Source organism: Pseudophryne corroboree, chromosome 11 (genome assembly GCF_028390025.1).
Source record: "Pseudophryne corroboree isolate aPseCor3 chromosome 11, aPseCor3.hap2, whole genome shotgun sequence".
Taxonomy (NCBI): Eukaryota; Metazoa; Chordata; class Amphibia; order Anura; family Myobatrachidae; genus Pseudophryne; species Pseudophryne corroboree.
This window is the reverse complement of record NC_086454.1, coordinates 334742307-335030664: the sequence shown is the minus strand read 5'-3', so window position 1 is coordinate 335030664 and position 288358 is coordinate 334742307. Positions and strand designations below refer to the sequence as shown.

Sequence of the window (288358 nt, the reverse complement as noted above, 5' to 3'; positions counted from 1 at the left end):
ACAGAATATTTCTGCTTCAACTGAAATAAATACCTCCTATAATACAAATACATCCCATCAACTCATGCCTGAAAGACTAATACATCCCGTCATCTCATGCCTGAAAAACTAATACATCCCATCATCTCATGCCTGAAAGACTAATACATCCCATCATCTCATGCCTGATAGACTAATACATCCCATAATCTCATGCCTGAAAAACTAATACATCCCATCATCTCATGCCTGGATGACAAATACATCCCATCATCTCATTCGTGAAAGACTAATACATTCCATCATCTAATTCGTCAAAGACTAATACATCCCATCATCTCATGCCTGAAAGACTAATACATCCCATCATCTCATGCCTGAAAGACTAATACATCCCGTCATCTCATGCCTGAAAGACTAATACATCCCATCATCTCATGCCTGAAAGACTAATACATCCCATCATCTCATGCCTGAAAGACTAATACATCCCGTCATCTCATGCCTGAAAGACTAATACATCCCGTCATCTCATGCCTGAAAGACTAATACATCCCATCATCTCATGCCTGAAAGACTAATACATCCCATCATCTCATGCCTGAAAGACTAATACATCCCATCAACTCATGCCTGAAAGACTAATACATCCCATCATCTCATGCCTGAAAGACTAATACATCCCGTCATCTCATGCCTGAAAGACTAATACATCCCGTCATCTCATGCCTGAAAGACTAATACATCCCGTCATCTCATGCCTGAAAGACTAATACATCCCGTCATCTCATGCCTGAGAGACTAATACATTCCATCATCTCATTCGTGAAAGACTAATACATCCCATCATCTCATTCGTGAAAGACTAATACATCCCATCATCTCATGCCTGAAAGACTAATACATCCCATCATCTCATGCCTGAAAGACTAATGCATTCCATCATCTCATGCCTCAAAGACTAATACATCCTATCATCTCCTGCCTGAGAGACTAATACATCCCATCATCTCCTGCCTGAGAGACTAATACATCCCATCATCTTCTGCCTGAGAGACTAATACATCCCATCATCTCCTGCCTGAGAGACTAATACATCCCATCATCTCATGCCTGAGAGACTAATACATCCCATCATCTCATGCCTGAACATCAGAGGGGGGTCGCTTCTGCCAATCATCTATCATTTACATGAGCCTCCAGCTCGGATTGGCGATGGTGTCTGATTTAAGGCGAGCCACATATTACATTACTGGACCACGGAGCCCAAACAGCCTCTAAGTGGCACCAAAAATGAAAGAACTGTTTCCAAAAACATATGTAATGTAGGATGAGGCCTGTGTAGTTCCAAGGTCCAATAGATAATCCCTTAGGCACGGTCTGGGAGGCATTTTATGGGAACTAACTGACCCCTCAATTATAAGCAAGCGAGGTCAGACCGTACCATGGGTAAATTGGAGGCCCTTATTACCTGCTGTAGGGTCCACTTACCAGAGACAGCTACATCCAGAATCAGGACTTATAGACATGGGAATAAAATGTAAAATCAATGGAATCTCAGCTCCTCATACATCTAATAGATCATATTCTATCAAAACCCCGTGGTCAGGATCCGTCACATGATCAGATCCCAGAATACGGTATTCTTCATATTGCATGTGGGATCAGTGTGCTGTCTGTGTGGTGAATGTAATTTCCTGCACTGCATGTCATGTAGCGAGTCTCCTCTGCTAGGGTGTACATGGACTGTTTACTACAACTCCAGGGGGGCTAAGAGGTCATCAAGGAAGGCACCAGGGCCAGATCGCGTATCTCCTTTCGCCCTGAAAACGTGCCGAACAGTTGGCACCAGTCTTCACGGCCACCTTCAACAAGTCGCTCGGAACTGGTGTGGTCCCAGCTTGCCTCAAGCGCTCGCTCATTATTCCAGTGACGAAGAAACCTTCCTCTTCCGGAGACCTGAACAACAGCAACAGGCCAGTAGCACTAACATCGGTAGTGATGAAGACGATGGAGCATCTAGTTCTGACTCATTTAAAGTCCACGGTAGGTTCCCTCCTAGACCCTCTGCAGTTTGCCTACAGGGCTAATAGATTGGTGGAGGACGCAGTGAATCTGGGTCTGCACTTAGGGGGTGATTCCGAGTTGTTCGCTCGTTGCCGATTTTCGCTATACTGCGATTATCCGCTAACTGCGCATGCGCAATGTTCGCAGAGCGCATGCGCTTAGTTATTTTACACAAAAGTTAGGTATTTTACTCACGGCATAAGGAAGCTTTTTCATCGCTGTGGTGATCGTAGTGTGATTGACAGGAAGTGGGTGTTTCTGGGCGGAAACTGGACGTTTTATGGGAGTGTGCGGAAAAACGCAGGCGTTCGAGTTCCAAAACGCGGGAGTGGCTGGGTGAACGCTGGGTGTGTTTGTGACGTCAAACCAGGAACGAAAAGGACTGAGCTGGTCGCAATGGCTGAGTAAGTCTGGAGCTACTCAGGAACTGCGGGGTAATCGTTACGAGAAAATTAGTGAAGCTTTCGTTCGAAATTCTGCTATGCTAAGATACACTCCCAGTAGGCGGCGGCTTAGCGTGTGCAATGCTGCTAAAAGCAGCTAGCGAGCGAACAACTCAGAATCACCCCCTTAATCCTGCAGCACCTGGATTCGCCAGAAGGCTATGCGAGGGTCCTGTTCATGGACTTCAGCTCTGCATTCAACACTATTATTCCTGGTCTGCTGAAATCAAAGATGCACTGCTTAGGTGTCCCTGAAATGCTCCTGGGTGGTGAACTTCTTAACAGATAGGGAGCAGTGAGTCAGGATGGGGAAATTCATCTCTGGGGTTAGGACAGCTAGTACGGGTGCTCCCCATGGGTGTGTTCTCTCTCTCTTCCTCTTCTCTCTCTACACCAACGACTGCTCTTCTGAAGACACATCCGTGAAACTCCTTAAATTTGCGGACGACACTGCACTAATTGGTCTCATTATGGATGGGGGAGGAGCCTACGTACAGGAAGGAGGTTAAGAGGCTTGTCACCTGGTGCGGCACAACAATCTACAGCTAAATTCATCAAAAACGGTTGAGATGATTGTTTACTTCAGGAAGCACCCCCCTACACTCTCCCCACTGACAATTGCGGACAATACGGTAACGATGGTGGAATCCTTCAGATTTCTAGGCTCCACAACAGCCAAGGATCTGAGGTGGAAGTCTAACATTGATGGCATTGTACTTTTTACGCCAACTTAGGAAGTTCAAACTGCCGCAGGAACTTCTGATCCTCTTTTACTCGGCAATTATTCAATCTGTTCTCTGCACCTCGATAATAAAGTGGTTTGGCTCGGCCTTAACCCATGACTGGAACAGACTACAGCGAATCGTAAGGGTAGCAGAAAAATCATAGGGACAAATCTCCCGGCAATTGAGGATATCTATCGGGCAAGGGTCACGAAGCGGGTGGGAAGGAACATCGATGACCGCTCCCACCCCGCTCACATCCTGTTCTGACGGCTGCCGTCTGGCAGACGGTACAGCTTGCGGCTGGCGAGAACTGCTAGACACAGGAACAGTTTCTTCCCCCAAGCAACTATCTTGGTTAATTCGACAATCACCCCTAGTCCATTTCATGTCATACACGTAACATGTACTCATGTATCCGTCATGCTTCTCTTCCCTATGTTATGTCATGTGTTGTATCTTGTCTGCGAGCTGTGGTCATCGGAAATTAATTCCTCGTGTCTTATGTACAGATATACTTGGCAATAAACTGATTCTGATTCTCTGTGTAGGGGCACATGCAGGATTTCTAGAGGGGGGTTTCCAAATGCAAACAATCTCCTGCCCTGCGGAACACTGGAGTAAGTGCAGGAGTCGGGGGGAGCGGTAGAAGAACCCAGTACTGGCCCTGGACATATATATAGACACTGGTTAGTGTATGGAATAATAACCCTACAGCTGATGTACATTGTATAGGCCAGTGTTTCCCAACCTCGCTCCTCAAGGCACACGAAGGAACAGATTTACTAAAGCTTCTAAATGTGCAAAGCAGTGGTATTGCCTATAGCAACCAATAATATTCTAGCTATCATTTCTCTATAGCTTTCTAGAAAATTATAGACTCAGAATCAGGCCGTTATTCTCAGAAGCTTACAGGCCAGGTTTCCTGGATCTCTCTCATTGAACGCATTGTCAACATCAGTATAAGTGAGTTAGAGGATCCCACCTGCATGACCATCTGCTGCAGACTGGACATATAACACCCATCCTGGTCTGTGTCCGGCTCCTGATCCCTCAGCCAGTCCGAATATTCCACTTCCAGCGCTTTGTGTATCCACTGACTCAGACAAGCCTAGAAGACAAGACGTCGCCCAGGTGAGTGTAATGTGTGATCACTTCTGCGCCCCTCTGCTATGCAGGCCATGGGAAAGCCCCTCTGCTATGCAGGCCCTGGGAAAGCCCCTCTGCTATGCAGGCCCTGGGAAAGCCCCTCTGCTATGCAGGCCCTGGGAAAGCACATCTGCTGTGCAATCCCTGGGAAAGCCCCTCTGCTGTGCAATCCCTGGGAAAGCCCCTCTGCTGTGCAGGCCCTGGAAAAGCCCCTCTGCTGTGCAATCCCTGGGAAAGCCCCTCTGCTGTGCAGGCCCTGGGAAAGCCCCTCTGCTGTGCAGGCCCTGGGAAAGCCCCTCTGCTGTGCAGGCCCTGGGAAAGCCCCTCTGCTGTGCAGGCCCTGGAAAAGCCCCTCTGCTGTGCAGGCCCTCGCAAAGTCTCTCTGCTGTGCAATCCCTGGGAAAGCCCCTCTGCTGTGCAATCCCTGGGAAAGCCCCTCTGCTGTGCAGGCCCTGGGAAAGCCCCTCTGCTGTGCAGGCCCTGGGAAAGCCCCTCTGCTGTGCAGGCCCTGGGAAAGCCCATCTGCTGTGCAGGCCCTGGGAAAGCCCATTTGCTGTGCAGGCCCTCGGAAAGCCTCTCTGCTGTGCAATCCCTGGGAAAGCCCCTCTGCTGTGCAGGCCCTGGAAAAGCCCCTCTGCTGTGCAATCCCTGGGAAAGCCCCTCTGCTGTGCAGGCCCTGGGAAAGCCCCTCTGCTGTGCAGGCCCTGGGAAAGCCCCTCTGCTGTGCAGGCCCTGGGAAAGCCCATCTGCTGTGCAGGCCCTGGGAAAGCCCATCTGCTGTGCAGGCCCTCGGAAAGCCTCTCTGCTGTGCAATCCCTGGGAAAGCCCCTCTGCTGTGCAGGCCCTGGAAAAGCCCCTCTGCTGTGCAATCCCTGGGAAAGCCCCTCTGCTGTGCAGGCCCTGGGAAAGCCCCTCTGCTGTGCAGGCCCTGGGAAAGCCCCTCTGCTGTGCAGGCCCTGGGAAAGCCCATCTGCTGTGCAGGCCCTCGGAAAGCCTCTCTGCTGTGCAATCCCTGGGAAAGCCCCTCTGCTGTGCAATCCCTGGGAAAGCCCCTCTGCTGTGCAGGCCCTGGGAAAGCCCCTCTGCTGTGCAGGCCCTGGGAAAGCCCATCTGCTGTGCAGGCCCTCGGAAAGCCTCTCTGCTGTGCAATCCCTGGGAAAGCCCCTCTGCTGTGCAATCCCTGGGAAAGCCCCTCTGCTGTGCAATCCCTGGGAAAGCCCCTCTGCTGTGCAATCCCTGGGAAAGCCCCTCTGCTGTGCAGGCCCTGGAAAAGCCCCTCTGCTGTGCAGGCCCTCGCAAAGTCTCTCTGCTGTGCAATCCCTGGGAAAGACCCTCTGCTGTGCCGGCCCTAGCAAAGACCCTCTGCTGTGCCGGCCCTAGCAAAGACCCTCTGCTGTGCCGGCCCTAGCAAAGACCCTCTGCTGTGCCGGCCCTAGCAAAGACCCTCTGCTGTGCCGGCCCTAGCAAAGACCCTCTGCTGTGCCGGCCCTAGCAAAGAGCCTCTGCTGTGCCGGCCCTCGCAAAGAGCCTCTGGTGTGCCGGCCCTCGCAAAGAGCCCCTGCTGTGCCGGCCCTCGCAAAGACCCTCTGCTGTGCCGGCACCGGGAAAGACCCTCTGCTGTGCCGGCCCTAGGAAAGACCCTCTGCTGTGCCGGCACCGGGAACGACCCTCTGCTGTGCCGGCAACGGGAACGACCCTCTGCTGTGCCGGCACTGGGAAAGACCCTCTGCTGTTCGGCACTGGGAAAGACCCTCTGCTGTGCCGGCACTGGGATAGACCCTCTGCTGTGCCAGCACTGGGAAAGCCATATTTCCCAAGGGTGAGATCACCATTAAGCCCCTTTCTGTCATCATTGGGGAATGGCAGGACTGGATTGGTCATCTAAGCTGGTAGCTGGGTTTAACCCCACAGAACATTACACATGAGTTAGCTTATGTACAGATCTCACCCGCACACTGCGCGTGTAACGATTTAGCTGCTCCTCCATCATTTCAGGGGGCATGAGGGGTCCCAGCCCAGGAATGTCAATCTCCGATGACAGGTCAGGATGTCCCATCATGTCCTCACTGGAAAATATGCAATAGATCAGCTACCTCAATCCATTATTCCACCATTATCTCTTCCACTCCCTTCCCACCCATCTCAATGTCCTTTCCTCCATCCCCCTAATGCCTTCCTCCCTCTACATGCAGCGGAGACACTCTGTTCCCTGTAACTACTACCTGGATAACAGTCCCTGGATTTCCACCATCTGCCCTTCCTCTTGTAGAGATTAAACTCAGAAACACTTACCAGAACTATCTTATGTAAATTGTATTTATAAAGCAGTTGTATTCTACTTACCTGGTTTTGTACATTAAAATAGCTTCTATACCAGGCCTGGCCAACCTGTAGCTCTCCAGCTGTTGTGAAACTACAAGTCCCAGCATGCCGTGCCACAGTTTTGCTATTATGGAATGCTAAAACTGTGGCAAGGCATGCTGGGATGTGTAGTTTCACAACAGCTGGAGAGCCACAGGTTTGCCAGGCCTGTTCTATGCTGTCTCCTGAATGTGACCTGGTGGGGAGATAGTTTATGTTCTTCTATGGAGCCAGAAAATGAAAATGAGGTGAAAACAGCACAAAGTGTTTACTACCTGGAGGGAAGTCAAATGTGAGTGAGGTGTGCACTTGTATGTTCTGTGTCCTGTCACAGGTCTCTTTACATAAGCAGCCTTGAGTCTTGTCTCCTTGTGTTCTCCCTTTTATTTCCGAAGCCAATGCATTATAATCTGTTGTCCATATTTGTAATAATCTTCTGTACTCAAACCTTGGAAATATTTTTCGGATTAAAATACTCTTTAACCTAGTGTATACTCAGTGTCTCTTGTCGAACTCACGAGCCTGTGAGAGTCAAAAGCTACATACCTATAAGTGAGTGTGAAATGTTAATATTTGTGTGGAGAACCAAAAGACTTGGTGGTTGCAGAGGTATCTCCAGTCCCTTCCCACATTGTACCGCTAGCCCCTCTCTTACTGCCCCTACCTTCGATTACCTGGATCTTCCTCATCTGCACTCCCATTATTCTCACCTTCCTCCCTGTGACTGCTGAGAACATCTCTCCCCAACGCCGGCCTATCTCCAGCCCCCCCACCACCACTTTGCATCTTGTGTCCCTCTCTTATTGCCCATCTCTATATGACACACACAAACGGCACAACCAGCATCCGGTAATATACTGCTACACTACACAGAGCCTGTAAGGAATGTCATGTACTATACAAAGTAACACAGAGGAATATTCCATCTATATATGACACCTGTGGCCGGAGGGGTGGTCTTCAGTATGCCGGCGGTCGGGCTCCCGGTGACCAGCATACCGGCGCCGGGAGCCCGACAGCCGGCATACCGACACTTATTCTCCCTCGTGGGGGTCCACGACCCCCCTGGAGGGAGAATAAAACAGTGTGGCGCATGTAGCGTGGCGAGCGCAGCGAGCCCGCAAGGGGCTCATTTGCGCTCGCCACACTGTCGGTAAGCCGGCGGTCGGGCTCCCGGCGCCGGTATGCTGGTCGCCGGGAGCCCGACCGCCGGCATATCGTAGTAAACCCGGCCGGAGACCCCATCGGCCACATGGTTAATGGCGGCACTTAAGGGCTTAGCCCTCCCTGCCGGTGCCATTTTACAGAGACAATGGGTGCTTGGTGCCAATTTTTAAATGATGTGTTTTAACATGTCATATGTAGTGCTCTGTGCACAGCTGTAGGATTGCATGTTTACATGTATTTATATTTAAGATGTGCTCACATGTATTTTAAAAGGAAAACAATGCACTAACTATATATAACTGAAAAAGGATCCCCTATCTTCTGTGACCAGGAAATGGGATGCTAATTGCCCTCTCCTAGCAGATCTGGTGAATGACAAAACCTTTTGATGTTGGACAGAGCACAGCAGGTAATGGCTGGGAGTGTAAGTTCCATAGACTAAGGCGTTAATCACAGGGGAATTTCATTATTCCATATATAAAGTGTCATATTGGGTTTGGAACCTGTATTTATGTAGCTGGTTTGATTGATATACGAATTGGTATGGTATATGCAGGAAAGGGATGAGGTACATTTGTTTGAGAAATCAGATACAAACCATATTTTGAAGCTATGTGATAAATGTATCAAAGGCGAAGTGTAAACTGCTAGGTGGTAAAGGATGGAGTTTATCCACTTGCCTGGCATGGTCGCATCAGATGCGACCATGCCTGCAAGTGCTCTATCTGACCTGGTCGCACAGGATGCGACCAGTCAGATAGAGAGTGTTAGCAGCGGCAGGGAAGCGAAACTTCCCTCCGTTGCTGTGTCTGCCGTGCTGCTGATCGGTCAGACAATGGCAGCCGCTGGGGAGTGTAAATGAACCCTCCCAAGCCACCCCCAGACCCCCCCTGTATACCTTTAGGCTGTCCCAGCTTTCATAATGAAAGCCGCGATGTTCCGATGGTCACGATGTTCCAGATCGATGTTTCGATGTTTGGGGGTATTTAAAAATAATAATATTTTTTTTCCCTAAATAAATCATCAGTTAAGTGGTTAAAGGACACCAAACTTTGTGTATGACAAGAAGGAGGAAATTGCTTTATGCACTTATATCCTTTTAAAATGTAATTTATTTATTTATATTTTGTAAGATATCCTGATTGGCTGGAAAAGACTCAGGGTGGGCTTACCCCCTGTGGTATGTGGATTGGAGTAAGATAAAAGGGGTCACAACAAACAGCAGACAGAGAGAGGGGGTGCTTCGTCCCCTCCCCCCACCCCTCCCCCTTGGTATCCCCCCAGCGCACCGACTATTACCTGTAACAATACTTTAACCTTTCTGGTAATAGAATTTCAGAGATATTGGTTACATGCGTTTGCAAAAATTGCTGAGCCGCATCAAAGCTTCTCCGATATCAGCAGTCCTAACACTACATAATGGCAGTGCCAACATAGGGCCATGTGATTTGTCTACAGTAAGGCCTCATGATAAAGGCTCATACAGAACTGCATCCAGACTGAGGGCTAGCTTACCTGAGAGCCACCCTAAAATCTCTAATTGGCACTACAAGGACCAGTATGCCTTCCAAATGCTGCTCCCATTCAATGCCTTCTCACACATGCAGACAAACAGTGGTAGCTGATCAATCATTCTTGGAGATAATTATATCAGGTGCTATAAAGGGGGAGGGGTCACAACAAACAGCAGACAAAGAGGGGGCTGCCCCCCCCCCCCTTTGGTATCACCCCAGCACACCGACTACAACAGTACCTGGGATAGATTATCATTATCCAGTGGAGGACACAGTACATGGTGCTATGAGGAAGGTCCTGGCTTAGGATATCATGAAGGTGATGAGAGGTAGCATGGTGGCACATTAAGGCTACGGCCCGACAGAGGTCATAGTGTGGAGGGACACAGGGTGCCAGAACAGAGAACACAGACTGAAGCTCTGCCACTACTCTGTCCTGAAGTTCCTTCAAATGTATTGCCAGATCTTTTGCATTTAAATTGTCGCACATTAGTTCAGAGCCCATCAGTCTCTCACAGACCCCCTTCTCCAAGGCTTGGAAGAACTGCTCTCTCCAGCGTTTGGGGCGACCCATTGGCTTCCACAGCTGTTGTGGTGGACCTCTGGTCTCTTCTGCATCCAGAAACTCTTCTCGCTCAATGATACGGATGGCGGAGACCAAGACAGCAGGGTCAGAGCTTGCCACACTCAGTGCTGAACTTGCCAGTGAAAACAGAGTGCGACCCAACTCCTCACTCAGATCCTGAACCCCAGCAAAAAACTGTTGCACTAAATCTGCTGCTTCTGCGCTATGTTGTACACAGTGACTAGAATCTACAAATGGGCTGACCCTTTGTAATCTGTACAGTACATCATCTCTAAGGTTTTCAAGATCCCTTAGGTTGACATGAGCCTTCAGAAGATGATGGTGATCAATAAGATCTCGAGTTTGATCAATCAGCGTAGGCACTGTGAGCAGAGAAAGAGAAGAACAACAAACAACAGGGTTTAGTAATATCAGAGTGGTCCTGTTGCACACCCTCAGGGTGGTCCCGTGTTGCACACCCTCAGGGTGGCCCCGTGAGGCACACCCTCAGGGTGGCCCCATAACGCATACCACCTATAACATCCAGTGATTTTGAATGCATGATTGCTGGAAAATCACTGCGACCTGTTGCGACTCTATTACATCGCCTTTATGTGTTTATTAAATGCCAAGTTAGTCGGGTACTAACGCAGGGAGTAATTACTAATTGTACCCCTTTTTACGTATTATATATTGGAATATTGATGATACATTTACTGCCACCATTCCATGTGGAGAACATCATGGACTGTGGTTTCTACTTTCTACGCTACTATACTATGAAGAGCTTTTCCTCTTTCACCCTAATCCAAGTTAATCAGGTGCCCAATTCTAGTAACAGAGTCTACAGAGTTGGACATTTGTAAGGAAATCTGTGACCCTTCTACTGTCTGTATCCCGTCTCTCACCTGTATAAATATATGGGAGACTCTGTATAACCACGGAAAGCTGGACATGCTCCATCACTAGCTGGTGAATGGGCTGTAAGCGGCTGCGTGGGCCTTCACCTGTCCTCCAGATGTCTTGTGCTTTGCTGAGAGCCTGCTGTACATGACGGACCTCCGTGTACGCCATTCGCAGCTGCGATAAGCCATGTTCCACCCCTTCAAGATACGACTGCAGTACAGACTAAAATCACAGAACAAATGATACAAACGTGTTACAATACTAAAAGTAAACTAAAGTAATGATAACCCATCATCCGAATGCCCCCCCCATAATCATTCCCTGCAACACTTCTCATGTGCCGCTTACTACTGCTGACCACTGTGCAGCAGCACATCATGCCAAGGAGAGAGGAGATCACTACCCCTCCTCCCCGTAACACTTCTCACCTGCCCACTGTACAGCAGCACATCATGCCGGGGAGAGAGGATATCACTGCCCATCCCCCCTCCCCATAACACTTCTCGCCTGCCCACTACTGCTGGTCACTGTACAGCAGCACATCATGCCGAGGGAGAGAGGAGATCGCTGCCCAGCCCCCTTCCCATAACACTTCTCACCTGCCCACTACCACTGGTCACTGTACAGCAGCACATCATGCCGGGGAGAGAGGATATCACTGCCCATCGCCCCTCCCCATAACACTTCTCGCCTGCCCACTACTGCTGGTCACTGTACAGCAGCACATCATACCGAGGGAGAGAGGAGATCGCTGCCCAGCCCCCTTCCCATAACACTTCTCACCTGCCCACTACCACTGGTCACTGTACAGCAGCACATCATGCCGGGGAGAGAGGAGATCGCTGCACCCCTCCTGTAACACTTCTAACCTGCCCACTACCACTGGTCACTGTACAGCAGCACATCATGCCGGGGAGAGAGGAGATCGCTGCACCCCTCCTGTAACACTTCTCACCTGCCCACTACCGCTGGTCACTGTATAGCAGCACATCATGCCGGGGGACAGAGGAGATTGTTACCTAGCATTGAACAGGGGGACACATTTCATCATTAGGCCCCACGGCAAAATGCCATGATTCGTGGGTTGGTGGAGCCAATATGACATGATGTTATATTAGCTCTGGCCCATCATCACCGTCCTGTGTATCATTACATACAGTCATGAGGAGGCAGGGCTCCGATTGTGGCCATGGGTACATGACAATTAAAAATAAAATTGGTATGTTACAATGGGTTTCTGGGTACTTATAAACCCCCCCATCATGCGCTAGTGAGTAAGGGAGGGATCGAAGTGTCCCCTAGATGAAGTCAAAGATAGAGATATAACTAGTAAGTTCCAAAAAAATCCTGTTTTCTCTTTTCTTCCTTGGGGATACCTCTTTCCATAGGGATGTAGAAAAGCTGCTCCTGGGGGTCCTATCTGAACACTATGGGGGTCATTCCGACTCGTTCGTATGCAGTAGTTTGTCGCTGCGGTACGAACGGGTCCGGAATGCGCATGCGCGGCGGATGCACTGCGCACACGTGTCATTGCCCGGCGTCAGGGGTCGCCGGGTTACATCGTGGAGAACGAAGAAAGCGGTCGCAGAGATGACCGCAAAAAGATTGACAGAAAGAAGGAGTTCCTGGGCGTCACCGGACCGTTGTCTGCTGTTTTCGGGGAGTGGTGAAGAAAACGCAGGCGTGTCCAGGAGAACGGAGGGCGGATGTCTGACGTCAAACCCGGCCCCAGCATCGCTGAGATCGTCGCACAGGGTACGTATGTCCAGGGCTAGTCATGTTCTGCTTGAAATTTGTTAAGCTTAGCAGGGCTACGCAAGCGATCGCAGCCTTAAGCTAAAATACACTCCCCCATAGGCGTGTATTAGTTGATCGCAGCAAAAAGTTGCTGGCTGCGATCAACTCGGAATGACTATGTCCAAAGTCAGATTCACTGGACGCAAAGTTCTGAAAACTATAGAATCTGGTGAATGACTGGAGGACCATGTAGCTACTTTACATATCTGCCCAGCGGATGCCCCATGCCATGCTTCCCATGAAGTACCTGCTGAGGGAGAGGAATGAGCTGAAATCTTACCTATCAGCCCCGGTATCTGCCTGCTTAATCCTAGCCATAATCCATATGGTCATCACCTGCTTATATGGCGGCACACCTTTTCTTAGTAGCGTCACACAGAATTAATAAACTTGCTCATACTTGCAGTCCTGTCCAAGGAAATCCCCAACACTAACCACATCCAGCCAGGAGAATATTTCCTCTCCAATTGCCTCGTCTGCTTAAGGAAAGGAGGAAATAACTATTTCCTGATTTACATGAAAATCTGACACCACTTTAGGCTGACAAGAAGGACGTGCAGAAAACACTGGGGCGGATGTATCATCAGTTGCTTAAAGTTGCTGCTTTGGCACTTCACCGGTTTTTCGCGGTAGAGTACCTCCACACATCACCGGTACGTATGTATGATCCCTGGGCCTGGCGTCATAGTGATGCGCTATGTCTGCCCTCCGGTGTTGTGCAGTCCTGCTTCCTAGTGCCGTTCGTTCAGGCCCTGTGCACGCGCAATAATAACTATGCCAACTATAGGGGTCATTCCGACCCGTTGGCACGCAGCGGTTTATCGCTGCAGTGCAAACGGGTGCGGAATGCGCATGCGCTGCGGCCGCAGTGCGCGTGTGCGATGCTGCCCGGTGACAGGGGTCACCGGGTTACGTCGCGGCTAAAGAAGAAAGCGGTCGCAGGATGGACCGCAAAGAAGAGTGACAGGAAGAGGGCGGTGTAGGGCGGATCTGGACCGTTTGGAGCCGTTTTCGGGGAGTGGTGAGTAAAACGCAGGTGTGCCCAGGTGAACGGAGGGTGGAGGAGTGACGTCAAAGCCGAGCCCATCATCGCTGGATCCATCGCGCAGGGTAAGTAGGTATAGGCCTAGTCTTGTTTTGAGTGAATTTTTTTTTAGCTTAGCAGGGCTGCACAAGTGATCGCAGCCCTGCTAAGCTAAAATACACTGCCCCATAGGCGTGGACTATTGATTGCAGCAGCAGCAAAAAGTTGCTGGCTGCGATCAATTCGGAATGACCACCGATATTGTGTATTGTGTGTAGAATTTTGAGGGAAAAAATTTAATTTTTTCCATTTTGGAATAAGGCTGTAACATAAGAAAATGTGGAAAAAGTGAAGCGCTGTGAATACTTTCCGGATGCATTGTGGGCACCCTTGATATCTGTACAGGCCAACACCGTGTTTGTCTCACTTCCGTTTATAACTGACCTTATAGAATTCATTCTGAATTGGTCTTTTCTTAGTTTTGCATTTAATTCCTTTAGATTTAATATGGGTCTGTGACTCACGTCTGGTTTTTGGACCATATATAGATTGTAATAAAACCTGATCTTTCTTTGGCAGTTGAGAATGGATATGGTTACACCTGAATGCTGAAGGCCAGCGTATGGCCTGACATAATGCTATACGTTTCCGTTTCTCATTCTGACATTTTTTTTGCAAAAAATCTTCTTGGCGTTATCCCTGAGATGCCGATAACAACCTCATTCTGTTCTGTCTGTTACCCACACATCTGTGGAAGGTATCCCCCTCTGGTAACAGTAAACGAGCACCTACCTGAGAAATCTCTGGGTGTATGAACACCCGTCATACAGATTTATCCTGGACCTAAGAAGTCTGCTCCCTGGAGCCTTTTTAACCATCCTGGGCTGTTTACCTCTATAACCAAAACCTCTGCCCATAGAAAACTGCCCCCTGCCTTGAAAGGACTGGGTTGATGTTTAAAGGATGGATGAAAAGTCCTGTTTCTGGTCTTAAATGACCCCACCTGTGGCCACATAACTCCGTTTCTCTAATTCAGGACTAAATAAACATTTACCCTCAACTAGTAAATTCTCCAAAAATTTCTGTATCCGCCTTCCACGATTTCATCCACATTACTCGTGTAGCGGACACTGCATCACAGATGTGTCTAAGGCAGCCTCACCCCAGTACTGTGCTCCTATTCTGAGATGTTCTGTTATAGACAACAACTGAGACCTTTGGCTACGCTTAGACCTAGTATGGCCTCAGTGTGGATAGCAAAAGCTCTGGAGAAATGGACTGACGTGTTAGTAGAAGGGATTCAGACGTTTGTCTGAATCCCTTCTACTAACACATCAGTCCATTTCTCCAGAGCTTTTGAATCCCTTCTACTAACTTCTGAATCCCTTCTACTAACACGTCAGTCCATTTCTCCAGAGCTTTTGCTATCCACACTGAGGCCATACTAGGTCTAAGCGTAGCCCCTGCAGCCATATAAATGGATTTAAGAGTACTTTCACATTTACGGTTTTAGTGGTCTTTAAGGGGGCACCATCGGAATAGGGAGGGCTGTAGACTTAGACAATCTTGCAATAAGAACATCTACCCTTGGTGACTGTTCTCTGTGCACAATATCGCACTCAGGGATATGATACATGGATGGAAACCTATGTGGTACCTGGGATTTCTTCTCCGGATTCTGCCACGGATCTGCAATTAAGTCACACAACTGCACCGAGGAAGGAAAACCCAGATCCTTTCAACTTCTTAGTCCTAAATAAACAACTAGATACATTTTCTTGACTGACATTATCACCTAAATCAAGGACCTGACCAACAGCTTTGACCAAACCATCTACACCCTGTACACCAATACTATCTTCAGTGAATAAGACTGACTCTTCCAAATCAGAATCCCGCCAAACAACCCTCCTCTTCAGAGGGAACCTCAGATTCACACAAACCAGATGCTCTCTCAGCAAAATCTCTCCTGCGTGACTTAGGCCCTGATGTAGCCAATCATTTCTCAAGTGAAAAGGACGTTCTCTCTAAACCTAAAGCCATCCATAGACCTGGCTCATGATGGAACCTCCCCAGATTCCATGGCCCCAGACCCTTCTGGAGACTGTCTAACAGTACAGTATCATGTTCTGTCTTGGATACACCCTGCTGTGAACCAGATATATTCTGAGTGGGCACAAAATTAGACAATTCTTCCCTCAGGGCTATTTCACACGCATCGGTTTTGACCGGACGGCAAGAAGCCGTCCGTTTTTTTCCCGTGCATGTTTTTTATTGAGTATTGCTGCATATGGGGGCTCTCACACAGCATGGCCCCGGCCAGGCTGGCGGGTTGCAGCCAGAAATGTCCACTGAAAGGTCCGGCTGCCGGGCTGGGGCCGTGTCGTCTTTGTAGGCAGAGAACCGTGTGTGTGAATGGGAGCTTTCACACACACTGTTTTTTTAGCCGCCACCGCTGCGCATGAGCACAGCATTACACATGGCTCAAAGCCGTTGTGTGTGAAAGACCCTGCCGGATGGCAAAAATCTGGACAAAGTTTGTCCGGCTTTTTGCCATGCGGTGAAAACCGGGTAGTATGAAACAGCCCTTACGCTGTTTAATTCCATCAAATGGGCTAAAATCTAAAGTGGAGCCTTGGACAGGTACCATCTCCCCTTCTCTCACCACCTCCCCTGCCCTCACCGCCTACCCTGCTCTCACCGCCTCCCCTGCCCTCACCGCCTCTGTCTCCCCTGCCCTCACTGTCTCCTCTGCCCTCACCATCTCCGTCTCCCCTGCTCTCATCGTCTCCCCTGCCCTCACCGCCTCCCCTGCCCTCACCGATTCCCCTGCCCTCACCGATTCCCCTGCCCTCACCGATTCCCCTGCCCTCACCATCTCCGCCTCCCCTGCTCTCACCATCTCCCCTGCCCTCACCGCCTCCCAGTGGTGCATGAAGAAATATTTTCTTATGGGTACTGAGTGATGAAAAATGGGCGTGTCCACATGCTGCTAGTGGGAGTGGCTACATGACACTAGCGGTGTGGCCACTTGACACAGCCCCTTTTTTGGGGGATTCTGGAGGCAAGGCTAAAAATATGTAGTGATACCCCCAGTATAATAGAAATATATAGTAATGCCCCCAATTTAATAACAATATATAGTAATGCCACCATTATAACAAGAAAATACAGCCACTGTCGCATTCCCAGTAACCCTGACAAAGTGGGAGGGGCCTTCATGCTGCCAAGCACCATGGTCTTGTTGCTTTGTGGCACATTATAATTGTGGCAATGGCAAAGTGTGTGGCAGGTGGTACTGCGTACCCGCTGCCAAATTATTAAGGGTACTCCGTATCCGAGCATACCCGCATACTTGCAACACTGCCGCCTCCCCTGCCCTCACCGCCTCCCCTGCTCTCACCTTCTCAGTCTCTCCTGCCCTCACAGTCTCCCCTGCCCCCCACCGCCTCCCCTGCTCTTACTGGAACAGCATCGTCTCCCCAAGCACATAAAGGGGAGATTGGGCATGAGGCTTCAGCCAGGGAACCCCAGTACCATCGTCTATGCAGCTGGAGCCTGCTCAGGTCTAGGATATATACACTGAGATGACTATGTCCACATTAATGCTCGTTAGTGGCTGTGGTGCTGTTTGTAATCATTGTAGGATATATGCATGTACTGAAGTTCAGGTTTTATTTACTGATATTTGGTATTACATTGTTACAGTAACTTGTGTTACTACCGGCGCAGGCATGTCCATGTGCTAACAACATCACTGCGCATACCCCGCCGCGTACCTTTAGCCGAGACTGTATGGAGTTATTGCGCTGTGTCTCCCGTCTCCGGTAATGGCCAAGGTGTGCCAGCTGGTCAGGACGACAGAATATACCAGAAGCCCATTTCAGGGCTGCCCCTCTTGCCAGGCTCTCAGCCTTCTCCAGTGCCAGCACCCCGCCGTCTGTAACATACAGGAAACAATGATCAGGAAATTCTCCAGCACCTTGCCTTTCACACATGATACAATGATCAGGAAACACTCCAGCACCTCGCCGCCTGTCACACACATGATACAATGATCCATGTACAAGCCTCCTGCAGAACATTTCACCCAAATGACTGCTTGTGAATATATACTTGCCTAGGTATACTGAAAATGAGAGCTGCAGATTATCACTACTGATTTCACTGAAATACTAGTTAGCAAATTGGGTGATAACAATTATAGCACTGCTATATCCATAAGGCATCTGTTTTTGTATTAGATTGCTTATGCACATGATGGGTTGCTATTGATAAATTGGGATGTTATCTCCTGAGTATAGGCATGAGGACATGACTGTGATAAATCTCAGTTGGTTGGTATGTTAGCTTGTTTTCTTTAAGCTGTTTTATTACTAGCCACTGCTGGGGGAGGGATCATTGGAGTTTGGGTGTAATCAGTCTTTACACATGCTTGGCCCATTACTTAAAGAGCATTTAGAAGGCTTGTGGCCCTTAATTCAAAGGACATAATTCAAAGATAACTACAATTTTAAACATAATTTTGACGTTACACCGACGTTAAATCGAAGGAAAACAGAAGGACAACAATCAACCCATTCTGGACCACTGAAGGAGAGCTTTCAAACAAATGTGAGTCCAATTCCTCTACACATCAAACTACTCCAGTCTGAGTAACCCAGACACTTATAACTTAAATCTGTGTTTGGAACGCTGCAAGACCTTTCCACTTCATCCGCAACTACTCAAATTTATGTCTATAGCTTACAAAAAACGTCAAAATTCTCACCTGTACCAATGTTATCTGTCTTTTTAAACTATGAAAAGACATCCCCAATCTGCTCACTACAGTTCTCTCTTATGCAAACTTATGTATGTTTTTTGATGTAATGATTTGCTTGTAATTGGCATTGCATGTGTGGGGAAGTTGCTCAGTGAAACATAGTTTATTATTGCATGCTGTCTGGTGTTTACCTCCTTTTGATCATTTGGCCATTGTGGTCAGGTGTACTATATCTTTACATTTAGTGAGGTGTAGTCGTGGTGTAAAGGACAGAGTGTGATTCCTGATTAGTAAAAAAAACAAATACCAAACACTGAGCAACATCACCAAACAGGTAATTTCAACTTTCAACTTGTCATTTATTTTGTACTGTCTGGACATGGCTACTAGTAACAGATGCACAGACAAAATTCTTATAGCTATGTGTGCAAATGCTAGGAGCTTAGGAGACCAAATTCCAGAGCTAATTGCGATAATGACAAGGGATAACCTGGACATTGTGGCAATTACAGAGTCATGGTGCAATGAGAATCATAACTGGGACATAGCTATACCAGGATACAATTTATTTAGGAAGGATAAAATTGGAAGAATAGGAGGAGGGGTAGCAATGTATGTGAAAAAAAGCATAAATGCTACTTTAATACAAAATATTGAAGATAAAACTGAGGCCCTTTGGGTCACCATAGAAACCGGGGAGAAGGACATTATTCACATTGGGGTGATCTATAGACCACCAGGCCAGAGCCAGGATTTGGACAGGAGCCTATTGTTGGACATCACTAAAATGGCTTTAAAGGGAGAAGTCAATCATGGGAGACTTTAATTTGCCTGATGTAAAATTTTGCAAGTTCATCTACAAGTGGCAAATCTCTAAATTCCTTACAAGGAGCATCTCTCAAAGAATTGGTGAGAGAGCCCACTCACAAAGACTCAATATTAGATTTAATTCTTACAAATGGTGACAGGATATATGGTGTCAGGAATCGGCGCTCAGCTGCGTCTCACTTACCAGCGCGCTTGTGTGCAGGCCTCCGGAGGTCATGGCCCCAGTTGCGGCTGCATGGGTGCAATGACCACGAGCGTCATCTTCCGCATTGCTGAGTACCCCTGAGTCTGGTCCTGTGTGGGTTTTGCTGCGTGCCGGTGTCCGGCCTGTGTGGACGTTGCCATGACACCTGCACTCAGCTGATCCTGGTGTTCAATCCAGCGCTGTATCTCCGCCTGCAGCTTTGTGTCCAATCACTGCTGAGCAAGGGGTTTAACTTCCAGTCCGTGGCTCTCTCACATTGCCTCGGACAACGAGTCACATACCGTGTGCCTAAGTTCTCCCGGTTCCTGTGTTCCTGTTTCCAGCGTTCCCCGTGGTTATTTCCATTGTTCCAGTTTTCACCTTCACAGCTCTCCTGTTACTCCGGACTTCAATTACATCCAGCCACAATCCACCAGCAGCAGAGACTCTCCTCAGGTGTTCGTATTACCATCTTACCTGTGCACTTGCTATCAGTATTCCATCTGTGCATTCCAGCACTATAACAACTAGTTGCTTAGAGACTGTCTCCTGCTTGAGCCTAGTAAGGCTACCTGGACTTGTGCTTTATAGAGACTGTGTGTTTCTTATGCATATCGGAGTTCTGCTTTTCAAGTTACTTTATCTTATGTTATACCGAGACTGTGTGCTATCAAGTACTACTGGACTTTAGTTTATATCATCTGCCTTCAGTATTTGTTGTTTTATATTTCCTTTGCAAGAGACCTCAGTTATTCAAATTCCGTTATCAATCATTGTCATTCCATTACCGGTTTTCTGTTCACTCTGTGTTATCCCATCTGCCCAGTTATAATAAAACATCAGCGCCTATGCGCAGGACTTTTCTATTGCCTCCACGTTTTATCCATCATACCAACACTGACCCACTAGCGCACCCGCCGGGGACAGACAATCCTAGAGACCTGACATATGGGATCCAGTGATCATCAAGCAGTATGGTTTAGTATAAAGACAGGATCCAACTCCTGTCACACAAAAACAAAGGTGTTGGATTTTAGAAATGCTGACTTTTCAAAAATGGGGAGATGTTTAAGTGAGTCATTGGCAGACTGGAGGAACTTGGAAGGACTGCAGGAGAGGTGGGAAAAACTGAAAAGTGCAATACTAAGGGAAACAGACCTTTGTATCAAAAGGGTTAGGAAAAGCACCAGGAAAAGGTAGCCAACGTGGTTCACAAAAGAAGTATCAACTAGTGTGAAAGCAAAAAAGATGGCTTTTAGGAAATACAAACAGACTCAAAATAATAACGACAAAGAGGTGTATCTTGACAGATGGAAGGATGCTAAGAAAGTGATCAGACGTGCAAAGGCAGAAGCTGAGGAGAAAATGGCCCAGTCAGTAGATAAAGGGGGCAAAACTTTTTTTAAGTATATAAGTGAAAGGAGAAAATCAAATGGAGGAATAATAAGACTTAAAACAAAGAGTGAGAATTTGGTGGAGGGAGACATGGCAATAGCAGATTACCTAAATAATTATTTTTGCTCAGTATTTACTACAGAAGGAGAAGGGAAGGGGCCACAGTTAAGTTACAAGGACATTCATAAAAATAAGGTAGATGAAAGTACATTTACAGAGGAGAAGGTCCTAACAGAACTTTCAAAACTAAAAGTGGATAAATCAATGGGGCCAGATGGGATATACTCAAGGATCCTAAAAGAGCTAAAAGATGTGCTGGTGACACCTTTAACAGAATTATTTAACCAGTCACTAAATACAGGTGCCATTCCAGAGGACTGGAAAAGAGCTAATGTAGTTCCACTGCACAAAAGTGGAAGCAAGGAAGAAACAAGTAAGTACAGACCAGTAAGCCTTACATCAGTAGTAGGGAAAGTAATGGAAAAACTATTAAAAGAAAGAGTTGTGGAATATCTTAAATCAAAGAACTTACAGGATCCAAAATAGCATGGATTTACTGGTGGGAGATCATGCCAAACAAATCTTATTGACTTTTTTGACTCTGTGACGAAAATAATACAGTAGATCAAGGGGGAGCTGTAGATGTAGCATATCTAGATTTTAGTAAGGCATTTGACACTGTCCCACATCGCAGACTACTAAATAAACTTGAAAGCCTGGGGGTGGATTATAAATCAGTTAAATGGATAAGAACCTGGTTGCAGGATAGGAAACAGACAGTTGTAGTTAATGGAGTGCAATCTATGGAGGGAAATGTTACCAGTGGAGTACCCCAGGGATCTGTACTTGGACCAGTTCTCTTTAATATCTTTGTTGGTGACATTGCAAATGGTATTGAAGGGAAAGTGTGCCTTTTTGCAGACGATACAAAGATATGCAACAGGGTAGACACACCGGGAGGGGTAAAACAAATGATTGATGACCTAGGTAGGCTTGAGAAATGGTCAACAACTTGGCAACTACAGTTTAATGCTAAAAAATGCAAAATCATGCACTTGGAACTCAAAAACACAAAACTAAATATAGTATCAATGGTACTATAATGGAAACTACTGAGGAGGAAAGGGATATAGGAATCACTATTTCCGGTGACTTAAAGGCAGGAAAGCAATGTAACAAAGCAATGAGGAAGGCTAGTCAGATGCTTGGTTGCATAGGGAGAGGAATCAGTAGCAGGAAAAAAGAAGTGATAATGCCACTGTATAGGTCATTGGTACGGCCCCATCTGGAATACTGTGTCCAGTTCTGGAGACCATGGGCCTAATTCAGATCTATTCGCTCGCTAGCGTTTTTCACTGTGCAGCGATCAGGTAACTACTGCGCATGCGTATGCACCGCAATGCGCAGGCGCGCCGTACGGTTACAAAGCGGATCGTTGTTTTGCAGTGGTTCTAGCGAAGAAACCATTTGCACAGCCGTTCGCAAAGCGATTGACAGGAAGAGGACGTTTGTGGGTGGCAACCGACCATTTTCTGGGAGTGGTTGGAAAAACGCAGGCGTGTCTGCCGTCAATTCCGGGCTCGAATAGGCTGAAGTGATCGCAGCGGCTGAGTAAGGTCAGAGCTACTCAGAAACTGCGCAAGCTGTTTTTGTACAAGGCGGTTGCACACGCGTTCGCACACTTGCAAAGCTAAAATACACTCCCCTATAGACGGCGTCTATTCTGTTTGCAGCGCTGCAAAAAATAGCTAGCGAGCGAACAGATCTGAATTAGGCCCCATACCTCCAGAAGGATATAAATACATTAGAGAGTGTACAAATTAGGGTAACTAAAATGGTGCATGGTCTACATCACAAAACTTACCCGGAAACGCTAAAAGATCTTAACATGTATAGTTTGGAGGAGAGAAGGGAAAGGGGGGACATGATAGAAACTTTCAAATATATCAAGGGTCTTAAAGTTCAGGAGGGAAACATTCTTCAAAGGAAGAGAAGTATTAGAACTCGAGGACATACACTGAGACTGGCGGGGGGGAGGTTCAGGGGAAATTTAAGGAAAAATTACTTCACAGAAAGGGTAGTGGATAAGTGGAATAGTCTCCCATCAGAGGTGGTAGAGGCTAATACCCCTTTTCCACTAGCTCAAAAAACACGGGTAAATGCACGGGGGCGCGCATTTACCCGTGTTTTTTGCAAGTGGAAAAGGGTAAACCCGGATCAAGTGATCCGGGAATCCTACCCTGGTAGCTAGCCGGGTTGAACACGTGTTCAACCCGGCTAGCTGTCTAGTGTGAACGGGAGCCGTGTCGAGGTGACACGGCTCCCGTTCACAGTGCATAGGGAAGGCGGCGCTGGGAGATCATGTGATCTCCCTGCGCCGCCCCTGCCGTGTCACTAGAAGCGTCACCAACCCGGCATTTGCCGGGTTGTGACTGCTAATGGGAAAGGGACCGAGCACGGGTCGCAGCAGGGGGCAGCTCCCGTGTCAGGCTCCCGGCTGCGACCCGTGCTCGTTAGTGGAAAAGGGGTATAAGACTGTAGAGCAATTTAAACATGCTTGGGACAGGCATATGAATATCCTTACACAGAATTAAGGTTCAAAAAGGGTTGAGATTACCTAAAGGATAAAATAAGGGGCAGACTAGATGGGCCAAGTGGTTCTTATCTGAGGTCACATTCTATGTTTCTATGATCAGGAAACGCTCCAGCACCTCGCCTGTCACACACACATTACAATTATCAGGAAAAGCTCCAGCATCTCGCCTGTCACACACATGATACAATGATGAGGAAACGCTCCAGCACCTCGCCTGTCACACACATGATACAACGATGAGGAAACGCTCCAGCACCTCGCCTGTCACACACATGATACAATTATCAGGAAAAGCTCCAGCACCTCGCCTGTCACACACATGATACAATGATCAGGAAATGCTTCAGCACCTCGCCTGTCACACACATGATACAATGATCAGGAAACGCTCCAGCGCCTCGCCTGTCACACACACATGATACAATGATCAGGAAACGCTCCAGCACCTCGCCTGTCACACACATGATACAATGATCTGGAAACGCTCCAGCACCTCGCCTGTCACACACGATACAATGATCAGGAAACGCTCCAGCACCTCGCCTGTCACACACATGATACAATGATCAGGAAACGCTCCAGCACCTCGCCTGTCACACACATGATACAATGATCAGGACATGCTCCAGCACCTCGCCTGTCACACACGATACAATGATCAGGAAATGCTCCAGCACCTCGCCTGTCACACACATGATACAATGATCAGGAAACACTCCAGCACCTCGCCTGTCACACACATGATACAATGATCAGGAAACGCTTCAGCACCTCGCCTGTCACACACATGATACAATGATCTGGAAACGCTCCAGCACCTCGCCTGTCACACACATGATACAATGATCAGGAAACGCTCCAGCACCTCGCCTGTCACACACATGATACAATGATCAGGAAACGCTCCAGCACCTTGCCTGTCACACACACGATACAATTATCAGGAAAAGCTCCAGCACCTCGCCTGTCACACACATGATACAATGATCAGGAAACGCTCCAGCACCTCGCCTGTCACACACATGATACAATGATCAGGAAACGCTCCAGCACCTCGCCTGTCACATACATGATACAATGATCAGGAAACGCTCCAGCACCTCGCCTTCTGTCACACACATGATACAATGATCAGGAAATGCTCCAGCACCTTACCTGTCACACACATGATACAATGATCAGGAAACGCTCCAGCACCTCGCCTGTCACACACATGATACAATGCTCAGGAAACTCTCCAGCACCTCGCCTGTCACATACATGATACAATGATCAGGAACTTGTTGTGATCGGTTGCTATGGGCAATCAATACCCCTTAGTGACCCCATAGAGTGTAAGATATACTTTGTCTGATATGGAAATCCCAGTGTGCCTCATACACAGCAGCATGACATGTCCGCGTCTAACGCACTCCATGCAGTAACATATAACATGTCTGTATATAACACATATAACATGTCTGTGTCTAACACCCTCCGTGCAGTAACATATAACATGTCTGTATATAACACATATAACATGTCTGTGTCTAACACCCTCCGTGCAGTAACATATAACATGTCTGTATATAACACATATAACATGTCTGTGTCTAACACCCTCCGTGCAGTAACATATAACATGTCTGTATATAACCCGTATGACAAGTCTGTTTATAACACCCTCCGTGCAGTAACATATAACATGTCTGTATATAAAACATATGACAAGTCTGTGTATAACACCCTTCGTGCAGTAACATATAACACGTCTGTGTATAACACATAAGACACGGCTGTGTATAACACATAAGACACGGCTGTGTATAACACATAAGACACGGCTGTGTATAACACATAAGACATGGCTGTGTAAAACACACATGACAAGGCTGTGTAATATGACAAGGCTGTGTATAACACATATGACAAGGCTGTGTATAACACATATGACACGGCTCTGTATAACACCCTCCGTGCAGTAACATATAACTTTTCTGCATATAACACACGACACATCTGTGTATAACACCCTCTGTGCAGTAACTTAAGACACGTCTGTGTATAACACGTATGACATGTCTGTGTATAACACCCTCCGTGCAGTAACATATGACACATCTGTATATATCACGTATGACAAGTCTGTGTATAACACCCTCCGTGCAGTAACATACTGTATAACACATTTGTGTATAACACGAATGAAACGTCAGTGTATAATACCCTCCATGTAGTAACATATGACACGTCTGTGAGTAACACAAATTGACACGCCTGTGTATAACACAAATGACACGCCTGTGTATAACACAAATGACACGCCTGTGCATAACACATATGACACGTCTGTGCATAACACATATGACACGTCTGTGCATAACACATATGACACGTCTGTGCATAACACATATGACACGTCTGTGCATAACACATATGACACGTCTGTGCATAACACATATGACACGTCTGTGCATAACACATATGACACGTCTGTGCATAACACATATGACACGTCTGTGCATAACACATATGACACGTCTGTGCATAACACGACACATAAGTGTATCACGGATGATACGTCTGTGTATAACACGTATGATATGTAAAATAACATGACACGTCTGTATATAACACATATGACGACACTGTGTATAACACCCTCTGTCCAGTAACATATAACACGTCTTTGTATAACACGTATGACACGTCTGTGTATAACACCCTCCATGCAGTAACATTTAACACATATGTGTATAGCACGTATGCCACGTCTGTGTATAGCACATATGCCACGTCTGTGTATAGCACATATGCCACATCTGTGTATAGCACATATGCCACATCTGTGTATAGCACATATGCCACATCTGTGTATAGCACATATGCCACATCTGTGTATAGCACATATGACACATCTGTGTATAGCACATGACACATCTGTGTATGACATGTCTGTATATAACACGTATGACACGTCTGTGTACATCACCCCCCGGTGCCATAACATATAACACTTCTGTGTATAACACCTCCCGTGCAGTAACATATAACACATCTGTGTATAACATGTATGACACGTTGGTGTAAAACACCCCACATACATTAACATATAACACGTCTGTGTATAACACCCGCTGTGTAGTAACATATAACACATGTGTATAACACCTCCCATGCAGTAACATGTAACACATCTGTGTATAACATGTATGACACGTCTGTGTATAACATGTATGACAAGTCTGTGTATGACACATCTGTGTATAACACGTATGACACGTCTGTGTATAACACCCCTGTGCAGTAACATATAACACATCTGTGTATAACATGTATGACACGTCTGTGTATAGCACATATGACACGTCTGTGTATAGCACATATGACACGTCTGTGTATAACATCCCCATGCAGTAACATATAATACTTCTGTGTATAACATGTATGACACGTCTGTGTATGACACATCTGTGTATAACACGTATGACACGTCTGTGTATAACACCCCTGTGCAGTAACATATAACACATCTGTGTATAACATGTATGACACGTCTGTGTATAGCACATATGACACGTCTGTGTATAGCACATATGACACGTCTGTGTATAACATCCCCGTGCAGTAACATATAATACTTCTGTGTATAACATGTATGACACGTCTGTGTATAGCACATATGACACGTCTGTGTATAACATCCCCGTGCAGTAACATATAATACTTCTGTGTATAACATGTATGACACGTCTGTGTATAACACGTAAGACAAGTCTGTGAACAACACCCCCATGCAGTAACATAACACATCTGTACATATGACATGTCTGTATGTAACCCATTTGACATGGCTGTGTATAATACCCTCCGTGCAGTAACTTATGACACGTCTGTGTATAACACATCATGATGTTTCAGGTATTGGGAAAGAATACCTTCTTCATTCCTCAGTGTCAATATTATAAATATATAGCTATTTCTTATGTTGATTTAGCTATACCAGATGCTAATATCCCACTTGGGGAGAGCACCTTATTATAACAATGAATTTAATATATCTCAATTTAAGAGAAAATAGCTATATCCCCTTTTATTTATAAAAACCAATGAATGAAGAAGGTATTCTTTCCCAATACCTGAAACATCATGATCTTTGTTACAGTCGCTTCATGCGATCACAGAGATTCTCATTAAAGTTACAAGTATATTTAATATAACTTATGAGACACAATATTACACTGCATCTCACTAGCACTATTTACAACCATAATCAGCACATAAGCACCAATTGGTGTAGTTTATGTGCCAATTCTCAGGCAGAATAATTGAATTTGCCCTTTTTCATGAACGTCCTTTGGAAGGTTTAAGAAGGATGTATCAAAATACTGAACTATTGACAGATATATAGTAAATCGTACTTTTTTCTAATAAGGCTCTTCTGCGTACAGAATAATAAACAGACAACTTTGATATCTATACAATATATTATACTTGCTGTCTGAAGGATACTGTCAGCTGTCAACATAATAAATACGAGTGAAGCAGTTCTGATATGATATATTTATATCAATAAATGGTCATGTAAAGACATAGTGACCAACTGCTGACAACGATTATCAGGCTGGTGTAAGATTAAGAGCAATATCATATAATAGGACATAAGAATCAATACGCGGACACATTTTTTAATCTTTAATCACATTTATTATTCCATTTGCACTTGTGGTATATGTTGTATGTGTCTTGATTTTAACCTCTATGTTTCGTCTATACTCGTAGTTTGTGTCTTTGTTATTGTCACACCATTTTAATTTGACGACAATAAAAGTTAAATTTTATGAATTCTTGAGAATGTGGTGATAATTAGATCACCCTTATTCCTGTGCATCAACAATACAGCCTTTTCTTTCTTTTTTCCTTGTCTCTTTTTAAATCATAATGACAACAGAAACTACCCAAATGACCCTGATCAAAAGTTTACATACCCTGGAGATTTTGGCCTGATAACATGCACACAAGTTGACACAAACGGGTTTGAATGGCTACTAAAGGTAACCATCCTCACCTGTGATCTGTTTGCTTGTAATCAGTGTGTGTGTATAAAAGGTCAGTGAGTTTCTGGACTCCTGAAAGACTCTTGCATCTTTCATCCAGTGCTGCACTGACGTGTCTGGATTCTGAGTCATGGGGAAAGCAAAATAATTTTCAAAGGATCTGCGGTAAAAAGGTAATTGAACTGTATAAAACAGGAAAGGGATATAAAAAGATATCCAAGCAATTGAGAATGCCAATCAGCAGTGTTCAAACTCTAATTAAGAAGTGGAAAATGAGGGATTCTGTGGAAACCAAATCACGGTCAGGTAGACCAACAAAAATTTCAACCAGAACTGCCAGGAAAATTGTTCGGGATGCAAAGAAAAATCCACAAATAACTTCAGCTGAAATACAGGACTCTCTGAAAAAAAGTGGTGTGGTTGTTTCAAGATGCACAGTAAGGAGGCATTTGAAGAAAAATGGGCTGCATGGTCGAGTCGCCAGAAGAAAGCCATTACTACGCAAATGCCACAAAGTATCCCACTCACAATACTCCAAACAGCACAGGCACAAGCCTCAAAACTTCTGGAACAAAGTCATTTTGAGTGATGAGACCAAAATTGAACTTTTTGGCCACAACCATAAATGTTACATTTGGAGAGGAGTCAACAAGGCCTATGATGAAAGGTACACCATTCCCACTGTGAAACACGGAGGTAGATCGTTGAGGTTTTGGGGATGTGTGAGCTACAAAGGCACTGGAAACTTGGTCCAAATTGATGGCAAGATGAATGCAGCATGTTATCAGAAAATACTGGAAGAAAATTTGCACTCATCAGCCCGGAAGCTGCGCATGGGACGTACTTGGACGTTCCAACATGACAATGATCCAAAACACAAGGCCAAGTCGACCTGTCATTGGCTACAGCAGAATAAAGTAGAGATGAGCGGGTTCGGTTCCTCGGAATCCGAACCTGCCCGAACTTCAGTTTTTTTTACACGGGTCCGAGCGACTCGGATCTTCCCGCCTTGCTCGGTTAACCCGAGCGCGCCCGAACATCATCATCACGCTGTCGGATTCTCGCGAGGCTCGGATTCTATCGCGAGACTCGGATTCTATATAAGGAGCCGCGCGTCGCCGCCATTTTTCACACGTGCATTGAGATTCATAGGGAGAGGACGTGGCTGGCGTCCTCTCCGTTTATAGAGATTCGAGAAGAGAGTGAGACAGAGAGAGACACAGTAGTAATTTGGGGAGCATTAGGAGGAGTACTACTACTACTAGTACTTGCTGAAGTGATAGAGAGAGATAGTGTGACTGTATTATCTGACTTGTGGGGGAGACACTGACAGTGGGGAGCAGTTAGAGTCTGAGAGCAGGACTCAGGAGTACATATAACGTACAGTGCACACTTTTGCTGCCAGAGTGCCAGCCACACTGCCATTGTTTGTGACCACACTGACCACCAGTATAATATATATTGTGATTGTCTGCTTAGGACTCAGGAGTACTACTTGCAAGTTGCTGATAGTGTGACCAGTGACCTGACCACCAGTTTAATAATCACCACCAGTTTATGAGTTTAATATATATTATATATATATATATATATATATAATTGTATATAATATATATATAATATTGTATACCACCTAGCACCTACCCGTGTTTTTTTTTTTTTCTTTCTTCTTTATACATACTACTATAGTAGCTTACTGTAGCAGTCTGCGGTGCTGCTGAGCTGACAGTGTCCAGCAGGTCCGTCATCAGTCATTACATAATAAATATATAATATATATACCTGTCCGGCTGCAGTACTAGTGATATTATATATACATATATATTGATTTCATCTCATTATCATCCAGTCTATATTATCAGCAGACACAGTACGTTAGTCCACGGCTGTAGCTACCTCTGTGTCGGCACTCCATCCATAATTGTATACCACCTACCCGTGGTTGTTTTTTTTTTCTTTCTTCTTTATACATACTACTATAGTAGCTTACTGTAGCAGTCTGCGGTGCTGCTGAGCTGACAGTGTCCAGCAGGTCCGTCATCAGTCATTACATAATAAATATATATACCTGTCCGGCTGCAGTACTAGTGATATTATATATACATATATATTGATTTCATCTCATTATCATCCAGTCTATATTATCAGCAGACACAGTACGTTAGTCCACGGCTGTAGCTACCTCTGTGTCGGCACTCGGCAGTCCATCCATAATTGTATACCACCTACCCGTGGTTGTTTTTTTTTTCTTTCTTCTTTATACATACTACTATAGTAGCTTACTGTAGCAGTCTGCGGTGCTGCTGAGCTGACAGTGTCCAGCAGGTCCGTCATCAGTCATTACATAATAAATATATAATATATACCTGTCCGGCTGCAGTACTAGTGATATTATATATACATATATATTGATTTCATCTCATTATCATCCAGTCTATATTAGCAGCAGACACAGTACGGTAGTCCACGGCTGTAGCTACCTCTGTGTCGGCACTCGGCAGTCCATCCATAAGTATACTAGTATCCATCCATCTCCATTGTTTACCTGAGGTGCCTTTTAGTTGTGCCTATTAAAATATGGAGAACAAAAATGTTGAGGTTCCAAAATTAGGGAAAGATCAAGATCCACTTCCACCTCGTGCTGAAGCTGCTGCCACTAGTCATGGCCGAGACGATGAAATGCCAGCAACGTCGTCTGCCAAGGCCGATGCCCAATGTCATAGTACAGAGCATGTAAAATCCAAAACACCAAATATCAGTAAAAAAAGGACTCCAAAACCTAAAATAAAATTGTCAGAGGAGAAGCGTAAACTTGCCAATATGCCATTTACCACACGGAGTGGCAAGGAACGGCTGAGGCCCTGGCCTATGTTCATGGCTAGTGGTTCAGCTTCACATGAGGATGGAAGCACTCAGCCTCTCGCTAGAAAACTGAAAAGACTCAAGCTGGCAAAAGCACCGCAAAGAACTGTGCGTTCTTCGAAATCCCAAATCCACAAGGGGAGTCCAATTGTGTCGGTTGCGATGCCTGACCTTCCCAACACTGGACGTGAAGAGCATGCGCCTTCCACCATTTGCACGCCCCCTGCAAGTGCTGGAAGGAGCACCCGCAGTCCAGTTCCTGATAGTCAGATTGAAGATGTCAGTGTTGAAGTACACCAGGATGAGGAGGATATGGGTGTTGCTGGCGCTGGGGAGGAAATTGACCAGGAGGATTCTGATGGTGAGGTGGTTTGTTTAAGTCAGGCACCCGGGGAGACACCTGTTGTCCGTGGGAGGAATATGGCCATTGACATGCCTGGTGAAAATACCAAAAAAATCAGCTCTTCGGTGTGGAAGTATTTCAACAGAAATGCGGACAACAGGTGTCAAGCCGTGTGTTGCCTTTGTCAAGCTGTAATAAGTAGGGGTAAGGACGTTAACCACCTCGGAACATCCTCCCTTATACGTCACCTGCAGCGCATTCATAATAAGTCAGTGACAAGTTCAAAAACTTTGGGTGACAGCGGAAGCAGTCCACTGACCAGTAAATCCCTTCCTCTTGTAACCAAGCTCACGCAAACCACCCCACCAACTACCTCAGTGTCAATTTCCTCCTTACCCAGGAATGCCAATAGTCCTGCAGGCCATGTCACTGGCAATTCTGACGAGTCCTCTCCTGCCTGGGATTCCTCCGATGCATCCTTGAGTGTAATGCCTACTGCTGCTGGCGCTGCTGTTGTTGCTGCTGGGAGTCGATCGTCATCCCAGAGGGGAAGTCGTAAGCCCACTTGTACTACTTCCAGTAAGCAATTGACTGTCCAACAGTCCTTTGCGAGGAAGATGAAATATCACAGCAGTCATCCTGCTGCAAAGCGGATAACTGAGGCCTTGACAACTATGTTGGTGTTAGACGTGCGTCCGGTATCCGCCGTTAGTTCACAGGGAACTAGACAATTTATTGAGGCAGTGTGCCCCCGTCACCAAATACCATCTAGGTTCCACTTCTTTAGGCAGGCGATACCGAGAATGTACACGGACGTCAGAAAAAGACTCACCAGTGTCCTAAAAAATGCAGTTGTACCCAATGTCCACTTAACCACGGACATGTGGACAAGTGGAGCAGGGCAGGGTCAGGACTATATGACTGTGACAGCCCACTGGGTAGATGTATGGACTCCCGCCGCAAGAACAGCAGCGGCGGCACCAGTAGCAGCATCTCGCAAACGCCAACTCTTTCCTAGCCAGGCTACGCTTTGTATCACCGCTTTCCAGAATACGCACACAGCTGAAAACCTCTTACGGCAACTGAGGAAGATCATCGCGGAATGGCTTACCCCAATTGGACTCTCCTGTGGATTTGTGGCATCGGACAACGCCAGCAATATTGTGTGTGCATTAAATATGGGCAAATTCCAGCACGTCCCATGTTTTGCACATACCTTGAATTTGGTGGTGCAGAATTTTTTAAAAAACGACAGGGGTGTGCAAGAGATGCTGTCGGTGGCCAGAAGAATTGCGGGACACTTTCGGCGTACAGGCACCACGTACAGAAGACTGGAGCACCACCAAAAACAACTGAACCTGCCCTGCCATCATCTGAAGCAAGAAGTGGTAACGAGGTGGAATTCAACCCTCTATATTCTTCAGAGGTTGGAGGAGCAGCAAAAGGCCATTCAAGCCTATACAATTCAGCACGATATAGGAGGTGGAATGCACCTGTCTCAAGCGCAGTGGAGAATGATTTCAACATTGTGCAAGGTTCTGATGCCCTTTGAACTTGCCACACGTGAAGTCAGTTCAGACACTGCCAGCCTGAGTCAGGTCATTCCCCTCATCAGGCTTTTGCAGAAGAAGCTGGAGACATTGAAGGAGGAGCTAACACAGAGCGATTCCGCTAGGCATGTGGGACTTGTGGATGGAGCCCTTAATTCGCTTAACAAGGATTCACGGGTGGTCAATCTGTTGAAATCAGAGCACTACATTTTGGCCACCATGCTCGATCCTAGATTTAAAGCCTACCTTGGATCTCTCTTTCCGGCAGACACAAGTCTGCTGGGGTTCAAAGACCTGCTGGTGAGAAAATTGTCAAGTCAAGCGGAACGCGACCTGTCAACATCTCCTCCTTCACATTCTCCCGCAACTGGGGGTGCGAGGAAAAGGCTCAGAATTCCGAGCCCACCCGCTGGCGGTGATGCAGGGCAGTCTGGAGTGACTGCTGATGCTGACATCTGGTCCGGACTGAAGGACCTGACAACGATTACGGACATGTCGTCTACTGTCACTGCATATGATTCTCTCACCATTGAAAGAATGGTGGAGGATTATATGAGTGACCGCATCCAAGTAGGCACGTCACACAGTCCGTACTTATACTGGCAGGAAAAAGAGGCAATTTGGAGGCCCTTGCACAAACTGGCTTTATTCTACCTAAGTTGCCCTCCCACAAGTGTGTACTCCGAAAGAGTGTTTAGTGCCGCCGCTCACCTTGTCAGCAATCGGCGTACGAGGTTACATCCAGAAAATGTGGAGAAGATGATGTTCATTAAAATGAATTATAATCAATTCCTCCGTGGAGACATTGACCAGCAGCAATTGCCTCCACAAAGTACACAGGGAGCTGAGATGGTGGATTCCAGTGGGGACGAATTGATAATCTGTGAGGAGGGGGATGTACACGGTGATATATCGGAGGATGATGATGAGGTGGACATCTTGCCTCTGTAGAGCCAGTTTGTGCAAGGAGAGATTAATTGCTTCTTTTTAGGTGGGGGTCCAAACCAACCCGTCATTTCAGTCACAGTCGTGTGGCAGACCCTGTCACTGAAATGATGGGTTGGTTAAAGTGTGCATGTCCTGTTTATACAACATAAGGGTGGGTGGGAGGGCCCAAGGACAATTCCATCTTGCACCTCTTTTTTCTTTCATTTTTATTTGCGTCATGTGCTGTTTGGGGAGTGTTTTTTGGAAGGGCCATCCTGCGTGACACTGCAGTGCCACTCCTAGATGGGCCCGGTGTTTGTGTCGGCCACTAGGGTCGCTTATCTTACTCACACAGCTACCTCATTGTGCCTCTTTTTTTCTTTGCGTCATGTGCTGTTTGGGGAGGGTTTTTTGGAAGGGCCATCCTGCGTGACACTGCAGTGCCACTCCTAGATGGGCCCGGTGTTTGTGTCGGCCACTAGGGTCGCTTATCTTACTCACACAGCTACCTCATTGCGCCTCTTTTTTTCTTTGCGTCATGTGCTGTTTGGGGAGGGTTTTTTGGAAGGGACATCCTGCGTGACACTGCAGTGCCACTCCTAGATGGGCCCGGTGTTTGTGTCGGCCACTAGGGTCGCTTATCTTACTCACACAGCTACCTCATTGCGCCTCTTTTTTTCTTTGCGTCATGTGCTGTTTGGGGAGGGTTTTTTGGAAGGGACATCCTGCGTGACACTGCAGTGCCACTCCTAGATGGGCCCGGTGTTTGTGTCGGCCACTAGGGTCGCTTATCTTACTCACACAGCTACCTCATTGCGCCTCTTTTTTTTCTTTGCGTCATGTGCTGTTTGGGGAGGGTTTTTTGGAAGGGCCATCCTGCGTGACACTGCAGTGCCACTCCTAGATGGGCCCGGTGTTTGTGTCGGCCACTAGGGTCGCTTATCTTACTCACACAGCTACCTCATTGCGCCTCTTTTTTTCTTTGCGTCATGTGCTGTTTGGGGAGGGTTTTTTGGAAGGGACATCCTGCGTGACACTGCAGTGCCACTCCTAGATGGGCCCGGTGTTTGTGTCGGCCACTAGGGTCGCTTATCTTACTCACACAGCTACCTCATTGCGCCTCTTTTTTTCTTTGCGTCATGTGCTGTTTGGGGAGGGTTTTTTGGAAGGGCCATCCTGCGTGACACTGCAGTGCCACTCCTAGATGGGCCCGGTGTTTGTGTCGGCCACTAGGGTCGCTTATCTTACTCACACAGCTACCTCATTGCGCCTCTTTTTTTCTTTGCGTCATGTGCTGTTTGGGGAGGGTTTTTTGGAAGGGCCATCCTGCGTGACACTGCAGTGCCACTCCTAGATGGGCCAGGTGTTTGTGTCGGCCACTAGGGTCGCTTAGCTTAGTCATCCAGCGACCTCGGTGCAAATTTTAGGACTAAAAATAATATTGTGAGGTGTGAGGTATTCAGAATAGACTGAAAATGAGTGGAAATTATGGTTTTTGAGGTTAATAATACTTTGGGATCAAAATGACCCCCAAATTCTATGATTTAAGCTGTTTTTTAGTGTTTTTTGAAAAAAACACCCGAATCCAAAACACACCCGAATCCGACAAAAAAAATTCGGTGAGGTTTTGCCAAAACGCGGTCGAACCCAAAACACGGCCGCGGAACCGAACCCAAAACCAAAACACAAAACCCGAAAAATTTCAAGTGCACATCTCTAGAATAAAGTGAAGGTTCTGGAGTGGCCATCTCAGTTTCCTGACCTCAATATCATTGAGCCACTCTGGGGAGATCTCAAATGTGCAGTTCATGCAAGACAGCCCAAGAAGTTAAAGGAACTGGAGGCTTTTTGCCAAGAAGAATGGGCAGCTTTACCATCTGAGAAAATAAAGAGCCTCATCCACAACTACCACAAAAGACTTCAAGCGGTCATTGATGTTAAAGGGGGCAATACACGGTATTAAGAACTGGGGTATGTAAACTTTTGATCAGGGTCATTTGGGTAGTCTCTGTTGTCATTATGATTTAAAAAGAGTAAACACAGTTGTTTGACAATAAATGGCTTCACCCAACCACTAACCATGAGTGAAAGAAAAGTTTGTGAGTTATCATTCATATTCTCTGACAAATGGCCAGAAAATCACAAATTCTGCTAGGGTATGTAAACTTATGAGCACAACTGTATAACACATATGACATGTCTGTGTCTATCACCCTCCGTGCAGTAACATGTGACACGTCTGTGTATAACACCCACCGTGCAGTAACATATGACACGTCTGTATATAACACGTATGACAAGTCTGTGTTTAACACCCTCCGTGCAGTAACATATAACACATCTGCGTATAACACATGACACATCTGTGTATAACACCCTCCATGCAGTAACATATAACACGTTTGTATATAACACGAATGACACATCTGTGTATAACACCCTCCGTGCAGTAACATGTGACACATCTGTATATAATACATATGACACGTCTGTATATACCACATATGACATGTCTGTGTATAACACCCTCCATGCAGTAACATGTGACACGTCTGTGTATAACACATATGACACGTCTGTGTATAACACGACACGTCTGTGTATAACACGTATGATACGTAAAAGTAAGATAACACATCTGTATATACACGTATGACAAGTCTGTGTATAACACCCTCCATGCAGAAACATTTAACACATCCGTGTATAGCACATATGACACGTCTGTGTACAGCACATATGACACGTCTGTGTATAGCACATATGACACGTCTGTGTATAGCACATATGACACGTCTGTGTATAGCAAATGACACGTCTGTGTATGACACGTCTGCGTATAACACATGACACATCTGTGTATAACACCCTCCATGCAGTAACATATAACATGTTTGTATATAACACATCTGTGTATAACACCCTCTGTGCAGTAACATGTGACACATCTGTATATACACGTATGACAAGTCTGTGTATAACACCCTCCGTCCAGTAACATGTAACACGTCTGTGTATAACACGTATGACAAGTGTTTATAACTCCCTCTGTGCAGTAACATATGACACGTCTGTGTATAACACCCTCCATGCAGTAACATTTAACACGTCCGTGTATAGCACATATGACACGTCTGTGTATAACACGTATGGCAAGGCTGTGTATAACACCCCCCGTGCAGTAACATTAAACACTTGTGGGTATAACACACGACACGTCTGTGTATAACACCCCTCGTACAGTAACATATACCACATCTGTGTATAACATGTATGACATGTCTGTGTATAACACCCCTGTGCAGTAACATATAACACATCTGTGTATAACATGTATGACACGTCTGTATATAACACCCCCTGTGCAGTAACATATAACACATCTGTGCATAACATGTATGACACGTCTGTGTATAACACCCCCTGTGCAGTAACATATGAAGACGAGCCACACGTAGGGACGAGGAGACGCACTTACCTTCGGCAGACATACTCAGCCACTAAGGAAAGGGAGGGGGTCCGGCTGCTTCTAGCACAAACATCCTCTGTAGAGCGTCAGCCCCTCACATAGGCAGGATGTAAGGGGGGGGGGGGGAACGACACAGGATGGAGGTATCAGGACTCAGTGCCCTATAAGACAATGGGGGAGAGGTACCAAACATTGGAGAGAGATATAGTACCTTCATGCTTACCTCACATTACTGTAGACTATGAGGTCTATCCATTAAGCAGTGATAAGAGTGGAGAAGTTGCCCTTAGCAACCAATCAACATTGAAGTAACATTTATAATTTGTACACTATAAAAAAATAATTAAGATTTTACTCACCGGTAAATCTATTTCTCGTAGTCCGTAGTGGATGCTGGGGACTCCGTAAGGACCATGGGGAATAGACGGGCTCCGCAGGAGACTGGGCACTCTAAGAAAGATTTAGTACTACTGGTGTGCACTGGCTCCTCCCTCTATGCCCCTCCTCCAGACCTCAGTTAAGGAAACTGTGCCTGGAAGAGCTGACATTACAAGGAAAGGATTTTGGAATCCAGGGTAAGACTCATACCAGCCACACCAATCACACCGTATAACTTGTGATAACATACCCAGTCAACAGTATGAACAACAACAGAGCATCAGACAAACCTGATGCAACCATAACATAACCCTTATTTAAGCAATAACTATATACAAGTATTGCAGAAGAAGTCCGCACTTGGGACGGGCGCCCAGCATCCACTACGGACTACGAGAAATAGATTTACCGGTGAGTAAAATCTTATTTTCTCTAACGTCCTAGTGGATGCTGGGGACTCCGTAAGGACCATGGGGATTATACCAAAGCTCCCAAACGGGCGGGAGAGTGCGGATGACTCTGCAGCACCGAATGAGCAAACACAAGGTCCTCCTCAGCCAGGGTATCAAACTTGTAGAATTTTGCAAAAGTGTTTGAACCCGACCAAGTAGCTGCTCGGCAAAGCTGTAATGCCGAGACCCCTCGGGCAGCCGCCCAAGAAGAGCCCACCTTCCTTGTGGAATGGGCTTTTACTGATTTTGGAGGCGGCAAGCCAGCCGCAGAATGAGCCTGCTGAATCGTGTTACAGATCCAGCAAGCAATAGTCTGCTTTGAAGCAGGAGCACCAAGCTTGTTGGATGCATATCTTCAAAGCCCCGACTACATCTAGTAACTTGGAATCCTCCAAGTCACGAGTAGCCGCAGGCACCACAATAGGTTGGTTCAAATGAAAAGATGACACCACCTTTGGCAGAAATTGCGGAACGAGTCCGTAATTCTGCCCTGTCCATATGGAAAACCAGATAGGGGCTTTTACATGACAAAGCCGCCAATTCTGACACACGCCTAGCCGAAGCTAAGGCCAATAGCATGACCACTTTCCACGTGAGATATTTTAACTCCACGGTCTTAAGTGGCTCAAACCAGTGAGATTTCAGGAAACTCAACACCACGTTAAGATCCCAAGGTGCCACTGGTGGCACAAAAGGGGGCTGAATATGCAACACTCCCTTTACAAACGTCTGAACTTCAGGTAGAGAAGCTAGTTTTTTATGAAAGAAAATGGATATGGCCGAAATCTGGACCTTAATGGACCCCAATTTTAGGCCCAAAGTCACTCCCGACTGTAGGAAGTGAAGGAAACGGCCCAGCTGGAATTCCTCTGTAGAGGCATTCCTGGCCTCACACCAAGCAACATATTTTCGCCGTATACGGTGATAATGTTTAGCCGTCACGTCCTTCCTAGCCTTTATCAGCGTAGGAATAACCTCATCCGGAATCCCTTTTTTTTTTTTTTTTACTAGGATACGGCGTTCAACCGCCATGCCGTCAAACACAGCTGCGTTAAGTCTTGGAACAGACAAGGTCCCTGCTGCAACAGATCCTGCCCTAGAGGCAGAGGCCATGGGTCCTCTGTGAGCATTTCTTGCAGCTCTGGATACCAAGTCCTTCTTGGCCAATCCGGAACAATGAGTATTGTTCTCACTCCTCTTTTCCTTATGATTCTCAGCACCTTGGGTAAGAGAGGAAGAGGAGGAAACACATAAACCGACTGGAACATCCACGGTGTCACCAGTGCGTCTACAGCTATCGCCTGAGAGTCTCTTGACCTGGCGCAATACCTCTGTAGCTTTTTGTTGAGGCGGGATGCCATCATGTCCACCTGTGGCAGTTCCCACCGACCTACAATCTGCGCGAAGACTTCTTGATGAAGTCCCCCCTCTCGCGGGTGGAGGTCGTGCCTGCTGAGGAAGTCTGCTTCCCAGTTGTCCACTCCCGAAATTAACACTGCTGACAGTGCTCGTACGTGATTCTCCGCCCATCGAAGAATTCTGGTGGCTTCCACCATCGCCACCCTGCTCCTTGTGCCGCCTTGGCGGTTTACATGAGCCACTGCGGTGATGATGTCTGATTGAATCAGCACCGATTGGTTGCAAAGCAGGGTCTCCGCTTGACTTAGGGCGTTGTATATGGCCCTTAGTTCCAGGATATTGATGTGAAGGCAAGTCTCCTGACTTGACCACAGCCCTTGGAAACTTTTTCCCTAAGTGACTGCCCCCCACCCTCGGAGGCTTGCATCCGTGGTCACCAGGACCCAGTCCTGAATGCCGAACCTGCGGGCCTCGAGAAGGTGAGTACTCTGCAGCCACCACAGGAGAGACACCCTGGCCCCGGGGGATAGGGTGATTAACCGATGCATCGAAAGATGTGATCCGGACCACTTTGTCCAGTAAGTCCCATTAGAAGGTCCTCTCATGGAACCTGCCGAAAGGAATGGCCTCGTATGATGCCACCATCCTTCCCAGGACTCGAGTGCAGTGATGCACTGACACCTGTTTTGGTTTTAATAGATTCCTGACCAGTGTCATGAGCTCCTGAGCTCTCTCTATCGGGAGATAAACCCTTTTCTGGTCTGTGTCTAGGATCATGCCTAGGAGAGGCAGATGAGCTGTAGGAATATATAGAATCCAGCCGTGTTGCCATTACACTTCCAGAGAAAGTGATACGCTGTTCAGCCACTGCTCTCTTGATCTCGCTTTTATGAGGAGATCGTCCAAGTAAGTGATAATAGTGACACCTTGCTTCCGCAGGAGCACCAACATTTCCTCTGAAATTGGTAATGACAATCCCGTACCGCAATTCTGAGGTACGCCTGATGAGGTGGATAAATGGGGACATGAAGGTATGCCTCCTTTATGTCCCGAGTCACTATAAAATCTCCCCCTTTCAGGTTTGTAACGACCGCTCTTAGTGATTCCATCTTGAACTTGAACCTTTTCAGGTATATGTTCAGGGATTTTAAATTCAATATGGGTCTGACCGAACCGTCTGGTTTCGGGACTACCACATGGTCGAATAATAACCCCCTCCTTGTCGAAGGAGGGGAACCTTGACCACCACCTGTTGAAGATACAGTTTGTGAAATGCAGTTAACCCTGTTTCCCTCTCGTGGGGGGAAGCCGTCAGTGCCGTCAGTGAGGAGGCCTCTTCTCAAAGTCCAGCTTGTATCCCTGAGACACAATATCTATTGCCCAGGGATCTAACAGGGAGTGAACCCACTTGTTGCAGAACTTACGAAAGCGTGCCCCCACCGGGCCTAGCTCCGTCTGTGGAGCCCCAGCGACATGCGGTGGATTTTCATAGAGGCCGGGGAGGACTTCTGTTCCTGGGAACTAGCTGTGTTGTGCAGCTTCTTTCCTCTGGCCCCGCCTCTGGCAAGAAAGGACGCACCTCGGACTTTCTTGTTTCTTTGTTCGAAAAGCTGCATTTGATAATGACGTGCTTTCCTAGGCTGTGCAGGAATATAAGGCAAAATATCAGAATTACCAGCTATAGCCGTGGAGACCAGGTCCGAGAACCCTTCTCCACACAATCCTCAGCCTTCCATATACCACTTAAGTTGGCATCATCTGTCCATTGCATATTCTACAGGACACGTCAAGCAGAAATCGACATAGCTTTGACTCTAGGACCCAGTATACTCATGTCTCTTTGGGCATGTTTGATTATATATATCTCTTTAGACAGCATCTTTATTATATATACATATCTCTCTATATACATACATATATATATATATATATATATATATATATATACATACTAGGGTCTCAATTTCTGCTGATAAGGTACCTGTCCACGCCGCCCCAGCGCTATAAACCCATGCCGACACAATCGCCGGTCTGAGTAGTGTACCAGAATGTGCACGCTATCTGCAGGATCCCTGAGAATAGCTAGGGCTACCTTCTGGGAAAACGTGACACCTTAGGGGAAGATTCCCATCACATTCTGGCCCTAGTGGGGAAAGGATACTGCCTGAGAATTCTTTGTGGGAAGCTGCAGTCTCTTGTCTGGAGATTCCCGCTCTTTTTCCTCATGAGAGGAGGGAAATTTACCTCAGCTTTCTTCCCCTTAAACATGTGTACCCTTGTGTCAGGGACAAATGAGTCATCAGTGATATGCAAATCATCTTTTATTACAATAATCATATATTGAATACTTTTCTGCCATTTTGGCTGTAACTTTGCATTATCTTAGTCGACACTGGAGTCAAACTCTGTGTCGATATCAGTGTTTATTATCTTGGATAGTGAGCATTGTGAGACTCTGAAGGTCTCTGCGACATAGGGACAGACATGGGTAGATTTCCTGTCTGTTCTCTAATCTTTTGTGCAATAAATTCACCTTAGCACTTACACATATCAAAACAGGTGTCGGCGTTGTCGACGGAGACACCCTCTCACACACATATTAGCTCCAGCTCCTCCTTAGGGGAGCCTTTTCTCAGACATGTCGACACACACGTACCGACACACCACACACACAGGGGATGCTCTATTTGAAGACAGTTCCCCCACAAGACCCTTTGGAGAGACAGAGAGAGAGTATGCCAGCACACACCCCAGCGCTATATGACCCAGGAATCACACAGTAACTTAGTGTTAACCCAGTAGCTGCTGTATATATTGTTTTTACGCCAAATTTATGTGCCCCCCCTCTCTTTTTCACCCTCTCTATCGTGCTTCTGCAGGGGAGAGCCTGGGTAGCTTCCTCTCAGCGGAGCTGTGGAGAGAAAATGGCGCTGGTGAGTGCTGAGGAAGAAGGCCCCGCCCCCTCAGCGGCGGGCTTCTGTCCCGCGATTTTGTGTAAAATTAATGGCGGTGGCTCATGCATATATACAGTGCCCAGCTGTATATATGCTGCTTTTTGCCAGGAGGTAATCAATTGCTGCCCAGGGCGCCCCCCCCTGTGCCCTGCACCCTACAGTGACCGGAGTGTGTGGGTTAGTGTGGGCGCAATGGCGCACAGCTGCAGTGCTGTGCGCTACCTCATATGAAGACAGGAGTATTCTGCCGCCGATTTTGACGTCTTCTTGCTTCAACCCACCGGCTTCTGTCTTCTGGCTCTGCGAGGGGGACGGCGGCGCAGCCCTGGGAATGGACGACCAAGGTTAGGTTCCTGTGTTCGATCCCTCTGGAGCTAATGGTGTCCAGTAGCCTAAGAAGCGCAACCTAGCCGCAGTTAGTAGGTTTGCTTCTCTCCCCTCAGTCCCACGTAGCAGAGAGTCTGTTGCCAGCAGAAGCTCTCTGAAAATAAAAAACCTGACAAAATACTTTCTTATTAGCAAGCTCAGGAGAGCTCACTAAAATGCACCCAGCTCTGTCCGGGCACAGATTCTAACTGAGGTCTGGAGGAGGGGCATAGAGGGAGGAGCCAGTGCACACCAGTAGTACTAAATCTTTCTTAGAGTGCCCAGTCTCCTGCGGAGCCCGTCTATTCCCCATGGTCCTTACGGAGTCCCCAGCATCCACTAGGACGTTAGAGAAAAATACAGAGCCGCTGATTGGATGCCATGGGCAACTTCTCCACTGGCTCACATCTCCACACTTTTCACTGCTTCATGAATATCCCCACCCCCCCAATTGCGTGGCCAGAGGTGGATTTCCCACTAGACATGTGTGGCGCATGCCCAGGGGTGACACTTCCTGGGGGGCGGTGCAGCGTGATCACTGGCAGGAGAGCCCTGCTAGGCCGACGGCCTGGTGATTCTTCTCTCTGCTTCTCCTCAGGGTCCATGGTCTCCTCAGAGTTTACCTTGGGGGTCAGTAAATTGTGGTGGTGGAGGAAGGGTAGGGCCAATGTTGCTTTGGCGTAAAGGGGGCAGTGACATGACAGGGGGCGATCGGTAATGAGCGCAGGCGTATGGCCAGTGTCTGGCCTGTATTACACGCTGGTAATCCTAGCACAACCGCAATTACTACTACATGCATCCTTGCCTGTCTTCCCAGATGCTGCGGGAGACTCCGGATTTCTCGGTTAGTCCCCCACACCCCTAGGAGAGCAGGTGGATCTCCCACATCCTGCACGCTTCCTAGTGAAGATGCCGATATAATAAAAGGATTTGCGGCTCCGTGTAGTGCTTGTCCCTGGGATAAATGAGTAGTAACTGGAGCTATGCCAGGACATGGCATCCAACAAGCAGTCCCTATGTTCCTGAGTTCAGTCCTGGCTGAAACACTGCACAGGCATACCGGACGGAGGGGGAGGGGAGGGGGGGCATGCCCAGCCTATCGGGAAGAACCAGGACACAGATCAGATTCAAGAACTGTAGGAATAAAATGTAAGAAGAAAACAAAGGAGGTCACAGCTCAAGCAGAGCATTCCCAACGTGAGGACCCCCGTCACTAATCCTCACTTCTATCACACGCTCAGTATTCACTTTACACTATTCACAGCATAGAATCCCAACGTGAGGACCCCCGTCACTAATCCTCACTTCTATCACACGCTCAGTATTCACTTTACACTATTCACAGCATAGAATCCCAACGTGAGGACCCCGTCACTAATCCTCACTTCTATCACACGCTCAGTATTCACTTTACACTATTCACAGCATAGAATCCCAACATGAGGACCCCACCACTAATCCTTACTTCTATCACACGCTCAGTATTCACTTTACACTATCTATTCGCAGCATAGAATCCCAACATGAGATCCCCGTCACTAATCCTCACTTCTATCACACGCTCAGTATTCACTTTACACTATTCACAACATAGAATCCCAACATGAGGACCCCGTCACTAATCCTCACTTCTATCACACGCTCAGTATTCACTTTACACTATATATTCACAGCATAGAATCCCAACATGAGATCCCCGTCACTAATCCTCACTTATATCACACGCTCAGTATTCACTTTACACTAAATATTTACAGCATAGAATCCCAACATGAGGACCCCGTCACTAATCCTCACTTCTATCACACGCTCAGTATTCACTTTACACTATTCACAGCATAGAATCCCAACGTGAGGACCCCGTCACTAATCCTCACTTATATCACACACTCAGTATTCACTTTACACTATTCACAGCATAGAATCCCAACATGAGGACCCCGTCACTAATCCTCACTTATATCACACACTCAGTATTCACTTTACACTATTCACAGCATAGAATCCCAACATGAGATCCCCGTCACTAATCCTCACTTCTATCACACGCTCAGTATTCACTTTACACTATTCACAACATAGAATCCCAACATGAGGACCCCGTCACTAATCCTCACTTATATCACACGCTCAGTATTCACTTTACACCATCTATTCACAGCATAGAATCCCAACATGAGATCCCCGTCACTAATCCTCACTTATATCACACGCTCAGTATTCACTTTACACCATTCACAACATGAGATCCCAGTCACTAATCCTCACTTCTATCACACGCTCAGTATTCACTTTACACTATTCACAGCATAGAATCCCAACATGAGGACACCGTCACTAATCCTCACTTCTATCACACGCTCAGTATTCACTTTACACTATCTATTCGCAGCATAGAATCCCAACATGAGATCCCCGTCACTAATCCTCACTTCTATCACACGCTCAGTATTCACTTTACACTATTCACAACATAGAATCCCAACGTGAGGATCCCCGTCACTAATCCTCACTTCTATCACACGCTCAGTATTCACTTTACACTATTCACAACATAGAATCCCAACATGAGGACCCCGTCACTAATCCTCACTTCTATCACACGCTCAGTATTCACTTTACACTATATATTCACAGCATAGAATCCCAACATGAGATCCCCGTCACTAATCCTCACTTATATCACACGCTCAGTATTCACTTTACACTAAATATTTACAGCATAGAATCCCAACATGAGGACCCCGTCACTAATCCTCACTTCTATCACACGCTCAGTATTCACTTTACACTATTCACAGCATAGAATCCCAACGTGAGGACCCCGTCACTAATCCTCACTTATATCACACACTCAGTATTCACTTTACACTATTCACAGCATAGAATCCCAACATGAGGACCCCGTCACTAATCCTCACTTATATCACACACTCAGTATTCACTTTACACTATTCACAGCATAGAATCCCAACATGAGATCCCCGTCACTAATCCTCACTTCTATCACACGCTCAGTATTCACTTTACACTATTCACAACATAGAATCCCAACATGAGGACACCGTCACTAATCCTCACTTCTATCACACGCTCAGTATTCACTTTACACTATCTATTCGCAGCATAGAATCCCAACATGAGATCCCCGTCACTAATCCTCACTTCTATCACACGCTCAGTATTCACTTTACACTATTCACAACATAGAATCCCAACATGAGGACCCCGTCACTAATCCTCACTTCTATCACACGCTCAGTATTCACTTTACACTATATATTCACAGCATAGAATCCCAACATGAGATCCCCGTCACTAATCCTCACTTATATCACACGCTCAGTATTCACTTTACACTAAATATTTACAGCATAGAATCCCAACATGAGGACCCCGTCACTAATCCTCACTTCTATCACACGCTCAGTATTCACTTTACACTATTCACAGCATAGAATCCCAACGTGAGGACCCCGTCACTAATCCTCACTTATATCACACACTCAGTATTCACTTTACACTATTCACAGCATAGAATCCCAACATGAGGACCCCGTCACTAATCCTCACTTATATCACACACTCAGTATTCACTTTACACTATTCACAGCATAGAATCCCAACATGAGATCCCCGTCACTAATCCTCACTTATATCACACGCTCAGTATTCACTTTACACTATATATTCACAGCATAGAATCCCAACATGAGGACCCCGTCACTAATCCTCACTTCTATCACACGCTCAGTATTCACTTTACACTATATATTCACAGCATAGAATCCCAACATGAGATCCCCGTCACTAATCCTCACTTATATCACACGCTCAGTATTCACTTTACACTATTCACAGCATAGAATCCCAACATGAGGACCCCGTCACTAATCCTCACTTATATCACACGCTCAGTATTCACTTTACACCATCTATTCACAGCATAGAATCCCAACATGAGATCCCCGTCACTAATCCTCACTTATATCACACGCTCAGTATTCACTTTACACCATTCACAACATAGAATCCCAACATGAGATCCCAGTCACTAATCCTCACTTCTATCACACGCTCAGTATTCACTTTACACTATTCACAACATAGAATCCCAACATGAGATCCCAGTCACTAATCCTCACTTCTATCACACGCTCAGTATTCACTTTACACTATTCACAGCATAGAATCCCAACATGAGGACCCCGTCACTAATCCTCACTTCTATCACACGCTCAGTATTCACTTTACACTATCTATTCGCAGCATAGAATCCCAACATGAGATCCCCGTCACTAATCCTCACTTCTATCACACGCTCAGTATTCACTTTACACTATTCACAACATAGAATCCCAACATGAGGACCCCGTCACTAATCCTCACTTCTATCACACGCTCAGTATTCACTTTACACTATATATTCACAGCATAGAATCCCAACATGAGATCCCCGTCACTAATCCTCACTTATATCACACGCTCAGTATTCACTTTACACTAAATATTTACAGCATAGAATCCCAACATGAGGACCCCGTCACTAATCCTCACTTCTATCACACGCTCAGTATTCACTTTACACTATTCACAGCATAGAATCCCAACGTGAGGACCCCGTCACTAATCCTCACTTATATCACACACTCAGTATTCACTTTACACTATTCACAGCATAGAATCCCAACATGAGGACCCCGTCACTAATCCTCACTACTATCACACGCTCAGTATTCACTTTACACCATTCACAGCATAGAATCCCAACATGAGATCCCAGTCACTAATCCTCACTTCTATCACACGCTCAGTATTCACTTTACACTATTCACAGCATAGAATCCCAACATGAGGACCCCGTCACTAATCCTCACTTCTATCACACGCTCAGTATTCACTTTACACTATCTATTCGCAGCATAGAATCCCAACATGAGATCCCCGTCACTAATCCTCACTTCTATCACACGCTCAGTATTCACTTTACACTATTCACAACATAGAATCCCAACATGAGATCCCAGTCACTAATCCTCACTTCTATCACACGCTCAGTATTCACTTTACACCATTCACAACATAGAATCCCAACATGAGATCCCAGTCACTAATCCTCACTTCTATCACACGCTCAGTATTCACTTTACACTATTCACAACATAGAATCCCAACATGAGATCCCAGTCACTAATCCTCACTTCTATCACACGCTCAGTATTCACTTTACACCATTCACAACATAGAATCCCAACATGAGATCCCAGTCACTAATCCTCACTTCTATCACACGCTCAGTATTCACTTTACACTATTCACAACATAGAATCCCAACATGAGATCCCAGTCACTAATCCTCACTTCTATCACACGCTCAGTATTCACTTTACACTATTCACAGCATAGAATCCCAACATGAGGACCCCGTCACTAATCCTCACTTCTATCACACGCACAGTATTCACTTTACACTATCTATTCGCAGCATAGAATCCCAACATGAGATCCCCGTCACTAATCCTCACTTCTATCACACGCTCAGTATTCACTTTACACTATTCACAACATAGAATCCCAACATGAGGACCCCGTCACTAATCCTCACTTCTATCACACGCTCAGTATTCACTTTACACTATATATTCACAGCATAGAATCCCAACATGAGATCCCCGTCACTAATCCTCACTTATATCACACGCTCAGTATTCACTTTACACTAAATATTTACAGCATAGAATCCCAACATGAGGACCCCGTCACTAATCCTCACTTCTATCACACGCTCAGTATTCACTTTACACTATTCACAGCATAGAATCCCAACATGAGGACCCCGTCACTAATCCTCACTACTATCACACGCTCAGTATTCACTTTACACCATTCACAGCATAGAATCCCAACATGAGGACCCCGTCACTAATCCTCACTACTATCACACGCTCAGTATTCACTTTACACCATTCACAACATAGAATCCCAACATGAGATCCCAGTCACTAATCCTCACTTCTATCACACGCTCAGTATTCACTTTACACTATTCACAGCATAGAATCCCAACATGAGGACCCCGTCACTAATCCTCACTTATATCACACGCTCAGTATTCACTCTACACTAAATATTTACAGCATAGAATCCCAACATGAGGACCCCGTCACTAATCCGCACTTCTATCACACGCTCAGTATTCACTTTACACTATTCACAGCATAGAATCCCAACGTGAGGACCCCGTCACTAATCCTCACTTATATCACACACTCAGATTCACTTTACACTATTCACAGCATAGAATCCCAACATGAGATCCCCGTCACTAATCCTCACTTATATCACACGCTCAGTATTCACTTTACACTATATATTCACAACATAGAATCCCAACATGAGGACCCCGTCACTAATCCTCACTTATATCACACGCTCAGTATTCACTTTACACTATATATTCACAGTATAGAATCCCAACATGAGGACCCAGTCACTAATCATCACTTCTATCACACGCTCAGTATTCACTTTACACTATATATTCACAGCATAGAATCCCAACATGAGATCCCCGTCACTAATCCTCACTTCTATCACACGCTCAGTATTCACTTTACACTAAATATTCACAGCATAGAATCCCAACATGAGGACCCCGTCACTAATCCTCACTTATTTCACACGCTCAGTATTCACTTTACACTATCTATTCACAGCATAGAATCCCAACATGAGATCCCCGTCACTAATCCTCACTTCTATCACACGCTCAGTATTCACTTTACACTATCTATTCACAGCATAGAATCCCAACATGAGATCCCCGTCACTAATCCTCACTTATATCACACGCTCAGTATTCACTTTACACTATTCACAGCATAGAATCCCAACATGAGATCCCCGTCACTAATCCTCACTTCTATCACACGCTCAGTATTCACTTTACACTATTCACAGCATAGAATCCCAACATGAGATCCCCGTCACTAATCCTCACTTCTATCACACGCTCAGTATTCACTTTACACTATTCACAGCATAGAATCCCAACATGAGATCCCCGTCACTAATCCTCACTTCTATCACAAGCTCAGTATTCACTTTACACTAAATATTCACAGCATAGAATCCCAACATGAGGACCCCGTCACTAATCCTCACTTCTATCACACGCTCAGTATTCACTTTACACTATTCACAGCATAGAATCCCAACATGAGGACCCCGTCACTAATCCTCACTTCTATCACATGCTCAGTATTCACTTTACACCATTCACAACATAGAATCCCAACATGAGATCCCAGTCACTAATCCTCACTTATATCACAAGCTCTTTATTCACTTTACACCATCTATTCACAGAATAGAATCCCAACATGAGGACCCCGTCACTAATCCTCACTTATATCACACGCTCAGTATTCACTTTACACTATCTATTCACAGCATAGAATCCCAACATGAGGACCCCGTCACTAATCCTCACTACTATCACACGCTCAGTATTCACTTTACACCATTCACAGCATAGAATCCCAACATGAGGACCCCGTCACTAATCCTCACTACTATCACACGCTCAGTATTCACTTTACACCATTCACAACATAGAATCCCAACATGAGATCCCAGTCACTAATCCTCACTTCTATCACACGCTCTTTATTCACTTTACACCATTCACAACATAGAATCCCAACATGAGATCCCCGTCACTAATCCTCACTACTATCACACGCTCTTTATTCACTTTACACCATCTATTCACAGCATAGAATCCCAACGTGAGGACCCCCGTCACTAATCCTCACTTCTATCACACGCTCAGTATTCACTTTACACTATTCACAGCAGAGAATCCCAACATGAGGACCCCATCACTAATCCTCACTTATATCACACGCTCTTTATTCACTTTACACCATCTATTCTCAGCATAGAATCCCAACATGAGGACCCCGTCACTAATCCTCACTTATATCACACGCTCTTTATTCACTTTACACTATCTATTCACAGCATAGAATCCCAACAGTTCTAGTCTCTCGACGCCCAGCCGCCGTTACTCTGCTGTATAAGTGCAGTTCTTGTCTCTGGCCGCCATGCCACCGTGACTCTGCCGTGTAAGCGCAGCTCTTGTCTCTGGCTGCCCCGCCGCCGTTACTCTGCCGTATAAGTGCAGTTCTAGTCTCTGGCCACCCTGTCGCTGTGACTCTGCTTTATAAGCGCAGTTCTAGTCTCTGGCCGCTATGCCACCGTGACTCTGCTGTATAAGCGCAGTTCTAGTCTCTCAGTGCATACCCCTATATATCTCTGCTATCCATACTATACCCCTATATATATATATATATATATCTCTGATATCCATACTATACCCCTATATATCTCCATACTATACCCCTATATATCTCTACTATCCATATTCCCTACATCAGGGGTTCTCAAACTCGGCCCTCAGGACCCCACACAGTGCATGTTTTGCAGGTAACACAGCAAGTGCACAGGTGTATTAATTACTCACTGACACATTTTAAAAGGTCCGCAGGTGGAGCTAATTATTTCACTTGTGATTCTGTGAGGAGACCTGCAAAACATGCACTGTGTGGGGTCCTGAGGACCGAGTTTGAGAACCTGTGCCCTACATAATCCAAGGATTTGCTAATTTAACATCAATGTACACTATGGCCTTCATTCCGAGTTGATCGCTCGCAAGGCGAATTTAGCAGAGTTGCTCACGCTAAGCCTACGCCTACTGGGAGTGTCTTAGCTTCTTAAAATTGCGACCGATGTATTCGCAATATTGCGATTACAAACTACTTAGCAGTTTCAGAGTAGCTTCAGACTTACTCGGCATCTGCGTTCAGTTCAGTGCTTGTCGTTCCTGGTTTGACGTCATAAACACACCCAGCGTTCGCCCAGACACTCCCCCGTTTCTCCGGCCACTCCTGCGTTTTTTCCGGAAAACGGTAGCGTTTTTATCCACACGCCCCGAAAACGCCGTGTTTCCGCCCAGTAACACCCATTTCCTGTCAATCACACTACGTTCGCCAGAGCGAAGAAAAAGCCGTGAGTAAAAATACTATCTTCATTGTAAAATTACTTGGCGCAGTCGCAGTGCGAATATTGCGCATGCGTACTAAGCAAAATTTCACTGCGATGCGAAGAAAATTACAGAGCGAACGACTCGGAATGAGGGCCTATGTGACCACAGGAATGCAAACAAAGCAGAACTACACCGACAGCAGGGACAGCGTTTATTGTAACTTGAAAAAGCAACAGAAGTTACAATAACACAAGGATACAATTTAATGTATCAGAAGAAAATACTGACTCTCTGATATGTGATTAGGTTTATTATAACCAATAAGGTTTAACATTTGTATCAGTATTGAATATTTGAATAAAACTTAAATAATAATAGGACTATGCAAAATAAGATTTTACTTACCGATAAATCTATTTCTCGGAGTCCGTAGTGGATGCTGGGGTTCCTGAAAGGACCATGGGGAATAGCGGCTCCGCAGGAGACAGGGCACAAAAAGTAAAGCTTTTTCCGATCAGGTGGTGTGCACTGGCTCCTCCCCCTATGACCCTCCTCCAGACTCCAGTTAGGTACTGTGCCCGGACGAGCGTACACAATAAGGGAGGATTTTGAATCCCGGGTAAGACTCATACGAGCCACACCAATCACACCGTACAACTTGTGATCTAAACCCAGTTAACAGTATGATAACAGCGGAGCCTCTGAAAGATGGCTTCCTTCAACAATAACCCGAATTAGTTAACAATAACTATGTACAATTTATGCAGATAATCCGCACTTGGGATGGGCGCCCAGCATCCACTACGGACTCCGAGAAATAGATTTATCGGTAAGTAAAATCTTATTTTCTCTATCGTCCTAGTGGATGCTGGGGTTCCTGAAAGGACCATGGGGATTATACCAAAGCTCCCAAACGGGCGGGAGAGTGCGGATGACTCTGCAGCACCGAATGAGAGAACTCCAGGTCCTCCTTAGCCAGAGTATCAAATTTGTAAAATTTTACAAACGTGTTCTCCCCTGACCACGTAGCTGCTCGGCAAAGTTGTAATGCCGAGACCCCTCGGGCAGCCGCCCAAGATGAGCCCACCTTCCTTGTGGAGTGGGCCATTACAGATTTAGGCTGTGGCAGGCCTGCCACAGAATGTGCAAGTTGGATTGTGCTACAGATCCAACGAGCAATCGTCTGCTTAGACGCAGGAGCACCCATCTTGTTGGGTGCATACAATATAAACAACGAGTCAGATTTTCTGACTCCAGCTGTCCTTGCAATATATATTTTTAATGCTCTGACAACGTCCAGTAACTTGGAGTCCTCCAAGTCACTTGTAGCCGCAGGCACTACAATAGGCTGGTTCAGATGAAATGCTGACACCACCTTAGGGAGAAAATGCGGACGAGTCCGCAGTTCTGCCCTGTCCGAATGGAAAATCAGATATGGGCTTTTGTAAGATAAAGCTGCCAATTCTGACACTCTCCTGGCAGAAGCCAGGGCTAGAAGCATGGTCACTTTCCATGTGAGATATTTCAAATCCACCTTTTTTAGTGGTTCAAACCAATGAGATTTTAGGAAGTCCAAAACCACATTGAGATCCCACGGTGCCACTGGAGGCACCACAGGAGGCTGTATATGCAGCACTCCCTTAACAAAGGTCTGGACTTCAGGGACTGAAGCCAATTCTTTTTGAAAGAAAATCGACAGGGCCGAAATTTGAACCTTAATAGATCCCAATTTGAGACCCATTGACAATCCTGATTGCAGGAAATGTAGGAATCGACCCAGTTGAAATTCCTCCGTCGGAGCACTCCGATCTTCGCACCACGCAACATATTTTCGCCAAATTCGGTGATAATGTTGCACGGTTACTTCCTTCCTTGCTTTAATCAAAGTAGGAATGACTTCTTCCGGCATGCCTTTTTCCTTTAGGATCCGGCGTTCAACCGCCATGCCGTCAAACGCAGCCGCGGTAAGTCTTGAAACAGACAGGGACCCTGCTGAAGCAAGTCCCTCCTTAGAGGTAGAGGCCACGGATCTTCCGTGATCATCTCTTGAAGTTCCGGGTACCAAGTCCTTCTTGGCCAATCCGGAACCACTAGTATCGTTCTTACGCCTCTTTGCCGTATAATTCTCAATACTTTTGGTATGAGAGGCAGAGGAGGAAACACATACACCGACTGGTACACCCAAGGCGTTACCAGCGCGTCCACAGCTATTGCCTGCGGATCTCTTGACCTGGCGCAATACCTGTCCAGTTTTTTGTTGAGGCGAGACGCCATCATGTCCACCATTGGTCTTTCCCAACGGGTTACCAGCATGTGGAAGACTTCTGGATGAAGTCCCCACTCTCCCGGGTGAAGATCGTGTCTGCTGAGGAAGTCTGCTTCCCAGTTGTCCACTCCCGGGATGAACACTGCTGACAGTGCTATCACATGATTCTCTGCCCAGCGAAGAATCCTTGCAGCTTCTGCCATTGCACTCCTGCTTCTTGTGCCGCCCTGTCTGTTCACATGGGCGACTGCCGTGATGTTGTCCGACTGGATCAACACCGGTTTTCCCTGAAGCAGAGGTTCTGCCTGGCTTAGAGCATTGTATATTGCTCTTAGTTCCAGAATGTTTATGTGAAGAGACGTTTCCAGGCTCGTCCATACTCCCTGGAAGTTTCTTCCTTGTGTGACTGCTCCCCAGCCTCTCAGGCTGGCGTCCGTGGTCACCAGGATCCAATCCTGTATGCCGAATCTGCGGCCCTCCAATAGATGAGCACTCTGCAACCACCACAGAAGAGACACCCTTGTCCTTGGAGACAGGGTTATCCGCAGGTGCATCTGAAGATGCGACCCTGACCATTTGTTCAACAGATCCCTTTGGAAAATTCTTGCGTGGAATCTGCCGAATGGAATTGCTTCGTAAGAAGCCACCATTTTTCCCAGGACTCTTGTGCATTGATGTACAGACACCTTTCCTGGTTTTAGGAGGTTCCTGACAAGCTCGGATAACTCCTTGGCTTTTTCCTACGGGAGAAAAACCTTTTTCTGAACCGTGTCCAGAATCATCCCTAGGAACAGCAGATGAGTTGTCGGCATTAACTGGGATTTTGGAATATTCAAAATCCACCCGTGCTGTTTTAGCACTTCTTGAGACAGTGCTAATCCCATCTCTAGCTGTTCTCTGGACCTCGCCCTTATTAGGAGATCGTCCAAGTATGGGATAATTAATACGCCTTTTCTTCGAAGAAGAATCATCATCTCGGCCATTACCTTTGTAAAGATCCGAGGTGCCGTGGACAATCCGAACGGCAGCGTCTGAAACTGATAGTGACAGTTTTGTACAACGAACCTGAGGTACCCCTGGTGTGAGGGGTAAATTGGAACGTGGAGATACGCATCCTTGATGTCCAAGGATACCATAAAGTCCCCCTCTTCCAGGTTCGCTATCACTGCTCTGAGTGACTCCATTTTGAACTTGAACTTCTTTATGTACAGGTTCAAGGACTTCAGATTTAGAATAGGCCTTACCGAGCCATCCGGCTTCGGTACCACAAAAAGAGTGGAATAATACCCCTTCCCTTGTTGCAGAAGAGGTACCTTGACTATCACCTGCTGAGAGTACAGCTTGTGAATGGCTTCCAAAACCGTCTCCCTTTCGGAGGGGGACGTTGGTAAAGCAGACTTCAGGAAACGGCGAGGTGGATCTGTCTCTAATTCCAACCTGTATCCCTGAGATATTATCTGCAGGATCCAGGGATCTACTTGCGAGTGAGCCCACTGCGCGCTGTAATTTTTGAGACGACCCCCCACCGTCCCCGAGTCCGCTTGAGAAGCCCCAGCGTCATGCTGAGGCTTTTGTAGAAGCCGGGGAGGGCTTCTGATCCTGGGAAGGAGCTGCGTGTTGCTGTCTCTTCCCTCGACCTTTGCCTCGTGGCAGATATGAATAGCCCTTTGCTCTCTTATTTTTAAAGGAACGAAAGGGCTGCGGTTGAAAAGTCGGTGCCTTTTTCTGTTGGGGAGTGACTTGAGGTAGAAAGGTGGATTTCCCGGCTGTAGCCGTGGCCACCAAATCTGATAGACCGACTCCAAATAACTCCTCCCCTTTATACGGCAAAACTTCCATATGCCGTTTTGAATCCGCATCGCCTGTCCACTGTCGCGTCCATAAAGCTCTTCTGGCCGAAATGGACATAGCACTTACCCGTGATGCCAGTGTGCATATATCCCTCTGTGCATCACGCATATAAAGAAATGCATCCTTTACTTGTTCTAACGACAGTAAAATATTGTCCCTGTCCAGGGTATCAATATTTTCAATCAGGGATTCTGACCAAACTACCCCCGCACTGCCCATCCAGGCAGTCGCTACAGCTGGTCGTAGTATAACACCTGCATGTGTGTATATACTTTTTTGGATATTTTCCATCCTCCTATCTGATGGATCTTTAAGTGCGGCCGTCTCAGGAGAGGGTAACGCCACTTGTTTAGATAAGCGTGTTAGCGCCTTGTCCACCCTAGGAGGTGTTTCCCAGCGCTCCCTAACCTCTGGCGGGAAAGGGTATAATGCCAATAATTTCTTTGAAATTATCAGCTTTTTATCAGGGGCAACCCACGCTTCATTACACACGTCATTTAGTTCTTCTGATTCAGGAAAAACTATAGGTAGTTTTTTCATACCCCACATAATACCCTGTTTAGTGGTACCTGTAGTATCAGCTAAATGTAACGCCTCCTTCATTGCCAAAATCATATAACGTGTGGCCCTACTGGAAAATACGGTTGATTCGTCACCGTCACCACTGGAGTCATCGCCTGTGTCTGGGTCTGTGTCGACCGACTGAGGCAAAGGGCGTTTCACAGCCCCTGACGGTGTTTGAGTCGCCTGGACAGGCACTAATTGATTGTCCGGCCGTCTCATGTCGTCAAACGACTGCTTTAGCGTGTTGACACTATCCCGTAGTTCCATAAATAAAGGCATCCATTCTGGTGTCGACTCCCTAGGGGGTGACATCCTCATATTTGGCAATTGCTCCGCCTCCACACCAATATCGTCCTCATACATGTCGACACACACGTACCGACACACAGCAGACACACAGGGAATGCTCCTAACGAAGACAGGACCCACTAGCCCTTTGGGGAGACAGAGGGAGAGTTTGCCAGCACACACCAAAAGCGCTATATATATATCAGGGATAGCCTTATAATAAGTGCTCCCTTATAGCTGCTTTGTTATATCAAAATATCGCCATAAATGTGCCCCCCCCTCTCTGTTTTACCCTGTTTCTGTAGTGCAGTGCAGGGGAGAGACTTGGGAGCCGTCCTGACCAGCGGAGCTGTGAGAGGAAATGGCGCCGTGTGCTGAGGAGATAGGCCCCGCCCCTTTTCCGGCGGGCTCGTCTCCCGCTATTTAGAAAAATTAGGCAGGGGTTAAATATCTCCATATAGCCTCTAGGGCTATATGTGAGGTATTTTTAGCCTTTATAGGTACTCATTTGCCTCCCAGGGCGCCCCCCTCCCAGCGCCCTGCACCCTCAGTGACTGCCGTGTTTAGTGTGCTGAGAGGAAAATGGCGCACAGCTGCAGTGCTGTGCGCTACCTTTAGAAGACTGCAGGAGTCTTCAGCCGCCGATTCTGGACCTCTTCTGATTTCAGCATCTGCAAGGGGGCCGGCGGCGTGGCTCCGGTGACCATCCAGGCTGTACCTGTGATCGTCCCTCTGGAGCTTGATGTCCAGTAGCCAAGAAACCAATCCATCCTGCACGCAGGTGAGTTGACTCCTTCTCCCCTCAGTCCCTCGCTGCAGTGATCCTGTTGCCAGCAGGAATCACTGTAAAATAAAAAACCTAGCTAAACTTTCTCTAAGCAGCTCTTTAGGAGAGCCACCTAGATTGCACCCTTCTCGGCCGGGCACAAAAATCTAACTGGAGTCTGGAGGAGGGTCATAGGGGGAGGAGCCAGTGCACACCACCTGATCGGAAAAAGCTTTACTTTTTGTGCCCTGTCTCCTGCGGAGCCGCTATTCCCCATGGTCCTTTCAGGAACCCCAGCATCCACTAGGACGATAGAGAAATATAATTTTGTACATTTCAGCGGGGGTTCTAACGCCTTTATTAAAATAATTATCTCCAGACTAATCATAAGTCTCTGCATAGAAGAATTAAAACTAGTTTAATACGCTTTCTTCTACTTTCTATTCACACTATTTATTTTAATAATTCATAATGGCTGAACAATATATTGTTGCATTTTAAAATGATGCTAATAAAGGTTATATTTGAAACACTAATTGTGAGGTTCTTAGTGCACCCAGATAACAGCTTCTGTGTGTTTGTGTTATACAGTAGTATTTAAGCTATGGGTAGCACTCCAAACAGACAAAGCAAATAGGTATTGTATATACCATAGATGATTTGTTAGATAAGAGGAAAGAGAACAATTTATTAATTGATTATACTGGTGCAGGGTTATTTTTGTTGTGTATTCACCACCGGTTCTCCTGGCCTGTCTGTGGGGGTAATTCCAAGTTGATCGCAGCAGGAAATGTTTTAGCAGTTGGGTAAAACCATGTGCACTGCAGGGGAGGCAGATATAACATTTGCAGAGAGAGTTAGATTTGGGTGATGTCGAAGTCAAAAATATTACATTAAAAGAACATAGAAACTACACACATATGAGTCGCTATACTTGCAAATACGCGCAGCGAGCACAGCAATATATGGTAACACACGCATTTACACGAACATGCCACAGAGATGGATTCGACACTTATTTCATACAGTACATAATTATAATATCAAGCGCCAGACATCATGATGATTTAAAATTATATAATGAAGTAATGTCATGTATGTGTATTATTTGAACGAAGCAAGATAGACCTGTCATATTTACTATTAAAGCAACCAGATTAATGTGTAGATTCATTTGATACTTGTTATTAAGTTGTAGGACATTGCAACAAATAATTATGATTAAATGTATGTAAGCTAAAATCACTTTTATTAGAATAGATATTCCAAATAGGTAGTGGACAGGAAGCTCAGGCCAGCCCTTTGGACGTCCCCAAGGCTGAACCTGTTTAGCATATACAAAGAGACTAGTGACTCATCATGAATGAGTAAGTTCCCTCCCCCAACTAGATAACACATTGCTGATCACACAGGAGTCAGTTGCTGTTTGGTCTGAGACAATGATGGAGTTATTGCATGATTTTACAGAGAGAGAGAGTCATATGGAGGGACAAATTTACATGAGAAAGATATGGTAATTGTATCGCTGGCCTGTAACTGTATGTAACTGTAACTGTATGTATTTTGTATTAACTGATTACTGTGCTATTGTATCCATGTAACTATAGGTATACTGTACATTGTAATATATTTTGAATCCATATCCTTTTAATAACAAATATATATATACATCAATGAGCTTTGGAACTCAGATAATGTGTGGGTGTATTGTTTTCTCTTATGGGATGCAGTGTTTTGCTATGTATAGTGCACATTCGTGGCACATGGTAATAAGAGGTGCAGGCGTTTACAATATATATTAGAGCGGACATTTTAAATATTTGTTAGAAAGCAATTTGGCATTCACAGATGGGGGCTCGTCCGGGATATCAGGGTCTTAATGATGCACTGTACATTACAAACGCGGCTGTGATCGACCGGCTCCAATGGACGCATCGCGACGCTGATGAATAACATCCACGTGTATTGTTGTGTTATCAGTAAGCCAATGATATGAAATTTCAAGGGACAATGCGTTTCTCATAATATTTAAGATGCTAAAATGTATTTTTATTGTTGCAAAACAAAGTTCAAATAAGTCATATTGTGTTCGATTCAGATTGGATTGTTTATCTGTGAAGCAGGTTTAAAAGTACATTTCAAAGTTGCTGCATAGCCTTGATATAGTATTTTATTAACACTCAGGCCTAAAATAACTTCTGGTGCTTGTATAATGTGTGATTTCTTTGTGACAAAGGAAGCTGCATGGTCTGTCCTCCATTTTGGACTAAGAACATGGCCTGTCCACCATTTTGTGTAAACCTCATGGATGTGGAAGGGGGAGGAGCAGTGGCCATTTTAGGAAGGTCATTTTCTAAATAGCTGATTTTCACTCTGCTCAGAACAATCAGCTTTCCTTGGTCACATCAAACACCATTTATGAGTTACCAATGCATTTATTTTACCCATGCCATAGTCAATTACAAATAGTTTCAATTGGGCCTAGTGAGAGTAAATGGTGAGATAAGTTTTTTTTTCCTGTCCTTCTTGTCTGTGCGTAATTACTTTACATCAAGTGAGGGGATTGCACACAGATAGAAAAAGGAAAGAAAGGTTTTTTTCCCCTCTCTTTTTCCTTCCAAGACTTGTAGAATCTGCTTGCTTTAGGATAGCTATTGAAATGCAAATTAACCTGTGTAACTGCTTTTTTTTTTTAGCAGTGGAAAAGCAAATAGCTTTGATATGCAAATAAGAGGTAAGGTGTCTCATAGGAGACCAGTGAATGGTACATATATATATTATTATTATAATTATGTGTATATTTATATCAGTGTATGTTCTGCAAGATAGCTATCCAATCTGAATCATATCATTTCAATTATTGATTATTGCTAGAGTCATTATAGATCTGTGTGAAATAGGATACATTTGTTGCTATATAAGTAAATTTGAAATAACAGTATTTTAAGGAAGTGTAAAGACACAAACGCAGGTCTGCATAAAAGTTTATACAGAACAAGTTGTGTCTAGTGGGCAATAGTAATTAGTATTGTTCACATTTATAGAGCTGTGTGATTTGTTTTATTGCGGACGCAGGGTTTTGTACACGTGTCTCGGACAAAGTAAAGGACTGCGCACGCAGCGTAAGAGACACGCACGGTACGCAAAGTACAAATTACACAATAGTGTCATTTAGTTCAAAGGTGGGATAGTAGACATTTAATACAATAGCACAAAACTACCCGGTTTCTAAAGCAGATTAGTATAACACTTTTGTTTAAACTGTATTGCCTCTGGGGTAAAGCTGCCTATCTGAATGAATTGAAATTTTCTGTACAGAAAAAACCAAAGTGTATTTGAGTGAGCGAACGTAGGAGTGAGTGGATATTGAACCCAGGAAATTCGGGATCCCGTAGTGTGGTACATCAAGTAAGTGGAGGCTTGGTGGCGCGAGGCGGCTGACTCACGTTAATATAGATTGAAATATGCAAATCGTGAGATTTGCAGAGGAGCGTAATAGGGAATTGTGCATTGTGTAGTATTGAACTAAAAAGGTTTTTTGTTACGCTCCGAGCTGAGGGTCACAGTTTGTACATTGACCCATGGTTGTACAGCAGATAGGTAACAAGTACCTATACACTGTGCGATTGGACCGCGCGTTTGTGGGTGCGATAGATAGCGCAACTTGATACCCTTTTTACAAGCTTTTTGCGTAGAATCGCGGTATCATTAGCGCTGTATAGAGCATACGCAAGCGTGATTTGTGTATAAGTGTATAGGGAGTTTTCGCTGGTCTCTCTCAGGAAAATCTCCAGCGGCGGATATTTACTGGAAAAGGTAAGTCACTCCTAACACTTCCAGTAAATAGAAACCGATAGGGCCTCACTGGGTACGCGGTGTTCACTATTGGAGTGAGTCGTGGTACTCAGCGGAGAAGGAGCGAGTGAAAGCGCTAGGTGTCTTTCACCGTCTATCTGCGGTGTGCATTGGGGATTGCGTTTATTGGCAAAGTGTCCGCAATGGGATCCAATTGCACAAGCAGTGGGCGTTTGGTAGCTAGGGCTCAGGCTGAAGAAGAGTCGGGACCGAGAAGGTCAGAATTGCGACCGAGAGGGTCAGCAAGGTTTATTATGTGTGAAAAGTATGGTTCACACACGGAGGCTTTTTGCAATGAATGGTTATGTATGACTGACAAAGATAGGGTACTATTCCCTAAGGTGGGAAGCTTTGAACCAGAGGTATTGCAGAACTTAAGGATAAAGATATGTCTGATAAAATCCAGAAAACAAAGGGTCAGACATACAAATTGTTTAAACCTGTGGCAGCAAGAGGGGTTGGTGAGTTTTATCCTAAGGTATTGCAGGTGGTATGTCTAACCAAAGTCATAAGACAAGAATGGAAATATAAGAACTGTTTGAACTTGTAGCAACAATAAACAAGTAGGAAGGGGAAAAAAAAGAATGCAAGTACACCGCCATATGTAGATGTGGAAGCAGTTACGGCCAGCATACAAACTATAGAAAATAATAAAAATATGAAAAATATGACTGTAACCTATATATGTACTAATGAATGTTGAAGTTTTATTTAGGAGGAGAAGGTGACCTGATTGTTTTCAGCCATTTCTCATGCACCCAGAGGAGTATCCAACCGGTAAAAGAAGAGCAGTAGCCTGTGGGGGAAGTGGCTGAGACCAGTGGAACAGGTAAGTATGGTATCATTCGTGTACATATATAGTAAAACCCAAAAATAAAACAAAAAAAATCAAGAAAGTAACGTCAGAAATGTAGAAAAACCTGTCCGCACATTAGTATTTGCCAGTAGGAAAGCGGACAGAGACAAGGTAACACCCGGGTATTTCTTTCAGTTACTGAAAGGATTGCCCCTATATTCTTTAACCCTCGATGTGATGGCCTCTTAGACGTCTGTGAGTGTAAACCTTTAGCCACAAGTTACATGCACAACACAAGCAGTAAAGATTCACACTGTTTATTGTTCGTTTAACAAAAGTATATAAAAGAAAGGATTTAGGGCGTGTATATCCCAAGTCAATAACTAATTGGACAGAACACAAAAAGGGGCTAACATAACATGATTGGCTAGGAACTGCCGCAGTGGAAGGATATGCATATATGGGCAAGTTTGTATTTCAAATAGGGAGGTTGTTCACACGGTATAAAAAAAAGATAAGAGACAAGGACAGTAGCAAGGAATGTGCTGGAACATTAAGTTCTATAACACAAGCAATTCTATGACATTGAAGCAGAGACTAGCTTTAACCCTTTCAATCCCCTCTTAGAATCATGATTGTTATATGACATGATTCTTAAGTGAGGCTCCTTTCTTGTTCCTCCAGTTCTTGAGATATTGGACATAATCGTCGGGTCCCTTACTATCAGAGGAGGTGACAGGACTGGTGGTTATATCATAGTACATCAGGGCCTTATCAATGCCTTTGGAGGTAAGTTTCTTTCCACAGGGAATTACACAATAAACTATAATGCCTACAAGAATTAAAGTTACAAGTATGAATATGCTTATTTGCACAAGAGCCTGTTTCCAATTTTCAAACCACCCAAAATATTGGCTCCATGGGTTATCAATACCTGAATTTTTTTAAGTTCTATGGATAAGGTTTCTAACTTGTTTATGGCTAAAGTAACCTTACCATTGGGACCAGTGTTGTCAGGAATATATGTACAACAGCCTTCCACCTTACTAATGTAAACACATGTACCGCCTTTTTCTGCGAGAATCATGTCAAGGGCCATTCTATTTTGGAATGTCATTTGGGAAGTGGCTTCTAGCTGTTCAGCTATACCTTTAAGAGCATCTTTGGTATCATTAACAAATCTTTGTTGATTATAATATATATAATTAATCCAGGCTACGTTTTTATTTACAGTTACTATAGGAAACAATGACTCAAAACCCGCAGCCACCTCATCTCTAGCTTTGAACTCATTTGGAACACCTCTTGGGACCCCTATAGCATCAATGTATACGTGGGGGTCAAAGCTACCTCCTGGGAGTGCTCTTTTCTTTCGATTAGCAGGAGTATTAGAGGGAGGAGTGGGGTCATCGGTGATCATTAGGAGTGGCATTATGACTTTGGTCAGGGCACACTCACCATACCATGGTGTGTCTAATTTAATTCTAAGCTTCATATCCCCACATATGTAATAAATGTCGCCTAATGATCTAGTTTGGTTGACTAAAACAGTTGTTCTTTTATTTGCACAATACCCTGGTGGGAAGGTTTTTAAATTTCTCCCTGTGGTGGTGTTAGATGTATAACAGGTATAGTTTCCAGGATATATGGTTATGGTGCTTCCTGGGTTGGGATTTTTTGACAATATGGGATATTCCCTTTTCCACATTTCGCACTGACTGTCATTTGTTTTGGTGTCATTAAAAAGGCTGAAAAAACAATTTTCCTGTTCTAGGGGTATATTAAGGGGCACTGTACCTAGGTGGGGCCTAGATTTGCCACAGACATAGCAGTTGCTTTTATTGTGTTTGTTAGCACTATACTTCATCCATTCCAACCAAAAATTAATGTCAGAGAAACCAGTTTCAATAGCTAGGGTGTCTTCAAAGGTAGGGTTAGTAATAGCCACCATATCTTTAGAAGTGGCAATATGGGGCTTTAAAGGTTTGTTTTGGGGAGCAATTTTAGGCTGGTATTTTGGGTTTTTATACATGTCCCACAAATAAAACATTTGCCTTGCACTATAGTACCCTGCTTGCCACCATATACCAAGTACATAAGTCTCATTGTCGCTTCTGCTAGGGTTCACTATGTTTAGTCTAAACCTGTATGAATTTGGGCCTTCATCCATCTTATGAATGGATAGTCTAGAAAGTAGGGGTACTCCATATTTGCTCCATCTATTTTTTGCAAATGATGGGCCATATTTCCAATCTGCTCCTGTATTCCACCCCACAGATTCCCAGTAATCACAGTTGGATCCATGATAGGATATGTCCATCCACCATTCATCAGTGACACAAATGTACATTGTCTCAGACATCCCTGATTTTCTTTTCTGCTGTATGAAATGTTTGTTGTCAGCAAGTTTAGGGAACATGAAATAATCAAGGATGTATGTGGCTACGTGTGTATTGGAGGAATTGTACCACAAGGTGGGGACCCCATCTGTTTGTGTGATGTCGACTTCACATATTGTGAGGTGAATGAGGGCCAGTAGGGCTATCGAGATAGTCCCCAGGATAGAGATAGGGGGCAGGTTCTTCATCGTTTTCTGTTCTTCTGTCTTCGCTAGGTGGGAGGTCAGGGCTGTCTGCCCCGGTTCGTACCTCACTGGAATCACTTGCTTCCCTCTCTAGGTCTGGTCTAGGAACCTTTTTTACTCGGGATGCATGGATCCAGGTAGGACTTTCCTCTGTCAGGACTGCTGTTCGGGTAACTGCTACGACTTCCGCCTCTGGGCCATAGGTGAAGTCTCCTGGGCTCTTGTTCCTGGGGAGCACCTTCACCACGACTCTGTCTCTGACTTTAAAGGGGTGTGTAGGTTCCTGTGGATTCAAAGGGTTTTTACAAACAACCTCATGTTCAATTTCATTCAGTTTTGTTATCAGGGACCTGACATACTCTTCTCTGATGAGTTCTAGATCTCCTTCCTGTATTACTAGTGGTTTCTTAGCCCAGGGTGTAGGAAAAGGGTCTACCCATTAGTATTTCAAAGGGTGAGTATCCTAGAGTTTTCTGTGGGGTATTCAAGATGCTGGTGTTTAGCTTTATTAGGGTTGTTCCTGAGGCAAGTGATGCATCTGCTAACATACTGGTCCACAAGTGATTTGGCATTAGTAACATAAAAATCATTGGTTAGTAGGAGGAGTGTTGTGGCTTCACCACGGTGACCAACACCACGGCACTGGGCAACGAGCAAAGGGGCACTGGACTGGGGTATACAGGGTTTCCCCTCTTTGCAGATTAATCCTGATTTAGGATTTTTTCTGCAGAATTGGGTAAGTTCAGTCGGAGAGATCAGCATTAGTCGCAGCAGCTTGAAGTTGAGTGAGCAGATGGACGCTGTCAAGGGAGGGACATGCTCTAGTGAGTGCAATGAGTTCTGCAGCTTGCGCGGACTGATAAGGTATTGGCAGGGTTTCCAACACAGTGTCAAGGAGGGTGACAATGGCATAGCCAGCCTGGTATGTATTGTCATTGGGCCTACTACAGGAGCCGTCAACAAAAACTATGTCTGCGCCTGGTATGGGAACGGGAGACATGTCAAGTCTGGGAGAAGTTTCAGCTTCAATGGAAGCAGCACAGTCATGTAGGTCGGGTGGTTCATCCTCGGGACCTTTCAAGCCTAAAAGGGCATTGAGAATGGGTGCAGGGCCAGAAGAACTAGCAGTGTACTTAATGGTAAGGGTAGGGTTACTCAAAAGGAGTACTTCATATCCACTAAGGCGTTGTGCTGACATGTGCTGTGTGTGCAAGCCTTTAAGTATTGCCAGGACATCATGTGTGGTGTGGAGTACTGTGATGTGGCCTAAAGTGAGGGTAGTGGCCATTTCTGCAACCATTGCACAGGCTGCCAAAGCCCTGAGGCAGGCAGGCATACCTTGCATAGACACTGGCATGACTTTGGAAAAAAATGCCACGGGGCGCAACTTCCCTCCATGAAACTGTGTGAGCACCCCCGCCATGGTTTTACAATTGTCCCTTGCATATAGATGGAAAGGTAGTACATAATTGGGGAGGCCAAGTGCCGGACTTTTTATCAACATACATTTTAAACTTTCATATGCAGTTAACATTTCTTGTGACCATTGTACAGTTTTAGGTTTGTCCTTCAGTGTGGCTTGTCTCAAAATGTTATCATAATAAGAGCAATCAGATATCCACTGTCTGCAGTAATTTACCATACCCAGGAAGGACAGTAGTTCCTTCTGGGTAGTTGGGGTGACCAGGCCCAATACAGACTGTATGCGTTGTGGACTGACTTTCCTCTCTCCCTGAGTGAGCACAAAACCTAAGTAATCAACATGCTTTTTACACCATTGCATTTTTATTTTGGACACCTTGTGTCCACATTCACAAAGCCAGTTTAGTAATGAAACACCATCCTCTCGGCAGGCCTCCTCAGTTTTACTACAGAGCAGCAGATCATCTGCATACTGTAGCAGGACTGAACCATGGTGAGGTTGCCAGGGCCTCAATGTGGCCTGGAGACAACAGGTGCATCAATAATCTGCACCAGGTAAGTTGTTTACCCTCAAAAGAAAAGGCAAAAAGTAATTGTGTCTGTGAATCTACAGGTATGCTGAAAAAGGCATTCTTCAAATCAAATACAGAGAAGAACGCAGCATCTGCAGGGATTGCAGAAATGAGTGAGTTTACATCTGGGACAATTGGTGCAATTGGGACAATTAGCTGATTGATCGCTCTGAGATTCTGTACAAATCTTATACTGCCATCAGCTTTGGCAACAGGGTTCACAGGAGTACAGTATGGTGATACAATATGTCTGAGAATACCCTGTTGTAAGAATTGCTGTATGAGACCTTCTATAAACAGGTTGTGAGTCGGGTTTGAGATTGGCCTTATGTGGTGTGCATGAGATTAGGCCAGTGTCATATGGACCTTCTGACCAAAGAGCGGGGTTTACTTGAGCTAAGTCAGGCATTGGTGGGTAGGTTGTTAATGAAGGTGGAAATGAGTAAGCTTTCTGAGTTAAGCAAAGGTAAGCCAGCGTCATCTGTCCAGCAGTCCTTAAACCTTTTCCAAAACTCAGTAACAGACTCCGAGGGTTTCAGTTTACAAGCTACAGCGACAGGCAAAAAAACACAGGCAAAGGAGCACGGGTTTTAAAGACTTCCTTCATATGTGTATAGCTGCGTCCTTTGCAAGCTTTGCGCAAATAAGATATACAGCCATCGAGGGTAATAGTGGGCTTGGGACAGTGTTTTACTATTATCTAAACTCTGGGTTACTGGTGCGTTAGGGATAGAGCTAGTGGACGCACCCTCCAGCAGTGGAGTTGGAGGCGATCCCATCTGGTGTGAAAGGGTTACTGCTGCCAAGAGATCTGTGTCCTCAAGCGCAGGATACATTGGAATGCAAGGGGGAGGGAGAGGGTTTTCAAAGATTTACAGTTTATCACTGCTTCGCTTCTGTGCTGTTGGGAACTGACATTTTTGTAATCCTCCATATAGAAAGGGTAATTACTGCCTTCCCGTAGGAATGGGTCCTGTCCTGCTTTCTCTGTCCATCCCGCTAAATTATCCACCCATGGGTTAACTAAGTAATACTCTGAGGTAGAGTTGCGGGCGACATACATCTTGCATGTCTCACCAGGGAGGGGCGGGGGATATGTAGTTTTTTTTACTCTGACTAGAGCCCATTGTCAGACAGTAATATAAATCAACAGTACAACTTTAAAAGAAAATATCTAAAATATACAACACTCTACTTACTATACATGCATCAGCTAACCAGTTAATTAGTCATTGACAATATCACAATATTATCTGTATAGTGAGAACATGAAATCTTTTGACGTGTACGATACTTACCATTCGTACAAGATGTCAGAAAAATACAGCGTTTTAAACAGGAAGCAGGAAAAGTGTTTGAGTAAAGATATCTGGCAGACGAAAACTTACCAGCCGTCTGGACCAAATATAAGAACTTATCTCACTACAAACATACAAGAATATATAGACGATCAAATCGAGGTATTCTCTACGTTACGTATAGACCCCAGGTCTATTTTAAGTATCCCAGATACTAACGTCACGTTATGTATAGACTCCCAGGTCTATTTTAAGTATCCCAGATACTAACGTCTTTGGAGAGTTGCGCTTGGACCCCTGGTCCCTTCTCAGACGTATCTTTAAGTCCCAGACATTAAAGATGTTTGGTCACGTGTTCCCAGAACACTGACACGGATTCAGCTTCAGTGTATGACCGCAATCCCGCATGGCAAAGACAGACAATAAATTCTCTATCCTTACCACTCGGGGACGATCACTGAATCGCGGACAGAGCCCCCACTTGAAAGGATTGCCCCTATATTCTTTAACCCTCGATGTGATGGCCTCTTAGACGTCTGTGAGTGTAAACCTTTAGCCACAAGTTACATGCACAACACAAGCAGTAAAGATTCACACTGTTTATTGTTCGTTTAACAAAAGTATATAAAAGAAAGGATTTAGGGCGTGTATATCCCAAGTCAATAACTAATTGGACAGAACACAAAAAGGGGCTAACATAACATGATTGGCTAGGAACTGCCGCAGTGGAAGGATATGCATATATGGGCAAGTTTGTATTTCAAATAGGGAGGTTGTTCACACGGTATAAAAAAAAGATAAGAGACAAGGACAGTAGCAAGGAATGTGCTGGAACATTAAGTTCTATAACACAAGCAATTCTATGACATTGAAGCAGAGACTAGCTTTAACCCTTTCAGTTACCATATAAGAAGTATTCATTCCTAGTAATGCCCCTAGTAAAGATGAGCTCGGAAATGTTTGTTGGACCATGTACAGACCCTTAATACGGGATGAGAAGGATTGAATGAATACTTCGCCTGACCTAGAAGCTTGTTAAACTTTTTTTTTTTTGTCTCTTGCAGTAATAGAAAACTCTCCATCTGGATAAGATCACTGGTAAACACTAATTTGGCAAATGGGAGGTGGCTGTCTCTGTGCAAATGGACGGGCTCAATAAGGCATTGAGTGTCAGGGTGCAGACTTCTTTGCAAAATTGGAGAACAACAGGTTTAGAGGTTGAGGACGGTAAGTATACTGGCACATACAGGAAAGACCCATCAGTCCAAACCCCAGATCCCTAATGGTCAATAATATGTTACACTTGTAGGAAGGAAGGGCATTTTGCCAGAGATTGTAGGAGTAGTAGGACACATAGTCAATATAGATCCCCTAGACAGAAAACACAAGCCACATTATTAAACACATAGACGGGACCAAGGGACATATAAGTAAGGAATCATAAGCCATATAGAAAACACAGATTCGGCTAATGGGAAGAACAAAATAAATGCAACATTACCCTTTGACAAAACTTGCTGGGGTTAAGATGGGGCCTCTAAACTTTTGCTTCTTTTTCCTAGCAGAAATGGCCCCTGATTAACTTAATTTTGTTAGATATGATATACATATACTATACTCACGCTCAGGAAGTACAAAGTATGTTAGACACCCACGAAGACTAATGTCGCATTCTACTGTTCTAGATGCATGTCCATCATAGGTAGAGGAAATTATCTCACAGATACCGGGTTCCCTATGAACTCAGGATGGACAGGACACTGGATTGATGGTTGGGATACTCCCAATAGCAATATGATAAACACAGAAATTTTTTTAAGGGGAGTAGACCAAGTAGAGAATCACTTCCCCGTAGTGCCCAATCCAGTTGTCAAATTTTTATAAAATCTTCACCTCTACAAACTCATCTGTCACCAACCTCTATTCTGTTTCTCTACAGTTTCCTCTTCATCTTTTGCGTTCACACAGGGTGGTACAATACATAAACTCAATTACAGTTCAAACTCCACATGCCTAGGTCCTTCAGAGTTCTGCCCGAACCCAGTATATCTCAACAACACAATGACACCAGTATTACTGCAGTGTGCCTTGTCATGCACAAAGGGTGGAGAATGGGAATACTGGTGAAGGGAAATTTTGTATAGACACCGATATGCCTGTTGGTGAATGGCAAACCTGACATTTTCTTTTTCATTTTCTTCTTCTTTCTCTCCTCTAGAGATGTTTCTTTTTTTTTGAGTTATGCTCATGGTACTCTACATTGCAAACACACGATAGTAAATTAAGAAACAAAAATTTGTGTTCCCTACAGGAAAAGGCAGTCTGGAGGAAAAAGGGGTATGGCCAGGAGTCCTCAGGACTGTGGGCAGGTGGACACGGTAAGCCAGTAGCCTCCAGAGCATACCTTCCAAGTCTAGCTGAGGTGGCAAATGGTCTGACTCATCTAGGCAAAGAGGGTAGGTGCAGGCTGATGAGAGCCTACTGGTGTGCGCCAGGATTCTATTCTCATCCAGGTAAGAGAGCAATGACCTGTCTTGCTTGCTTGAGGAAGAATATTGGTAAAGCAATACCAACAGAGCCATCCCATATCCCTCCTGCAGACGGATCTTTTCAGGAAATACAAATCGACTTCGTACAGTTAACACCCTTTAGGAATTATTGTTATGTATTGGTGTGCACTGATGTTTTCTCAAACTGGGTAGAGGCATTTCCTGCCGCCACGGATGCTGCTGTGTTTACCGCAAAGAAAAAATTGCGCAGAAATTTGTGTGTAGATAATGGTACCCCTAGAAGTAGAAGCAAAGCTTGAAATTGTACCATTGTGATCATAGATACGGCCACTAGTATTATGTAGCTTCGGAACCACTCACAGATCTTCACTCAACGAATCACCCTCTTCGAAATTTGTTTTTGTTTTGGTATTTGTGTTTTTTGGGTTGTTTTTGGAAGACAACCTCATGTCATGATTGATCCGCACAATGATCAGAAATATACCAATGAGGTGACAGTACAGTACCTTATTGAGATGAGCCAGCATTTGAGAACTTGACAAAAGAACTTGAAACTGTAGATTGCTGGTATGCCAAATACTAACTGTCTTGATTGTGAACCAAGAGACTGTGTGATTGTTCTTACGCTCAGGTTGCCTAATAAACAGGTGGGAGGGACCATACCAAGTTTTGCTGACAGCACTATCCCAGTGAAAGTAGCCGAGAGAGAGACTTGGGTCCACGATTCCCATTGCAGGAAAGTCGGTAGTCCGGAAGGAACTCGTAAATGGAGTGAGATCGCAAAAGTATCACCAGAGACTCTGTTCCGTGAAGACTGAGAGGCGGCACTGTTGAACACTACCTGAGCGTACTAAAGGATTGCAGAAAGACCAGTCATTGTAATTGATTTGTTATGAACAAGAGTTGTTTTGTTCTATTTCTCTTTTCTCTCTTTCCCGCTGAAAAACATTTTTTTTTCATGATATTCTATTTTTGCGAGTTTTTTTTTTGAGGAGTCGAGTGTGGGACTGGAACTGGAACTGGAGGAAGGCGTGATTTGATTATAGGATCCCAGGATTAGCCGATCAGTTTCTTAAAGTCAGAAAAAAAAATCAAAGTTCTAGTAGTTATGGAGTTCAGAGGTAATGGCTATTCACACATTGCAGATAAAGAGCTCATTAATATATGTGGAAGAAAGGTTTAGGAGTGGCTCTCCCCGACTCCGAAGGTTTATGTTATTTAGGAAGGACACTACTTATAACCCTTGTTCAATGATTAAACAGACCTAGCATACGTTCCAGAAATGGAAACAATGTTCAGAAAATGATAGGAATATGTAGATCATGAAAATTTTATGTCACTGTCACGATTTGTTTGTCTTCTTCATCTACCCAGCAGAACCTCAATCGAATCCAAACATCAGTGTACAAAGACGTAGGTACATGTATGTCTGAAATGTTCGTCGCAAAATCAGACATTATAGGCCAAAGCACTGTCCCAGCATACTCTATAGGTTGAATGTTGTCCCAAACCCTACCAGTGGTCCCGTGACCGCCGAGTGCATATAGAGGATGTCTCGTCCTCCTCCCTGTCTTTCCCAAATATAGTCAAGTGTCTGATTTGCGAAATGAATACATACTTGTGTCTAGGTCACAGATTATTGTCTGCAATATTTTTTCTTATGTTAATAATTGATGGCAGTTATTGTTTGCTGCCAAAGGGTGGACTGTCGAAGTAAAAAATATGACATAAAAAGAACATATAAACTACACACATATGAGTCGCTATACTTGCAAATACGCGCAGCGAGCACAGCAATATATGGTAACACACGCATTTACACGAAAATGCCACAGAGATGGATTCGACACTTATTTCATACAGTACATAATTATAATATCAAGCGCCAGACATCATGATGATTTAAAATTATATAATGAAGTAATGTCATGTATGTGTATTATTTGAACGAAGCAAGATAGACCTGTCATATTTACTATTAAAGCAACCAGATTAATGTGTAGATTCATTTGATACTTGTTATTAAGTTGTAGGACATTGCAACAAATAATTATGATTAAATGTATGTAAGCTAAAATCACTTTTATTAGAAAAATAGATATTCCAAACAGGTAGCGGACAGGAAGCTCAGGCCAGCCCTTTGGACGTCCCCAAGGCTGAACCTGTTTAGCATATACAAAGAGACTAGTGACTCATCATGAATGAGTAAGTTCCCTCCCCCAACTAGATAACACATTGCTGATCACACAGGAGTCAGTTGCTGTTTGGTCTGAGACGATGATGGAGTTCTTGCATGATTTTACAGAGAGAGAGAGAGAGTCATATGGAGGGACAAATTTATATGAGAAAGATATGGTAATTGTATCGCTGGCCTGTAACTATGTATTTTGTATTAACTGATTACTGTGCTATTGTATCCATGTAACTATAGGTATACTGTACATTGTAATATATTTTGAATCCATATCCTTTTAATAACAAATATATATACATCAATGAGCTTTGGAACTCAGATAATGTGTGGGTGTATTGTTTTCTCTTATGGGATGCAGTGTTTTGCTATGTACAGTGCACATTCATGGCACATGGTAATAAGAGGTGCAGGCGTTTACAATATATATTAGAGCGGACATCTTAAATATTTGTGAGAAAGCATTTTGGCATTCACAGTGGGTTATTTTGTTTCTGTGCAGGGTAAATACTGGCTGCTTTATTTTTACACTACAATTTAGATTGCAGATTGAACTCACCACACCCAAATCTAACTCTCTCTGCAAATGTTATATCTGCCTCCCCTGCAGTGCACATGGTTTTGCCCAACTGCTAACAAAGTTCCTGCTGCGATCAACTCAGAATTACCCCCTGTGTCCCCAGCACTAGTACACATATATGCCCTGGTGGTCTAGTGCAGCTGCAGGGAAAACTTAATGGTCCGGGAAGCCTTGATGAGGCTTGGGAGATTATTCATATATTTGCACAAATATATGTAACCAAGATCTCTGAATTCTAATATTGTGTAGGATTTACATCTGGTTACTGGTATTATTCAGGGTGCTGGGGGAAACAAAATTACTTTTTTTTCTTGCTTAGAAATACCCCTCCCTTTCAAGCACCTGAATGACATCACTAAGCTAATTGAGCATCTACCACTATATATGTCTGTTGTGAGAGGCAGAAAGGATCCTGCATTAGGAGGAGGTGCAGGTCCTGACATGCCATATGGAGCACTATGGGGTTGCTCCAAGGTAGGTAGCTCTTAGCTTAGATATATACAAGGAGCCATTATCATGTGGCTTTTTGCTGGGTAATAATAGACTCAGATTGGGGTAACGGAGGTGTGGGGTGCGGTGCCCATGGATTGGCCGGGGTGGATGGCTCTAGTGAGGCATACCATTACATTCTATTAACACTTATCACTTACTAATTTCTTTATTAACATTATCTCATTATTTTTGTATAACTTTCTGTATATAGCTTCGGCTTCCGAACACTAATCTATTAACACTTTAGTTTTTTCACTGGAGTGCTTCCCTGGGCTTTCGCTGATTCTTGGGGTGCCGCACCCTGCACCTAGATATAGCAATAGGGATCCCCAATATACAGAGAGGCCTTGACGAGGCTTGGGATGTAATTAAATTGGAGAAATAATGTTAAAGAAATTAGTACTTTTTTTTGGGTGCCACACCCTGCACCTAGATATAGCGCCAGGGACCCCAGATATACAGAGAGGCCTTGACGCGGCTTTGGGGCTTATTCATACATTTGCACAAATATATGTAACCGAGATCTCTGAATTCTAATATTGTGTGGGATTTAAATCTGGTTAGTTATCACTCAGGGTGCTGGTGGAAACAAAATGCCTGTTTTTCTTGCTTAGAAATACCCCTCCCTTTCAAGCACCTGAATGATTTCACTAAGCTAATTGAGCGTCTTCCACTATATATGTCTACTGTGATATAAGATTACCTGGGCTGCGCTATTTAGGTTGCAGATTTATGTTTATGCAGTGCGATATATCTCATGTGGTTTTAAAACCACATGCGATCGCACTGCGATGGGAGAGATATTAAGTGCAGCACATATCTTGAGACACGACATTCGAGAGGCGTGCCCACGCATCGCGTCTCAAGGTACCTAAAATGTGCATACAATCCTTCCCTTTCTGACAGATGAGGTCGAAATCGAAGGTTAGCACCGATTATCTCACAAGTGTATGGGCTACATTAGTGCCAAGTTTGTCAATCAGCACAATGTTCTGGCATTCACAATTGGACTGAATCATGTTATGGAAAGGACAATGGCTAATTACCAAATGCAGGCAAGAACTGGCAACAGACAGTTCTTAAGAGCGCACAAAGAATCAGATCATCCCAGCTGCAAGGGATTTCCTCTGTTGTTGGCCCGCCTCTCTGAATTGGTAAAGTTCGTACCACGGGGGTGATTCCGAGTTGATTGCTAGCTGCTGCTGTTGTTGTTCGCAGCGCTGCGATCAAGCTAAAAATCGGCATTTCTGCGCATGCCCCGCAATGCGCACGCGCGACGTACGGGTACAAAGCCCTTTGTGGTTTTGCACAGGTTCTAGCGAAGATTTCTTTCGCACTGGCGGCAGCTAGAAGATTGACAGGAAGGGGGCGTTGCTGGGTGTCAACTGACCGTTTTCAGGGAGTGTTTGCAAAAACGCAGGCGTGTCTGAAAAAACGCAGGCGTGGCTGGGCGGGTGTAGGACGTCAAATCCGGACACGAATAGGCTGAAGTGATCGCAAGCGCTGAGTAGGTTCAGAGCTACTCTGAAACTGCACAAACTGTTTTTGCAGAGCTCGGCTGCACATGCGTTCGCACCTCTGCTAAGCTAAAATACACTCCCCAGTGGGCGGTGGCATAGCGTTTGCACGGCTGCTAAAACTAGCCAGCGAGCGATCAACTCGGAATGAGGGCCCACGCCCTCCTCCTCTCAGGCTCGTCAACTAGGGCACCCACGCGTTCCGACCCTGCCTGGGTCTTTCTCAAGGTAAGCTCCGTTCATGAATGCCTTTCCTATCTCCAAAAGTAGTTTAAAAATTCCCTTGAACCCTTTGGTCCCAGCACAGCTGACCACTGACAGTCCGGTCACATGATGTTTCACTCCATTAGTCTGCATGATACTGCCCTGTCTTGGATTTCTTCCTACCTCTCTGACCGGTCATTCTCTGTCTCCTCTCATGACTCCACCTCCCCCCACTTCCACTAACTGTAGGTGTACCCCAAGGTTCTGTCCTTGGTCCTCTTCTTTTCTCTCTCTATACGTCCTCACTGGGTAAGCTCATTAGCTCTTTTGATTTCCAATATCATCTCTACGCTGATGACACCCAAATCTATCTTTCCTCTCCGGACCTCTCCCCTCACTCGTATCTCCAACTGTCTCTCTGCTATCTCCTCCTGGATGTCCCAGCGCTTTCTTACACTTAACATGTCTAAGACTGAGCTGATCATTTTCCCTCCCTCCCACATAACCTCACCTCCTACAATCTCATTATCTATATATGGCACTATCATCTCCTCTAGCCCCCAAGTGCGCTGTCTTGGAGTAATCCTTGACTCCTCCCTCTCCTTCAAACCACACATTCAGCACCTCTCACAAACCTGCCATTTTAATCTAAAAAATATTTCCAGGATCAGACCCTTTCTTACCCAGGATGCTACTAAGACCCTCATCCACTCGTACTGGTCATCTCCAGACTGGATTACTGTAACCTCCTTCTTACTGGCATTCCTGACAAATACCTCTCTCCATTCCAATCTATCCTCAATGATGCTGCCCGGCTCATTTTCCTCACCAAACGCACTACATCCACCTCTCCTCTCCTACAAGACCTTCACTGGCTTCCCTACCCTTTCAGAATCCATTTCAAGCTTCTCACACTCACTTACAAAGCCCTCACCCACTCCTCACCCATTTACATCTCTGACCATATCTCCCTCTACAATTCCCACCCGTCCTCTTCGCTCTAATGCATGCCGACTCACCTGCCTACTGATTACTTCCTCCCACTCCTACCTCCAAGATTTCTCACATGCGGCTCCCTTTCTCTGGAATTCCCTACCTCTCCCCCTCAGACTCTCCACCTCTCTACAAAACTTCAAACGAGCTCTCAAGACCCACTTCTTCACCAAATCTCATCCTAACCCTCTGTTCCACGCCCTCTATATACCCCGTCTGTGTCACCCGTATGTCTACCCCTCCCCTTTAGAATGTAAGCTCTCACGAGCAGGGCCCTCTTCCCTCATGTGCTTATCCTTTCTCTTACTTTAATAATCTTCAACTTCATCAACTCCAGCAGTCCTCTGCCTCTTGATACTTATTCCAGTGTCATCTGCTGATGTAGCTGTTTATTTACCCTGTGTTGTCCTATATTGTCTTCAACTGTAAGTTGACGTTTTCCTGTTTTATTTGTTTATGTACTAATTGGGCGCTGTGGAACCCTTGTGGCGCCATATAAATAAAGGATAATAATAATAATAAAATAATGACAAACTTGGCACTAACTTGTTCAGTTTTTACTGTGTTGAATAACCACAATGGCACATATTGTCTTAATGTGTATTCGTGATGTGACATTAAAATAAGATTTTACTTACCGATAAATCTATTTCTCGTAGTCCGTAGTGGATGCTGGGACTCCGTAAGGACCATGGGGAATAGCGGCTCCGCAGGAGACAGGGCACAAGAATAAAAGCTTTAGGATCAGGTGGTGTGCACTGGCTCCTCCCCCTATGACCCTCCTCCAAGCCTCAGTTAGGATACTGTGCCCGGACGAGCGTACATAATAAGGAAGGATATTGAATCCCGGGTAAGACTCATACCAGCCACACCAATCACACCGTACAACTTGTGATCTGAACCCAGTTAACAGTATGATAAAACGAAAAGGAGCCTCTGAAAAGATGGCTCACAACAATAATAACCCGAATTTTTGTAACAATAACTATATACAAGTATTGCAGACAATCCGCACTTGGGATGGGCGCCCAGCATCCACTACGGACTACGAGAAATAGATTTATCGGTAAGTAAAATCTTATTTTCTCTGACGTCCTAGTGGATGCTGGGACTCCGTAAGGACCATGGGGATTATACCAAAGCTCCCAAACGGGCGGGAGAGTGCGGATGACTCTGCAGCACCGAATGAGAGAACTGCAGGTCCTCCTCAGCCAGGGTATCAAATTTGTAGAATTTTGCAAACGTGTTTGCCCCTGACCAAGTAGCTGCTCGGCAAAGTTGTAAAGCCGAGACCCCTCGGGCAGCCGCCCAAGATGAGCCCACTTTCCTTGTGGAATGGGCTTTTACCGATTTTGGCTGTGGCAGGCCTGCCACAGAATGTGCAAGCTGAATTGTACTACAAATCCAACGAGCAATCGTCTGCTTAGAAGCAGGAGCACCCAGCTTGTTGGGTGCATACAGGATAAACAGCGAGTCAGATTTTCTGACTCCAGCCGTCCTGGAAACATATTTTCAGGGCCCTGACAACGTCAAGCAACTTGGAGTCCTCCAAGTCCCTAGTAGCCGCAGGTACCACAATAGGTTGGTTCATGTGAAATGCAGAAACCACCTTAGGTAGAAATTGAGGACGAGTCCTCAATTCTGCCCTGTCAGAATGAAAAATTAAGTAAGGACTTTTATATGATAAAGCCGCCAATTCTGACACACGCCTGGCTGAAGCCAGGGCTAACAGCATCGTCACCTTCCATGTGAGATATTTGAAGTCCACAGTGGTGAGTGGTTCAAACCAATGTGACTTTAGAAAACTCAACACAACATTGAGATCCCAAGGTGCCACTGGAGGCACAAAAGGAGGCTGTATATGCAGTACCCCTTTTACAAATGTCTGAACTTCAGGCATTGAAGCCAGTTCTTTCTGGAAGAAAATCGACAGGGCCGAAATTTGAACCTTAATGGACCCTAATTTTAGGCCCATAGATAGTCCTGTTTGCAGGAAATGGAGGAAACGACCCAGTTGAAATTCCTCTGTAGGGGCCTTCTTGGCCTCACACCACGCAACATATTTTCGCCAAATGCGGTGATAATGTTTTGCGGTTACGTCCTTCCTGGCCTTGACCAGGGTAGGGATGACTTCATCTGGAATGCCTTTTTCCCTCAGGATCCGGCGTTCAACCGCCATGCCGTCAAACGCAGCCGCGGTAAGTCTTGGAACAGACAAGGCCCCTGCTGGAGCAGGTCCTTTCTCAGAGGTAGAGGCCACGGTTCGTCCGTGAGCATCTCTTGAAGTTCCGGGTACCAAGTCCTTCTTGGCCAATCCGGAGCCACGAGTATAGTTCTTACTCCTCTCCTTCTTATGATTCTCAGTACCTTTGGTATGAGAGGCAGAGGAGGGAACACATACACTGACTGGTACACCCACGGCGTTACCAGGGCGTCCACCGCTATTGCCTGAGGGTCCCTTGACCTGGCGCAATATCTGTCTAGTTTTTTGTTTAGACGGGACGCCATCATGTCCACCTTTGGTTCTTCCCAACGGTTTACTATCAGGTGGAAGACTTCTGGGTGAAGTCCCCACTCTCCCGGGTGGAGGTCGTGTCTGCTGAGGAAGTCTGCTTCCCAGTTGTCCACTCCCGGAATGAACACTGCTGACAGCGCTATCACATGATTTTCCGCCCAGCGAAGAATCCTTGCAGCTTCTGCCATTGCCCTCCTGCTTCTCGTGCCGCCCTGTCTGTTTACGTGGGCGACTGACGTGATGTTGTCCGATTGGATCAATACCGCCTGACCCTGAAGCAGGGGTTTCGCTTGACTTAGGGCATTGTAAATGGCCCTTAGTTCCAGAATGTTTATATGAAGAGATGCTTCCATGCTTGACCACAAGCCCTGGAAATTTCTTCCCTGTGTGACTGCTCCCCAGCCTCTCAGGCTTGCATCCGTGGTCACCAGGATCCAATCCTGAATGCCAAATCTGCGGCCCTCTAGTAGATGAGCACTCTGCAGCCACCACAGAAGAGACACCCTTGTCCTTGGCGACAGGGTTATCCGCTGATGCATCTGAAGATGCGATCCGGACCATTTGTCCAGCAGATCCCACTGAAAAGTTCTTGCATGGAATCTTCCGAATGGAACCGCTTCGTAAGAAGCCACCATTTTTCCCAGGACCCTCGTGCACTGATGCACTGACACCTGGCCTGGTTTTAGGAGGTCCCTGACTAGCTCGGATAACTCCCTGGCCTTCTCCTCCGGGAGAAACACCTTTTTCTGGACTGTGTCCAGAATCATTCCTAGGAACAGTAGACGTGTCGTAGGAATCAGCTGCGATTTTGGAATATTTAGGATCCACCCGTGCTGACGTAACACTACCTGAGATAGTGCTACTCCGACTTCTAACTGTTCCCTGGACCTTGCCCTTATCAGGAGATCGTCCAAGTAAGGGATAATTAAGATGCCTTTTCTTCGAAGAATCATAATTTCGGCCATTACCTTGGTAAAGACCCGAGGTGCCGTGGACAACCCAAACGGCAGCATCTGAAACTGATAATGACAGTTTTGTACTACAAACCTGAGGTACCCTTGGTGAGACGGGTAGATTGGGACGTGGAGATAAGCATCCTTGATGTCCAGAGACACCATATAGTCCCCTACTTCCAGGTTTGCTATCACCGCTCTGAGTGATTCCATCTTGAATTTGAACCTCTTTATGTAAGTGTTCAAGGATTTCAGATTTAAAATTGGTATCACCGAGCCGTCCGGCTTCGGTACCACAAACAGCGTGGAATAATACCCCTTTCCCTGTTGTAGGAGGGGTACCTTGATTATCACCTGCTGGGAATACAGCTTGTGAATGGCTTCCAAAACTGCCTCCCTGTCGGAGGGAGACTTTGGTAGAGCAGACTTCAGGAACCGGCGAGGGGGAAACGCCTCGAATTCCAGTTTGTACCCCTGCGATACTACCTGTAGAATCCAGGGGTCCACTTGCGAGTGAGCCCACTGCGCGTTGAAATTCTTGAGACGGGCCCCCACCATGTCTGAGTCTGCTTGTAAAGCCCCAGCGTCATGCTGAAGACTTGGCAGAAGCAGGGGAGGGCTTCTGCTCCTGGGAAGCGGCTGCATGGTGCAGTCTTTTTCCCCTTCCTCTGCCCCGGGGCAGGAAGGAATGGCCTTTAGCTCGCTTGTACTTATGGGAACGAAAGGACTGAGTTTGAAAAGACTGTCTTTTTCTGCTGATGTGAAGTGACCTGGGGTAAAAAGGTGGATTTTCCAGCCGTTGCCGTGGCCACCAGGTCCGATAGACCAGCCCCAAATAACTCCTCCCCTTTATACGGCAATACTTCCATATGTCGTTTGGAATCCGCATCGCCTGACCACTGTCGCGTCCATAACGCTCTTCTGGCAGAAATGGACACAGCACTTACTCTTGATGCCAGGGTGCAGATATCCCTCTGTGCATCACGCATATATAGTAATGCATCCTTCAAATGCTCTATAGTTAGCAGTATATTGTCCCTATCCAGGGTATCAATATTTTCAGTCAGGGAATCCGACCACGCGACTCCAGCACTGCACATCCAGGCTGAAGCGATTGCTGGTCGCAGTATAACACCAGTATGTGTGTATATACTTTTAAGAATATTTTCCAGCCTTCTATCTGCTGGTTCCTTGAGGGTGGCCGTATCAGGAGACGGTAACGCTACTTGTTTAGATAAACGTGTGAGCGCCTTATCTACCCTAGGGGGTGTTTCCCAACGCGTCCTAACCTCTGACGGGAAAGGATATAGTGCCAATAATTTTTTAGAAATTAGCAGTTTTTTGTCGGGGGAAACCCACGCTTTATCACACACCTCATTTAACTCATCTGACTCAGGGAAAACTATTGGTAGTTTTTTCACACCCCACATAATACCCTTCTTTGTGGTACTTGTAGTGTCAGAAATGTTCAATGCCTCCTTCATTGCCGTGATCATGTAACGTGTGGCCCTACTGGACATTACGTTTGTCTCCTCACCGTCGACACTAGACTCAGTATCTGTGTCGACCCACTGAGGTAACGGGCGTTTTAGGGCCCCTGACGGTGTCTGAGACGCCTGGACAGGCACTAATTGATTTGCCGGCTGTCTCATGTCATCAACCGTTTTTTGCAAAGTGCTGACATTATCACTTAATTCTTTAAATACGATCATCCAGTCAGGTGTCGACACCCTAGGGGGTGACATCACTAACCCAGGCAATTGCTCCGCCTCCACATCATTTTCCTCCTCATACATGTCGACACACACGTACTGACACACAGCACACACACCGGGAATGCTCTGATAGAGGACAGGACCCCACAAGCCCTTTGGAGAGACAGAGGGAGAGTCTGCCAGCACACACCAAGCGCTATATATATATATATACAGGGATAACCTTATATAAGTGTTATTCCCTTATAGCTGCTGTTTATATAATTTTTAGCTGCCAATAGTGCCCCCCCTTCTCTTTTTTACCCTGATTCTGTAGCAAGTCTGCAGGGGAGAGTCAGGGAGCCGTCCTTCCAGCGGAGCTGTGAGGGAAAATGGCGCTTGTGTGCTGAGGAGATAGGCTCCGCCCCTTCACGACGTCCTTATCTCCCGCTCTTTTCTGTAATAATGGCAGGGGTTAAAATACATCCATATAGCCCAAGAGCTATATGTGATGTATTCTTTTGCCAACCTAAGGTATTATCTGTTATATTGCGTCTCAGGGCGCTCCCCCCCAGCGCCCTGCACCCTCAGTGACCGGAGTGTGAAGTGTGCTGAGAGCAATGGTGCACAGCTGGGGTGCTGTGCGCTACCTTAGTCTGAAGACAGGATCGTCTTCTGCCGCCGATTTCACCGGACCTCTTCGCTCTTCTGGCTCTGTAAGGGGGCCGGCGGCGCGGCTCCGGGACCCATCCAGGCTGAACCTGTGATCGTCCCTCTGGAGCTAATGTCCAGTAGCCTAAGAAACCCAATCCACTCTGCACGCAGGTGAGTCCGTTTCTTCTCCCCTTAGTCCCACGATGCAGTGAGCCTGTTGCCAGCAGGACTCACTGAAAATAAAAAACCTAAAATACACTTTTATTCTAAGCAGCTCAGGAGAGCCACCTAGCCTGCACCCTTCTCGTTCGGGCACAAAAATCTAACTGAGGCTTGGAGGAGGGTCATAGGGGGAGGAGCCAGTGCACACCACCTGATCCTAAAGCTTTTATTCTTGTGCCCTGTCTCCTGCGGAGCCGCTATTCCCCATGGTCCTTACGGAGTCCCAGCATCCACTAGGACGTCAGAGAAATAAGTGTTTTTAAAAAGATCCATCTCTTTCTATTTTCTGTACTCATTTGAGTTAAAATCATGAGAGAAAGAGACAAGAGAGAATGTACAAAGTGACCCTTACTCCTATGTGTTTGTATTTGTTTGAATTGTAGGTAGGAGAAATCTCATTATATTGATACCCGCACTAGCAGCAGTCAGCTGCGCACTGTGAGATCTTTCTACCCATTGTATCGAATTCTTAATGTACGCTGTTCCCCTGGTGACAGGGAGAGTTCTCTTTAGAGATATTGCACAATAAACATCCTTACCTCAAGAGGACGATTGCCTTCCATCTTGCGACACTCGGGAATGCCCAATAGCAGTCCCGTTCTCCGGCTGTCCAGGGTAAACTTAGCGTCTCCAAGTTCCACCTACCACCACGCTACCGTGCAAAGACCTGGTCAGTGACCAGAGGGGTCAGCCAATGCCAAACCGGTGTGGCAAAAAGTGTGTTGACGCATACACAGCAGCAAGCGGTTTTCAGGTGGCGGTGGTGGGAGCCTGAGCAGAAACGTGGTTCCAGGTGCCACGGAAATAAGGAGCGGGTGGTGGCAGCATTGTACCCGCCCACTGCGCAGTGGGTGGAGTCAGTAACAGGCGGTTACTGACGGTAAGCGTAAATCCCCTGTTGGCCAGGTGCCGTGCGACTCAAACCCAATCCGTGACAGCTAGACGCAGCCAGTGAGGGCGGGGAAGGCATCCGGTCACAATTACGGAATCAGGTCCAATAGAAGCTTTCAGTCTCTGTGTCCCCAACACACACAGCAGATGGAAGTGTGGGAGCAAACAATACTGACCACTGTGCCCACCCCACAGAGGCAGGTGGCTGTTATTAGTAACCTGTACAGTAAAGAGAATTATAAATATTTATATATTATAGATACTTTAATGTTCAGAGATCAATATAAAATAACAGAGCAGCATTAGCCATATAAAGTACAGAATGGTATAATGATCATCTCATCCCTAACCCATCGTCTTGTGGATGAGCCCCTGGGTGTAACTATTACACCGTACAACACAGGGAGACAATTGTGACAGTGCGACTATAGGAAGCCAGAGCTGGAGACGGGTACGTCACTCAGAAATATATATAGTTCCCTTGTCCCATGGATAACAGAGCTTCAGGTATAATGCAGCGCTCAGCGCAGAACAGCAGAGCGATCAATCATTTAGGGGCTGGTTGATTTGGGGTCATCATCTTCCCTGGACTGGTTCTCCAGGTTCGCAGATCCAGCAGCACCTGGTTTAGACAGTCCATCCACAGGTCCTTCTCATCCCTCGTGTCTGCGGACAGCCAGTTTCTGGTCATAGTGCCATGGAAAGTAGAGAAAAAGCGGCACATCATTAACCAGCACTACAGGAGACATCTTACACTACACAATATATATATATATATATATATATATATATATATATACACACACACACACACACACATATACATATATATATATATATATATATATATATATACACATTTTTTTTTTACACTAAGATTTTTCTCAGCGCCACAGATATGTCCCGTATACCAGTTAACACAATATTCCCAATTGACGCTCCCCCCACTTAAGTATAATGGGGTGTCTGCGACAACCCTAAGTATAAGCAAGCGGTGGATGAGTCGCCTGCAGGAACGGATATATAATAAACACAGATAGGGTATTGCGGGTGACCTCCGGTGTCATAAATGATATAAAACACACTATAATGGTATATAAAAAGTCTGACAAATATTTATTAAAATGAGACAGCAAAATTAAAATGTCAAAACAGGGAGACAATAAAACCAAACAACTTAGAATAAATGACTATTTAAAAAAAGGCTGCTTAAAAAATTTAATCAATATGCAAATTCCATACGCTGTAAACAGAGCCCATAAAATGATCAAATAAAGTGCATATCTTTAGAGGTGAGGTGTAATTAGGATCTCCAACGCGTTTCGTCCAGCGGACTTTATCAAGGGTTCATATAAATTTATTATATATATATATATATATATATATATATATACATACATACACACACACACACACACACACACACACACACATTGTATATACCACACTGGGGAAAGGTTACATTGCCATCTGCAGCAACAAAGCGTAGGCTGCCACCTGTATCCAACTGTTGTACAGCGCTGCGGAGAATGCTGGTGCTATATGAAGAAGGAGGATAGTTACAGACCAGTGGTTATTGGCTACTCACTTGGTGAAGCACAAAGTGTTTCGGCACTGTGTGACGAGAGTGTCCAGGTCATCTTCTCTCTGAGGTCTCATGGTGATGAGCTCTATGGTGTGGGCCCGGGCACATGTCTCTCTCTTGGCTGCTTCGATCTTGGCACTAGTGCAGTTGATGAGATTTATCCTGACCAGAGGTTCCTGTATAGGAGTCACCAGCAGCAGTTAGGGGGTCTATCACTTTAATACTCAGAGATTCTGCTCTTCATCACTGTGTCGGTTGGCTCACCTTAGAGGTCTCCTGGTCAGGATATGCCCAAAATGACAAAGAGTTTCCAGACAGGAGACACCAGCGTCTGTGCCAAGCTCCCAAGCCACCGACATCCTCAAACATGGTCTACAAAGAGAAAAGACAACGGACTTGGGAAGAAAACTTCACTGGTGAACAAAAGCACAAGCTACCTGCGCACAGGCCTGGAAGACGTACCAGAAATCCGCTGCGCTGTACAGAAGAGTGGCTCTGACACTGCAACGTCAGGTACAGGTTCCCCTCCAGCGGGGATAAAAATGGCACCTGGGGGAAAAAGGACAATGAGGCCCAATAGCGAGATCTGGCACCTGGTTAGTAAAGCTAGCGTAGCGTGAGCAAATGCAGGACAGCACAGTCCAAGCGCTGCCGCGTCCGGGAAGGGGCATTATTGTGAGTTACCATAGGTTCCCGCTGCACAATATGCCGTCTACACAGCAACACTCATGGCAGTAAGGCTGCTCCGCAGCGGCCATTAATGTATGACTGCATCAAACAACAGCTACTTTTATTTCTCTATAACATACAGGCCAAAGGGTTTACAAAACCCCTATTCCTATTGGGCAATACAAGCCCGGTGAATAACCCAGAGCGGTACAAAGGTCAGCAGTAACTGCTAGAGGTCTATGTACAATGCAGAAGTCAGGGAACAGCGGGAGAAGAACTTACATCTGCTCTGCAGCGATAACATATTCCAATGAATCTTACCAAGCCCATTCTCCTTTCTTACATGTACACAGTAACTCGGGACCGTATTTAAGCACTAAGAGGCCGTATTACACAATGAGCACCCTCCCCTCTTATATTACAAATATATCTATAGATCACTGATTTTGCAACTCACAATAAAGCCAAACTGTAGTCACAGCTGTATGTGTGACCACAGCAATCCCACGGCAGAAGGAACAGGGTCATGCACCAATAATAGACTTCAGTGGACACCGCACTACTCGCTAGAAGGCACAATAAAATCCAAGAGAGGAATCTGTAACCACCTTATCCTGGAAATGACTTCCAAGTAGACGACCGACCTTCCCTTCCAATTTCATCTAGGAGGAGAGATAGGTGGGGAAGAGGTAAGAGAGCAAGGCTAGAGAAGAGGGCATAGAGCCATAAGACAGCCAGAAGGGAAATCAATAAGGACGGAGTCACGAGGCAGGTGGAGAAGAGGCGGTGTGGAAGTGTGGTGAGCAGGGAGCCACAAGATTGGTGTGTCTGTGTGGGGGAGGGGCACCTAATAAGGAAGTGTGGTGAGCTCCTCCAGGTGAGGGACCTCCAGGATGGGAGGAAAGGCGGTGGCTGGGGAGGCGTGGTGAGCAGGGAGCTACAAGACTGGTGGGGGGCGATGGGGGAAGCGTGGTGGGCAGGGAACCACAAGACTGATGGAATGGAGACAGATGGGGAAGCATGGTGAGCAGGGAGCCACAAGATGAGTGGGGAGGAAGCTGATGGGGGAAGCATGGTGAGAAGGGAACCACAAGACTGATGGAATGGAGGCAGATGGGGAAGCATGGTGAGCAGGGAGCCACAAGATGAGTGGGGAGGAAGCTGATGGGGGAAGCATGGTGAGAAGGGAACCACAAGACTGATGGAATGGAGGCAGATGGGGAAGCATGGTGAGCAGGGAGCCACAAGATGAGTGGTGAGGAGGCTTATGGGGGAAGCATGGTGAGCAGGGAACCACAAAACTGGTGGGGAGGAAGTTGATGGGGGAAGAGTGGTGAGCACAAGGAACCACAAGACTGATGGAATGTAAGCAGATGGGGAACCATGGTGAGCAGGAAGCCACAAGATTTGTGGGGAAGAAGCTGATGGGGGAAGCGTGGTGAGCAGGAAGCCACAAGATTTGTGGGGAGGAGGCTGATGGGGGAAGCATGGTGAGCAGGGAGTCACATGACTTGGGGGGAGGAGGCTGATGGGGGAAGCATGGTGAACAGGGAAACACAATATTTGTGGGACGGAGGCTGATGGGGGAAGCTTGGTGAGCAGAGAACCACAAGACTGGTGGGGAGGGGGCTGACAGGGGAAGCGTGGTGAGCAGGGAGCCACAAGACTGGTGGGGAGGAGGCTGATGGGGGAAGCATGGTGAGCAGGAAGCCACATGACTGGTGGTGAGGAGGCTGATGGGGGAAGCATGGTGAGCACAAGGAACCACAAGACTGATGGAATGTAAGCAGATGGGGAACCATGGTGAGCAGGAAGCCACAAGATTTGTGGGGAAGAAGCTGATGGGGGAAGCGTGGTGAGCAGGAAGCCACAAGATTTGTGGGGAGGAGGCTGATGGGGGAAGCATGGTGAGCAGGGAGTCACATGACTTGGGGGGAGGAGGCTGATGGGGGAAGCATGGTGAACAGGGAAACACAATATTTGTGGGACGGAGGCTGATGGGGGAAGCTTGGTGAGCAGAGAACCACAAGACTGGTGGGGAGGGGGCTGACAGGGGAAGCGTGGTGAGCAGGGAGCCACAAGACTGGTGGGGAGGAGGCTGATGGGGGAAGCATGGTGAGCAGGAAGCCACATGACTGGTGGTGAGGAGGCTGATGGGGGAAGCATGGTGAGCAGGTAGCCGCAAGACTGGTGGGGAGGAGGCTAATGGGCGAAGCGTGGTGAGCAGGGAGCCACATGACTTGTGAGGAGGAGGCTGATGGGGGAAGCATGGTGAGCAGGGAACCACATGACTTGTGGGGAGGAGGCTGATGGGGAAGCGTGGTGAGCAGGGAGCCACAAGACTGGTAGGGAGGAGGCTGATGGGGGAAGCGTGGTGAGCAGGGAGTCACATGACTTGTGGGGAGGAGGCTGATGGGGGAAGCGTGGTGAGCAGGGAACCACATGGCTTGTGGGGAGGAGGTTGATGGGGGGGGGGAAAGCGTGGTGAGCAGGGAACCATAAGATTAGTGGGGAGGAGGCTGATGGTGGGTAAGCGTGGTGAGCAGGGAGTCACATGACTTGTGGGGAGGAGGCTGATGGAGAAGTGTGGTGATCAGGGAGCCACAAAACACGTGACTGAGTAAGCCGAGTAAGGAATTAGCAGGAGAACTACCAGGGGTGTGGGGGGGGGGTGGTATTCATGTGACCGCCGGTCAGCTGACCGACAGTCACATGACCTCCTCCACGAGCCCGACGGCTCACTTTCCCGATGGTCGGCATGCCGACCAACAGGGACTATTTCCACTCGTGGGTGTCCACGACACCCATAGAGTGGGAATAGAACCCGTGGCGACCGCAGGTCGCCACCGAGCCCGCAGCGTGGCGAGCCCGCAAGGGGCTTGCTGCACTCGCCCCTCCCCGCCGGTATCTGCCGGGAACCCGGCGTCGGTAAGGTGACCGGCGGTCACCAGTACTACACCCGTGTGGGATAGCAAGCCACACGACAGGCAGAAGAAAAGGAGGCCACAAGACGCCAGGAGGAGCGTCTCCTTCTGTGGAGTAAGGAATAAGTTTGAGAGGCTAGACAACGTATAAACATTCACCAACATACAGTATACTGGAAGGTCACCAGAGGAAAATCCTAGACTGGATGAGTTATATGACAGACAAAAAGTAAATACAAGATCACATTACAGTAAATTATATTAACACCGTAAAAATAGATACCTGATAATGCCTCTACGTGCTCCATAGCAGCCCTTACAATGGGCATACTGCCTTTCCCCAGATGATCCTGTGACTCTGTGCTACTGAAACATGAGGGGGGACAGGACACCTGGGCTGCAATGGACAACTGAGAGCTATGGAAGCGCTCACAACGGGTTGTATGCAGCCAATACAATAGGGAGGGCCACATGAAGCCACATACGCTGCATAATGACGTTTCAGAAAATCAGCAGAGCATAATCTATCCTGGCGCGAGTGTCCACAGACGGTATGGGCCACCATCTGACACCATTTTCTACACATGAAGCTGCCACCACTGGCCTCCAGCTTCTGCTCTGGCACGTACAGTTAGGGATAGATATATATATATATATATACACACATATATATATATATACATATACACACACACACATACATACACACACATTTATTTGGACACCGACACAATTTATCATTTAAGCCGTTTACCAAAACATAGTTAAGTTACAGTTGTATAATGCATATGGTAAGTGCAAAGTTCAGACTATCCGCTTTAATTTGGAGGAAGGGTTTAGGATTACAGCGGTTTAATATGTAGCCCAGAGGTTCCCAAACTGTCCTCAATGCACCTGAACGGTCCAGGTTTTAAGAATAACCAAGCTTGGCCACAGGTGACTTAATTAGAACCTCAATGAATTTGATTTAACCATCTGTGCTCAGCCATGGATATCCTTAAATCCTGCGCCGTTATGGTGCCTTGAGGACCGAGTTTGGGAACCTCTGATGGAGTTCCCTCAGGTTTCAAAGGGACCAAAAGTAACTGGACAACTGAGTGAGAAGCCGTTTGATGAACAGGTCTGGGTTATTCCTCATTCATTAAGAAGGCAGAAGGTCTGGGGGGGAGGGGGTTTGGGATTCCTAGTGTGCTGGGGTCCACATTAGTACCATGGGGGATGTACCAAAGCTCCCAGAACGGGAGGGAGAGCACGGAGGCTCCTGCATAACCAATTGACCAAACTTAAGGTCCTCAGAGGCCAAAGTATCGAACTTGTAGAACTTTGCGAACCTGCTCGGCAGAGTTGTAAAGCAGAGATACCCTGGGCAGCCGCCCAGGAAGAACCCACCTTACGAGTAGAGTGGGCCTTAACAGAAGTAGGACACTGCAAGCCTGCTGTAGAATACGCATGCTTGATAGTGAACCGGATCCAGCGAGAGATAGTCTGCTTAGAAGCAGGACACCCAATTTTCTTGGGATCATACAGGACAAACAGAGTCTCCGATTTTCTGTGACGAGCAGTCCTCCTCACATAGATTTTTAGAGCCCTTACAACATCCAAGGACTTTGATTAAATTGAGGAGTCAGTAGCAACTGGCACCACAATAGGTCGGTTGATATGAAATGCCGACACAACCTTCAGAAGAAACTGCTGACGTGTCCGAAGCTCAGCTCTGTCTTCATGGAAGATCAAGTATAGGCTTTTACATGAAGTCCCCAACTCCGACACACGTCTAGCAGAAGCTAAGGCCAACAAAGTGACAGCCTTCCACGAGAGAAACTTGACCGCAACCTCCTGTAGAGGTTCAAACCAGACCTACTGGAGGAGCTGCAAACACCACGTTAAGATCCCAAAGCGCCATAGGCGGTACAAAGGGAGGTTGGATGTGCAGAACTTCCTTCAAAAAAGTCTGAACCTCAGGGAGGGCAGCCAACTGTTTCTAGAAGAAAATGGATAGGGCCGAAATTTGGACCTTTATGGATCCTAACCTCAGGCCCATATCCACACCTGCTTGCAGGAAGAGGAGAAAACATCCCAGTTGAAACTCCACAGCAGGAAACTTCTTGGACTCACACCAAGATACATATTATTTCCAAATAAGATGGTAATGTTTTGACGTTACTCCTTTCCTAGCCTGTATCAAGGTAGGAATAACCTTGTTCGGAATGCCCTTCCGAGCTAGTATCTGGCGTTCAACCTCCATGCCGTCAAACGTAGCCACGGTAAGTCTTGATAGGCGAAAGGCCCCTACTGCAGCAGGTCCTCCCAAAGAGGCAGAGGCCTCGGCTCTTCTAGCAGTAGATCCGCGCACCAAGCCATTCTCGAACAGTCCGGAGCGATGAGGATTGCCTGAACTCTTGTTCTCCTTATGAGTTTGAGAACTCTTGGAATGAGTGGGAGTGAAGGAAACACGTACACCGACTGGAACACCCACAGAGTCACTAGGGCGTCCACCGCCACTGCTTGCGGGTCCCTCGACCTGGAACAATACCGCCGAGAGGCCATTATGTCGATCTGGGGCACGCCCCAAAGATCTGTTACCTCCTTGAACACCTCCGAATGGAGACCCCACTCCCCTGGATGGAGATAGTGTCTGCTGAGGAAGTCCGCTTCCCAGTTGTCTACTCCCGGAATGAAGATCGCTGACCGCGCCAACGTGTGCTTTTCTGCCCAGAGGATGATTCGGGTTACCGCTGCTCTTCGCTCCTGAATCCCGAACCTGCGGCCCTCCAGAAGGTGAGGTAAGTGCAGCCACCAGAGGAGTGAAACCCTGGCCTTTGGCGACAGACGTATTCTCTGGTGCATGTGTAGATGGGATCCCGACCACTTGTCCAGGAGATCCCATTGGAAGGACCGAGCATGAAACCTCCCGTACTGCAGAGCCTCGTAAGAGGCCACCATCTTTCCCAGAAGAAAATGTACTGATGAACAGACACCCGGGCAGGCTTCAGGACATCCCGACCATTGTCTGTATCACCAACGCTTTTTCCTCTGGAAGAAACACCCTCTGCACATTCCCAGAAAGGACAACCTTGGACATGGTAATTAACCTTTATTCACATTAATGAATTGACAGTATGCACAAAATAAAGAGAGGTCATTGCACCCACTAACAAATTATTGTACACAAGTAGTGCACGATACATGGAGTACAGTGTGTGTTTTTAAACATATGTAACACTTTGTCTTGTCATTGTTTGTTGGTTTTTAATATTTCACAGTTACAGGTCTTCTTAATAGTAATGAATTAAAAGTTATATTTTATGTAGTCATTATTTTTGTGCGCCACTCATGACCAATTCTTTCTCTTCTTTTGTGAACCAGAAAAGACAACCTCCTCGTTGGTTCCAAATGTGATTTTGGGAGATTCAGGATCCAACCATGTTCCCTGAGAAGCTAGGTCGTGAGAGCTATGGACCGTAACAGCTTCTCCTTGGATGATGCCTTTATCAGCAGATCGTCCAGATATGGAATTATGTTCACCCCGTCTGCTGAGGATAAACATCATCTCTGCCATCACCTCGGTGAATACCCACGGTGCTGTGGAGAGGCCGGATGGCAGGGCCTGGAATTGGAAATGACAGTCCAACAGTGTGAATCGGAGATAAGCTTGATGCGGTGGCCAAATCGTAATGTGGAGGTACCCATCCTTGATATCCAGGTAAACCAGGAATCCCCCTCTTCCAGACCTGATATCACCACCCTTAGAGACTCAATTCTGAACCTGAACTCCCTCAGGAAGGGGTTTAACGATTTTAACTGCTGAATGGGTCTGGTTTCGGTACCACGAAAAGGTTCGAATAGTAACCTCTGTTTTGCATATGGGGTGGGACTGGTACAATAACCTGTGCCTCCACCAACTTCTGGATGACTTCCTGTAGGATAGCCCTGTCCGCCAGCAAAGCTGACAAGCCTGATTTGAAGAATCGGTGAGGAGGGAGATTCTGAGTCTCGCCCCCACCGGCCCCACTTCCAGGCCGCACGGTCCACCGTCATGCTTAGGACTCTGGCGTACCTGAAGCAGGTTTCTATTCCTGGGAACCCAAAGCAGCAGGATTCTTGGATTTTGGCCTTTCTTGGCTTGGCAGCTGAAGAAAAGGGTTTTTCGTGGCAGGTGCAGCTGAGGGAAGAAAAAGGAAACTTACCCGCGGCAGCCGTGAAAATCCACGCATTCCAACGCTTCCCCAAAGAGAGCCTGACCTGTGTAGGGTAGGGTCTCCACACCTCTCCTGGATTCCGTGTCTGCAGACCATTGGCGCAGCCAGAGTCCTCTATGAGCTGAGACAGACATGGAGGATATTCCTGCAGCCATCGAACCCAGGTCTTTCATGGATTCCACCATAAATCCCGCAGAATCCTGTATGTTACGTAAAAACAATTCAACGTCACTTTTATCAGTTGTAACCAATTTCTCAAGTAACGTGCCAGACTACTTTAATATAGCTTTAGAAATCCATGCACAGGCAATAGTAGGCCGTAGTGTCGCCCCTGAAGCTGTGTACATGGATTTGAGCGTAGTGCCAATCTTGCGATCAGCCGGTTCTTTCAAACGCGGCAGATCCCGGGACAGGTAAATCCACCTTCTCTGACAGTCTGGACACAGATGCGTCAACAATGGGTGGGTTTTTCCCAATTCTTTCTATCTTTCTATCCTCCACAGGGAAGGGGAAAGTAACCAGAACCCTTTTGGGGATCTGGAATCCTTTCATTCAGGATTTTTTAAATAGCGTTTAATACTTTAAACACAGGGAAGGTTAGCGAGGCTTTCTTATTGTCAGTGAAGTCAGCCTCCTCAACCTGATCAGGCGACATGTCAGCAATATTTAACACTTCTCTAATGGCCTCAAACATGAGGCCATTAGAGATGTCGCCGCCCCCCCCCCCCCCAGCACATCCCCATCACCGTCTGCAGTCTGTGGAATAGGAGCTGCAGACAGGAAAATGGCGCTGAACTCTGCTGGGTCCGCACTGAGAAGAAGCTCCGCCCTCTGAAGATGGCGCATCTTCCCGCGCAACTTCTATATACTGGCCTGAGGATTCCGTCACTAGCCTGGGGATTAAGTCCCCGGCTAGAGTCTGTGTACTGAGGATTCTGTCGCTAGCCTGGGGATTCAGTCTCCGGCTAGCGACTGTGACCAGTTTAGGATATTTAGACGCTGGCTCTGCACCGTGATTACATTTCTGTGTAAATGAAATGGATTCCTCCTGAGAGAAACCACTTCAGCAGCATATGACACAGAGTCCCTAGACATGGCTATGGAAGGTATTAAACACCCACACACAGGGAATTGTCAGTCACAGCTCCCCCCCCTCCCAAGTATGGCAGAGAGAGACACAGAGATTGGAGCCAACCCATACAGCGCTTTCTGAGGTAGAACAGACAAAACTACCAGCGCTATCTGTGTACCTTAATAGACTACACAGATTTTACAGTCTCTCCCCCCCCCCCCCCCCCTCCTTCTACAACCCCTTGGTACCGCTCAGGATAGCTGGATTTGCTTGGAGGGACAGTTTCCCCTGTCAGCTTCTGTGTACAGGAACTGCAGGCAGGAAATTGGCCCTGAACGCTGCTGGGTCCACTCTGAGGAGAAGCTCCGCCTCCTGAAGATGGCTCATTTTCCCGCACAAATTCTATATACTGGCCTGAGGATTCCGCCGCTTGCCGTGGGATTCAGTCTCTGGTTAGCGTCTGTGACCAGTGTAGGGTATTAAGACGCTGGCTCAGGACGCCCCTCATAGGGCCAACACTGTGTGCCGCTGAGCCTTCCCGGGGCGCAGCCACTCAGAGCTGCGCTCCTACCCTTGTGCCGCCATATCTCGCCTCTTCTGATCTTCTGGCTCTGTAAGGGGGTGGCGGCAAGCTGCCGGGGTGAGCGATCCCCTGTGTCGGGGAGCGATCTATCCCCTCTGGAGCTCAGTGTCCAGTCAGCGGAGATAGTGGCTCAGACCCCGCAGGGCGGACCCTACCTCCCCCCTCAGTCCCTCGCTGCAGGGAGGCTGTTGCCAGCAGCCTCCCTGTAAAATAACACACTCTAAAAAAACTTTTACTAAGGAAGCTCTGTAGAGCTCCCCTAGCCGTGACCGGCTCCTCCGGGCACATTTTCTAAACTGAGTCTGGTAGGAGGGGCATAGAGTGAGGAGCCAGCCCACACTCTTAAAGTGCCAATGTCTCCTAGTGGACCCGTCTATACCCCCATGGTACTAATGTGGACCCCAGCATCCTCTAGGACGCAAGAGAAACCGGAGTATCCGGAGGAAACCCACGCAAGCACGGGGAGAATATACACACTCCACACAGTTAGGGCCATGGTGGGAATCGAAACTATGACCTCAGTGCTGTGAGGCAGTAATGCTAACCATTTCACCGCCCGTGCGGCCCCATGCTGTTCTAAGGGATGTAGTAACCATCCCGGCGGTCAGAATACAGACGCCGGGATCCCGGCTGCCAGAATGTCGGCAGCTGCACCAGAGCTATTCCCACTCGTGGGGGTCCACGACATAGAGTGAAGACAGAACCTGAGCGCAGCGAGCCACCGAGGCCGCAGTATGGCGAGTGCAGCGAGCCTGCAAGGGGCTTTCTAGCTCTTGCCCCGCTGCCGGCATCCCATATCTAGCATCTGTTTTATATATGGGTGACCTTTACATTAGACCATATACTATGTCACACACACTATTATTGTCACTCACCTTTTCCAGGGGAAACCTAAACTTGCCCAGAGACTCCAGAGAGACAGTCAGCGATCCAACAAGTAGGAAACTACTGGAACGTAGAGAGATGCTGAGTGCAGGACTATAGGCTGGAAATACAAAGACACTAGTGAGAAGCCCTGTCCGCTGAGCCCACCGCTGTGACCCTGGTGAGAAACCCTGAGCCCACCGCTGTGACCCTGGTGAGAAACCCTGAGCCCACCGCTGTGACCCTGGTGAGAAACCCTGAGCCCACCGCTGTGACCCTGGTGAGAAACCCTGAGCCCACCGCTGTGACCCTGGTGAGAAACCCTGAGCCCACCGCTGTGACCCTGGTGAGAAACCCTGAGCCCACCGCTGTGACCCTGGTGAGAAACCCTGAGCCCACCGCTGTGACCCTGGTGAGAAACCCTGAGCCCACCGCTGTGACCCTGGTGAGAAACCCTGAGCCCACCGCTGTGACCCTGGTGAGAAACCCTGAGCCCACCGTTGTGACCCTGGTGAGAAACCCTGAGCCCACCGTTGTGACCCTGGTGAGAAACCCTGAGCCCACCGTTGTGACCCTGGTGAGAAACCCTGAGCCCACCGCTGTGACCCTGGTGAGAAACCCTGTTCCCTGAGCCCACCGCTGTGACCCTGGTGAGAAACCCTGTTCCCTGAGCCCACCGCTGTGACCCTGGTGAGAAATCCTGATCCCTGAGCCCACCGCTGTGATCCTGGTGAGAAATCATGTTCCCTGAGCCCACCGCTGTGACCCTGGTGAGAAACCCGGATTCCTGAGCCAGCTGCTGGACACTGGGAAGAAACCCTGATTCCTGAGCCAGCTGCTGGACACTGGGAAGAAACCCTGATTCCTGAGCCCGCTGCTGGACCCTGGGCCTTCTTTGACACTTTTACAATGGTCAGTAGGTTTTGTGCGCCTCCCTTTTGTTTACTCTACACTGCAGGAGATGCTGTAATTAAAGCTTTCCCAGTATATTTCTTTTTCCACAACTAGTGATACCCCCAATGGACTGCCACAATGTCTGCTTTTATATAGCATTAAAGCAGCTCATTCAGATCTATCATTTAATTATTTACAGTTACGGGAAAGAGCGCAAAACAATCGCTTGCACAACAAATAGACTAAGACGGTAACTAAAGCTGCACATCAGACCGGACGGTATTACTAGAGTCCTGTAGTATGCTAATGAAAGATGAACACGATCATTCTGTCCTTTGTTAACATCGCTCAATGTGTTCCCAGGTTTTGTTATGTCAGCCCATCTGACTACCTCTAAGTACTAATACACGTGGACAACAGACGTAACGGCACACCAACTCACCATTACTTCCATGGACATCTGGTACTCCTGGACTACAGAATTAACAGCACACAGACTCAACACTACCTGCAAGGACATCTGTTACTCCGGGACTATAGACACACCGGTACACCGACTCACCATTGCCAGAATTAGTTACATTACAGGAAGAATCAGCTTTGGAAACGCCCCAATAATTACACACTGGTTGGAACCTAGAAAATGGCGGCCTCATATTAAACAGCCTGTGCCAAACGGTGGCCTCACAAATCAGGACCAGAGGCAAAGCATCCCTGCAGGGGGGATATAGAAGAGGGAGGAGCACAAAACACACTCGTTTGACGTGCCAAAGCATTAATGAGCCCTGTACCCACAGTTCCGTGTCCAAGTGGATGAAAGACAAAATGTTGAGTTATGGTAGACTTACCTTTGTTAACACTCTTTCTTTGAAGTCCATATGGCCCACAGGGATACAATGGGGTGTAGGTGGTTGGAGATGACTGGGCACCAAACAGTGAAAGCTTTAAATCCCAGAATGCCTTGGTCCCTCCTCCCCTATACCCCCCGCCCCAGGCTAGCCAGTTTAGTGAATAAGCCCAAGGCAGGAGCAGGATAGAGGAGAAGGAAGAATGGTACACTCAAAACACACACTCCTGCTAGAAGAGGGGAACTCAGTGACCACAGATAGATACCCAGAGACACCAGGAGTGCCAGCGTGGGTGCCCTATGGACTTCGAAGAAAGATAGTTAACAAAAGGTAAGTCGACCATAACTCTAATTTTCTTCTTCAGGGTCCATAGGGGTCCACAGGGTTTATGCTGGGGATGTCCCAAAGCAGTGTTTCTTGAGGGAGGGGATGCTCTTCAGCAAAGAGGAAAAGCCGGCATCCAAAAGGAAGCATCCTGAGTGGCAAAGGTATCAAAGGCATAAAACCTGCAGTTGTTCAGCAGAGGTGCCATGACGGACCGCCCACAAGGGTCCTACAGAATGATTAGAATGGGCAGTATCCGGAATCAGTAGGTCAGCCTGCGTGTAAGCCTCTGAAATGGCCATGCAAAGCCATCGAGTTAAAGTCTGTCTGTTTGTAAAGCCAGCCCCTCTTGTGAAACCCGTACAACACAAAGAGAGCATCAGATTTTCAGAAGGAGCTAGTGCAATCCACATAAGAGCACGGACCACGTCCAGGGAAGCGTCACCTGCATAGAGGTCCAGGGACTGCAAGGTCGGAACCACAATCTCTTCATTGAGATGGAACCTGGATACTACTTTCGGAAGGTAGCCAGTCAGGGTTCATAGAAAGGCCCAGACCGAATGAAAATTCAAAAAGTATGCGATGAGAGCTCATCCAAATCAGATACTCTGCGGGCCGTAGCAATAGCAAGGAGGAACAGCGTTTTTAGCAATCAGCCACTTGAGGTCCACTGAATCTAGTGCTCAAATGAATGCACCTGTAGAGCCCGGAGGTTGAAGGTGAAGAACACCCTAAAGGTCATTGGCGTATCCATAACGGGTGCAGTGTGTGCGAGGCACACGGGCCCCGGGGTCCAGGAGGGCCCATATCCATTTGTTTAATACTTACCTCTCTGGAGTCCCCCGTCGGAGTCATCCCTTCTTGGCAGCGCAATAGAGTCTGAACCCTAGGGGGAACAAACTCTATTGCACCTGCTGAAAACGCCAGAAACATGGCACGGTGCATTCTAATGTCAGCCAGGGGAGCAATTCATCGCTGGAACCAGGATGACCGGGCTGAGACCTTAACTTTTATGGATGCCAGGCGAAGGCAGAGGTCCAATCCAGTCTGGAGAAAGGCAAGCACCAGAGAAACTGGTAGGGAGATAACCTTTGGTAGAAAACCATTGACAGTAAGAGTGCCAAACCCTGTAATAGATACAGGCTGAGGTAGGCTTACATGCCTTGGACATAGTTTGATTCACAGAGCGGGAAAAACATTTCGATCTGAGGAGGGATGACTCAACAGCCATGCCGCCAAATACGAGCTACGACCTGGAGTAGACAAGGGCCTTGAGATAGCAGATCCGGCTATAAAGGAAGTGGAAAGCGATCATCTATGGAAAGACTGTGTAGGTCGACAAACCAATGTCGCCTGGGCCAGGCTGGAGCTATCCACAGCACAATGCCTTCTTCCTGCTTGAACATGTAAAAAATCCTCAAAAGGAGGTAGACTGGAGGGAAGAGGTACGCCAGATTGAAGGTCCACCTCACTGCCGGAGTGTCCACAAAGGCGGCTACAGGATCCCTGGTCTTGGATCCGTATATGGGCACTTAGTGGTTGTGTCGCGATGCCATGAGGTCGATCTATGGTAGGCCCCATTTGTTCACGAGGAGCTGGAAGACCTCTGGGTGTCGAGCCCACTCTCCAGCATGGACATCTTGTCGGCACAGAAAGTCTGCTTCCCAGTCGAGAACTCCTGGAATAAACACCGCCGAGATGGCCGGGAGATGACGTTCAGCACAACAAGGATGTGCGCCACTTCCCTTGTAGTTGCCTGACTTCGCATTCCTCCCTGATGGTTGAGGTAGGCTACCGCTGTCGCACTGAACCTGGACAGGTCTGCCTCGGAGAAGGTGCTGCGCCAGCGTGAGTGAGGATGTTGATAGGTAGTTAACTTTTGTGGGTTGTACAATGTCCCTGAAAGGAATGTTGACCGGTTACTGTGCCCCACCTGCGGAGGCTGGCATCCGTAGTGAGGCACACCGAATTCGGAATCCAGAAGGAGCGACCCTTGTTGAAGTGAGGCTTGTGTAGCCACCACGAGATGGAAAGCCGAACCTCCGGAGAGAGGACTATCGTCTGAGCCTGGATCGTATGATGCTTTCCGTTCCACTGGGACATGTTCAGGTGCTGAAGAGGCCCAGAGTGAAACTGGGCATATTCCATAATGTTGAAGGTGGAGACCATGGACCCCAGAACCTACAGCACATTGCAGAACGAGAGAGACTCGTCGACTTTGAAGTAATTTGTGTTTGCGCAGATGAAGTGCCGTAGTTTTGTCTGCTGGCAGGAAAATCCTCTGTACCTGAGAATCCAGGAGCGCTCCTAGGTGTGACATCCTCTGAGAAGGAGAAAGGGAGGACTTTTTCCCAGATGATGAGCCAGCTGTGTTCCTGTAGGAAGGCAATGGTCATCTGAAGATGGTGCTGGAGAATTTACGGAGATTGTGCTAACAGAAGATCATCCAGGTATTGGAGTATTCTGACTTCCTTACGCGTGAGCTGTGCTGCCACAACCGCCATTATACTGACCCGAGGGGCGGTAGGCGGGTCGAAGGGTAGTGCACGAAATTGAAAATGTTGTTGAAGGACAGCAAATCTGAGGAATTGCTTATGTTTGAGAGTAATAGGTACATACAGGTAGGCAACCTGAATGTCCAGAGATGCCATCAAATCCCCAGGGTTGCAATGCAAGGACAATGGAACGGAGGGTTTCCACGCAAAACTTGGGAACGCAGATAAACTTGTTGAGTGATTTGAGGTTGTGAATAGGCTGATAGGAACCATTCGGTTTCTGAACCAGAAATAGTGTAGAATAAAAACCTCTCCCCCATTGTACGGGGAGGGGACCGGTATAATCACTCCTGAATGTAATAGGGAATGAATGGCTGTCCAGAGGGTCTTGATTGGATGTGATGGAGGACCTGTACAAAAGAATTTGCGGGGGGGGGGGGGGGGGGGGGGTCTCAAAAAGGCGAAAGCGTACCCGTGAGAGACCACTTTTCGTACCCAGGTGTCTGTGATGGTCTGACACCAGGAGTCTGCAAACTTAAGAAGTCGGCCTCTCACCCTAGGGTACCCCAGGAGGAAGCCCGTCCCATCAGGCGGAGGGTTTGTCTTCAGACCTTGTAGCTGGATGTCTCGCAGCTCAAGCCTATTTTTGTAGCGAGCTTTGGTAGTCTTGTGCAAGCTGGTCTGCTAGGGATAGAACTGGCCTGTAGCCTTACCATGGGGGCAAAAGGACCAAAAAGAGGACGGTCTAAGCTTTGGGGTAGTCGCTGAAGGTAAAAAGGCAGATTTAGAAGCTGCAAGGGCAGCCACAATCTTATACAATTCAGTGCCAAACAGGATATCTCCAGAGAAGGATAGAGATTACAGTGCCTTGTTGGAGCCATGATGCGCCTTCCAGGACCATAGCCACAGGACCCTTCAAACGACTACGGAGGTTGCAGATGCTTTAGAGCATGGGTCTTCAACCTGCGGCCCTCCAGCTGCTGTGGAACTACACATCCCAGCATGCCCTGCCTCAGTTTTAGCATACCTTAATAGCAAAACTGTGGCAGGGCATGCTGGGACATGTAGTTTAACAGCAGCTGGAGGGCCACAGGTTGAAGACCCATGCTTTAGAGGCTAGTTGTCCAGTATCCAAGGCTGTTTCTCCCAGGTAAGAGGCTGCCTCCTGGATATGGGAGATGTGGGCCAGTTGTTCCCTGGTAGCATCTGTTGAGAGGTTGTCCTCCAGTGCGTCTGTCCAGGCTGCAATAGCCTTAGCTACCCAGGCCGAGGCCATAGCTGGACGTGTAATTGCACCAACATGCGAACAGACGGACTTGAGACAGGTCTTCATTTTCTGTTCTGTGGCTTCTTTGAGAGAAGACGCTGTAGGTATAGGCAATGTAGAGCTTCTAACTAGGCATGCTACATGAGAATCCACCACAGGGGGAACCTCCCACTTAGCACACTCCGCAGGAGGGAGAGGATAAAAAGAAAAGTCTTTTAGGGGCTGGAACAGTTTGCCAGGAGTAACCCATGCTTCATGCATGAGGTCAGTGAGCTGATCTTAGGGAATTCAGCCGTAACCACCTTTTGGCATTTAAATACTGGGGGCTTAGGAGTCCGTTCCTCACTTTGTTTGTCAAGAATGGATTTGACTGCACGCACAAGTGTGGGGAAGTCCATGGCAGAATATCGTTCCTCCTCAACAGAGGGAGACTGGGATGGAGAGACATCCTCCTCCTCTTCCTCCTCAGAGGAAGCCTCAGACTCTGAAAGCTGCGTAAACTGTGAGGTTGACACAGGACGCCTATGTGCTTTGGCAGCTGAAGGTCATTTGCCGACATGCTGCTGAACAGAGTGGGAGGAAGCATCTATCCAGGATTATGCATAGGTGGTGCAGGCCAAGCAGGGTATAACTGCTGTGGGAAACCATGGAAGGAGGCGGAGTAGAAGCTGATGGGAGATCCACTAACTGCGTCATGAGATGGGAGAAGGAAGACACCCAGGGGAGTTCCTGGACAGGGGCAGGTGGAGCGGGCTGGCGTGGGATGTAACAATTAGCACACAGCCCGTCCTGTACAGGATCCTGGGGGGATAAGCCCGCACTGGAGCCCCAGCCGCCTCATTACCTCTGCCCTTGGAAGACAGAGCAATAGTAATATACTAGACACAGTGAGTGTACAGCCAAATAATGCAATGTGACCCCCCCACAATACTAGCAGATGTGAGGTACTGTTACCCCCCTAGACACCCGGTATGTGCATTAGGAAAGGGGTATACGTGATAGATGTATCAGACAGCAGAACCAGCATCTCACTGGGGAGGAGGGAACAGCGCAGAGGCGGGAAGCCTCTGTGGAATCACGCTCTGAGCCGGGGTCATCAGGGAGAGCTGAAACTATCCTCCGGGGCAAGCTGGCCTTAAAGTGTCCCCAATGCCAGCCTATGGTACCCTGGTGGGGCTGTGGACAAACCAAACACCCACATCAGCGTCTCCTGGGGGAGTTAAGGCTGCAAAAGATGCAAATCCTCGCAAGTGGGCAATCGCCTAACCTGATCCCATGGTGTCCAGCTGTCGCCTGAGTCCCCGCAGGAGGTTGTGCTAGCAGAGCCCCGGTGGTGTCCGCCGAAACACTGGACCACTTACCAGTGTGGCGGCACCGGTGGGAGGAGCAGCAGCTCCTCCTATAGGAATGCCCAGTGCTGTTAGCTCTAAAGAAATACACTAAAGAAAATAAATCATAAAAGAAAGCTTAGGGCTGCTGGTTTACCGGGCTCCTGCCGACACCAAACTAAAACTGGCTAGCCTGGGGCTGGGGGCGAGGTGCAGGGGGAGGAGGGACCAGTACATCATGGGAGCAAAAGCTCTAACTGTGCCTGGTCAGTCTCCAACCACCTACACCCCAGCGTAATCCCTGTGGACCACTTTGGACCCTGAAGAAGAAATACAGTGTTACATGCAGCACATTTTACGAGAAACACCAGCAAGTCTACATACGTGCGTCTATCTGCTGGCAGAGCATGTGGGGCTTAGTAACCAGCCAGGCTTGCCGCAGAGAACTCCTTACAGACGGTGCTTAGAAACCAGCCAGGTCTGTCGCAGAGAACTCCTTACAGACGGTGCTTAGTAACCAGCCAGGTCTGTCGCAGAGAACTCCTTACAGACGGTGCTTAGAAACCAGCCAGGCCTGCCGCAGAGAACTCCTTACAGACGGTGCTTAGAAACCAGCCAGGCCTGCGCAGAGAACTCCTTACAGATGGTGCTTAGAAACCAGCCAGGCCTGCGCAGAGAACTCCTTACAGACGGTGCTTAGAAACCAGCCAGGCCTGCGCAGAGAACTCCTTACAGACGGTGCTTAGAAACCAGCCAGGCCTGCGCAGAGAACTCCTTACAGACGGTGCTTAGAAACCAGCCGGGCCTGCGCAGAGAACTCCTTACAGACGGTGCTTAGAAACCAGCCAGGCCTGCGCAGAGAACTCCTTACAGATGGTGCTTAGTAACCAGCCAGGCCTGCCGCAGAGAACTCCTTACAGACAGTGCTTAGAAACCAGCCAGGCCTGCGCAGAGAACTCCTTACAGATGGTGCTTAGTAACCAGCCAGGCCTGCCGCAGAGAACTCCTTACAGACGGTGCTTAGAAACCAGCCAGGCCTGCGCAGAGAACTCCTTACAGACGGTGCTTAGAAACCAGCCAGGCCTGCGCAGAGAACTCCTTACAGACGGTGCTTAGAAACCAGCCAGGCCTGCGCAGAGAACTCCTTACAGACGGTGCTTAGAAACCAGCCAGGCCTGCGCAGAGAACTCCTTACAGACGGTGCTTAGAAACCAGCCAGGCCTGCGCAGAGAACTCCTTACAGACGGTGCTTAGAAACCAGCCAGGCCTGCGCAGAGAACTCCTTACAGACGGTGCTTAGAAACCAGCCAGGCCTGCGCAGAGAACTCCTTAAAGATGATGCTTACTAACCAGCCAGGCCTGCCGCAGAGAACTCCTTACAGATGGTGCTTAGTAACCAGCCAGGCCTGCCGCAGAGAACTCCTTACAGATGGTAATTGTAAAATACCATGCAGTTATCACTAAGCTCAACTTTGTCATATAGAGATATATTGTTAACCCCTCTCCTACAAGCCTGTCACTGGCTTTCCTTCCAGAATCCAATTCAAGCTTCTCCCACTTACAAAGCCCTCTTACATTTCTGACCTTATCTCCCTCTACACTCCCACTTGTCCTCTTCACTCTGCTAATGCACGCCGCCGACTCTCCTGCCTACTGATTACCTCCTCCCATTCCTACCTCCAAGATTTCGCACGTGCTGCTCCCTTTCTCTGGAATTCTCTACCTCTCCCCCTCAGACTCTCCACAGAACTTCAAACGGCTCTCAAGACACACTTCTTCCCCAAACCCAGCCAAATCTCATCCTAAACCTCTGTTCCACGCTCGGTCTACCCCATCTGTGTCACCCCTGTCTGTCTGCTCCTCCCCCCTTTAGAATGTAAGCTCTCACGAGCAGGGCCCTCAACCCTCATGTGCTTATATTCTCTTAAACCCTCCTCGACGGCACCTAATCCTGTGGTTTTCTGCCACTTTGATACCTATGTCAGTGTTATTTACCCTGTCCTATATTGTCTTTATTGTACTGTAAGTCACTATTGTCCCGTTTTGATTTGTCGTCATGTATGTACTCTGTAATCGGGCGCTGGGAATACCTTGTGGCGCCATATAAATAAAGGATAATAATAATTAAACCTGCAATGCATGGACACCATCAGCAGGGGGCACTTACCTGGAGAGTTCAATGAAGATTTCTGTATGAAAGAGACAGGAAATTTACTTGGTATCTCTCCAAGCCCCACTTACCGCTAGGAAAACTTTACCAGCCGCACTCACTTACCCGGGAGGAAAGAAGTTTCTTAGGAGTCATCTGTGAAGAGAGTCAGGAAACCATTGTGCACAGGTGTACACATATATATATATATATATATATATATATATATTACATTCCCATTGTGCACAGGGGTACATATATATATATATTACATTCCCTGTGCACAGGTGTACATATATATATATATATATATATATATATATATATATATATATATATATTACATTCCCATTGTGTACAGGTGTACATTATATATTACATTCCCATTGTGCACAGGTGTACATTATATATTACATTCCCACTGTGCACAGGTGTACATTATATATTACATTCCCACTGTGCACAGGTGTACATTATATATTACATTCCCACTGTGCACAGGTGTACATTATATATTACATTCCCTGTGCGCAAGTGTACATGATATATTACATTCCCTATGCTCTCTGTCAGAAGGGTTACTAATTACCTTGGGCTTGAAGGACTTCCTCTTGTCCAGGGCCGAGACTGCGCCCCCCTGTGCCTGGAAGAGGGATGGTTACTTTCAGATATAGCGCATACAGCCGCAGAGCGCGCTCTCGTGTCATGCAGCATTGGGAGGATCCGCACCAGCTGCATACACAGGAGTAGTAGTTACATGGCCAACGGACCAACAGATAACTGCATCACAACCCACTGGGTGTCCGCTTCTGCCTAACAACGCCATGTGGTGGGGCGCCTCCATGCTCAGTGTCTAGTCATGTGACCGGTAAATCTAGGTATCTCATAGGCTCAGCAGATGTACAGTGTGAGGATACGGGTTCTCAGATCACGTAGGTAAAGAGTTCAGTAGAATGGAAAATGCCCTTTATTATAAATATGCACACACAGTGCACTATAACATCAGCAATAACCAGCCAGGGTGGCATCTCACCAAGTCCCCACTTAGGGGGTCATTCCGAGTTGATCGCTAGCTGCCGTTGTTCGCAGCGCAGCGATCAGGCTAAAAAATAAGAATTTACTTACCGATAATTCTATTTCTCATAGTCCGTAGTGGATGCTGGGGACTCCGAAAGGACCATGGAGAATAGCGGCTCAAAGTAAAAGCTTTAGGACTAGCTGGTGTGCACTGGCTCCTCCCCCTATGACCCTCCTCCAAGCCTCAGTTAGGATACTGTGCCCGGACGAGCGTACATAATAAGGAAGGATTTTGAATCCCGGGTAAGACTCATACCAGCCACACCAATCACACTGTACAACCTGTGATCTGAACCCAGTTAACAGTATGATAACAACGAAGGAGCCTCTGAAAAGATGGCTCACTACAGCAATAACCCGATTTTTGTAACAATAACTATGTACAAGTAATGCAGACAATCCGCACTTGGGATGGGCGCCCAGCATCCACTACGGACTACGAGAAATAGAATTATCGGTAAGTAAATTCTTATTTTCTCTAACGTCCTAGTGGATGCTGGGGACTCCGTCAGGACCATGGGGATTATACCAAAGCTCCCAAACGGGCGGGAGAGTGCGGATGACTCTGCAGCACCGAATGAGAGAACTCCAGGTCCTCCTCGGCCAGGGTATCAAATTTGTAGAATTTAGCAAACGTGTTTGCCCCTGACCAAGTAGCTGCTCGGCAAAGTTGTAAAGCCGAGACCCCTCGGGCAGCCGCCCAAGATGAGCCCACTTTCCGTGTGGAATGGGCTTTTACAGATTTTGGCTGTGGCAGGCCTGCCACAGAATGTGCAAGCTGAATTGTACTACAAATCCAACGAGCAATCGTCTGCTTAGAAGCAAGAGCACCCAGCTTGTTGGGTGCATACAGGATAAACAGCGAATCAGATTTCCTGACTCCAGCCGTCCTGGAAACATATATTTTCAGGGCCCTGACTACGTCCAGCAACTTGGAATCCTCCAAGTCCCTAGTAGCCGCAGGCACCACAATAGGCTGGTTTAAGTGAAATGCTGAAACCACCTTAGGGAGAAATTGAGGACGAGTCCTCAATTCTGCCCTGTCCGTATGAAAAATTAGGTAAGGGCTTTTATAGGATAAAGCCGCCAATTCTGAGACACGCCTGGCTGAAGCCAGGGCTAACAGCATTACCACTTTCCATGTGAGATATTTTAAGTCCACAGTGGTGAGTGGTTCAAACCAATGTGATTTTAGGAATCCCAAAACTACATTGAGATCCCAAGGTGCCACTGGAGGCACAAAAGGAGGCTGTATATGCAGTACTCCCTTGACAAACGTCTGAACTTCAGGAACAGAAGCCAGTTCTTTTTGGAAGAATATTGACAGGGCCGAAATTTGAACCTTAATGGACCCTAATTTGAGGCCCATAGACAGTCCTGTTTGCAGGAAATGCAGGAAACGACCCAGTTGAAATTCCTCTGTAGGGGCCTTCCTGGCCTCGCACCACGCAACATATTTTCGCCAATTACGGTGATAATGTTGTATGGTTACATCCTTCCTGGCTTTGATCAGGGTAGGGATGACTTCATCCGGAATGCCTTTTTCCTTCAGGATCCGGCGTTCAACCGCCATGCCGTCAAACGCAGCCGCGGTAAGTCTTGGAACAGACATGGTCCCTGCTGGAGCAGGTCCTTTCTTAGAGGTAGAGGCCACGGGTCTTCCGTGAGCATCTCTTGAATTTCCGGGTACCAAGTCCTTCTTGGCCAATCCGGAGCCACGAGTATAGTCTTTACTCCTCTCCTTCTTATGATTCTCAGTACTTTTGGTATGAGAGGAAGAGGAGGGAACACATACACTGACTGGTACACCCACGGTGTTACCAGAGCGTCCACAGCTATTGCCTGAGGGTCCCTTGACCTGGCGCAATATCTGTCCAGTTTTTTGTTGAGGCGGGACGCCATCATGTCCACCTTTGGTTTTTCCCAACGGTTCACAATCATGTGGAAGACTTCTGGGTGAAGTCCCCACTCCCCCGGGTGAAGATCGTGTCTGCTGAGGAAGTCTGCTTCCCAGTTGTCCACTCCCGGAATGAACACTGCTGACAGTGCTATCACATGATTCTCCGCCCAGCGAAGAATCCTTGCCACTTCCATCATTGCCCTCCTGCTTCTTGTGCCGCCCTGTCTGTTTACGTGGGCGACTGCCGTGATGTTGTCCGACTGGATCAACACCGGCTGACCCTGAAGCAGAGGTCTTGCCTGACTTAGGGCATTGTAAATGGCCCTTAGTTCCAGGATATTTATGTGAAGTGACGTTTCCATGCTTGACCACAAGCCCTGGAAATTTCTTCCCTGTGTGACTGCTCCCCAGCCTCTCAGGCTGGCATCCGTGGTCACCAGGACCCAATCCTGAATGCCGAATCTGCGGCCCTCTAGGAGATGAGCACTCTGTAACCACCACAGGAGAGACACCCTTGTCCTTGGAGACAGGGTTATCCGCTGATGCATTTGAAGATGCGATCCGGACCATTTGTCCAGCAGATCCCACTGAAAAGTTCTTGCGTGGAATCTGCCGAATGGAATCGCTTCGTAAGAAGCCACCATCTTTCCCAGGACCCTTGTGCATTGATGTACTGACACTTGGCCTGGTCTTAGGAGGTTCCTGACTAGGTCGGATAACTCCTTGGCTTTCTCCTCCGGGAGAAACACCTTTTTCTGTACTGTGTCCAGAATCATCCCTAGGAACAGCAGACGTGTCGTCGGAATCAGCTGCGATTTTGGAATATTTAGAATCCATCCGTGCTGTCGTAGTACTACTTGAGATAGTGCTACTCCGACCTCTAACTGTTCTCTGGACCTTGCCCTTATCAGGAGATCGTCCAAGTAAGGTATAATTAAGACGCCTTTTCTTCGAAGAAGAATCATCATTTCGGCCATTACCTTGGTAAAGACCCGGGGTGCCGTGGACAATCCAAACGGCAGCGTCTGAAACTGATAGTGACAGTTCTGTACCACAAACCTGAGGTACCCTTGGTGAGAAGGGCAAATTGGGACATGGAGGTAAGCATCCTTGATGTCCAGAGACACCATATAGTCCCCTTCTTCCAGGTTCGCTATCACTGCTCTGAGTGACTCCATCTTGAACTTGAACCTTTTTATGTAAGTGTTCAAGGATTTCAGATTTAAAATGGGTCTCACCGAGCCGTCCGGCTTCGGTACCACAAACAGCGTGGAATAATACCCCTTTCCCTGTTGTAGGAGGGGTACCTTGATTATCACCTGCTGGGAATACAGCTTGTGAATGGCTTCCAATACCGCCTCCCCCCCCGTCGGGGGGAGACGTTGGTAAAGCAGACTTCAGGAACTGGCGAGGGGGAGACGTCTCGAATTCCAATTTGTACCCCTGAGATACTACCTGCAGGATCCAGGGGTCCACTTGCGAGTGAGCCCACTGCGCGCTGAAATTCTTGAGACGGGCCCCCACCGTGCCTGAGTCCGCTTGTAAGGCCCCAGCGTCATGCTGAGGACTTGGCAGAAGCGGGGGAGGGCTTCTGTTCGTGGGAAGAGGCTGTTTGCTGCAGTCTTTTTCCCCTTCCTCTGCCCCGGGGCAGATATGAGTGGCCTTTTGCCCGCTTGCCCTTATGGGGACGAAAGGACTGAGCCTGAAAAGACGGTATCTTTTTCTGCTGCGAGGTGACTTGGGGTAAAAAGGTGGATTTTCCAGCCGTTGCCGTGGCCACCAGGTCCGATAGACCGACCCCAAATAACTCCTCCCCTTTATACGGCAATACTTCCATATGCCGTTTGGAATCCGCATCCCCTGACCACTGTCGCGTCCATAATCCTCTTCTGGCAGAAATGGACATCGCACTTACTCTTGATGCCAGAGTGCAAATATCCCTCTGTGCATCTCGCATATATAGAAATGCATCCTTTAAATGCTCTATAGTCAATAATATATTTTCCCTGTCCAGGGTATCAATATTTTCAGTCAGGGAATCCGACAAAGCCACCCCAGCACTGCACATCCAGGCTGAGGCGATTGCTGGTCGCAGTATAATACCAGTATGTGTGTATATACTTTTAAGGATATTTTCCAGCTTCCTATCAGCTGGTTCCTTGAGGGCAGCCGTATCAGGAGACGGTAACGCCACTTGTTTTGATAAGCGTGCGAGCGCCTTATCTACGCTAGGGGGTGTTTCCCAACGCGCCCTAACCTCTGGCGGGAAAGGGTATAATGCCAATAATTTTTTAGAAATTAGCAGTTTTTTATCGGGGGAAACCCACGCTTCATCACACACCTCATTTAATTCATCTGATTCAGGAAAAACTACGGGTAGTTTTTTCACACCCCACATAATACCCTTTTTTGTGGTACTTGTAGTATCAGAAATGTTCAAAACCTCCTTCATTGCCGTGATCATGTAACGTGTGGCCCTACTGGAAAATACGTTTGTTTCCTCACCGTCGACACTGGAGTCAGTGTCCGTGTCAGTATCGACCTGAGGTAACGGGCGTTTTATAGCCCCTGACGGTGTTTGAGACGCCTGTACAGGTATTAACTGATTTGCCGGCTGTCTCATGTCGTCAACAGTCTTTTGTAAAGTGCCGACACTATTACGTAATTCTTTCCATAAGACCATCCAGTCAGGTGTCGACTCCCTAGGGGGTGACATCACTAACACAGGCAATTGCTCCGCCTCCACACCATTTTCCTCCTCATACATGTCGACACAGCGTACCGACACACAGCACACACACAGGGAATGCTCTGATAGGACAGGACCCCACTAGCCCTTTGGGGAGACAGAGGGAGAGTTTGCCAGCACACACCAGAGCGCTATATATATATATATATATATATATAGGGATAACCTTATATAAGTGTTTTTCCCTAATATAGCTGCTGTATATATTAATATGCCAATTTAGTGCCCCCCCTCTCTTGTTTTACCCTGTTTCTGTAGTGCAGGACTGCAGGGGAGAGTCAGGGAGCCTTCCTCCAACGGAGCTGTGAGGAAAAAATGGCGCTTGTGTGCTGAGGAGATAGGCTCCGCCCCTTTTTCGGCGGCCTTTCTCCCGCTTTTTTGTGGAAAACTGGCAGGGGTTAAATACATCCATATAGCCCAGGAGCTATGTGTGATGTATTTTTAGCCATTTAAGGTATTTTCATTGCGTCCCAGGGCGCCCCCCCCCCCAGCGCCCTGCACCCTCAGTGACCGGAGTGTGAAGTGTGCTGAGAGCAATGGCGCACAGCTGCGGTGCTGTGCGCTACCTTATTGAAGACAGGACGTCTTCTGCCGCCGATTTTCCGGACCTCTTCACTCTTCTGGCTCTGTAAGGGGGCCGGCGGCGCGGCTCCGGGACCCATCCATGGCTGGGCCTGTGATCGTCCCTCTGGAGCTAATGTCCAGTAGCCTAAGAAGCCCAATCCACTCTGCACGCAGGTGAGTTCGCTTCTTCTCCCCTTAGTCCCTCGATGCAGTGAGCCTGTTGCCAGCAGGTCTCACTGAAAATAAAAAAACCTATTTAAACTTTTACTCTAAGCAGCTCAGGAGAGCCACCTAGATTGCACCCTTCTCGTTCGGGCACAAAATCTTAACTGAGGCTTGGAGGAGGGTCATAGGGGGAGGAGCCAGTGCACACCAGCTAGTCCTAAAGCTTTTACTTTGTGCCCAGTCTCCTGCGGAGCCGCTATTCCCCATGGTCCTTTCGGAGTCCCCAGCATCCACTAGGACGTTAGAGAAATACACTTTTTGCCTGACAATGTAAATGTGACAGCACACACACACACAGGAAAAGATTAAGCACAATTAACCCACAAACAGCCCTTCAGGGAGACACAGAGGTAATGTGGAGTCACACTGGAGGAGCTGCGCGTCCCTGTCAGTCAGCGTCTGTGTCCACCGCAGAGGGAAAATGGCACTGGCGAGCTGCTGAATCCTTTCATAGTGAAGCCCCACCCCTTCAATGGCACGCCGTCTTCCCGCTTTTTTTATACTGGCTGAGGAATTTGGTGCTTAAAATTGACAGAAACCGTTTTAAGAATGTGTTGCCAGTATGGGTACCGTGTACAGTGTACTGAGACGCAGTTGTGTACTGTGTCTGGAGACGCATTCCGCCCCGTTTAGAAGCCGTGCATCTCTGTACCCTTGTGCCGCCATAATGGCGGCACGCTGGCTGGTGCCATCCAGTCCTGCCTGAAAATAACATAAATATAAAATAAATGCAGAAAACTCTTCAGGAGCTTCCATAAGCGTGACCGGCTCCTCCGGGCACATTTTCTAAACTGAGTCTGATAGAAGGGGCATAGAGGGAGGAGCCAGCCCACATGATCAAATTCTTTAGTGCCCAAGGCTCCTAGTGGACCAGTCTATACCCCATGGTACTACATGGACCCCAGTATCCTCTAGGACGTAAGAGAAATATCATAGCAACTTTATAGACAACGTAGAATGGCTATACCGAGGACATGACCTATATATAGAGAACAGTATATAATAGTTATATCTAGGACATGGGCTGTATATATAGAGCAGGTGGGATACAGCGGTCACACAGACACGTGCCTATACAGTGTGACAGCCACCATTACACACACCGCCTGGCACGCAGACACAGGAAGGTGGGATACAGGGGTCACACAGACACGTGCCTATACCGTGTGACAGCCACCATTACACACACCGCCTGGCACGCAGACACAGGAAGGTGGGATACAGGGGTCACACGACACGTGCCTATACAGTGTGACAGCCACCATTACACACACCGCCTGGCACGCAGACACAGGAAGGTGGGATACAAGGGTCACACAGACACGTGCCTATACAGTGTGACAGCCACCATTACACACACCGCCTGGCACGCAGACACAGGAAGGTGGGATACAGACACGTGCCTATACAGTGTGACAGCCACCATTACACACCGCCTGGCACTCAGACACAGGAAGGTGGGATACAGGGGTCACACAGACACGTGCCTATACAGTGTGACAGCCACCATTACACACACCGCCTGGCACGCAGACACAGGAAGGTGGGATACAAGGGTCACACAGACACGTGCCTATACAGTGTGACAGCCACACTTACACACACCGCCTGGCACGCAGACACAGGAAGGTGGGATACAGACACGTGCCTATACAGTGTGACAGCCACCATTACACACCGCCTGGCACTCAGACACAGGAAGGTGGGATACAGGGGTCACACAGACACGTGCCTATACAGTGTGACAGCCACCATTACACACACCGCCTGGCACGCAGACACAGGAAGGTGGGATACAGGGGTCACACAGACACGTGCCTATACAGTGTGACAGCCACCATTACACACACCGCCTGGCACGCAGACACAGGAAGGTGGGATACAGGGGTCACACAGACACGTGCCTATACAGTGTGACAGCCACCATTACACATACCGCCTGGCACGCAGACACAGGAAGGTGGGATACAGGGGTCACACAGACACGTGCCTATACAGTGTGACAGCCACCATTACACACACCTTATTGCGCTATCCAACACAATACATAACATGCAACAGGACTACAATGTCATAAACGGTGGACCTTGATAAAGACTTAATGTCGAAACGCGTTGGTTTTAAACTGAAGGACATCTGCTTCTTTGGGGGTTCAGTTCCTGTGAGTGTGTAGGTCCGGACCTCACCACCACCCAGTTCCTGGTCTGCTTTAATCCATCTCGCCCCCCATTTTTTCACTTGTACCTTCAATACACATGACATTGTGTTTTGTTTTTTAATAATAAATACCCATCAACATCTTTTGAAGTCTCCCCTTTTTTGACCCTCACTTGGGGTTTGGCCCCTGATTTTATCTTTTGGGAGGACGTTACCTACGAATCAGGAAGAGACCAACAGAGAAAGATAATCCACTGGCTTGAGACCTCCAACCATCCACTAAGGAGAAACATCTGAAAGATACCTTTATGAGCATCATTTACTCTTCCCAAACGTGAGTCGGGTACGCTTTATTAAGAGATATCCTTCATTTTCATTTTCTTCTCCCGGCCTTAATGATCTGAAAGATACCTTTATATGGGGATTCACACACGCACCTATGTAAGTTAGGTACGTTGGAGAATCCTCTATCTGCTATCATAGCTTCCAGTTACAATTACAACTGATTGTCATGATACTTGTTGAAACCTACTACACTATCAGTATTTCCACTGTTTATATTTCCGGGTCCCACGGGAAATCGAACACTGATACGAAGAGGTTCCATCCAAAGAATATCCATAAATCTCTACTGAAGAAAGAAACCTTTATGAGCTTTGAACAGCCTACATCTACGTGAGTACGGTGTGTACCCCGTGAAAACCCTCCCCCGCTTTTCCTGCTTTCAAGAATATTTCACTTGACATTTTTTCATCACATTGAACTATACAATACCAGGACTGTAGAAATATCCTTTTGGGGAATACCTTGTGATCCACCGTTTATGACATTGTAGTCCTGTTGCATGTTATGTATTGTGTTGGATAGCGCAATAAGGTAGTAGATAATCTTTTTTTGCTTCCATTGTATTGGAGATTGTGTGACATCTCCCTCTACAGACCCATTGCAGCAATCCAGAGGGCGCGGTAGGGTTTCATCCACTTTGTTTGCATACCATTACACACACCGCCTGGCACACAGACACAGGAAGGTGGGATACAGGGGTCACACAGACACGCGCCTATACAGTGTGACAGCCACCATTACACACACCGCCTGGCACACAGACACAGGAAGGTGGGATACAGGGGTCACACAGACACGTGCCTATACAGTGTGACAGCCACCATTACACACACCGCCTGGCACGCAGACACAGGAAGGAGGGATACAGGGATCACACAGACACGCTCCTATACAGTGTGACAGCCACCATTACACACACCGCCTGGCACGCAGACACAGGAAGGTGGGATACAGGGGTCACACAGACACGTGCCTATACAGTGTGACAGCCACACTTACACACACCGCCTGGCACGCAGACACGGGATCACACAGATTACATGGGAAGGTGGGCTACAGTAATTATCAACTCACCAGACTGTAGACTTCAATCTCTATTCTGAAGTCAGAGGCGGCGTCATTCCTGTGGAGGAGAGAAGTGCAGTAATTTGGATGAACTCCACCCTACGCGCACCATGCATACCCCGTCTCCCAGCAGTCAGCACAGGCCATGCCAAGCAGTCTGATTCTCCTGTGAAGGGAAATAGGACTCACAGTGTGACTGTTGTAGGATAGTGGATGGCGTCTCCAGTCTGGGCATCGGCAGTGCTGGCCAGAGGAGTGGCCACAACATCATGGCTCCCGAGGCGAATCAGTAGGAGGAAGTAATGGCCTGTAGGTCCAGAGAATATACAGTAGCACATTTAGAAGAGATAAATAGAAGAGATCCCTATAGCCACACTGATCATTACCTGGTTCCCGGAGTGTGGAGCAGACGTAATCCACCTTCAGCGGCAGCTGGATGTCACATATGGACACAGTGGCACGGCAAGGCCTCAGCTCTCTGGAAGGACTGGGTTCAGGATCCTCTGACCTTTGTCCTCGGAGGCGCTCTAACTCCTTCAGCAGAGCGCCCTTCCTCTCAGCTGCACAGAAAGAAGCCGCTACTGGTTATCTGTGCCAAGCAAATGTCACCCACAGCATTGATATTATTCACTCACTGGACAGCAAGAGCAAGCGCTCTGCTTCCGCCTCCTGCCGCGTGCCCTTTCCATGTTCAGCATCCACACAGCAGCTCAACGCAGTGCAGGCTTGCTCAATGATACGCTGCAGAGAGGTCGCCTCCTTACTCAGGAGCTGCCGCAGACAGGGAGGAGATGTTACTCATCACAGGCTCATTAATAGGAGTCTTATACAAGATGTACGACGTTGTGTTCTCACCATGATGCCCTCCTTCAGGTCTGCGCCGCCCCGTGCTGCCTGCAGACTCTCAGAATGGTGGATCTGGGTTGGTGGGCAGAGCTTGGCATTCACCTCCGTTAGTACATTTCTTCGCAATGTCCTGTAACCGTCTATGCTACAAAGAGACTCTCATTAATATACTGGCACATACAGGTAATTCACAGTGCTGGTGGGCTCCTAAGCTGGCCCGCTGTTACCTGCAGCCTTTGTGTCTGTATGGGGCATGCACCACATGTACCAGCATGGCCTCTAGGAATGCCCTGTGCTCCAGATACCCCAGAATGTCCTGCATGTGTCTGCATGGGCGCACGCACCACATGAACCAGCATGGCCTCTAGGCATGCCCTGTCCTCTGGATACCCCGGAATGTCCTGTGTGTCTGTATGGGCTACGCACCACATGTACCAGCATGGCCCATAGGAATTCCCTGTCCTCCAGATACCCAGAACATCCTATGTGTGTGTCTGTATGGGCTACGCACCACATGTACCAGCACGGCCTCTAGGCATGCTTGGTCCTCCAGATACCCTTCTACCTGTGTGTCGCTGAGCATTAGGAACCATCTATTGCAGCACACTACATCTGCCTATACCTGTAGAGGCAACATAGGACCTAATTCAGACCTGATCACAGCAGCAAAATCTATTATGGCGAAAACCATGTGCTCTGCAGGGGGGGCAGATGTAACGTGCAGAGAGAGTTGGATTTGGGGTGGGTTATTTTGTTTCTGTGCAGGGTAAATACTGGCTGCTTTATTTTTACACTGCAATTTAGATTTCAGTTTGAACACACTACACCCAAATCTAACTCTCTCTGCACATGTTACATCTGCCCCCCCCTCCTCTGCAGTGCACATGGTTTTGCACTTTAGAGAACAATTATGCTGCTGTGATCAGGTCTGAATTAGGCCCATAGAAAGAAGAGAGCAGGTGCACCATACAACCATTGGAATTATAACGGAACCATACTGTACATCATGTCAGAGGTTCTTGGCATAAAATTGTCCAATATTACGAGCCTGTCCACCAATCGTCAAGGTGTCCTCATCGGGCAGATCACTAACATTATAGGGCAGCGGTGGCCAAACAGTGGCTCTTGAGCCGCATGCGGCTCTTTCTTCATTCAGATGCGGCTCCTGACACTTGAGGTCAGGTGACCGCAAAAGATCCAGAAACCACTGTGCTCCAGCCAGGCACGCAGTGCCAGCGTCACTATGTGGACTAAGGGAGCCGGATACTAGGTGAGAACCCACTATCAAGCAAAGAGGGACTACAGCTACCACAGCATGGACCAATTCGGGTTTGGAGTAGTGATGTGCACCGGACATTTTTCGGGTTTTGTGTATTGGATTCGGTCCCGCGGCCGTGTTTTGGATTCGGACGCGTTTTGGCAAAACCTCCCTGAAAATTTTTTGTCGGATTCGGGTGTGTTTCGGATTCGGGTGTTTTTTTACAAAAAAACCCCAAAAACAGCTTAAATCATAGAATTTGGGGGTCATTTTGATCCCATAGTATTAACCTCAATAACCATAATTTCCACTCATTTCCAGTCTATTCTGAACACTGAACACCGCACAATATTATTTTTAGTCCTAAAATTTGCACCGAGGTTGCTGGATGACTAAGCTAAGCGACCCAAGTGGCCGACACAAACACCTGGCCCATCTAGGAGTGGCACTGCAGTGTCAGACAGGATGGCAGATTTAAAAAATAGTCCCCAAACAGCACGATGCAAAGAAAAAAAGAGGTGCACCAAGGTCGCTGGATGGCTAAGATAAGCGACCCAAGTGGCTGACACAAACACTTGGCCCATCTAGGAGTAGCACTGCAGTTTTCTAGCGAGAGGATGAGTGAATCTGAACCACTAGCCATGAACATAGGCCAGGGCCTCAGCCGTTCCTTGCCACTCCGTGTCGTAAATGGCATATTGGCAAGTTTACGCTTCTCATCAGACGCTTTTGATTTTTGGGTCATTTTACTGAACTTTTGTTTTTTGGATTTTACATGCTCTCTACTATGACATTGGGCATCGGCCTTGGCAGACGACGTTGATGGCATTTCATCGTCTCGGCCATGACTAGTGGCAGCAGCTTCAGCACGAGGTGAAAGTGGAATTTGATCTTTCCCTATTTTACCCTCCACATTTTTGTTCTCCATTTTTTAATGTGTGGAATTATATGCCAGTAATATATCAATAGCAATGGCCTACTGTACCGTACTGCTATATATTATATACTGGTGGTCAGCAAAATTATGCACTGACCTACTATATATACTGCGCACAACTTAAATGCACCACAGGTATGGATGGGATAGTATACTTGACGACACAGAGGTAGGTAGAGCAGTGGACTACTGTACCGTACTGCTATATATTATATACTGGTGGTCAGCAAAATAATGCACTGTCCTCCTACTATATATACTGCGCACAACTAAAATGCACCACAGGTATGGATGGATAGTATACTTTTTTTTTTTAAATTCAATAATATTTTATTGTTTTTCCTTTTTTCAATTAAACAAAAAACAAACCGTTAAATACAATACGGTCCTGAAACCAGGGGAATGCGCAGATTCCCAACACTAGTAATTTCCAAATATAGCATCGGAGATGTGCAGGCTTATATTCGGAGACTAACGCACAAAAATCAACATAGGATGTTATAAGTGATCAATGGCTGCTGAAGTACAGAACATATATATGTTTCATGCCACGATGCATAACTGTGCATTACAGGTTGAGTATCCCATATCCAAATATTCCGAAATACGAAATATTCCGAAATACGGAATTTTTTGAGTGATACTGAGATAGTGAAACCTTTGTTTTCTGTGGCTCAATGTACACAAACTTTATTTAATACATAAAATAATTAAAAATATTGTATTAAATGACCTTCAGGCTTTGTGTATAAGGTGTATATGAAACATAAATAAATTGTGTGAATGTAGACACACTTTGTTTAATGCACAAAGTTATTAAAAATATTGGCTAAAATTACCTTCAGGCTGTGTGTATAAGGTGTATATGAAACATAAATGGATTCTGTGCTTAGACTTAGGTCCCATCGCCATGATATCTCATTATGGTATGCAATTATTCCAAAATACGGAATAATCCGATATCCAAAATACCTCTGGTCCCAAGCATTTTGGATATGGGATACTCAACCTGTACAATACAAAGCAGCAGGCACGGGCAGAGGAGTGGCTGGTCGCAGGTTACAGAAAACGCATATAAGAAGAAGAGGCGACTGTCCCGATGGAGATCTAGCTACTATAATCCCACACAAACCTACTGGCATGTATCGCAAACCTCCACATATCTAGATATTAAAACACACAGTAGCGATTACTCAGACATTCCGGTTTGTTGAGTATGGGGACTCAAGCCATCTACCCCATAAGTCGTGATATTTTTTCCTTGCTTTCCTGGCTAGGTATACATATTTCTCATGAGAGGCCGTATCATTAACAAGCGACACCCAAGATTGGAATGTGGGAGCTTCTGTGGCCAACCAAAGCCTGGCAATGCACACCTTGGCCAGACCACAGAGATTAATTATATAGCGTCTGGCAGGGGCATCCAGTGCGTCCTCCTCCATAGCTGACAACACACAAGTCACCGGGGTGCACACAACAGACGGAATTCCAGTCGACACCAGGGCATTAACAACACCAGACCAGAATGCAGCAATCTTGGGGCAAAGCCATATAACGTGCCAGAAATCTGCATCTAAACTGCCACATTTAGGACATCTGGTAGAATGGATAGTATACTTGACGACACAGAGGTAGGTAGAGCAGTGGACTACTGTACCATACTGATATAATACTGGTGGTCACTGGTCAGCAAAATTCTGCACTGTCCTCCTACTATATACTACAATGCAGCACAGATATGGAGCGTATTTCAGGCAGAGAACGTAGATATTTTCAGCACACTGAGCACAGATATTTGCAGCACACTGAGCACAGAAACAGATTGCTGCACGTCCTCTCCCTATCGTCTCCAATGCACGAGTGAAAATGGCGGCGACGCGCGGCTCCTTATATAGAATACGAATCTCGCGAGAATACGACAGCGGGAGGATGACGTTCGGGCGCGCTCGGGTGAAGTTCGGGGGGGGTTCGGATTTCGAGGAACCGAACCCGCTCATCACTAGTTTGGAGTAGGGGCTACTGGACACATGAAGGGCTACTACAGTGGCATGGGGGGCTGGAGTGACACATGAAGGAACTGAAGTGTATTACGGTAATCTTGCTTTTAAATGTATTTTATTTGGCTCTGGCTTTTTTTATGTATTTTATGTGGATGTGGCTTTTTTAATGTATTTTATGTGGATTTGTCCCTTTCTATGCATTTTATTTTGGATCTGGCTTTTTCAATGTATTTTATAACGGGCGTGGCCTAGCGGGCACAAGACCACGCCTCATTTTTGCACACGTGCCTTTGGCGGGGATCCGGTCTGAAGATCGACAGTATCTAGGTAGACAATGTTTAGGTCGACCACTATAGGTCGACAGTCACTAGGTCGACATGGATGGAAGGTAGACAGGGTTTCTAGGTCGACATGTGCTGGGTCAACAGGTCTAAAGGTCGACATGAGTTTTTCACATTTTTTTTCTTTTTTTGAATTTTTTCATACTTAACGATCCACGTGGACTACGATTGGAACGGTAATCTGTGCCGAGCGAAGCGGTAGCGGAGCGAAGGCACCATGCCCGAAGCATGGCGAGCGAAGCGAGCCATGCGAGGGGATGCGGTGCACTAATTTGGGATCCCGGTCACTCTACGAAGAAAACTACACCAAAAAATAAATAAAATCCTCATGTCGACCTTTAGACCTGTCGACCTAGCATATGTCGACCTAGAAACCCTGTCGACCTTCCATCCATGTCGACCTAGTGACTGTCGACCTAAACATTGTCGACCTAGATACTGTCGATTTGATGAACCACACCCCCTTTGGCGTGCACATGGTGTCGGCTCTTTGGCATGTCCAAAGATTTTTTTTGGCTCTTTGTCGCTGACTGATTGGCCACCCCTGTTATAGGGGATAATACTGGCCAAATTTATGCCAAGAACCTCAGATATGACGTATGGTTCATTTTATTATAATTCCAATGGTTGTATGGTGCAGCTGCTCTCCTGTTTCTATGTTGCAGTACTAAGCCCCAGCAAGGAAGCACATCCCATTATAAGTAGCTAGTGGGTGCAGTCCAGGCCCCCTCCGCCCAATATACCTGTAGTGGAGATGATTCTGCTCATCAGCTGAGGTCTTTGGAGTTACCAGGGGATCTGCCAGCAGCTCCGGCAAACTGGACACAACAGAGTTCTGCAGCATCATGGAGAATGTGAGAAGTGGAAACTCAGACCCAGTCTGCCGAATACAATGTGACCGCAACAAACGGGACTTACCAGAGGAGTGAGCGCTGCCTGAATATCCGCAGACTTGGTTAGAGGAGACAGAATGGACATCGGAGGAAGGTCCATCTCCAGCTCATGTGAATTATCACCCGCATCCAGCGCAGCCGAACTGCCACTCGCATCCAGCGCATCTGAACAGTCGCCTGCATCCAGCGCAGCCTCAAATAAATGGTCAATCAGCGCGGAGCTGTTGATGATCCCTTGGCTGATGTCGCCGTCCATGCAGTCTGAGGAGAATATGATGACAGATCAGCAGTGTATTGTGCCTGTATGCTCCAGTCAGTGCTCGGCATCTCCTGGAGTACAATGTCTAATAATCTACAGGACCCGTCACATTCTAGATCTAGCAGCTGGATAGAAGGTAGTCTGAGCTGGCTGGAGGTGCAGATTCCCGGACAAACTCGGCTGTTATTTTAAAGCGGCAATCATGGTTTCGCCTAGTACACAACTGCTGCTTTAAAAAACTGCCCGAGTTCGGCTGGAAGCCTCTGGTAACTCGGACTGGCCCTTTGTTTCTATGGAGCTGTTGGTATAATGTGCAACTTGCATAACAGCGAGCTGCAGCAGATGGAAGGCGTTTTCACGTGTGTTGTGACGCAAGGAATGGACCAGCACCATCCAATGGCCGGATCCCCACATATCCATGACTGATTGGATTCTGGCTGCCAGTTTTTCATCCCCAAACAGAACCAAGTAAGTATTTTTGCCCTACCCCTAACCTTCCCCTCCCACAGCCTGACCCTAACTCTCCCCTGCAGCCTAACCCTGACACCAGAACTGCCGGTGCGATGCCCCGCGATGTCTCGTTGCGGGGCATCGCACAAGTGTATGGGCACCATTACCTTCCCTTTCCGCAGCCTGACCCTAACACTCTCACAGCAGAACCCTAAACCTCCCCTGCAGCCTAACACTAACCGTCTCCTGCAGCTGAACCCTAAACCTCCCCTGCAGCCTAACCCTAACCTCCCCCCCCCCGCAGACGCAGGGCCGGCAACAGAAATCTTGGGGCCCATTACACGGATATCTCTGCGGGCCCCCCCTCTTGCCCCCTGACCATACACAACCCTCCCTGCATGTGCCAATAAATGTGAATGCAGATACATCCATATGTGCCTGCCCGCAGCCCGTCCCAAACCCAAAAGCCCAAACCAAACCCAAATACACAAACATGTTGGAGTTGGAGAGATCCTTACCAGCAGCACACAACCGCTGATGCCGCTAATTAACCAGCTCCTCCGAGTGACAATCTGCCAGCAGTCCCAGTCCTGCAGTACTGTCCGAGTCTGTCCTGTGCCGCTCCTGCTTGGCACTCCGGCTCCTCACACACAGCAGAGACACAGGGCAGAGTGCGGTGAGGACTTGAAGAGGAGAGGGCGGCCCGGACCAGCATCCTGCTGTGTGACTAGTGGTGCAACGTCAGTGCACTGCACATGGCACGGCCGGGGACTGGCTCAGGCTGACAGCTGACTTGGGGCTAGGGGCAGTGCACGGAGGGGTGACCACAGGGCTCGGGCGGCCTGCAGCTTGCGAGATGCCGTGAGTTATATAATTATTTTACATTTATGATTACATGCTGCCGCCGCTGGACCTTGGGGCCCCTCACAATGACGGGGCCCGGGAAGAGTGTCCCCTTTGACCCCCCCTGTCGCCGGGCCTGCGCAGACGAACCCTATAACCTTCCCCTCCCGCAGCCTAACCCTAACCTTCCCCTCCCGCAGCCTAACCCTAACCTTCCCCTCCCGCAGCCTAACCCTAACCTTCCCCTCCCGCAGCCTAACCCTAACCTAAAGAATTTGGCAGTGACAGGAGAGATTACAGGTATATTGACTCAGGAGCGACTAGACATTGCAGCTGCAACTAGGAATAGTTTGATACACTGAACATGTGTGATCCTATCACAGTCAGAGGAATAGGAGATGAAGCACTTACAGCTACAAAAGTTGGAACAATCACAACCCACCTGAGAATAAAAGGGCAATTGGGCAAAACCATGTGCACTGCAGGGGGGGCAGATGTAACATGTGCAGAGAGAGTTAGATTTGGGTGTGGTGTGTTCAATCTGCAACCTAATTTGCAGTGTAAAAATAAAGCAGCCAGTATTTACCCTGCACAGAAACAAAATAACCCACCCAAATCTTACTCTCTCTACACATGTTATATCTGCCTCCCCTGCAGTGCACATGGTTTGGCCCAATTGCTATCAAAAATCCTGCTGCGATCAACTTGGAATTACCCCCATTATACCACATTCTTGTTGCTGGTGATCTTCATTTGAGTGAGCTGAACCAATGCATTAAATTTAAACACACAACAGAGATATAAGGAGGGTTGGAGGATGAACCCGATCAGAGAGGTACTAAAGTATATCTGCCCAGCTAAGACTGTACAAACTCCTCCCTTAACAATCCTATAGGACAGGAGAAAACTACAACTAACATTTTAAATCTTAAAAGGGTAAACAACTCCAACGCATTAAAGAGAAAATACAGAGAAACACCTCATGGTTTAACCTCCTTCAATCTCTTTCAATTCAAAACCTTCAGTCTCCAAGTGCACTTTGTATGTTTTAATATGTTTACTCTATCTACATACATTCAGATGTAACATGTATACCAGTGCATCCGGAAAGTATTCACAGCGCTTCACTTTTTCCACATTTTGTTATGTTACAGCCTTTTTCCAAAATGGAATAAATTATTTTCCCCCCCTCAAAATTCTAAACACAATACCCCATAATGACAACATGAACAAAAATAGGATTTTTAATTACCTAGCGGTAAATCCTTTTCTTGAAGTCTGTAGGGGATACTGGGAATCCATTTAGTACCATGGGGTATAGATGGGACCACTAGGAGCCATGGGCACTAAAGAAGATTGAGTAGGTGTGCTGGCTCCTCCCTCCAAGCCTCTCCCACCAGACTCAATCTAGGAAACTGTGCCCGAGGAGACGGACATACTTTGAAAGAAGGATATAGAAAAAGGAAAGTGGTGAGATTTCGAACCAGCACAACCAGAACAAGCGGAAAGCCGTGCTAACCAAAACTTGTAAACAGGAACAGCAACAGCTGAACCAAACAACAGTAGGTAAACACGTAACTATGCAGGAAGAACGAAGCACCGGGCAGGCACCCAGTATCCCCTACGGACTACGAGAAAAGGATGTACCGGTAGGTAATTAAAATCTTATTTTCTCTTACATCCTAGGGGATACTGGGAATCCAGTTAGTACCATGGGGAAGTACCAAAGCTCCCAAACCGGGTGGGAGAGTGCCGAGGTTGCTGCAGAACTGATTGGCCTCTGAGGACCTTCAGTTTGGTCAAAGTATCGAACTTGCAGAACTTAGAAAAACGTGTTCGAACCAGACCAAGCAGCTGCTCGGCAGAGTTGTAAAGCCGAGATGGTAATGTTTAGACGTTACCCCCTTTCTGGCTTGGATCATAGTCTGGATGACCTTGTCAGGAATCCCTCCCCTGGCTAGAATCAGCCGTTCAACTTCCATGCCGTTAAATATAGCCGCGGTAAATCTTGATAGACGAACGGGCCCTGTTTCAGAAGATCCTCGCAAAGAGGTAGAGAGGCCACGGATCTTCTACCCGCATCTCGAGCAGATCCGCATACCAGGCCCTTCGCGGCTAGTCCGGAGCAATGAGGATTGCTTGTACTTTTTCCCCTTTTTATTCTTTTCAGAATTCTTGGGATTAGAGGAATGGAAGGAAACAAATACACCAGCTTGTAGACCCACAGAGTTGTCAGGGCGTCTACCGCTACTGCCTGTGGGTCCCTCGACCAAGAACCACCCCGCTTGAGCTTCTTGATGAGTCGAGAAGCAATCATGTCTATCTGTGGATAACCCCACCGATGTGTCAGCCACTGGAACACCTCCGGGTGAAGGCCCCATTCCCCCGGGTGCAGGTTGTGTCTGCTGAGGAAGTCTGCTTCCCAGTTGTCTACTCCCGGAATGAAGATCGCGATAATGTCACAGCGGGTTTTTCTGCCCAGAGGAGAATTCTTGACACCTCTGACAGTACTGTCTTGCGGTTTGTTCCGCCTTTTCGGTTGATGTAAGACATCGCTGTCACATTGGCCGACTGAATTTGAATGGCCCGATTCTGAATAAGGGATGAGGCCTGTAGAAGGGCGTTGGAGAAAGCCCTGGGCTCCAGGATGTTTATTAGAAGAACAATTTCCTGATTTGACCATCATCCTTGAAATTGCACCCCCTGGGTGACTGCGTACCAACCTCTGAGGCTTGTATCTGTGGTTAACATAATCCAATTCTGAATCCCGAACCGTTGACCCTCCACTAGGTGAGAAGTTTTTAGCCACTACAGGCAGGAGATCCTGGCTTATGGCGACAGACGAATCCGCTGATGCATGTGAAGATGCGACCTGGACCATTTGCCCAACAGATACAGATGGAAGGGCCTTGCATGAAATTTTCCGCCCAGAAAGCAGATGCACAGGTGTACGGAGATTCGGGTCGGCTTCAGGACAGCCCGAACCATCGACTGGATCACCATTGCCTTTCGGTAGGGATAGTCCTGCAGTGCAAACCGTAGGTAAGCCTGATGAGGCGGCCAGATCGGAACATGAAGGTACGCATCCTTGATATCCAAAGATACTAGGATTTCTCCCTCCTCCAGACCTGAGATCACCGCTCTCAGAGACTTCATCTTAACTTTGAACACTCGTAAGTACGGATTTAACGACTTGAGGTCCAGAATCAATCTTACCGAACCGTCCGGTTTCGGTACTACAAACAAGCTGGAATAGTATCCCTTGTTTTGTAGATGAGGTGGAACTGGAACATCTTGTGAAACTGGTAAGCCTGATTTGAAGAGTCTGAGGTGGGAGATCCTGGAACTCCAGTCGGTAGCCCTGGGAAATAAGATCTAGGACCCAGGGATCCTGGCACGATCTTGTCCAGATGTGACCGAAGAATATTTTAGCCAGGCTCCCACTCGCCAATCTTCCAGGCATTGCGGTCCACCGTCATGCGGAAGGTGTTGAGTAGAGATGAGCGGGTTCGGTTCGTTGAGATCAGAACCCCCCCGAACTTCACGTATTTTACATGGGTCCGAGGCAGCCTCGGATCTTCCTGCCTTGCTCGGTTAACCCGAACAAGGCCGAACGTCATCATCCCGCTGTCGGATTCTCGCGAGATTCGTATTCCATATAAAGAGCCGCGCGTCGCCGCCATTTTCACTCGTGCATTGGAGATTGAACGGAGAGGACGTGGCTACGTTCTCTGCCTGAAAAGCTCCATATCTGTGCTCAGTGTGCTGCATTGTGGGGACCACCAGTATATTATATTAGTACAGTACAGTAGGCCATTGCTATATCTTGCAGCTCCGTGTCAGACTCAGTTCTAGACAGTATCCTGATCAGTGCTCAATATCTGCTGCATTGTTGTGTGACCAAAAAAATATAAAAATATATAAATAGTATTTGTATTCGGCACTCATGAAATAAACATCACAGTCAGCTTGCCCGGTGCCCTCTAAATCAACTTTGCAGGTTGAAGATATAAGCACAATGAAGCGGCACTCCAGGACTTAATTCAAATAAATGGGTCCAGTCTCCCGATTTTGATGTACAACGTTTCGGTTTTAATCACAAACCTTCGTCAGGCATATACATACAACAGAACAAGTCTTACCTATATAACAAATTAAATCACCAGGTGCAGTGCAGTCCAGGAAGCCCCAGAGTTAGACTTCCAGCTGATGTCATGCAGCATGGACTAATTACGTAACAAGAGAGTGTTAACCCTTCACCACACTACAGACATGGAAATGAATGAAAGATGTATAATATTCAAACGATACTTTGTAAATACAATGATCATCCACAGGATAAAATGCAACAAGTTATATCAAAGATTATATACGAGTATGGCAATCGGGGCGATTATACAACACCACATCACAATTGACTTAAATGGTTAACCAGGGGGAATCAATTAGATCAATTAATGAAAACAACATATAGAGATGAAGAAAAACATCACAGAAAACTGCTGTAAGAAAGCGTTTCATTTAACCCCTTAGGTGTTACAGTGTTGAGCCTGTCAATCCACTGTGCTTCTCTTTGTAGCAGGAGCCTAGATCTGTCACCACGTCTCCTGCTTTCCGGGACCATGTCTATCATTTTGTATTTTAATGAAGACAAAGTGTGTCCTCGTAACTTAAAATGTTTAGAAACAGGTTGCTCGGTTGGTTTGCCTTCAAGCGCGGATTTAATAGCGCTCCTGTGTTGGGCCATGCGTACTTTAAACATGCAGGTGGTCTTCCCTATGTAGTATAATGCACAGGGGCAAATGATACAATACACCACATAGCGTGAGGTACATGTGAAACAATGTTGCAGTTTGATTCGTTTGCCAGAGTGCGGATGTACTATAGTGTCTCCTGTTTCTAGGCATGTGCAAGTGGTACACCCTAAACATTTATAATTACCCGTTTTTTTGCTAAGAAAATGTTGGGGTGCCGGAGTCAGAATCAGAAATGTCACTGTGCACAATCATGTCACGAATACTACGTCCTCGTTTATAACAAGGCATTATCCGTTTCTTGGATAAAGATGGTAGGTCAGGGTCAGTTTGAACAACAGGCCAAATACCCTTCGCCTTTCACATTAATCTAGTACTGGCAGTTGTATACGTTATGAGCAGTATATAGTAGTACAGTGCAGCATTGTGGTGACCAGTATACTACAGTACAATAGTCCAGTGCTGTTCTCGCTGCTCAGTGTCAGTTCTCCGTAGTATCATCAGTGCTCAGTAAAATCAGTGCTCAGAATAATCAGTTCTCAGTATAATCAGTTCTCAATATAATCAGTGCACTGTTAGACGTGCGCCCGTTTTCCGCCATTAGTGCATTGGGATTTAGACAATTGATGAAGTTAGTGTGTCCCCGGTACAAAATCCCATCTAGATTTCACTTCACTAGGCAGGCGATAGCGAGATTTTACCAATTAATATCAGTGATTTATAATTAATTATTAATTACAGTGATCTTGCCAAATGATTCCAGTGATTGTCATTTTCTTCCAGTGATTTGGACCAATAATACCATTGATTAGAACGAATAATTCCTGTGATTTTGTCATTTTCAACCAGTGATTTGGACAATACCATTGATTAGAACAAATAATTCCTGTGATTTTGTCATTTTCTTCCAGTGATTTGGACCAATAATACCATTGATTAGAACGAATAATTCCTGTGATTTTGTCATTTTCTTCCAGTGATTTGGACCAATAATACCATTGATTAGAACGAATAATTCCTGTGATATTGAGGTGTTTGTGTCGCTTAGCTTAGCCGTCCAGCGACCACAGTGCACCTCTTTTTCTCTTTTCTTTGCATCATGTGCTGTTTGGGGCCAATTTTTTTTAAGTTCCATCCTGTCTGACACTGCAGTGCCACTCCTAGATGGGCCAGGTGTTTGTGCCGCCCTCTTGGGTCGCTTCGCTTAGTAATCCAGCGACCTCGGTGCAAATTTTAGGACTAAAAATAGTATTGTGAGGTGTTCAGAATAGACTGGAAATGAGTGGAAATTATGGTTATTGAGGTTAATAATATTATAGGATCAAAATTACCACCAAATTCTATGAGTTAAGCTGTTTTTGAGGGTTTTTTGAAAAAAAACACCCGAATCCAAAACACACCCGAATCCGACAAAAAATTTTTAAGGGAGGTTTTGACAAAACGCGTCCGCATCCAAAATCCGAAAAATTTCCGGTGCACATCTCTAGTGTTGAGGAAGCAGAGCCTGAGCCCTTTTCCTGTGAAACAGCAGTCGCTGGTTTGCGTGGTTTTCCTCTAGCGCCTCTGGCGGCGGTAGAAGAACATATGGCCTTGCCCCTAGATTGTAAAGTTCACAGAGTCTTGTATGTATGTGCTGCAGGAGTAAAATAATTTCCTCCTGAGGTAAGGTGTCTAACCCCTCAATGAAATTACCTGACCATTTATCAATGTCTCGATTAATCCACCCACATGCTATAGTGGGTCTCTGGGCCACCCCAGCAGCTGTATACAAAGATTTGAGTGTAGTCTCAATTTTGCGATCAGCAGTGTCTTTTAGGAAGGCTGCACTCGAGACAGGCAATACAATTTTACGCGAGAGCCTGGAGACTGATATACCCACTATCAGTGGATTTTCCCATTTTTTCCTATCCTCAGTAGGAAAAGGAAAGGATGATAACAACCACATAGGAATTTAAAATTTCTTATCTGGATTTACCCACGGTTCTTCAAACAGGGTATTTAGTTCCTTTTACACAGAGAAGGTAGCAGAGGATTTTTTCTTTATATTATAGTAAGATTCCTCACTCTTCTCTGTCACCTTATCAGGGATATTCAGAACTTCTCTGATAGCTTCTATGAGAGCCTCTATTCCCTGCGACAGAGTACCCTCTCCCACCTCTGAGTCCACCTCACCCTCCTCCATGTCTGAACCCTCATCAGTCAGACTGCAGGATATGGGCCAAAGTACGTTTATGCGGACAAATGGCAGGGGACTAAGACGCTGATTTGGGGAATGAGTCTTTTTTCATAAACTCAGTCATAGATGGTCTTAAGTATTGCGTCTATTTCTCATTCCGAGATAACTTAGGCTTAGAGATTGTGGAAATCATTCCTCTTATGGAGTTAAGCTATGCTGGCTCCGCCCCACTAGCCTGAGAAGGGACACTACACTGAGTACACACTAGTGAACCCCCTGGAGAAGAGAAGCACTGTGCCTTACATGAAACACACTCTTTGCCCAACATACTGTAACAGTGAAATCACACACACACAGGAAAAGGTTAAATGCACAATTAACCCACAAAGAGCCCTTCCAGGGAGACACAGAGAAAGTATGGAACCAGCACACGGCGCCCTTATCGCTAATGCCAAGTTTAGCCAGGTCGCAGACTAAGTACCTAGATTAGGGACTTAGTACACTAAAAATCTCTCCCGCCCTGCTATGACCCCCTGGTACAGCTGAGGTATTCTGGAGTCTCCCCGGAGGAGCTGCGCGTCCCTGTCAGTCAGCGCCTGTGTCAGCTGCAGTAGGGAAAATGGCGCTTGTGAGCTGCTGGATCCGCTCATAGTGAAGCCCCACCCCTTCAATGGCACGTGGTCTTCCTACTCTTCAATATACTGGCTGTATGTGTTTATGTGCATAAAATGGAGACAGACTCCTTTTATGGCTTTGTTGCCAGTCTGGGTACTGTCTCCGCTGTTCAGCGTCTGTACAACGCCGGGAGACACAGTCCACCTCGTTTAGAAGCCGTGCGTCTCCTTACCCTTATGCCGCCATAATGGCCGGCGACCCACTAACCGGGACGCTGGCTTAGTACTCACCACTTTTCTGTCTTCTGTCTCTGTTAGGGGTGGCAGCGTGCTGCGGGAAATGTACGCTCGCCGTGGTGGGGCTTGCGAATAGTTCCCTCAGGAGCTAGCATCATGTCAGTGGGGAACGGGACCATTAACCCTGAGAGAGGTTGGGCCGTGGCGCCCTCCCGCCCCCCCCCCCCCCTCATCCCAGTCTGAGGTCAAGAGCGCTCTGGAGCAGGTTTTCATCCAGGATGTCTCTGTACATTGCTGCATTCATCTTTCCCTCTATCCTGACTAGTCTCCCAGTTCCTGCTGCTGAAAAACATCCCCACAGCATGATGCTGCCTCCACATTGCTTCACTGTAGGGATGGTATTGGCCTGGTGGTTAGCGGTGCCCGGTTCCCTCCAAACAGGACGCCTGGCATTCATGCCAAAGAGTTCAATCTTTGTCTCATCATACCAGAGAATTTTGTTTCTCATAATCGGAGTACTTCAGGTGCATTTTGGCAAACTCCAGGCGGGCTGTCATGTGCTTTTTACTAAGGAGTGGCTTTCCGTCTGGCCACTCTACCATACAGGCCTGATTGGTGGATTGCTGCAGAGATGGTTGTTCTTCTGGAAGGTTCTCCTCTTTCCACAGAGGAATGCTGTAGCTCTGACAGAGTGACCATCGGGTTCTTGGTCACCTCCCTGACTAGGGCCCTTCTCCCCCCATCGCTCAGTTTTGACGGCCGGCCAGCTCTAGGAAGTCCTGGTGGTTTCATACCTTTCATTTACGGATGATGGAGGCCACTGTGCTCATTGGGACCTTCAAAAGCAGTAGGTATTTTTCTGTACCCTTCCCCAGATTTGTGCCTTGAGACAATCCTGTCTCGGAGGTCTACAGACAATTCATTTGACTTCATGCTTGGTTTGTGCTCAGACATGCACTGTCAAGTGTGGGACCTTATATAGACAGGTGTGTGCCTTTCCAAATCATATCCAATCAACTGAATTTACCACAGGTGGACTCCAATGAAGCTGTAGGAACATCTCAAGGATGATCAGCGGAAACAGGATGCACCAGAGCTCAGTTTTGAGCTTCATGGCAAAGGCTGTGAATACTTATGTACATGTGATTTCTTAGTTCTTTATTTTTAATAAATAAAAAAAAAAAACAACAACAAAGTTTTTTACATTGTCATTACGGGGGTATTGTGTGTAGAATTTTGAGGTAAAAAAAAGAATTGAATCCATTTTGGAATAAGGCTGCAACATAACAAAATGTGGAAAAAGTGAAGCACTGTTAATACTTTCCGGATGTAGTGTATGCCTGTCAGAACAGCAATATAAAATGGTAGCTGCAGGTGCATGGAAGGGAGGGGAGACACTGCGGTTGCATGGAAGGGAGGGGAGACACTGCGGTTGCATGGAAGGGAGGGGAGACACTGCGGTTGCATGGAAGGGAGGGGAGACACTGCGGGTGCATGGAAGGGAGGGGAGACACTGCGGGTGCATGGAAGGGAGGGGAGACACTGCGGGTGCATGGAAGGGAGGGGTGACACTGCGGGTGCATGGAAGGGAGGGGTGACACTGCGGGTGTATGAAACATAGAATTTGACGGCAGATAAGAACCACTTGGTCCATCTAGTCTGCCCCTTTTTTTATTTTATCCTTTAGGCAATCTCAAACCTTTTTTTAACCTTAATTCTTTGTAAGGATATTCATATGCCTATCCCAAGCATGTTTAAATTGCCCTACAGTCTTAGCCTCTACCACCTCTGATGGGAGGCTATTCCACTTATCCACTACCCTTTCTGTGAAGTATTTTTTCCTTAAATTTCCCCTGAACCTCCCCCCCTTCAGTCTCAATGTATGCCCTCGAGTTCTAATACTTCTTTTCCTTTGAAGAATGTTTCCCTCCTGAACTTTGTTAAGACCCTTGATATATTTGAAAGTTTCTATCATGTCCCCCCTTTCCCTTCTCTGCTCCAAACTATACATGTTAAGATCTTTTAGCCTTTCCGGGTAAGTTTTGTGATGTAGGCCATGCACCATTTTAGTTGCCCTTCTTTGTACACTCTCTAATGTATTTATATCCTTCTGGAGATAGGGTCTCCAGAACTGGACACAGTATTCCAGATGGGGCCGTACCAATGACCTATACAGTGGCATTATCACTTCTTTTTTCCTGCTACTGATTCCTCTCCCTATGCAACCAAGCATCTGACTTGCCTTTCTCATTGCTTTGTTGCATTGCTTTCCTGCCTTCAAGTCACTTGAAATAATTACTACTAAATCTCTTTCCTCCTCAGTAGTTTCTATTATAGTACCCTTGATATGGAAGGGAGGGGAGACACTGCAGGTGCATGGAAGGGAGGGGAGACACTGCAGGTGCATGGAAGGGAGGTGTTACTGTGAGCTAGAACAAGAGAAACGTTTCCCCCTGCACACCAAGGAGCGTCAGCAATGAGACTACATGATAACAGGAAAGTCAGACACCCTAACTTCATAACACATGGTTAAGCCACCACGTCTCGGCAAGGCATCCAATATACTGGTGGTGCAAACGCTACGTAGTAAGAGCTAATTATAAATACTATTATCATGTAGCAATAGGGACCACCAGCATCAGAGAAGCCCTGTGCGACACCTGACGGTAATGGGTGTGGTGTGTACAGAGGTGGCTAATTTAGGAAGATCCATGGCTCAGATAGGAAGGATGACCAATCACAGATCTTACAGTCAGTATGTCTGCAAATAATTACCAGAATTGCAGGTGCCTTGGAGCTGAACCTCCAGGGAGGAGATGTAACGGTTGTCGGAAACATCTATAGATTCGTTTCCGCCTTCTGAAAACAGCTCTATGGTATCTGAGCCCTGGACACATTGCCACGGAGACAAGAGGAAAAACAAAACATCTTACGGGGATACAAAAATAGGTTACACACAAAAAGTGCAGTGATGATAATACAGAGAGGACGTCTACATTCAGACAGCACATGAGCAGGTGAGATTCACACGTGACAGCCAGAACTATGGGAGGGAGTAGGACATGTGCTACATCATTATACATATATGCAGCCCTACCAGAGAAGCTCCCTGAGCATGGGACCGCGACTTGAAGGATGGGTGGGAGGGGGAGGGCAATACACTATGTTTACCAATCTCTACAGGAAAACACTGACACTTACACTGGAGTCTGAATGTGTTTCCAACAAGGGGCCCATTTTCACACGCCCACGCCCAGCTCTCACCCGCCGACGCCTTTTCCCTCTGGTGAGGTCCTAGAGACCAGGGTAGGATTGTAAGATGTACTAAGGACATAAGCTGCTCTGTCCTTCACCATACAGGTCCCAAAGGGCCACATTCCACCAGCGTGTAACAATCACATGACCAACCTGATGTACTATTGTGCGTCACACCACTAACAGAGCCACTCACCAACGCTGAGTGTCACGCCACCAACACAGAGCCATCCCCCTATGCTACTGTGAGCCACACCACCAACACAGAGCCACTACCTCCATGGTACTGTGCGTCACGCCACGAACAGAGCCACTACCCCTATGTTACTGTGCGTCCCGCCACCAACACAGAGCCATCCCCCCATGCTACTGTGCGTCACACCACCAACACAGAGCCACTAACCTCACGCTACTGTGCGTCACACCACCAACAAAGAGCCAACTCCCCCACGCTACTGTGCGTCACACCACCAACACAGAGCCAGACCCCCCACGCTACTGTGCGTCACACCACCAACACAGAGCCATCCCCCCATGCTACTGTGCGTCACATCACCAACACAGAGCCACTAACCTCACGCTACTGTGCGTCACACCACCAACACAGAGCCATCCCCCCACGCTACTGTGCATCACACCACCAACACAGAGCCATCCTCCCCCACGCTACTCTGCGTCACACCACCAACACAGAGCCAACTCCCCCACGCTACTGTGCGTCACACCACCAACACAGAGCCATCCCCCCCACGCTACTGTGCGTCACACCACCAACACAGAGCCATCCCCCCCACGCTACTGTGCGTCACACCACCAACACAGAGCCATCACCCCCACGCTACTGTGCGTCACACCACCAACACAGAACCAGACCCCCCACGCTACTGTGCGTCACACCACCAACACAGAGCCATCCCCCCCACGCTACTGTGCGTCACACCACCAACACAGAGCCATCCCCCCCCCACGCTACTGTGCATCACACCACCAACACAGAGCCATCCCCCCCACACTACTGAGCGTCACACCACCAACACAGAGCCATCCCCCCCACGCTACTGTGCATCACACCACCAACACAGAGCCATCCCCCCCACACTACTGAGCGTCACACCACCAACACAGAGCCACTACCCCTATGCTGTGCATCACACCACCAACACATAGCCACTACCCCTATGCTACTGTGCGTCACCCCACACCCTAAGTGCCTTCTAACCACACGACCGTGCCCAACACGCCCCACCTGCAGAGCCTTCTCACCACACTTACTTGTTCCTCAACACTCCTCGGGCGCCGTCTCATAGACTCCGCTCTCCAGGGGTTACTGTGATCCAGTCCTGTGCACACCATCGCCAGCTCTTCCTGTCGCTCCTTCAGTCAAAGAGATCAGGAAAACAGAGTATGAGGCCAATATGTTCCAGTGATAGAGCAATAAAGTTCAGAGCGGTTTTGCTTGGACACAAACATTAAATAAATAAGAAAAGGTAAATTAGCCCGACGGGTGCCCTGCATCCATATATCCAAGCCTGTAGCACTGACCCTGCGGAGACGAATGGCAGTCTCTTCACTTGGCAGGTTGACACCTGTGGAAAGTAGAGGGCCGCGAATCGCCAAAGTGCTGTGAGTCACCGGCACAAGTCCTTCCTCCATAACCGGCTTATTTCCAGGGTTCAGGTCCCAGTGCCCTTACACAGGAAAGAGCAAACATTATATAGCTAATGCATGCAAGTAATCTACCAAATGCCCCCACCCCCTGCTCAACAACCGTCACCAGACCAGTGACCGGCATACAACACAGTGCACATCTCACCAGTGTCCATTATCAGACCAGTGACCAGCATACACTACATGGCACATCTTATCAGCGACCATTATCAAACCAGTGACCGGCATACAACACAGTGCACATCTCATCAGTGTCCGTTACCAGACCAGTGACCGGCATACACTTCATGGCATATCTCATCAGTGTCCGTTACCAGACCAGTGACCGGCATACACTTCATGGCATATCTCATCAGTGTCCGTTACCAGACCAGTGACCGGCATACACTACACGGCACATCTTATCAGCGTCCATTATTAAACCAGTCACCGGCATACACTACATGGCACATCTCATCAGTGCCCGTTACCAGATCAGTGCACATCTTATCAGCGTCCATTATCTGACCAGTGACCGGCATACACTACATGGCACATCTCATCAGTGCTCGTTACCAGACCAGCATACAACACGGGGCACATTCCATCAGTGCCCGTTACCAGACCAGTGACCGGCATACAACACAGGGCACATCCCATCAGTGCACGTTGCCAGACCAGTGACCGGCATACAACACAGTGAACATCTTATCAGTGTCCATTATCAGACCAGTGACCAGCATACAACACAGTGCACATCTTATCAGCGTCCATTATCAAATCAGTGACCGGCATACAACACAGGGCACATCCCATCAGTGCACGTTGCCAGACCAGTGACCGGCATACAACACAGTGAACATCTTATCAGTGTCCATTATCAGACCAGTGACCAGCATACAACACAGTGCACATCTTATCAGCGTCCATTATCAAATCAGTGACCGGCATACAACACAGGGCACATCCCATCAGTGCACGTTGCCAGACCAGTGACCGGCATACAACACAGTGAACATCTCATCAGTGTCCATTATCAGACCAGTGACCAGCATACAACACAGTGCACATCTTATCAGCGTCCATTATCAAATCAGTGACCGGCATACAACACAGGGCACATCCCATCAGTGCCCGTTGCCAGACCAGTGACCAGCATACAACACAGTGCACATCTCATCAGTGTCCATTATCAAACCAGTGACCGGCATACACTACATGGCACATCTCATCAGTGCCCGTTACCAGACCAGTGACCGTCATACAACACTGGGCACATTCCATCAGTGCCCGTTACCAGACCAGTGACCGGCATACAACACAGTGCACATCTTATCAGCGTCCATTATCAGATCAGTGACCATACAATACATGGCACATCCCATCAGCGTCCATTATCAGACCAGTGACCGGCATACAACACAGTGCACATCTTATCAGCGTCCATTATCAGATCAGTGACCGGCATACAACACAGGGCACGTCACATCGGCTTCCATTATCAGACCAGTGATCGCCACAATCTCACTGCAGAACACTCACAATGAGCATCTCACATCCTGTGCCCCAATTCCTATATAATGCGAAGCTTCTATGAAGTCACAGTGTTCAGACAATACCCTGATCATCTGTCCATGGAATAAAGGTGAAGGAACTAATCTACACACAATGTTGTGTTACCTGTAATGGTCTCTGGTTCCACTTCCAGAGCAGGATCGGCCAGCACACAGTTGTTCTGTAAAGAGACATGGATAGTATGAGATGAATAAGGGATAGCCATGTTTCAGCGACACTGCTGATCGCCATCTGTGAGCCGCACAGGTTGCAGTCACTCATTAGGGCTATGCCAGTAGTGGTGTCCTCCCCCTCCCTTCCAGGGCAGCAGTCACCTCAGACTATAGATTCTGGAATAAGGCCACAGAACTTGCTTCCTTTCTGCTAAGCTGTGCTCAAATGTCAAAGAAATCACAGGGGTCCAAGTAAAGGCCTCATGGGCAACCTGACGCCATGTGTGGTACCAGTGTAATGATTAGGGACCAGCTACCCTCATAGATTGCTCTTTGCTCCCACATTATGGCTGTAAATGTACTGGAGAATGATTTCTATGGAGTGAGGAAGGAAAGCTTCCTCCATTACACCAGTCCCGCATACACCAAGTCCAGGACACATGTAATAATAGGATTTTAATTACCTACCGGTAAATCCTTTTGTCATAGTCCATAAGGGATATTGGGGGAGACTTAGTACGATGGGTATAGACGGGGTCCAAAGGAGCCGGTGCACTTAAAATTTCTTCACTGGGTATGCCGGCTCCTCCCCTCTATGCCCCTCCCACGGGCAGTTATGGGTAATACAGTGCCCGAAGGAGAAAGGACATATATGAGAGAAGGAACATGATAACAGAGTGGTGAGATTTACACACCAGCACACCACTAACATAACAACCAGCAACAGCTGAACAGGTAACTATAGAACAAGAACCTGCAGAAAAGTCCACGCACTGAGGCGGGCGCCCAATATCGCTTATGGACTACGAGAAAAGGATTTACCGGTAGGTAATTAAAATCTTATTTTCTCTAGCATCCATAAGGGATATTGGGGAGACTTAGTATGATGGGGACGTCCCAAAGCTTCCAGAACGGGCAGGCAGGTGCGGAGACTGCTGCAGCACCGCCTGCCCAAACTGTGTATCCTCTTTGGCCAGGGTATCAAATTTGCAGAACTTCACAAAAAAGTGTTCTTCCCCGACCAGGTAGCAGCTCGGCATAGTTGCAAGGCCGGGACTCCACGTGCAGCCGCCCAGGAAGAGCCCACCGATCTTGTAGAGTGGGCTTTCAGAGACTTAGGAATAGGTAAGGCTGCCGACACATAGACCTGTTTGATAGTAAGTCTAAGCCAACGAGCAATGGACTGCTTCGAAGCAGAGCAACCCTTTTCCTGCGCATCATAGAGCACGAACAAGGAATCCGTCTTTCTGATCCGAGCCGTCCTTTGGACATAGATCTTCAAGGTTCGCACAGCATCTAATGCCTACGGAGGAGCAGAAGTGTCAGAACTGGACGGAACCACAATAGGTTGATTCAGGTGAAACGCAGATACAACCTTCGGTAGGAACTGCTGCTAATCCTGAGCTCCGCTCTGTCCTCGTAAAAGACCAAGTATGGACTTTTACACGATAAGGCCCCCATTTCTGAGACATGTCTAGCAGAAGCCAGGTCAAATAACATCACCGTCTTCCACGTGTGTTATTTGTCTTACACCGTCATCAGAGGTTCAAACCAGGATGACTGTAGAAATTCCAACACCACATTAAGATCCCAGAGTGCCGTAGGCAACACAAAAGGAGGTTGTATGCGGAGTACGTAGGAAAAAATAAGATTTTACTCACCGGTAAAACTATTTCTCGTAGTCCGTAGTGGATGCTGGGAACTCCGTAAGGACCATGGGGAATAGCGGCTCCGCAGGAGACTGGGCACAACTAAAGAAAGCTTTAGGTCACCTGGTGTGCACTGGCTCCTCCCACTATGACCCTCCTCCAAGCCTCAGTTAGGACACTGTGCCCGGACGAGCTGACATAAGGAAGGATTTTGAATCCCGGGTAAGACTCTTACCAGCCACACCAATCACACTGTATAACTCGTGATACAATACCCAGTTTAACAGTATGAAAACAACTGAGCCTCTCAACAGATGGCTCAACAATAACCCTTTAGTTAACAGTAACTATGTACAAGTATTGCAGACAATCCGTACTTGGGACGGGCGCCCAGCATCCACTACGGACTACGAGAAATAGATTTACCGGTGAGTAAAATCTTATTTTCTCTGACGTCCTAGTGGATGCTGGGAACTCCGTAAGGACCATGGGGATTATAACAAAGCTCCCAAACGGGCGGGAGAGTGCGGATGACTCTGCAGCACCGAATGAGAGAACTCCAGGTCCTCCTCAGCCAGGGTATCAAATCTGTAGAATTTTGCAAACGTGTTTGCCCCTGACCAAGTAGCAGCTCGGCAAAGTTGTAAAGCCGAGACCCCTCGGGCAGCCGCCCAAGATGAGCCCACCTTCCTTGTGGAATGGGCTTTTACTGATTTAGGATGCGGCAGTCCAGCCGCAGAATGCGCCTGCTGAATTGTGCTACAAATCCAGCGAGCAATAGTCTGCTTAGAAGCATGAGCACCCAGCTTGTTGGGTGCATACAGGATAAATAGCGAGTTGTCGGTAAGGCAGATTTTAGGAACCGGTGGGGTGGAGACGCCTCGAATTCCAGTTTGTACCCTTGAGATACTATTTGCAGGATCCAGGGATCCACCTGTGAGCGAGCCCACTGATCGCTGAAATTTTTGAGGCGGCCCCCCACCGTACCTGGCTCCTTCTGTGGAGCCCCATCGTCATGCGGCGGACTTGGAAGAAGCGGGAGAGGACTTTTGCTCCTGGGAACCTGCTGTTTGTTGCAGCCTTTTTCCCCTACCTCTGCCTCTGGACAGAAAGGACCCGCCTTTTCCACGCCTGTTTTTCTGAGTCCGAAAGGACTGTACTTGATAAAACGGCGTTCCCAGCAGTTGCTGTGGAAACTAGGTCCGAGAGACCATCCCCGAATAACTCCTCACCCTTATAAGGCAAAACTTCCATGTGCCTTTTTGAATCTGCATCCCCTGTCCACTGGCGAGTCCATAAGCCTCTCCTAGCAGAAATGGACAGTGCACTTATTTTAGATGCCAGCCGGCAGATCTCCCTCTGTGCATCTCTCATGTATAAGACTGAGTCTTTTATATGCTCTATGGTTAGCAGAATAGTGTCCCTGTCTAGGGTGTCAATATTTTCTGACAGGGAATCTGACCACGCAGCGGCAGCACTGCACATCCACGCTGACGCAATAGCAGGTCTAAGTATAATGCCTGAGTGTGTATATACAGACTTCAGGATAGCCTCCTGCTTTCTATCAGCAGGTTCCTTGAGGGCGGCCGTATCCGGAGACGGTAGTGCCACCTTTTTAGACAAACGTGTGAGCGCTTTATCCACCCTAGGTGGTGTCTCCCAACGTGACCTATCCTCTGGCGGGAAAGGGAACGCCATTAGTAACTTCTTAGAGATTACCAATCTTTTATCAGGGAAAGCCCACGCTTCTTCACACACTTCATTTAATTCTTCTGATGGGGGAAAGACTACGGGTAGTTTTTTCTCCCCAAACATAATACCCTTTTTAGTGGTACCTGGGTTTATATCAGAAATGTGTAACACCTCTTTCATTGCTTCAATCATGCAACAAATGGCCTTAGTGGACATTAGACTAGACTCATCGTCGTCGACACTGGTGTCAGTATCCGTGTCGACATCCGCGTCTGCCATCTGAGGTAGCGGGCGTTTTAGAGCCCCCGATGGCCTTTGAGACGCCTGGACAGGCACGAGCTGAGAAGCCGGCTGTCCCGCATTTGGCATGTCGTCAAATTTTTTGTGTAAGGAGTCGACGCGTGCACGCAATTCCTTCCATAAGTCCATCCACTCAGGTGTCTGCCCTGCAGGGGGTGACATCCCTTCTATATGCAACTGCTCCGCCTCCACCTCATTATCCTCATCAAACATGTCGACACAGCCGTACCGACACACCGCACACACACAGGGAATGCTCTAACAGAGGACAGGACCCACAAAAGCCCTTTGGGGAGACAGAGTGAGAGTATGCCAGCACACACCAGAGCGCTATATAATGCAAGGACTAACTGAATTATGTCCCCTATAGCTGCTGTTATATATACTGCGCCTAAATTTAGTGCCCCCCCCTCTCTTTTTTACCCTTTTCTGTAGTGTAGACTGCAGGGGAGAGCCAGGGAGCTTCCTTCCAGCGGAGCTGTGAGGGAGAAATGGCGCCAGTGTGCTGAAGGAGATAGCTCCGCCCCTTTTTCGCGGACTATTCTCCTGCTTTTTTTCTGGATTCTGGCAGGGTAATTATCACATATATAGCCTCTGGGGCTATATATTGTGGTATTTTTGCCAGCCAAGGTGTTTTTATTGCTGCTCAGGGCGCCCCCCCCAGCGCCCTGCACCCTCAGTGACCGGAGTGTGAAGTGTGTATGAGGAGCAATGGCGCACAGCTGCAGTGCTGTGCGCTACCTTGGTGAAGACTGATGTCTTCTGCCGCCGATTTTCCGGACCTCTTCTTGCTTCTGGCTCTGTAAGGGGGACGGCGGCGCGACTCCGGGACCGAACACCAAGGCCAGTTCCATGCGGTCGGTCCCTCTGGAGCTAATGGTGTCCAGTAGCCTAAGAAGCCCAAGCTAGCTGCAAGCAGGTAGGTTCGCTTCTTCTCCCCTTAGTCCCTCGCTGCAGTGAGCCTGTTGCCAGCAGGTCTCACTGTAAAATAAAAAACCTACATATATACTTTCTTTCTAGAAGCTCAGGAGAGCCCCTAGTGTGCATCCAACCTCGGCCGGGCACAAAATCTAACTGAGGCTTGGAGGAGGGTCATAGTGGGAGGAGCCAGTGCACACCAGGTGACCTAAAGCTTTCTTTAGTTGTGCCCAGTCTCCTGCGGAGCCGCTATTCCCCATGGTCCTTACAGAGTTCCCAGCATCCACTAGGACGTCAGAGAAATATTATACCAAGGTATATTCGGGTGCTGAGTGTATGAGATCCTTTGTCAAGTTGCAGCCAAAGGTTGGGGGGGGGGGGGAGTCACTTCCACATACATAGAATATAAAGCAGAATGAGGCTGCACTGTTTAGATTTAAACAGCACTAGTTGATTTCAAATGAATAAATTTAAAAATTAGCAATTTAATAAAAATAACAAATGCATACATAAAACATATAACAGATTGGGTCAGCACGCTTTATTCACTTGGATCCGAACCAGCACTTGGCACTCATCCGTCCACCAGAAGGGTCTCAGAGAGGATACAGACACCCTATCGACACCGTATTACATGAGGAACCCACTAACCAAATGGGACTGTACATCTGTTATTCCCTCCAATGGTGCATTGGATATTGCATTATTGATCGGACTCTCCTCACTTCCAAGAGACTCCTGCTGCATTGCACTTTATTTTTCAAAAGGGCACTTTTTTTAGAATGTATTCCTTTATTGACTCAACTACATACCTCCTAACCCATTACCCAGGGAAAATTTTTGAACATGAATTCATATTATGTTTTATGTATGCATTTGTTATTTTTATTAAATTGCTAATTTTAAAATTCATTTATTTGAAATCAGCTAGTGTTGTTTAAATCTAAACACACCGCAGCCTCATTCTGCTGTATGTAGAGGACCCCTTGCAAGAAGGTCTGAACTTCTGGCAACACTGCCAATTTCTTCTGGAAGAAAATGGAGAGGACTGAAATCTGAACCTTAACGGAACCCAGACGCAAGCCCTTATCTACACCAGCCTGCAGGAAACGTAAGAAACGTCCCAAGTGAAACTCTACAGGTGGATACGTGCGTTCCTCGCACCAAGAGACTTATCTTCTGCAGATATGATAGTGTTTTGACGTCACAGGTTTCCTGGCCTGAACCATGGTAGCAATAACCTTTTTGGAAAGGCCCTTGTGAGCTAGGTTATTCCGCTCAACCTCCATGCCGTCAAATGAAGTTGCCGTAAGTCTGGGTAGACGAATGGTCCTTGTTGAAGAAGATCGCTTCCTAGTAGTAGATGCCAAGGGTCTTCGACGGACATGTCCAAAAGATCCACGTACCATGCCCTCCAAAGCCAATACGGGGCAATCAGAATTGCCTGGACTCCCCGATTTCTGAGTCGCTTGAGCACCCTTGGGATCAACAGAATCGGACGAAACAGGTAGACCAGCCGATAAGGCCAAGGCAACATCAGTGCGTCCACTGCCCACGCCTGAGGGTCCCTGGTTCGAGAGCAATACCAGTGAAGCATCTTGTTGAGGCGAGAAGCCATCATGTCTATTTGCGGGCAGCCCCACCGGTGGATGATCTGCTGGAACACCTGATGGTGGAGTCCCTGATGACTGAGGAAGTCCGCTTCCCAGTTGTCTACACCCAGAATGAATATTGACGACATTGCTCTTGCATTTCTTTCCGCCCAGAGTAGTATCTTTGACACCTCTCGCATGCAGGCCCTGCTTTTTGTCCCTCCTTGCCGACTGATGTACACCACTTCAGTGGCGTTGTCCAACTGAACTTAGACTGCGTGATTCATGAGCAGAGGAGAGGCCTGAAGCAGAGCATTGTAGTTCGCCCGAAGTTCCAGAATGTGGATCGGAAGGAGGGCTTCGTGGGCTGACCACCTGCCCTGGAACTGCGCCCCTTGGGTGACAGCACCCCATCCTCGCAGACTCACATCCGTTGTGAGGAGGGTCCAATCCTTAATGCCGAAACTCCGGCCTTCCAGGAGATTGGTGGACTGCAGCCACCACAGGAGGGAAATCCTGTCCTGAGGTGACAGCCAAATAATCCGGTGCATCTGTAGATGTGATCCGGACCACTTGCTCAGGAGATCCAGTTGAAATGTTCTGGCATGGAACCTTCCATGTTGGATCGCCTCGTAGGATTCGACCATTTTCCACAACAATCTGATGCAAAGATGGATGGTTACACGAACAGGTCGGAGCACCATGCGGACCATCTCCTGAAGTGTACTCGCCTAGTCTTCTGGGAGGAACACCTTCTGGGCCACAGTATCCAGTAACATCCCCAAGAACAGGAGCCGCCGAGTTGGTTCTAGGTGGCACTTCTGTAGATTGAGAATCCACCCATGGCGTGACAGAAGTTGGATAGTGTGGTCGATATGGAGCAATAAAAGCTCCCTGGATTTTGCTTTTAATCAGAAGATCGTCCAGGTAAGGGACAACATTGACCCCCTGGACACGGAGTTGGAACATCATCTCCGCCATCACATTCGTGAATACCCTCGGAGCTGAGGATAGGCCAAAGGGTAGTGTCTGGAACTGGTAGTAATCGTCCAGTAAAGCAAACCTTACATAAGACTCATGAGGTGGCCAAACTGGAATATGAAGGTAGGCGTCCTTGATATCCAGGGAATCCAGGAACTACTGTTCTTCCAGACCCACAATCACTGCCCTCAGGGATTCCATTTTGAACTTGAAAACCTTTAGGTAAGGATTCAAGGACTTTAGGTTCAAAATGGGCCGTACCGAGCCGTCCGGCTTTGGAACCACAAACAGGTTGGAGTAATAACCCCTGCCTCGTTGTGGTATCGGTACTGGAACAATGACGTGGGACTGGACCAACTCTCGGATGGCCTGTTGCAACGTAACCTGCGTATCCTCCAAAGCTGGTAAGCTTGATTTGAAAAATCGTTGGGGAGGAGCACCGTCGAACTCCAGCTTGTAATACTGAAAAATGAGGTCCCTTACCAAGGAATCCTGGTAGGAGTTTTCTCGATGCGGCTGAAGTGACACAGTCAGGCTCCCACCTCGAGATCTTCTCAGGGTGGGCACAGACATGCAGAACTGGTGCACTGTTCCTGAGAACCGGTGGTTGCAGGTCTTTTTCACTTACCTCTGGTGCCTCTACTTGCATTGGAGGCACCTCTGGCCCTAGAACAAAATCTGTTAGACCAAAAGAACTGAACAGACGGCCCCTGGTAGGAACGCCTAGCCGGCGGGGCCCCAGGGGGGAGAAACGTGGATTTCCCAGCAGTGACTTTGGAAATCCAGGTATCCAACTCAACCCCAAAGTGCCATTCCCCCGAAAAGGGGAGGGATGCCACACTGCACTTTGATTGTGTCCACTATCAACTGAAGCAACCACAAAGCACTACGCACAGAAACTGCCATGGCAGAAGTCCTAGCATTAATATTCCCCGTCTCCTTCAGCGAGTCACACAGGACACGTGTAGTGTCCTGAATGTGCTTGAGGAGAGTCACCATAGTGACCAGAGGCATAGCTGCTATGACCGGCCTCTGCGATATACCTGCTGCCCTGTAAATAGATTTGAGTGTAGTCTCTATCTTTCTGTCCCCAGGATCCTTCATGGTAAAGGAGCCCGGGGCAGGCAGCACCGCCTTTTTGGACTGTCGAGAGACTGATACGTCAACCCCCAGGGGTTCTTCCCAGAATCTCCTACCTTCAGGAGCAAATGGTAAAGTACGCAAAAACTTTTTTGACACTTGGAATTTTTTGTCTGGATTTTTCCAGGCCAACTTAAAAGGGTCATCTAACTCTGCAGAATCAGGGAAAGTGACATTTGGCTTGTTTTGTGTAAAGAAAAATGACTGCTGTGACACAGCGTTCTCTAGAGGGAGCTTTTACATGTCCCGTATAGCCAGAATGAGGGGTTCAATACCCTGAGCAGAATCAGGATCCCCACTAATGGGATCTAAGTCCTCCCCATCCTCTTCTATATCCTCATCTGACTCAGAGTAGGGCAGGTAAACCGTGCTTTTGTGGACCTGCAGTAGAGATGGAGGGCTGTGTAACATCTGCCCTAGCAGCTAAATCTGCAACAGCCTGTTGTAGTAGCTGAGTTTTCTGAACATTAGCAGACAGTTGTGATGACATATCAGACATCATAGTTTTAAGAGCCCCTAGCCAGAAGGGCCCTGGACCCTCTCCCCCAGTCCCTTCACTGAGTTCTAAGATTGGCTGCATGTTCACATGAAACAGAATCAGTAGATAAGGGAGAAAATCTGGTGTGGCATACACTGCACAGTTTGTATTTAACCATGCTTACAGTAATCACAATAACATACACACAGACAGTAATACTGATCAAGCCTGCCCTTAATGTATGAGAGAGAGAGAGAGAGAGAGAGAGAGAGACAGACAGACACACACAGACACCAGGACACCCCTAGCTGTACAGCCCCAGTGAGGCTGTCAGCTAATTATATTACAGTGAAACACTAGTAAATTCTGTCCTATAGATAGAGAACCCAGTGTACAATAGCTGCTCTCCCCCTTTTCTACACTCTGTACCAGTTTTCCAGCGTGTCTTGTGTGTCAGGCAGAGCCGTGTGTGCAGATTGCAGCGGCAGTAAGCAGAGGAAGGTGCCAAAATGCCCCTGATCCCACTCTGAAGGTAGCTCCGCGCTCCCCCCCCTCCCCCAATGGCGCCAGAGCTACAGCCTATTTTTATACTGGCAATATCTCCAATCATGCTTAAAAACATTGCACCAGTGCTAGTTTAAGTATCCTGAGCCAGTTTACACGGGGGGCTCTAGTGGGTCCCCCAAGGAGAGTCCCGGATGACACGCCCGTGTTCAGCCGCACTTTGAACCGGGGGGCCCCCGGTTTGTACTCACCACAGACGTCACCTTCAGGCTAGTGTTATGGGTGAGCGGCGTGCTGCGATTGCGACAGCCAAGGCACAGTGCCCCGCTGAACAAACAACCTCTCAGGACGGTGGTCCTGCAGCAGGGAAACGGCTCTGCACCTCGTAACGCTGGTGACCCCTTCCGCCCCTAACTCCCACGGTGCAGGAATGCCCAAACAGCACACCGAAAGAAATAAAAGTTTAAAAGAAATTGAAGAAAACTCTCTGGAGCTGCAGAGATGTGCATCCTCTCCTGAGGGCACTTTTTTCTAAACTGCCTGTGGGAGGGGCATAGAGGGGTGGAGCCCAACACACCCAGTGAAGAAATTTAAAGTGCACCGGCCCCTTTGGACCCCGTCTATACCCATCGTACTAAATCTCCCCAATATCCCTTATGGATGCTAGAGAAAAGGAGGTAACGTCTGTTTCCCATCCATCCTTGTACATGCACCTGGATACTGAAGTGCAGGTGAACCACTAGAACCCTACCTTGCCATTCTCTGTTGGGGGCACGCCTTGTAAATCTTCCCCCGCATCTGGAGTTGTATCTGCTGGAAGATAAAACACATCACACTGCCATTATCCCACTATCACATTGGGCACTTGATATCCTCTGTGGGTTTTGTAACGGGAATGATTTATTTAACAAACATGGGCCCTCATTCCGAGTTGTTCGCTCGTTATTTCTTTTTCCGCAACGGAGCGATTAGTCGCTAATGCGCATGCGCAATGTTTGCAGTGCGTCTGCGCCAAGTAAATTTGCTAATAAGTTTGGTATTTTACTCACGGCTTAACGAAGAAATTTCTTCGTTCTGGTGATCGGAGTGAGATTGACAGGAAGTGGGTGTTTCTGGGCGGAAACTGCCCGTTTTGTGGGTGTGTGCGAAAAAACGCTGCCGTTTCTGGGAAAAACGCGGGAGTGGCTGGAGAAACGGGGGAGTGTCTGGGCGAACGCTGGGTGTGTTTGGGACGTCAAACCAGGAACGAAACTGACTGAACTGATCGCAGTGGCAGAGTAAGTCTGGAGCTACTCAGAAACTGCAAAGAAGTTTCTTTTCGCAATTCTGCGAATCTTTCGTTCGCAATTCTCCTAAGCTAAGATTCACTCCCAGTAGGCGGCGGCTTAGCGTGTGCAATGCTGCTAAAAGCAGCTAGCGAGCGAACAACTCAGAATGAGGGCCATTGACTCTAATGAATGATTAAACGAGATCAGACTGTTATTGATAAAAAAAAAACCAAACATTTTGCAAGCAAAGAATATTTACCCTTCAAAACTATAGAGCATAACACTCAGAGCAGTGACGGGTTACCAGCCCAACGTAAATGTGTTATACCAAGGGAAGTGATATCTGTATCGTTCCCCTACTGTGTAATGAGGAATGTGTTATACCAAGGGAAGTGATATCTGTATCGTTCCCCTACTGTGTAATGAGGAATGTGTTATACCAAGGGAAGTGATATCTGTATCGTTCCCCTACTGTGTAATGAGGAATGTGTTATACCAAGGGAAGTGATATCTGTATCGTTCCCCTACTGTGTAATGAGGAATGTGTTATACCAAGGGAAGTGATATCTGTATCGTTCCCCTACTGTGTAATGAGGAATGTGTTATACCAAGGGAAGTGATATCTGTATCGTTCCCCTACTGTGTAATGAGGAATGTGTTATACCAAGGGAAGTGATATCTGTATCGTTCCCCTACTGTGTAATGAGGAATGTGTTATACCAAGGGAAGTGATATCTGTATTGTTCCCCTACTGTGTAATGAGGAATGTGTTATACCAAGGGAAGTGATATCTGTATTGTTCCCCTACTGTGTAATGAGGAATGTGTTATACCAAGGGAAGTGATATCTGTATTGTTCCCCTACTGTGTAATGAGGAATGTGTTATACCAAGGGAAGTGATATCTGTATTGTTCCGCTACTGTGTAATGAGGAATGTGTTATACCAAGGGAAGTGATATCTGTATTGTTCCCCTACTGTGTAATGAGGAATGTGTTATACCAGTGGTAGTAATATCTGTATCGTTCCCCTACTGTGTAATGAGGAATGTGTTTTACCAGTGGAAGTAATATCTGTATCGTTCCGCTACTGTGTAATGAGGAATGTGTTATACCAATGTAGGTGATATCTGTATCGTTCCGCTACTGTGTAATGAGGAATGTGTTATACCAACGGAAGGGATATCTGTATCGTTCCGCTACTGTGTAATGAGGAATGTGTTATACCAACGGAAGGGATATCTGTATCGTTCCGCTACTGTGTAATGAGGAATGTGTTATACCAATGTAGGTGATATCTGTATCGTTCCCCTACTGTGTACTGAGGAATGTGTTTTACCAGTGGAAGTAATATCTGTATCGTTCCCCTACTGTGTAATGAGGAATGTGTTATACCAATGTAGGTGATATCTGTATCGTTCCCGTACTGTGTAATGAGGAATGTGTTATACCAATGTAGGTGATATCTGTATCGTTCCCTTACTGTGTAATGAGGAATGTGTTATACCAATGTAAGGGATATCTGTATCGTTTCCCTATTGTGTAACGAGGAATGTGTTATACCAATGTAGGGGATATCTGTATCGTTCCCCCTACTGGGTGCTGAGGAATGTGTTATACCAATGTAGGTGATATCTGTATCGTTCCCTTACTGTGTAATGAGGAATGTGTTATACCAATGTAGGTGATATCTGTATCGTTCCCTTACTGTGTAATGAGGAATGTGTTATACCAATGTAGGTGATATCTGTATCGTTCCCCCTACTGGGTGCTGAGGAATGTGTTATACCAATGTAGGTGATATCTGTATCGTTCCCTTACTGTGTAATGAGGAATGTGTTATACCAATGTAGGTGATATCTGTATCGTTCCCTTACTGTGTAATGAGGAATGTGTTATACCAATGTAGGTGATATCTGTATCGTTCCCCCTACTGGGTGCTGAGGAATGTGTTATACCAATGTAGGTGATATCTGTATCGTTCCCTTACTGTGTAATGAGGAATGTGTTATACCAACGGAAGGGATATCTGTATCGTTCCCGTACTGTGTGATGAGGAATGTGTTATACCAATGTAGGTGATATCTGTATCGTTTTCCCTACTGTGTAATGAGGAATGTGTTATACCAATGTAGGTGATATCTGTATCGTTCCCCCTACTGGGTGCTGAGGAATGTGTTATACCAATGTAGGTGATATCTGTATCATTCCCCTACTGTGTAATGAGGAATGTGTTATACCAATGTAGGTGATATCTGTATCGTTCCCCCTACTGGGTGCTGAGGAATGTGTTATAACAGTGGAAGTGATATCTGTATCGTTTCCCTATTGTGTAATTAGGAATGCGTTATACCAATGTAGGCGATAATAAGAATTTACTTACCGATAATTCTATTTCTCGGAGTCCGTAGTGGATGCTGGGGTTCCTGAAAGGACCATGGGGAATAGCGGCTCCGCAGGAGACAGGGCACAAAAAGTAAAGCTTTCCGATCAGGTGGTGTGCACTGGCTCCTCCCCCTATGACCCTCCTCCAGACTCCAGTTAGGTACTGTGCCCGGACGAGCGTACACAATAAGGGAGGAATTTTGAATCCCGGGTAAGACTCATACCAGCCACACCAATCACACTGTACAACCTGTGATCTGAACCCAGTTAACAGTATGATAACAGCGGAGCCTCTGAAAAGATGGCTCACAACAACAATAACCCGATTTAGTTAGCAATAACTATGTACAAGTATTGCAGATAATCCGCACTTGGGATGGGCGCCCAGCATCCACTACGGACTCCGAGAAATAGAATTATCGGTAAGTAAATTCTTATTTTCTCTATCGTCCTTGTGGATGCTGGGGTTCCTGAAAGGACCATGGGGATTATACCAAAGCTCCCAAACGGGCGGGAGAGTGCGGATGACTCTGCAGCACCGAATGAGAGAACTCCAGGTCCTCTTTTGCCAGGGTATCAAATTTGTAGAATTTTACAAACGTGTTCTCCCCCGACCACGTAGCTGCTCGGCAAAGTTGTAATGCCGAGACCCCTCGGGCAGCCGCCCAAGATGAGCCCACCTTCCTTGTGGAATGGGCCTTAACAGATTTAGACTGTGGCAGGCCTGCCACAGAATGTGCAAGTTGAATTGTGCTACCAATCCCACGAGCAATCGACTGCTTAGAAGCAGAAGCACCCAGCATTGTTGGGTGCATACAGGATAAACAGCAAGTCAGATTTCCTGACTCCAGCCAACCTGGAAACTATATTTTCAGGGCCCTGATAACATCCAGCAACTTGGAGTCCTCCAAGTCCCTAGTAGCCGCAGGTACCACAATAAGCTGGTTCAGGTGAAACGCTGACACCACCTTAAGGAGAAACTGGGGACGAGTCCGCAGCTTTGCTCTGTCCGAATGGACAATCAGATATGGCTTTGTGAGATAAAGCCGCCAATTCTGACACTCGCCTGGCCGAGGCCAGGACCAACAGCATGGTCATTTTCCATGTGAGATATATCAAATCCACAGATTTGAGTTGTTTAAACCAATGTGATTTTTTAGGAATCCCAAAACTACGTTGAGATCGCCCAGTGCCACTGGAGACATCAAAGGGGCTGTATATGCAGTACTCCCTTAACAACTTCTGGACTTCAGGAACTGAAGCCAATTTCTTTCTGGAAGAAAATCAACAGGCCGAAATTTGAACCTTAATGGACCCAATTTGAGACCCATAGACACTCCTGTTTGCAGGAAATGTAGAAATTAACCTAGTTGAAATTCTTCCGTGGAGCCTTCCTGGACTCACACCCTGGCACATATTTTCACCTAAGTGGTGATAATGTTGTGCGGTCACCTCCTTCCTGGCTCTGACCAGGGTAGGGATGGCCTCTTCCGGAATGCCTCTTTCCCTTAGGATCCGGCGTTCACCCGCCTTGGCGTCAACGCAGCTGCGGTAAGTCCCGGAACAGACACGGTTCTTGCCGAATCAAGACCCTGCTTAGTATCTCTTGAAGTTCCGGGAACCAAGTCCTTCTTGGCCAAACCGGAGCCACGAGTATAGTTCTTACTCCTCTCCTTCCTATCATTTTCAATACATTGGGTATGAAAAGCAGAGGATGGAACACATACACCGACTGGTACACCGACGGTGTTACCAGAGCGTCCCAGCTATTGCCTGAGTGTCTCTTGACCTGGCGCTTCAGGTGGGACGCCATCATAACCACCTTTGGTCTTTCCCAACGGTTTACAATCATGTGGAAACTTCCAGATTAAGTTTCCACTTTTCCGGGTGGAATTCATTTATGCTGAGGAAATCTTCCCAGTTGCCCACTCCCGGAATGAACACTGCTGACAGTGTTATCACATGATTTTCCGCCCAGCGAAGAATCCTTGCTGTCATTGCCCTCCTGCTTCTTGTGTCGCCCCGTCTGATAACGTGGGCGACCGCCATGATGATGTCCTACTGGATCAGCACCGGTTGACTTTGAAGCAGGAGTCTTCCTAGGCTCAGAGCATTGTAAATTGCCCTTAGCTCCAGTATATTCATGTGGAGAGAAGTCTCCAGACTTGACCACACTTCCTTGGAAATTTTTTCCCTGTGTGACTACTCCCCAGCCTCTCAGGCTGGTATCCGTGGTCCCCAGAACACAGTCCTGAATGCTGAGTGTGCTGCCCTCTAAAAGATGAGCACTCTGCAGCCCCCACAGAAGAGACACCCTTGTCCTTGGAGACAAGATTATCCGCTGATGCATCTGAAAATGCGATCCGGACCATTCGTCCAGCAAATCCCCTGAGATCTGCCGAATGGAATCGCTTCGTAAGAAGCCACCATTTTTCCCAGGACTCCTGTGCATTGATGCACTGATACTTGGCCTGGTTTTAGGAGGTTTCTGACTAGGTCGAATAACTCCTTGGCTTTTTCCTCCCGGAGGAACACCTTTTTCTGGACTATGCCCAGAATCATTCCTAGGAACAGCAGACGTATCGTCGGAAAACAGCTGCGATTCTTGGAATATTTAGAATCCAGTCGTGCTGTCGTAGAACTACTTTAGATAGTGCTCTTCCGACCTCCAACTGTTCTCTGGAACTTGCCCTTTTCAGGATATCGTCCAAGTAAGGGATAATTTAGATGCCTTTTTTCTTTGAAGAAACATCTTTTCGGCCATTACCTTGGTAAAAGGCCCGGGGTGCCGTGGATAATTCAAACGGCATCGTCTGAAACTGATATTGACAGTTCTGTACCACGAACCAGAGGTACCCTTGTTGAGAAGGGCAAATTTGGACATGGAGGTAATCCTTGATGTCCAGGGACACCATATAGTCCCCTTTTTTCCGGTTCGCTATCACTGCTCTGAGTGACTCCATCTCGATTTGAACCTTTTATGTAAGTGTTCAAAGATTTCAGTTTAGACTATGTCTCACCAAGCCGTCTGGCGTCAGTACCACAATATAGTGTGGAAAAATAATACCCTTTTCCTTGTTGTAGGAGGGGTACTTTGATTATCACCTGCTGGATATACAGCTTGTGAATTGTTTCCAATGCTGCCTCCCTGTCGGAGGGAGCCGTTGGTAAAGCAGACTTCAGAAACCTGCGAGGAGAAGATGTCTCGACTCTCCAATCTGTACCCCTGGGATAATACTTGTACTATCTAGGGGTCAACCTGCGAGTGATCCCACTGCGCGCTGAGACTCTTGAGACTACCCCCCCACCTTGAGTCCGCTTGCATGGCCCCAGCGTCATGCTGAGGACTTGGCAGACTCGGTGGAGGGCTTCTTTTCCTGGGAAGGGGCTGCCTGCTGCAGTCTACTTCCCTTACCTCTATGTCTGGGCAGATATGACTGGCCTTTTGCCTGCATGCCCTCATGGGAAAGGAAGGATTGAGGCTGAAAAGACGGTGTCTTTTTCAGCTGAGATGTAACTTGGGGTAAAAAGGTTGGATTTCCCAGCTGTTGCCGTGGTCCCCAGGTCCGATGGACCGACCCCAACTAACTCCTTCCCTTTATACGGCAATACTTCCATGTGCCGTATGGGATCTGTATCACCTGACCACTGTCGTGTCCATGACATCTTCTGGGTGATATGGACAACGTACTTATCTTGATGCCAGAGAGCAAATATCCCTCTGTGCATCTCACGTACATATATATAGAATGCATCCTATTAAATGCTCTATATGAATAAAATATTTTCAGTCAGGGAATCCGACCAAGCCAACCCAGCACTGCATCTCCAGGCTGATGGCGATCGCTGGTCGCAGTATAACCACCGTATGTGTGTATATACTTTTTAGGATATCTTTCCAGCTTCCTATCAGCTGGCTCCTTGAGGGCGGCCGTATCTGGAGACGGTAACGCCACTTGATAAGCGTGTGAGCGCCTTATCACCCTAAGGGGTGTTTCCCAACGCGCCCTAATTTCTGGCGGGAAAGGGTATAACGCCAATATTTGCTATCGGGGTAACCCCACGCATCATCACACACTTCATTTTATTTTATCTGATTCAGGAAAAACTACAGGTAGTTTTTTCACTCCCACATAATACCCTTTTTTGTGGTACTTGTAGTATCAGAAATATGCAACACCTCCTTCATTGCCCTTAACGTGTGGCCCTAATGAGAAATACGTTTGTTTATTCACCGTCGACACTGGATTCAGTGTCCGTGTCTGTGTCGACCGACTGAGGTAAATGGGCGTTTTTAACGCCCCTGACGGTGTTTCTGAGACGCCTGGACCGGTACTAATAGTTTGTCGGCCGTCTCACGTCGTCAACCGACCTTGCAGCGTGTTGACATTCTCACGTAATTCCCTAAATAAGCCATCCATTCCGGTGTCGACTCCCTAGAGAGTGACATCACCATTACAGGCAATTTCTCCGCCTCCTCACCAACATCGTCCTCATACATGTCGACAAACACGTACCGACACACAGCACACACACCGGGAATGCTCTGACAGAGGACAGGACCCACACTAGCCCTTTGGGGAGACAGAGGGAGAGTTTGCCAGCACACACCAAAACGCTATAATTATATAGGGACAACCTTATATAAGTGTTTTCCCTTATAGCATCTTTATATATATCTCAATATCGCCAAAATCAGTGCCCCCCCTCTCTGTTTTAACCCTGTTTCTGTAGTGCAGTGCAGGGGAGAGCCTGGGAGCCTTCTCTCCAGGCTTTCTGTGAGAGAAAATGGCGCTGTGTGCTGAGGAGATAGGCCCCGCCCCTTTTTCGGCGGGCTCGTCTCCCGCTATTTAGTGAATCTTGGCAGGGGTTAAATATCTCCATATAGCCTCTGGGGGCTATATGTGAGGTATTTTTCGCCAAAAAAGGTTTTCATTTGCCTCCCAGGGCGCCCCCCTCCCAGCGCCCTGCACCCTCAGTGACTGCCGTGTGAAGTGTGCTGAGAGGAAAATGGCGCACAGCTGCAGTGCTGTGCGCTACCTTTAGAAGACTGCAGGAGTCTTCAGCCGCCGATTCTGGACCTCTTCTTACTTCAGCATCTGCAAGGGGGCCGGCGGCGCGGCTCCGGTGACCATCCAGGCTGTACCTGTGATCGTCCCTCTGGAGCTGATGTCCAGTAGCCAAGAAGCCAATCCATCCTGCACGCAGGTGAGTTCACTCCTTCTCCCCTAAGTCCCTCGTTGCAGTGATCCTGTTGCCAGCAGGACTCACTGTAAAATAAAAAACCTAAGCTAAACTTTCTCTAAGCAGCTCTTTAGGAGAGCCACCTAGATTGCACCCTTCTCGGCCGGGCACAAAAATCTAACTGGAGTCTGGAGGAGGGTCATAGGGGGAGGAGCCAGTGCACACCACCTGATCGGAAAGCTTTACTTTTTGTGCCCTGTCTCCTGCGGAGCCGCTATTCCCCATGGTCCTTTCAGGAACCCCAGCATCCACAAGGACGATAGAGAAAATAGGATATTGGTTACCTACCGGTAAATCCTTTTCTGGTAGTCCGTAGAGTATGCTGGGGTCCACATTAGTACCATGGGTATAGACGGGTCCACTAGGAGCCATCAGCACTTGAGTTTGAGTGTGTGGGCTGGCTCCTCCCTCTATGCCCCTCGTACCAGACTCAGTCTAGAAACTGTGCCCGAGGAGACGGACATCTTCGAAAGAAGGATTATACACAGATAGTGGTGAGATTCATACCAGCTCACACATACAAGGCACGTCAAGCCAACAAAGCTTGAACACTCAGCGACTGCTGAAACATTACTTACCAAGTAACAATGCAGTACTCAACTAAAAAAACGTTGTACTGAACCAAATAACGTGTGCAGGAAATCGAAGCGCTGGGTGGGCGCCCAGCATCCTCTACGGACTACGAGAAAAGGATTTACCGGTAGGTAACCAAAATCCTATTTTCTCTTACGTCCCAGACAGATCCCATGACGCCACAGGAGAGACATAGGCCCTCATTCAGAGTTGTTCGCTCGCTAGCTGCTTTTAGCAGCCATACTAACGCTAAGCCGCCGCACTCTGGGAGTGTATCTTAGCAGAAGTGCGAACGAAAGGATCACAGCGCTGCTGCAAAAAAAGTTTGTGTTGTTTGAACAGCTCCAGACCTACTCCTAGCTTGCGATCACTTCAGGCTGTTTAGTTCCTGTTTTGACGTCACGAACACGGCCCTGCGTTCGGCCAGCCACGCCTGCGTTCCTCCAGGCACGCCTGTGTTTGTATCTGACACGCCTGCGTTTTTACACACACTCCCCGAAAACGGTCAGTTACCTCCCAGAAACACCCACTTCCTGTCAATCACTCTGCGGCCAGCAGTGCGACTGAAAAGCGTCGCTAGACCTTGTGTGAAACTGCATTGGCTTTTGTGACAGTACGTCGCGCTTGCGCAGAAGTGCCGCATTTTAACCTAATCGCTGCTCTGCGAACGAAAACAGCTAGCAAACAACTCGGAATGACCCCCATAGAAGGCTGAATACGTAAAAACTTCCTGAGTGAAAGAATGAACATCAGGAATAGATGCAATTTTCCTCAAGGAAGATATATGAACCTTGAGGGAGGCCAGACGAAGGCCTAAATCTAGGCCTTGTTGCAGAAAAGCCAAAAGCCTGGAAGTTCTGAACGAATAGGCATAATTCTTAGCAGCACACCGTGTGAATTAAGAGTTTCAGGCCCTGTAATAAATCCGTGCAGAAGCCGGTTTGCGGGCCTTCAACATAGTTTGAATAACCGCCTCGGAGAATCCCTTGGCCCTCAGGAGTGAAGTTTCAAGAGCCATGTCGTCAAAGCCAGTCTGGCCACGTCCGGATAGACACAAGGGCCCTGAACGAGGAGGTCTGGGCGTTGAGGAAGTAGAAGAGGACACTATCGATAGACCCTGAAGGCCTGAGAACCAATGCCGTCTGGGCCACGCTGGAGTGACTAGAAGTAGTATTCCTCTTTCTTACTAGAACTTCCGTAGTACCCTGGGCAGGAGTGACACTGGAGGGAACACGTATGGCAGCCGAAAGTTCCATGGAACTGCCAGCACGTCCATGAACGCTGCTTGTAGATCCCTTGTCCTTGAACCGAAGACCGGAACCTTGTGATTGTGTCGAGACGCCATCAGGTCTACATCTGGTAGGCCCCACTTGTCCACTATAGGTTGAAAGACTTCTGGATGAAGACTCCACTCTCCGGCGTGAACGTTCTGACGACTGAGGAAATCCGCTTCCCAGTTGAAGACTCCGGAGATGAACACTGCCGATATTGCTGGCAGATGGCGTACCGCCCAAGAGAGGATTCTTGATACTTCCAGCATTGCCATGCGGCTTTGAGTGCCGCCTTGATGGTGCTGTCTGATTGTACTTGAACAGGCCTGTTCTGTACTAGAGTCAGGGCCAGTGTCAACGCATTGAACACTGCCTGCAATTCCAGAATGTTTATCGGGAGGAGAGATTCCTCCCTGGTCCATCAACCCTGGAGAGAGTGTTGCTCCAACACCGCGCCCTAACCCCGCAGACTGGCATCCGCTCTCAGGAGGACCCAGTTGAAAATCCAGAAGGGACGGCCCCTGCTCAACTGTCGGTCCTGTAGCCACCAGGTCAGTGACAGACAAACCTCCGGAGTCAAGGAGATCATTTGAGACCTGATCCGATGATGCAGCCCGTCCCACTTGGTAAGGATTAACCTCTGCAGAGGGCGGGAATGAAATGGAGCGTACTCTACCATGTCGAAAGCAGACACCATGAGGCCTAGTACTCGCACCGCCGAGTGTATAGACCAGGCATTCCCAACCACGGTCCTCAAGGCACACTAACAGTGCAGGTTTTAGTGATATCCAGGCTGCAGCACAGGTGACTTAATTAGTAGCTGAGCTATTTTGATTTAACCATCTGTGCTGCAGCCTGGATATCACTAAAACCTGAACTGTTGGTGTGCCTTGAGGACCGTGGTTGGGAATGCCTGGTATAGACACATGGGCTAGAGAGGAAATATCGGATCCTGTCCTGAAGTTTCAGGACTTTCTCTGGAGACAAAAACAATCGTTGGCTGTGTGTGTCCAGTAGTGTCCCCAGGGCACCATGCTCCGAGCAGGGACCAGCGAGGACTTTTTCCAGTTGATGAGCCACCCGTGGGCTTGTAGGAATTGGACCGTCAGTTCCAGATGACTGAGGAGAACATCTTGGGAGTTCTCCAGGATCAGAAAGTCGTTCAGATATGGCAGGATCCTGATACCCCTGACAGCGGAGAAGAGCTGTCATCACGGCCGTGACCTTGGTGAAGATCCGAGGGGCCGTGGCCAATCCAAAAGGCAGGGCCTGGAATTGATAATGTAGGTTGCCAATATCAAACCGCTGTTGTGCAAAACTGGCAAAGGGGACGTCTCTTGAAAGAGATTGCGTACCTGTGAGAGACAATTCCCGCACCCAGGCATCCGAAGTGGTCTTTAACCAGTCCTCGGCGAACTGCAGAAGTCGGCCTCCCACCCTGGGGTCCCCCAGGGGGAAGGCCACCCCATCATGCAGCAGGCTTGTCTTGTTTGGTAGCAGGCTGACGGGCGACCCAGGATTGTTTCGATTTGGGCTTAGTGGTCTCGGAAGCACGAGCCTGTTGCGGATACGCCTGACCCTTTGCATTCCCTGGAGGTCAAAAGGAACGAAAGGTTGTACTCTTAGCCTTCGGAGCAGAAGGATTAGTATTTGGGAGACACGCAGTCTTGGCAGTAGCCAAGTCAGTTACAATCTTGTTCAGATCCTCCCCAAATAGGATGTCCCCCTTAAAAGGGAGCACCTCCAAGGTCATTTTGGAGTCCAGGGTCCACCTTCCAGGACCTCAATCATAGAATTCAGCGAGCCAGGATAGACGTAGTAGATGCCTTGGCCGTCATTACACCTGCATCAGAGGCCGCCTCCTGAATATAATGGGAGGCTTTGTAAATATAAGACAGATATTGCCTGGCAGTATCCAAAAAATCCTGAGGCAGCTCATCCTCAATTGCCTGAACCCATGCTTCAATTCCTCTCGCAGCCCAGGAGGCTGCCATAGTGGGTCTATGTACCGCACCAGTAAGAGAGTAAAATAGACTTCAGGCAACCCTACACATGCTTATCCGTCTGTTCCTTCAGTGAGGTGACAGTGGTGAGAGGCAGAGTAGATGACACCACGAGACGGGCGATAGGATAACGAGCTAGCATCTTTTTAGACAGGGAAAATGTATTTCCTGGAGACGACCAGGATTCCTGACGTATGTCAATTAAATGGTCAGAATGTGGTAAGACTACTTTAGCAACCTTCTGACGTTTGAACTTATCAGGTTTCTTAGACGCAGTAGTAGGCTCAATGTCATCATCTATTTGAAGAATTAGCTTAATAGCCTCCACTCGGTCAGGAACGTCAACCTGGGGGTTGTAGGTTCCTCATCAAAAGCGACTGTATCAGTGTCTGACGGATCAGTATATTCCTCATCGGAAGAATTATCCGAAATGTTAGTGGATTGTGAGGAAGAAAATAGAATTTTAATTACCTACCGGTAAATCCTTTTCTCGTAGTCCGTAGAGGATACTGGGGTCCATGGAACCCAGATCCTTCATGGATTCTACCAGGAACCCTGCAGAATCCTGTATGTTTCGTAAAAATAAATCAACGTCACCTTTATCCATCGTAGTCAAGTCCTCCTGCAGAGTGATTGACCCCTTGGCTATAGCTTTAGAAATCCATGCACAGGCAATAGTAGGCTGCAGGATAGCCCCTGAAGCCGTGTATATGGATTTGAGCATAGCATCCACTTTGCGATCTGCCGGGTCCTTCAACGCGGTAGATCCCAGGACTGGTAAGACCACCTGTTTTGACAGCCTGGAGACAGAGCCGTCAACTATAGGCGGAGACTCCCATTTTTTTCTATCATCTTCCGGGAAGGGAAAAGCAACCCGGACCCATTTAGGGATCTGGATTTTTTTCTCCGGGTTTTCCCAGGCTTTTTCAAATATAGCATTTAATTCCTTAGATGCTGGGAAGGCGAGAGGGGCTTTCTTGAAAAAGGCCTCCTCAGGAGGCCTCCTCAACCTGTCCTTGAAAAAGGCCTCCACAACCTGCTCAGGAGGTGTGTCTGAAATATGTAACACATCCCACATGGCCTCAATCATCAACTGCACCCCCTTAGCAAGTGATGCCGTCCCCCTCGACACATCCCCATCCCCGTCTGCGGTGTCAGAATCGGTATCAGTGTCATCCTGCATAATCTGGGCAAGAGCACATTTGTGAGAATGTACCGCAGGGGGCCCCGAGGGAGCAGTATCAGACAATACTGCCATAGAGGATTGCAATACCTGAGCTGCATGCTCAGTCCATGCAACCCTTTCAGAAATCTGAGAAATAGCCCTCCTAAGAGGCTAACCACTCCGGTTCTCTAGCTGGGATCTGCGCTACAACAGTGCAATCCTGAGTACATGGGATGGGATCTTCCTGAGAAGATAAATCCTCTGCAGCATATGAGACAGAGTCTCTAGACATGTTTTCTTGTACACCCCACATACACACAAAGGTACAGGGCAGAAAGAGTTTCCCCCCCAATTACAGCAGAGAGACACAGAGATTGGAGCCAACCCATACACAGCGCTATACAGCTATAGGGAGACTCGTAACCAGCGCTGACTGTGTCCCTTAATAGGTGACAAAGTCTTACACAGCCTCCCCTCCCTTCTACAACCCCCTGGTACCGTACAGATAGCTGGAGGTGCTCTGGAGGGACTGCTCTTCCACTGGCAGCGTGCCTGCAGGCAGGAAAATGGCGCTGAACGCCGCATACTTAATGGTACTGTCTTCCCGCTCTTCCAAGATTATATTGGCCTGAGGATTTTGTGCTGGCTGAAATCCGCAGACCCCGACAGGCTTTCTGGTCAGTGTAGGGCTCAGGTCATCCCTCACAGCGCTGCACCTAAGTACCGCTGAGCCTCCCGGAGCACAGTTAGTACTGCGCTCCTACCCTGTAGCCGCCATCTTCACACCGGCCCCCCGCTTTACTAGGGGGGGTCGGTGTCTCACTCGCCACAAACTTCAGCTCTGCAAGGGGGTGGCAGCATGCTGGTGGGGTGAGCGTTCCCCTGCGGCGGGGAGCGATCTATCCCCTCTGGAGCTCAGTGTCCAGTCAGCAGAGACAGTGGCTCAGACCCCCAGGGCGGACACTGCTCCCCCCTCAGTCCCTCGATGCAGGGAAGCTGTTGCCAGCGGCCTCCCTGTAAATTAAAAACTCTAAAATAAACTTTTACTAAGAAAGCTTTGTAGAGCTCCCCTAGCTGTGACCGGCTTCTCCAGGCACATTTTCTAAACCGAGTCTGGTAGGAGGGGCATAGAGGGAGGAGCCAGCCCACACTGTTAAACTCTTAAAGTACCAATGGCTCCTGGTGGACCCGTCTATACCCCATGGTACTAATATGGACCCCAGCAACCTCTAGGACGTAAGAGAAATGGCCCGTTTACATGACCCCTTGGCCCCAGAGGGGTGTGGGGTAGACTTTTGTCTAACCAAAGATTGATTTAATTGTTGTAACTGGGTAGACAGAGTATCCGCCCAAGGCGGATTAACTACAGGGACAATATGTGGCTGCAATGGCACAGGAGGTCCCACAGGGGGCTTTACAGAGGAGACAGAGCCCTGCAGTCCCGGAGATCAGCCCAATTAGTAGTGAAGATAGCGCCAAAATCTCTGTCAGGGAGTGAGGGAGAGTGAAATGCAGCTCCAGGGCGGGAACACCAGCAGTAGATGGCGCCCGGAGCTGGGGGAGGGACTACAGGTCAGCGCCTTATCCCCTATGCTGGTCCTCACCACCGGGTACTGTGGAGCCTATATAAAATGGATTTTAGTAAATCCGACCTGTGCTCCATTGCCCTGGTGGATTTAGTGGGGTCCATGTGCAGTGCAGTGTCCACGCCAGCGGCGCAGTCCGTCGCCTGGGACCTTGACCGGACTGCGATTTACCGGCGGGTCCCACCTGGGGGACCCTCTTACCTCCTCCCTGATGTGCAGACACGCGATCCTGGAGAGCGTCAGCGGTGGTGTGCCTAAGGACAGATGCGCCTCCGCTGCAAGTACCCGGGAACCCGGCCGCGGGAGCAGGAGGCTGCTGGGGAGGTGATGGAGCCGCAGCACAGAATGTCAGACTGACATAAACAGTGCTGCGGCCCTTGAAGTCTTCTTAAAAAGCTCTTTTCAGGGCTGCGCAGCCCCTCCTGTTAGTGACCTGCACTGCAGGCACCAACTTACAAACTGAGCTCCAGTGCCTGGAGGCGGGGTTATAGAGGAGGCGGTGAAATGCATCCTGGGAACAGTCAAAGCTTTAGCCTGTTGGTGCCTCAGATCAAGAGCCAACTCTACACCCCCCGATGTATTCCCTGTGGAATCCCAGTGTACCCCGCTGCAGAAACAAGTAATTCAATTGTTGGTTCGTTTGAGCGACCATTAGCTGCTAGAGACATTTCTTATCGCTGCCTCCTGGGACGAGAGAAAACGTGCGGAAAGTCTGTGGTTAGGGCAGCCAGTACTTTAGACGGGATTAGCTGCTACACGCGGTTACACCCCATCTATAATGGGCGCTTAAAAACCAATGGACGCCTGATCGGATCAACAACTGAACTGCTCTGATAGGCGTCCATTACTTTGGAATAGGTGTCTATGGTTTGTGCATCCCAGGATAGGGTCTGGGACTCAGGGTCGACACCAATTGGTCGACACACCTTAGGTCAACATGGAAAAAGGTCGACATGAGTTTATTTATGTTTTTTTCATGTCGTTTTCTCCATAATGTGACGGGGAACCCCAATTAGTGCACCGTGTCCCCTCGCATGGCTCGCGAGCTTCGGCACAGTGCCCCGCTCTGCTACCGCTGCGCTCGGCACAGGTTACCGTTCCCAATTGTAGTCCACGTGGATCACAAAGTATGAAAAAGTAAAAAAAAAATGTAAAAAATAAAAAAAATGTGAAAAACTCATGTCGGCTTAAGGTGTGTCGACCAATTGGTGTCGACCTGGAGTCCAGATACCCCCAGGATAGTGGGTTCTTTGGGCAGACTGACTAGGATCTCCCCAATGCCTGCATCTCATTATTATATGCACCCTAGAATTCTACATTATGTTGTCCAGACTCTTTCACCAAAATTATCTCTCTCATTTTAAGTCCAGAAGATTAAAAAAAAAATCCGGAAAGAAAAGCCCCTATAGCCAGAGGTCCTCACTGTCACTCTAGAGGCCGCACCACGCGTCTACAATCTGCGCACCACGCGTCTACAATCTGCGCACCTCTCATGCTGATGTCTCGCAGCATCTGGATGCGGGATTTGACGGATGGAACCGCTGGGGTGTCCGGTTTAATTTCCTGTTCTGTGATTCGCAGCAGGGAAGACCAGCCATCACTGCATGCCACCTCCGGACCACCCAAAACCGCAGGAACCCTGTTCTCCTTCTCATCCTGTAGTGGAGTGAAACGTCTTTTTCTCGGGGTCTTGTTAACCGATTCTGTGCCTGTAAGGAGACATAGCAAAGCATTACGTATCACAAGCAGGGGACAACGGGACATGCTCAGGACCCCAAATACTGCTGGCAAATTGCACACTATGGACACGCTGACCCCACTATAGCAATGTACAGGAAACCGCTCCAGCTCTAGATAGAGGCAGTTCATCATCATGGAATCCCTAGCTGCGGATATACCGAGCGAGTTCTAGGATCTAGCATAACGGCTAATAAGCTACATATACACATAAAGCTCAGACTCACACATGCGCTTCACAGGCTGACGTCTGGTCTCCATTTCCTTCCGGAATACGGCCCGTGCTATCACTACCAAGCTGAAGGCAAAGAAAAGAGGGTTAAAAACATATTTTTCCACTTGAGGGTAGTGTAGGTATACCCTAGCAGTCCCAGCAAGTGGCTGCAACACCCCAGGTACACTACCTACTACATCACCAGCATACACACCTCTCAGCAGGGGAGTGGGGGCCACAGACAGCACATCTCTACAGTGGAGCTATAACTTTCTTTCTAAGAAATCCCGGGGCCGCGCCTGTAGTCTCAGGATAATTATAGGTCCCGGGGGCGGCGCCTGTAGTTCTAGCATAATTAGAGGTCCCGAGGCCACGCCTGTAGTACCAGCATAATTAGAGGTCCCCGGGCCACGCCTGTAGTGACAGCATAATTAGAGGTCCCAGGGCCACGCTTGTAGTGACAGCATAATTAGAGGTCCCGGGGGCCACGCCTGTAGTCCCACCATAATTAGGTCTTGGGGCCACGCCCGTAGTCCCAGCATAATTAGAGGTCCCGAGGCCACGCCTGTAGTCGCAGCAATAATTAAAAAAAATTCAATAAATTTAGTGTGGCAAGGAGGCCACAGTTGAGAGGCAATACTCACCACCTTGTAACCTGGGTGTAATGTTTTTAGCAGGTGTCAAGCTTTTGCAGCCTACTGGGAACAACATGCAGGTATTCAGCAGCAACTGAGAGCTTGGCTTAAACCTCTGCTGGGAACAGAGTCCCGGGTTCCTGAGGGTGAATTAGTCGCCCGGGTGATAGGCCAGGGGGTGGCTACTGTTAAGAGTCCTGGAATGCTGTGATACCTGTTTTGTGCTAAATCTAGCTGTAAACTTTTGTGACCCATTTATGAATTGCTGTCTGTGGAAGTTGTGGAAAAAATAAACCCTGCATTTGGAACTTTTAAGCCCCGTACACACAGGGTGACAGCACTGGACGACGTGAACGATAACCATCTTTTTTGCAAGATCTCTCTTTCATATCGCCAGTGTGTATGGATGAACGATTGCGCACACCTGCAGTCAGGAGAGTCACACCAGTGGTCCCATAGATTATGGGGTGTGTGGAGAGCACAGTTACTGGTATACGGAAGCTGTCATGGCCGGCCCTGTAATTTACTGAAGCCCACTTATGAACGTTGGGATACTCTGGATCAAACCAGATTCTGGCAATCAGTCTCCCACTTCAATTTCCAGACAAGATCGCACTGCCTGGTGCAAGACGCCATACAGTAATGATATCCAGGCCTGAGAAGCAAGGTCACGAGGGGAGAGGGAGGTATTGGTGGAGGAGCAGGTGCTACGTACAACAGATTGTGTAAAGTAGAGGTAAGTCCACGCCGCAGCTTCTCAAACACTCCAGGTGTCCATTATTATAGAGGAGAAACATTACCGGAGCGGAGCCAGCACAGAATAGTAGCCGTTACACCAAAGTATCAACTGGACCCAAGACCCACTCAATAAACCATGAGAAAAAACGCCACATAACACAGTGCAGCCAACCCACTACGTAATGGTGCAGAGGAGACCCCACCTGCACACTGAGGAAGCACAGAAGCGTTAAGGGCCTTATACGCTACAGTGATATGTCGGAGGCGATTTCCCTTGAACTTTCCTGGGAGCTTCCCGAGACTGGTTCCATACGATTCCATACATTTTGCATGTGATATATCTTATGCGATCCCAGTCATGCCTGCGGGAACCGACATATCACGAGTGCAGCACTAACGATCTAGGGGAGCCGATCCGACCCTCACGGGAACGTGCATCGGATCGGATACACATCCAAAATGCCCGATTTCACCCGATATATATATCGGCACGAATGGCCGAAATTGAATGAAATCGGGCATTATCGTTCTAGTGTATGGGGCCCTTTACACATAAGGAGGACCTCTAGCCATGTGTGAGGACAGAATCCTGGCAGTGGCACAGGCAGCCCTTATCAGAACATACACTAGGGCATGCTCCAGGACAGAGACGTTCTGAATAAGCTATCCCGATCGGAGACAGCCAGGCCGGGCTTCCTCCTTGTACAATGTGTAGTCATGGGATGTAAATTGTGTACAGTCACACAAGACTCTGAGTATCACAATCTCCCAATCCACTGAAGATGACTGGAACAAGGCAACCAGTTATTTATATAGCGCACACATATTCCGCAACGCTGTACAGAGACCTAGAACGGACACAGCCCTTAAAGGGGAAAATAGGATTTTAATACCTACCGGTAAATCCTTTTCTCTTAGTCCGTAGAGGATGCTGGGGTAACCATAAGAACCATGGGGTATAGACGGGATCTGCAGGGTACATGGGCACTTTTAAGACCTTGAATGGGTGTGAACTGGCTCCTCCCTCTATGTCCCTCCTCCAGACTCCAGTTATAGGAACTGTGCCCAGGGAGACGGACATTTCGAGGAAAGGAATTATTGTTAAACTAAGGTGAGATACATACCAGCTCACACCTCAAACACGCCACGGAACATGGCATTCAACAGAACTCAAGCCAACGGCATGAACAATGTCAGCAACAGGCTGACTATAACCATAACACAACCTGTGTGTAACCACAACTAATAACTGCAGATACAGTACGCACTGGGACAGGCGCCCAGCATCCTCTACGGACTAAGAGAAAAGGATTTACCGGTAGGTATTAAAATCCTATTTTCTCATACGTCCTAGAGGATGCTGGGGTAACCATAAGAACCATGGAGTTATACCAAAGCTCTAGAATGGGCGGGAGAGTGCGGATGAATCTGCAGCACCGATTGACCAAACATGAGGTCCTCCTCGGCCAGGGTATCAAACTTGTAAAACTTAGCAAAAGTGTTTGAACCCGACCAAGTAGCTGCTCGGCAAAGTTGTAACGCCGAGACCCCCCGGGCAGCCGCCCAGGACGCGCCCACCTTCCTGGTAGAATGGGCCTTCACCGATTCCGGTAATGGCAATCCAGGCCTAGAGTAAGCCCGCTAAATCGTAGCACAAATCCAGCGTGCAATAGTCTGTTTGGAAGCAGGAGCCCCAATATTGTTGGGATCATACAGGATAAACAGAGCCTCCGTTTTCCTAATCTGAGCCGTTCTGGCGACATAAATTTTTAAAGCTCTGACCACATCGAGAGACTTCGACTCCACTAAGACGTCAGTAGCCACTGGCACCACAATAGGTTGGTTCATGTGGAACGACGACACCACCTTCGGCAGAAATTGTTGACGAGTCCTCAACTCTGCTCTATCTTCATGGAAGATCAAATAAGGGCTCTTGTGAGACAAGGCCGCTAACTCCGATACCCGCCTTGCGGAATGCCAAGGCCAACAGCATGACCACTTTCCAAGTGACAAATTTCAACTCTACCTTCTGTAAAAGTTCAAACCAATGTGATTGAAGGAACTGCAACACCACGTTAAGATCCCATGGTGCCACTGGAGGCACAAATGGAGGTTGGATGTGCAACACGCCTTTCACGAAAGTCTGAACTTCTGGAAGGGAGGCCAATTGTTTTTGAAAGAAAACCGATAAGGCTGAAAACTGTACTTTAATTGAGCCCAACTTTAAGCCCGCATCCACACCTGCTTGTAGAAAATGGAGAAAACGTCCTACCTGAAATTCTTCCGTAGGAGCCTTCTTGGATTCACACCAAGACACACATTTTCTCCAAATACGGTGGTAATGTTTAGACGTTACCCCTTTTCTAGCCTGAAGTAGTGTGGGAATGACTTCACAGGGAATACCATTTCGGGCTAGGATCCGGCGTTCAACCACCACGCCGTCAAACGTAGCCGCGGTAAGTCTTGATACACGCACGGCCCCTGCTGTAACAGATCCTCTCGTAGAGGAAGGGGCCAGGGATCTCCTATGAGTAATTCCTGAAGATCTGGATACCAAGCTCTCCTTGGCCAGTCTGGAACAATGAGGATCGCCTGAAACTTTCTTCTTCTTATGATCTTTAGTACTTTCAGAATGAGAGGAAGCGGAGGGAATACATACACCGACTGAAACACCCATGGTGTTACTAGGGCATCCACTGCTATTGCTTGAGGGTTCCGCGACCTGGAACAATGGCCCTCATTCTGAGTTGATCGCAGCAGCAAGAAAGTTAGCAACTGGGCAAAACCATGTGCACTGCAGGGGAGGCAGATATAACATGTGCAGAAAGAGTTAGATTTGGGTGGGTTATTTTGTTTCTGTGCAGGGTAAATACTGGCTGCTTTATTTTTACACTGCAAATTAGATTGCAGATTGAACACACCCCACCCAAATCTAACTCTCTCTGCACATGTTATATCTACCCCTCCTGCAGTGCTCATGGTTTTGCCCAATTGCTAACTTTCTTGCTGCTGCGATCAACTCAGAATGAGGGCCAATATCTCTGAAGTTTCTTGTTGAGACGAGACGCCATCATGTCTATTTGAGGAACTCCCCAAAGACTTGTCACTTCTGTGAAGACCTCTTGATGAAGACCCCACTCCCCTGGATGGAGATAGACTTCCTCAGCAGACACTGCTTCCCAGTTGTCCACTCCTGGAATGAAGATTGCTGACAGATCGCTTGTACGTTTTTCCGCCCAACGGAGAACTTTCGTGGCCTCTGCTGCTCTGCTTTTTGTTACGCCCTGGCGGTTTATGTACGCTACTGCTGTTACATTGTCCGATTGAATCAGGACGGGCAGATTGCGCAGCAGATGTTCCGTTTGAAGAAGGCCGTTGTAAATGGCCCTTAACTCCGGAACGTTTATGTGTAGACAAGTTTCTTGGCTTAACCATCTTCCCTGGATGTTTTCCCCCTGTGTGACTGTACCCCAGCCTCGGAGACTCGCATCCGTGGTTACTAGGATCCAGTCCTGGATCCCGAACCTGCGCCCCTCTAGGAGGCGAGAGCTGTTCAGCCACAACAGGAGCGAGATTCTGATCTTGGAAGACAGGATTATCCTTCGGTGCATGTGAAGGTGGGATCCGAACCACTTGTCCAACAGATCCCACTGAAACACCCTGGCATGGAATCTGCCAAACCGAATGGCCTCGTAAGCCGCCACCATTTTTCACAGCAACCGAGTGCATTGATGGATTGACACTCTTGCCGGTTTCAGAATTTGTTTGATCAGGTTCTGAATTTCCAGAGCCTTTTCCACTGGAAGAAAAACTCTGTAATTCTGTGTCCAGAATCATTCCCAGAAAAGACAGCCGCGTCGTCAGCACCAACTGTGATTTCGGCAAGTTTAAGAGCCAACCATGTTGTTGCAGAACGGTCAGGGAGATCACCATGTTCTGCAGCAATTGGTCCCTGGATCTCTCCTTTATCAGGAACCATCATTTCCGCCATTACTTTGGTGAAAACCCTCGGAGCCGTGGACAGATCAAACGGCAACGTTTGAAATTGGTAATGACAATCCTGAACTGCAAACCTCAGGTAAGCCTGATGCGGAGGATAGATGGGAACATGCAAGTAGGCATCCTTTATATCCACCGACACCATAAAATCTCCTTCCTCCAGACTGGAGATGTGACGGGGGAACCTTGATAATGACCTGATTTTGACACAACTTTTGTATTGCGTCGCGTACCAACTCCCTGTCCGGAAGAGAAGCTGGCAAGGCAGATTTGAAAAATCGGCGAGGGGGAACATCTTGAAACTCTAGTTTGTACCCCTGGGACACTATTTCCAAAACCCATGGGTCCAGGGCCAAACAAACCCAGAACTGACTGAAGAGTTTGAAACGTGCCCCCCACCGGTGCGGACTCCCGCAGAGGAGTCCCAGCGTCATGCGGTGGATTTGACAGAAGCCGGGGAGGACTTCTGCTCCTGGGAACCTGCCACTGCTGGTGATATTTTACCTTTTCCCCTTCCTGCAGTAGCAAGGAAGGAAGAACCTCGGCCTTTCTTGTATTTATTGGGCCGAAAGGACTGCATCTGATAGTGGTGTGTTTTCTTTTGTTGCGCAGGAACATAAGGTAAAAAGGATGACTTACCCACGGTAGCCGTAGATACCAAATCAGCGAGACCGTCACCAAACAAGACACCACCTTTATATGGCAGAGACTCCATATTTCTCTTAGAATCAGCATCAGCATTCCATTGATGAATCCACAATGCTCTCCTAGCTGAGACTGCCATGGCATTGGCTTTCGAACCCAAAAGGTCGATATCCCTCGCAGCTTCCTTTAGGTAGGCTGCAGCGTCCCTGATATGACCTAGTGTCAAGAGAACGCTATCCCTATCCACGGTATCTACCTCAGAAGACAAGCTATCAGCCCATTTTTCGATAGCACTACTCACTCATGCAGATGCAATGGCTGGCCTGAGCAGCGTACCTGTGGTGACATAAATGGATTTCAATGTAGTTTCCTGCCTACGATCCGCAGGATCCTTAAGGGCTGCCGTGTAAGGGGACGGAAGAGCCACCTTTTTGGACAGCCGTGCTAGTGCCTTGTCCACAATGGGGGATGACTCCCACTTTTCCCTATCCCCCGAGGGAAACTGATACGCCACCTGAATCCTTTTGGGAATCAAACTTTTTATCAGGATTTTCCCAAACCTTTTCAAATAGTGTGTTCAGTTCATGAGTGGGAGGAAACGTTACCTCAGGTTTCCTTCCCTTATACATACAGACCCTTTTATCAGGAACAAGAGGGTCTTCTGAGATATGTAATACGTCTTTTATCGCCACAATCATGTACCGAATGCTCTTTGCCAATTTTGGATCTAATCTGGTATCACTGTAGTCGACACTGGAGTCAGAGTCCATGTTGGTATCTGTGTCTGCCAACTGAGCAAACGATCGCTTTTGTAACCCCGAGGGGGTCTGGACTTGTAACAACACATCCTCCACAGATTTCTTCCATGCCTGGTTCTGAGACTCAGATTTATCCAATCTCTTATTAATAAGAGCCACATTTGCATTCAAAGCATTCAACACATTTACCCAATCAGGAGTCGGCGGTGCCGACAGGGTCACTCCCACAGCCGCTTGTGTCCCTAATACAGTCTCCTCATGGGAAGAGCACTCTGCCTCAGACATGCCGACACACGTGTATTCACCACTCACAAACAAACTGGGCAGGGGGTGACGGCCAACTCTGGGAGCGAGCATCTAGGCGTACCTAGCGATCAGACCCTCAGGAACTAATGGTGTCCTGAAGCCAAGAAGCAGAGCCTTTAAACTCACTAGAAGTAGGTCTGTTTCTCTCCCCTAAGTCCCACGAAGCAGGGAGACTGTTGCCAGCAGTCTCCCTGAAAATAAAAAAACCTAACAAAAGTCTTTTCCCGAGAAACTCAGTAGAGCTCCTCAGAGTGCATCCAGTCTCCCTGGGCACAATTCTAAAACTGAGGTCTGGAGGAGGGGCAGTGGGAGGAGCCAGTTCACACCCTTTGAAAGTCTTAAAGTGCCCATGTCTCCTGCGGATCCCGTCTATACCCCATGGTTCTTATGGTTACCCCAGCATCCTCTAGAACGTATGAGAAATAGGATTTAGTCCAATTAATATTTAGACCGGAGAAGGAGCCAACAACTCTAATGAGCCAGAAACAACGGCATGCCATCAACACAATATTGTTACCCGCAGCACCTGCCGAGAGACCACACATACCAGGATCTCAGCCAATTACACATGACCAACGCACACTGCGCAGGCAGAGCGGCCCTCCCGCCAGGTGACAGGGATCCGTGGTGTGACCATTAATAGGAGAACACTATAATCATTCATCCCATGCACTAAATCTACAATCCAGGCCAAGGTTCTCCAACACTGCCCAGAGATAACGCCAGGATTGGGGGCACCCAGTACATGTTGTGGCTTTGCTGTCCCTAAATATTCACATGCAGGTCCATTAAGCACTGCCAGAAATGCAGGGTGATGGGTGCACCCAGCCGGGCACTGCCAGAAATGCAGGGTGACGGGTGCACCCAGCCGGACACTGACAGAAAAGGAGATTTATGGTAAGAACTTACCTTTGTTAAATCTCCTTCTGCAAGGTACACTGGATTCCACAGGGAATTACATCGGGGTGAAGAGATGGATCTTGATCCGAGGCACCAACAGGCTAAAAGCTTTGACTATTCCCGGGATGTATAGCGCCGCCTCCTCTATATCCCCGCCTCCAGGCACTGGAGCTCAGTTTTGTTAACCAGCCCAATGCAGTAGCAGGTAAGAGAGACGACAACAGTTAGTAGCCACATACACCACATTCTCACGACAGGAGAAGGAACCAGCGGCTAATGCCATACAAACCCAAAGAAGCTAAGGGGGTCATTTCGAGTTGATCGCTAGCTGCCGTTGTTCGCAGCGCAGCAATCAGGCAAAAAAATCGGCACTTCTGCGCATGCGCGTCGTACTTTCACAAAAGCCAATGTAATTTTACACAAGCTCTAGCGACGCTTTTCAGTCGCACTGCTGATCGTTCAGGGATTGACAGAAAGTGGGTGTTTCTGGGTGGTAACTGACCGTTTTCGGGGAGCGATTGAAAAAAACGCAGGCGTGTCGGATAAAAATGCAGGCGTGCCCGGGGAAACGGCCCGAACGCAGGGCGTGTGTGACGTCAAAACAGGAACTAAATAGTCTGAAGTGATCGCAAGGTAGGAGTAGGTCTGCAGCTACTCAGAAACTGCTTGATAAAATTTAGACCCGTTCTGCGATCCTTTCGGTCGCACTTCTGCTAAGCTAAGATACACTCCCAGTGGGCGGCGGCCTAGCGTCTGCACTGCTGCTAAAAGCAGCTAGCAAGTGATCAACTCGGAATGAGGGCCTAAGTGCGTCCGGGTGGGCGCCCTGTGGAATCCAGTGTACCTCGCAGAAAGAGATTTAACAAAGGTAAGTTCTTACCATAAATCTCCTTTTCTGCAGCGAGGTACACTGTGATTCCAGAGGGAGTTACAGCGGGGATGTCCTAAAGCAGTTCCTCATGGGAGGGGACGCACTGTAGCGAGCACAAGAACCCGACGTCCAAAGGAGGCATCCTGGGAGGCGGAAGTATCGAAGGCATAGAACCTTATGAACGTGTTCACTGAGGACCACGTAGCCGCCTTGCACAATTGTTCAAGGGTCACACCACGGCGGGCCGCCCAAGAAGGTCCAACTGACCGAGTAGAATGGGCTTTGATGGTAGCAGGAGCTAGAAGGCCAGCCTGTACATAAGCATGTGCAATCACCAATCTAATCCAACTGGCCAAGGTATGCTTATTAGCAGGCCAGCCACGTTTGTGAAACCCAAAAAGAACAAAGAAAGAATCAGATCTCCTAAGTGAAGCTGTTCTCGTCACATAAATAGGGAGAGCCCGTACCACATCCAAAGACCGCTCTTTGGAGGATAAACCAGGAGAGGTAAAAGGCCGGAACCACAATCTCTTGGTTAAGGTGGAAAGAGGACACCACCTTAGGCAGATAACCAGGGCGAGTTCTAAGAACCGCCCGGTCATGGTGAAAAATCAGAAAGGGTGACCGACAGGACAAGGCACCCAAGTCTGAAACCCGTCTAGCAGAGGCAATAGCCAGCAAAAACAAGACCTTAAGAGTAAGCCACTTAAGGTCCACAGACTCAAGAGGTTCAAACGGAGACTCTTGTAAGGCATCCAGAACAACCGACAAATCCCAAGGAGCCATAGGAGGAACATAGGGAGGTTGAATCCGTAAAGCACCCTGAGTGAACGTATGAACATCAGGCAGAGTTGCATTTTTCCTCTAAAACCATATCGACAAGGCAGAAATATGAACCTTGAGGGAGGACAGACGAAGGCCTAAGTCCGGGCCCTGTTGCAGGAAAGCCAAGAGTTTGGTAGTACTAAACTTGCATGCATTATAATTCTAAGCCGAACGCCAGGTGAAGTAAGAATTACAGACCCTATTATAGATCCGAGCGGAAGCGGGTTTACGGTCCTTCAACATAGTTTGAATGACCGCCTCAGAAAATCCCTTGGCCCTCAGAACTGAAGCTTCAAGAGCCACGCCATCAAAGCCAGTCGGGCCAGATCCTGGTAGACACGAGGGTACTGAACGAGGAGGTCTGGGCGTTAAGACAGTAGAAGAGGACGTTTCTTGAAAGAGATGGCGTATCCGTGAGCGACGGCTTCCTTTACCCAGGCGTCTGAAGTGATCTGTAACCATACCTGGGCAAACCGTAGAAGTCGGCATCCCACCCTGGGGTCCCCAGCAGGCTTGTCTGTTTTGGAAGCAGGCTGACGGGCAGCCCAGGAACGGTTAGGTTTAAGCTTAGTGGATTTGGAAGTGCGAGCCTGTTTCGGGTACGCCTGACCCTTTGCTTTACTTGGAGGTCGAAAGGAACGAAAGGAAGTATTTTTAGCCTTCGGAACCGAAGGATTAGTACTAGGCAGATAGGCAGTCTTAGCGGATGCTAAGTCAGCAACAATCTTGTTTAGATCTTCCCCAAAAAGGATGTTTCCCTTAAAGGGGATCACCTCCAATGTCTTTTTAGAGTCCAGATCTACAGACCATGACCGCAACCAGAGAATCCGGTGAGCCAGAATGGACGTAGTAGACACTTTGGCCGCCAGGACACTGGCATCAAATGCCACCTCCTGAATGTAATGAGAGGCTGTAATTAGGGAGGCCAATCCCGGGCCGTTTTTTCAATCCCGGGATTCGGGATTGAAAAACGGTCAATCCCGTGATTCCCGGGATCCCAGGATTGCAGTAGGGACCAGTGAAGGTTGTAGGGAGCAGCGCTGGAGGGAGGGTGTAAGTAGTGGTGCGGGAGGGAGGGTGTAGGTAGTGGTGCGGGAGGGAGGGAGGGGGTAGGTAGCGGTGCGGGAGGTAGGGAGGGGGTAGGTAGCAGTGCGGGAGGGTGGGTGTAGGTAGTGGTGCAGGAGGGAGGATGTAGGTAGCGGCGCGGAAGGGTTGGTAGCGGCGCGAGAGGGAGGGTGGGTGTAAGTAATGACACTTACTATTAGGCAGGCGGTCGCGGCAGCCATGGACTCACTGAACGCGGGAGCATTTCAAATGAAGCGCCGGCCGCCAGCCAACCAGAGCTGGCGGACCGGCAGCCAATCAGGGAAGCGGTCGCAGCAGTGGCTCCTGATTGGCTGCCGCGGCAGCTTCCCCGATTGGCTGCCGAGCCGCCAGCTCTGATTGGCTGGCGGCCGGCGCTACATTTGAAGTGCTGCCGCGTTCAGCTTGTCCATGGCTGCCGCAGCCGACCGCCTAATAGTAAGTGTCATTGCTTACACCCACCCTCCCGCACATGCGCACTGTAAACCCTTGAATCCCGGGATTGGAAGCTCCAATCCCGGGATTCAAATCCCAGCATTTTTGGGCTCAAATCCCGGGATCCCGCCGATCCCGATCCCGGGATTGGCCTCCCTAAGTGTAATAATATACAAAAGACATTGTCTAACATTATCAGGAAAATCAACTTCCTGAACCCAGGCTTCAATAGCTTTTGCAGCCCAAGAAGCCGCAATAGTGGGCCTATGCACAGCTCCTGCAAGAGTGTAAATAGACTTCAAGCAACCCTCCTCACACTTATCCGTTGGTTCCTTCAGAGAGGTGACGGTAGTGACAGGTAGAGCAGATGACACCACCAGACGTGCGACCTGTGAGTCCACCGGCGGCGGTGTTTCCCAATTTTTACTTAACTCCGCAGCGAGGGGATAACGAGCTAGCATCTGCTTAGACAGAGAAAATTTATTTCCTGGATACTCCCAGGATTCTTGACGTATGTCAACCAAGTGGTCAGAATGGGGTAAAACGAATTTAGTAACCTTCGGACGCTTGAACTTACCAGGTTTCTTAGACGTATCTGGAGGTTGTTTCATCATCGATCTGAAGAATCAGTTTGATAGCCTCCAAGAGGTCAGGAACATCCACCTGTAGATTACCCATCAGAAGCATCTGCATCAGTGCCTGATGGGTCAAGTATATAAGCCATCTTCATCGGATGACGTATCCGAAACATGAGTGGATTGTGAGGAAGAAATGGCCAACTTAGATGACCCTTTGGTCCTAGCGGGGCGAGGGTCAGGCTTTTGTTTAACCAAAGACTGATTTAACTGCTGTAACTGAGACAACAGAGAATCCACCCATGGTGGATTTACAACAGGGACAATATGTGATTGTACAGGTACAGGAGGTCCCACCAGGGGGCGCAAGTCTCATTACTAGCATAGTCAGTAAATTAGAAAAAGCAGCCCAAGGTGGGTCTTTGTGTGCCACCGGTGCTGCAGACTGACTGAGGGGTATAGAACCCCCGGTACCTGAACCCTCGGCTGCAATGTTTTCTTCTGAGCAATCCGTGGCGTCAGCACTGCATGGCGCAGGATCAGCCAAGGATCTACCGCCCTGATTAGCAGACATTGGGGCAGATGTATTATCCTGGAGAAGGAATAAGGAAGTGATAAACCAGTGATACGTGCAAGGTGATAAACGCACCAGCCAATCAGTTCCAATATGTCAATTAACAGTTAGGAGCTGATTGGCTGGTGCGTTTATCACCTTGCACGTATCACTGGTTTATCACTTCCTTATGCCATCTCCAGGTTAATACATCTGCCCCACTATTTGGAAGCGTACCCTTAGGGCGTAATATTACAATAAAAGCAGACAAAGTACCTGACAAAAACCCCCTGTATAGTGTGACTGCAAAGCAGAGCACAAACAGAGAAATTAAGAGATTTATGGTGACTGAAACACACAGAGAAAAATACCAAAGTAGTATATCCTATGAGATACTATATCATACGAGAACCCTGATGCACTTAGCCATCTTCAGGGTACAGAATATAGGGATAGCAATATGTGAGAGATACACGGAATGGAGACCACACAGCAGCTATTGGCACACACAGTCACATATACAATGCAGAAATTATTACAAACAACAATAAAACTGTAGTGTTCACTCTAGGAGTGAAAAGGGGCAGGGCGCCGGACTCCGGGGGCACATGTGTGTGCGCGCGGCGAAGTCGTGCGCCCGAAATGGGGGCGCGGCCACGCAAATTAGAGGGCGTGGCCACGCCTATGTCATTTTAGGGGCGGTGCGGCCCACAGACGCTACTATAGAGAGCGTCTGTGGCCGGCGACGTCACTGTTGGGGGCGTGCCCAGCACCTCCGTCGGTGCTGGGCTTCCCCCAGCCCTCTCCCAATGCGTGAATGGATGCCGGGCGGCTGTTCTAGCAGGGCGCCGCAAAAGGGGCAGGGCGGGTTTTGCCTGCTAAAAAACGGGCAGGGCGCGGCGCCCTGCTAAAACAGCCTAGAGTGAACACTAAAACTGCACTGGACTAGCAATACTAAGTAACTGTACTACCAAGTAAAATAAGATTTTACTTACCGATAAATCTATTTCTCGGAGTCCGTAGTGGATGCTGGGGTTCCTGAAAGGACCATGGGGAATAGCGGCTCCGCAGGAGACAGGGCACAAAAAGTAAAGCTTTTCCAGATCAGGTGGTGTGCACTGGCTCCTCCCCCTATGACCCTCCTCCAGACTCCAGTTAGGTACTGTGCCCGGACGAGCGTACACAATAAGGGAGGATTTTGAATCCCGGGTAAGACTCATACCAGCCACACCAATCACACCGTACAACCTGTGATCTAAACCCAGTTAACAGTATGATAACAGCGGAGCCTCTGAACGATGGCTTCCTTCAACAATAACCCGAATTAGTTAACAATAACTATGTACAATTTATGCAGATAATCCGCACTTGGGATGGGCGCCCAGCATCCACTACGGACTCCGAGAAATAGATTTATCGGTAAGTAAAATCTTATTTTCTCTATCGTCCTAGTGGATGCTGGGGTTCCTGAAAGGACCATGGGGATTATACCAAAGCTCCCAAACGGGCGGGAGAGTGCGGATGACTCTGCAGCACCGAATGAGAGAACTCCAGGTCCTCCTTAGCCAGAGTATCAAATTTGTAAAATTTTACAAACGTGTTCTCCCCTGACCACGTAGCTGCTCGGCAAAGTTGTAATGCCGAGACCCCTCGGGCAGCCGCCCAAGATGAGCCCACCTTCCTTGTGGAGTGGGCCTTTACAGATTTAGGCTGTGGCAGGCCTGCCACAGAATGTGCAAGTTGGATTGTGCTACAGATCCAACGAGCAATCGTCTGCTTAGACGCAGGAGCACCCATCTTGTTGGGTGCATACAATATAAACAACGAGTCAGATTTTCTGACTCCAGCTGTCCTTGCAATATATATTTTTAATGCTCTGACAACGTCCAGTAACTTGGAGTCCTCCAAGTCACTTGTAGCCGCAGGCACTACAATAGGCTGGTTCAGATGAAATGCTGACACCACCTTAGGGAGAAAATGCGGACGAGTCCGCAGTTCTGCCCTGTCCGAATGGAAAATCAGATATGGGCTTTTGTAAGATAAAGCTGCCAATTCTGATACTCTCCTGGCAGAAGCCAGGGCTAGAAGCATGGTCACTTTCCAAGTGAGATATTTCAAATCCACCTTTTTTTAGTGGTTCAAACCAATGAGATTTTAGAAAGTCCAAAACCACATTGAGATCCCACGGTGCCACTGGAGGCACCACAGGAGGCTGTATATGCAGCACTCCCTTAACAAAGGTCTGGACTTCAGGGACTGAAGCCAATTCTTTTTGAAAGAAAATCGACAGGGCCGAAATTTGAACCTTAATAGATCCCAATTTGAGACCCATAGACAATCCTGATTGCAGGAAATGTAGGAATCGACCCAGTTGAAATTCCTCCGTCGGAGCACTCCGATCTTCGCACCACGCAACATATTTTCGCCAAATTCGGTGATAATGTTGCACGGTTACTTCCTTCCTTGCTTTAATCAAAGTAGGAATGACTTCTTCCGGCATGCCTTTTTCCTTTAGGATCCGGCGTTCAACCGCCATGCCGTCAAACGCAGCCGCGGTAAGTCTTGAAACAGACAGGGACCCTGCTGAAGCAAGTCCCTCCTTAGAGGTAGAGGCCACGGATCTTCCGTGATCATCTCTTGAAGTTCCGGGTACCAAGTCCTTCTTGGCCAATCCGGAACCACTAGTATCGTTCTTACGCCTCTTTGCCGTATAATTCTCAATACTTTTGGTATGAGAGGCAGAGGAGGAAACATACACCGACTGGTACACCCAAGGCGTTACCAGCGCGTCCACAGCTATTGCCTGCGGATCTCTTGACCTGGCGCAATACCTGTCCAGTTTTTTGTTGAGGCGAGACGCCATCATGTCCACCATTGGTCTTTCCCAACGGGTTACCAGCATGTGGAAGACTTCTGGATGAAGTCCCCACTCTCCCGGGTGAAGATCGTGTCTGCTGAGGAAGTCTGCTTCCCAGTTGTCCACTCCCGGGATGAACACTGCTGACAGTGCTATCACATGATTCTCTGCCCAGCGAAGAATCCTTGCAGCTTCTGCCATTGCACTCCTGCTTCTTGTGCCGCCCTGTCTGTTCACATGGGCGACTGCCGTGATGTTGTCCGACTGGATCAACACCGGTTTTCCCTGAAGCAGAGGTTCTGCCTGGCTTAGAGCATTGTATATTGCTCTTAGTTCCAGAATGTTTATGTGAAGAGACGTTTCCAGACTCGTCCATACTCCCTGGAAGTTTCTTCCTTGTGTGACTGCTCCCCAGCCTCTCAGGCTGGCGTCCGTGGTCACCAGGATCCAATCCTGTATGCCGAATCTGCGGCCCTCCAATAGATGAGGACTCTGCAACCACCACAGAAGAGACACCCTTGTCCTTGGAGACAGGGTTATCCGTAGGTGCATCTGAAGATGCGACCCTGACCATTTGTCCAACAGATCCCTTTGGAAAATTCTTGCGTGGAATCTGCCGAATGGAATTGCTTCGTAAGAAGCCACCATTTTTCCCAGGACTCTTGTGCATTGATGTACAGACACCTTTCCTGGTTTTAGGAGGTTCCTGACAAGCTCGGATAACTCCTTGGCTTTTTCCTCCGGGAGAAAAACCTTTTTCTGAACCGTGTCCAGAATCATCCCTAGGAACAGCAGCCGAGTTGTCGGCATTAACTGGGATTTTGGAATATTCAGAATCCACCCGTGCTGTTTTAGCACTTCTTGAGACAGTGCTAATCCCATCTCTAGCTGTTCTCTGGACCTTGCCCTTATTAGGAGATCGTCCAAGTATGGGATAATTAATATGCCTTTTCTTCGAAGAAGAATCATCATCTCGGCCATTACCTTTGTAAAGATCCGAGGTGCCGTGGACAATCCGAACGGCAGCGTCTGAAACTGATAGTGACAGTTTTGTACAACGAACCTGAGGTACCCCTGGTGTGAGGGGTAAATTGGAACGTGGAGATACACATCCTTGATGTCCAAGGATACCATAAAGTCCCCCTCTTCCAGGTTCGCTATCACTGCTCTGAGTGACTCCATCTTGAACTTGAACTTCTTTATGTACAGGTTCAAGGACTTCAGATTTAGAATAGGCCTTACCGAGCCATCCGGCTTCGGTACCACAAAAAGAGTGGAATAATACCCCTTCCCTTGTTGTAGAAGAGGTACCTTGACTATCACCTGCTGAGAGTACAGCTTGTGAATGGCTTCCAAAACCGTCTCCCTTTCGGAGGGGGACGTTGGTAAAGCAGACTTCAGGAAACGGCGAGCTGGATCTGTCTCTAATTCCAACCTGTACCCTTGAGATATTATCTGCAGGATCCAGGGATCTACCTGCGAGTGAGCCCACTGCGCGCTGTAATTTTTGAGACGACCGCCCACCGTCCCCGAGTCCGCTTGAGAAGCCCCAGCGTCATGCTGAGGCTTTTGTAGAAGCCGGGGAGGGCTTCTGTTCCTGGGAAGGAGCTGCGTGTTGCTGTCTCTTCCCTCGACCTCTGCCTCGTGGCAGATATGAATAGCCCTTTGCTCTCTTATTTTTAAAGGAACGAAAGGGCTGCGGTTGAAAAGTCGGTGCCTTTTTATGTTGGGGAGTGACTTGAGGTAGAAAGGTGGATTTCCCGGCTGTAGCCGTGGCCACCAAATCTGATAGACCGACTCCAAATAACTCCTCCCCTTTATACGGCAAAACTTCCATATGCCGTTTTGAATCCGCATCGCCTGTCCACTGTCGCGTCCATAAAGCTCTTCTGGCCGAAATGGACATAGCACTTACCCGTGATGCCAGTGTGCAGATATCCCTCTGTGCATCACGCATATAAAGAAATGCATCCTTTATTTGTTCTAACGACAGTAAAATATTGTCCCTGTCCAGGGTATCAATATTTTCAATCAGGGACTCTGACCAAACTACCCCAGCACTGCACATCCAGGCAGTCGCTACAGCTGGTCGTAGTATAACACCTGCATGTGTGTATATACTTTTTTGGATATTTTCCATCCTCCTATCTGATGGATCTTTAAGTGCGGCCGTCTCAGGAGAGGGTAACGCCACTTGTTTAGATAAGCGTGTTAGCGCCTTGTCCACCCTAGGAGGTGTTTCCCAGCGCTCCCTAACCTCTGGCGGGAAAGGGTATAATGCCAATAATTTCTTTGAAATTATCCGCTTTTTATCAGGGGCAACCCACGCTTCATTACACACGTCATTTAATTCTTCTGATTCAGGAAAAACTATAGGTAGTTTTTTCACACCCCACATAATACCCTGTTTAGTGGTACCTGTAGTATCAGCTAAATGTAACGCCTCCTTCATTGCCAAAATCATATAACGTGTGGCCCTACTGGAAAATACGGTTGATTCGTCACCGTCACCACTGGAGTCAGTGCCTGTGTCTGGGTCTGTGTCGACCGACTGAGGCAAAGGGCGTTTCACAGCCCCTGACGGTGTTTGAGTCGCCTGGACAGGCACTAATTGATTGTCCGGCCGCCTCATGTCGTCAAACGACTGCTTTAGCGTGTTGACACTATCCCGTAGTTCCATAAATAAAGGCATCCATTCTGGTGTCGACTCCCTAGGGGGTGACATCCTCATATTTGGCAATTGCTCCGCCTCCACACCAATATCGTCCTCATACATGTCGACACACACGTACCGACACACAGCAGACACACAGGGAATGCTCCTAACGAAGACAGGACCCACTAGCCCTTTGGGGAGACAGAGGGAGAGTTTGCCAGCACACACCAAAAGCGCTATATATATATATCAGGGATAGCCTTATAATAAGTGCTCCCTTATAGCTGCTTTGTTATATCAAAATATCGCCATAAATTTGCCCCCCCCTCTCTGTTTTACCCTGTTTCTGTAGTGCAGTGCAGGGGAGAGACTTGGGAGCCGTCCTGACCAGCGGAGCTGTGAGAGGAAATGGCGCCGTGTGCTGAGGAGATAGGCCCCGCCCCTTTTCCGGCGGGCTCGTCTCCCGCTATTTAGTGAATCCAGGCAGGGGTTAAATATCTCCATATAGCCTCTGGGGGCTATATGTGAGGTATTTTTAGCCTTTATATAGGTTACATTTGCCTCCCAGGGCGCCCCCCCCCAGCGCCCTGCACCCTCAGTGACTGCGTGTGAAGTGTGCTGAGAGGAAAATGGCGCACAGCTGCAGTGCTGTGCGCTACCTTTAGAAGACTGCAGGAGTCTTCAGCCGCCGATTCTGGACCTCTTCTGACTTCAGCATCTGCAAGGGGGCCGGCGGCGCGGCTCCGGTGACCATCCAGGCTGTACCTGTGATCGTCCCTCTGGAGCTGATGTCCAGTAGCCAAGAAGCCAATCCATCCTGCACGCAGGTGAGTTGACTCCTTCTCCCCTCAGTCCCTCGCTGCAGTGATCCTGTTGCCAGCAGGAATCACTGTAAAATAAAAAACCTAGCTAAACTTTTTCTAAGCAGCTCTTTAGGAGAGCCACCTAGATTGCACCCTTCTCGGCCGGGCACAAAAATCTAACTGGAGTCTGGAGGAGGGTCATAGGGGGAGGAGCCAGTGCACACCACCTGATCTGGAAAAGCTTTACTTTTTGTGCCCTGTCTCCTGCGGAGCCGCTATTCCCCATGGTCCTTTCAGGAACCCCAGCATCCACTAGGACGATAGAGAAAGCTATGTAGGTATATAGATATAACAATGCACAGTAAATACTGGATGTATATCACAGGATACTTGTACTAAATATCCCTATAGTTATGCACTTGTTCTTAACGAACACTGTCTAAATGACATGTAGAATACTTAAGTGTCCTGTAAATGCACAGCGCTGATGAGGCAGACAGCTTTACAGAGGAGACAGTGCCCAGCAGTCCCAGAATCAGCTCAGCTTGTGTGTAATGGCGCCCAAATGCTGACAGGGAGTGAGGGAGAGAGAGAGATGCAGCTCCAAGGTGGGAACATTTGCAGTAAATGGCGGCTGGGGGAGGGGCTACAGGTCAGAGCTTTACCCCCTTGCTGGACTTCACTACCGGGTTCTGCAGTGCCTATTTGAAACGGCTTTTAAGAAATCCGACCTGCGCCCCTTGCCCTGGTGGTCTAGTGGGGTCCCTGTACGGCCACAGTGTGGCCCCAAAGATGCGGCCACGCGATCCAGGAGAGCAGCGGCGGGTGTGTGCCTGAAGTGACCGGAGCCCTCTGTTGTAAGTACCCGGCAACCAGGGCACGGGAGTATACAGCGCCGCTGTGGAAGGTGAGGGAGCCGCAACACGATATGTCAGACTGACATATAGCACTTCTAAGTGCCTGTGCTGCGGCCCTTGAAGTCTTCTTTTACAGGGCTGCCTAGCACAGCACTCCCTGTTAGCTGCCTGCACTGCAGGCACCAACTTACAAACTGAGCTCCAGTGCCTGGAGGCGGGGTTATAGAGGAGGCGGTGCAGTGCATCCTGGGAACAGTCAAAGCCTTTAGCCTGTTGGTGCCTCGGATCAAGATCCAACTCTACACCCCGATGTAATTCCCTGTGGAATCAGTGTACCCCACTGCAGAAACAGGATTTAGTCCAATTAGGGGGACATTTACTAAGCAGTGATAAAAGCGGAGAAGTTGCCTATGGCAACCAATCAGCACTGAAGTAACATCTATAATTTGCATACTATAAAATTAAACAGAGCTGCTGATTGGTTGATGGGGCAACTTCTCCGCTCTTATCACTGCTTAGTAAATGTCCCCCTTAATATGAAGGCCGGAGAAGGAGCCAACAACTCTAATGAGCCAGAAACAACGGCATGTCATCAACACAATATTGTTACGTACAGCACCTGCCCGGAAACCACACATACCAGGATCTCAGCCAATTACACATGACCAACGCAAACTGCGCAGGCAGAGTGGCCCTCCCGCCAGGTGACAGGGATCTGCGGTGTGACCATTAACAGGAGAAGACTATAATCATTTATCCTATACAGGATAAGGGAGGTAGCACTGAGCGCACACGTACAGGATAAGGGAGGTAGCACTGAGCGCACACGTACAGGATAAGGGAGGTAGCACTGAGCGCACACGTACAGGATAAGGGAGGTAGCACTGAGCGCACACGTACAGGATAAGGGAGGTAGCACTGAGCGCACACGTACAGGATAAGGGAGGTAGCACTGAGCGCACACGTACAGGATAAGGGAGGTAGCACTGAGCGCACACGTACAGGATAAGGGAGGTAGCACTGAGCGCACACGTACAGGATAAGGGAGGTAGCACTGAGCGCACACGTACAGGATAAGGGAGGTAGCACTGAGCGCACACGTACAGGATAAGGGAGGTAGCACTGAGCGCACACGTACAGGATAAGGGAGGTAGCACTGAGCGCACACGTACAGGATAAGGGAGGTAGCACTGAGCGCACACGTACAGGATAAGGGAGGTAGCACTGAGCGCACACGTACAGGATAAGGGAGGTAGCACTGAGCGCACACGTACAGGATAAGGGAGGTAGCACTGAGCGCACACGTACAGGATAAGGGAGGTAGCACTGAGCGCACACGTACAGGATAAGGGAGGTAGCACTGAGCGCACACGTACAGGATAAGGGAGGTAGCACTGAGCGCACACGTACAGGATAAGGGAGGTAGCACTGAGCGCACACGTACAGGATAAGGGAGGTAGCACTGAGCGCACACGTACAGGATAAGGGAGGTAGCACTGAGCGCACACGTACAGGATAAGGGAGGCAGCACTGAGCGCACACGTACAGGATAAGGGAGGCAGTACTGAGCGCACACGTACAGGATAAGGGAGGCAGTACTGAGCGCACACGTACAGGATAAGGGAGGCAGTACTGAGCGCACACGTACAGGATAAGGGGGGTAGTACTGAGTGCACACGTACAGGATAAGAATTGTAGTACTGAGCGCACACGTACAGGAAGTAGTACTGAGCGCACACGTACAGGATAAGGGAGGTGGCACTGAGCGCACACGTACAGGATAAGGGAGGTGGCACTGAGCGCACACGTACAGGATAAGGGAGGTGGCACTGAGCGCACACGTACAGGATAAGGGAGGTGGCACTGAGCGCACACGTACAGGATAAGGGAGGTGGCACTGAGCGCACACGTACAGGATAAGGGAGGTGGCACTGAGCACGCCCAGGATAAGGGAGGTGGCACTGAGCACGCCCAGGATAAGGGAGGTGGCACTGAGCACGCCCGTACAAGATAAGGGAGGTGGCACTGAGCGCGCCCGTACAGGATAAGGGAGGTGGCACTGAGCGCGCCCGTACAGGATAAGGGAGGTGGCACTGAGCGCGCCCATACAGGATAAGGGAGGTGGCACTGAGCGCGCCCGTACAGGATAAGGGAGGTGGCACTGAGCGCGCCCGTACAGGATAAGGGAGGTGGCACTGAGCGCGCCCGTACAGGATAAGGGAGGTGGCACTGAGCGCACACGTACAGGATAAGGGAGGTGGCACTGAGCGCACACGTACAGGATAAGGGAGGTGGCACTGAGCGCACACGTACAGGATAAGGGAGGTGGCACTGAGCGTACAGGATAAGGGAGGTGGCACTGAGCGTACAGGATAAGGGAGGTGGCACTGAGCGTACAGGATAAGGGAGGTGGAACTGAGCGTACACGTACAGGATAAGGGAGGTGGCACTGAGCGCGCCCGTACAGGATAAGGGAGGTGGCACTGAGCGCGCCCGTACAGGATAAGGGAGGTGGCACTGAGCGCGCCCGTACAGGATAAGGGAGGTGGCACTGAGCGCGCCCGTACAGGATAAGGGAGGTGGCACAGAGCGCGCCCATACAGGATAAGGGAGGTGGCACTGAGCGCACACGTACAGGATAAGGGAGGTGGCACTGAGCGCACACGTACAGTATAAGGGAGGTGGTACTGAGCACACACGTACAGGATAAGGGAGGTGGTACTGAGCGCACACGTACAGGATAAGGGAGGTGGTACTGAGCGCACACGTACAGGATAAGGGAGGTGGTACTGAGCGCACACGTACAGGATAAGGGAGGTGGTACTAAGCGCACACGTACAGTATAAGGGAGGTGGTACTGAGCACACAGGTACAGGATAAGGGAGGTAGTACTGAGCTCACACGTACAGTGTAATAAGTAGTCTACAGGGGGAGAGGTACTAAACCTTGGAGAGAGATTAAGCAACAGCCAATCAGCTCCTAGCTGCCATGTCACAGTCTGGGTTAGTTGGCGCGTTATCACTCGTCAAGGATTAGTACATCTCCCCCTAAATCTATATAGGGCTCCCACCCGCCGGCACAGCCGAGACTCACCCGCCGGGATCTCCTCAGACAGATCTCACTCCTCAGACAGATCTCAACGTGACGTTCCAGTTTCAATCTCGGCGCCTAATCGTAATCAGTGCTATTCCCAGCACTAGAGGAGTCACCCAGCATCAGATCACTGCGGCCATATTAGGTAGTCTCTGCAGGTAATACAAAGTCTCACCCATGAAGACGACACACAGGAGACAGACAGACCGGCCTCTAGTGTGTACATTCCTGAGGCCGTCACATTCTCCAGTCTGCTCCAACTGGGATTAGCAAAGCAATACCACGTGACGTCTGCCAAGGTCTGAGAGTACTGTGATTAGTGAGTACTAAGAAAAGGGGCGGGGACATTATCTGCAATTATCATTACTGCTCCCTGAGGAAAAGATTCCGCACACAGCTGACCGCCTGAGCTCTGACCCCGCCCTCTGCCCCTCAGTGTGCCCACTCAGTCCCTCTGCACAACACCCCAGTCACCCCCTATCTACCCAGACACCCCTATCTGTCCCAACACCCTGACCTCACACCTTAATTACCCTCTATCTGCCCCAACACACTGACCCCACATCCCAGTCCTTCTATAATCTGCCCCAACACCATGACCCCATACCCCAGTCACACCTATTTGTCCCAACACCCCAGTTCCGCTATAATCTGCTCCAACACACTGACCCCATACCCCAGTCACACCTATCTGTCCCAACACCCTGACCCCACACCCCAGTCCCTCTATAATCTGCTCCAACACCCTGACCTCACACCCAGTCCCTCTATAATCTGCCCCAACACCCTGACCTCACACCCCAGTCCCTCCATAATCTGCCCCAACACCCTGACCCCACACCCCAGTCACACCTATCTGTCCCAACACCCTGACCCCACACCCCAGTCCCTCTATAATCTACCCCAAACATAGAAACATAGAATTTGACGGCAGATAAGAACCACTTGGCCCATCTGGTCTGCCCCTATTTTTATTTTATTTTTACATTATTTTTTTCTCTAACCTTGTGTGATCCTTATTTCTTTGTAAGGATATCATGTCTATCCCATGCATGTTTAAATTGCAACACTCTCTTAGCCTGTACCAGCTCTGATGGGAGGCTATTCCACTTGACCACTACCCTTTCTGTGAAGTAAGTTTTCCTCAAATTTCCCCTGAACCTCCCCCCTCCAGTCTCAGTGCATGTCCTCGTGTCCTATTGCTTCTCTTCATTTGGAGAATGTTTCCCTCCTGGACTTTGTTAAAACCCTTGATATATTTGAAAGTTTCTATCAACACCCTGACCTCACACCCCAGTCCCTCTATAATCTGCCCAAACACCCCAGTCACCCTCTATCTGCCCCAACACCCTGGCCTCACACCCCAGTCAACCCCTATCTGCCCCAACACCATGACCCCACACAGGGGTGTATCTTCCTATTGGCCGGGATGGCACTCGCCAGGGGCGCCAGCTGAGGAGAGGCGCCATCCAGAGGTGCCACCCGCGGGCAGTAGGTAGATTCACTTTTAGAGGCAGCAGCTATCTCCCCACCCCAATGTAGTTCCTGACCTGCAGGGATGCCCAGTAATGATCACAGTATGCAGCAGCGGCTGCTGGGGGGTGTAGTTTATGTAGAGTTTCTTGTCTGTATTGTGGTGCGGTGCTGGACCCCGGCGCCAATTACAGTGGCTGCTGCTGCATTCATTGATCATTAATGGGCATCCCTGATGTTGAAGAACTACACGGGGGTGGGGGGATAGCTGCCGCCTCTAATACTGAATCTACCTAAAAGTGCTGCCTTTAGTAGTAAAATCAACATGGGGCATGTGTGTGCCTGTCACTGTGGGGTCATACGTGTATCTGGCACTGTGGGGGCATACGTGTGTCTGGCACTGTGGGGGCATACGTGTATCTGGCACTGTGGGGGTATACATGTGTCTGGCACTGTGGGGGCATTTGAGTGTCCAGCACTGTAGGGGCATACGAGTGTCTGGCACTGAGGGGGCATATGTGCATCTGGCACTGAAGGGGCATATGTGTATGAGGCACTAAACTCGGAGACATTATGTGTATCTGGCACTGTGCTACTGGGGTCATTATGTGTAACTGGCACTATACTGGGGGACATTATGTGCATCTGACACTATACTGGGGACATTATGTGTAAGGAGAGCTACTGTGGGTATTGTGTGTAATTGTGTGCTAATTGTGTGTGTGCATGTGTCGGGGTGTGATTATATATTTCTAGTTTGATATCATAATATAAAATTGTGAGACCACACCCACTTTCCCAGGAGCATGCACGCCGTCCTATATATATATATATATATATATATATATATAGCAGGGCGTGCATGCTCCTGGGCACTACTGTATGGCATAATGTGTATAAGGGGTACTGCTGTGTAGCATAACGTGAATAATGTACATTACAGTGCTGTGTAATGTGATAAAGAAACACTACTGTAGTGTAATTTGAAATGAGGCACTATTGAGTGGCCACGCCCCTTTTTTGGCACATGTGCCTTCACTATTTCAAATATGGGGAGGGGGGGGCACCAGTCTTTTACTTTGCCAGGGGCACTTGGACCCCTAAATACACCCCTGACCCCACACCCCAGTCACCCCTATCTAACCCAACAAGCAGGTTCAGGGGAAATTTAAGGAAAATTTACTTCACAGAAAGGGTAGTGGATAAGTGGAATAGCCTCCCATCAGTGGTGGTAGAGGCTAAGACTGTAGAGCAATTTAAACATGCTTGGGATAGGCATATGAATTTCTTTACAAATAATTAACATTGAATTAAGGTTCAAAAAGGGTTGAGATTACCTAAAGGATAAAAAAAAAGGGCAGACTAGATGGGCCAAGTGGTTCTTATCTGCCATCAAATTCTATGTTTCTATGTTTAACAACCTGACCTCACACCCCAGTCACCCCCTATCTGCCCCAACACCGTGACCTCACACCCCGGTCACCCCTATCTGCCCCAACACCCTGACCACATCCCAGTCACCCCCTTTCTGCCCCCACACCCTGACCCCACACCCCAGTCACCCCTATCTGTCCCAACAACCTGACCTCACACCACAGTCACCCCCTATCTGCCCCTCACTGTGCCCACCCAGTCCCTCTATAATCTGTGCAACACCCCAGTCACCTTCTATCTGCCCTAACACCCTGACCCCACACCCCAGTCACCCCCTATCTGCCCCAACACCCTGACCTTACACCCCAGTCAACCCCTTTCTGCCCCCTCATTGTGCCCACCCAGTCCCTCTATAATCTGTCCTCACACCCTGACCCCACACCCCAGTCACCCCCTATCTGCCTCAACACCCTGACCCCACACCCCAGTCCCTCTATAATCTGCCCCAACACCCCAGTCACCCTCTATCTGCCCCAACACCCTGACCCCACACCCCAGTCACGTCCTATCTGCCCCCAACATTCTGACCCTAGTCACCCCCTATCTGCCCCAACACCCTGACCCCACACCCCAGTCCCTCTATAATCTGCCCCAACACCCCAGTCACCCTCTATCTGCCCCAACATCCTGACCCCACACCCCAGTCCCTCTATAATCTGCCCCAACACCCCAGTCACCCTCTATCTGCCCCAACATCCTGACCCCACACCCCAGTCACTCCCTATCTGCCCCCAACATTCTGACCCCAGTCATCCCCTATCTGCGCTTAACACCCTGACTTCACACATAGGGGCAGATGTATTAAGCCTGGAGAAGTGATAAAGCAGTGATAAGTGGAAGGTGATAACGCACCAGCCAATCAGTTCCAGTATGTAAATTGTCAGGTAGGAGCTGATTGGCTGGTGCGTTATCACCTTCCACTTATAACTGCTTTATCACTTCTCCAGGCTTAATACATCTGCTCCATAGAGACCAAAAGTAGGAAGTATTCCCTATAGTGGACACACTCGGACTCTGTGACAGTTAACTGAAAGTCAGATATCATTTATGATATCTGACCACAAATGCTAAAATATAACTTTTATTTATTTATATCATAAAACATCTGCAAAATTATTGTGCAAGTGAAAAAAGTGTAGATATAATAAACAAATGTGAAATAAAAGTTCAGCCACTGCAGACTTCAAATCATCACTCTCGCAAGTGTTCAACATGTATCCATTTTTATTACAATATTTTGTTTCTTAGTATCCTGATAGAAACAATTGTATCTATTAAAGATTACACTGTGAGATGACTAATTCCACTGTGTAGGACAGGGTTGTCGTCTAGATTTCTTGTTTCTCTCGGTATTGACAGTGTGCCCACCAGTGCCGTAACTATGTATGTGCGAAGTGTGCCTTGCACACAGCGCACTTGTGGAGGGAGCGCATCGCTGTGCTGCGGGGTTCAGCTGGAAGCCAGTACACCAAATGGAGGAATAAGCAAGAAGGACAGCTCCGGTGCTGTCCCCTTGCCTGACCGAGCTGCCCCTCCTCCCACTCGACACTCCCAATGCACCCGTCTACCCCTCTGCAGAATGTCCCACTTTCCCAGAATGCAGGTGCGGCCGCGAGGTCTTCGCGCACAGCATTCTGGGAGCGGATGCGGTGGTGGGAGCTACGGCGTGCGGGGGTACCCACCTACCCGCCTACAAGCAACAGCAGGGCCGGCTCCAGGCCTACTAGCACCCTGAGCGAGAAAATGTGAAAGCGCCCCCCCCCCCTCCCCTCTCCTTGCGCGCGCTCCTGGAAAAGTGGGTGTGGTCTCTGGAAAAGTGGGCGTGGCCTCGTAACTTCATATCACCAAACTATAAATAAATATATTTTCACACCCCCTCTACGCACACAATTAGCAGCCTTACACATAACAGCCACAGTAGTGTTCCTTACACATAATGTCCCCAGTATAGTGACAGATACACATAATGTGCAGTGCCAGATAGACATGATATGCAGTGCCAGCTACACATGACATGACCCCCAGCAGTGCCAGCTACACATGACATGCCCCCCAGCAGTGCCAGATACTTAAATGGCCACACAGTGCTAGATATGTCCCCACAGTTCCAGATACATAAATGACCCCACAGTGCAGATATGCCCCCACAGTGCCAGATACATAAATACCCCCACAGTGCCAGATACATAAATGCCCCCACAGTGCAGATATGCCCCCACAGTGCCAAATACATAAATGCCCCCACAGTGCAGATATGCCCCCACAGTGTCAGATACATAAATGCCCCCACAATGCCAGATACATGCCCCCACAGTGCTGATATGCCCCCACAGTGCCAGATACATACATGCCCCCACAGTGCCAGATACATACATGCCCCCACAGTGCAGATATGCCCCCACAGTGCCAGATACATACATGCCCCCACAGTGCCAGATACATACATGTCCCCACAGTGCAGATATGCCCCCACAGTGCCAGATACATAAATGCCCCCACAGTGCCAGATACATAAATGCCCCCACAGTGCTGATATGCCCCCACAGTGCCAGATACATACATGCCCCCACAGTGCCAGATACATACATGTCCCCACAGTGGCAGATACATACATGTCCCCACAGTGGCAGATACATACATGTCCCCACAGTGGCAGATACATACATGTCCCCACAGTGCCAGATACATACATGTCCCCACAGTGCCAGATACATACATGTCCCCACAGTGCCAGATACATACATGTCCCCACAGTGCCAGATACATAAATGCCCCCACAGTGCCAGATACATAAATGCCCCCACAGTGCTGATATGCCCCCACAGTGCCAGATACATACATGCCCCCACAGTGCCAGATACATACATGTCCCCACAGTGCAGATATGCCCCCAGGCCCACAGTGCCAGATACATACATGCCCCCACAGTGCAGATATGCCCCCACAGTGCAGCTATGCCCCCAAAGTGCTGCCAGATACACAAATGCCCCCACAGTGAATGCCAGATACACAAATGCCCCCACAGTGAATGCCAGATACACTAATGCCCCCACAGTGCTGCCAGATACACTAATGCCCCCACAGTGCTGCCAGATACAAAAATGCCCCCACAGTGCTGCCAGATACAAAATTGCCCGCACAGTGCTGCCAGATACAAAAATGCCCCCAGTGCCAGATAACTGTATCCAAGTGCGGAGAGGAACGGGCGGTGCGCAGTGTTCAGAATGCTGAGGTATGGGAGCTTTGCTCCCGGGACCTCAGCTACATGCAGGCAGCAGGGGATCGAGCTATGGCAGCAGGGGATCGAGCTACGGCAGCAGGGACAAAGGACACCCATACCGCCCTCAACCCCCGGATCAGACTCACCCGTGCGTGACCCACCGCGATGTCTGCGGAGCTGCGGCTGCTCTCCGGCGCCGGTCATCTGAAATATGGCGCCGGTCCTCGAGCCAATCAGAGCTCGCGGCCCGGCAGCCAATCAGGAGCCGCTGCTGCCGGGCCGTGAGCCCTGATTGGCTGATGGCCGGCACCATGTTTGAAATGGGCAGCCGCCCTTAAATAGCTGGCGCCCTGTTCGGCCGCTCCAGTGGAACGTGCCTGGAGCCGGCCCTGAGCAACAGCCACGGCCCCGTCTGCAGCCTGCCTGAGCACCCGCTACCACTGATGAGTCCTGCCGCCCACGCAGTCTGTGATCCCGGCAGCAGCACAGCACTCGGCCAGCCTCAGCACTGGAGGGAGAGTGTTGCCCCCCGGCCCCCTTTCCCAGTGACCAGTGAGTGCGGATGTATCGGTCTTCTCTCTTCTCTCTCTCTTTCTTTCTTTCTCTGTCTCGCTCTCTGTCTGTATCTCTCTCTCTCTCTGTCTCTCTCTCTTTTTGAAAAAAGAGGATCTTTGCCAGCAGCCTAATGTGGAAAAAAAGGGGTCTCTGCCAGCATAAAGTATAAAAAGGGGTCTCTGCCAGCCTAATGTAAAAAAAAAAGGGGTCTCTGCCAGCATAAAGTATAAAAAGGGGTCTCTGCCAGCCTAATGTAAAAAAAAGGGGTCTCTGCCAGCATAAAGTATAAAAAGGGGTCTCTGCCAGCCTAATGTAAAAAAAAGGGGTCTCTGCCAGCATAAAGTATAAAAAGGGAGTCTCTGCCAGCCTAATTTGGAAGGGGTCTCTGCCAGCCTAATTTGGAAGGGGTCTCTGCCAGCCTAATTTGGAAGGGGTCTCTGCCAGCCTAATGTGATAAAAGGGGTCTCTGTCAGCATAATGTGTAAAAAGGGGGTCTCTGCCAGCCTAATGTGTAAAAAGGGGGTCTACCTGGTGTAATGTGTGTAAGTGGCGCTACTGTGAGGCGTAATTTGAATAATGGAGACTACTGTGCAGCGTAATATAAATTTCTCTGACGTCCTAGTGGATGCTGGGAACTCCGTAAGGACCATGGGGAATAGCGGGCTCCGAAGGAGGCTGGGCACTCTAGAAAGATTTATGACTACCTGGTGTGCACTGGCTCCTCCCACTATGACCCTCCTCCAAGCCTCAGTTAGATTTTGTGCCCGGCCGAGGTTGGATGCACACTAGGGGCTCTCCTGAGCCTTTAGAAAGAAAGTATAGAATTAGGTTTTTTATTTTCAGTGAGACCTGCTGGCAACAGGCTCACTGCATCGAGGGACTAAGGGGAGAAGAAGCGAACCTACCTGCTTGCAGCCAGCTTGGGCTTCTTAGGCTACTGGACACCATTAGCTCCAGAGGGATCGACCGCAGGCCCAGCCTTGGTGTTCGGTCCCGGAGCCGCGCCGCCGTCCCCCTTACAGAGCCAGAAGCAAGAAGAGGTCCGGAAAATCGGCGGCAGAAGACATCAGTCTTCACCAAGGTAGCGCACAGCACTGCAGCTGTGCGCCATTGCTCCTCACACACACTTCACACTCCGGTCACTGAGGGTGCAGGGCGCTGGGGGGGGGCGCCCTGAGAAGCAATAATAACACCTTGGCTGGCAAAAATACCACAATATATAGCCCCAGAGGCTATATATGTGGAAAATACCCCTGCCAGAATATAGGAAAAAGCGGGAGAATAGTCCGCGGAAAAGGGGCGGAGCTATCTCCTGCAGCACACTGGCGCCATTTTTCCCTCACAGCTCCGCTGGAAGGAAGCTCCCTGGCTCTCCCCTGCAGTCTACACTACAGAAAAGGGTAAAAAAGAGAGGGGGGCACTAAATTTAGGCGCAGTATACATTTATATAGAAAAAGCAGCTATAGGGGACATAACTCAGTTAGTCCCTGCATTATATAGCGCTCTGGTGTGTGCTGGCATACTCTCACTCTGTCCCCCCAAAGGGCTTTTGTGGGTCCTGTCCTCTGTTGGAGCATTCCCTGTGTGTGTGCGGTGTGTCGATACGGCTGTGTCGACATGTTTGATGAGGATAATGATGTGGAGACGGAGCAGATGCCTTTAGAAGGGATGTCACCCCCTGCGGGGCAGACACCTGAGTGGATGAGCTTATGGAAAGTAATGAGTGCACGTATAGACTCCTTACATAAGAAATTTGACGACATGCCAAATGTGGGACAGCCGACTTCTCAGCTCGTGCCTGTCCAGGCGTCTCAAAGGTCATCAGGGGCTCTGAAACGCCCGCTACCTCAGACCGCAGACCCAGATGTCGACACTGATACTGACACCAGTGTCGACGACGATGAGTCTAACCTGATGCCCACTAAGGCCATTCACTGCATGATTGAGGCAATGAAAGAGGTGTTACACATTTCTCTAACGTCCTAGTGGATGCTGGGGACTCCGTCAGGACCATGGGGAATAGCGGCTCCGCAGGAGACAGGGCACAAAAGCAAGCTTTTAGGATCACATGGTGTGTACTGGCTCCTCCCCCTATGACCCTCCTCCAAGCCTCAGTTAGGTTTTTGTGCCCGGCCGAGAAGGGTGCAATCTAGGTGGCTCTCTTAAAGAGTTACTTAGAAAAAGTTTTTAGGTTCTTTAGTTTCAGTGAGTCCTGCTGGCAACAGGCTCACTGCATCGAGGGACTTAGGGGAGAGATTTTCAACTCACCTGCGTGCAGGATGGATTGGATTCTTAGGCTACTGGACATAGCTCCAGAGGGAGTCGGAACACAGGGCTCGCCCTGGGGTTCGTCCCGGAGCCGCGCCGCCGACCCCCCTTGCAGACGCTGAAGATGAAGAGGTCCGGAACCAGGCGGCAGAAGACTCTCAGTCTTCATCAGGTAGCGCACAGCACTGCAGCTGTGCGCCATTGTTGTCAGCACACTTCACACAGCGGTCACGGAGGGTGCAGGGCGCTGGGGGGGGGCGCCCTGGGCAGCAATGTATAATACCTGTATGGCGAAAAATACATCACATATAGCCCTTGAGGCTATATGGATGTATTTAACCCCTGACAGATATCTAAAACTCCGGAGAAGAAGCCCGCCGAAAAGGGGGCGGGGCCTATTCTCCTCAGCACACAGCGCCATTTTCCCTCACAGAAAGGCTGGTGGGAAGGCTCCCATGCTCTCCCCTGCACTGCACTACAGAAACAGGGTTAAAACAGAGAGGGGGGGCACTGATTTGGCGATATGTATATATATTAAAATGCTATAAGGGAGGAACACTTATATAAAGGTTGTCCCTGGATAATTATAGCGTTTTGGTGTGTGCTGGCAAACTCTCCCTCTGTCTCCCCAAAGGGCTAGTGGGTCCTGTCCTCTATCAGAGCATTCCCTATGTGTGTGCTGTATGTCGGTACGTGTGTGTCGACATGTATGAGGAAAATATTGGTGAGGAGGCGGAGCAAATTGCCTGTAATGGTGATGTCACTCTCTAGGGAGTCGACACCGGAATGGATGGCTTATTTATGGAAATTACGTGACAATGTCAACACGCTGCAAGCCGGTTGACGACATGAGAGAGCCGGCGAACAAATTAGTATCTGTCCAGGCATCTCAAACACCGTCAGGGGCTGTAAAATGCCCATTTACCTCAGTCGGTCGACACAGACACGGACACTGATTTCAGTGTCGACGGTGAAGAAACAAACGTATTTTCTTTTAGGGCCACACGTAAGGGCAATGAAGGAGGTGTTACATATTTCTGATACTCCAAGTACCACAAAAAAGGGTATTATGTGTGAGGTGAAAAAACTACCTGTAGTTTTTCCTGAATCAGATAAATTAAATGAAGTGTGTGATGATGCGTGGGTTTCCCCCGATAGAAAATTATTGGCGGTATACCCTTTCCCGCCAGAAGTTAAGGCGCGGTGGGAAACACCCCTCAGGGTGGATAAGGCGCTCACACGCTTATCAGAACAAGTGGCGGTACCATCTACGGATAGGGCCGTACTTAAGGAGCCAGCTGATAGGAGGCTGAAAAATATCCTAAAAAGTATACACACACATGCTGGTGTTATACTGCGACCAGCGATCGCCTCAGCCTGGATGTGCAGAGCTGAGGTGGCTTGGTCTGATTCCCTGACTAAAAATATTGATACCTTTGACAGGGACAGTATTTTATTGACTATAGAGCATTTAAAGGATGCATTTCTATATATGCGAGATGCGCAGAGGGATATTTGCACTCTGGCATCAAGAGTAAATGCGATGTCCATATCTGCAAGAAGATGTTTATGGACACGACAGTGGTCAGGTGATGCAGATTCCAAACGGCACAAAGATGTATTGCCGTATAAAGGGGAGGAGTTATTTGGGGTCGGTCCATGGGACCTGGTGGCCAGGGCAACTGCTGGAAAATCCACCGTTTTTTACCCTAAGTCACATCTCTGCAGAAAAAGACACCGTCTTTTCAGCCTCAGTCCTTTCGTCCCTATAAGAGTCATATCTGCCCAGGGATAGAGGAAAGGGAAGAAGACTGCAGCAGGCAGCCCATTCCCAGGAACAGAAGCGTTCCACCGCTTCTACCAAGTTCTCAGCATGACGCTGGGACCGTACAGGACCCCTGGATCCTACAAGTAGTATCCAAGGGGTACAGATTGGAATGTCGAGAGGTTTCCCCCCTCGCAGGTTCCTGTAGTCTGCTGTACCAATGTCTCCCTCCGACAGGGAGGCAGTATTGAAAACAATTCACAAGCTGTATTCCCAGCAGGTGATAATAAATTTACCCCTCCGACAACAAGGAAAGGGGTATTACTCCACACTATATGGTGGTACTGAAGGCTAGGTGAGACCTATTCTAAATCTGAAAAATTTGAACACTTACAAGGGTTCAAATCCAGATGGAGTCACTCAGAGCAGTGATAGCAAAGAACAAGGGGACTATATGGTGTCCCGGGACATCAGGGATGCTTACCTCCATGTCCCAAAATTTGCCTTTTCTCACCAAGGGTACCTCAGGTTCGTGGTACAGAACTGTCACTATCAGTTTCAAGACGATGCCGTTGGATTGTCCAAGGCACCCCGGGTCCTTACCAAGGTAATGACCGAAAGGAGGATTCGTCTTCAAAGAAAATGGACGACCTCCTGATAAGAACAAGGTCCAGAGAACAGTTGGAGGTCGGAGTAGCACTATCTCAAGTAGTTCTACGACAGCACGGGTGGATTCTAAATATTCCAAAACCGCAGTTGTTCCGACGACACGTCTGCTGGTCCTAGGGATGATTCTGGACACAGTCCAGGAAAAGGTGTTTCTCCCAGAGGAGAAAGCCAGGGAGTTATCCGAGCTAATCGGGATCCTCCTAAAACCAGGAAAAGTGTCAGTGCATCATTGCACAATAGTCCTGGTAAAAATGGTGGCTTATTACGAAGCGCTTCCATTCGGCAGATTTCACGCAAGAACTCTTCAGTGGGATCTGCTGGACAAATGGTCCGGATCGCATCTTCAGATGCATCAGCGGATAACCCTATATCCAAGGACAAGGGTGTCTCTCCTGTGGTGATTACAGAGTGCTCATCTTCTAGAGGGCCGCAGATTCGGCATTCAGGATTGGATGCTCGTGACCACGGAGGCCAGCCTGAGAGGCTGGGGAGCAGTCACACAAGGAGTGTGATCAAGTCTGGAGAATTCTCTCCACATAAATATACTGGAGCTAAGAGCGAATTTATAATGCTCTAAGCTTAGCAAGACCTCTGCTTCAAGGTCAGCCGGTATTGATCCAGTGGGATAACATCACGGCAGTCGCCCACGTAAACAGAAAGGGCGGCACAAGAAGCAGGAGGGCAGTGGCAAAACTGCAAGGATTTTTCGCTAGGCGGAAAATCATGTGATAGCACTGTCAGCAGTGTTCATTCCGGGAGTGGACGACTGGGAAGCAGACTTCCTCAGCAGGCACGACCTCCACCCGGGAGAGTGGGAACTTCATCGGGAAGTTTTCCGCATGATTGTGAACCGTTGGGAAAGACCAAAGGTGGACATGATGGCGTCCCGCCCGAACAAAAAAAATGGGACAGGTATTGCGCCAGGTCACGAGACCTTCAGGCGATAGCTGTGGACGTCCTGGTAACACCGTGGGTGTAACAGTCGGTGTATGTGTTCCCTCCTCTGCTTCTCATAACCAAGGTATTGAGAATTATAAGACATAGAGGAGTAAGAACTATACTCGTGGCTCCGGATTGGCCAAGAGGGACTTGGTAACCGGAACTTCAAGAGATGCTCACAGAGGACTAATGGCCTCGGGAGCTAAGAAGGGATTTGCTTTCAGCAAGTACCATGTCTGTTCCAAGAGGAACCGTGGCATCGGCCTTTAAGAAAGGACCTGCTCCAGCAGGGACCTTGTCTGTTCCAAGACTTACCGCGACTGCGTTTGACGGCATGGCGGTTTGAACGCCGGATCCTAAGGGAAAAGGCATTCCGGAAGAGGTCATACCTACCCTGGTCAAAGCCAGGAAGGAGGTGACCGCACAACGTTATCACCACATGTGGTAAAAATATGTTGCGTGGGTGAGGCCAGGAGGGCCCCACGAAAAAATTTCAACTAGGTCGATTTCTGCACTTCCTGCAAACAGGAGTGTCTATGAGCCTCAAATTGGGGTCCATTAAGGTTCAAGTTTCGGCCCTATAGATTTTCTTCCAGAAAGAATTGGCTTCAGTTCCTGAAGTCCAGACGTTTGTCAAGGGAGTATTGCATATACAGCCCTTGTGTGCCTCCAGTGGCACCGTGGGATCTCAACGTAGTGTTGGGATTCCTCAAATCATATTGGTTTGAACCACTCAAATCTGTGGATTTGAAATATCTCACATGGAAAGTGACCATGCTGTTGGCCCTGGCCTCGGCCAGGCGATTGTCAAAATTGGCGGCTTTGTCTTACAAAAGCCCATATTTGATTTTCCATTCGGACAGGGCAGAACTGCGGACTCGTCCCCAGTTTCTTCCTAAGGTGGTGTCAGCGTTTCACCTGAAACAACCTATTGTGGTGCCTGCGGCTACTAGGGACTTGGAGGACTCCAAGTTGCTAGACGTTGTCAGGGCCCTGAAAATATATATATATATATATAATTCCGGGACGGCTGGAGTCAGAAAGTCTGACTTGCTGTTTATATTGTAGGCACCCAAAAAGCTGGGTGCTCCTGCTTCTAAGCAGACTATTGCTCGTTGGATTTGTAGTACAATTCAGCTTGCACATTCTGTGGCAGGCCTGCCACAGCCAAAATCTGTAAATGCCCATTCCACAAGGAAGGTGGGCTCATCTTGGGCGGCTGCCCGAGGGGTCTCGGCTTTACAACTTGGCCGAGCAGCTACTTGGTCAGGGGCAAACACGTTTGCTAAATTCTACAAATTTGATACCCTGGCTGAGGAGGACCTGGAGTTCTCTCATTCGGTGCTGCAGAGTCATCCGCACTCTCCCGCCCGTTTGGGAGCTTTGGTATAATCCCCATGGTCCTGACGGAGTCCCCAGCATCCACTAGGACGTTAGAGAAAATAAGATTTTACTTACCGATAAATCTATTTCTCATAGTCCGTAGTGGATGCTGGGCGCCCATCCCAAGTGCGGAGTGTCTGCATTACTTGTACATAGTTTTTGTTACAAAAAAAAAAAAATCGGGTTATTATTGTTGTGAGCCATCTTTTTTAGAGGCTACTTCATTGTTATCATACTGTTAACTGGGTTCAAATCACAAGTTGTACGGTGTGATTGGTGTGGCTGGTATGAGTCTTACCCGGGATTCAAGATCCTTCCTTATTGTGTACGCTCGTCCGGGCACAGTACCTAACTGAGGCTTGGAGGAGGGTCATAGGGGGAGGAGCCAGTACACACCATGTGATCCTAAAAGCTTGCTTTTGTGCCCTGTCTCCTGCGGAGCCGCTATTCCCCATGGTCCTGACGGAGTCCCCAGCATCCACTACGGACTATGAGAAATAGATTTATCGGTAAGTAAAATCTTATTTTCTGATATAACTACAGGTACCACTAAAAAGGGTATTATGTTTGGGGAGAAAAAAAACTACCCGTAGTTTTTCCCCCATCAGATGAATTAAATGAAGTGTGTGAAGAAGCGTGGGCTTTCCCTGATAAAAAATTGGTAATTCCTAAGAAGGTACTAATGGCGTTCCCTTTCCCGCCAGAGGATAGGTCACGTTGGGAAACACCTCCTAGGGTGGATAAAGCGCTCACACGTTTGTCTAAAAAGGTGGCACTACCGTCTCCGGATACGGCCGCCCTCAAGGAACCTGCTGATAGAAAGCAGGAGGCGATCCTGAAGTCTGTATACACACACTCAGGCATTATACTTAGGCCAGCTATTGCGTCAGCATGGATGTGCAGTGCTGCCGCCGCATGGTCAGATAAACTGTCAGAAAATATTGACACACTAGACAGAGACACGATCCTGCTAACCATAGACCATATCAAAGACTCAGTCTTATATATGAGAGATGCACAGAGGGAAATCTGCCGACTGGCATCTAAAGTAAGTGCATTGTCCATTTCTGCTAGGAGAGGCTTATGGACTCGCCAGTGGACAGGAGATGCAGATTCTAAAAGGCACAAGGAAGTTTTGCCTTATAAGGGTGAGGAATTATTTGGGGATGGTCTCTCGGACCTAGTTTCCACAGCAACGTCTGGGAAGTCAGCATTTTTACCCCATGTCCCCTCACAGCCTAAGAAGGCGCCGTTTTATCAGGTTCAGTCCTTTCGGACCCAGAAAAACAAGCGTGGAAAAGGCGGGTCTTTTCTGTCCATAGGCAGAGGTAGGGGAAAAAGGCTGCAACAAACAGCAGGTTCCCAGGAGCAAAAGTCCTCCCCCGCTTCTTCTTCCAAGTCCGCCGCATGACGGTGGGGCTCCACAGGCGGAGCCAGGTACGGTGGGGGGCCGCCTCAAGAATTTCAGCGATCAGTGGGCTCGCTCACAGGTGGATCCCTGGATCCTTCAAATAGTATCTCAGGGGTACAAACTGGAATTCGAGGCGTCTCCACCCCACCGGTTCCTAAAATCTGCCTTGCCGATTGCTCCCTCAGACAGGGAGGCGGTGCTAGCGGCAATTCACAAGCTGTATTCCCAGCAGGTGATAATCAAGGTACCCCTACTTCAACAAGGCCGGGGTTACTATTCCACACTATTTGTGGTGCCGAAACCGGACGGTTCGGTGAGACCCATTTTAAATTTGAAATCCTTGAACACATACATAAAAAAATTCAAGTTCAAGATGGAATCGCTCAGGGCGGTTATTGCAAGCCTGGACGAGGGGGATTACATGGTATCCCTGGACATCAAGGATGCTTACTTGCATGTCCCCATTTACCATCCTCACCAGGAGTACCTCAGATTTGTGGTACAGGATTGCCATTACCAATTCCAGACGCTGCCGTTTGGACTGTCCACGGCACCGAGGGTATTTACCAAGGTTATGGCGGAAATGATGATACTCCTTCGAAAAAAGGGAGTTTTAATTATCCCGTACTTGGACGATCTCCTAATAAAGGCGAGATCCAAGGAACAGTTGTTGGTGGGAGTAGCACTATCTCAGGAAGTGCTGCACCAGCACGGCTGGATTCTGAATATCCCAAAGTCACAGCTGGTTCCGACGACACGGCTACTGTTCCTGGGTATGATCCTGGATACAGTCCAGAAAAAAGTGTTTCTCCCGGAGGAGAAAGCCAGGGAGTTGTCATCTCTAGTCAGAGACCTCCTGAAACCAAAACAGGTATCGGTGCATTACTGCACGCGGGTCCTGGGAAAGATGGTAGCTTCTTACGAAGCAATTCCCTTCGGCAGGTTCCATGCCAGAATCTTTCAGTGGGACCTATTGGACAAATGGTCCGGATCGCATCTTCAGATGCATCGCTTAATAACCCTGTCTCCAAGAACCAGGGTGTCTCTACTGTGGTGGCTGCAGAGTGCCCATCTTCTGGAGGGCCGCAGGTTCGGCATACAGGACTGGGTCCTGGTGACCACGGATGCCAGCCTTCGAGGCTGGGGGGCAGTCACACGGGGAAGAAACTTCCAAGGACTATGGTCGAGTCAGGAGACTTCCCTTCACATAAATATTCTGGAACTAAGGGCCATTTACAATGCCCTAAGTCAAGCAAAATCCCTGCTCCTACACCAGCCGGTGCTGATACAGTCAGACAACATCACGGCAGTCGCCCATGTAAATCGACAGGGAGGCACAAGAAGCAGGATGGCAATGGCAGAAGCCACAAGAATTCTCCGATGGGCGGAGAATCATGTACTAGCACTGTCAGCAGTGTTCATTCCGGGAGTGGACAACTGGGAAGCAGACTTCCTCAGCAGACACGACCTCCACCCGGGAGAGTGGGGACTTCATCCAGAAGTCTTCCAGATGCTGGTAAACCGTTGGGAAAAACCACAGGTGGACATGATGGCGTCCCGCCTCAACAAAAAGTTAAAAAGATATTGCGCCAGGTCAAGGGACCCTCAGGCGATAGCTGTGGACGCTCTAGTGACACCGTGGGTGTACCAGTCGGTTTATGTGTTCCCTCCTCTGCCTCTCATACCAAAGGTATTGAGAATAATAAGAAAGCGAGGAGTAAGCACAATTCTCGTGGTTCCGGATTGGCCAAGACGAGCGTGGTACCCGGAACTTCAAGAGATGTTATCAGAGGACCCATGGCCTCTGCCGCTCAGACAGGACCTGCTACAGCAGGGGCCCTGTCTGTTCCAAGACTTACCGCGGCTGCGTTTGACGGCATGGCGGTTGAACGCCGGATCCTGAAGGAAAAGGGTATTCCGGAAGAAGTCATTCCTACGCTTATTAAAGCCAGGAAAGATGTTACGGCAAAGCATTATCACCGCATATGGTGGAAATATGTTGCATGGTGCGAGGACAAAAAGGCCCCAACAGAGGAATTTCAACTAGGTCGATTTCTGCATTTCCTGCAAGCAGGAGTGAATATGGGCCTAAAACTAGGCTCCATTAAAGTACAGATCTCGGCTCTGTCGATTTTCTTTCAAAAAGAACTGGCTTCAGTACCTGAAGTTCAGACATTTGTGAAAGGAGTGCTGCATATTCAGCCCCCGTTTGTGCCTCCTGTGGCACCTTGGGATCTCAACGTGGTGTTGAGTTTCTTAAAATCACATTGGTTTGAGCCACTAAAAACCGTGGATCTAAAATATCTCACGTGGAAAGTGGTCATGTTATTGGCCTTGGCTTCAGCCAGGCGAGTGTCAGAATTGGCGGCTTTATCATGTAAAAGCCCTTATCTGATTTTCCATATGGATAGGGCAGAATTGAGGACTCGTCCCCATTTTCTCCCTAAGGTGGTGTCAGCGTTTCACCTGAACCAGCCTATTGTGGTGCATGCGGCTACTAGGGATTTGGAGGACTCCAAGTTGCTAGACGTTGTCAGGGCCCTGAAAATATATGTTTCCAGGACGGCTGGAGTCAGAAAATCTGACTCGCTGTTTATCCTGTATGCACCCAACAAGCTGGGTGCTCCTGCTTCTAAGCAGACTATTGCTCGCTGGATTTGTAGTACAATTCAGCTTGCACATTCTGTGGCAGGCCTGCCACAGCCAAAATCTGTAAATGCCCATTCCACAAGGAAGGTGGGCTCATCTTGGGCGGCTGCCCGAGGGGTCTCGGCTTTACAACTTTGCCGAGCAGCTACTTGGTCAGGGGCAAACACGTTTGCAAAATTCTACAAATTTGATACCCTGGCTGAGGAGGACCTGGAGTTCTCTCATTCGGTGCTGCAGAGTCATCCGCACTCTCCCGCCCGTTTGGGAGCTTTGGTATAATCCCCATGGTCCTTACGGAGTTCCCAGCATCCACTAGGACGTCAGAGAAAATAAGAATTTACTCACCGGTAATTCTATTTCTCGTAGTCCGTAGTGGATGCTGGGCGCCCATCCCAAGTGCGGATTGTCTGCAATACTTGTAAATAGTTATTGCTAACTAAAGGGTTATTGTTGAGCCATCTGTTGAGAGGCTCAGTTGTTTTCATACTGTCAAACTGGATATAGTATCACGAGTTGTACGGTGTGATTGGTGTGGCTGGTATGAGTCTTACCCGGGATTCAAAATCCTTCCTTATTATGTCAGCTCGGCCGGGCACAGTACCTAACTGAGGCTTGGAGGAGGGTCATAGTGGGAGGAGCCAGTGCACACCAGGTAGTCATAAATCTTTCGAGAGTGCCCAGCCTCCTTCGGAGCCCGCTATTCCCCATGGTCCTTACGGAGTTCCCAGCATCCACTACGGACTACGAGAAATAGAATTACCGGTGAGTAAATTCTTATTTTGTATTATTTTGTGGCCACGCCCCTTCCCAATGAAGCTACACCTCTATATTTTTTATGCACACCTACGGTGCACATTGGCCCTGTTTTGTATATATAGGGGGAGAGCGCCGATGCTGTTTCTTGCGCACAGCGCTAAAATGTCTAGTTACGGCACTGGTGCCCACCACTGTGTCACCGAGTATCTTCTATATGTATTTCCGTGTCCTATCTTTAGCATATCATACCAGGTGAGTGTGGATGTCTGTCTCACTGGATTGACCTTTTTTAGCCGTCCAGCCTGAGGATAATTCTTAAGGAATCTAATGTAATCTCCTATATAATAGCCCAGATCTGTGACTCTGTGCCTGGGCCACTAACACTGGGTGGAGTCACAACGCTGGGCGGAGTCACAGGCATACAGGGCGGTTTGTACTAACCTCCACCGCCGCTCCGCTGCCCGCCGCTTCCCGTTAGCTCCCCCATCTGCTTTCTCATCTCCTCTTCCTCCTCGTCACCGCCGCGGCCACTGAGTTCTCATATTGCTGCGCTCCCCCTGGCCATTGTCTGAGCGGCGCTTCTGTGGGAGAGACGTCATGATTCATGACGTCTCTCCCATAGTAGAGAGGAGCCGGCGGACGGAGACGGAGGACAGCGCAGCAGGAGCGGTAAGTATGTGTGTGGTTTTTTTTTATGTGTTTGTGTTTGGGGCACTGGCACAGCTAGGAGGCACAGCTACAGGGAGCACAACTACAAGCGGCACAGCTACAGGGGCACAACTACAAGGGGCACAGCTACAGGGAGCACAACTACAAGGGGCACAGCTACAGGGGCACAACTACAAGGGGCACAGCTACAGGGAGCACAACTACAAGGGGCACAGCTACAGGGAGCACAACTACAAGGGGCACAGCTACATGGAGCACAACTACAAGGGGCACAGCTACACGGGGCACAGCAACTGGGGGCACAACTACAATGGGCACGACTACAGGGGGCATAGCGACTGGGGGCACAACTACAAGGGGCACAGCTACAGGGGGCACAGCTACAAGGGGCACAGCTACAAGGGGCACAATTACAGGGGTCACAACTACTGGGGGCACAGCCACAAGGGGCACAGCTACTGGGGGCAAAGCTACTGGAGGCACAGCGACTGGGGTCACAACTACAGGGGTCACAACTACTCAGGGCACTGCTACAGGGGGCAAAGCTACTGGGGGAACAGCTAGAGGGTTCACAACTACTGGGCTCACAACTATTGGGGGCGCCTGCTCCATCCTCCCAGCCAGCAGCAGCACTCTCCCCTATCTGTGCTAACGTCTTCCCTCGTCAGCGAGTGCATAATATTCATTCATTTGTCTCTCTCTCTCTCTCTCTCTCTGTCCTCCTGTAGATTACTTTGTAAGTATTATTTTCATTTTTACAGGTACCCCTATTGGATTCTACTGGACAAGTGGACGTGATCGGCGTGGGATGTAGGTAAGTAATCTCTCTCTCATTTTTACAGGAACCACCTATTGGATTCTACATGGACAAGTGGACGTGACCGGCGTGGGATGTAGGGAAGTATGTGTGAGTGTGTAAGTGTGTTTTAATACATTTTTACTTTCACGGTGTGTGTGTTGTGTTTTTGTTTGGGTATTTTTGTTGTTGTACAACTACAGGTACCAGCGGGCCCGTTATTTCCCTGCATGCTGGTACTTGAGGTTCTCAAAGTACCAGCAAGCGGGGGAGGCTTGCTGGGCCTTGTAGTTCCACAACGAAAAAACAATGGGGGTAATTCCAAGTTGATAGCAGCAGGATTTTTGATAGCAACTGGGCAAAACCATGTGCACTGCAGGGGAGGCAGATATAACATTTGCAGAGAGAGTTAGATTTGGGTGGGTTATATTGTTTCTGTGCAGGGTAAATACTGGCTGCTTTATTTTTACACTGCAAATTAGATTGCAGATTGAACACACCCCACCTAAATCTAAGGGGCCCTACACACTCGGCGATGCGCCGCCGAGGTGCCCGACGGCCGATACGGCCGACGAGCAACCCGGCGGCGGGGGGGCAGTGACGGGGGGAGTGAAGTTTCTTCACTCCCCCCGTCACCCGGCTGCACTGAAGTGCAGGCAAATATGGACGAGATCGTCCATATTGGCCTGCATGCACAGCTGACGGGAGATCAGCGATGAACGAGCGCGGGGCCGCACATCGTTCATCGCTGGAGTCTCCACACTGAAAGATATGAACGAGTTCTCGTTCATTTATGAACGAGATCGTTCATATCTTTCAGAATATCGGCATGTGTGTAGGGCCTATAACTCTCTCTGCACATGTTATATCTGCCTCCCCTGCAGTGCACATGATTTTGCCCAATTGCTATCAAAAATCCTGCTGCGATCAACTTGGAATTACGCCCAATATCGGGGGATTCCCTTATAGTCCAGGGGTGCTGGGGACAGCCTCGGGTTTTACCCCTGGCCCTTGCGTGCCTGGAGGGGGTGGGGACCCCTTGATTTAAGGGGTACCCACTCCTCCAGGGAACCCCGGCCAGGGGTGACTAGTTGGGGGTGGGGGGGGGGGTAATGCCACGGCCGCAGGGCCTACATAAATGTGTCCCCCGGCTGTGGCATTATGTCCCTGGCTAGTGGGGCCCGTTGCTGGTTTTAAAAATATGGGGGACCCCTTCATCTTTTGTCTCCCGTATTTTTGGAACCAGGACCGGTCTAAGAGCCCGGTGCTGGTTGTCTAAATACGGGGAACCCATGTCCAATTTTTTCCCAGTATTTAAACAACCAGGAGCGGCTCAAAGAGCCCGAGGCTGGTTATACTTAGGAGGGGGGACCTCACGCAATTTGTTTTACATTTTTTAACCCATTCAGACCCTTCTCCATTAAGTTAATGGAAGCCCTGGACAACAAAATTGCATTCATGTCCTCCTCCCACTCCCTTCCCAGTCCCAAACACTAACTTTAATTTTTTTCTATAAAAATGTACAATATATCACAAGTATGATGAGCAGGCAGGCAGCGGGCATTGGCGGCATCGGACTGAGATGCAAATTAGTGGTGGAGGGCTGGGTCAGTTGATGATGGGCAAGTTTGTAAGCCATTGGCGGTGGCAGCAGGCATCGGCTCAGAGGCGGTAGCGGGCATTGGCTCGGCGGTGGTAGGGGTCATCGGCAGGATCCGGCGGACATTATGGCTGTTGTGCCTCACCAGCCACTGACCTCACCGCACGCCACTGCTATATACTACACACCACACACATACACCCCTATATACTACACAGTGCACACATATACACCCCTATATACTACACACCACACACATATACACCCCTATATACTACACACCACACACATATACACCCCTATATACTACACACCACACACATATACACCCCTAGATACTACACACCACACACATATATATCCCTAGATACTACACACCACACACATATACACCCCTATATACTACACAGCGCACAAATATATACACCATTATATACAGTAATACACACCACACACAAGCTTCCCTATATACTACACACCACACACATATATACCCCTATATACTATACACCACACACATATGCACCCCTATATACTACACACCACACACATACACCCCTATATACTACACAGCGCACACATATACACCCCTATATACTACACACCACACACATATACACCCCTAGATACTACACACCACACACATATATATCCCTAGATACTACACACCACACACATATATATCCCTAGATACTACACACCACACATATATACACCCCTATATACTACACACCACACACATATACACCCCTATATACTACACACCACACACATACACCCCTATACACTATACAGTGCACACATATACACCCCTATATACTACACATATACACCCTTATATACTAAACACCACACACATATACACACCCCTATATACTACACAGCGCACAAATATATACACCATTATATACGGTACTACACACCACACACAAGCATCCCTATATACTACACACCACACACATATACACCCCTATATACTACACACCACACACATATACACCCCTATATACTACACACCACACACATACACCCCTATATACTACACAGTGCACACATATACACCCCCATATACTACACACCACACACATACACCCCTATATTCTACACACCGCACACATATACACCTCTAGATACTACACACCGCACACATATACACCCCTAGATACTACACACCACACACATATACACCCCTATATACTGCACACCACACACATATACACCCCTATATACTACACACCACACATATACACCCTTATATACTACACACCACACACATATACACCCCTATATACTACACACCACACACATATACACCCCTATATAGTACACACCACACACACATACACCCCTATATACTACACAGTGCACACATATATATACCATTATATACAGTACTACACACCACACATACATCCCTATATAATACACACCACACACATATACACTCCTATATACTACACAGCGCACACATATACACCCTTATATACTACACAGCACACACATATACATCCCTATATACTACACACCACACACATATACACCCCTATATACTATACAGCGCACACATATACAACCCTATATACTATACACCACACACATATACACCCCTATATACTACACACCACACATATACACCCCTATATACTACACAGTGCACACATATATACACCATTATATTTAGTACTATCACACCACACACATACATCCCTATATACTACACACCACGCACATATACACCCCTATATTCTACACAGCACACACATATACATCCCTATATACTACACAGTACACACATATACACCCCTATATACTACACACCACACACATACACCCCTTTATACTACACAGCGCACACATATACAACCCTATATACTACACACCACACACATATACACCCCTATATGCTACACACCACACACATACACCCCTAAATATACTACACACCACACACATATACACCCCTATATACTACACACCACACACATATACTGTACACCCCTATACTACACACCACACACATACACTCCTATATACTACACAGCGCACACACATACACCCCCATATACTACACACCACACACATATACACCCCCATATACTACACACCACACACATACACCCCTATATATACTACACACCACACACATACAGTATACACCCCTATATACTACACACCACACACATATACACCCCTATATACTACACACCACACAAATATATACACCATTATATACAGTACCACACACATACATCCCTATATACTACACACCACACACATATACACCCCTATATACTACACACCACACACATACACCCCTATATACTACATACAACACACATAGACACCCCTATATACTACACAGCACACACATTTACACCCCTATACACTACACACCACACACATAAACCCCTATATGCCCCATTATATATATCTCAATCAGTGGTGGAACTAGCAAGCGGTGGGCCCAGATGCGACAAAATGCTTTGCCCCCCCCCCCCCCCCCCATCCCATCCAAGTCCACCCCCTCACCCCTGGAGAGGATCTGGTGAGGGGGACCTGCTCAGGGCCAGAGAAATGGATACCTAGCTACAGTGCCGTAACTAACTACACATTTTAGCACTGTGTGCAAGAAACGTCATCGGAGCCCCACCCCTGCATGCAAAACAGGGGCAGTGCGCGCCATAGGCGCGTGCAAAAATACATAGTGGCGTGGCTTCGTGGGGAAGGGGTGTGGCCACAAAATAATGCCAGTTCATAAAACGGTGCAAAGTAGTCTACATTATTCAAATTATGCCGCACAGTAGCACCACTACACCAGGTAGAGACCCTTTTACACCTTACGGCGGACAGATTCCTCTTTTTACACATTACAGCAGACAGCGTCCCCCTTTTTACACATAACGGCAGACAGCGTGCCCTTTTTACACATAGCGGCAGACAGCGTGCCCTTGTTACACATAGCGGCAGACAGCGTCCCCTTTTTACACATAACTGCAGACAGCGTGCCCTTGTTACACATAGCGGCAGACAGCGTACACTTTTTACACATAACGGCAGACAGCGTGCCCTTGTTACACATAGCGGCAGACAGCGTACACTTTTTACACATAATGGCACACAGCGTGCCCTTTTTACACATAACGGCAGACAGCGTGCCCTTGTTACACATAGTGGCAGACAGCGTACACTTTTTACACATAACGGCAACAGCGTGCCCTTGTTACACAAAACGGCAGACAGTGGCCCTCATTCCGAGTCGTTCGCTCGGTATTTTTCATCGCATCGCAATGAAAATCCGCTTAGTACGCATGCGCAATATTCGCACTGCGACTGCGCCAAGTAATTTAACAATGAAGATAGTATTTTTACTCACGGCTTTTTCATCGCTCCGGCGATCGTAATGTGATTGACAGGAAATGGGTGTTACTGGGCGGAAACATGGCGTTTTATGGGCGTGTGGATGAAAACGCTACCGTTTCCGGAAAAAACGCAGGAGTGGCTGGAGAAACGGGGGAGTGTCTGAGCGAACGCTGGGTGTGTTTGTGACGTCAAACCAGGAACGACAAGCACTGAACTGATCGCACAGGCAGAGTAAGGTTGAAGTTACTCAGAAACTGCAAAGTAGTTTGTAATAGCAATATTGCGAATACATCGGTCGCAATTTTAAGAAGCTAAGATACACTCCCAGTAGGCGTAGGCTTAGCGTGTGTAACTCTGCTAAATTCGCCTTGCGACCGATCAACTCGGAATGAGGGCCAGTGTACACTTTTTACACATAACGGCAGACAGCGTGCCCTTTTTACACACAACGGCAGACAGCGTCCCCTTTTTACACATTACGGCAGACAGCGTGCCCTTGTTACACATTACGGCAGACAGCGTCCCCCTTTTTCCACATTACGGCAGGCAGATTCCCCCTTTTTACACATTGTGGCAGACAGCGTCCCCTTTTTACACATTACGGCAGACAGCGTGCCCTTGTTACACATTACGGCAGACAGCGTCCCCTTTTTACACATCACGGCAGACAGATTCCCCCTTTTTACACATTGCGGCAGGCAGATTCCTTCTTTTTACACATTGCGGCAAAGATTCCCCCTTTTTACACATCACGTCAGGCAGATTCCCCCTTTTTACACATTACATCAGGCAGATTCCCCCTTTTTACACATTACATCAGGCAGATTCCCCCTTTTTACACATTGCGGCAAAGATTACCCCTTTTTACACATTGCGGCAGACAGTCCCCCTTTTTGCATATGGAAAGAAAGAAAGAAAGAAAGAAAGAAAGAAAGAAAGAAAGAAAGAAAGAAAGAATGAATTATACTTACCCTCTCCGCTGGCTCAGGCTCCTCTGTGCAGCTTCTGGCAGAGATCTCGGGCAGGAGAGAAGGAGGAGGAGGGAGGTGGAGGAGGGAGCCGCAGCAGCGCTCTGTTATTGGTTGAGGCGCTGCTGCTGCTGTCCCTCTGCTTCACTATAGGCTGTTCTCGGAAGACAGCCTATAGTGAAGCAGAGGGACAGCAGCAGCAGCGCCTCAACCAGTAGCAAAGCGCTGCTGCGGCTCCCTCCTCCACCTCCCTCCTTCTCCTTACCCCCGTGCCCGTGACCGCTGCGCTCCTCTCCGACTCCTGTGTCCTGCGGGCGGCTGTGTGCTGCGGGCAGCTGTTGCCGGCAGCACACAATGGCATGCAATGAGTCAGTTTGACTCATTACATGCTTTGGGCCCCTGGACAGTGGCGGGCCCCAGTGCAACGCACTGGTTGCACTGGCGGTAGTTTCACCTCTGACCTCAAATACCCACCCCTCCAACCCGCTGCACCCCAGCACCCAGCCCTTTTAAAGAGTAACAATAAATTGTTATTTTATAACTTTATATGCGCTCTCTTTTACTATATATATATCTGTATTATAGTTTGTGTGTGTGTGTGTGTGTGTGTGTGTGTGCGTGCCTGTGTGTGGTGTGCACACAGAAGGGAATGACACAGTAGCAAATTTATTGGAGCGCGGTGAGATGTTAGCGCCCCCTGTAGTACATACTGTACACTGATATCAGCATAAGGACGTGGTTTATTATACAAGTGGAAATAAATTGTATCCTGCTGCAAAGTTCATGATGCTGTAGCAGTTGCAGGATATCTCCGGAACCTGACCACGGTCTACAGGTCGTTCCCCAACAAGATCTCATTGATAATATTTAATGTTCGGTTGCTGAAGACAATGCTGAGGTGATCCAGTCCCTGTAGCTCATAGACCTGGACCTTCTCCTTCTGCTGGTCCTTCCAGCGTTTGCACAGCTCCATACTCCTCTTGTGTACAGTGTCATCCCCATCAGAATACAGGATATCAACCGGCGGCTCATTGGGGAAACCCTCCCCATACACATAGGTCTCTGCAGTAGGGTGGCCACTGCCATAGATACAATATATGTCCACCCCTGGGGGAGGAAGCCCTTCAATCAGACCCTTCGTATCCTCCCACATGTACCAGCCATCTTCAAAGTCAATGTCCCAGAAGAACTTCTGATAGTCCTTGTATGTATAGTTATACGATGGGGTAGAAATAAACACATGTGATTCTGGCCATGCCAGGTTTGTAGGGAGCATCCAAGGGTTGGTCGTGGTCATTCGCTGCTCTTCTCGAATTTTGATATTTGAAACCATTGGAATTCCATGACTATCTCCTGTGACAGAGTAATGACAATAATTTATTTTCCATACAAAAGTTACTGGTAATATAATTTATAATAATTACCTTTAAATGTAATATAATAATAATAATAATAATAATAATAATAATAGATTATATCTACTGCTAACAACAAAGCATTGCTAACTGATGTCACTAAGGACAGAGCGATGTCATCTGCTACACACATCTGTGATATCACTAGTGACATCATCCACTGCTCACATCTCTCACTGATGTCACTAAGGACAGAGCGATATCATCTTCTACACACATCTGTGATATGACTACTGACCTCATCCACCGCTCACATCCCTCACTGATGTCACTAAGGACAGAGCGGTCATCTGCTACACACATCTGTGATATCACTAGTGACCTCATCCACCGCTCACATCCCTCACTGATGTCACTAAGGACATAGCGATGTCATCTGCTACACACATCTGTGATATCACTAGTGACCTCATCCACCGCTCACATCCCTCACTTATGTCACTAAGGACAGAGCGATGTAATCTGCTACACACATCTGTGATATCACTAGTGACCTCATCCACCGCTCACATCCCTCACTGATGTCACTAAGGACAGAGCAATGTCATCTGCTACACGCATCTCTGATATCACTAGTGATCTCATAAACCGCTCACATCCCTCACTGATGTCACTAAGGACAGAGCGATGTCATCTGCTACACATATCTGTGATATCACTAGTGACCTCATCTACCGCTCACATCCCTCACTGATGTCAATAAGGACAGAGCGATGTCATCTGCAACACACAACTGTGATATCACTAGTGACCTCATCCACTGCTCACATCCCTCACTGATGTCACTAAGGACAGAGCGGTCATCTGCTACACACATCTGTGATATCACTAGTGACCTCATCCACCGCTCACATCCCTCACTGATGTCACTAAGGACAGAGCGGTCATCTGCTACACATATCTGTAATATCACTAGTGACCTCATCCACCGCTCACATCCCTCACTGATGTCACTAAGGACAGAGCGATGTCATCTGCAACACACAACTGTGATATCACTAGTGACCTCATCCACTGCTCACATCCCTCACTGATGTCACTAAGGACAGAGCGGTCATCTGCTACACATATCTGTAATATCACTAGTGACCTCATCTACCGCTCACATCCCTCACTTATGTCACTAAGGACAGAGCGATGTCATCTGCTATATGCATCTCTGATATCACTAGTGACCTCATCCACCGCTCACTTCCCACACTTTCACTAAGGACAGAGCGATGTCATCTGCTATATGCATCTCTGATATCACTGGTGTCCTCATTCACCACTCACATTCCTCACTGATTTCACTAAGGACAGAGCAATGTCATCTGCTACACACATCTGTGATATCACTGGTGACCTCATCCACAGCTCACATCCTTAACTGATTTCACTAAGGACAGAGCAATGTCATCTGCTACACACATCTGTGATATCACTAGTGACCTCATCCACCGCTCACATTCCTCACTTATGTCACTAAGGACAGAGCAATATCATCTGCTACACACATCTGTGATATCACTGGTGACCTCATCCACCGCTCACACCCATCACTGATTTCACTAAGGACAGAGCAATGTCATCTGCTACACACATCTGTGATATCACTGGTGACCTCATCCACCGCTCACACCCATCACTGATTTCACTAAGGACAGAGCGATGTCATCTGCTACACACATCTGTGATATCACTGGTGACCTCATCCACAGCTCACATCCCTAACTGATTTCACTAAGGACAGAGCAATGTCATCTGCTACACACATCTGTGATATGACTAGTGACCTCATCCACAGCTCACATCCCTAACTGATTTCACTAAGGACAGAGCAATGTCATCTGCTACACACATCTGTGATATCACTAGTGACCTCATCTACCGCTCACATCCCTCACTGATGTCAATAAGGACAGAGTGATGTCATCTCCTACACACATCTGTGATATCACTAGTGACCTCATCCACCGCTCACATCCCTCACTGATGTCACTAAGGACAGAGCGGTCATCTGCTACACACATCTGTGATATCACTAGTGACCTCATCCACCGCTCACATCCCTCACTGATGTCACTAAGGACAGAGCGGTCATCTGCTACACACATCTCTGATATCACTAGTGACCTCATCCACCGCTCACATCCCTCACTTATGTCACTAAGGACAGAGCGATGTCATCTGCTACATGCATCTCTGATATCACTAGTGATCTCATCCACCGCTCACATCGCTCACTGATGTCACTTAGGACAGAGCGATGTCATCTGCTACACACATCTGTGATATCACTAGTGATCTCATCCACCGCTCACATCGCTCACTTATCTCACCAAGGACAGAGTGATGTCATCTGCTACACACATCTGTGATATCACTGGTAACCTCATCCACCGGTCACGCCTATCACTGATTTCACTAAGGACAGAGTGATGCCATCTGCTACACACATCTGTGATATCACTAGTGATCTCATCCACCGCTCACATCCCTCACTGATTTCACTAAGGACAGAGCAATGTCATCTGCTACACACATCTGTGATATCACTAAGTGACCTCATCCACTGCTCACATCCCTAACTGATTTCACTAAGGACAGAGCGATGTCATCTGCTACACACATCTGTAATATCACTAGTGACCTCATCCACCGCTCACATCTCTCATTGATGTCACTAAGCACAGAGCGATGTCATCTGCAACACACATCTGTGATATCACTAGTGACCTCATCTACCGTTCACATCCCTCACTGAAGTCAATAAGGACAGAGCGATGTCATCTCCTACACACATCTGTGATATCACTAGTGACCTCATCCACCGCTCACATCCCTCACTGATGTTACTAAGGACAGAGCGGTCATCTGCTACACACATCTGTGATATCACTAGTGACCTCATCCACCGCTCACATCCCTCACTGATGTCAATAAGGACAGAGCGATGTCATCTGCTGCACGCATCTCTGATATCACTAGTGACTTCATCTACCGCTCACATCCCTCACTGATGTCACTAAGCACAGAGCAATATCATATGCAACACACATCTGTGATATCACTAGTGACTTCATCTACCGCTCACATCCCTCACTGATGTCAATAAGGACAGAGCGATGTCATCTCCTACACACATCTGTGATATCACTAGTGACGTCATCCACCGCTCACATCCCGCACTGATGTTACTAAGGACAGAGCGGTCTTCTGCTACACACATCTGTGATATCACTAGTGACCTCATCCACCGCTCACATCCCTCACTGATGTCAATAAGGACAGAGCGATGTCATCTGCTACATGCATCTTTGATATCACTAGTGACCTCATCCACCGCTCACATCCCTCACTTATGTCACTAAGGACAGAGCGATATCATCTGCTACATGTATCTCTGATATCACTAGTGACCTCATCCACCGCTCACTTCCCTCACTGTCACTAAGGACAGAGCGATGTCATCTGCTACACACATCTCTGATATCACTAGTGACCTCATCCACAGCTCACATACCTCACTAATGTCACTAAGGACAGAGCGATGTCATCTGCTACACGCATCTGTGATATCTCTAATGACCTCATCCACCGCTCACATCCCTGACTGATGTCACTAAGAACAGAGCGATGTCAACTGCTACACGCATCTGTGATATCACTAGTGACTTCATCCACCGCTCACATCCCTCACTGATGTCACTAAGGACAGAGTGGTCATCTGCTACACACATCTGTGATATCACTAGTGACCTCATCCACAGCTCACATCCCTCACTGATGTCACTAAGGACAGAGCGATGTCATCTGCTACACGCATCTGTGATATCTCTAGTGACCTCATCCACCGCTCACATCCCTGACTGATGTCACTAAGAACAGAACGATGTCATCTGCTACACACATCTCTGATATCACTAGTGACACATCTACCGCTTACATCCCTCACTGATGTCACTAAGGATAGAGCGATGTTATCTACTACACACATCTGTGATATCACTAGTGACCTCATCCACCGCTCACATCCCACACTGATGTCAATAAGGACAGAGCGATGTCATCTGCTGCACGCATCTCTGATATCACTAGTGACCTCATGCACCGCTCACATCTCTCATTGATGTCACTAAGGACAGAGCGATGTCATATGCAACACACATCTGTGATATCACTAGTGACCTCATCCACCGCTCACATCCCTCACTGATGTCAATAAGGACAGAGCGATATCATCTCCTACACACATCTGTGATATCACTAGTGACCTCATCCACCGCTCACATCCCGCACTGATGTTACTAAGGACAGAGCGGTCTTCTGCTACACACATCTGTTATATCACTAGTGACCTCATCCACCGCTCACATCCCACACTGATGTCACTAAGGACAGAGCGATGTCATATGCAACACACATCTGTGATATCACTAGTGACCTCATCCACCGCTCACATCCCTCACTGATGTCACTAAGGACAGAGCGATGTAATCTGCTACACACATCTGTGATATCACTAGTGACCTCATCCACCGCTCACATCCCTCACTGATGTCACTAAGGACAGAGCGATATCATCTTCTACACACATCTGTGATATGACTAGTGACCTCATCCACAGCTCAGATCCCTCACTGATGTCACTAAGGACAGAGCGATGTCATCTGCTACATGCATCTCTGATATCACTAGTGACCTCATCCACCGCTCACTTCCCTCACTGTCACTAAGGACAGAGCGATGTCATCTGCTACACGCATCTGTGATATCACTAGTGACTTCATCCACCGCTCACATCCCTCACTGATGTCACTAAGGACAGAGTGGTCATCTGCTACACACATCTGTGATATCACTAGTGACCTCATCCACCGCTCACATCCCTCATTGATGTCACTAAGGACAGAGCGATGACATCTGCTACACGCATCTGTGATATCTCTAGTGACCTCATCCACCGCTCACATCCCTCACTTATGTCACTAAGGACAGAGCGATGTCATCTGCTACATGCATCTCTGATATCACTAGTGACCTCATCCACCGCTCACTTCCCTCACTGTCACTAAGGACAGAGCGATGTCATCTGCTACACGCATCTGTGATATCTCTAGTGACCTCATCCACCGCTCACATCCCTCACTGATGTCACTAAGGACAGAGCGGTCATCTGCTACACACATCTGTGATATCACTAGTGACCTCATCCACCGCTCACATCCCTCACTGATGTTACTAAGGACAGAGCGGTCATCTGCTACACACATCTGTGATATCACTAGTGACCTCATCCACCGCTCACATCACTCACTGATGTCACTAAGGACAGAGCGATGTCATTTGCTACACACATCTGTGATATCACTAGTGACCTCATCCACTGCTACATCCCTAACTGATGTCACTAAGGACAGAGCAATATCATCTGCTACACGTATCTCTGATATCACTAGTGACCTCATCCACTGCTACATCCCTAACTGATGTGACTGAGGACAGAGCGATGTCATCTGCTACACGCATCTCTGATATCACTAGTGACCTCATCCACCGCTCTCATCCCTCACTTATGTCACTAAGAACAGAGTGATGTCATCTGCTACACGCATCTGTGATATCACTAGTGACTTCATCCACCGCTAACATCCCACACTGATGTCACTAAGGAAAGAGCGATGTCATTTGCTACACGTATCTGTGATTTCACTGGTGTCCTCATCCACCGCTCACATCCCCCACTGATGTCACTAAGGACAGAGCGATGTCATCTGTTACACGCATCTGTGATATCACTAGTGACTTCATCCACCGCTCACATCCCTCACTGATGTCACTAAGGACAGAGCGATGTCATCTGCTACACACATCTCTGATATCACTGGTGACCTCATCCACCGCTCACATCCCTCACTGATGTCACTAAGAACAGAGCGATGTCATCTGCTACACACATCTGTGATATCACTAGTGACCTCATCCACCGCTAACATCCCTCACTGATGTCACTAAGGAAAGAGCGATGTCATTTGCTACACGTATCTGTGATTTCACTGGTGTCCTCATCCACCGCTCACATCCCTCACTGATGTCACTGAGGACAGAGCGATGTCATCTGCTACACACATCTCTGATATCACTAGTGACTTCATCCACCGCTCACATCCCTCACTGATGTCACTCAGGACAGAGCGATGTCATCTGCTACACACATCTGTGATATCACTAGTGACCTCATCCACCGCTCACATCCCTAACTAATGTCACTAAGAACAGAGTGATGTCATCTCCTACACACATTTCAGAGATGCTGCGAGCATCCTGCCACAGAGGCACAAACTACATTTCGGGCATTCTGCCACAGAGGCACACAATACGCTGCGGGCATCCTGCCACAGAGGCACACACCATGCTGCAGGCATCCTATGACAGAGGTACACACCATGCTGCAGGCATCCTATGACAGAGGTACACACCATGCTGCAGGCATCTTGCTACAGAGGCACACACATTATGCTGCAGGCATCCTGCTACAGAGGTACACACCATGCTGCAGGAATCCTATGAAAGAGGTATACACCATGCTGCAGGCATCCTGCTACAGAGGCACACACCCTGCTGCAGGCATCCTACGACATCAGTACACACAATTCTGCAGGTATCCTGCTACAGAGGCACACACCCTGCTGCAGGCATCCTACGACAGCAGTACACACAATTCTGCAGGTATCCTGCTACAGAGGTACACACCATGCTGCAGGCATCTTGCTACAGAGGTACACACCATGCTGCAGGAATCCTGCTGCAGAGGTACACACCATGTTGCAGGCATCTTCCTTCAGAGGTACACAGCATGCTGCAGGCATCCTATGACAGAGGAACACACCATGCTGCAGGCATCCTGCTACAGAGATACACACCATGATGCAGGCATCCTGCTACAGAGGTACACACCATGCTGCAGGCATCCTGCTACAGAAGTACACACTATGCTGCAGGCATCCTTCGTCAGAGTCACACACCATGCTGTGGGCATCACGCTACAGAGGAACTCACCATGCTGCGGGCGTCCTATGGCAGAGGCACACACCATGCTGCTGTCATCCTACAACAGAGGTACACACCATGCTGTGAGCATCCTACAACTGAGGCACACACCATGCTGTGGGCATCCTGTTACAGAGGTACACACCATGCTGCGGGCAACCTACGACACAGGTACACACCATACTGCAGGCATTATACGACAGGAGTACACACCATGCTGCAGGCATCCTGCTTCAGAGGCACACATCATGCTGTAGGCATCCTGCTACAGAGGCACATACCATACTGCAGGCATCCTGTTACAGAGGTACACACCATGCTGCAGGCATCCTATGACAGAGGCAGACACCACACTGCAGGCATCCTACGACAAAGGTACACACCATGCTGCGGGCATCCTACGACAGGGGTACACACCATGCTGCAGGCATCCTGCTACAGAGGCACACACCATGCTGCAGGCATCCTACAACAGAGGTACACACCATGCTGTGAGCATCCTACAACTGAGGCACACACCATGCTGTGGGCATCCTGTTACAGAGGTACACACCATGCTGCGGGCATTATACGACAGGAGTACACACCATGCTGCAGGCATCCTGCTTCAGTGGCACACATCATGCTGTAGACATCCTGCTACAGAGGCACATACCATACTGCAGGCATCCTGTTACAGAGGTACACACCATGCTGCGGGCACCCAGCTACAGAGGTACACACCATGCTGCGGGCATCCTACGACAGGTACACACCATGCTGCAGGCATCCAGCTACAGAGGTACACACCATGCTGTGAGCATCCTACAACAGAGGTACACACCATGCTGTGAGCATCCTACAACAGAGGTACACACCATGCTGCGGGCATCCTGTTACAGAGGTACACACCATGCTGCATGCATCCTACGATAGAGGTACACACCATGCTGCAGGCATTATACGACAGGAGTACACACCATGCTGCAGGCATCCTGCTTTAGAGGCACACATCATGCTGTAGGCATCCTGCTACAAAGGTACACACCATGCTGCAGGCATCCTGTTACAGAGGTACACACCATGCTGCAGGCATCCTATAACAGAGGTACACACCATGCTGCAGGCATCCTGCTACAGAGGCACACACCATGCTGCAGGCATCCTGCTACAGAGGTATACACCATGCTGCAGGCATCCTGCTTTAGAGGCACGCACCATGCTGCAGGCATCCTGCTACAGAGGAACACACCATGCTGCAGGCATCCTACGACAGAGGCCGACACCACACTGTAGGCATCCTATGACAGAGGTACACACCATGTTGCTTGCATCCTACGACAGAGGTACACACCATGCTGCTTGCATCCTACGACAGAGGTACACACCATGTTGCTTGCATCCTACGACAGAGGTACACACCATGCTGCTTGCATCCTACGACAGAGGAACACACCATGCTGCTTGCATCCTACGACAGAGGAACACACCATGCTGCGGGCATACTGCTACAAAGGCACACACAGGAGGCTTTAAAATTCTCCCACAGAAGCACACACCATGCAGGCATCCTATGACAGAGGTACACACTATGCTGCAAGCATTCTGCTACAAAGGCACACACTATGCTGCAGGCATCCTCCCACAGAAGCACACACCATGCTGCAGGCATCCTGCCAGTCCTTAGATCTACTTTGCAGTGATAATATATTTGCACATGGGGACAGAGGGCACCAGCCAGAGCATCAGACCCCCTGTTAGCAGCAGTAGAGATACTGACCTGACATCAGCACTAGCAGCGGCTTCACTGCGCCTCCCCATGGGGCTCCCAGGGATATAAACCCTTTGATATACTTCTGTTTCCACTGCTGGGGCTGGTGATTGAGGAAATAAAGCAGATAGAGATTGCCCAGGCTGTGGCCGGTCAGGAAGACAGGCCTCTTATATTCGTCATGCATCTCCTCCACCAGGTGCCTCAGCTTCTCAAAGTATTCCTTCTGGCCATCTGGAAGAGAGTCATACTGTATTACATGTCTCATGTAGCCCATGTCAACCTCCTGCTGTCAGCAATGTGTGACATGTCAGACCAATCAGGATGTCTACTGGGCACAGAGATGAGAACAGATGGTGTCTGGGGCTGAGATAATTTATAGAGTGGAGGTAATATATTGGGTGGAGGTAATTTATAGGGTGGAGGTAAAATAGGGCGCAGGTATTATACAGGGGGGAGGTAATATATAGTGTGGAGGTAATTATAGGGTGGATGTAATATATTGGGTGGAGGTAAAGTAGGGCGGAGGTATTATATAAGGCGGAGGTAATATATAGGGTGGAAGTAATATATAGGGTGGAGGTAATATAGGGTAGATGTAATATATAGGGTGGAGGTATTATATAAGGCGGAGGTAATATATAGGGTGGAAGTAATATATAGGGTGGAGGTAATATAGGGTAGAGGTAATATATAAGGTGGAGGTATTATATAGGGAGGAGGTAATATATAGGGTGGAGGTATTATATAGGGTGGAGGTAATATATAGGGTGGAGGTAATATAGGGCGGAGGTATCATATAGGGAGGAGGTAAAATATAGGGTGGAGGTAATACATAGGGTGGAAGTAATACATAGGGTGGAGGGAATATATACGGTGGAGGTAATATATAGATTAGAGGTAATACATAGGGTGGAGGTAATACATAGATTAGAGGTAATACATAGGGTGGAGGTAATATATAGGTGGAGATAATATATAGATTAGAGGCAATATATAGGGTGGAGGTATTATATAGGGTGGAGGTAATATATAGGGTGTAGGTAAATATATAGGCCCTCATTCCGAGTTGATCGGTCGCAAGGCGAATTTAGCAGAGTTACACACGCTAAGCCTACGCCTACTGGGAGTGTATCTTAGCATCCTAAAATTGCGACCGATGTATTCGCATTATTGCGATCACAAACTACTTAGCAGTTTTAGAGTAGCTCCACACTTACTCTGCCTGTGCGATCAGTTCAGTGCTTGTCGTTCCTGGATTGACGTCAGAAACACACCCAGCGTTCGCTCAGACACTCCCCCGTTTCTCCGGCCACTCCTGCGTTTTTTCCGGAAACGGTAGCGTTTTCATCCACACGCCCCTAAAACGCCGTGTTTCCGCCCAGTAACACCCATTTCCTGTCAATCACACTACGATCGCCGGAGCGAAGAAAAAGCCGTGAGTAAAAATCCTATCTTCATAGCAAAGTTACTTGGCGCAGTCGCAGTGCGACTATTGCGCATGCGCACTAAGCGAAATTTCACTGCGATGCGATGAAAAATAATGAGCGATCAACTCGGAATGAGGGCCATAGTGTGGAGGTAATATATAGGGTGGAGGTAATAAATAGAGCGGAGGTAATAAATAGGGCGGAGGTAATAAATATGGCAGAGGTAATATATAGGGTGGAGGTATTATACAGGGTTGAGGCAATACATAGAGTGGATGTAATATATAGGGCGGAGGTAATATATAGGGTGGAGGTAATATATAGATTAGAGGTAATACATAGGGTGGAGGTAATATATAGGGTGGATGTAATATATAGATTAGAGGTAATATATAGGGTGGAGGTAATACATAGGGTGTAGGTAATATATAGAGTGGAGGTAATATATAGGGTGTAGATAATTTATAAGGTGGAGGTAATATATAGGGTGGAGGTAAATATATAGGGTGGAGGTAATATATAGGGTGGAGGTAATAAATAGGGTGGAGGTAATAAATAGGGTGGAGGTAATAAATAGGGCTTAGCTAATATATAGGGCAGAGGTAAAATATAAGGTGGAGGTAATATACATAGGGTGGAGGTAATAAATAGGGCATAGGTAATATATAGGGTGGAGGTAATTTATAGGGTGGAGGTAATATATTGGGTGGAGGTAATATCAGGTGGAGGTATTATATAGGGAGGAAGAAATATACAGGGAGGAGGTAATTTATAGGCTGGAGGTAAAATATTTGGTGGAGGTAAAATAGGGCGCAGGTATTATATAGGGAGGAGGTATTATATAGGGCGGAGGTATTATATAGGGAGGATGTAAAATATAGGGTGGAGGTAATTTTTAGGGTGGAGGTAAAATATTGGGTGGAGGTAAAATAGGGCGCAGGTATTATATAGGGTGGAGGTAATTTATAGGGTGAAGGTAAAATATTGGGGGGAGGTAATATAGGGCGGAGGTATTACATAGGGAGGAGGTCATATATAAGGTGGAGGTATTATATAAGGCGGAAGTATTATATAGGGTGGAGGTATTATATAGGGAGGAGGTAATATATAGGGAGGAGGTAATTTATAGGCTGGAGGTAAAATATTGGGTGGAGGTAAAATAGGGCGCAGGCATTATATAGGGAGGAGGTAATATATAGGGTGGATGTAATATATAGGGTAGAGGTAATATATAGGGCGGAGGTATTATATAGGGACGAAGTAATATATAGGGTGGAGGTATTATATAGGGCGGAGGTAATATATAGGGTGGAGGTATTATATAGGGCGGAGGTATTATATAGGGTGGAGGTAATATATAGGGTGGAGGTAATATATAAGGTGGAGGGAATACATAAGGTGGAGGGAATATATAGGGTGGAGGTAATATATAGATTAGAGGTAATATATAGAGTGGAGGTAATACATAGGGTGGAGGTAATATATAGGGTGTAGGTAAATATATAGTGTGGAGGTAATATATAGGGTGGAGGTAATAAATAGGGTGGAGGTAATATACAAGGCGGAGGTAATATATAGGGTGGAGGTAATAAATATGGCAGAGGTAATATATAGGGTGGAGGTATTATATAGGGTTGAGGTAATATATAGGGTGGAGGTATTATATAGGGTGGAGGTAATATATAGGGTGGAGGTAATATAGGGCGGAGATATTATATAGGGAGGAGGTAATATATAGGGTGGAGGTATTATATAGGGTTGAGGGAATATATAGGGTGGAGGGAATATATAAGGTGGCGGTGATATATAGATTAGAGGTAATACATAGGGTGGATGTAAAATATAGATTAGAGGTAATATATAGGGTGGAGGTAATACATAGGGTGTAGGTAATATATGGTGGATGCCTTAAAGGAAATTGGTTTGTTCAACGCACGCACCACTGCCATGGCAGTGTCAGCACGCAGAAGCTTGTGGCTATGCCAGTGGACTGCGGATGCGGCGACTATGCGTTTGCACGGCTGCTAAAAAATGCTAGCGAGCGATCAACTCGGAATGACCCCCATAAACCGACAGAGCGGAACGAAGAGCAGAGTTGCAATGTTAGAGGTAACAAAAATTCTCCTCTGGACAGAAAGACACGCGGTGGCGCTGTCGGCAATCTTTATTCTGGGAAGCGGACTTCCTCAGCAGACACGAAACCACCCAGGAGAGTGGGGCCTTCACCCGCAGGTGTTCGAGTCCTTGACAAGTCAGTGGGGAATTCCACAGATAGACATGATGGCCTCTCGCCTCAACAAGAAGCTAAAGCGCCATTGTTCCAGGTCGAGGGACCTACAAGCAGTGGCGGTGGATGCTCTGGTGACTCCATGGGTTTACCAGATGGTTTACGTGTTCCCACCTCTTCCACTGATCCCAAGAATTCTCACAAGAATAAAAAGGGAAAAGGTTCAAGCGATTCTCATTGCTCCAGATTGGCCGAGAAGGGCCTGGTACGCGGCTCTACTGGAGTTGCTCCTGGAGGACCCGTATCCTCTACCTCTGCGAGAGGATCTTCTGCAACAGGGGCCGTTCGTCTATCAAGACTTACCGTGGCTCAGATTTTAGCCCAGAAAGGCATTCCAAACAAGGTTATTCCAACCCTGATCCAAGCTAGGAAAGGGGTAACGTCTAAACATTAGCACCGTATTTGGAAAAAATATGTCTCGTGGTGTGAAAACAGGAAATTTCCTGCAGTGGAATTTCAACTGGGACGTTTTCTTCTTTTTCTACAATCAGGTGTGGATGTGGGCCTATGTTTGGGCTCCTTGAAAGTCCAGATTTCGGCCTTGTCCATTTTCTTCCAGAAACAATTAGCTTCCCTCCCTGAGGTTCAGACGTTCTTGAAGGGGGTTTTGCACATCCAACCGCCCTTTGTGCCTCCCACGGCACCTTGGGATCTTAACGTGGTTTTGCGGTTCCTGCAATCGGACTGGTTTGAACCTTTACAGGAGGTTGACGTTAAGTTTCTTACATGGAAGACTGTTACACTGTTGACCTTGGCTTCTGCAAGGCGTGTGTCCAAACTGGGGGCGTTGTCTTACAAAAGCCCCTATTTGGTTTTTAATGAGTATAAAGAGCTGAACTCAGAACTCGTCAGCAATTTCTTCCTAAGGTGGTGTCTGCATTTCATATCAACCAACCTATTGTGGTTCCGGTGCTTACTGACACCTCTGCTACCTCAAAGTCCCTGGATGTTGTGAGGGCTTTGAGAATCTACGTGAAGAGTACAGCTCGTCACAGAAAATCTGACTCTACGTTTGTTCTCTATGATCCCAAGAAGATTGGGTGTCCTGGTTCAAAGTAGTCTATTGCTCGCTGGATCAGGCTTACTATCCAGCAGGCTTATTCATCGGCAGGATTGCCGGTTCCGAAAGTACAGGCCCACTCTACTAGGTCAGTGGGTTCATCCTGGATGGCTGCCCGGGGTGTCTCAGCTTTACAGCTCTGCCGAGCAGCTACTTGGTCAGGATTGAACACGTTTGCTAAGTTCTAGAAGTTCGATACTTTGGCCTCTGAGGACCTTCAGTTTGGTCAATCAGTTCTTCAGGAACCTCCGCACTCTCCCACCCAGTTTGGGAACTTTAATACACCCCCATGGTACTAATGTTGACCCCAGTATCCTCTAGGACGTATGAGAAAGTAGGTTTTTTCTCGTAGTCCGTAGAGGATACTGGGCGCCCGCCCAGTGCTTCATGTTTCCTGCCCTGTTACTTAGTTAAGTAATGTTGGGGGCAATTCTGAGTTGATCGCAGCAGCAATTTTGTTAGCAATTGGGCAAAACCATGGGGGTCATTCCGAGTTGTTTGCTCGCTAGCAGATTTTAGCAGCATTGCACACGCTAGGCCGCCGCCCTCTGGGAGTGTATCTTAGCTTAGCAGAATTGCGAATGAAAGATTAGCAGAATTGCGAATAGAAAATTCTTAGCAGTTTCTGAGTAGCTCGAGACTTACTCCTACACTGCGATCAGCTCAGCCCGTTTTGTTCCTGGTTTGACGTCACAAACACGCCCTGCGTTCGGCCAGCCACTCCCCCGTTTCTCCAGACACTCCCGCGTTTTATTCTGGCACGCCTGCGTTTTTCCGCACACTCCCAGAAAACGGTCAGTTTCCGCCCAGAAACACCCACTTCCTGTCAATCACACTCCGAACACTTCAACGATAAAAATTCTTCATTCGGACGTGAGTAAATCTACTAAGTTTTGAGCTAAAATACTTAGCGCATGCGCATTTTTGCCTTAATCGCTCCGTTGCGAAAATAAGCAACGAGCGAACAACTCGGAATGACCCCCCATGTGTACTGCAGGGGGGGCAGATATAACATTTGCAGAGAGAGTTAGATTTGGGTGGGTTATTTTGTTTCTGTGCAGGGTAAATACTGGCTGCTTTATTTTTACACTGCAATTTAGATTTCAGTTTGAATACACCCCACCCAAATCTAACTCTCTCTGCACATGTTATATCTGTCCCCCCTGCAGTGCACATGGTTTTGCCTAACTGCTAACAAATTTGCTGCTGCGATCAACTCAGAATTAGACCCATTGGGGGTCATTCCGAGTTGTTCGCTCGTTATTTTTTTCTCGTAACGGAGCGAATAGTCGCTAATGCGCATGCGCAATGTCCGCAGTGCGACTGCGCCAAGTAAATTTGCTATGCAGTTAGGTATTTTACTCATGGCATTACGAGGTTTTTTCTTCGTTCTGGTGATCGTAATGTGATTGACAGGAAGTGGGTGTTTCTGGGCGGAAACTGGCCGTTTTATGGGAGTGTGTGAAAAAACGCTACCGTTTCTGGGAAAAACTCGGGAGTGGCTGGAGAAACGGAGGAGTGTCTGGGCGAACGCTGGGTGTGTTTGTGACGTCAAACCAGGAACGACAAGCACTGAACTGATCGCAGATGCCGAGTAAGTCTGGAGCTACTCAGAAACTGCACAGAGAAGTCTTTTCGCAATATTGCGAATCTTTCGTTCGCAATTTTGATAAGCTAAGATTCACTCCCAGTAGGCGGCGGCTTAGCGTGTGCATAGCTGCTAAAAGCAGCTTGCGAGCGAACAACTCGGAATGAGGGCCATTGTTGGTTCAGCTGTTGCTGTTCCTTTTCATGGCTTTCCTCTTGTTTTTGTGTGCTGGTTTGAATCTCACCACTGTTCAGTTAAATTCTTCTCTTGAAGTATGTCCGTCTCCTCGGGCACAGTTTCTAGAGTCTGGTAGGAGGGGCACAGAGGGAGGAGCCAGCCCACACTATTGATTTATTAAAGTGCCCATGGCTCCTAGTGGACCCGTCTATACCCCATGGTACTAATGTGGACCCCAGTATCCTCTACGGACTACGAGAAAAGGATTTACCAGTAGGTAATTAAAATCCCATTTTCTGAGATTTTGGATTTGGGGTTTTCTTAATCTGTAAGCCGCAATCATCAATTATAACAAATAAAGGCTTGCAATATCTCACTTTGCATGTAATAAGTTTATTTAATATATTAGTTTCACCTTTTAGGTTGAATTACTGAAATAAATGAACTTTTGCACAATATTCTAATTTTCAGAGTTTCACCTGTATATAGGGTGGGAGTAATAAATAGGGTGGATTTATATAGGGTGGAGGTATTATATAGGGTGGGGGTAATAAATAGGGTGGAGTTATTATTTAGTGTAGGGGTAATATATAGGGTGGGGTTATATATAGGGTGGCGTTATTATATAGGGTGGGGGTTATATATAGGGTAGAGGTAATATAGGGTAGATGCAATATTATATAAAGGGTAAAGTTAATATAGGGTGGAGGCAATATAAAGGGTGGAGGTAATACAGGTGTGACCGGATGCACCATCACTGCCTGCACCAGGCGATCACAGATTGGTTTTGGGTCACACAGGGCCAGGGCCAATAGGGGATTCCAAATTACTGCCAGTAACCGCATGCTACTGACTCCACCCACTGCGCAGTGAGTGGGTATTTTTGCTGCCACCACCAGGCTCCTGCCATGTGAAACATGGAACCACGTTTCTACTCAGGCTCCTACCTCTGGCACCTTGACCGCTTGCTGCTGTGTATGCAAAAACATGCTGCTGCCACACCTCATGGTTCCTCACTGGTCACTGACCATTTACAAGGCCTTAGCATTGGTAGCTGGCAGAGGCTGGTGCTAGTAGACACTCACTTTAGGACAGGCGGAGAACAGAACAGCATTTTGTGCAGTTCCGTTAGTCGGAGGATATGGACGCACTTGTTGTAAAGTCAAGGTGTTTATTGTTCAAAAGTCTTCAAAAAGACTAGACCGCCGCTAAAAGGTGCTAAGAACCACTTCATAGCATAGCATTCTGACTATATAAGGGAAGAGTCACAGGTATTTCTAATGGTCAGGTCTCTGTCAGTATATTGTATCTGCCTGCAGTACCACTGTGCTATCATAAGTGCATATGCACTGTGGGCGCAGAACCGTCAGTAACACCCGGAAGTCTGCACCAGAACGTGTGTCGGCACTAGGAAGCTGCAGGGCCTAGCTACTTGTTGCAGTATTATATAGAACGGTTGCTGGGCAGCAATGTAGCTTATCGTTGCTGTATAATGTGTATAAGGGGCTCTACCTGGCATAATGTGTATCGGGACCCACCTGGTATAATGTGTATCAGGGGCTCTACCTGGCATAATGTATGCTCTAACCTGCATAATGTGTATTAGGGGCTCTACGTGGCATAATGTCGGCTCTACCCTGCATAATGTGTATTAGGGGCTCTACCTGGCATAATGTATGCTCTACCCTGCATAATGTGTATCAGGGGCTCTATGTGGCATAATGTCGGATCTACCCTGCATAATGTGTATTAGGGGCTTTACCTGGCATAATGTAGGCTCTACCCTGCATAATGTGTATCAGGGGCTCTACCTGGCATAATGTAGGCTCTACACTGCATAATGTGTATCAGAGGTTCTACCTGGTATAATGAAGGCTCTACCCTACATAATGTGTATCAGGGGCTCTTTGTGGTATAATGTAGGCTCTACCCTGCATAATGTGTATCAGGGGCTCTACCTAGCATAATGTAGGCTCTACTCTGCATAATGTGTATTAGGAGCTCTACCTGGTATAATGTAGGCTCTACCCTGCATAATGTATATCAGGGGCTTTAGCTGGTATAATGTAGGCTCTACACTGCAAAATGTGTATGAGGGGCTCTACCTGGTATAATGTAGGCTCTATACTGCATAATGTGTATCGGGGGCTCTACCTGGTATAATGTAGGCTCTACCCTACATAATGTGTATCAGGGGATCTACCCTGAAAATGTGTATCGGGGGCTCTACCTGGCATAATGTAGGCTCTACCCTGCATAATGTGTATTAGGGGCTCTACGTGGCATAATGTCGGCTCTACCCTGCATAATGTGTATTAGGGGCTCTACCTGGCATAATGTATGCTCTACCCTGCATAATGTGTATCAGGGGCTCTATGTGGCATAATGTTGGATCTACCCTGCATAATGGGGGTCATTCCGAGTTGTTCGCTCGTTGCCGTTTTTCGCAACGGAGCGATTAAGGCAAAAATGCGCATGCGCATGGTACGCAGTGCGCATGCGGTAAGTATTTTAGCACAAAGTAGATTTACTCACGTCCGAACGAAGAATTTTCATCGTTGAAGTGATCGGAGTGTGATTGACAGGAATTGGGTGTTTCTGGGCGGAAACTGGCCATTTTCTGGGAGTGTGCGGAAAAACGCAGGCGTGCCAGGAAAAAATGCGGGAGTGTCTGGAGAAACGGGGGAGTGGCTGGCAGAACGCAGGGCGTGTTTGTGACGTCAAACCAGGAACGAAACGGCCTGAGCTGATCGCAATCTGTGAGTAGGTCTGGAGCTACTCAGAAGACAGAAACTGCTAAGAATTTTCTATTTACAATTCTGCTAATCTTTCGTTCGCTATTCTGCTAAGCTAAGATACACTCCCAGAGGGCGGCAGCCTAGCGTGTGCAATGCTGCTAAAATCTGCTAGCGAGCGAACAACCCGGAATGACCCCCAATATGTATTAGGGGCTCTACCTGGCATAATGTAGGCTCTACCCTGCATAATGTGTAACAGGGGCTCTACTTGGCATAATGTAGGCTCTACCCTGCATAATGGGTATCAGGGGCTTTACCTGGTATAATGTAGGCTCTACCCTGCATAATGTGTATCAGGGGCTCTACCTGGCATAAAGTAGGCTCTACCCTGCATAATGTGTATCAGAGGTTCTACCTGGTATAATGTAGGCTCTACCCTACATAATGTGTATCAGGGGCTCTACCTGGCATAATGTAGGCTCTACCCTGCATAATGTGTATCAGAGGATCTATCTGGCATAATGTAAGCTCTACTCTGCATAATGTTTATCAGGGGCTCTACATGGTATAATGTAGGCTCTAACCTGCATAATGTGTATCAGGGGCTCTACCTGGCGTAATGTAGGCTCTACCCTGCATAATGTGTATCAGGGGCTCTATCTGGCATAATGTAAGCTCTACCCTGCATAATGTTTATCAGGGGCTCTACATGGCATAATGTAGGCTCTACCCTGCATAATGTGTATCAGGGGCTCTACCTGGCATAATGTAGGCACTACCCTGCATAATGTGTATCGGGGGCTCTGCCTGGTAATGTAGGCTCTACCCTGAATAATGTGTATCAGGGGCTCTATCTGGCATAATGTAGGCTCTACCCTACATAATGTGTATCAGGGGCTCTCCCTGGTATAATGTCCTATATCCTGCATGTTTTCTGCTCACTGGGAATACAGCTCTCCAGTACCATGAATTCCCTGTGTGCTGAATTCACTCTCTGCTAACGAGCTGCATCTGTATTGATTACCTTCTGTGTGAATTCTGAACTCAGCAAGTCTCTGCATGGTGTGTCTGTACAGCAATCACTGAGGATTCTTCATGCTGTCCTATACAGTAGCGGATCTTGCCACGGGCAAGCAGGACTTTTGCCCGGGGCGCCGCCTTCCGGAGGGCGCCGCACCATGGCAACATCCACTGCTGCTGTGGTGCCCCCTGCTGCCCGCTGTGAAGGGAAACTAGACGCTCCGCATCTAGTTTCCCTTCGTGGGCTGCCCGCTGTGAAGGGAAACTAGACGCTACGTGTCTAGTTTCCCTTCCTGGAGAGGACCTTAACTGTAAGGATGTGCGGTGCGCGTTGACGTCATCGTGATCCGCACAGCAAAGGTCCTCTCCACGAAGGGAACTAGACGCTTAGCGTCTAGTTTTCCTTCGTGGAGAGGACCTTTGCTGTGCGGTGCGCGATGACGACCTGGATGATTTAAAGGGCCATCGCTGCCACTACATCCTGGCATTTCCAGATTCACTGGATGTCCTCCAGTGATCCAGAGGAACTATCCTATATCCCTAGTGGCATTAGAGAATCTGCTGGTTCTTGCCAGCTTCCCGTTCACCGCTGCGCAAGGTAGCGCACCATAGTATCCGGAAAACCTGCCACTGCTGTCTACAACCTTGCAGTATCCATTGTGCAGAACCACCGCATCACAGCTACTGGGAAACCAGCAGTGCCGACACTGCACTGCACAGCATACGGAATCCCCATTGCGCTACCTCAGCTCCTCAGCATCTGGAACCCTGTGTTGCTGACATTCTCAGCTCCGTCTACAAGCATTACTGACATCCTCGGCTTCGGCTACAAGTATTGCCGACATCCTCGGCTTCATTTGAAAGAATTGCTGACAGCCTCAGCTTTGGCTACAAGTGTTTATGGCATCCCCAGCTTCGTTTACAAGCATTGCCGATGTCCTTGGCTTCTTGTACAAGTATTGCTGACATCCTCAGCTTCATCTACAAGCATTGCCGACGTCCTCGGTTTCATTTACAAGTATTGCTGAGTCCTCACTTCAGTTACAAGTATTGCTGACATCCTCAGCTTTCGTCTACAAGCATTGCCAGCGTCCTCGGCTTCGTTTACAAGTATTGCTGACATCATCAGCTGTGGTTACAAGTATTGCTGATATCCTCAGCTTCGGTTACAAGCATTGCCGACATCCTCAGCTTCGGGTTACAAGTATTGCTGACGTCCTCAGCTTCAGTTACAAATATTGCCAACATCCTTGGCTTCATCTACAAGGATTGCTGACATCCTCAGCTTCGTCTACATGCATTGCTGACATCCTCGGCTTTGTTTACAAGTATTGCTGACATCCTCAGCTTCGTCTACAAGAATTACCGACATCCTCGGCTTCATCTACAAGTATTGCTGATGTCCTCAACTTCATCTTCAAGTATTGCCGACCTCCTCAGCCTCGTCTACAAGTGTTGCTGATGCCTTCAGCTTCCTATACAGTAATTGGTGATGTCTCCATCCTCGTTAACAATTATTGCTGATGCCCTCAGCTTCCTCTAAAGTCATTTCTGATGTCCTCAGCTACGTCTACAGTTACTACTGATACTCTTAGCTTCATCTACAGTCATTGCTGTTGTCCTTAGCCTCGTCAACAGCTATCACACTGGCTCCAGCCAGTGATCTGTGACTTTCCTGCATTGCTGATCCTCCCAGCATTCCGTCAACCCACCAGTCCTCACGTGACTCTCCATTAAGTGACAACCCAGCTACCCATTGCACTGGTGGCTTCCACCACCAGTGTTCCAATACCCATTTCTGGTCACCTTTCCTCATAGAGCATACTGCTCAACTCTATGATTGGGGTCCTAGTACAGGAAGATCCAATTTTCAATTTGGGCACCGAAGGAAGTCATTAAAAACTCTTTTCACTAAAGAGTCCTCTGACTCCCTAGCCCCAAGTGGGGCATCTGTTCCTGCAGCCCCTGGAGAGGTATCCAAGGGTTCAGCCCAAGGTGGGGCATCTGAACTTTCTGCACCCGGAAGGGTGATAGACTCTATAGTCTCAAGAGAGGTGTCAGGTCTGTAACTGTGTCTGTACCCGGAGGGGGCACTAGTGGGTCAGTGGTGGTGCTGTGGAGGAAACGAGGAGGCTGTAGAAGATTCCTGCGCATGTGCGCAATGATATTTATTAGCACACAGAGGTATGAACAGTCACTGAAGCACAATAACAATACTGATGGTTTAAGCAAAGAAGCTTACAGAGGGATATCAAAAGTCACAGGTGATGATCTGTAAACCAGTGAAATTAATAACAGTGATGACCGGCCTGGAAGCCGATGGCAAACATTGATGGTCGACTTGGAAGTCGATGGTAACAGGATCCAATATGCAGACAATAGTAATGCAGCTGATAACAGTGAACACAGGCAATAGTAACTCCGGAGATTGGTTTGGAATCCAACAGCAATAGATTCACACAGTCTGTATATATGCACAAGTCCACAGAGCCAAGCAAGGCCAAAGCAGGAGACAGTTTGTAAATTGAAAGCTGGTTGTTTTAAGTGCCAGATGGAATAGCACAGTGCTGAACGCAGATAAACAACACACAGGTGAGAATGGTAAGTAGCTCCTGGAGAGAGTCTCTTACTGCAAGCAGAGGTGGAAGCTGACTGTGGAAGGAGTTGTAGCAGAGCAGGATGGCTGGAGCCTGTAGTTCCACGGAGAAACTGGAGCAAGGAAATCACTGGAGACAGGAGACTGGAGCCAGGCAACACTGTACACTGGATGTGACACGTTGTTCAAGGTGATAAGACTGAGCCGATGTTCTGGATTTATACCCCCTGGACAGCAGGCATTGGATGCTTGAATCATGTGTGCAGACACAGCGCAGGATTGGGTGTTTGCAGGTCAGCTAACCGCAAGTGTCATGGCGGCGCCCATGCTGCACAGATGGTGGGTACACACTAGATGGACTTCAGGGGTACACAATGACAATGGGCACCGTGCCCACAGATAGAGCATTCATGCAGCCACAGACTGGGGCCGTGACCTCCGGAGGCCTGCACACCAGTGCGCTGGTAAGTGAGATGCCATTGAATGCAGATTCCTGACAGTACCCCCCCTTTATGGGTGGGCATCGAACACCCACGAGGCTTGAAAGGAAAAAGTCTATGAAAGGCTTGAACTAACCTTGCAGCATGTACATCAGTGGCATTAATCCAACTCCTCTCCTCAGGACCATACCTGGACCAGTCAATCAGATACTGTAGACGACCATACCGATGTCGGGAATCCAAGATCTTCTCAACCTTGTACTCTATACCCGATGAGTTTGAACTTTTGGAGCCACTGGAAGAGCTTTCTGGAAACGGTTAAGAATCAAAGGTCTGAGGAGAGAAATATGAAATGAGTTCGGGATTTTTAAATAAGCAGGTAACTTCAGCTTGTATGCCACTGGATTGATGACACGTTCAACAGGAAATGGACCAATGATCCATGGAGCAAACTTCATAGAAGGAACTCTGAGATGGAGGTTACTGGTGGATAACCAGACTTTATCACCTGGCTTTAAACTTGGAACTGCTCGCCTTTTCCGATCTGCAAAGACTTTGTACTTGTTAAATGCTTTCTTGAGAGAAAGGTGAATCTTTTTCCAAATCTGAGAGAACTGCTAAAGAACTGAAGAAGCAGTGGGTACATCAACAACAGGAAGATCTTGAAAATCTGGAACTCTGGGATGTTGACCATAAACTGCAAAGAAATGAGTAGTATTGGTGGCTGAGTGATAATGGAAGTTTTTAGCAAATTCGGCCCAGGGCAACATATCCACCCAGTCGTCTTGTGAAGAAAAGATGTAGAGTCTTAGAAAGGTCTCAAGCTCCTGGTTTACTCTCTCTGTCTGCCCATTCGTTTGCGGATGGTATGCTGTGGAAAACTTGAGTTTGACTTGCAAGGCGGAACATAAGGCCCTCCAGAATCTTGCCACAAATTGAACTCCACGGTCAGAAATTGTCTTGGTTGGAAGTCCATGTAATCTAAAGATTTCACGTAAAAATAATTGTGCAAGTTTTAGAGCAGGGGGCAAGCCAATGAGAGGAATGAAGTGGGCCATCTTAGAGAACCTGTCGACCACTACCCATCTACCTCCCTTGGAGGGAGGTAGATCTGAAATAAATCGATCGACAGATGAGACCAGGGACTACTTGGTATGGAATTGGGCAACAGTTGACCAGTAGGAGCTTGATGAGGAACTTTATGCTGGGCGCATTTGGGACATGAAGCTACAAATTCTTGTATATCGGCTTTCATATGCGGCCACCAATAGGATTGCTACAAGAACTTATAAGTTTTAAGGATTCCAGGATGACCAGTGAACTTGGAAGTGTGAGCCCAAGACAGAAGATTTGGATGAAGCTCAGGTGAAATGAACATCTTGCCAGGAGGCGGAGCTGGAGACACATTAGTGGAAGCAAAAACCACAGGATTGAGAACTGGTCGAGAAACTTGTTCTGAAGATTCTTCATTAGCACTCATGGAGCGTGATAAGGCGTCCGCTTTGACATTCTGAGAGCCAGGATGAAACTGCAACTTGAAATGAAAATGGGAAAAGAATAAGGCCCACCTTGCTTGTCGAGGATTCAGACACTGTGCTGCCTTCAGGTAAAGAGGTTTTTGTGGTCGGTAAAGATGGTGATGGGAAACTTGGTGCCCTCTAACAGATATCTCCATTCTTCGAGGGCCAGTTTAATTGCTAGCAGCTCCTGGTCTCCGATGGAGTAGTTCATCTCGGTGGGTGAGAATCTACGGGAAAAGAACCCACAAGGGTGAGTATTACCATCGGCGCCCGCTTGGGACAAGACTGCGCCAACGCCAACCGTCGAGGCGTCCACCTCTAAAACGAAAGCCCTGTTGACATCTGGCTGCTGTAACACAGGAGCTGAAACAAAAGCTTGTTTAATTTTTCGAAAGGCAGACAATGCTTCTTCAGACCACTGGGAAGGACTCACCCCTTTCCGAATGAGGCAAGTAATGGGAGCTATCAATATGGAGAATCCTTTGATAACTTTTCTATAGTAGTTGGCGAAGCCAATGAAATGCTGAATTGACTTGAGTGTAGTGGGAAGAGACCAGTTCTCTATGGCTTCCAACTTGGCTGGATCCATTTGAAGATCGGAACCGGAAATTATGTACCCTAAGAAGGGCATTGAAGAAGTTTCAAAAGTACACTTGGACAGTTTCCCATAAAGATGATTCTGTTGAAGACATCGAAGAACCTCTTTCACTTGTTGGCGATGGGAGGCCAAGTCATAGGAGAAGATCAGGATGTCGAGGTAGACTACCATATACTTGTACAATATGTCTCAAAATATTTAATTGACAAAGTTCTGGAATACCGCCAGGGCATTACTTAGGCTGAAGGGCATCACTAGATATTCGTAGTGGCCATCGCAAGTGTTGAAGGCGGTTTTCCACTCATCGCCACTTCGGATCTGATGAGATTCTATGCCCCATGGAGATCTAGCTTGGTGAAGATACTGACACCTTTGACTCTGTCGAATAGTTCCGTGATTAATGGCAGAAGGTAGCTGTTCTTAATAGTAATATCATTTAAACCTCGGTAATCGATGCAGGGGCGCGTAATCCTCCGTCTTTTTTCTTGACAAAGAAAAACCCCGCTCCTGCTGGAGATGAGGAAGGACGGATGAACCCTTTCTGCAGATTTTGTCTTATGTACTTACTCATGGCGAGGGTTTCAGGAACGGAGAGAGGATCTGTGCATCCTTTGGGTGGCTTTTTCCCGGGGAGGAGATCAATGGGACAATCCCATTCTCGATGGGGAGGCAAAACGTCAGAGACCTTTTCACTGAAGACATCAGCAAAATCCTTGTAGGCCTCAGGAAGTCTAGACTGGGGTTTTAACTCTGAAGATCTCACGGGACATATTTGAGCCAAACAGGAATGGAAACAAGAAGGACATGCCCAGTAGGATCTCATGAGTGGCTTTAGGGATGACCAACAGTTCAATGAACTCGGAATGGAGGAAGCCCACTCCCAGGACCACTGGCTTAGTCTGCTGGTTGATGGAACCCTCGGCAATACGACTACCATCCACGGAAGTGAGGTAGACTGGGCAAGACAACTTTAAAACAGGTAGATGGATCTTATCAACTGCAGCTTGTGTAATAAATTTCCCAGCAGCACCACAATCTACTAAAGCAGAAAAGGTATGTAATCCACTCTCTGTTTCCAATGTTACAGGGAGGATGAGGTCTCGAGAAGAAGGAGCTTTGGCTGAAATTCCTAACTTGACTCCTCCTTTGCAAGTTAGGATCTGGCGTTTCCCGAACAAGAAGGACAGGAACCAATCATGTGACCAGCAGCAGCACAATATAAGCACAGTCTCTCCCGTAACCTTCTTGACCGCTCCTCAGGGGTTAAACAGGACCTATTCACTTGCATAGGCTCATCAGAAGTAGTGGGTAGGGACTGTACTTGAGGCATAGCCTGATGCTTTTGAGGGTCACGTTCACTGCTTCTTTTGCGTAAACGCAGATCTAGTTTCACACATAGGGAGATTAAAGCTTCCAGTTGCTCTGGGAGATCTCGAGTTGCCAACTCATCTTTTATACGATCAGACAGTCCATGCCAGAATACAGCAACCAACGCTTGATTATTCCATTTAACCTCTGATGCCAATGTCTGGAACTGGATGACATATTGTCCCACGGTGCATGTTCCCTGGCGAATATGGAGGATGTCTGAAGAAGCAGATGTTGTACACCCAGGTTCATCAAAGATGCGTCAGAATGCAGCATCAAAATTTTGTATAATTGTTTAGGAGAGAATCTGCTCGCTGCCATAATGGGGAGACCCAATTCAAGGCAGGACCAGTCAGGAGGGATACAATGTATGCAACCTTTGTCCTAGGTGTCGGGAAGTTGTGCGGCAGCAATTCAAAGTGGACTTCACACTGATTCAGGAATCCACAACACATTTTGGAATTGCCATCGAATTTACTAGGCATAGGCAGATGGAGACGAGACTCTGCAGAGGTAGCAACTGGAGGACCTGAAGCTGTGGAACTGGAAACTGGAGCTGAGGCTGAAGCTGGAGTAACAGAACTTGGAAGAGACTGTTATAAAGTGTCCAGTCGGGAAGACATCCCTTGCAGGAACTGTATAATCTGCTGTTGTGCAACCTTTTGACCATAGAGTCGTGACACTAAACTTTGAAGGGCCCCTGCCCCCACACTCTGAGGCCTTGAACAAACTGTCAGGTCTGTAACTGTGTCTGTACCCGGGGGGGGCACTAGTGGGTCAGTGGTGGTGCAGTGGAGGAAACGAGGAGGCTGTAGAAGATTCCTGCGCATGCGCGCAATGATATTTATTAGCACACAGAGGTATGAACAGTCACTGAAGCACAATAACAATACTGATGGTTTGAGCAAAGAAGCTGCCAGAGGTATAACAACAGTCACAGGTGATGGTCTGTACACAATGACAATGGGCACCGTGCCCGCGGATAGAGCATTCAGGCAGCCACAGACTGGGGCCGTGACCTCCGGAGGCCTGCACACCAGCGCGCTGGTAAGTGAGATGGCACTGAATGCTGATTCCTGACAAGAGGCATCTGATATTCTAACCACAGAAGGGGTGTTCCCTGGTTTAGCCCCGGAAGGGGCGTCCGACCCAGCGGCTTGAGAAGAAGTAACCATTTTGCTGTCCCCTGGTGGGGTATCCATTGTTCAGGCTCAAGAAGTGGCATCAGAGTTTCCTACCTCAAAAGAAGCGTCTAATCTCTTAACCCCAGGAGGGGCACTGGATTTGCATGCTCCAAGGGAGAGTTCCAGTGTTTCAGCGTCAAGGGAGGTATCCAGGGCTAAGGTTTCAGATACAGACATGAACTTTGGTCCATCCTTTTCTAATAGTGCATCCAGCACAGTCCAGCTTAAAGATGAGCTGCCTGAACACTCAGATTCCACCTCTACTGATCCAATCATCTCTGGACCCATCCCGGTCCCACCCATCTGCCTAAAGTCTCCTTCGGCTCCTACCGATTTCGGTTCCTCCAAACCCGATCTGGTTCAATCTAGTGATTCAAGTAATGGACTCCTGTCAATCCATCCATTTGATACTCCAGCACCTATTTACTTGGATGGCGATTATGCCCAATTCCGTGCATTAACACGCCAATACTTCACTGAGACTGAGTCAGCATCTTTGATAAGTATAACTCCTGCTAACGCAATTAAATATTTACTATATTTCTTTAGAGGCAAAGCTTTGGAATGGGTTAATCCTCTCATTGAGTCCAAAGATCCAATATTAAACGACCTTCCAGCTTTTGTAGATGCAGTTCGACAAGAATTTGCTTCAAAGACAGTCCGCTTGAGTTCATCAATCATACAGTTTACAGAAAGTTCACCCAGTAGTCAGTTCTCCGATCCATCGCTCTCTAAGCAAGATTAAGCTCTGATGGATCAATACATCAAAGATTTTAGAAACTACAAGGCTCAGAGGACTTCAAAGACAGCTCAAGGACATCAAGCTGTTTATTTGAAAATTGGTTATACATCCTTTGACTCTATTCCTGAATCGTTGCATAGCTCCAAGTTCCCTGAACTATCGTATGCTATGGATGTCATTATTCCTAAGCAGAAGATACCTATGCTTACCTTAGACTTGCACTCTGACTCTGATAGTGAATTTCTTGATGAATCAGATTTGGTGTTGGAAGGTTCTGTTATTCCCAGTTGCGCTTTTTCGCATGAGGAAGTTCCAGAGTTACCATCAGTCTACAGGCCTCCGTACGAAGGGACCCCGCTTCAGGACAAGATTTAATTTGAGCCTTAGTGGACTGCTAGCTTCAAAAGCCCAATCTACTCGCACTTCAGATCCAGGGATGGATTCCTCTGCAGTTTGTTCCTCAATCCTTCTTGATGAAGGAGATTCAGATTTTGTCAATGATGGATGGTCTACCTGTTCTGAAGATGAAGATCAGGAAGACTTCTAAGGAATCCAGCAAAGGATTTGTTTTGAGTTTCCCTGGTTTCCACTTTTTTAAATGTCTGTGTGCAAGTCCATACAAGAGTGTCCGGAGTCCACCCATTAAGGAGAGGAGTTTGGGGGGAGGGTGGTGGTGGTAGGGGGGGTGTACTGTCACAATCCTGATTAAAATCATAACATTTGGTGACTTACCCCTGACATCTGTCCTATATCCTGCATGTTTTCTGCTCACTGGGAATACAGCTCTCCAGTACCATGAATTGCCTGTGTGCTGAACTCACTCTCAGCTAATGAGCTGCATCTGTGTTGATTACCTTCTGTGTGAATTCTGAACTCAGCAAGTCTCTGCATCGTGTGTCTGCATAGCAATCATTGAGGATTCTTCATGCTGTCCTATACTTCCGTGCCAGCATCCACAAGTCCAGTGGTCACCAGCTACACCTCCCTGTGCTCTCACTACCTGCGGCCATTACTGTTTGTCTATTCACACACCACGCCGGAGTTCCCTCTAAAACCAGCTATGGACATCGCCATGACAGTTCCTGATCAGCTGACCTTCCAGGGTCCAATCCGGATTCCCTTCTGCTTCATGTGAGCTGCTCATCCACTCAGCTGTAAGCACTGGGTATAAGTTACAGGTCTCAGCACTAACAAGCTGTCAGTGCTTTGGTGTCTCTCAGCCTGGAGTGAGCACCAGAATCTCGTGCTGGTAATAGACGCTGTGCAAGTTACAATCCCCCACACTGCCTGACTCCTTGAATGATTTAAAGGGCCATTGCTGCCACTACATCCTGGCATCTCCAGATTCACTGGAAGTCCTCCAGTGATCCAGAGGAACTATCCTATATCCCTAGTGGCATTAGAGACTCTGCTGGTTCTTGCTAGCTTCCAGTTCACCGCTGCACAAGGTAGTGCACCATAGTATCTGGAAAACCTGCCACTGCTGTCTACAACATTGCAGTATCCATTGTGTAGAACCACCGCATCACAGCTACTGGGAAACCAGCAGTGCCGACACTCCACTGCACAGCATATGGAATCCCCATTGCGCTACATCAGCTGTCCAGCATCTCGAAACTTGTGTTGCTGACATCCTCAGCTCCATCTACAAGCATTGCCGACATCCTCGGCTTTGTTTGAAAGAATTGCTGACATCTTCAGCTTCGGCTACAAATGTTGCTGGCATCCCCAGCTTCGTCTACAAGTATTGCCGATGTCCTCGGCTTCGTTTACAAGTATTGCTGACATCATCAGCTTTGGTTACAAGCATTGCCAACATGCTCGGCTTCATCTACAAGTGTTGCTGATGCCCTCAGCTTCCTCTACAGTCATTGCTGATGTCCTCAGCTTCATCTACAGTCATTGCTGTTGTCCTTAGCCTCGTCAACAGTTATCACACTGGTTCCAGCCAGCGATCTGTGACTTTCCTGCATTGATGATCCTCCCAACATTCCGTCAACCCACCAGTCCTCACGTAACTCTCCATTAGGTGACAAACCAGCTACCAATTGCACTGGTGGCTTCCACCACCAGTGTTCCAGTACCCATAGCTGGTCACCTTTCCTCATAGAGCATACTGCTTGACTGCCACATCTGGATGAGCGGATCAATCATTAAGCCAGCCTGACTCTGTCCAATGCGCTCAAGACCGAACCCAGTGTCCAGTACTATTCCAGGTTCACACACAAACTCAGCCATGACAGTAGGCTCTACCCTGCATAATGTGTATCAGGGGTTCTACCTGGCATATTGTAGGTGCTATCCTGCAGAATGTGTATCAGGGGTTCTACCTGGCATAATGTAGGCTCTACCCTACGTAATGTGTATCAGGAATTCTACCTGGTATAATATCGGCTTTACCCTACATCAGAGGTTCTCAAACTCGGTCCTCGGGGGCACACACAGTGCATGTTTTGCAGGTCTCCTCACAGAATCGCAAGTGAAATAATTAGCTCCACCTGTGGACCTTTTAAAATGTGTCAGTGAGTAATTAATACACCTGTGCACCTGCTGGGTTACCTGCAAAACATACACTGTGTGTGACCCCGAGGACCGAGTTTGAGAACCTCTGCCCTACATAATGTGTATCAGGGGTTCTACCTGGCATACTGCATGCTCTACCTGGAATAATGTGTATCAGGGGTTCTGTTATAATGTAGGCTCTACCCTGCATAATGTGTATCAGGGGTTCTACCTGGTATAATATAGGTTCTACCCTTCATAATGTGTATCAGAGTTTCTACCTGGTATAATGTAGGCTCTACCCTGCATAATGTGTACCAGGGGCTCTACCTGGTATAATGTAGGCTGTACACTGCATAATGTGTATCAAGGGTTATTCCTGGTATAATATAGGCTCTACCCTACATAATGTGTATCAGGTGTTCTACCTGGCATAATGTAGGCTCTACATGGCACAATGTGTATCACGGGCTCTACCTGGCATAATGTAGGCCCCTCCTGGTATACTATGTGTCAGAGGTTCTACCTGGTATAATGTATGGCTCGACCCTGCATAATGTATATCAGGGGCTCTAACTTGTATAATGTAGGCTCTACCCTGCATAATGTGTATCATGGGCTCTACCTTGTATAATGTAGGCTCTACCCTGCATAATGTGTATCAGGGGCTATACCTGGTATAATGTAGGCTCTACCCGGCATAATGTATATCAGGGGCTATACCTGGTATAATGTAGGATCTACCCTGCATAATGTATATCAGGGCTCTATCTGGTATAATGTAGGCTCTACCCTGCATAATGAGTATCAGAGGCTCTACCTGATATAGACAGTGACGAGGAGGTGGCCTAAACCCCAGTATGTCCCAATAACAGCCGTATAGTAATACATGACGGAGACGGTGATGAGATGGCCTAATCCCCAGTATGCCACAATAACAGCCGTATAGTAATACATGACAGAGACGGTGATGAGGAGGCCTAATCCCCAGTATGCCCCAATAACAGCCGTATAGTAATACATGACCGAGACGGTGATGAGGAGGCCTGATCCCCTGTATGTCCCAATAACAGCCGTATAGTAACACATGACAGAGACGGTGATGATGAGACCTAAACCCAGTATGCTGCAATAACAACTGTATAGTGACACATGACTGAGATGGTGATGAGGAGGCCTAATCCCCAGTATGCCCCAATAACAGCCGTATAGTAACACATGACTGAGACGGTGATGAGGTTGCCTAATCCCCAGTATGTCCCAATAACAGCCGTATAGTAATACATGACGGAGACGGTGATGAGGGGGCCTAGTCCCCAGTATTCCCTGTACCTTTCCTTCATTTTTCTCATCTCTGCCCCCCTCTCCCACTGTTTAGTCCCCATCTATTTCATCTCTACCATCTCCCCAGCTCTTTGTCCCCTTCTCTCTCTCTCTCTTTCTCTCCCCACTGATCTCTCTCTTCCCCTATCTCTCTGAACTCTGACACCCTGTTGGTTAGAGGTGCTGACAGGATTAATTGAACTTTGCATCCATACAGTGCTAGGGGGTAAATGTTGTGTGTGTCAGGCAGTCAGTAAGTGCTGGTAGGCAAGGGGCAGCTTTCTATTGAGTCCATGCTAGACTGACATAATAGCTGATTATATAACAGAACAGGACTCTATGCTGGTCCAGTGTCAGAGATTGTGACATATTTATAAACAGTCTAATTTTACACACATGTAATTGTAATGAACATGTGAGCGATATTGGATACTCAGGGATATGTATGTCAATGGACATTCTGGTGTCACAAACATGACAAGGATCTGGGGAAACCAGAGGCTAATAACATGTGGTGGCTACGCGTAGACTAGATGTTCTGGTACATCAGCCATCTCCTGTGCTCTGCAAATGATGCTCTATGAATGTAAGAATCTGTTATCTCATTGTTTATGTCTGTCTAACAAATGACATCACTTTTACTCACAGGGTTTCTGAATAAACCCTGCAAAGACTGGATATATTTCATCAGTGAGTCAGGGCTGGACGTGGTGGGCTGGACGTGTTGGGCTGGACATGGTGGGTTGGATGTGGTGGGTTTGATGTGGTAGGCTATACGTGTTGGGCTGTACGTGGTGGGCTGGATGTGTTTGGGTGTGGTGGACTGGATGTGTTGGGCTGGATGTGTTGGGCTAGATGTGGTGGGCTGGATGTGGTTGGATGGATGTTTTGGGCTGGATGTGGTTGGTTGGATGTGTTGAGCTGGATGTGTTGGGCTGGATGTGGTGAGCTGGATGTGGTGGGCTGGATGTTGTGGGCTGGACGTGTTGGGCTGGATGTGGTGAGCTGGATGTGGTGGGCTGGATGTTGTGGGCTGGATGTGTTGGGCTGGATGTGGTTGGTTGGATGTGTTGGGCTGGATGTGGTGGGTTGGATGAGGTGGGCTGGATGTGGTGGGCTGGATGTGGTGGGCTGGATGTGATGGGCTGTATGTGGCGGGCTGGACGTGGTGGGCAGGATGTGTTGGGCTGGATGTTGTAGGCTGGACATGTTGGGCTGGATGTGGTGGGCTAGATGTGGTAGGTTGGACATGTTGGGCTGGACATGTTGGGCTGGATGTTGTGGGGTGGACGTGGGATATTGTCTTGCATTCATGTAGTGTTGGAACGTTCTCTGTACTTACTGGGAGCAATTCGCCAGTCATAGGGAGCGGCACGGACTGTCTCATCTCTCACGTAACCATTATTTACCAAGTTTTGTACAAGGGTATGAAAATAACCTGGAAGCAAATAGAGAGAGGATTAACTGATACATATAGATTCATTCATTAATAATAAACTAGAAAGCTGTACGTCACCAGTCCTAATCAGCAATGTATATAATGAAAAAACATTAATGATCTGCCTTCATATAACAGAACCCAGATGGTGGCGCCTCCTGGGGAGGCAGATGCTGAAGGGTAACAAGTTGACCACTACTATATTATATAATTCTCATGATGGAGGAGACCCAGTGGGAAGAAGATTTCAGGCCTGAATCAGCCGCACACAATGCTCAGAGGTGCTGACGGTCCCTCTGCAATTACTGGGAGGTGGCTTAGAGCACGCATGAAGATTGTCCTCTATGGGCGTGCTATGGGAGTGTCACTGGCATGTATGGCTGCATACGCAGATGGTCACATAGGAGGCCATAGGGCTGATGCAAGCAGTGGTGCACGCATCTGTGGACAATGACACTGGACATCTCAGTCCTTGCACATTGCGAGGCACACACATATACCAGGTAGAGGTTCTGAAGCAGCACATGCATAACATCGTAGGCAGGAGACCGCCTATAGTGGCACACACGTACACCAGGGAGGGGCTCTTTAGCAGCATACACATAACATCGCAGGCAGGAGACCGCCTATAGCGGCACACACGTACACCAGGAAGAGGATCTGGAGCAGCACACACATAACGTTGCAGGCAGACCGCCTATAGCGGCACACATGTACACCAGAGAGGGGTTCTGTAACAGAACGCGCATAACGTCACAGACAGGATACCACCTATAGCAGCACACATGTACACCAGGGAGGGGCTCTGTAGCAGTACGTGCATAAAGTCGCAGGCAGGAGACCACCTATAGCAGCACACATGTCTTCCAGGGAGTGGCACTGTAGCAGTACGTGCATAATGTAGCAGGCAGGAGACCACCTATAGCGGCACACGTGTACACCACAGAGGGGCTCTGTAGCAGCACGTGCATAATGTACAGGCAGGAGACCGCCTATAGCAGCACATGTGACACCAGGGAGTGGTTCTGTAGCAGCATGTGCATAACATCGTAGGCAGGAAACCACCTATAGCGGCACACATGTACACCAGGGAGGGGCTCTGGAGCAGCACACATATAATGTTGCAGGCAGACCGCCTATAGCGGCACATGTGTACACCAGGGAGGTGTTCTGTAACAGAATGTGCATAATGTCGCAGGCAGGATACCACCTATAGCGGCACACATGTACAACAGGGAGGGGCTCTGTAGCAGAACGTGCATAACGTCATGGGCCGGAGACCACCTATAGCAGCACATGTGTACACCAGGGATGGGCTCTGCAACTGAATATGGATAACGTCATGGGCAGGAGACCACCTATAGCGGCACATGTGTACACCAGGTAGGGGCGCTGTAACAAACTGTGCATAACGTCATGGGCAGGAGACCACCTATAGCAGCACATGTGTACACCAGGGAGGGGCACTGTAACAGAATGTGAATATTGTCGCAGACAGGAGACCGCCTATAGTGGCACACATCTACACCAGGGAGGGGCTCTGTAGAAGCACATGCATAACATCGCAGGCAGGAGACCACCTATAGCGGCACACATGTACACCAGGGAGGGGCTCTGTAGAAGCACATGCATAACATCGCAGGCAGGAGACCACCTATAGCGGCACACATGTACACTAGGGAGGGGCTCTGTAGTAGTATGTGCATAACATCGCAGGCAGGAGACCACCTATAGCGGCACACATGTACACCAGGGAGGGGCTATGTAGCAGTATGTGCATAACGTCGCAGGCAGGAGACCACCTATAGCACCACACATGTACACTAGGGAGGGGCTATGTAGTAGTATGTGCATAACATCGCAGGCAGGAAACTACCTATAGCGCCACACATGTACACTAGGGAGGGGCTATGTAGTAGTATGTGCATAACGTCGCAGGCAGGAGACCACCTATAGCGGCACACATGTACACCAGGGAGGGACTATGTAGCAGTATGTGCATAACGTCGCAGGCAGGAGACCACCTATAGCGGCACACATGTACACCAGGGAGGGGCTATGTAGCAGTATGTGCATAACGTCGCAGGCAGGAGACTACCTATAGCGCCACATGTACACTAGGGAGGGGCTATGTAGCAGTATGTGCATAACGTCGCAGGCAGGAGACTACCTATAGCGCCACACATGTACACTAGGGAGGGGCTATGTAGCAGTATGTGCATAACGTCGCAGGCAGGAGACCACCTATAGCGGCACACATGTACACTAGGGAGGGGCTATGTAGCAGTATGTGCATAACGTCGCAGGCAGGAGACCACCTATAGCGGCACACATGTACACTAGGGAGGGGCTATGTAGTAGTATGTGCATAACGTCGCAGGCAGGAGACCACCTATAGCGGCACACATGTACACTAGGGAGGGGTTCTGGAGCAGTCCGTGCATGTCACAGGTGAGAGACTACTTATAGCGGCATACTTGTACACCAGCGAGGGGCTCTGTAGCCAGGGGTGTAGCGAGGGTGGTTCCAGTGTAGCGCAAGCTCCGGGTGCCGGAAAGTTAGAGGGCGCACTGCTGCCCCTACTCTATATCGCGGTCCGCAGTATAGGCAGCCGCAGAGCATCAGGAGGAGAAGCAGAGAGGACGCACACTGACTCAGAGGCTAGGTAGGAAACAGGGCTGGTCCTATTTTGATCATGAAGGGCGCCCAAAGAAAACTTTTGCCCCTAGATCCATAAAGTCTAAAATCGCCCTGTCACCGATTTAGGATTTTTAAATATTTTTTCTTTTCAAATGCAACGTGCCCCCAATTTAGAACAGGAGAGGGGGCGCTGACACATACCCTTGCTCTGGGCACCATGGCACCTAGCTACACCTCTGTCTGTAGCAGACAGGAGACTGCATATATGGCAAAGGGGGCTATAATCCAGGTACAATAAAGTATTGGAAGGCATATTTTAGGATCCCACACTTTGAGTATCTGCAATGATCGGTGGTTTTGGCACCAGGTTGCCACGCACTGAGAGTTTCATCCTGATTATAATATCTACTTTAGTGGTGGCTGTAGAGGTCTTTTATATTATAATTTGGATTTTCTATTTCCACATGCTCACTTAACATAGTGGGTACTTAGACATTATGGTTAAGGGGGTAATTCAGAGTTGATTGCAGCAGCAAATTTGTTAGCAGTTGGGCAAAACCATGGCCCTCATTCCGAGTTGTTCGCTCGCTAGCTGCTTTTAGCAGCAGTGCAAACGCTAAGCCGCCGCCTACTGGGAGTGTATCTTAGCTTAGCAGAAGTGTGAACGAAAGGATCGCAGAGCGGCTACAAAAAAAAATTGTGCAGTTTCTGAGTAGCTCGAGACCTACTCCTAGCTAGCGATCACTTCAGACTATTTGGTTCCTGTTTTGACGTCACAAACACACCCTGCGTTCGGCCAGCCACGAATACGTTTTTCCAGCCACTCCTGCGTTTTTATCCGGCATGCCTGCATTTTTACACACACTCCCCGAAAAAGGTCAGTTACCACCCAGAAACACCCACTTCCTGTCAATCACTCTGCGGCCAGCAGTGCGACTGAAAAGCGTTGCTAGAACTTGTGTGAAACTGCATCGGCTTTTGTGAAAGTACGTCGCGTGTGCGCAGTGCACCCCATACGCATGCGCAGAAATGCAGATTTTTAGCCTGATCGCTGCGCTGCGAACAACGGCAGTTAGCGATCAACTCGGAATGAGGGCCAATGTGCACTGCAGGTGTGGCAGATATAACATGTGCAGAGAGAGTTAGATTTGGGTGGGTATATTGTTTCTGTGCAGGGTAAATACTGGCTGCTTTATTTTTACACTGCAATTTAGATTTCAGTTTGAACACACCCCACCAAAATCTAACTCTCTCTGCACATGTTACATCTTCCCCACTTGCAGTGCACATGGGGGGTAATTCCAAGTTGATCGCAGCAGGAATTCTGTTAGCAACTGGGCAAAACCATGGCCCTCATTCCGAGTCGTTTGCTCGGTATATTTCATCGCATCGCAGTGAAATTCCGCTTAGTACGCATGCGCAATATTCGCACTGCGACTGCGCCAAGTAATTTAACAATGAAGATAGTATTTTTACTCACGGCTTTTTCTTCGCTCCGGCGATCGTAATGTGATTGACAGGAAATGGGTGTTACTGGGCGGAAACACGGCGTTTCAGGGGCGTGTGGTTAAAAACGCTACCGTTTCCGGAAAAAACGCAGGAGTGGCCGGAGAAACGGAGGAGTGTCTGGGCGAACGCTGGGTGTGTTTATGACGTCAAACCAGGAACGACAAGCACTGAACTGATCGCAGATGCCGAGTAAGTCTGAAGCTACTCTGAAACTGCTAAGTAGTTTGTAATCGCAATATTGCGAATACATCGGTCGCAATTTTAAGAAGCTAAGATTCACTCCCAGTAGGCGGCGGCTTAGCGTGTGTAACTCTGCTAAAATCGCCTTGCGAGCGATCAACTCGGAATGAGGGCCCATGTGCACTGCAGGGGAGGCAGATATAACATGTGCAGAGAGAGTTAGATTTGGGTGTGGTGTGTTCAATCTGCAATCTAATTTGCAGTGTAAAAATAAAGCAGCCAGTATTACCCTGCACAGAAATAAAATATCCCACCCAAATCTAACTCTCTCTGCACATGTTACATCTGCCACACCTGCAGTGCACATGGGCCCTCATTCCGAGTTGTTCGCTTGCAAGCTGCTTTTAGCAGCTTTGCACACGCTAAGCCGCCGCCTACTGGGAGTGAATCTTAGGTTATCAAAATTGCGAACGAAAGATTAGCAGAATTGCGAATAGACACTTCTTAGCAGTTTCTGAGTAGCTCCACACTTACTCGGCATCTGCGATCAGTTCAGTGCTTGTCGTTCCTGGTTTGACGTCACAAACACACCCAGTGTTCGCCCAGACACTCCTCCGTTTCTTCAGCCACTCCCGCGTTTTTCCCAGAAACTGTAGCGTTTTTTCGCACACACCCATAAAACGGCCTGTTTCCGCCCAGAAACACCCACTTCCTGTCAATCACATTACGATCACCAGAACGAAGAAAAAACCTCGTAATGCCGTGAGTAAAATACCTAACTGCATAGCAAATTTACTTGGCGCAGTCGCACTGCGGACATTGCGCATGCGCATTAGCGACTAATCGCTCCGCTGCGAGAAAAAAATAGCGAGCGAACAACTCTGAATGACCACCTATATCTGCAGAGAAGGTCTAGAGCAGTGTTTCCCAACCTCGGTTCTCAAGGCACACTAAGGGGCCCTACACACTGGCCGACCCGCCGCCGAGCTGCCCGACGGCGGATACGGCCGACGAGCGACCCGGCGGCGTGGGGGCAGTGACGTGGGGAGTGAAGTTTCTTCACTCCCCCCGTCACGCGGCTCCATAGAACTGCAGGCAAATATGGACGAGATCGTCCATATTGGCCTGCATGCACAGCCGACGGGGGACCAGCGATGAACGAGCGCGGGACCGCGCATCGTTCATCGCTGGAGCCTCCACACTGAAAGATATGAACGAGTTCTCGTTCATTTATGAACGAGATCGTTCATATCTTTCAAAAAATCGGCCAGTGTGTAGGGCCTGTATCAGTCCTGCTTTTAGTGATATCCAGGCTTAGACACAGGTGACTTAATTAGTAGCTCAGTTATTTTTATTTAAACATCTGTGCTGAAGCCTGGATATCACGAAAACCTGCACTGTTGGTGTGCCTTGAGGACCGCGGTTGGGAATGCCTGGTCTAGAGAGATGTAGTTGGAATGATGGAGTGCAGATGCTGACTAGGCATTGCGGTGCCTTCAGTGGGGAGTATTCCTGGCATAGGGAGATGTGTCAGCTGGTATCTCAGGCTAGTAGACACAGGAATACATCTGGCATGTAACAGCAGGAAACCGCAGACATCTGTAATCATACAGAGCCGGTCATAGGCATAGGCAAACTAGGCAATTGCCTAGGGCATTTGATATGCCTAGGGGCATCAGCAGCTTCTGCTGATTAAAATGATATGTGGCATGCCTATATTCTGTGTGTAGCATTTCTTATGCAGATACAGCCACAGTCTCACACAGTATATAGGCATGCTGCATATCATTTTAATCAGCAGAAGCTGCTTGTGCATCCTAGCCACATAGCAATGCAAATAAGATGCATTTTCATAAAAAAGGTGTCCGACGTTAGCATTGAGGCAAGATTTATGAGGACACATCTGTATCCAAGCAGAGGCAAAGGTCACAGTGTTAGTGGCAGTGTGAGTGCTGTGTGCATGTGAGTGGGTTGGTTGTGCAGTAGTGTTCGGAATATGTGTAAGGAGCATTATGTGTGTCATGTAAAAATGCATTAATAATGTGCAACATATGTGTAAGGAGCACTATGTGTGTCATTATGTGTATGAGGGCATTAATAATGTGCAACATATGTGTAAAGGGCACTATGTGTGTCATTATGTGTATGTGGGCATTAATAATGTGCGGCATATGTGTAACAGGGTACTACTGTATGTGTGTCATTATGTGCATAGGGGCACTAATAATGTGCAGCAAATGTGTAGGGGGCACTATGTGTGTTATTATGTGTATAAGGGCATTAATAATGTGTGGCATATGTGTAACAGGGTACTACTGTATGTGTGTCATTATGTGTATTGGGGCACTAACAATGTGCAGCAAATGTGTAGGGGGCACTATGTATGTCATTATGTGTATAAGGGCATTAATAATGTGCGACATATGTGTAAGGTACATTATGTGTAAAAGGGCATTAATAAAGGTTGTCATAATGTGTAAGGCGCATTATGTTTATACGGACATTAATAATGTGTAAGGGGCATTACTGTGTGGAATTAGGTGTATAAATGCATTACTAATGTGTGGCATTATGTGTATAATGTGCTCTACTATATGTGGCATTGTGTATAGAAAGGGCACTACTGTGTCGTCTAATATGAATAAAGAGCAATAGAGTGTGGTGTAATGTGAATAAGGAGCAATTCAGTGTGATGTAATGTAAATAAGTGGCTCTACTGTGAGGAGTAACGTTTATAAGGTAAAGTAATACTACTGTGGGTGGTAATATGAATTATGGACAAAATATCGCATGATAAAATGTGAATAAAGTTGCAGTACTGTGTGGCGTAATTGGAATTGGGGTTACTATTGTGTGGCCATACCCCTTGCCAGCAAGAACACACCCCTTTTTGGGCTCTGCGCCAAATGTGCTAACTGTTCCTATTTAAAATATAGGGGGTACAAACACCAAAATAAGGACTACTATGGGTGAGGGGTGATGGTGCTGGAAAAGAGGTGCAAGGTCCGAGGCGGAACCAGCGGTGGTGCTAGGGGGCACCAGCCAAAATCTTGCCTAGGGCATCATATTGGTTAGGGCCGGCTCTGTAATCATATATTAATATTGCAAGTGAGATACCATCCTGGCTGGTATTTATATAGTTATATGACCGTCGCCTCTCCACCGCCCTGGTCACTGCTTCCCATGCACGAGTTCAGGATTTTGCCCGTGCTGCACCCCTTCAGTGGAACGCACTCCACCGCTCCATTAGACTCTCCCCAACCTTGCAAAGCTTCAAACGGGGACTAAAAACCCACCTATTCATCAAAGCATACCCTCCCGATGCATAACCCAGTGCTTAAGCCGCGCCTCCACCCCCCTGCCTCATGCCGTGAACATCTCAGCTTTGCTTGCATACTGCCATCAGGCTACCTCCCACTAGCCTGCACCTCTTGTCATCTGTCTGTCGCCCCTCCCCAATAGATTGTTAGCTCTTCAGAGCAGGGCCCTCTTTCCTCTTGTTATCTAAGCCCTCGTCTCAACACATTTCACTCACAGCTCTCCCCTACTCAACTAGAGATGAGCGCCTGAAATTTTTCGGGTTTTGTGTTTTGGTTTTGGGTTCGGTTCCGCGGCCGTGTTTTGGGTTCGAACGCGTTTTGGCAAAACCTCACCGAATTTTTTTTGTCGGATTCGGGTGTGTTTTGGATTCGGGTGTTTTTTTCAAAAAACCCTAAAAAACAGCTTAAATCATAGAATTTGGGGGTCATTTTGATCCCATAGTATTATTAATAACCATAATTTCCACTCATTTTCAGTCTATTCTGAATACCTCACACCTCACAATATTATTTTTAGTCCTAAAATTTGCACCGAGGTCGCTGTGTGAGTAAGATAAGCGACCCTAGTGGCCGACACAAACACCGGGCCCATCTAGGAGTGGCACTGCAGTGTCACGCAGGATGTCCCTTCCAAAAAACCCTCCCCAAACAGCACATGACGCAAAGAAAAAAAGAGGCGCAATGAGGTAGCTGTGTGAGTAAGATTAGCGACCCTAGTGGCCGACACAAACACCGGGCCCATCTAGGAGTGGCACTGCAGTGTCACGCAGGATGGCCCTTCCAAAAAACCCTCCCCAAACAGCACATGACGCAAAGAAAAAAAGAGGCGCAATGAGGTAGCTGTGTGAGTAAGATTAGCGACCCTAGTTGCCGACACAAACACCGGGCCCATCTAGGAGTGGCACTGCAGTGTCACGCAGGATGTCCCTTCCAAAAAACCCTCCCCAAACAGCACATGACGCAAAGAAAAAAAGAGGCGCAATGAGGTAGCTGACTGTGTGAGTAAGATTAGCGACCCTAGTGGCCGACACAAACACCGGGCCCATTTAGGAGTGGCACTGCAGTGTCACGCAGGATGTCCCTTCCAAAAAACCCTCCCCAATCAGCACATGATGCAAAGAAAAAGAAAAGAAAAAAGAGGTGCAAGATGGAATTGTCCTTGGGCCCTCCCACCCACCCTTATGTTGTATAAACAAAACAGGACATGCACACTTTAACCAACCCATCATTTCAGTGACAGGGTCTGCCACACGACTGTGACTGATATGACGGGTTGGTTTGGACCCCCCCCCAAAAAGAAGCAATTAATCTCTCCTTGCACAAACTGGCTCTACAGAGGCAAGATGTCCACCTCATCATCACCCTCCGATATATCACCGTGTACATCCCCCTCCTCACAGATTATCAATTCGTCCCCACTGGAATCCACCATCTCAGCTCCCTGTGTACTTTGTGGAGGCAATTGCTGCTGGTCAATGTCTCCGCGGAGGAATTGATTATAATTCATTTTAATGAACATCATCTTCTCCACATTTTCTGGATGTAACCTCGTACGCCGATTGCTGACAAGGTGAGCGGCGGCACTAAACACTCTTTCGGAGTACACACTTGTGGGAGGGCAACTTAGGTAGAATAAAGCCAGTTTGTGCAAGGGCCTCCAAATTGCCTCTTTTTCCTGCCAGTATAAGTACGGACTGTGTGACGTGCCTACTTGGATGCGGTCACTCATATAATCCTCCACCATTCTATCAATGTTGAGAGAATCATATGCAGTGACAGTAGACGACATGTCCGTAATCGTTGTCAGGTCCTTCAGTCCGGACCAGATGTCAGCATCAGCAGTCGCTCCAGACTGCCCTGCATCACCGCCAGCGGGTGGGCTCGGAATTCTGAGCCTTTTCCTCGCACCCCCAGTTGCGGGAGAATGTGAAGGAGGAGATGTTGACAGGTCGCGTTCCGCTTGACTTGACAATTTTGTCACCAGCAGGTCTTTCAACCCCAGCAGACCTGTGTCTGCCGGAAAGAGAGATCCAAGGTAGGCTTTAAATCTAGGATCGAGCACGGTGGCCAAAATGTAGTGCTCTGATTTCAACAGATTGACCACCCGTGAATCCTTGTTAAGCGAATTAAGGGCTCCATCCACAAGTCCCACATGCCTAGCGGAATCGCTCCGTGTTAGCTCCTCCTTCAATGTCTCCAGCTTCTTCTGCAAAAGCCTGATGAGGGGAATGACCTGACTCAGGCTGGCAGTGTCTGAACTGACTTCACGTGTGGCAAGTTCAAAGGGCATCAGAACCTTGCACAACGTTGAAATCATTCTCCACTGCGCTTGAGACAGGTGCATTCCACCTACTATATCGTGCTCAATTGTATAGGCTTGAATGGCCTTTTGCTGCTCCTCCAACCTCTGAAGCATATAGAGGGTTGAATTCCACCTCGTTACCACTTCTTGCTTCAGATGATGGCAGGGCAGGTTCAGTAGTTTTTGGTGGTGCTCCAGTCTTCTGTACGTGGTGCCTGTACGCCGAAAGTGTCCCGCAATTCTTCTGGCCACCGACAGCATCTCTTGCACGCCCCTGTCGTTTTTTAAAAAATTCTGCACCACCAAATTCAAGGTATGTGCAAAACATGGGACGTGCTGGAATTTGCCCATATTTAATGCACACACAATATTGCTGGCGTTGTCCGATGCCACAAATCCACAGGAGAGTCCAATTGGGGTAAGCCATTCCGCGATGATCTTCCTCAGTTGCCGTAAGAGGTTTTCAGCTGTGTGCGTATTCTGGAAAGCGGTGATACAAAGCGTAGCCTGCCTAGGAAAGAGTTGGCGTTCGCGAGATGCTGCTACTGGTGCCGCCGCTGCTGTTCTTGCGGCGGGAGTCCATACATCTACCCAGTGGGCTGTCACAGTCATATAGTCCTGACCCTGCCCTGCTCCACTTGTCCACATGTCCGTGGTTAAGTGGACATTGGGTACAACTGCATTTTTTAGGACACTGGTGAGTCTTTTTCTGACGTCCGTGTACATTCTCGGTATCGCCTGCCTACAGAAGTGGAACCTAGATGGTATTTGGTAACGGGGGCACACTGCCTCAATAAATTGTCTAGTTCCCTGTGAACTAACGGCGGATACCGGACGCACGTCTAACACCAACATAGTTGTCAAGGCCTCAGTTATCCGCTTTGCAGCAGGATGACTGCTGTGATATTTCATCTTCCTCGCAAAGGACTGTTGGACAGTCAATTGCTTACTGGAAGTAGTACAAGTGGGCTTACGACTTCCCCTCTGGGATGACCATCGACTCCCAGCAGCAACAACAGCAGCGCCAGCAGCAGTAGGCGTTACACGCAAGGATGCATTGGAGGAATCCCAGGCAGGAGAGGACTCGTCAGAATTGCCAGTGACATGGCCTGCAGGACTATTGGCATTCCTGGGGAAGGAGGAAATTGACACTGAGGGAGTTGGTGGGGTGGTTTGCGTGAGCTTGGTTACAAGAGGAAGGGATTTACTGGTCAGTGGACTGCTTCCGCTGTCGCCCAAAGTTTTTGAACTTGTCACTGACTTATTATGAATGCGCTGCAGGTGACGTATAAGGGAGGATGTTCCGAGGTGGTTAACGTCCTTACCCCTACTTATTACAGCTTGACAAAGGCAACACACGGCTTGACACCTGTTGTCCGCTTTTCTGTTGAAATACCTCCACACTGAAGAGCTGATTTTTTTGGTATTTTCACCAGGCATGTCAACGGCCATATTCCTCCCACGGACAACAGGTGTCTCCCCGGGTGCCTGACTTAAACAAACCACCTCACCATCAGAATCCTCCTGGTCAATTTCCTCCCCAGCGCCAGCAACACCCATATCCTCCTCATCCTGGTGTACTTCAACATCTTCATCTTCAATCTGACTATCAGGAACTGGACTGCGGGTGCTCCTTCCAGCACTTGCAGGGGGCGTGCAAATGGTGGAAGGCGCATGCTCTTCACGTCCAGTGTTGGGAAGGTCAGGCATCGCAACCGACACAATTGGACTCTCCTTGTGGATTTGGGATTTCGAAGAACGCACAGTTCTTTGCGGTGCTTTTGCCAGCTTGAGTCTTTTCAGTTTTCTAGCGAGAGGCTGAGTGCTTCCATCCTCATGTGAAGCTGAACCACTAGCCATGAACATAGGCCAGGGCCTCAGCCGTTCCTTGCCACTCCGTGTGGTAAATGGCATATTGGCAAGTTTACGCTTCTCCTCCGACAATTTTATTTTAGGTTTTGGAGTCCTTTTTTTACTGATATTTGGTGTTTTGGATTTGACATGCTCTGTACTATGACATTGGGCATCGGCCTTGGCAGACGACGTTGCTGGCATTTCATCGTCTCGGCCATGACTAGTGGCAGCAGCTTCAGCACGAGGTGGAAGTGGATCTTGATCTTTCCCTAATTTTGGAACCTCAACATTTTTGTTCTCCATATTTTAATAGGCACAACTAAAAGGCACCTCAGGTAAACAATGGAGATGGATACTAGTATACAATTATGGACTGCCTGCCGAGTGCAGACACAGAGGTAGCCACAGCCGTGAACTACCGTACTGTACTGTGTCTGCTGCTAATATAGACTGGTTGATAAAGAGATGTCTATGTAACTATGTATGTATAAAGAAGAAAGAAAAAAAAACCAGGGTTAGGTGGTATACAATTATGGACGGACTGCCTGCCGAGTGCAGACACAGAGGTAGCCACAGCCGTGAACTACCGTACTGTACTGTGTCTGCTGCTAATATAGACTGGTTGATAAAGAGATGTCTATGTAACTATGTATGTATAAAGAAGAAAGAAAAAAAAACCACGGTTAGGTGGTATACAATTATGGACGGACTGCCTGCCGAGTGCAGACACAGAGGTAGCCACAGCCGTGAACTACCGTACTGTACTGTGTCTGCTGCTAATATAGACTGGTTGATAAAGAGATGTCGTAGTAGTATGTATGTATAAAGAAGAAAAAAAAACCACGGTTAGGTGGTATACAATTATGGACGGACTGCCTGCCGAGTGCAGACACAGAGGTAGCCACAGCCGTGAACTACCGTACTGTGTCTGCTGCGACTGGATGATAAATGATATAAAATATATATATATATCACTACTGCAGCCGGACAGGTATATATTATATATTATATAATGACGGACCTGCTGGACACTGTCTGTCAGCAGAATGAGTTTTATTTTTATAGAATAAAAAAAACAACAACACACAAGTGAAGTCACACGACGAGTGTTTAACTTTTTCAGGCAATCACAATATAAGTATACTACTAACTATACTGGTGGTCAGTGTGGTCAGGTCACTGGTCAGTCACACTGGCAGTGGCACTCCTGCAGCAAAAGTGTGCACTGTTTAATTTTAATATAATATTATGTACTCCTGGCTCCTGCTATAACCTATAACTGGCACTGCAGTGCTCCCCAGTCTCCCCCACAATTATAAGCTGTGTGAGCTGAGCAGTCAGACAGATATATAATATATATAGATGATGCAGCACACTGGGCTGAGCCTGAGCAGTGCACACAGATATGGTATGTGACTGAGTCACTGTGTGTATCGCTTTTTTCAGGCAGAGAACGGATATATTAAATAAACTGCACTGTCTGGTGGTCACTCACTATATAATATTATGTACTCCTGGCTCCTGCTATAACCTATAACTGGCACTGCAGTGCTCCCCAGTCTCCCCCACAATTATAAGCTGTGTGAGCTGAGCAGTCAGACAGATATATAATATATATAGATGATGCAGCACACTGGGCTGAGCCTGAGCAGTGCACACAGATATGGTATGTGACTGAGTCACTGTGTGTATCGCTTTTTTCAGGCAGAGAACGGATATATTAAATAAACTGCACTGTCTGGTGGTCACTCACTATATAATATTATGTACTCCTGGCTCCTGCTATAACCTATAACTGGCACTGCAGTGCTCCCCAGTCTCCCCCACAATTATAAGCTGTGTGAGCTGAGCAGTCAGACAGATATATAATATATATAGATGATGCAGCACACTGGGCTGAGCCTGAGCAGTGCACACAGATATGGTATGTGACTGAGTCACTGTGTGTATCGCTTTTTTCAGGCAGAGAACGGATATATTAAATAAACTGCACTGTCTGGTGGTCACTCACTAGTAAACTCTCTGCACTCTCTACACTTCTACAGTACTCCTCCTAGTCCTAAGCTCCAGTAAATCTCTCTCTCTTATAATCTAAATGGAGAGGACGCCAGCCACGTCCTCTCCCTATCAATCTCAATGCACGTGTGAAAATGGCGGCGACGCGCGGCTCCTTATATAGAATCCGAGTCTCGCAATAGAATCCGAGCCTCGCGAGAATCCGACAGCGTCATGATGACGTTCGGGCGCGCTCGGGTTAACCGAGCAAGGCGGGAAGATCCGAGTCGCTCGGACCCGTGAAAAAAAACATGAAGTTCGGGCGGGTTCGGATTCAGAGAAACCGAACCCGCTCATCTCTATACTCAACGACCATCTTTATCCTGCTAGTAAAGGCTCATCTCTCCATCTATGGCCACCAGCCTCTAGTAGTACGATGATCACTCCCTCAATACTTACATCTTAGCTGTATTATGTCTTGAGAATGTGTGGTGCTCTGTTACCTGTACTCTATTTCTGTTATTTATTTACTGTAATGCAATGTTTTGTCCCCTGTACTGTCCTTTGTACGGCGCTGCGAAACACATGTGGCGCCTTATACATAAAATGTAATAATAATAATAATACTGTGTGTGTATATTTACAATAAAGGGCATTTGCTATTTTACCTGAGTGATCATAAATCCATATCCTCACAGGGACCAGGGTCAGTGCAGAGTTACAGACAGAGGAATAGCTAGAAATGTAGGATGACAGTCATTCAACAATATATTACCAGCTAACTTGCTTTTATCCAGATATTCAACAGAAAATGTTTTTCCAAAGCCAGGGACGCGGACGTCAACACCCGGAGCATTCGTTGCCATTCTGGTGGTCTTGTTGTAGACAACTCTGTTAAGTGAATAAATTGCCTATCAGTATTCTCTCTGTGTAGGATGCTTTTGTCATTGCTCCTGCCATGCACACATTCCGACTAACGCTGAAACTTGTCACTGCTCCTACTATAAACACACTGCCTAACACTGCACTTGTCGCTGCTCCTACTACACACACACACACACACACACACACACACACACACACACACACACACACACACACTAAAGTTTCACTTGTCACTGCTCCTACTATAGACACACCACCTAACGTTTCACATGTCACTGCTCTTACTGTGCACACACCGCCTAACGTTTCACATGTTGCTGCTCTTACTGTGCACACACCGCCTAACGTTTCACATGTTGCTGCTCTTACTGTGCACACACACACCGCCTAACGTTTCACATGTCACTGCTCTTACTGTGCACACACCGCCTAACATTTCACATGTCACTGCTCTTACTGTGCACACACCGCCTAACGTTTCACATGTCACTGCTCTTACTGTGCACACACCGCCTAACATTTCACATGTCACTGCTCTTACTGTGCACACACCGCCTAACATTTCACATGTCACTGCTCTTACTATGCACACACCGCCTAACGTTTCACATGTCACTGCTCTTACTGTGCACACACCACCTAACAGGGGCGGATCCAGAACAAAATGACAGGGGGGGCACCACAATAGGGGAAGGAAGGGGGGGTTCGGCACATGCTCCTGTGAAAAGAGTGTGGCATTGTAACAAGGGGTTTGGCCTCACAGAGAATGCCATACCCATGCGTCACGCCCTCGTTTTCATCACGCTGGGGGCATGGAGTACTAGGGCAGTGGGTGACAGGATGAGAGTGCGGGGACGGTAAGTGAGCAGGGCCTGGTAGGGGACAGGGTGTGTGTGTGGGGATAGGGCAAGTGTGCGGGGACAGGCCTGGTACGGGACAGGGTGAGTGTGCGGGGACAGGCCTGGTAGGGGACAGGGCAAGTGTGTTTTTAGTTACAGCGTCCCTTTCTGTAATAATTTTTTTTATAGTCCCCATTTTTGTTGGAGTGGTCCAGTGTGTTTTTAATATAGTGCCCTCAGAATGACTTCACGCTGGGGGGGGCAAGTTCATTCTGACGGTGGACAGAGGGCATAGGCATAGGAACGGGGGGGGCAGATTGACCCCCCCCCCCACAAACGTGATGCGTCGCCCCTCTTCTGTAATACCCAGCTGTCTCCTCAATGGTGATGCATTACTACAGCCATGCCTCCTCCCAGTAATACATCACCAATTGAGAGACAGCCGGCTAGTACAGAAAGGGGCGACGCATCATGTTTGTGGGGGGGGGTCAATCTGCCCCCCCCCCGTTCCTACGCCTATGCCCTCTGTCCACTGTCCTGTTTTCAGCATCTACCTGTCCCCTTACGTCCACCCACCTCACAGCAGCAAAGCCTGCTTTCTTCTCCCAGATTCCCTGTCCCCTGTCAGGCTGTGGCATTGTCGCATCCTAATTACAGCAGATGTGCGACGTTGCCGGGAGCCGGGACTGGTGCTGCTGTAAGGGACACGGAGGCTATGCACGCTAATACCCCTTTTCCACTAACGAGCACGGGTCGCAGCCGGGAGCCTGACACAGGAGCTGCCCCCTGCTGCGACCCGTGCTCGGTCCCTTTCCCATTAGCAGTCACAACCCGGCAAATGCCGGGTTGGTGACGCTTCTAGTGACACGGCAGGGGCAGCGCAGGGAGATCACATGATCTCCCAGCGCCGCCTTCCCTATGCACTGTGAACGGGAGCCGTGTCACCTCGACACAGCTCCCGTTCACACTAGACAGCTAGCCGGGTTGAACACGTGTTCAACCCGGCTAGCTACCAGGGTAGGATTCCCGGATCACTTGATCCGAGTTTACCCTTTTCCACTTGCAAAAAACACGGGTAAATGCGCGCCCCCGTGCATTTGACCGTGTTTTTTGAGCGAGTGGAAAAGGGGTATTGACTACGCACCCTGTTACTGTATGGTATCAGTGGCAAACGCAGGATTTTCATGGGGGGGTCCGTACGTGTGTGTGTTTGTAATTGAGCAGCCAGCACACTGCACAAGGTGTGTGTGTGTATATATATATATATATATATATATATATATATGTATATGTAGCAATAGAGGAATAGGCGCCTTTGGGATGTATTTCCTCCCAATAATAAATAGGATTCAGCAGGAATCTCTAGACGTATATTAATATATGTTTGCTCAATATTTTAGAGCATAAAAATCACATTAACATGTTCCATATAAAATTTATTAAAACATAAAAACACAAGCAATGGTACAATGAATTAAGTATCCATCCTTAACAAATGACACCGAACAATTATACAGAGGACAAGTAGAATAACTTTTACAGACTCCTCCTTCTCCTTATAGCAAGTTTGGAGATTGGTGTGACAAATAGAAAAACCCAACGCGTTTCGTCTTGCTCAAAGACTTCATCAGGGGTATATCTCGAATGCTTGATAAAAATTGATAGACTGTCACATGAATTAACACATAGGCGTTCAGGATACTTGAATACTACCCACACATCAGTGGGATATATAGATGAAAAATAGATTGGGCCTTTTATTTCAAATGCTTGACTGACAAGTTCAAATACACAGGTCTAACAAGGGTTCATATAGATGTGTGACCCTCCAGCAGATCAGCAGTGTTCAGCTCAGTTCCACTGGAACTGAGCTGAACACTGCTGATCTGCTGGAGGGTCACACATCTATATGAACCCTTGTTAGACCTGTGTATTTGAACTTGTCAGTCAAGCATTTGAAATAAAAGGCCCAATCTATTTTTCATCTATATATCCCACTGATGTGTGGGTAGTATTCAAGTATCCTGAACGCCTATGTGTTAATTCATGTGACAGTCTATCAATTTTTATCAAGCATTCGAGATATACCCCTGATGAAGTCTTTGAGCAAGACGAAACGCGTTGGGTTTTTCTATTTGTCACACCAATCTCCAAACTTGCTATAAGGAGAAGGAGGAGTCTGTAAAAGTTATTCTACTTGTCCTCTGTATAATTGTTCGGTGTCATTTGTTAAGGATGGATACTTAATTCATTGTACCATTGCTTGTGTTTTTATGTTTTAATAAATTTTATATGGAACATGTTAATGTGATTTTTATGCTCTAAAATATTGAGCAAACATATATTAATATACGTCTAGAGATTCCTGCTGAATCCTATTTATTATTGGGAGGAAATACATCCCAAAGGCGCCTATTCCTCTATTGCTACATATTCCTATTTTTAGTCCCTCCTAACAAGGGACTTAGCGGAATTTGGGCAGCCATATCTAATTCCCCATTTTCTTGTTGTGCTAAAGCGCAGAGGGAGAGTATTTGTCTTTGTATATATATATATATATACACACTTACACACAGAACATCTGTACATAGACATACACACACATACTGTACACAGCATACATGCGTACACAGTTTACATGCACACATCATACACACACTCACACAGTATACATGCACACAGTACACATACATAATAACACGGTATACATGCAAACATACATACATAGTATGCATGCACATACATAGTATACATGCACACAGCATACTATACATACACACACTATACGTAACATATACACAGTATATATGCACACAGCATACACACACAGCATACTGTACATACATACACACACCCACAGCATATATGCACACACAGTACACATGCATAAAGCATATATACATAGTTACACACACACAGCATATATGCACACACAGTACACATGCATACAGCATATATACATAGTTACACACACACACACTATACATTTACATAGCAATACACACACTAATTAATAGTAAACTGAACCCCCTCCTCACCTTACATTACTGTGGGAGCCGAAGACAGCAGCCACTGCCTCACGTAGCTCTGTCTCATGGTCCCTTGAACTGCCTGAGAGGAGCTGCGCTTCCGCTGCAGCTCCCCCTACAGGCAGCCACCAGCGGCAGCAGCCAGGTTCTCACTGTCACTCGGACAGTGTAAGGAGCGTAAAAAGCTTCTCCTCGTTAAAAAAAAAAATGACAGGGGGGGCACGTGCCTGGGTGCCCCCCCCCTGGATCCGCCACTGCCACCTAACATTTCACATGTCACTGCTCTTACTGTGCACACACCGCCTAATGTTTCACACGTTGCTGCTCTTACTGTGCACACACCGCCTAACATTTCACTTGTCACTGCTCTTACTGTGCACACACCGCCTAACGTTTCACATGTTGCTGCTCTTACTGTGCACACACCGCCTAACGTTTCACATGTTGCTGCTCTTACTGTGCACACACCGCCTAACATTTCACTTGTCACTGCTCTTACTGTGCACACACCGCCTAACATTTCACATGTCGCTGCTCTTACTGTGCACACACCGCCTAACGTTTCACATGTCACTGCTCTTACTGTGCACACACCGCCTAACATTTCACATGTCACTGCTCTTACTGTGCACACACTGCCTAACATTTCACATGTCACTGCTCTTACTGTGCACACACCGCCTAACATTTCACATGTCACTGCTCTTACTGTGCACACACCGCCTAACATTTCACATGTCGCTGCTCTTACTGTGCACACACCGCCTAACATTTCACATGTTGCTGCTCTTACTGTGCACACACCGCCTAACATTTCACATGTTGCTGCTCTTACTGTGCACACACCACCTAACATTTCACATGTCGCTGCTCTTACTGTGCACACACCGCCTAACATTTCACATGTTGCTGCTCTTACTGTGCACACACCGCCTAACATTTCACATGTCGCTGCTCTTACTGTGCACACACCGCCTAACATTTCACATGTCACTGCTCTTACTGTGCACACACCGCCTAACATTTCACATGTCACTGCTCTTACTGTGCACACACCGCCTAACATTTCACATGTCACTGCTCTTACTGTGCACACACCGCCTAACATTTCACATGTCACTGCTCTTACTATGCACACACCGCCTAACATTTCACATGTCACTGCTCTTACTGTGCACACACCGCCTAACATTTCACATGTCACTGCTCTTACTGTGCACACACCGCCTAACATTTCACATGTCACTGCTCTTACTATGCACACACCGCCTAACATTTCACATGTCGCTGCTCTTACTGTGCACACACCACCTAACATTTCACATGTCGCTGCTCTTACTGTGCACACATCAACTAACATTTCACATGTCGCTGCTCTTACTATGCACACACCACCTAACATTTCACATGTCGCTGCTCTTACTATGCACACACCACCTAACATTTCACATGTCGCTGCTCTTACTATGCACACACCACCTAACATTTCACATGTCACTGCTCTTACTGTGCACACACCGCCTAACATTTCACATGTCACTGCTCTTACTGTGCACACACCACCTAACATTTCACATGTCACTGCTCTTACTGTGCACACACCGCCTAACATTTCACATGTCACTGCTCTTACTGTGCACACACCACCTAACATTTCACATGTCACTGCTCTTACTGTGCACACACCGCCTAACATTTCACATGTCACTGCTCTTACTGTGCACACACCGCCTAACGCTTCACATGTCACTGCTCTTACTGTGCACACACCGCCTAACATTTCACATGTTGCTGCTCTTACTGTGCACACACCACCTAACATTTCACATGTCACTGCTCTTACTGGGCACACACCGCCTAACGTTTCACATGTTGCTGCTCTTACTGTGCACACACCGCCTAACATTTCACTTGTCACTGCTCTTACTGTGCACACACCGCCTAACATTTCACATGTCACTGCTCTTACTGTGCACACACCGCCTAACGCTTCACATGTCACTGCTCTTACTGTGCACACACCGCCTAACATTTCACATGTTGCTGCTCTTACTGTGCACACACCGCCTAACGTTTCACATGTTGCTGCTCTTACTGGGCACACACCGCCTAACATTTCACTTGTCACTGCTCTTACTGTGCACACACCGCCTAACATTTCACATGTCACTGCTCTTACTGTGCACACACCGCCTAACATTTCACATGTCACTGCTCTTACTGGGCACACACCGCCTAACATTTCACTTGTCACTGCTCTTACTGTGCACACACCGCCTAACATTTCACATGTCACTGCTCTTACTGTGCACACACCGCCTAACATTTCACATGTCACTGCTCTTACTGTGCACACACCGCCTAACATTTCACATGTCACTGCTCTTACTGTGCACACACCGCCTAACATTTCACATGTCGCTGCTCTTACTGGGCACACACCGCCTAACATTTCACATGTCACTGCTCTTACTGTGCACACACCGCCTAACGTTTCACATGTCACTGCTCTTACTGTGCACACACCGCCTAACATTTCACATGTCACTGCTCTTACTGTGCACACACCGCCTAACGTTTCACATGTCGCTGTTCCCACTATGCACACATCAACTAACATTTCACATGTCACTGCTCTTACTGTGCACACACCGCCTAACATTTCACATGTCACTGCTCTTACTGTGCACACACCGCCTAACATTTCACATGTCACTGCTCTTACTGTGCACACACCGCCTAACATTTCACATGTTGCTGCTCTTACTGTGCACACACCGCCTAACGTTTCACATGTCGCTGTTCCCACTATGCACACATCAACTAACATTTCACATGTCACTGCTCTTACTGTGCACACACCGCCTAACGTTTCACATGTTGCTGCTCTTACTGTGCACACACCGCCTAACGTTTCACATGTTGCTGCTCTTACTGTGCACACACCGCCTAACATTTCACATGTCACTGCTCTGACTGTGCACACACCGCCTAACATTTCACATGTCATTGCTCTTACTGTGCACACACCGCCTAACGTTTCACATGTTGCTGCTCTTACTGTGCACACACCGCCTAACATTTCACATGTTGCTGCTCCTACTGTGCACACACTGCCTAACATTTCACATGTCGCTGCTCCTACTGGGCACACACCGCCTAACGTTTCACATGTCACTGCTCTTACTGTGCACACACCGCCTAACATTTCACATGTCACTGCTCTTACTGTGCACACACCGCCAAACATTTCACATGTCACTGCTCTTACTGTGCACACACCGTCCTAACGTTTCACATGTCGCTGCTCTTACTGTGCACACACCGCCTAACATTTCACATGTCACTGCTCTTACTGTGCACACACCGCCTAACGTTTCACATGTCACTGCTCTTACTGTGCACACACCGCCTAACATTTCACATGTCACTGCTCTTACTGTGCACACACCGCCTAACATTTCACATGTCACTGCTCTTACTGTGCACACACCGCCTAACATTTCACATGTCACTGCTCTTACTGTGCACACACCACCTAACATTTCACATGTCGCTGCTCTTACTGTGCACACACCGCCTAACATTTCACATGTTGCTGCTCTTACTGTGCACACACCGCCTAACATTTCACATGTCGCTGCTCTTACTGTGCACACACCGCCTAACATTTCACATGTCACTGCTCTTACTGTGCACACACCGCCTAACATTTCACATGTCACTGCTCTTACTGTGCACACACCGCCTAACATTTCACATGTCGCTGCTCTTACTGTGCACACACCGCCTAACATTTCACATGTCACTGCTCTTACTGTGCACACACCGCCTAACATTTCACATGTCACTGCTCTTACTGTGCACACACCATCTAACATTTCACTTGTCACTGCTCTTACTGTGCACACACCGCCTAACGTTTCACATGTTGCTGCTCTTACTGGGCACACACCGCCTAACATTTCACTTGTCACTGCTCTTACTGTGCACACACCGCCTAACATTTCACATGTCACTGCTCTTACTGTGCACACACCGCCTAACATTTCACATGTCACTGCTCTTACTGGGCACACACCGCCTAACATTTCACTTGTCACTGCTCTTACTGTGCACACACCGCCTAACATTTCACATGTCACTGCTCTTACTGTGCACACACCGCCTAACATTTCACATGTCACTGCTCTTACTGTGCACACACCGCCTAACATTTCACATGTCACTGCTCTTACTGTGCACACACCGCCTAACATTTCACATGTCACTGCTCTTACTGGGCACACACCGCCTAACATTTCACTTGTCACTGCTCTTACTGTGCACACACCGCCTAACATTTCACATGTCACTGCTCTTACTGTGCACACACCGCCTAACATTTCACATGTCACTGCTCTTACTGTGCACACACCGCCTAACATTTCACATGTCACTGCTCTTACTGTGCACACACCGCCTAACATTTCACATGTCGCTGCTCTTACTGGGCACACACCGCCTAACATTTCACTTGTCACTGCTCTTACTGTGCACACACCGCCTAACGTTTCACATGTCACTGCTCTTACTGTGCACACACCGCCTAACATTTCACATGTCACTGCTCTTACTGTGCACACACCGCCTAACGTTTCACATGTCGCTGTTCCCACTATGCACACACCGCCTAACGTTTCACATGTCACTGCTCTTACTGTGCACACACCGCCTAACATTTCACATGTCACTGCTCTTACTGTGCACACACCGCCTAACATTTCACATGTCACTGCTCTTACTGTGCACACACCGCCTAACATTTCACATGTCACTGCTCTTACTGTGCACACACCGCCTAACATTTCACATGTTGCTGCTCTTACTGTGCACACACCGCCTAACGTTTCACATGTCGCTGTTCCCACTATGCACACATCAACTAACATTTCACATGTCACTGCTCTTACTGTGCACACACCGCCTAACGTTTCACATGTTGCTGCTCTTACTGTGCACACACCGCCTAACGTTTCACATGTTGCTGCTCTTACTGTGCACACACCGCCTAACGTTTCACATGTTGCTGCTCTTACTGTGCACACACCGCCTAACATTTCACATGTTGCTGCTCCTACTGTGCACACACTGCCTAACATTTCACATGTCGCTGCTCTTACTGGGCACACACCGCCTAACATTTCACATGTCACTGCTCTTACTGTGCACACACCGCCTAACGTTTCACATGTTGCTGCTCTTACTGTGCACACACCGCCTAACATTTCACATGTTGCTGCTCCTACTGTGCACACACTGCCTAACATTTCACATGTCGCTGCTCCTACTGGGCACACACCGCCTAACGTTTCACATGTCACTGCTCTTACTGTGCACACACCGCCTAACATTTCACATGTTGCTGCTCTTACTGTGCACACACCGCCTAACATTTCACATGTCACTGCTCTTACTGTGGACACACCGCCTAACATTTCACATGTCACTGCTCTTACTGTGCACACACCACCTAACATTTCACATGTCACTGCTCTTACTGTGCACACACCGCCTAACGTTTCACATGTCACTGCTCTTACTGTGCACACACCGCCTAACGTTTCACATGTCGCTGTTCCCACTATGCACACATCAACTAACATTTCACATGTTGCTGCTCCTACTATGCACACACCGCCTAACATTTCACATGTCACTGCTCTTACTGTGCACACACCGCCTAACATTTCACATGTCACTGCTCCTACTATGCACACACCACCTAACATTTCACTTGTCACTGCTCCTACTATGCACACACCGCCTAACATTTCACATGTCACTGCTCTTACTGTGCACACACCGCCTAACATTTCACATGTTGCTGCTCTTACTGTGCACACACCGCCTAACATTTCACATGTCGCTGCTCTTACTGTGCACACACCGCCTAACGTTTCACATGTCACTGCTCTTACTGTGCACACACCACCTAACATTTCACATGTCACTGCTCTTACTGTGCACACACCGCCTAACGTTTCACATGTTGCTGCTCTTACTGTGCACACACCGCCTAACGTTTCACATGTTGCTGCTCTTACTGTGCACACACCGCCTAACATTTCACATGTTGCTGCTCCTACTGTGCACACACCACCTAACATTTCACATGTCACTGCTCTTACTGTGCACACACTGCCTAACATTTCACATGTCGCTGCTCCTACTGGGCACACACCGCCTAACGTTTCACATGTCGCTGCTCTTACTGGGCACACACCGCCTAACATTTCACATGTCACTGCTCTTACTGTGCACACACCGCCTAACGTTTCACATGTTGCTGCTCTTACTGTGCACACACCGCCTAACATTTCACATGTTGCTGCTCCTACTGTGCACACACTGCCTAACATTTCACATGTCGCTGATCCTACTGGGCACACACCGCCTAACGTTTCACATGTCACTGCTCTTACTGTGCACACACCGCCTAACATTTCACATGTCACTGGTCTTACTGTGCACACACCATCTAACATTTCACATGTCACTGCTCTTACTGTGCACACACCGCCTAACATTTCACATGTCACTGCTCTTACTGTGCACACACCATCTAACATTTCACATGTCACTGCTCTTACTGTGCACACACCATCTAACATTTCACATGTCACTGCTCTTACTGTGCACACACCGCCTAACATTTCACATGTTGCTGCTCTTACTGTGCACACACCATCTAACATTTCACATGTCACTGCTCTTACTGTGCACACACCGCCTAACATTTCACATGTCGCTGCTCTTACTGTGCACACACCGCCTAACATTTCACATGTCACTGCTCTTACTGTGCACACACCGCCTAACATTTCACATGTCACTGCTCTTACTGTGCACACACCATCTAACATTTCACATGTCACTGCTCTTACTGTGCACACACCATCTAACATTTCACATGTCACTGCTCTTACTGGGCACACACCGCTTAACATTTCACATGTCACTGCTCTTACTATGCACACACCGCCTAACATTTCACTTGTCACTGCTCTTACTATGCACACACCGCCTAACATTTCACATGTCACTGCTCTTACTGTGCACACACCGCCTAACGTTTCACATGTCACTGCTCTTACTGTGCACACACCATCTAACATTTCACATGTCACTGCTCTTACTGTGCACACACCGCCTAACATTTCACATGTCACTGCTCTTACTGTGCACACACCGCCTAACATTTCACATGTCACTGCTCTTACTGTGCACACACCGCCTAACATTTCACATGTCACTGCTCTTACTGTGCACACACCGCCTAACATTTCACTTGTTGCTGCTCTTACTGTGCACACACCGCCTAACATTTCAGATGTCACTGCTCTTACTGTGCACACACCGCCTAACATTTCACATGTCACTGCTCTTACTGTGCACACACCGCCTAACATTTCACATGTCACTGCTCTTACTGTGCACACACCGCCTAACATTTCACACGTTGCTGCTCTTACTGTGCACACACCACCTAACATTTCACATGTCACTGCTCTTACTGTGCACACACCACCTAACATTTCACATGTCACTGCTCTTACTGTGCACACACCACCTAACATTTCACATGTCACTGCTCTTACTGTGCACACACCACCTAACATTTCACATGTCACTGCTCTTACTGTGCACACACCACCTAACATTTCACATGTCACTGCTCTTACTGTGCACACACCACCTAACATTTCACATGTCACTGCTCTTACTGTGCACACACCACCTAACATTTCACATGTCACTGCTCTTACTGTGCACACACCGCCTAACATTTCACATGTCACTGCTCTTACTGTGCACACACCATCTAACATTTCACATGTCACTGCTCTTACTGTGCACACACCGCCTAACATTTCACATGTCACTGCTCTTACTGTGCACACACCGCCTAACATTTCAGATGTCACTGCTCTTACTGTGCACACACCGCCTAACATTTCACATGTCACTGCTCTTACTGTGCACACACCGCCTAACATTTCACATGTCACTGCTCTTACTGTGCACACACCATCTAACATTTCACATGTCACTGCTCTTACTGTGCACACACCGCCTAACATTTCACATGTCACTGCTCTTACTGTGCACACACCGCCTAACGTTTCACATGTTGCTGCTCTTACTGTGCACACACCGCCTAACATTTCAGATGTCACTGCTCTTACTGTGCACACACCGCCTAACATTTCACATGTCACTGCTCTTACTGTGCACACACCGCCTAACATTTCAGATGTCACTGCTCTTACTGTGCACACACCGCCTAACATTTCACATGTCACTGCTCTTACTGTGCACACACCGCCTAACATTTCACATGTCACTGCTCTTACTGTGCACACACCATCTAACATTTCACATGTCACTGCTCTTACTGTGCACACACCGCCTAACATTTCACATGTCACTGCTCTTACTGTGCACACACCGCCTAACATTTCACATGTCACTGCTCTTACTGTGCACACACCATCTAACATTTCACATGTCACTGCTCTTACTGTGCACACACCGCCTAACATTTCACATGTCACTGCTCTTACTGTGCACACACCGCCTAACATTTCACATGTCACTGCTCTTACTGTGCACACACCGCCTAACATTTCACATGTCACTGCTCTTACTGTGCACACACCGCCTAACATTTCACATGTCACTGCTCTTACTGTGCACACACCGCCTAACATTTCACATGTCACTGCTCTTACTATGCACACACCGCCTAACATTTCACATGTCACTGCTCTTACTGTGCACACACCGCCTAACATTTCACATGTCACTGCTCTTACTGTGCACACACCATCTAACATTTCACATGTCACTGCTCTTACTGTGCACACACCACCTAACATTTCACATGTCACTGCTCTTACTGTGCACACACCACCTAACATTTCACATGTCACTGCTCTTACTGTGCACACACCGCCTAACATTTCACATGTCACTGCTCTTACTGTGCACACACCATCTAACATTTCACATGTCACTGCTCTTACTGTGCACACACCGCCTAACATTTCACATGTCACTGCTCTTACTGGGCACACACCGCCTAACATTTCACATGTCACTGCTCTTACTGTGCACACACCGCCTAACGTTTCACATGTTGCTGCTCTTACTGTGCACACACCGCCTAACATTTCACATGTCACTGCTCTTACTGTGCACACACCACCTAACATTTCACATGTCGCTGCTCTTACTGTGCACACACCGCCTAACATTTCACATGTCACTGCTCTTACTGTGCACACACCACCTAACATTTCACTTGTCACTGCTCTTACTGTGCACACACCGCCTAACGTTTCACATGTCACTGCTCTTACTGTGCACACACCGCCTAACATTTCACTTGTCACTGCTCTTACTGTGCACACACCGCCTAACATTTCACATGTCGCTGCTCTTACTGTGCACACACCGCCTAACATTTCACATGTCACTGCTCTTACTGTGCACACACCGCCTAACGTTTCACATGTCACTGCTCTTACTGTGCACACACCGCCTAACGTTTCACATGTCACTGCTCTTACTGTGCACACACCGCCTAACATTTCACATGTCACTGCTCTTACTGTGCACACACCGCCTAACATTTCACATGTCACTGCTCTTACTGTGCACACACCGCCTAACATTTCACATGTCACTGCTCTTACTGTGCACACACCGCCTAACGTTTCACATGTCACTGCTCTTACTGTGCACACACCGCCTAACATTTCACATGTCACTGCTCTTACTGTGCACACACCGCCTAACGTTTCACATGTCACTGCTCTTACTGTGCACACACCGCCTAACGTTTCACATGTCACTGCTCTTACTGTGCACACACCGCCTTACATTTCACATGTCACTGCTCTTACTGTGCACACACCGCCTAACATTTCACATGTCACTGCTCTTACTGTGCACACACCACCTAACATTTCACATGTCACTGCTCTTACTGTGCACACACCATCTAACATTTCACATGTCACTGCTCTTACTATGCACACACCGCCTAACGTTTCACATGTCACTGCTCTTACTGTGCACACACCGCCTAACATTTCACATGTCACTGCTCTTACTATGCACACACCGCCTAACATTTCACATGTCACTGCTCTTACTGTGCACACACCACCTAACATTTCACATGTCACTGCTCTTACTGTGCACACACCGCCTAACATTTCACATGTCACTGCTCTTACTGTGCACACACCGCCTAACATTTCACATGTCACTGCTCCTACTGTGCACACACCGCCTAACGTTTCACATGTCACTGCTCTTACTGTGCACACACCGCCTAACATTTCACATGTCACTGCTCTTACTGTGCACACACCGCCTAACATTTCACATGTTGCTGCTCTTACTGTGCACACACCGCCTAACATTTCACATGTCACTGCTCTTACTGTGCACACACTGCCTAACATTTCACATGTCACTGCTCTTACTGTGCACACACCGCCTAACATTTCACATGTCACTGCTCTTACTGTGCACACACCGCCTAACGTTGCACTTATCACTACTCCTACTATAGACACACCGCCTAACGTTGCACTTATCACTACTCCTACTATACACACACCACCTAATGTTTCACTTGTCGCTGTTTCTACTATGAACACACACACACCGACTAATGTTTCATTTGTTGATTCTCCTACTATACACACACTGACTAAAGTTTTACTTGTAGCTGCTCCAACTAAGCTCCTAATGTGCACACACATGTATGGATTACCCAGGTGGTTATGAGAAATGAATGGGCTATTTACCTGGATGGTCAGGAGAAAAGAATGGGCTGTGGGTTGTGATGTAACAGCGCTGATACCAGTGTGGGAGACCCAGAGACTTTCCTCAGGAGACCAGGAAGGGAGCGGCATGTGCAGCTCTCACCATCTGCTTGTGGTGTAACAGCGCTGATACCAGTGTGGGAGACCCAGAGACTTTCCTCAGGAGACCAGGAAGGGAGCAGCATGTGCAGCTCTCACCATCTGCTTGTGGTGTAACAGCGCTGATACCAGTGTGGGAGACCCAGAGACTTTCCTCAGGAGACCAGGAAGGGAGCAGCATGTGCAGCTCTCACCATCTGCTTGTGGTGTAACAGCGCTGATACCAGTGTGGGAGACCCAGAGACTTTCCTCAGGAGACCAGGAAGGGAGCGGCATGTGCAGCTCTCACCATCTGCTTGTGGTGTAACAGCGCTGATACCAGTGTGGGAGACCCAGAGACTTTCCTCAGGAGACCAGGAAGGGAGCAGCACGTGCAGCCCTCACCATCTGCTTGTGGTGTAACAGCGCTGATACCAGTGTGGGAGACCCAGAGACTTTCCTCAGGAGACCAGGAAGGGAGCAGCATGTGCAGCTCTCACCATCTGCTTGTGGTGTAACAGCGCTGATACCAGTGTGGGAGACCCAGAGACTTTCCTCAGGAGACCAGGAAGGGAGCAGCATGTGCAGCTCTCACCATCTGCTTGTGGTGTAACAGCGCTGATACCAGTGTGGGAGACCCAGAGACTTTCCTCAGGAGACCAGGAAGGGAGCTGCATGTGCATCTCTCACCATCTGCTTGTGGTGTAACAGCGCTGATACCAGTGTGGGAGACCCAGAGACTTTCCTCAGGAGACCAGGAAGGGAGCAGCGCGTGCAGCTCTCACCATCTGCTTGTGGTGTAACAGCGCTGATACCAGTGTGGGAGACCCAGAGACTTTCCTCAGGAGACCAGGAAGGGAGCAGCACGTGCAGCTCTCACCATCTGCTTGTGGTGTAACAGCGCTGGTACCAGTGTGGGAGACCCAGAGACTTTCCTCAGGAGACCAGGAAGGGAGCAGCATGTGCAGCTCTCACCATCTGCTTGTGGTGTAACAGCGCTGATACCAGTGTGGGAGACCCAGAGACTTTCCTCAGGAGACCAGGAAGGGAGCAGCATGTGTAGCTCTCACCATCTGCTTGTGGTGTAACAGTGCTGATAGCAGTGTGGGAGACCCAGAGACTTTCCTCAGGAGACCAGGAAGGGAGCAGCATGTGCAGCTCTCACCATCTGCTTGTGGTGTAACAGCGCTGATACCAGTGTGGGAGACCCAGAGACTTTCCTCAGGAGACCAGGAAGGGAGCAGCATGTGCAGCTCTCACCATCTGCTTGTGGTGTAACAGCGCTGATACCAGTGTGGGAGACCCAGAGACTTTCCTCAGGAGACCAGGAAGGGAGCAGCATGTGCAGCTCTCACCATCTGCTTGTGGTGTAACAGCGCTGATACCAGTGTGGGAGACCCAGAGACTTTCCTCAGGAGACCAGGAAGGGAGCAGCATGTGCAGCTCTCACCATCTGCTTGTGGTGTAACAGCGCTGATACCAGTGTGGGAGACCCAGAGACTTTCCTCAGGAGACCAGGAAGGGAGCAGCATGTGCATCTCTCACCATCTGCTTGTGGTGTAACAGCGCTGGTACCAGTGTGGGAGACATAGGCGTGCGCACGGGGGGTGCCCGGTGCGCACAGGCACCCCCTTATGTCCGGCACCCCCGCACTGCACGCCTGCAATCTGAACATTGATGTCTGCTTTAGTACCCGATGGTTGGCGCCGCGTGCGGCTCTGCACTCGCACATCTGAGCAGAGCCGCTTGCGGTAGCGCCGGTGAGGGTACAATGCGGCGCCGGCACAGCTGATGGGGCAGTCAGTGTATGATGCCCCTAACAAATATGGCGGCCGCTCCGGGAGGAGGGCTGCTGCGCATGCCCGGCTGCAGCAGCTCCTCCTCCCATGTTCCTTTGCGGAGTTGGTCAGACTCCGGGGCACTGCGCCACCACTGAGCCAGGACCATGCTAGCCGCCACCACAAAGTGCAGGGGCAGAGCAGCATATGAAGCAGTGTATTTTTAATAAAAGTAAGGCATTTCACCTGTATTCAAATGTGTCTGGGCACGTATATGTATATATATATATATATATATATATGTGTATGTATATATATATATATATATATATATATATACATAATTATATATATACATATATATATATATACATATATGTGTATGTATATATATATATATATAAGCAGCGAACAGCGGCACTCCTAACGGACTTGTAAATGAGACAAGACACTTAGGTCTGATAGCGAAGTTTTGGATTTGACTCCATCCTCAGGCTACTGGTAAAGATGCACCTGTAGCCTGAGGACGAAGTAAAATCCGAAACTTCGCTATCAGACCTACTGTAGGTGTCTTGTCTCATTTACAAGTCCGTTAGGAGTGCCGCTGTTCGCTGTTTCTGTATCCAATTGTTAGCTGTGCACCACAACATTTATCTGGGAATACTGATTTGGAGTGCCTACTGATTTGGAGGATATATATATATATAATGTGTTTGTGTGTAACTATATATATATTTTCCATGGTCTAAATAAAATGACCTGATTCTTCATATTGATGAGACTGTTTGAGTGCCGCCGTAAATCTACGCTGTATACCTGTGACCTAGAGTCACCCGGAGGGCACCGCAGCAGCTAAACTCCAGGCTCAAAGGAGTGCCGGGCTTCCCATAACCTGTATATATATATATATATATATATTGGCTGATTGGCTGCCGGGTCCGCGGCAGATTTGAAATAGTAGCGCCGGGTCATAGGAGCCAGTGCAGTGCCGCACCACCAAAGGCCGCCGACCACAGCCTCCTCCGTCCTCCTCCGTTGCACTGCCACCGCCCTCTGCCTCCTCCTCCACTGCACCACCGCTGCCCTCAGCCTCCTCTGCCGTCCTCAATCCTTCTCTGCACCATCTCCAAGGCCTCATACTGTGTGGTATAATGTGAATTTCGGCTCATACCGTGTGCTATAATGTGAATTTCGTCTCATTCTGTGTGGTATAATGTGAATTTTGGCTCATTCCGTGTGCTATAATGTGAATTTCGGCTCATTCAGTGTGCAACAATGTGAATTTGGCTCATACTGTGTGCTATAATGTGAATTTCGGCTCATATTGTGTGGTATAGTGTGAATTTCGTCTCATTCCGTGTGCTATAATGTGAATTTCGTCGCATTCCGAGTGCTATAATGTGAATTTTGGCTCATATTGTGTGGTATAATGTGAATTTTGGCTTATTCCGAGTGCTATAATGTGAATTTCGGCTCATTCAGTGTGCTATAATGTGAATTTTGGCTCATATTGTGTGGTATAATATGAATTTTGGCTCATTCCATGTGGTATAATGTGAATTTCGGCTCATACCGTGTGCTATAATGTGAATTTCGGCTCATACCGTGTGCTATAATGTGAATTTCGGCTCATACCGTGTGCTATAATGTGAATTTTGGCTCATACTGTGTGGTATAATGTGAATTTCGGCTCATACCGTGTGCTATAATGTGAATTTCAGCTCATACTGTGTGGTATAATGTGAATTTCGGCTCATACTGTGTGGTATAATGTGAATTTCTGCTCATACTGTGTGGTATAATGTGAATTTCGGCTCATACCGTATGCTATAATGTGAATTTCGGCTCATACTGTGTGGTATAATGTGAATTTCGGCTCATACTGTGTGGTATAATGTGAACTTCAGCTCATACCGTGTGCTATAAAGTGAAAGGGGCACCAGTACTAGATAGTATAAGAGGTCCTACTATTGTGATGCATAATGTGTATAATGGGTATGTAATGTGGCAAACTATACTGAAGGACACGTCCCCTTTTGAGTGGTCATTCCTTCACTTTTCCATACCCCACTTTACAATTTCCACTTCGACCACTGTATGTATGTATGTATGTATGTATGTGTATATATATATATATATATATATATATATATACTCACACACTCTAGCCCAGTAGGCGATGCTAGTCACGCCACTCCAGTCGTGCACCCCCTAATAAAATGTGCTGCGCACGCCTATGGTGGGAGACCCAGAGACTTTCCTCGGGAGACCGGGAAGGGAGCAGCATGTGCAGCCCTCACCATCTGCTTGTGGTGTAACAGCGCTGATACCAGTGTGGGAGACCTAGAGACTTTCCTCAGGAGACCAGGAAGGGAGCGGCATGTGCAGCTCTCACCATCTGCTTGTGGTGTAACAGCGCTGATACCAGTGTGGGAGACCCAGAGACTTTCCTCAGGAGACCAGGAAGGAAGCAGCATGTGCAGCTCTCACCATCTGCTTGTGGTGTAACAGCGCTGATACCAGTGTGGGAGACCCAGAGACTTTCCTCAGGAGACCAGGAAGGGAGCAGCACGTGCAGCCCTCACCATCTGCTTATGGTGTAACAGCGCTGATACCAGTGTGGGAGACCCAGAGACTTTCCTCAGGAGACCAGGAAGGGAGCAGCATGTGCAGCTCTAACCATCTGCTTGTGGTGTAACAGCGCTGATACCAGTGTGGGAGACCCAGAGACTTTCCTCAGGAGACCAGGAAGGGAGCAGCATGTGCAGCTCTCACCATCTGCTTGTGGTGTAACAGCGCTGATACCAGTGTGGGAGACCCAGAGACTTTCCTCAGGAGACCAGGAAGGGAGCGGCATGTGCAGCTCTCACCATCTGCTTGTGGTATAACAGTGCTGATACCAGTGTGGGAGACCCAGAGACTTTCCTCAGGAGACCAGGAAGGGAGCGGCATGTGCAGCTCTCACCATCTGCTTGTGGTGTAACAGCGCTGATACCGGTGTGGGAGACCCAGAGACTTTCCTCAGGAGACCAGGAAGGGAGCAGCACGTGCAGCTCTCACCATCTGCTTGTGGTGTAACAGCGCTGATACCAGTGTGGGAGACCCAGAGACTTTCCTCAGGAGACCAGGAAGGGAGCAGCACGTGCAGCTCTCACCATCTGCTTGTGGTGTAACAGCGCTGATACCAGTGTGGGAGACCCAGAGACTTTCCTCAGGAGACCAGGAAGGAAGCAGCATGTGCAGCTCTCACCATCTGCTAGTGGTGTAACAGCGCTGATACCAGTGTGGGAGACCCAGAAACTTTCCTCAGGAGACCAGGAAGGGAGCAGCATGTGCAGCCCTCACCATCTGCTTGTGGTGTAACAGCGCTGATACCAGTGTGGGAGACCCAGAGACTTTCCTCAGGAGACCAGGAAGGGAGCAGCATGTGCAGCTCTCACCATCTGCTTGTGGTGTAACAGCGCTGATACCAGTGTGGGAGACCCAGAGACTTTCCTCAGGAGACCAGGAAGGGAGCAGCATGTGCAGCTCTCACCATCTGCTTGTGGTGTAACAGCGCTGATACCAGTGTGGGAGACCCAGAGACTTTCCTCAGGAGACCAGGAAGGGAGCGGCAGGTGCCGCCCTCACCATCTGCTTGTGGTGTAACAGCGCTGATACCAGTGTGGGAGACCCAGAGACTTTCCTCAGGAGACCAGGAAGGGAGCAGCATGTGCAGCTCTCACCATCTGCTTGTGGTGTAACAGCGCTGATACCAGTGTGGGAGACCCAGAGACTTTCCTCAGGAGACCAGGAAGGGAGCAGCGCGTGCAGCTCTCACCATCTGCTTGTGGTGTAACAGCGCTGATACCAGTGTGGGAGACCCAGAGACTTTCCTCAGGAGACCAGGAAGGGAGCAGCACGTGCATCCCTCACCATCTGCTTGTGGTGTAACAGCGCTGGTACCAGTGTGGGAGACCCAGAGACTTTCCTCAGGAGACCAGGAAGGGAGCAGCACGTGCAGCTCTCACCATCTGCTTGTGGTGTAACAGCGCTGATACCAGTGTGGGAGACCCAGAGACTTTCCTCAGGAGACCAGGAAGGGAGCAGCACGTGCAGCTCTCACCATCTGCTTGTGGTGTAACAGCGCTGATACCAGTGTGGGAGACCCAGAGACTTTCCTCAGGAGACCAGGAAGGGAGCAGCACGTGCATCCCTCACCATCTGCTTGTGGTGTAACAGCGCTGATACCAGTGTGGGAGACCCAGAGACTTTCCTCAGGAGACCAGGAAGGGAGCAGCATGTGCAGCCCTCACCATCTGCTTGTGGTGTAACAGCGCTGATACCAGTGTGGGAGACCCAGAGACTTTCCTCAGGAGACCAGGAAGGGAGCAGCATGTGCAGCCCTCACCATCTGCTTGTGGTGTAACAGCGCTGATACCAGTGTGGGAGACCCAGAGACTTTCCTCAGGAGACCAGGAAGGGAGCAGCACACGCAGCTCTCACCATCTGCTTGTGGTGTAACAGCGCTGGTACCAGTGTGGGAGACCCAGAGACTTTCCTCAGGAGACCAGGAAGGGAGCAGCATGTGCAGCTCTCACCATCTGCTTGTGGTGTAACAGCGCTGGTACCAGTGTGGGAGACCCAGAGACTTTCCTCAGGAGACCAGGAAGGGAGCAGCATGTGCAGCTCTCACCATCTGCTTGTGGTGTAACAGCGCTGATACCAGTGTGGGAGACCCAGAGACTTTCCTCAGGAGACCAGGAAGGGAGCAGCATGTGCAGCTCTAACCATCTGCTTGTGGTGTAACAGCGCTGATACCAGTGTGGGAGACCCAGAGACTTTCCTCAGGAGACCAGGAAGGGAGCAGCATGTGCAGCTCTCACCATCTGCTTGTGGTGTAACAGCGCTGATACCAGTGTGGGAGACCCAGAGACTTTCCTCAGGAGACCAGGAAGGGAGCAGCATGTGCAGCCCTCACCATCTGCTTGTGGTGTAACAGCGCTGATACCAGTGTGGGAGACCCAGAGACTTTCCTCAGGAGACCAGGAAGGGAGCAGCACACGCAGCTCTCACCATCTGCTTGTGGTGTAACAGCGCTGATACCAGTGTGGGAGAACCAGAGACTTTCCTCAGGAGACCAGGAAGGGAGCAACATGTGCAGCTCTCACCATCTGCTTGTGGTGTAACAGCGCTGATACCAGTGTGGGAGACCCAGAGACTTTCCTCAGGAGACCGGGAAGGGAGCAGCATGTGCAGCCCTCACCATCTGCTTGTGGTGTAACAGCGCTGATACCAGTGTGGGAGACCCAGAGACTTTCCTCAGGAGACCAGGAAGGGAGCAACATGTGCAGTTCTCACCATCTGCTTGTGGTGTAACAGCGCTGATACCAGTGTGGGAGAACCAGAGACTTTCCTCAGGAGACCAGGAAGGGAGCAACATGTGCAGCTCTCACCATCTGCTTGTGGTGTAACAGCGCTGATACCAGTGTGGGAGACCCAGAGACTTTCCTCAGGAGACCAGGAAGGGAGCTGCATATTTACGTATGATAGATAGATAGATAGATAGATAGATAGATAGATAGATAGATAGATAGACATATCATTGCTAGATAGATATTTAATGAATTGATAGATAGATTATGTGAAGATGAATGTAAAGTGATTCAGTGCTCTTTTTCTATGAGTAAGGTACTTGTCCTCCCAACAATGGTTCTGGTACTCTCCTAAATTATATGCCTTGCTATAACTGTATAACAGCTTCCATACTCTGGACTGGTCTTCAGATGCTTATTGTATTAAATTGTAAAATGCCATCACTGATGTCTTTCTGCTTCTAGAACTAGTTATAAGAATTAGAGATGATATAGAAAATAAAGGTGTCTGCACTACGTGCCACTGAGTACTAATACTACCGTATGTTATCGATCCAGCAGTCTATTCCTAGTGGAAGGAACATATTTAGATTCAGCCACAGCGTGAAATAATCCTCGGTTTTGTGGTAGCACATCCTGTTCACTACCTCCTCCTTGTCCACTTTTGCTTCAAGCTGATTTCCAAAGCATCCTGGTACTGAAAGCATGAGAAGAGAAAGAGTTATCAGTAAGAAAGGCAGAGGTCACAACCAATCCATGCAGTAACACACACAAACAGGGGCAGATGTATTAAGCCTGGAGAAGTGATAAAGCAGTGATAAGTACATGGTGATAACGCACCAGCCAATCAGCTCCTAACTGTAAATTTACATATTGGTGCTGATTGGCTGGTGCGTTATCACCTTGCACTTATAACTGCTTTATCACTTCTCCAGGCTTAATATATTTGCCCCACTGGGTGGGATGTACCAACCTCTTGCGGTACATCCTACCACCCAATAAGAGCTGCCCTTTGTGATGGTCACCTCTCCCTGGACTGCTGGGTTTATGAAGAAGAACATCGTGCACATGGGTAGGGATTGCTTCCAGTATGTATATGTGTTATGATTACACTCAGTTCCGTAGTTTTATAGGTGGTGCCTTGTGAAGCTCATGCAAATTACCCACTGCCCAGCAGTCTTTTAGTCTCCTGCAGCCAAAGACTTTGCCTGTAGCAGCCACCTTTCCAGGGTGAATTAGGTCCTCCCCGTACTCGGATGCCCCCAGGTTTTATGTGTATACAAGGCGATTATCGGAGGCTGAGCAGGGGTAAATGCAGTAAAGTGAGATGTTCACCTGATACAACCTTACTACTGTGCTAAGGCACAGACTGAGGAGTGTGTTCCTAATGTAAACAAAATGTACTGTACGTATAACAATGCACTGAGTGTTGAAAGCAACGCCACTGAATATACGAATGATTGTGAATGCAACAATGCATAAGATGTAATAAGCAACTAAATAAGTATGAAAGCAACAATGCCCAAAGGTGTTATAAGCAACTAGACTGGGATTACATGCAACAATGCACAGGATGTATACTGTACAATAAAGAAATGCAGGCAAAGCAGTGTATGTGTGGAGACTCCACACCAAGACCTGAGTTCACGGCAGGCTGGATCAGATCAGGAATCAATCAGACAAGGTCTCACAATCCCAGCTTTGATACAGACTGACTGGTTCTCACACGAGCTGACAGGTTCTCACAAAGCAGGAACTAAGAACTATCACCAGCGTTTTGGGAGTGCACCGAGGGAGAATACAAATGGACTACACCAAATCACAGCCCTGATTAATAACTAAGTGCAGCTGCCCTGCTGCACGTACAATAGAGCTTAAGCTACGGGGAACACCTACTGCTTCCGGCATCCCCGTTGCCAAGAGTGCGGCGACCCCCAGCGACCGGCGTCAGCCTGTTGCTAGGCACTGGGCGGGGACCAGGAGACCTTGCGCCCGGCGTACGCCTGTTGCTAGACGCCGAGCGGGGGTCAGCGGGAGGTGCAGCATCCCGGCTCCTAGGTAACGTCTGGGACGCGCGCCTGCCAGCGCTAACAATATGTGGGACTAGGTGAAGTAAGACCAGATGTCGTGCGCTTATAAGATTAATGAAAAAAGGGGTACTTTCGTCACAAGTCTTCTGCTAAATACTTCATATAAATAGGATCCATATGTGGGAAAAAAAACAGAATTCCAAATATAGTGTAGTATATTCTAAATTTGAAAAATGAGTATACTAACTACGGATATTGTCAATGAAAATTAGTGATGTGCACCGGACATTTTTCGGGTTTTGTGTTTTGGTTTTGGATTCGGTTCCGCGGCCGTGTTTTGGATTCGGACGCGTTTTGGCAAAACCTCACCGAAAATTTTTTGTCGGATTCGGGTGTGTTCTGGATTCGGGTGTTTTTTTCAAAAAAAACTAAAAAACAGCTTAAATCATAGAATTTGGGGGTCATTTTGATCCCATAGTATTATTAACCTCATTTACCATAATTTCCACTCATTTCCAGTCTATTCTAAACACCTCACACCTCACAATATTATTTTTAGTCCTACAATTTGCACCGAGGTCGCTGGATGGCTAAGCTAAGCGACACAAGTGGCCGACACAAACACCTGGCCCATCTAGGAGTGGCACTGCAGTGTCAGGCAGGATGGCACTTCCAAAAAATTATCCCCAAACAGCACATGATGCAAAAAAAAAAAAAAAAGAGGCACACCAAGGTCGCTGTGTGACTAAGCTAAGCGACACAAGTGGCCGACACAAACACCTGGCCCATCTAGGAGTGGCACTGCAGTGTCAGGCAGGATGGCACTTCTAAAAAATTGTCCCCAAACAGCACATGATGCAAAGAAAAAAAGAGGCGCACCAAGGTCGCTGTGTGACTAAGCTAAGCGACACAAGTGGCCGACACAAACACCTGGCCCATCTAGGAGTGGCACTGCAGTGTCAGGCAGGATGGCACTTCCAAAAAATTGTCCCCAAACAGCACATGATGCAAAGAAAAAAAGAGGCGCACCGAGGTCGCTGTGTGACTAAGCTAAGCGACACAAGTGGCCGACACAAACACCTGGCCCATCTAGGAGTGGCACTGCAGTGTCAGGCAGGATGGCAGTTCCAAAAAATTGTCCCCAAACAGCACATGATGCAAAGAAAAAAAGAGGCGCACCAAGGTCGCTGTGTGACTAAGCTAAGCGACACAAGTGGCCGACACAAACACCTGGCCCATCTAGAAGTGGCACTGCAGTATCAGGCAGGATGGCACTTCAAAAAAATTGTCCCCAAACAGCACATGATGCAAAGAAAAAAAGAGGCGCACCAAGGTCGCTGTGTGACTAAGCTAAGCGACACAAGTGGCCGACACAAACACCTGGCCCATCTAGGAGTGGCACTGCAGTGTCAGGCAGGATGGCACTTCTAAAAAATTGTCCCCAAACAGCACATGATGCAAAGAAAAAAAGAGGCGCACCAAGGTCGCTGTGTGACTAAGCTTTGCGACACAAGTGGCCGACACAAACACCTGGCCCATCTAGGAGTGGCACTGCAGTGTCAGGCAGGATGGCACTTCCAAAAAATTGTCCCCAAACAGCACATGATGCAAAGAAAAAAAGAGGCGCACCGAGGTCGCTGTGTGACTAAGCTAAGCGACACAAGTGGCCGACACAAACACCTGGCCCATCTAGGAGTGGCACTGCAGTGTCAGGCAGGATGGCACTTCCAAAAAATTGTCCCCAAACAGCACATGATGCAAAGAAAAAAAGAGGCGCACCAAGGTCGCTGTGTGACTAAGCTAAGCGACACAAGTGGCCGACACAAACACCTGGCCCATCTAGAAGTGGCACTGCAGTATCAGGCAGGATGGCACTTCAAAAAAATTGTCCCCAAACAGCACATGATGCAAAGAAAAAAAGAGGCGCACCAAGGTCGCTGTGTGACTAAGCTAAGCGACACAAGTGGCCGACACAAACACCTGGCCCATCTAGGAGTGGCAATGCAGTGTCAGGCAGGATGGCACTTCAAAAAAATTGTCCCCAAACAGCACATGATGCAAAGAAAAAAAGAGGCGCACCAAGGTCGCTGGATGGCAAAGCTAAGCAACACAAGTGGCCGACACAAACACCTGGCCCATCTAGGAGTGGCACTGCATTGTCAGGCAGGATGGCACTTCAAAAATATTGTCCCCAAACAGCACATGATGCAAAGAAAAATGAAAGAAAAAAGAGGTGCAAGATGGAATTGTCCTTGGGCCCTCCCACCCACCCTTATGTTGTATAAATAGGACATGCACACTTTAACGAACCCATAATTTCAGCGACAGGGTCTGCCACACGACTGTGACTGAAATGACTGGTTGGTTTGGGCCCCCACCAAAAAAGAAGCAATCAATCTGTCCTTGCACAAACTGGCTCTACAGAGGCAAGATGTCCACCTCATCATCATCCTCCGATTCCTCACCCCTTTCACTGTGTACATGCCCCTCCTCACAGATTATTAATTCGTCCCCACTGGAATCCATCATCTCAGGTCCCCGTGTACTTTCTGGAGGCAAATGCTGCTGGTGAATGTCTCCACGGAGGAATTGATTATAATTCATTTTGATGAACATCATCTTCTCCACATTTTCTGGAAGTAACCTCGTACGCCGATTGCTGACAAGGTGAGCGGCTGCACTAAACACTCTTTCGGAGTACACACTGGAGGGAGGGCAACTTAGGTAGAATAAAGCCAGTTTGTGCAAGGGCCTCCAAATTGCCTCTTTTTCCTGCCAGTATACGTACGGACTGTCTGACGTGCCTACTTGGATGCAGTCACTCATATAATCCTCCACCATTCTTTCCATGGTGAGAGAATCATATGC

The 288358-nt window shown here is 47.9% G+C and overlaps 3 protein-coding genes across 12 annotated transcripts in view; all 3 read right to left on the bottom strand.

Moving 5' to 3' along the window:
• Positions 1–37735, bottom strand: part of EXOC3L1 (exocyst complex component 3 like 1) — a 78679-nt gene extending 40944 nt beyond the window's left edge. For all 5 annotated transcript variants that reach the window (XR_010189516.1, XR_010189517.1, XM_063945787.1 and 2 more), the window contains exons 1-6: positions 37659–37735; positions 17474–17634; positions 10876–11095; positions 9642–10350; positions 6309–6426; positions 4197–4322 (exon numbers count right to left, since the gene is read on the bottom strand). Coding sequence is in view for 3 of the 5 variants with exons in the window: in XM_063945787.1 (XP_063801857.1) it covers positions 4197–4322; positions 6309–6426; positions 9642–10350; positions 10876–11095; positions 17474–17634; positions 37659–37671 (1347 nt within the window). In the remaining 2 variants the exon portion in view is untranslated. The remainder of the gene's footprint in view (positions 1–4196; positions 4323–6308; positions 6427–9641; positions 10351–10875; positions 11096–17473; positions 17635–37658) is intronic.
• Positions 37736–84130: 46395 nt separating this feature from the next.
• Positions 84131–186958, bottom strand: LOC134969682 (anillin-like). Of its 5 annotated transcripts, none has more exons than XM_063945784.1 (25): positions 186692–186958; positions 164116–164186; positions 163639–163860; positions 147411–147469; positions 137359–137413; positions 135574–135719; positions 135304–135405; positions 133978–134070; positions 133552–133663; positions 121469–121704; positions 121294–121385; positions 116024–116159; positions 115804–115939; positions 115555–115728; positions 115358–115475; positions 115178–115226; positions 105676–105729; positions 105213–105242; positions 105105–105126; positions 95793–95902; positions 86748–86801; positions 85933–86019; positions 85735–85842; positions 85474–85646; positions 84131–84568 (listed from the first exon to the last, which is right to left on the bottom strand). In XM_063945784.1, the coding sequence occupies exons 2-25, from the start codon at positions 164147–164149 to the stop codon at positions 84433–84435; spliced, it is 2538 nt and encodes an 845-aa protein (XP_063801854.1). In that variant the 5' UTR covers positions 164150–164186; positions 186692–186958; the 3' UTR covers positions 84131–84432. The 5 variants fall into 5 exon arrangements, with proteins under 5 accessions (XP_063801854.1, XP_063801852.1, XP_063801853.1 ...); XM_063945782.1 differs by having other exon boundaries at positions 147411–147472; positions 186692–186957; XM_063945783.1 differs by lacking the exon at positions 186692–186958 and adding an exon at positions 186544–186609 and having other exon boundaries at positions 147411–147472.
• A 26370-nt stretch (positions 186959–213328) lies between these two features.
• Positions 213329–288358, bottom strand: part of LCAT (lecithin-cholesterol acyltransferase) — a 94871-nt gene continuing 19841 nt past the window's right edge. For both annotated transcript variants that reach the window (XM_063946239.1, XM_063946240.1), the window contains exons 3-7: positions 284001–284157; positions 261390–261505; positions 246719–246814; positions 222813–223037; positions 213329–213959 (exon numbers count right to left, since the gene is read on the bottom strand). In XM_063946239.1, the coding sequence (XP_063802309.1) occupies positions 213436–213959; positions 222813–223037; positions 246719–246814; positions 261390–261505; positions 284001–284157 (1118 nt within the window). In that variant the 3' untranslated portion in view covers positions 213329–213435. The remainder of the gene's footprint in view (positions 213960–222812; positions 223038–246718; positions 246815–261389; positions 261506–284000; positions 284158–288358) is intronic.

Excerpts from the sequence above, each read along its gene's own strand:
- LOC134969682 (XM_063945782.1), bottom strand. The coding sequence starts at position 164,149 with ATGGAGACCAGACGTCAGCCTGTGAAGCGCATGT. Across the intron at positions 163,861-164,115 it reads TCAGCCTGTGAAGCGCATGT|GCACAGAATCGGTTAACAAG; the intron begins GTGAGTCTGAGC and ends GTCTCCTTACAG. Across the intron at positions 86,020-86,747 it reads GAAGTCATTTCCAGGATAAG|GTGCCATTTTTATCCCCGCT; the intron begins GTGGTTACAGAT and ends TTTTTCCCCCAG.